General features: G+C 44.7%; 2 protein-coding genes and 1 pseudogene across 2 annotated transcripts; 2 read left to right on the top strand and 1 right to left on the bottom strand.

Moving 5' to 3' along the window:
* The first annotated feature begins 57066 nt into the window (after positions 1-57066).
* On the top strand, positions 57067-129774 carry LOC144492342 (sodium- and chloride-dependent neutral and basic amino acid transporter B(0+)-like). Its single transcript, XM_078210337.1, has 14 exons — positions 57067-57228; positions 57460-57613; positions 59865-59996; positions 69412-69579; positions 88290-88428; positions 95110-95242; positions 96066-96206; positions 105124-105352; positions 106189-106314; positions 109764-109882; positions 113826-113925; positions 119684-119793; positions 119902-120072; positions 126397-129774. Exons 1-14 carry the CDS (start codon positions 57166-57168, stop codon positions 126514-126516), a joined length of 1905 nt encoding a protein of 634 aa, XP_078066463.1. The 5' UTR covers positions 57067-57165; the 3' UTR covers positions 126517-129774.
* A 5740-nt stretch (positions 129775-135514) lies between these two features.
* On the top strand, positions 135515-216042 carry LOC144493140 (sodium- and chloride-dependent neutral and basic amino acid transporter B(0+)-like). The gene is made up of 16 exons (XM_078212041.1): positions 135515-135550; positions 150066-150139; positions 153560-153632; positions 153716-153869; positions 156595-156726; positions 158090-158257; positions 167591-167729; positions 177946-178078; positions 186216-186356; positions 190132-190360; positions 191188-191313; positions 200800-200918; positions 211290-211389; positions 212577-212686; positions 212932-213102; positions 215923-216042. The coding sequence occupies exons 1-16, from the start codon at positions 135515-135517 to the stop codon at positions 216040-216042; spliced, it is 2025 nt and encodes a 674-aa protein (XP_078068167.1).
* Positions 173105-176184, bottom strand: LOC144492427 (dynamin-like GTPase OPA1, mitochondrial pseudogene; annotated as a pseudogene).
* Positions 216043-288358: the final 72316 nt, after the last annotated feature.

Raw genomic sequence — 288358 nt, forward strand, 5'->3', positions numbered from 1 at the left:
TCTGATAAGATGGATTCATAATTGGCTCAGCGATAGGAGACAGAGGGTGATGACAGACGGCTGCTTTAGTGTCTGGAGACACTGTAATTATGGAGACTTGGTGTCTGGAGGCCGAAGGGCCTGTTTCTTGTGCTGTACTGTTCTTTGTTCTTTTTCCGTGCACATTCTCCCCATTCCTCACCATGTAGCCTGCCTCTCCTGTCTAAACCCACCCTTCCAACCTACTGCCAACCATCACTTCCAGCCTTTGCCTGACTCCCCTTGTCCAGCCTAGGCACAATATTTGTTAATGGCAATTGAGGGAAGTCATGCCAGGTCCCCAAAAAAGAGAAATTAACATCTATGAACCGGCACGGTAGCACAGTGGTTAGCACTGCTGCTTCACAGCTCCAGGGTCCTGGGTTCGATTCCCGGCTCGGGTCACTGTCTGTGTGGAGTTTGCACATTCTCCTCGTGTCTGCATGGGTTTCCTCCGGGTGCTCCGGTTTCCTCCCACAGTCCAAAGATGTGCGGGTTAGGTTGATTGGCCAGGTTAAAAAAATTGCCCCTTAGAGTCCTGGGATGCGTAGGTTAGAGGGATTAGCGGGTAAAATATGTGGGGGTAGGGCCTGGGTGGGATTGTGGTCGGTGCAGACTCGATGGGCCGAATGGCCTCCTTCTGCACTGTAGGGATTCTATGATTCTATGATTTCTTAAAATTGTGGAAGATGTAATGCTTGCCAGGTGCGCATCATTTATATATGTTCATAAACATGAACCTTCTGAATTCTCACTGGAAGAGAATTAATTTGAAGGACAAACTTAATTACAGCAAGGTGGCCTTTTAATTAGCACACATGAGGTGCTAGTGCATGAAAATCGGATTCCCGCGCCTGTTCATCGGGAAACTTGAGTCGCCTTTAACCCGCCTTGAAAATCAAGAGATCAAAATTCACACAATTTTTCCTGCATTGGAAAAGAGATTTCTTGTCTCCTGCCAATTAAATGTGTCTGCCCACCACAATTCGCGTCGCTGTTAGACATGGAAAATTCCAACCGAGCTTATATTCCAGATTTATTAATTGAATTTATCTCAGAGTCATAGAGTTATTGAGGTATACAGCATGGAAACAGACCCTTCAGCCCAACTTGTCCATGCCCCCTTTTTTAAACAATTAAGGTAGTCCCAATAGCTTGCATTTGGCCCATATCCCTCCATACCCATCGTACCCATGTAACTGTCTAAATGTTTTTTAAAAGACAAAACTGTACCCGCCTCTACTACTACCTCTGGCAGTTTGCTCCAGACACTCACCACCCTCTGTGGGAAAAAATTGCTCCTCTGGACACTTTTGTATCTCTCCCCTCTCACCTCAAATCTATGCCCTCGAGATTTAGACTCCTCTACATTTGGGAAAAGATGTTGACTATCTACCTTGTCTATGCCCCTCATTATTTTATAGACCTCCATAAGATCACTCCGAAGCCTCCTATGCTCCAAGGGGAAAAGTCCCAGTCTATCCAGCCACTCCTTATAACTCAAACTATCAAGTCCCAGTAGCATCCTACTCAATCTTTTCTGCACTCTTTCTAGTTTAATAATATCCCTTCTGATCAGAACTGTGATCAGAACTGTACACAGTAGTCCATATGTGGCCTTACTAATGTCTTGTACAACTTCAACAAGATGTCCCAACTCCTGTTATCAGTGTTCTGACCAATGAAACCAAGCATGTCGAATGCCTTCTTCGCCACTCTGTCAACCTGTGACTCCATTTTCAAGGAGCGGTGAATCTGTACCCCAGATCTCTTTGTTCTATAACTCTCCCCAATGCTCTATCATTAACTGAGTAAGTCCTGCCCTGGTTCAATCTACCAAAATGCATCACGTCGCATTTACCTAAATTAAACTCCATCTGCCATTCATCAGCCCACTGGCCCAATTGATCAAGATCCCGTTGCAATTCTAGATAACCTTCTTCACTGTCCACTATGCCACCAATCTTGGTGTCATCTGCAAACTAACTAACCATGTCTCCTAAATTCTCATCCAAATCATTAATATAAATGAGAAATAAGAGTGGACCCAGCACTGAATCCTGAGGCACACCGTTGGTCACAGGCCTCCAGTTTGAAAAACCATCCTTTACAACCACCCTCTGTCTTCTGGCTTCAAGCCAATTTTTTTCCATTTGGCTACCTCACCCTGAATCCCGTGAGATTTAACCTTATGCAACAAACTATCACATGGTACCTTGTCAAAGACCTTGCTGAAGTCCATGTAGACAACATCAACTGCACTGCCCTCATCTACCTTCTTGGTTCCCCTTCGAAAAACTCAATCAAATTTGTGAGTTTTTCACCCATGATTTTCCACTCACAAAGCCATGCTGACTGTTCCCAATCAGTCCTTGCCTCTCTAAATGCCTGTAGATCCAGTCTCTCAAAATACCTTCCAACAACCTACACACCACAAGCGTTAGGCTCACTGGCCCGCAGTTCGCAGGCTTTTCCCTGCAGCCCTTCTTAAACAAAGGCACAGCATTTGCCACCCTCCAATCTTCAGGCACTTCACCTGTAGCTGTCAATGATTCAAGTATCTGTGCTAGGGGATCCGAAATTTCCTCCGTAGCCTCCCACAAAGTCCTGGGATACACTTCATCAGGTCCTGGGGATTTATCTACCTTGATGCGCTTCAAGACTTCCAGTAGCTCCTTCTCTGTAATATGTACACTCCTCAAAACATTACTATTTATTTCTCCAAGTTCCCTAACATCCACGCCTTTCTCAACAGTAAATACTGATGAGAAATATTCATTCAGGATCTCACCCATCTTTTGTGGATCCAGACATAGATGACCTTGTTGATCCTTAAGAGGCCCTACTCTCTCCTGAGTTACTCTTTTGCCCTTTATGTATTTGTAGAAGCTCTTTGGATTCTCCTTTGCCTTATCTGCCAAAGCAAACTCGTGTCCCCTTTTTGCCCTCCTGATTTCTCTCTTAGCTCTACTTCTACACCCTCTATACTCTTCAAGGAATGCACTTGATCCCAGCTGCCTATGCAAGTCATATGCCTCCTTCTTCTTTTTGACCAGGGCCTCAATATCCCAAGTCATCCAGGGTTTCCTACTTCTACCAGCCTTTCCCTTCACTCTAAAAGGAATGTGCTTACACTGAACCCTGGTTAACACAATTTTGAAAGCCACCCACTTACCAGCTGTCCCTTTGCCTGCCAACAGACTCCCCCAATCAACTTTTGCAAGTTCCTGTCTGATACCATCAAAATTGACCTTGCCCCAAAATTTAGAATTTTAACTTTTGAGCCAGACTTATCATTCTCCATAGCTATCTTAAAACTAATGGAATTATGGTCACTGGTCCCAAAGTGATCCCTCACTAACACTTCTGTCACCTGCCCTTCCTTATTTCCCAAGAGGAGGTCAAGTTTTGCCACATCTCTAGTTGGGCCATCCACATACTGAATGAGAAATTTCTCCTGAATACACTCAACAAATTTCTCTCCATCCAAGCACCTAATACTATGGCTGTCCCAGTCATGTTTGGAAAGTTAAAGTCCCGTCCTATTACCACCCTATTGTTCTTGGAGTTATCTGTAATCTCCTGACATAATTGCTCCTCAATTTCCCGCTGACTATTTGGAAACCTATAGTACAATCCTATCAAAGTGATTTCCCCCTTCTTATTTCTCAGTTCTACCCATATAGACTCAGTGGGAGAACCCTCAGAAGTATCCCCTCTCAGTACTGCCATGATGTTTTCCCTAATCATAAACACAACTCCCTCTCCTCTCTTATCTCCTGTTCTATCTTTCCTTTAACATCTGTACCCTGGGACATTGAGCTGCCAGTCCTGTCCCTTCCTTAGCCCTGTTTCAGTATTAGCTATAATATCCCAGTCCCATGTACCCATCCATGCCCTTCAAACAAATGCATTTTAATCTAGACTTCCCTTGCTCTCTACCCTGCTCTTGCCTGACCTGTCTAGTACTAGGATTACTGACACTGTCTTTACTATTAAATGTGCTCTCTTTAACTTTCATGTTGTCCTTAACCTTCTCTTCTGTCTCCCTACTGCTTGGGTATCACCCCATGCCAAATTAGTTTAAACCCTCCCGAATTATTCTAGCGAATCTCCCCACCAGGATATTAGCCCCCTTCAGAACAGGTTTAACCCGTCCCTCTTGAACAGGTCACCCCTGCCCCAGAAGAGATCCCAATGATCCACAAATCTAAATCCCTGCCTTCTGCACCAGCTCTCAAGCCATGCATTCATCTGCCTAATCTTCCTATTCCTACTCTCACTAGCAAGTGGCATCGGCAGTAGTCCAGAAATTACTACCTTCGAGGTGCTGCCCTTTAGCCTTCTGCCTAACTCTCTATATTCACACTTCAGGACCTCATTCCTTTTCCTGCCTATGTCGTTGGTACCCTCCCTCTTAAGAATGTCCTGCAACCACTCAGAGACATCCTTGACCCTGGCACCAGGGAGACAACACACCATCCTCGAGTCTCGATCACAGCAACAGAAACGCCTCTCTGTGCCTCTGAGTCTCCTATTACTACTGCTCGCTTGCTCTTTGTCCCACTCTGCTCCACAGCAGAACCAGGTGTGGTGCCACAGGACTGGCTGCTGCTGGTATTTTCCCTTGAGAAGCTATCCCCCTCAACAGTATCCAAAACAGTATAGCTGTTTGAAAGGGGAATAGCCACCTCCTGCGCTACCTACCTGCTTCTCCTGGTAAGCGCCCACCTACCTGACTGAACCTGTGGTGTGACAACCTCCCTGTAACTAGTTTCTATCACACACTTTGCTGCCCTCTGCTGGACACTTGAACACGGAGGGTGTCTTCCTGAGGTCCACTTTCTGGAAGCAGTGACTGCACCAATGCAAATCTTCCCCGCAACAGCCAACCATCGCCGCTCATGGTGGGATTGGAACGCATGTGCTCAGAGCCTTAATCCGGGTCTCAAACCTGTGACATTACTACAGGAGCATCCTCTCTCCCTCAGCACTGGAGATAGTAAGGGCTCCTGTGAACAGGAGGAAAGTGGCAGCATCAGAGAGCAAACAGGCTTGTGCTGCCTCACTCCTGGTTACAGCAAAATGTTTAATGGTCTAAACAAGGTAGGAGAGGGAAGAGACCTGGCGCATACAAGTACAAAGCCCCTCACTCTTCCTTTCCCAACATTCTCCCACACATATTCCCCTGGTCAACAGAGGTTCACCCACTCCTCACTGACAAGCCGCATCCTCACACATCCATTTGGCCAATCACTACTGACACTCACCCTCATCCTATTGCAATGCCACACAGTGACCCTCCATCAAAGTTGTCCTTCCATCATCTCCAAACATTTCATTTCCCATGCTCATTAGTCTTTTGTTTCTTTCCTTGCAGGAGGAAAGCACATAGAAAACCGGGAAGAAGCACCAGAGGTGGCCCTCCAGTCACCTTCACCTCAACAGCTGTAGAGATAATGGTGAAGGAGAAAAGCCAGGTCTCTGAATGCCTGGTCATTAAAGAGATGGGAGTCTCCCACCTACCTGGTTCCAGAATGAAACACCACTCAGCCAGATGACATGCAACACGCACTCATATTGGATTCATGTCAGCAGTCACTTACACTATGATGAACTGCACAATGATGACCTAGAATCTTCTCAATTTATTAGTTCTAATTCTTATGTTTCATTCCCCACAGGCCCTTCACAATTCCCACAAGATCTGATGCCAGAAGAGGATGAAGACTCCTCAAAGGATGTCACTCACTCTGAGGAAGCACCATCACAGGATCCATGCTCACCCTTCACCATCTCAGATACACACAGCTCAGTGGGGCCAGAAAGGCAGGTAGTTGGATTGTCATATGATGAAGTGTACATCATGAGTGAGCAGGAGCAAGAATTAAAGACAGAGACAGCCAAGGAGAGTCCCCCTCAGTGAATGCAGGACCTTCCCAACTCTGCTCAGCTAGTGTGGATGCTGACTCTCTGGAGATATTGATGACAAGGTCTTTACTGTTGCAGCATCAGAAAGGGTGTGAGGTTCTGTCAGAGTTTCTGGTTGCCCATCACTGGAGAGAGCGATTGGAGGGGTCTGTCCCTAGCATGAGTGCAATGATGTCTCAGGCCTTCACGCTGATGTCCACATCCATGGAAAGAGTGACTGACTGCATGAAGCATCAGACACAACAAGTAACAAAGCATATGCTGCCCCTCACCGATGGTCATTCAGGCTGCCATTTCACAAAATATGAGGACAATCTCACCATCAGTGATCAATATGTCACTGAAACGCAGCAAACAGTCCTCTTGCTCTTTGATAACAGAAAAATGATGGTTGACCATGAGAGGGGAGATTGAGAAAGGACACGTGGATTTGAGGACTCTGCTCAAAGCACTTCCATCCTGATACCATGCCACATCCCCTTCTATCCACCTCAATACGTCCCCTGCATGCTGATCCTGTCCCAAAGGTAATGCCGGATCAGGCCTTGGCTGGAGCATCACAGACTCCAAAACCCAGAGCATGTTGACCAAGTACATCTGAGCAGTCAGAGCAAGAAGATGAGCAGTCTGTCTCCATTTCTGCTGAAGCCACAAGGATTGTACAACAGAGAACGAGGAAAAGGAAGATAAAGCACATTTGCTTCATTTTTATGAGCCATAAAATGTATCTTAAAGTTTCGTTGTTTGACCTTCTCATTTTTGCCCACCGCTTGCCTGGTGAAGAAATATAAGAAATGGCTGTCTGCTCCTGAGATTGGATGCAGTGGATTCTTCCTCAGAAAATGGTATCAGAAAGAGAGTAAAATACTCAGTGGCACATGATATGAAACAGTGCAGGGCTCTGATATTAACCTGTAGGAAAGACTTAGATACAGAAACTGCTTAGATTCATCGAAAATAACTGAAGAAGGAGCAAGTCAACTCAGGAGAATCAGCAGAGACCCACCAAAAGAGTCAGATATCATCAGCAAATAGTCAAATCAATGACTGGTAAAATCAACATGGACAACCATAAAAGGAAAAAGGTGCACAACAAGTATGAATGGTGCAGGAATACCTGAAAACTGAAACAGTAAAGGAATTTGGGTGATTGTCAATGTGACATCCAACATAGAATTTTAGAAACTGCAGATCATTTCACTGAAAGAACAAAGAAAAGTACATCACATGAACAGGCCCTCCGGCCCTCCAAGCCTGTGCCAATCATGATGCCCTAACTAAACTAAAAAAGGCTTTTTACCCTTACTCAGTCCATATCCCTCTATTCCCTCCCTATTCATGTACCCATCCAGATGCCTCTTAAATGTTGCTAATGTGCCTGCTTCCACCTCCTCTGGCAGCACGTTCCAGGCACCCACCACTCTCTACGTGAAAAACCTCCTCCGCACATCTCCCTTAAGCTTCCCCCTCTCACCTTGAACCTGGGCCCCCTTGTAACTGACACTTCCGGGTTAGGAAAAAGCCTCTGACTATCCACCCCGTCTATGCATTTCATAATTGTGTAGACCTCCATCAGGTCTCCCCTCAGCCTCCGTCTTTCCAGTAAAAACAATCCTAGTTTTTTCAACCTCACCTCATAGCCAACACCCTTGAGACCAGGCAACATCGTGGTGAACCTTCTTTGGACTCTCTCCAAAGCTTCCACATTCTTCTAGTAGTGTGGTGACCAGAACTGCACACAATACTCTAAATGCGGCCTAACCAAGGTTTTATATAGCTGCAACATGATTTCCCGACTCTTGTACTAAATGCCCTGCCTGATGCAGGCAAGCGTGTCATATGCCTTCTTAATCACCTTGGCCACCTGTGTTGCCTCTTTTAGGGACCTGTGGACCTACATGCCCAGATCCCTCTGTATGTTAATATTCCTCATGGTTCCACCATTTACAGTATAATTCACACCTAAATTTGATCCTCCAAAATGCATTACCTCACATTTGTCCAGATTAAACTCCATCTGCCATATCTGTGCCCAAGTCTCCAATCTACCTTTATCCTACTGTGTCCTCTGACAATCCTTGGCACTATCAGCGATTCTGCCAATCTTCGTGTCATCCACAAACTTACTAATCAAACCATCCACTTTTTCCTCCAGATCATTATACACTACAAACAACAGAGGTCCCAGTACTGATCCCATTGGAACACCACTAGCTACAGATCTCCATTCTGAAAAACATCCTTCCATCGCTACTCTCTGTCTTCTATAACCAAGTAAGAAGTTTAACAACACCAGGTTAAAGTCCAACAGGTTTATTTGGTAGCAAAAGCCACACAAGTTAAACTTCTTACTGTGTTTACCCCAGTCCAACGCCGGCATCTCCACTTCTATAACCAAGCCAGTTCTGTATCGAGCCAGCCCTCCCCAAATCCCATGTGATTTTAATTTTTGTACCAATCTGCCATGTGGGACCTTGTCAAACGCCATAGAAAAGTCCATATAAACTACATCCACAGCCCTTCCCTCATCAATTATCTTTGTCACCTCTTCAAAAACTCAATCAAGTTGGTGAGACATGACCTTCCCCATAAAAAAACCATGCTGCCTCTCACTAACTAGTCAATTTTCTTCCAAATGTGCATATATCCTGTCCCTCAGTATCTTCTCCAAAAGCTTCCCCAGACTGACGTCAGGCTCACGGCCTATAATTTCTTGGATTATCCCTGCTTCCTTTCTTAAACAAGGGAACAACACTGGCTATTTTCCAATCCTCTGGAATCTGACCCCAGGGACTTGTCTATCGTAATGCAATTAAGGACACTCAACACTTCGTCCTTTGATAAATTGACATTCACTAGAGCATTCACAAACTTATCCCTGAACCTATCCCTGACCTCAACATCCACCAAGTCCTTCTCCTCGATGAATACTGATACAAAGTACTCATTAAGGATCTCACACACTTCCTGTGGATCCATGCATAACTTCCCTCCATTGTCCTTGAGTGGACCTACTCTTCCTCTTGCTACCCTCTTGCTCTTATTATATGCATAAAAAGCCTTGGGATTCTCCTTGACCTTGTTTGCTAAAGACATTTCATGGCCCCTTTTAGCCCTTCTAATTCCACATTTAAGTCCCTCCCTACTTTCATTATACTCCTCAAAGGCTTATCAGTTTTTAGATACCTAGACCTATCGTATGCTTCCTTTTTCCTTTTGACTAAACTTCAATTTCCCTTGTCATCCATGAGTCCCGAATCCTGCCCTTTCTATCCTTCATTTTTATGGGGACATGCCTGTCCTACACTTCAATCAATTGCCTTTAAAAGGCTCCCACATGCCAGACATGGATGTGCCCTCAAACAGCTGCTCCCAATCCACATTCCCCATTTCCTGTCTCATTTGGATGTAATTGGCCCTTAACCAATTAAGCACCCTCACCCAATAGCCACTCATGTCCTTATCCAATACAACCCAATTATGGTCGCTAATTCCAAAATGCTCCCCCACTGAAACATGAATCACCTGGCCCGGCTCATTCTCCAATGCCAAGTCTAGAATGGCCCCCTCCCTGGTTGGAGTGCCAACATACTGCATCAAAAAGCCCTCCTGGACACATCCAACAAATTGCTCTCCATCCATGCCCCTGGCTGTAAGGGAGTCTCAGTCAATATGGGGGAAAATACAGTCACCCACCACAAATATCCTGCTTTTTTCACACCTTTTCAATATCTGACTACACAACTGCTCCTCTATCTCCTGCGGGCTGTTGGGAGGTCTATCCAACATTGTGATTTCACCCTTCGTATTCCTGAGCTCCACCCATATTGCCTCACTACAAGATCCCACCAATATGTTCTTCCTCAGCATAGTTGTGATGTGCTCCCTAATTAGCAATGCAACTCCCCCACCCCTTTTGTTTTCTCCTTCTGTCCCAGATAAAACAACGATATCCCAGAATGTTAAGCTGCCAGTCCTGTACCTCCTTTAACCATGTCTTCATAACTGCAGTAACATCATAATTCCATGCAGTATTCCAGGCTCTCAGTTCATCTGTCTTACCTGTTATATTTCTTGCATTGAAGCAAACGCACTCCAGACCTCCAGTCCCACCAAGCCCCATGGCTTCGCTCTGCCTGCTCTTACTCTGCGCTATGTTTATCTCAGTCTCACTTTCTTCCCCAGTCCCTACATTTACTGGCCTGCTGTGCTGGTTTCCACCCACCTGCCACATTAGTTTAAACCCTTCCAAACAGCACTAGCAAAGCTCCCACCCATCATGCCTTTGCTGTTATTAGCTTTTTTGTTTAAGCTGTCAACGCTTATCCCATTTTAAATTTTAAAACAATTATCCAATTTGTCTATGGTTCCAGTCTCAACCTCAATATTCCAATGTAGTAAAGTTCTAATAAACCTTGAGTGCACAGAATTGTGTCACTTCTGCCATTTTTCTTCTTATGACAATCCATTCCCTGCGGTTCATTGAAAATTGAACAGTATTCAAGTCCCTTCCAGAAAATAAAGCAGGTCTGTCCATATGCAGCAAAACCGGGACAACATCCAGGCTTAGGCTGATGAGCAGCAAGTAATATTGATGCCACACAAATGCTGGAAAATTACAGTTTCCAACAAGGAATAGCATTATCATCTTCTGTTGGCATTTAGTGGTATGACCATTGCTGAGACACCAATATCATCAACCACTGACCAAAACTGAACTGGAACATCCCAGCTATACCTTCTGCAGCATTCCTGAGGCTGGGTATTCTGCAATGTGGTTCAACTACTGGCTTCCTAAATTTTCCTGACCACCTGCAAGACACAAATCAGGGATGTGATGGACAAATCAGGACAAATTTGTGATGGTTGCCATCACAAAGGAGAAAGTGCTAGAGAAACTAAAAGGTCTGAAAATTGATAAATCTCCGGGCCCAGATGGGCTACATCCTAGAGTTCTAAAGGAGATAGCTGAAGAAATAGTGGAGGCGTTAGTTATGATCTTTCAAAAGTCACTGGAGTCAGGGAAAGTCCCAGAGGATTGGAAAATCGCTGTTGTAACCCCACTGTTCAAGAAGGGAACAAGAAAAAAGATGGAAAATTATAGGCCAATTAGCCTAACCTCAGTTGTTGGCAAAATTCTAGAATCCATCGTTAAGGATGAGATTTCTAAATTCTTGGAAGTGCAGGGTCGGATTAAGACAAGTCAGCATGGATTTAGTAAGGGGAGGTCGTGCCTGACAAACCTGTTAGAGTTCTTTGAAGAGATAACAAATAGGTTAGACCAAGGAGAGCCAATGGATGTTATCTATCTTGACTTCCAAAAGGCCTTTGACAAGGTGCCTCACGGGAGACTGCTGAGTAAAATAAGGGCCCATGGTATTCGAGGCAAGGTACTAACATGGATTGACGATTGGCTGTCAGACAGAAGGCAGAGAGTTGGGATAAAAGGTTCTTTCTCAGAATGGCAACCGGTGACAAGTGGTGTCCCGCAGGGTTCAGTGTTGGGGCCACAGCTGTTCTCTTTATATATTAACGATCTAGATGACGGGACTGGGAGCATTCTGGCCAAGTTTGCCGATGATACAAAGATAGGTGGGGGGGCAGGTAGTATTGAGGAGGTGGGGAGGCTGCAGAAAGATTTAGACAGTTTAGGAGAGTGGTCCAAGAAGTGGCTGATGAAATTCAACGTGGGCAAGTGCGAGGTCGTACACTTTGGAAAAAAGAATAGAGGCATGGACTATTTTCTAAACGGTGACAAAATTCATAATGCTAAAGTGCAAAGGGACTTGGGAGTCCTAGTCCAGGATTCTCTAAAGGTAAACTTGCAGGTTGAGTCCGTAATTAAGAAAGCAAATGTAATGTCATTTATCTCAAGAGGCTTGGAATACAAAAGCAGGGATGTACTTCTGAGGCTTTATAAAGCACTGGTTAGGCCCCATTTGGAGTACTGTGAGCAATTTTGGGCCCCACACCTCAGGAAGGACATACTGGCACTGGAGCGGGTCCAGCGGAGATTCACACGGATGATCCCAGGAATGGTAGGCCTGACATACGATGAACGTCTGAGGATCGTGGGATTATATTCATTGGAGTTTAGGAGGTTGAGGGGAGATCTGATAGAAACTTACAAGATAATGAACGGCTTAGATAGGATGGACGTAGGGAAGTTGTTTCCATTAACAGGGGAGACTAGGACGCGGGGGCACAGCCTTAGAATAAAAGGGAGTCACTTTAGAACAGAGATGAGGAGAAATTTCTTCAGCCAGAGAGTGGTGGGTCTGTGGAATTCATTGCCACAGAGGGCTGTGGAGGCCGAGACGTTGAGCGTCTTCAAGACAGAAATTGATAAATTCTTGATTTCTCGAGGAATTAAGGGCTATGGGGAGAGAGCGGGTAAATGGAGTTGAAATCAACCATGATTGAATGGTGGAGTGGACTCGATGGGCCGAATGGCCTTACTTCCGCTCCAATGTCTTATGGTCTTATGGTCTTATGTGTTTGGAAAATCTCCATGTGCTTGAATAGATGTGGCTCCAACAATACTCAAGTAGCTTGGCAATGTCCAGGACCCCTCTTGATCAACACCCCACCTACTGGCCTAAATATCTACTCCCCCTACTATCTGCACATTATGGTTGCAATGTGTACTATCCGCAAAATGCATCTGGGGAATTGGTAATGGAAAGTAGAGTTATACCAGATAAATTAAACAGTATTTTACATCTGCCTTCACTATAGAAATGGAAGGTAGAGAGGAACTCGGGAACCTTACAACCACCAGGGAAGTGGTATTGAGCAAATTGCTGGGTCTGTGGGCTGACAAATCCCCTGGTCTGAATGAACTTCACCCTAAGGTCTTGAAATAAGTGGTTAATGAGATAGCTGATGCATTGGTTTAAATTTTCCAAAATTCCCTAGATTCGGAGAAGGTTCCATTAGATTGGAAGGTAACAAATTGTAACTCCTGTTTTCAAAAAGGGAGGGAGACAGAAAGCAGGAAACTATAGGCCAGTTAGTCTAACATCTGCCAGAGGGAAAATGTTAGAAGCCATTATTAAAAATGTTATGACAGGACACTTAGAAAAAATCAAAGCAATCAGACAAACTCGACATAGTTTTGTGAAAGGGAACTCATGTTTAACCAATTTATTGGAGTTCTTTGAAAGAATCACATGTGTTGTGGATAAAAGGGAACTGTACTTAGATTTCCAGAAGGCATTTGATAATGTGCCACATCAAAGATTTTGTGTCAAATAAAAGCTCGTGGTGTAGGGTATGCATGACATATGTATAACATATTGGCATGGATAGAAGATTGGCCAGCTAACAGGAAGGAGAATATATAAGATTATACATAATACAGAGGTGTATGAGATTATGAGGGGTATGGATAGGGTGGATAGGATACAGCTGTTCTTCTTAGCTGAAGGGCCAATGACGAGGGGGCATAACTTTAAGGTGAGGGGTCGGAGGTTTAGAGGGAATTTGAGGAAAAGTGTTTTCACCCAGTGAGTGGTGGGAGCCCAGAATGCACTGTCTGGGAGGGTAGGAGAGGTGGGATACCTCACAACCTTTAAAATGTACATGAATGAACACTTGAAATGTCATAACATTCAAGCTATGGACCATGTGCTGGAAAGTGGGATTAGTGCGGATTTAGTGTAGTTTTGCTGGTGCAGAATCGAGGGGCCAAAGGACCTCTTCTGTGTTGTATGACTCTATGATTATGAGACAGTTGGCATAAAAATTTATTGTTCAGATTGGCAGGACGGTGTGCCACAGAGATTAGTGCTAGGGTCTCAATTTTTTACAATTTAAAAAATGACTTGGACGAAAGGACTGAAGTTTGCCACATTTCCCAGGAGCAGGCTGAGGTTAATTTTGGGTTTAAAATCGGAGGTTTTTTTCAAAACCGGAAGTCAGGCCAGGAGAGGCCAGGGGAAGTTTTTGGAGGGTTTAAAAGCGCACCAAAGTATACAGCGGGCAGCATCGTAGCGGGCAGCAGAGTGAGTGGGAAGTTGAGTGAGCTGTCAGGGCTTTGGCTCACAGGGCTTGGACGAGCAGGGGTGAGTTTTTGTTTCCTTACACTCTTATTAACTTTTCACTGTCTTAGTTGACATAAAGTGTCCAGTATGAGTGTGAAACCAGTGTGTTGTTCCCACTGTAGGATGTGGGAGTCCTGGAGGCATCTTGCCTCCCGGACATCCACATCTGTGAGGGGTGTGTCGAGCTGCGGTTCCTGAGGGACCGTGTTAGGGAGCTGGAACTGCAGCCCGAGGATCTTAGGCTGATGAGGGAGAATGAGGAGGTGATAGACAAGAGCTATCATCAGGTGGTCACACCAGGGCCACGGGAGGAGGCCAAGTGGGTGACGGCCAGGAAGGGTAAGGCTAGGGTGGTTGAGAGCACCCCGGTGGATTTGCCCCTGCACAAGTACTCCTGCTTGAGTACTGCTGGGGGGGACAGCCCGCCTGGGGGAAGCAGCAGTGGCCGTGTCTCCGCAGTGGAGTCCAGCCCTGTAACTCAGAGGGCTAAGGAAAAGAGGAGGAAGGCGGTATTAATCGGGGACTCGATGGTGAAGGGGACAGACAGGCGTTTCTGCGGAGGTAGGCGGGATTCTCGCATGGTGGTCTGCCTCCCTGGGGCCGGGATCCAGGATGTCGCTAGTCGCGTCCCGGAAATCCTGAGGTGGGAGGGAGAGGAGCCTGAGGTAGCGGTACATATTGGTACCGCTGATGTGGGTAGGAAGGGAGAAGGGGTCATGAAAAGGGAATTAGGGAGACAGCTGAAAAAGAGGAAAGCAAAGGTAGTAATCTCAGGATTACTGCCTGTGCCACGGGAAGGTGAGGGCAGGAATGGAGTGAGGTGGAGGATGAATGTGTGGCTGAGGGACTGGTGCAGGGGGCAGGGATTCAGGTTCCTGGACCATTGGGACCTCTTTAGGGGCAGGGGTGATCTGTATACAAAAAACGGGTGGAACTTGAATCAACGGGGACCAATATCCTGGCCGGTAGGTTGGCTAAGGCTACTGGGGAGAATTTAAACTAGATAGGTTGGGGGGAGGGGAGCTAGAAGAGTTGACTAGGATCAAGGAACTAATTGATGGGGGGGAGGATGCAGGGGTAAGGGGAATTACAAAATTAATGGTAGAGGAGAGGGTGCAAGTGAATGAAGGCGGTAATTTAGATAAAGGAGTAGAGGGAGAGGGTGTTCGCGACTCATCAAAGCGGGTCCAGATAAAAGCTGGAATAAGGACACTTTGCCTGAATGCACGAAGCATTCGGAACAAGGTGAATGAGTTGATGGTGCAAATCAGCACAAGTGGGTACGATCTAGTGGCCATTACAGAAACGTGGCTGAAAGGTGACCAGGACTGGGAGATGAATATCCAGGGGTATCAGGCGTTTAGGAAGAATAGACAGGAAGGAAAAGGTGGTGGGGTCGCGCTATTAATAAGAGATAATATCAGGGTAGTACTGAGGGATGACATAGGCTCTGAGGAACAAAACGTGGAATCGTTATGGGTAGAGATGAGGAATAGTAGAGGGAGAAAGACACTAGTAGGTGTGGTATATAGGCCCCCAAATAATAATGTTGAGGTAGGGAGGGCTATAAACAAGCAGATAAGGGATGCGTGTAAAAACGGAATGGCAATAATCATGGGGGACTTCAACATGCACATTGACTGGCAGACTCAAGTCGGTAAGGGTGGAATGGAGGAAGAGTTCTTAGAATGCTGTCGGGATAGTTTCCTTGAACAGCATGTTACGGAACCGACGAGGGAACGAGCTATTTTGGATCTGGTATTGTGTAACGAGGTAGGTAGAATTAAGGACCTTATTGTGAAGGACCCTCTTGGGTCTAGTGACCACAATATGGCCGAATTTCTGATTCAGATGGAAGAGGAGAAAGTTTGGTCTCAAACCAGTGTCCTCTGTTTGAACAGAGGGAAATATGATAGGATGAGGGATGAATTGGCTAAGGTAGACTGGGAGAGCAGGCTGGCAGGTAGGATAGCTGAGGAACAGTGGAGGATTTTTAAGGAGATCCTTTTCAGTTCTCAGCAAAAATATATTCCAGCAAAAAACAAGGATTGTAAGAAAAGGGAGAACCAGCCGTGGATAACGAAGGAAATAAAGGAGAGTATTAAAATAAAAACAGCTGCGTACAGAGTGGCCAAAAATAGTGGAGAAACAAGTGATTGGGAAAAATTTAAGAAACAACAAAGAGAGACTAAGAAAGCGATAAAGAAAGGAAGGATAGACTATGAAGCTAGGCTAGCAATTAATATAAAAAATGATAGTAAAAGTTTTTATAAATATATCAAAAGGAATAGAGTGGCTAGAGTGAATGTTGGACCCTTGGAGGACGAGAGGGGGGAGTTAATAGTGGGAAATGAGGATATGGCTGAGTCTTTAAATAAGTTTTTTGTGTCGGTCTTCACGGTGGAGGACACAAATAGTTTGCCAAATATTAACGATAGAGGGTTGGCAGCAGGAGAAATACTTAATACGATTAATGTTACCAGAGAGGCAGTGCTGGGTAGATTAATGGGACTGAAGGTGGACAAGTCCCCGGGTCCGGATGGAATGCATCCCAGGGTATTGAAAGAAATGTCAGAGGTAATAGTGGATGCGTTAGTGATTATTTATCAAAACTCGTTGCATTCTGGGGTAGTGCCGGTTGATTGGAAAACGGCTAATGTTACGCCGCTGTTTAAAAAAGGAAGGAGACAAAAGGCGGGTAACTATAGGCCGGTCAGCTTAACGTCTGTAGTAGGGAAAATGCTGGAATCCATTATTAAAGAGGAGATAGCAGGGCATCTGGATAGAAATGGTTCGATCAATCAGACGCAGCATGGATTCATGAGGGGAAAGTCGTGCTTGACGAACATGTTGGATTTTTATGAAGATGTGACTAGGGCAGTTGATGGAGGAGAACCGGTGGATGCGGTGTTTTTGGGTTTCCAAAAGGCGTTTGATAAGGTGCCCCATAAAAGGCTGCTGAAGAAGATTAGGGCACACGGAGTTGGGGGTAGTGTGTTAAAGTGGATTGGGGACTGGCTATCCGACAGGAAGCAAAGAGTCGGAATAAATGGGTGTTTTTCCGGTTGGAGGAAGGTAACTAGTGGCGTGCCGCAGGGATCGGTACTCGGGCCGCAACTGTTTACCATTTATATAGATGATCTGGAGGAGGGGACGGAGTGTAGGGTAACGAAGTTTGCAGACGACACAAAGATAAGTGGAAAGTGAATCGTGTGGAGGACGGAGAAGATCTGCAGAGAGATTTGGACAGGCTGAGTGAGTGGGCGAGGATATGGCAAATGGAGTATAACGTTGAGAAATGCGAGGTTATACACTTTGGAGGAAATAATAACAAATGGGATTACTATCTCAATGGAAACAAATTAAAACATGCTACCGTGCAAAGGGACCTGGGGGTCCTTGTGCATGAGATGCAAAAGCCCAGTCTGCAGGTACAACAGGTGATCAAGAAGGCAAATGGGATGTTGGCCTATATTGCGAGGGGGATAGAATATAAAAGCAGGGATGTCTTGATGCACCTGTACAGGGCATTGGTGAGGCCGCAGCTGGAATACTGTGTGCAGTATTGGTCCCCTTATATGAGGAAGGATATATTGGCATTGGAGGGAGTGCAGAGAAGGTTCACCAGGTTGATACCAGAGATGAGGGGTTTGGATTATGAGGAGAGGCTGAGGAGATTGGGTTTGTACTCGTTGGAGTTTAGAAGGATGAGGGGGGATCTTATGGAGACTTATAAGATAATGCGGGGGCTGGATAGGGTGGAGGCGGAGAGATTCTTTCCACTTAGTAAGGAAGTTAAAACTAGAGGACACAGCCTCAAAATAAAGGGGGGTCGGTTTAAGACAGAGTTGAGGAGGAACTTCTTCTCCCAGAGGGTGGTGAATCTCTGGAATTCTCTGCCCACTGAGGTGGTGGAGGCTACCTCGCTGAATATGTTTAAAGCGCGGATGGATGGATTCCTGATCGGTAAGGGAATTAAGGGTTATGGGGATCAGGCGGGTAAGTGGTACTGATCCACGTCAGATCAGCCATGATCTTATTGAATGGCGGGGCAGGCTCGAGGGGCTAGATGGCCTACTCCTGCTCCTATTTCTTATGTTCTTATGTTTTTATAGGTAGGAAAGTAAATTGTGAAGTGGACATAAGTGGGCTACAAAGGGATTTAGATAGGTTAAGTGACTGGGCTAAACTCTTGCCAAAAGAGATTAATGTGGGCAAATGTGAAATTGTCTATTTTGGCTTGGAGAATATAAAAGAAGCTTATTACCTAAATCGTGAGAGAGTGCAGAACTCTGAAGTGCAGAGGGATCTGGAAGTCCTGATGCTTGAATCACAAAAGGCTAGTATACAGGTACAGCAAATACTTAGGAAAGCTAATGGAACATATCATTTAGCGTGAAGGGAACTGTTTACAAAAGTAGGAAGGTTATGCTTCAGTTGAACAGGGCATTGGTGAGACCACATCTAGAGTATGGTACACAGTATTGGTCTCCTTATTCAAGGAAAGATGTAAATGTGCAAGAAGCAGTTCAGGTAAGGTGTACTCAACTAATACCAGGAATGGGTGGTTATCTATGGGGAAAGAGTAAAGAGGTTAGGACCGGAATTTCCCAGTCCCCACAAGTGGGGAGCTATTGCAAACCCCGCTGGAGTGAAACACTCCTGGCGGGGGGAAGACTCTAGGGGCCCGGAGACCTCAGTCCCAGGCCCGCTGATGATATTTAAATTTGAATTTTAATCATTTATATAGCTCCATGCCGGTTTTTGGTGTGGAGCTGACGGCGCTGGAAGTCCGGCGGCCAGAGACTTGCAGAGGCTGTGGTGCCAAGTGGGAAGCCCACTAAATGGCCTCTGCTCGAGTCTCCCGGCCTGCTGTGCCGCTAAAGCAGTGCAGCGTGCTGGGAGAATCGCCCCTGATGTTTCCTCTTGTCGGAGAATCTAGAACTAGGGGTCAATTTTTTAAAATAAAGCGTCGCTCATTTAAACCATAGATGAGAAGAAATATCTTCTCTCGGAGGATTGAGAGTCTTTGGAACTCTCTTTCCCAAAAGGCAGTACAAGCAGAGTCTTTGAATATTTTTAAGGCTGAGCTAAATAGATTCTTGATTAACACGGGGGTGAAAGGCTATCGGGGGTAGGTAGGAATGCGGGGTTACATTCAGATCAACGATGATCTTATTGAATGGCGGAGCAAGCTCAAAACACCGAGTGGCCTACTCTTGCTCCTAATTTGTATGTAAGAAATATAACGACTCAGGAAGACTTCACCAGCAGCACATTTCAAACCATGACTTCCACCAGATAAACAGATAAAGGCAGCAAGTACATAGGAATACCATCACCTCCAATTCATACAATATACATCATCATTCCTTCATTGTTGCTGCAACAAAATCTTGGAATTCCCAGACTTCACCACCTGGACAGTTCGACAAGAAAATCCTTCATCACTTCTCAAGGGCAACCAGAGATGGACACTAACAGTCAGTGATGCCCATATCCTCAGAAAGGTTTGGTTAAAATGATGTCTTGAGTGATGGAAAATAGTTATCTTTAATTGCCTGGCTCAGGCAGTTGCCAGTCATAAATTCAAGTGTTGCAAATGTGGGAATTAGAAAACTCATTTTACAATAGTCTCAGGCCACAAGCCATTGTTAGGTCTATTCAGTGAAGAAAAGCTGGTGCTACCAAGCACTTCTGCAAGAGTGCAGAGATGGGCTCTTTTGTTAGTAACCTACAGTTATACGTTTCAGCATCATGCTAATCAAAGATATCACATGCAGACACGTTTAGCCAGTTGCCTTTACCACAAACAGCAGCATCACCACCAGTTCCTCAAGAGATTATATTAGCACTGCAGTGTCAGCCAAACATATAAAGTGTGGACAGAAAGAGACCCTCTATTGTCGAAAGTAAAGACGATGATAATGCAAGGGTGGTGATATGAGAAATCAGAGTTGCTCAAACCCTACCAAAATAGAAGAATGGAGATAACCTGTTGTTACTGTGGAGTTGTAGTGTCACCCCAGGGCAGACAAATCCTATTGCAAGAACTGCATGACTCTCATCCAGGTCAAAGTAGAATGAAAGTCCTAGCCAGGAGTTATGTGTGGTGGCTGGGCATTTGCAAGGAAATAGAAAGGATGGTTAGTCAATGCCCTAGTTGCTGAGCTCAATGGGCTGTACTGCTGCCAGCAAATTTGCATCCATGGGAGTGGCCTGGTCGACCTTGGGTGAGGTTACATATTGATTCTGCCGGGTCGTTTATGAGTCATATGTTTCTCATAGTAGTAGACACACACTCTAAGTGGTTAGATGAAGTTCACAACAGCCACAGTCACCATTGACAAGTTAAGGAAATTTTTTGCTATTCATGGCATTCCAGAAGTGGTGGTTCCAGACAATGGCACATCATTCAGAAGAAGTCCAAAAATTCCTCAAATCCAATGGCATTCGCCATGTGAGGTCGGCACCTTAACACTGATACACAATTTCAAGTCATCAATGAAAAAACAAGTAACAAATAAATAGGCCTCTTCTTATATAGCCAGTTCTTTTTTGTCTTATAACACCACCCTGAACGTGACCAGCACAATTCAAGAAGAGGAAACAGAGTGCTTCAAGTGGAGGATGCAGTAATGGTTAGAAATTTTGCAGCAGGGCCATCGTGGGTGGCTGGTAAAATTGTGGAGGATGGGAGCAGTCTCCTATGCAATGGAGATACAAGGTTGTCAGTTCAGGAAACATGTGGACCATCTAAGGAGAAGAGCAGTAATGGACACTGGAGATCAATAGGTGACCTCTGCAGTCCATTTGAGGATGACAGGTCGGGATTTCTATTGAGAATATGGGACCTGAGCAATTGATGATTATGGTGATTGAGGAGCCAGAAGCTTCCGAAGAGCAACCAGATCCGGGATTAACAAGTCTGACATTTTTGGCTGTTCAGTCTGGTTCTTTAAATTTAGAAGAGCCGACCACTGAATTAAGGTGCTCTATCAGAGCCCAGAAGTCCTCGGACCAATTAAACCTATGATGTGTTTTTCTGTTGCTCATTTGTTTAAGGTAAATTGTGTGTCTTTCTAATCCTGTTCTTTGTTCCTCCATAGGTGAATTTCAGAGTTTTGGGGAAAGGAGTGTGGTAGTGTGGCCCTTTAAGGAGGCATTTCCCGAGGACCATGCAATTCGGCCAGACCCAATGGACTGTCATGGCGGGAGGCTGAGCCAGTCGGCAGGAGGGCACGTAACACAGGTCGAGGAACGTCTCGCAGTTGGAGCTAGGGAGCCAAGTAGTGCAGTCACATTGTAATTTAGTCTGACCTTGTTGTATATATATTCTTATTGTTAGCGATAAAGCCATTATTGATTCAAGCCACATCGAGTTGCCCTCGATCTAGTACAAAAACTAAAATGAATAACTCTAGCATCATGGAACAGATGATTAATTATGTTTGAACATCCTTTAAAGGATTATTGTGCATTATGCATGAACCGCACATGTCAGGCACGTTTGCAGCACAATATCAAAACTCCTTAGTCATCAAGCTCCTCAGTCAGGTTCTGTGGTCTGGTTTGTGACTTAGGGGTCACTATTATTCCTATCAGGTGCTCTTCATAACTCCACAAACTAGGATTGATGGAAAACAAGAAGGACAGTGTAAAAAATATAATAGCATAAATCATTGCTGTCTCTAGCTGAAGAGGTGCAAGGCATCCTAATTCAGTTAGATAGTGAACAGATAAAGTTACCCGCTGATGATTGCACAATGTTCAGCACCATTCGCGACTCCTCAGATACTGAAGCAGTCCATGTTCAAATGCAACAAGACCTGGACAATATCCAGGCTTGGGCTGGCAAGTGGCAAGTAATATTCATGCAACACAAATGCCAGGTAATGACCATCACCAATAAGAGACACTCCAACAACCGCCCTTTGACGTTCAATGGTGTTACCATCACTGAATCCCCCACTGTCATCATCCTTGCGGTTACCATTGACCAGAAACACAACTGGGCTCACCAAGTAAACATAGTGGCTATAAGAGCAGGTCAGAGGCTAGAAATACTGTGGCAAGTAACTCACCTCCTGTCCACCATCTACAAGGCACAAGTCAGGAGTGTGCTGGAATACTCCCCACTTGCTTAGATGGGTGCAGCTCCAACAACACTCAGGAAGTTTTTCACCATCCAGGACAAAGAAGCCCGCTTAATTGGCATCACATCCACAAACATCCCACTCCATCCACCACCGACGCTCAGTAGCAGCAGTGTGTACTATCTACAAGATGCACTGCAGCAATTCACCAAAGTTCCTTTGACAGCATCCTCCAAACCCACGACCACTTCCATCTAGAAGGACAAGGGCAGCAGATACATGGGAACACCAAGTTCCCCTCCAAGCCACTCACCATCCTGACTTGGAAATACAGCACCATTTCTTCGCAGTCGCTGGGTCAAAATCCTGTCAACCCACAGCACATGGACTGCAGCAATTCAAGAAGGCAGCTCAGCATCACCTTCTCAAGGGCAACTAGGGATGGGCAATAAATGCTGGCCAGCCAGTGACGCCCGTACCCCACGAATGAATAAAAAAAAATACTGAATTTTCTGAATTGGAGATGAAAGCTGAACATCTATATATTAATATGATCCCAGGAATGGTAGGCCTGACATACGATGAACGTCTGAGGATCGTGGGATTATATTCATTGGAGTTTAGGAGGTTGAGGGGAGATCTGATAGAAACTTACAAGAAAATGAACGGCTTAGATAGGATGGACGTAGGGAAGTTGTTTCCATTAACAGGGGAGACTAGGACGCGGGGGCACAGCCTTAGAATAAAAGGGAGTCACTTTAGAACAGAGATGAGGAGAAATTTCTTCAGCCAGAGAGTGGTGGGTCTGTGGAATTCATTGCCACAGAGGGCTGTGGAGGCCGAGACGTTGAGCGTCTTCAAGACAGAAATTGATAAATTCTTGATTTCTCGAGGAATTAAGGGCTATGGGGAGAGAGCGGGTAAATGGAGTTGAAATCAACCATGATTGAATGGTGGAGTGGACTCGATGGGCCGAATGGCCTTACTTCCGCTCCTATGTCTTATGGTCTTATGTACATTCACACCATAAAAATCATATAGGGATCACAATATGGACAATGAGTTGATGAAGATTAGCCTTTGTAGTATGAATAAAAGGGAAAGCTTAAAAATGGGTAGAAAGATAGGTGAAAGAGAGAGAGAGAGGGATAAAGTCGATTATTAACATCAGCACCAAGTCCTAGCTCCAGCCTTTGGAATCAGATTATTGTCTGTCTGTAAATGTATAATTGTTACTCAAGAAATATTCACTCTACAAACTATCTTACACACATTCCATCAGATCAGTACTCCATGTCCAAGTAATTTCTGATGACAGCTTCACTTCCTTTGCATAACTTAGTTTGGAAAATGCTTATTTTGTCTCCCTTTCCCATATGATAAGTAAACTTTGTGGACAAAATCCCCTTGGCTCACAAGGATGACAAATCCATCTGTCAATGCTGGAAAGAAAATTTCCAACAACTCAATTGTGAATGCAATGGCAACTGATACTTTCCGGGCCTATCAACCCAATCTCCGCCACAACCATGTAATCCATGGTTGAACCACCGTCAATGGGAAAGCTGCATCAAGCAATCAAATGGATGATTGCCCAATTATATTTTAGCCAAAGTCTTCAAAGCTGGTGGACTTATGCTCACATCCAAGACTCCATGCAATCATCATATGGATTTGGGAAGGAAAAGAACCCTCCCACACAGACCCCCGACTTCAGAAAGGGAGATAAGTTATGTTGTCAAAACTACCAAGATATTTTCCTGTTGGCCATTACAGGAAACATCCTGACACACATTGCCTGCTTATTGTGGCTGAGGAAAACCTACCAGAGACAGAGAGTGAGATTTTCTCCAATACTGACAAAGCCTAATGTCGTGTTGGAAAAGCGGTGTTGAGCCCGGCGACAGCAATGGCAGATTTCTATGCCACATAGTGTGGGATTGAAGAGAAAGTAGGCAGGCAAGGGTTCCATAACGCATTGCTAATAGGCGGCCCCTGACTCGCCCACCCCACCATCAAGTGAACACCATGCTTCAATGATCCGAGTGCCATTTTGACCGAGTGGGTTCCCGTCCAGCAGGATTCCTGATTTAGACCCAGCGTCCCATTCAGCGGGTGATCCGGATTCAGGCCAGAAGCAGATGGGGCCAGTGAATCCATCCACCCACCCACCCTCTCCTCAGTTTAAACTGCTGTGTTTCCTTTTGATGTCACTGCTGCCTGCATCATCCTGCACTAACTGGTGGACCATACCATTCTGCACACTCTGAAGTTCTCAGCATTCTTCATTACTAATGCTATTTTCAGCCTCTTTTTAAAGTTAACCGCAGTTCTGCCAGCAACTTCCTCTATAAAGCCTCAACATTTGCTCCACAGACCAATCGATCTCTCAGCATGTCAGTTAGTGTTGTCCCAAAGTCACAAGAGTCTGAAATTTGCCTAAACCTTACCATGTAGGTTCCCCTGCGGCTCTCCCTGTGGGGGCGGCACGGTAGCACAGTGGTTAGCACTGCTGCTTCACAGCTCCAGGGACCTCGGTTCGATTCCCGGCTCGGGTCACTGTCTGTGTGGAGTTTGCACATTCCCCTCGTGTCTGCGTGGGTTTCCTCCGGGTGCTCCGGTTTCCTCCCACAGTCCAAAGATGTGCGGGTTAGGTTGATTGGCCAGGTTAAAAATTGCCCCTTAGAGTTCTGAGATGCGTGGATTAGCGGGTAAATATGTGGGGGTAGGGCCTGGGTGGGATTGTGGTCGGTGCAGACTCGATGGGCCAAATGGCCTCCTTCTGCACTGTAGGGTTTCTATGATTTCTATGAATTGAATTTAAATCATTGCAAAATTACAGAGGATTTTGGATCCACAACCTCTGCAAACAAACTTACAATCGCTGTGTTTGAGGACATTAGACTATGGATCAAGTTAGGTTTGGGTTCCATACGTGCTTAATAATATTGCTTTCATTCCCTCCTCCTGTGTTTCATTTGCATTGAAGAAATATTCTAAACACTCAACATACTTACCCACTCTTCAGCAAAGGCTTCTAAGGGATCCATTCTATCAAATACAAGCATAGAACATAGAACAGTACAGCACAGGATCAGGCCCTTTGGCTCACAATGTTGTGTTGAACATGACACCAAATTAAACTAATCCCTTCCATCTGCCCTTGGTCCATATCCCTTTATTCTTTGCATATTCATATGCTTATCTAAAAGCCCCTTAAATGCCTCCACCACCACCCCAGCACCGTGAAAAACACTCTGCGTAAAAAACTTGCCCCTCATATATCTTTTGACTTTCCCCCTCTCATCTTGAGTGTATACCCCCTATTATTAGACATTTCAACTCTGGGAAAAAGATTCTGACTGTCAACCCCATCTATGCCTCTCATACTTCTATCACGTCACCCCTCAACCTCCGCCGCTCCAGAGAAAACAACCCAGTTGCCTCTCCTTATAGCTCATGCCCTGTAATCCAGGCAGCATCCTGGTAAACCTCTTCCACACCCTCTCCAAAACCTCCTTATCCTTCCTGTAATGTGGTGACCAGAATTGAACACAATACTCTAAGTTCGGCCTAACCAAAGTTTTATAAAGATGCAACATGACATCCTGACTCTTGTATTCAATGTGACCAATAAAGGCAAGCATGCCATATGCCTTCTTACTACCCTTTCTACCTGCGTGGCCCATTTCAGGCAGCTATGGACTTGAACCCCTCTGTACTTGAATGCTGTTCAGGGCCCTGCCATTAACTGTATACTTACCCTTAACATTTGATCTCCCAAAGGGCAGCACTTCACACTTGCCCAGATTAAATTCCATCTGCCATTTCTACATCTCTGCAGTTCTATTCAACTTCGCAAGCTTGACTTTGACTGGACCAGGTTCTGTGCTGATGATCATGTAATCACACTTACTGCTTTTTACCTCATTGCCAAATGTAATAACTTTGATCAACCAGTTAAGAACAAAAAATTATTAATGAACAACAGCTATTTACAGGGAACCTATCCAATTTGAACAGGTTAGCCTGTTTTATGCTAGAAAAGAAAAGACAAAGGGGTGCCTCGACAGAGGTTATGAAAGCTTCTGTTAGGTTAGACAGAGGAGATTTTTCCATTTGTGAGAAAGACCACAACTGGGGGCCATAAATATGAGAGTCATTATTATGAGGGCAGCAGAGCGGCGAAGGTGATTGGTGGTTGCAGGTCACATTTGCATAAGTGCAGTCACTGCGACCAGAAGGTGGGTTTCCAGGACACACCTTCCTACTTCGAGTGAAGGCAAAGTGTCCAGGTGAGGGCAGCAGAGTGGTGAAGGTTGCAGGTTACTGCAACCAGAAGGTGGTTTGTGGAGGAGCTACTGTGAAGGGACAGTTAAACCCCAAACATTACTTCAGTGTTTCCCTCCTCCTCCAGCCAAAAAAAAAGTGGACAGGAGGACCACAAGCAAGGGAGAGGTGAGTTGAGATTCTTTTATCCGTATAGGGGCAATATGGCAGCTAGGGCAGTGGCATGCTCCTCCTGCCAGATGTGGGCAATTAGGGAGCAACCTAGTCTCCCTGACAACTTTGTCTGCAGGAAGTGTGTCCAGTTGCAGCTCCTCACAGATCGCATTGTTTGGTTGGAGCAGCAGGTGGATGCACTGCAGAGCATACAAGAGGCAGAGAGTGTGATAGGCACTAGTTACAGGGAGGTTGTCACACCACAGGTTCAGACAGGTAGACGGGTGACAGCTAGGAGAAGCAGGCAGATAGTGCAGGAGTCTCCAGTGTCTATTCCCCTTTCAAACAGTTATATCGTTTTGGATTCTGTTGAAGGGGATAGTCTGTCAGGGGGAGATACCAGCAGCAGCCAGGCCTGTGACACCACAGCTGGTTCTGCTGTGGGACAGGGTCGGGCAAAGAGCAAGCGAGCAGTAGTAATAGGGGACTCGCTAGTTAGAGGCACAGACAGGCGTTCTGTGGCCACAATCGCGACTCCAGGATGGTGTGTTGCCTCCCTGGTGCCAGGGTCAAGGACGTCTCTGAGCGATTGCAGGACATTCTTAAGGGGGAGGGTGAGCAGCCAGAGGTCGTTGTACATATTGGTACCAACGACATAGGTAGGAAAAGGGATGAGGTCCTGAAATGTGAATATAGAGAGTTAGGCAGAAGGCTAAAGTGCAGGACCTCGAAGGTAGTAACTTCAGTGTTTCCCTCCTCCTCTAACCAAAAGAAAAGTGGACAGGAGGACCATAAGCAAGGGAGAGGTGAGTTGAGATTCTTTTATCCGTATAAGGGCAATATGGCAGCTAGGGCAGTGGATGAATAGAAGGCTTAGGCAGATGAATGCCTGGCTTGAGAGCTGGTGCAGGGGGCAGAGATTTAAATTTTTGGATCATTGGGACCTTTTCTGGGGAAGGGCTGACCTGTTCAAGAGGGATGGGTTATACCTGAACTGGAGGGGGACTGACATCCTGGCAGGGAGATTTGCTAGAGCCACTCGGGAGGGTTTAAACTAGTTTGGCAGGGGGGTGGGATCCAAAGCAGTAGGGAGACAGAAGAGAAGTTTGAGGACAGCACAGAAGTTAAAGAGAGCACATTAAGTAGTAAAGGCAGTGTCAGTAATCCTAGTACCAGACGGATCAGGCAAAAGCAAGAGAGAGAGCAAGGGAAGTCCAGATTAAACATTCAGTATGTGGATGGCCCGACTAGAGAGGGGGCAAAACCTGACCTCCTCTTGGGAAATAAGGAAGGGCAGGTGACAGAAGTGTTAGTGAGGGATCACTTTGGGACCAGTGACCATAATTCTATTAGTTTTTAGATAGCTATGGAGAATGATAGATCTGGCCCAAAAGTTAAAATTCTAAATTGGGGCAAGGCCAATTTTGATGGTATCAGGCAGGAACTTTCAAAAGTTGATTGGGGGAGTCTGTGGGAAGGCAAAGGGACGTCTGGTAAGTGGCACGCTTTCAAAAGTGTGTTAACCAGGATTCAGGTTAAACGCATTCCTCTTAGAGTGAAAGGCAAGGCTGGCAGAAGTAGGGAACCCTGGATGACTCAGCATATTGAGGCCCTGCTCAAAAAGAAGAAAGAGGCACATGACATGCATAGGCAGCTGGGATCAAGTGAATCCCTTGAAGAGTATAGGGGGTGTAGGAGTAGAGTTAAGAGAGAAATCCGGAGGGCAAAAAGGGGACACGAGATTGTTTTGGCAGATAAGGCAAAGGAGAATCCAAAGAGCTGCTACAAATACATAAAGGACAAAAGAGTAACACGGGAGAGAGTAGGGCCTCTTAAGGATCAACAAGGTAATCTATGTGCGGATCCACAAGAGATGGGTGAGATCCTAAATGAATATTTCTCATCAGTATTTACTGTTGAGAAAAACATAGATGTTAGGGAACTTGGAGAAATAAATAGCGATGCCCTGAGGAGTGTACATATTACAGAGAAGGAGGTGCTGGAAGTCTTAAAACGCATCAAGGTAGATAAATCCCCGGGACCTGATGAAGTGTATCCCAGGACATTGTGGGAGGCTAGGCAGGAAATTGCGGGTCCCCTAACCAAAATATTTGAATCATCGATAGTCACGGGTGAGGTGCCTGAAGATTGGAGAATGGCAAATGTTGTACCTTTGTTTAAAAAGGGCTGCAGGGAAAAGCCTGGGAACTACAGACCAGTGAGCCTCACATCTGTGGTAGGTAAATTGTTGGAAGATATTTTGAGAGACAGGATCTACAGGCATTTAGAGACGCAAGTACTGTTTAGGGACAGTCAGCATAGCTTTGTGAGTGGAAAATCATGTCTCACAAATTTGATTGAGTTTTTGAAGGGGTAACCAAGAAGGTAGATGAGGGCAGTGCAGTTGATGTTGTCTACATGGACTTTAGCAAGGCTTTGACAAGGTACCGCATGGCAGATTGTTGCATAAGGTTAAATCTCACGGGATCCAGGGTGAGGTATCTAAAAGGATACAGAATTGGCTTCTTGACAGAATGTGGAGATGCCGGCGTTGGACTGGGGTAAACACAGTAAAAGTTTTAACAACACCAGGTTAAAGTCCAACAGGTTTATTTGGTAGCAAAATAAACCTGTTGGACTTTAACCTGGTGTTGTTAAAACTCTTACTGTTCTTGACAGAAGCCAGAGGGTGGTTGTAGAGAGTTGTTTTTCAAACTGGAGGTCTGTGACCAGCGGTGTGCCTCAGGGATCAGTGCTGGGTCCACTGTTATTTGTCATTTACATTAATGATTTGGATGAGAATATAGGGGGCATGGTTAGGAAGTTTGCAGATGACACCAAGATTGGTGGCATAGTGGACAGTGAGGAAGGTTATCTCCAATTGCAACGGGATCTTGATCAATTGGGCCAGTGGGCTGATGAATGGCAGATGGTGTTTAATTTAGACAAATGCGAGGTGATGCATTTTGGTAGATTGAACCAGGGCAGGACTTACTCTGTTCTGTAACTCTCCCCAACACCCTACCATTAACTAAGAGATCTACGGGTACATGTTCATAGCTCTTTGAAAGTGGAGTCACAGGTGGACAGAGTGGTGAAGAAGGCATTCGGCATGCTTGGTTTCATCCGTCAGAATATTGAATACAGGAGTTGGACTGTCTTGTTGAAGTTGTACAAGTCATTGATAAGGCCACACTTGGAATACTGTGTGCAATTCTGGTCACCCTACTATAGAAAGGATATTATTAAACTAGAAAGAGTGCAGAAAAGATTTATTAGGATGCTACCGGGACTTGATGGATTGAGTTTTAAGGAGATGCTGGATAGACTGGGACCTTTTTCTCTGGAGCGTAGGAGGCTGAGGGGTGATCTTATAGAAGTCTATAAAATAATGAGGGGCACAGATCAGCTAGATAGTCAATATCTTTTCCCAAAGGTAGGAGAGTCTAAAACTAGAGGGCATAGGTTTAAGGTGAGAGGAGAGAGATGCAAAAGTGTTCAGAGAGGCAATTTTTTCACACAGAGGATAGTAGGTGTCTGGAACAAGCTGCCAGAGGTAGTAGTAGAGGCGGGTACAATTTTGTCTTTTAAAAAGCATTTAGATAGTTACATGGGTACGATGGCTATAGAGGGATATGGGCCAAATGTGGGCAATTGGGATTAGTTTCGGGGTTTAAAAAAAAATGGGCGGCATGGACAAGTTGGGCCGAAGGGCCTGTTTCCATGCTGTAAACCTCTATGACTTTATGACTCTATCCAAATCTGTCCAACAGATTAATGCTGGTGTTTACATTCAATACAAACCTCCTCCAGCCATGTCTGACTCTCCATGCAGTTGGCCACTCTTTCCATCAAGGTGGAGGTTAGCATAAATGCCTGGACATTATGACACTCATGTTGCTGGTGGCTCTTCCAACCTCTCTCTGATGGTGCAGCCTCCCTCTGGAATTGATGAAAAAAGCATTCCTTTTTTCTGATCCTGTTCCACAAATTTCCTTTTGGTGGATGACCTCCAAGACCAGCATATACATCTCCAGCTGAGCAGAGCTTGGAGTGTCCTGTGCCTTCCAAAGTGGAACATTCCATTGCTTACCTGTCTCCAGCAACTTCTCCTGCTCACATGTGATGTGTATCTCAACATGTGACAACTAAATTACTGCTACTGCAAAATCCATCAAGGCATGTGTCACTGCACTGATGGAGGGTGCACATGTGTGGAAGAGGATTTCTAACCAGCTAATAAGATTTATAGGCAGAATGCAGTCTTTTAGAGGATAAGGAATCAGCAAAGAGCTAAATGATTATTGGGCAAGCTAACACAAACAACTTACACATATGTGAATGCAGCAAATGAATCAAAACAAGTAATTATGATTTTAAAACATATATGCTGATATTTTAAATGTATTTCAATGTAATGTACGCTTTAGTCAAGCTAAGTTACCAAAAGGTATAGCGGTAGAAGTCAATAGTTTAAAACCAAAGGTCTGAGAACAGGTTAGTCAGCAAGTATTATCGGGTGGCATTCCTAAGAGGGGACATATTGTGCAACATTATAAATAGATGTATTCATTGCCCAGACACAGAATAGACATGAACCTGGACGCAGGAACACATGTCTATTCAACTTGGCAGTGAGCCAGTAGGAGTGTCCATTTCGACCTTGCGGTAGCATCTGTCGTTACTAAGCAACAGAGAGTTAGTTAGTGCCAAAAGAGGAGACTACGTCCGAAATCAGCTGGCCAAATAAGATCTCACCATGCTATTAAGTATCTTATGATTGGCTGAGGTACTTGACAGAGATTTGTATTGATGTATAATTGTTAAATGGAATTGATTTTAAGCTAATGAAAGGTGGAATTATTGATTATGAAAAGATATAATTGATCTGTATTTGATTCTGTAATCCAGTTCTTTCGGAGAGGTTCTGTCACTCTGTCCTTAGAGCTATTTAACCTTTTGTGAGATTCTGGTCGGCTGTACGATTGTATTGGATTGTCTTGTGTTTTTAACTTTTACGTTCAATAAATTTGTTATGTCTTTTGTACAGAGATGTTTGCTTTGTGAGTTTTGAATTGTCTTAGTTTAAGACACAAATTGGCTACCTCTTGAAGTTTCCCCAAACAACATGAGTCATATGATTTTGTATCTTCAGAGTGCTCACCTTCCTGTACGGATCCTCAGCCTCCTGTTGGTGCTACTGCTGCATCACCCTTCCAGTCGGTGAGAGAGAAGAAAGACATGAATTCCTGGTGAGATATGGACAGAATTCCACCTCCACATTTTGCATATGACATGTAAGTTAGTAATGACATCTATTCAGCATGAATAACTGTTATGTGCCAAGTATTAGTGTGATACCCCTTGCTGTCACTGGGAATGTGGCAGGCCTGCATTTCTCCCATTGCCTAGCTCATGGAATCTGCCACCCTTCCAGTCCCTAAAGTCTATTCCTCTGCAACGGTCAATGTGACTACGATTTCAGGTCCATCACCAGTGAACTCTCCTCTTCTCTCCTGCAAACAGAAATCAGAGTTAATAGAACAAGAAAGTGAATGTATGGAGAGGAATGAGATCGAGAATAAATGAGATTCAATGTGAATGTTAGCTTTCTGATGGGATCGGAACATAAGAACGCGATAAATAAGAGCTGAACAAGACCATTTGGCTCTTCAAAATCTACTACAGCTACAACTCCACCTTCCTGCACTATCCATATCCTTAATTCCCTTAATCTACAAATTTCCATCATCCTCTCTAATGAACATAGTCAATGACTGAGCAACTACAGCTCTCTGGAATAGAGAATTCCAAAAGATTCTTGATGCATTGAGTGAAGAAAATTCTCTTCAATTTGGTGGGAAATGGCTGACCCCTTATCCAGAGGGTGTAATGCTGTGTTCTAGATTCCCAAACTAAGGGAAAAAAAATTCTTAGCATCTACCCTATCAATCCTTCCTTTAGATCACCTCTCATTCTTCTGAACTCCAGGAACCAGGTCTAGTTTACTCAGTCTTGTCAGTCGGATGGGTGGGATGGTGAAGGGGGGAGGCGGGTGTTCAGGGTAAGTTGATTGGAGCTGCATCAGTTGGTGGGGAGGGGTTCGGTTGGTAGGCTTGGTTGCTTGGGGGGAATGTGGGTAGAGTGCTCAGTAGGGGCTGGGTTAGTCTGGGGGTGCAGTTGGTTAGTGGATGGGGCTAGACTTGGGATATTTGGGTGCTTGGGGGGGCAGTTGGTTGGTGTGGCTGGGATTAGTTGGTCAAGGGTGTTTGGTCAAGGGAGGTCGGTTGGGGAAGGTCAGTTTATCAGTGGGGAGTAGGGATCAGTTGCTCAGCAGAGGGTGGGTTAGCCATGAGGGGGCCTGTGGGTCAGTGGTTGACGTTGGTCTTGGGCAGGTCCAGTGCTCAGTAATGGACAGTTGCAGTCGGTCAGTGGCGGGGGTGGGGGGGGGGGGGTGGGGGGGGCGGGTGGGGGGGGCAGGTGGGGAAGGTCAGCTGGCTGCAAGGGAGGTCAGTTGGTCAGGTGTGTCAGGAACAGGGTTCGGTAGCTTGGGGGTGTTGTTGTTCAGTGGGTGGGGTGCAGGTCAAGGGTGGAGGTCACATGTTCAGAAGCGTTTAGTAGTCAATGGAGCGGGGTGTCGGTCAAGGGAGTTTGATCAGTCTGGGGAGGTCATTTGCTTAGCTTGAGGGGGAAATGGGGGGGGGGGGGCGGTCAGTTGGTCAGTCAGCATGGTGTTGTCCAGGGAGGATCAGTAGTTCGGGTTTCAAGTGTTCAGTCAGGTGAAGTCAGTCAATCGTGGGTGTTGAGGGGGGGTCTTGGTTGGTCAGTGAGGGTAACTATGGTAACTATTACCGTAGGACATTCGGAACAAATGTTTGCAATTTGTGTCATATTTTCAAATGGTCCCAATTGCAGGGCAATTGCCCAATGGGGACATCCAGGAGGGGGGGGGGGGGTACACCCCTCATTACAATGCCCAGAAGTTCAGAAGTTATGGGTCTATATCTTTCTGCGACCTCTTTGCATCCTCCTCACCACATATGATTTCCCACTTAACTTTGTAGCACAAGCTAACTTAGATATGTTAAACTCAGTCCCCTCATCAAAGCCATCAATATCGTAAGACTGCAAATAGTTGAAGCCCCAAGCCCTGGATGAAAACTTGCAGTACCCTACTAGTTACAACTCCCAACCTGAAAATTCCTACCTGCTTATTCCTACGCTCTGTTTTGTGTCCATTAACCAATCCTCAATCCATGATAATTTATAATCCTACCCCATGATTAATGTTTGTAAGAACCTTTTGTATGGCAATTTATCAAATGTTTTTTGAAAATCCAAAATACTAAATCCACCAGTTCCATCTTGTGCATCGTATTAGTTCCCCCATCAAAAATTCTTAACAGATTTTGTTAAACACAATTCCCCTTTCATAAATCTGTGATGATTCTGTTTTATCATATGATGATATCTGAGGTGCCATGTCAATAGAGGCATACAAGATGATCAGAGGATTAGATAGGGTGGATAGTGAGAGCCTTTTTCCTCGGATGGTGATAGCTAGCACGAGGGGACATAGCTTTAAATTGAGGGGTGATAGATATAGGACAGATGTCAGAGGTAGGTTCTTTATTCAGAGAGTAGTAAGGGCGTGGAATGCCCTGCCTGCAACAGCAGTGGACTCGTCAACATTTAAGGGCATTTAAAGGGTCATTGGATAAACATATGGATGATATTGGAATAGTGTAGGTTAGATGGGCTTTAGATTGGTTTCACTGGTCGGCGCAACATCGAGGGCCGAAGGGCCTGTACTGCGCTGTAATGTTCTATATTCTATGTTACCATGCCCCTTCTAATATATTCTAACTTTTTACTTACTACTTGCCTCCCTTTCTCCTCTTCCCTAACTGGTTCCTCGAGATACTGATTCACAAAACTACCTTTTATACTTTCCATGAACTTGTTTCCACAATTATTATATCAGGAGATACCTCAAGAGGGAGGGGTGAATGGGACTGTGCAGCTTTGTGTTCTGAGGAATGGTGCGCAGGAGAATATTGGGGTAGTCAGATACTGCATGTCGGCTCCTGTACATGTTCTATGACTTACCTTTCCTGCTTTTATTGGATCATTAATCCTCTTTGGCCGTGCATGTATCTGTGTTCTCATGACTGCACTATTGCTGCTCAGTAATTCTACAAATTCCAGTAATGACTGATGTGATTTGATGGCTGGTCTATTCCTCCCATTCACAAGAAACCTCCCATCCAACCATCACCATCACAAACATTGTCAAAAGAGTCAGAGGATTAGGGTAGGTTCGGGGGTGGGGAGGAGTGGGAAGGAGAAGAATAGCCTTTCCAATAGTTCCTGCCATCATTGATCTTCCTTCTACTTTCATAAAGAATGCAGATTGCAACCAGTTCAACCTCTGTTAGGATCCCTTTAAGTGCAGAGCAAATAGTCTTTGTGTAGGGAACTAAATGCGTTATCTCCAAAATTGCAGATAATACAAAGTTGGGTGGGAGGGTAAGCTGTGAGGAGGATGCAGAAATGCTTCAGCGTGATTTGAACAGGCTGAGTGAGTGAGCATATGCATGGCAGATTCAGTATAATGTGGATAAATGTGAGGTTATCCCCTTTGGTAGCAATAATAGGAAGGCAGATGCTTATTTGAATGGTGCAAATTGAGAGGTGGCTCAGTGAGACCTAGGTGTCCTTGTGCATAAGTCTCTGAAAGTAAGCGCACAGGTACAGCAAACAGTAAAGGCGGCAAATGGTATATTGAACTTCATAACGAGAGGATTTGAGTATAGGAATGAGGCCACACCTGGAGTATTGTGCGCTGTTTTGGTGTCCCTATCTGAGAAAGGATGTCCTTGCTATATAAGGAGTGCAGCAAATGTTTATCAGGCTGATTCCTGGGATGGCAGGTCTGTCATATGAGGAGAGACTAAGTCGGTTAGGATTGTATTCACTGGAGTGTAGAAGAGTGAGAGAGGATCTCATAGAACTTATAAAATTCTAACATGATTAGACAGGGTAGATTCAGAAAGAATGTTCCGGATGGTGAGGAAGTCCAGAACTAGGGATCATAGTTTGAGACTAAGGGGTAAACCTTTTAGGTCTGGTGTGAGGAAAAATGTATTCTTCCAGAGTGGTGAATCTGTGGAATTCACTATCACAGAAAGTAATTGAGGACAAAATATTGCATGATTTCAAGAAGAAATTAGATATAGCTCTTGGGCTAAAGGGATCAAGGAATATGGAGGAAGGTGGGATCAGGTTATGAATGTGATGATCAGCCATGATCAAAATGAATGGCGGTGCAAACTCAAAGGGGCGAATGGCCGACTCCTGCTTCTTGTTTCTGTGTAACTGGAACAGAGGGTCTCACGTCACTGGAACGGTCAGCCTCAGTGTTACTGGAACATAAGATCTCAGTGTCGCTAGAACAGTCAGTCTCACTGTTACTGGAACTCGCTCTCAGTGGTCAGCTCTTCTATGGGTTTGGGCAATGTCTTGTGATTCCCTTAATTGGCCTACAGAAATGGAGGAGATACTGTAGTGAAATCCAAAATGCAGGGCATGGAATAGAAGGGATAAACTCGCAAGAGCCCCCCTGCACTTTCTCAAAATAGTATCATAGGATCTTTTCTGTCCACATGAGAGGATGTGGAGATGCCGGCATTGGACTGGGGTAAACACAGTAAGAAGTTTAACAACACCAGGTTAAAGTCCTGGTGTTTTTGCTACCATATAAACCTGTTGGACTTTAACCTGGTGTTGTTAAACTTCTTACACATGAGAGGAGACTCAGTCCAACAATTTAACTGAGAAATACATTAGTTAGAAAACAGCAAATTAATAAATAGGTTATTACAGCAACATGCCTGGTGAATGTTTCTTACTTGTACCTTGCCTCCAAGAGTAAAGTCCAGGCCAGTCCCTCTTTCCTCAGAAGCACCATCTTTAATTACAAATCTTTCTTTGGTTCTTTAGCATTCAGCACCAGGTAATTCTTCAGAAACTTCAGAGAGAATAATTTGGTTCGATTTTGCTGTAGCAGACCACGTAGCCTTATCTGCCATAGGTTGACTTGCCCTTCAGCTCAAAATGTGACTAACTTGCTGAAAGTGAAATCTGATAATGGTACAAAGGGGGAAACTGGGCACCTGAGTGAACAGAGGTAACAATGGAGTATTCCCTTAACCATCGAAGTGAAGGATTGTGAAGTAAACAGCACAAGGACTGAGAAGGAAGTACTTCTTTGAGTGGGTGAAGTTAATGTCAAACCAGGTACAAAAGAAGAAATCGCAAAAAGTAGAGATGAATTGGATTGAGAGAAAAACAAGAGAGATAGAACAGGAGAGTGTTATAATGATGAGGTTTGTAAAATTGTTATATTTTTGCACATTGTCTTCCATTTAAGTTTTTGATGCAGTAATCAATACTTGCCCAGTGTCTAAATTCAGAGCTGGACAAATGAATGTCTGCTTAAAAGACCATGTAAAGTATATCTATTTTGGTTGTGCTAAAAGAGAAAGGTGAATTTGAGTACTGCTGAGAAAGGAGACAAAAGGTGGGATTTTCCAGCCGTGCTCACCCCAAGGCCAGAGATTCCTGCCCAAGGTCAACGGATTTTTCATGATCTGCCCCCGCCCGCCTGCCCGTAGTATTGAGGAGGTGGGGAGGCTGCAGAAAGATTTAGACAGTTTAGGAGAGTGGTCCAAGAAGTGGCTGATGAAATTCAACGTGGGCAAGTGCGAGGTCGTACACTTTGGAAAAAAGAATAGAGGCAAGGACTATTTTCTAAACGGTGACAAAATTCATAATGCTAAAGTACAAAGGGACTTGGGAGTCCTAGTCCAGGATTCTCTAAAGGTAAACTTGCAGGTTGAGTCCGTAATTAAGAAAGCAAATGTAATGTTGTCATTTATCTCAAGAGGCTTGGAATACAAAAGCAGGGATGTATTTCTGAGGCTTTATAAAGCACTGGTTAGGCCCCATTTGGAGTACTGTGAGCAATTTTGGGCCCCACACCTCAGGAAGGACATACTGGCACTGGAGCGGGTCCAGCGGAGATTCACACGGATGATCCCAGGAATGGTAGGCCTGGCATACGATGAACGTCTGAGGATCGTGGGATTATATTCATTGGAGTTTAGGAGGTTGAGGGGAGATCTGATAGAAACTTACAAGATAATGAACGGCTTAGATAGGATGGACGTAGGGAAGTTGTTTCCATTAACAGGGGAGACTAGGACGCGGGGGCACAGCCTTAGAATAAAAGGGAGTCACTTTAGAACAGAGATGAGGAGAAATTTCTTCAGCCAGAGAGTGGTGGGTCTGTGGAATTCATTGCCACAGAGGGCTGTGGAGGCCGAGACGTTGAGCGTCTTCAAGACAGAAATTGATAAATTCTTGATTTCTCGAGGAATTAAGGGCTTTGGGGAGAGAGCGGGTAAATGGAGTTGAAATCAACCATGATTGAATGGTGGAGTGGACTCGATGGGCCGAATGGCCTTACTTCCGCTCCTATGTCTTATGGTCTTATGGTCTTATTCCCATGGCAGGCAAGACGGGAAAATTTCTCCCAAACTGTTGAAGCATTTTGTCTTGCATTCATTAGGACAGTTATACTGTGAACTGTCTATTTAATTCCAATATACAATGAAATAGAGGGTCTAGAGGATAGTTAGTTATAATTTCTATCTGGATTTCAGGCCAATTTGATTCACGTTGCCATCAAGACGGGCTTTGAGGGGGAAAGTGTCCATAGGAAACCATTGCAGGATTGGATTGCAGGTTTTCCTTAAAATATCATGACCCTCACTGACAGGCTCAGTTTGCAATTATCTGAGAGATAGGGAAAGAGAAAGAGCATAGAAATAGAGGCAGAAAATCTCAATTGTTCATCCCACAAGATGCAGGTGGGAGCTCAAGTTCAGTTGAAGAGATAAAGTTTGTGTTTGTGTAAACAATGGTGGAAGGTTCACCCAGCATTGTCTGGAGGGAGGAATCTCCAATTCATGACGCACTGTCAAAGTCAATTGGGGGAAAAGCATATCTTTTCTTTTTGTGCGATGTCCCCTTTAAGACTAGGATGAATTGTGGAATTCCTGCAAGAGGATTAATTGTTTTTTTTTGATTAGGTTCCAAGAAATGCCTATGTGGCTTGGGGTTGCTAAGGGAATGAACAGCTAAGAAGAAAAGGCTAATTGAAAGCTATTTGCTGTGGCATTGAGTCAGCCTGCTTTTTGTTTGACAATCCAGAACACTGAGAATTCATGTAAAGAGGAAACGAGCAAGGTTCATTCCAAATGGACAAGTTTACAAACTAGCTCTTAGCGTTGAAGCAGATCTCTGAGAATAGAGCAGAAACGGTGTTGTGTATGTTATACATTTGGAAAAGAAGACAACTGAAGACAGGGAGGGCAAGGGATTGTGGATTGAACAAAAATCTATTGTTACTCTTGTCATGATGAGGGATCAAAACCCCAAACTACATAGACATATTGAACTTCTAAATAAGACATGGGGTGGAATTTTCTCAAAGGCAGTGGACATGAAAAGCTACAAAGAAGCTGCCAGCCCCAAAGCTAGCTTTCTGCTATATTATTAGGGACTTCAAAACAATTCCAAGGAGTGGGGCCCACGATGTCACCCTGAAAGGACAGGCTCTGAATGAGCCCACCCCACCAGCAACTTACATTATATAAGGCCTGAGTGCCAATATATTTGGTTAGATTTTGTAATGAAACGTATGTAAATACGGATTTCATTTCTCCAAGCAGCAAGTGCCATGAATATTTCAATCACAGAAAATGGTTCATCTTCGAGATCAGTCCATAAGAATTTGTGTTTTGATATGCAATGTCCCTTAAAGCATTAATGCAGGACTCAAATTCCTAAAAACATTATTTTACAAGAAAGGATAACCAAGCAGTTTTAAAGTTAGAAATTTCTTGACCTGGCTGACTGTTTGGAAAAGGTGTCACATGGTAGTTATGGCTCTGAAAGAAACATGCCTGGAAAATGTGTTCAAAAGTTGGTTTTGGTTTTGCTCTGTATGAAGAAGGACCAACTTCTTGTGACAAGGGGCCAGCAGCCTTTTTGCAGTCCAGAGCCAGACAATAATCAGAAGTAAACATAAAATAAGTTGTTCTCTGTGCTGGGGATTGAGTATCTGTGAGTGTTCCTCGAGCCCGTCTGAAAAGTAGTGCAAGAGTCATCAACTGTTTCGCAGATCAGCACTGAGAAAACAACGTATAACCTGGTCACCATTTCAATGAATCCTCCATCTTTCCTTTTCTCTTGAAACGTTGACTTTTAACCTTTGGCAGGATTCTTCTTTTTTTTCTTGGTGTGTATGAGTGTGTACATGAGTTACTTAGGGTATCTCAAAAAAGTATACCTTGCCTTTCAATTTGACAATTCTGTTTATAATAGACAAATAAGTTTATTTATTGAAAGAAGCCTGGTTAAAGTCTCTTTTCTTCTGGGTAACAGGAGTAAAGGTAAACAATTGGCCATTTTGATGAGTGAATCAAACTTTTAAACTAATGGTGCGACCTATGGAATAGTGGAGCTAATCAAACCGGGCACTCCTCCCATCCTGGTCGAAACACTACATGTTTCGGGTGCTCAGTCAAATGCCCAAATGAATGGGATTGAAGGGTGTGGATCAGCATTTTCCATTGATTTTAACAATACATTTTTGGAAGGGGGACTTTTCTGACAAAAGTCAATATTTATTTCCTGTCTGTCGTTGGTCATCTCATCTTAAAAAAAAGTTACATTTGCCAAATACGAATTGCCTTTAACAAATCTGTGCTGACTACCTTTCCTTGTCCCTTTTTTAAATGTTCCTCAATTTTATTTTGCATTATAGACACTGAGTGCTTGACCACGGTGCAATGCTGAGCTTTGGTGATCTGATTTATCCTTCATTGTTTTGTTTTGAAAGACCATAAGACATAGGAGCAGAATTAAGCCACTCGGCCCATCGAGTCTGCTCCACCATTCAATCATGGCTGATATTTTTCTCATTCCCATTCTCCTGCCTTTTCCCCAGAACCCCTGATCCCCTTATTAATCAAGAACCTATCTATCTCTATCTTAAAAACACTCAATGACCTGGCCTTCACAGCCTTCTGCGGCAAAAGGTTCCACAGATTCACCACTCTCTGGCTGAAGAAATTCCTCCTCATCTCTGTTTTAAAGGATCATCTCTTTAGCCTGAGGTTGTGCCCTCTGGTTCTAGTTTTTCCCACTAGTGGAAACATCATAGAACATAGAACATAGAACATTACAGCGCAGAACAGGCCCTTCGGCCCACGATGTTGCACCGACCAGTTAAAAAAAAAAACTGTGACCCTCCAACCTAAACCAATTTCTTTTCGTCCATGAACCTATCTACGGATCTCTTAAACGCCCCCAAACTAGGTGCATTTACAACTGATGCTGGCAGGGCATTCCAATCCCTCACCACCCTCTGGGTAAAGAACCTACCCCTGACATCGGTTCTATAACTACCCCCCCTCAATTTAAAGCCATGCCCCCTCGTGCTGGATTTCTCCATCAGAGGAAAAAGGCTATCACTATCCACCCTATCTAAACCTCTAATCATCTTATATGTTTCAATAAGATCCCCTCTTAGCCGCCGCCTTTCCAGCGAAAACAATCCCAAATCCCTCAGCCTCTCCTCATAGGATCTCCCCTCCATACCAGGCAACATCCTGGTAAACCTCCTCTGCACCCTCTCCAAAGCCTCCACATCCTTCCTGTAATGTGGGGACCAGAACTGCACACAGTACTCCAAGTGCGGCCGCACCAGAGTTGTGTACAGTTGCAACATAACGCTACGACTCCTAAATTCAATCCCCCTACCAATAAACGCCAAGACACCATATGCCTTCTTAACAACCTTATCTACTTGATTCCCAACTTTCAGGGATCTATGCACACATACACCTAGATCCCTCTCCACATCCATTGTATCCAGGCCTCACAGTACCCTGTAAGTTTCAATAAAATCCCCCTCATCCTTCTAAGCTCCAGTGAGTACAGACCTAGAGTCCTCAACCATTCCTCATACGACAAGCTCTTCATTCCAGGGATCATTCTTGTGAACCTCCTCTGGACCCTTTCCAAGGCCAGCACATCCTTCCTTAAATACAGGGCCCAAAACTGCTCACAATACTCCAAATGGGGTCTAACCAAAGCCTTATACAGCCTCAGAAGTACATCCCTGCTCTTGTATTCTAGTCCTCTCGACATGAATGCTAACTTTGCATTTGCCTTCCTAACTGCCGACTGAACCTGCACATTAACCTTAAGAGAGTCTTGAACAAGGACTCCCAAGTCCCTTTGTGCTTCTGATTTCCTAAGCATTTCCCCATTTAGAAAATAGTCTATGCCTCCATTCCTCCTTCCAAAGTGCATAACCTCACACTTTTCTACATTGTATTCCATCTGCCACTTCTTTGCCCACTCTCCTAATCTGTCCAAGTCCTTCTGCAACCCCATTGCTTCCTCAATACTACCTGTCCCTCTACATATCTTTGTATCATCTGCAAACTTAGCAACAATGCCTTCAGTTCCTTCTTCCAAATCGTTAATGTACATTGTGAAAAGTTGTGATCCCAGCACTGATCCCTGAGGCACACCACTAGTCACCGGCTGCCATCCTGAAAAAGACCCCTTTATCCCCACTCACTGTCTTCTGACAGTCAGCCAATCCTCTATCCATGCCAGGATCTTGCCCTTAACACCATGAACTCTTAACTTATTTACCAGTCTCCTATGCGGCACCTCGTCAAAGGCCTTCTGGAAATCTAAATAAATCACGTCCACTGGTTCTCCTTTATCTAACTTCCTTGTTACCTCCTCAAAGAACTCTAACAGATTTGTCAGACACAACCTCCCCTTGACAAAGCCGTGCTGACTCAGTCCTATTTTATCATGCACTTCCAAGTATTCTGCGATCTCATCTTTAAGAATGGATTCTAAAATCTTGCCAATGACCAAAGTCAGGCTCACCAGCCTATAATTTCCCATCTGCTGCCGCCCTCCCTTCTTAAGCAGCGGTGTCACATTAGCTACTTTCCAGTCTTCTGGGACGCTCCTTGCCTCCAGTGATTCCTGAAAGATCACCACCAATGCCTCCACAATTTCCTCAGCGATCTTTTTTAGAACCCTGGGATGTAGTCCATCGGATCCAGGTGATTTATCCACCTTCAGACCTTTCAGTTTCCCCAGAACCCTCTCCTTAGTGATAGCCACTAAACTCACTAGTGCCTCCGACTCTCCTGGAGCTCTGGCATTCCACTGGTGTCGTCTAACGTGAAGACTGATGCAAAGTAACTATTCAGTTGCTCTGCCATTGCTTTGTTTCCTGTTATTACTTTTCCAGCCTCATTTTCCAGTGGTCCAATATTTATTTTTGCCTCTCTCTTACCTTTAATATATTGAAAAAACTCTTCCTATCTTATTTTATAATACTAGCTAGCTTACACTCATATTTCATCTTCTTTCCCCCTTATTGTTTTAGTTGTCCTCTGCTCGCTTTTAAAGTCTTCCCAATCCACTGGCTTCCCACTAATCCTCGCCACATTGTATGCTTTTTCTTTTGCTTTTATGCTGAGCTTGATGTCCCTCATCAGCCAAGGATGCCTCGTCCTCTCCTTAGCATGTTTCCTCCTCCTTGGGGTGAATTTCTGTCGTGCCTCCCGGGTAACCCCCAAAAACTCCTGCCGTTGCTGTTCCACTGTCCCTGCGAGGCTCCCTTTCCAATCAACTCTGGCCAGCTCCTCCCTCATGTCTTTGTAGTTACCTTTATTTAATTATAATACCGTTACATCTGATTCCAGCTTCTCCCTCTCAAACTGCAGGGTAAATTTATCATATTGTGGTCACTGTTCCCTAAGGGTTCCTTCACCTTAAGGTCCCTAGTCTGCCTCATTACACATCACCAAATCCAGAATTGCCTGCTTCCTAGTAGGCTCTGTCACAAGCTGCTCCAAAAAGCCATCTTTGACATTCCACAAATTCCTTTTCTTGGGATCCACTACCTACCTGATTTCCCCATGCCCACAAAATCGTACCGGCCGATTTCAATGTGCGCAACAAGCTCATTTACCTTGTTCCGTATACTACATGCATTTAGGTACAGCACCCTCAGTCCTGCACTGACCACCTCCCTTCTCATACTTGTCACCTTTTTTGCTCTGCCTGAGGTCAGATTCCTGCCACCTTCTATACTCTCTGTTCTATTACGTGGTCTGGAAACTTTACTGGTGATGTGTAATGAGGCCCTGGAAACATTTATACGAACCTTTCCCAATATGGCAAGTAGCACACTTTCCGCTCACAATGTGCAGGCATGTGTTGCCAGTCACATTGGTTACGGTCAGAACCTTTTGGACTTGTTTGATGCCTGTAATACAGGGCAATGCACCAGATCTCTCAGCCTAAGTTTTCACATGTTCCTCCAAGTACCTGTCAAGCTTGTAGGTGGTGCTGTGATGGCAAACATTCTGCTACATAACCAATTTATATAGACAGTGGGGGGAATTTTCCCATCCCACCTGCCACAGGAATTGTAGCGGGCGGAGGGCAGACCATGCAAAGATCCATTGACCTTGGGTGGAATTTTACAGTTTTGGGCTGAGCACAGTCGGAAAATCCCGCAGCCTATCTCTCTCATGATAAAATAACATGGTGAATTTCTGCAGGTATTTCTCCTGATTACCTCGTATAACCTTAGGGGAAGAGCCTTTTATGGCATTCTGGCAGAAATTCTCCAGGTCTTCTGCCTAAGTTACAGCAGGTGGTTGGGATAAACCCCACAAAGATACACCTGAATGATGTTCGAAGTATAAACACGGTTACAGATTCTAGCACTTAATTGCATGGACATTTTCACTTAACTTGCAATGTTGACTTTCTCAGTCATCCCAGGAAGTTAAAGAATCTTAGAATGAAACAGTACAGAAGAAAATCATTTAGGTCTGAGTCTGCACCAGTTCTTTCAAACAGCAATCCAATTAGCCCCCTGTTCGTTACACATAATCCTGGATGTTATTTTTCCTTCAAGTATTTAATCAATTGTCTTTTGAAAAAAGCAATTGAATCTGTTTCCACCACACTCTCAGGCAGTTCATTGTAGTTCCCAATTACTAGCTGCATGAAAATGTTTTTCCTCATGTCACCTCTGGTTCTTTGACTAATCACTTTTAATCTTGGCCTGGGATTATCATTCAATGGAAATATGTTTCTTCTGATCTACTGTATTTAAACACTTCATGGTTTTAAACACATCTACCAAATTTCCTTTCAGCATGCTGTGCTCGAAGAAATATCAACTCCATCGTCTTCAGTCTATGCACATTACTGTAATATCTCATCCCTGGAAACACTCTAGTAAATCTCTCCTGTGCCCTATCCAAGACCTCCTGAAAATTTGAAGCCCAGATTTGGCCACAATGTTCCAACTAGGGCTGAACTGGTATTATCGCGTGTACTCTGTGCCACTATTTAAAAAATCAAAGATCTCAATTGCTTTACTAACTGCTGTTAATATGTCCTGGCAACATCAAAGGTTTGTATACAAACACCCCTAGATCTCTCTGTTAAGCATTCGCTTTACATATTAAATGGTACAATTTTAATGTCTTTCCACATTTGCCCTACCAAAATGTACTCCACTTGTCTGTCTACATCCCCTTGATGTCTATTACTATCTTAGTGCTTATTACACATTCAGGTTTCATGTCATTTGCAGATTTCAAAATTATACCCTGTATGCCCAAATTCCATTACTAATGTAATCCAAAAGTAGCAGAGGTCCTAGGACTAAAGCTTGGGAACATCACTGTATGCCACCTGCTGATGCAAAAATGCATCCAACCGTTTTAGGTCATTTCAATTTTTTTTCTTATTTCTTCATTGCCAACTCTTTGGTCAGGTGGCACACATTCATACATCAGCTGCAATTCCTCAGTACCATGGCTGTCGGGGAAACAATTCCCACTCACCTGAAGAAGGGGCTTAGGGCTTCGAAAGCTTGTGTGGCTTTTGCTACCAAATAAACCTGTTGGACTTTAACCTGGTGTTGTTAAACTTCTTACTGTGTTTACCCCAGTCCAACGCCGGCATCTCCACATCGGGGAAACAAGAGCAGATGTGTTGGCTTTGAGGAATCTAGATCAGGATGGAACCACAGAATTTTTACAGTGCAGAAGGAGGCCACTTGTGCCATCATGTTTGCACCGTCTTTCCAAACGCGCATCATGACTTATTGCCATTCCCCATAACCCTGCACGTTTTTTCTATTCAAATAATCATCGAATGCCCTCTTAAATGATTTAATTGAACTTGCTTCCACCATTGAGTGATGAACCAAGTGACCAACTGGGCGACACGGCAGCACAGTGGTGAGCACTGCTGCCTCACAGCACCAGGGACCCAGGTTTGATTCCTGTTTTGGGTCACTGTCTGTGCGGAATCTGCACATTCTCCCCGTGTCTGTGTGGGTTTCCTCCAGTTTCCTCCCACAGTCCGAAATACATGCTGGTTAGGTGCATTGGCCTTGCTAAATTCTCCCTCAGTGTACCTGAACAGGAGTGTGGTGACCACGGGATTTTCACAGTAACTTCATTGCAGTGTTAATGTAAGCCTACTTGTGAGACTAATAAATAAACTTTAAACTTCAAATAAACTTTGAACCTGAGGACAGTGCACATCAGGATGAATAGCTCTATCCTTTGAAATAGTATTTTTGAAATGGTATTTTTAAACATCTACCTCAGAGGCAAACAGTGGCTTAACTTAATGTCTCACTTGAAAGATGGCAACTGCAACAACCCCGGTACTGCCTGCCCTGATGGTGTACCCAAGTCTCTGGCGAAGCATTTGAACTCTCAACTTTTGGAGCAAAGGCAAGAATGCTACCAAAAGTAGGAACATAATGGCAGGAACTTGTGGGGATGGGTGCTGAGGGAGCATCTGAAACTATAGACTGAGTTTCAGGTGGATCAGGGGAGAAACCTAGCATTTGGGAATGAACATCATGGAGAGTTGGGATTTAATGCTTCTAGAGGAGTGATTGACAAATTGAATCCCATCATCATGCGCCACACTCTCCCACATGCGCAGATCTTATTCGCAGAATTCAGTCAGATCCCAGCAACAGCCAATCGCCGGGAATGGTTCTCGCCGGCAAGGAATAAACATGCTCGCCATGAACGGGGAGCAGTCGACTTGGCCTCGCCAGTGGAACCGGAGGCCATTGAGGTCCCTTGGGGAGGCCGAGGGCAAGGGAAGGGGTGTGCCTTGGGCAGTGCCAGACTGGCAGTGCCATCCTAGCACCTGGGCAATGCCAGTCTGACACCTGGGCAATGCCTACTGGGCAGTGCCAGGGGCTGGGGCCAGTGGGGTGGGGCTAATGGGGGCAGTGGGGGGAGGGGCCAGTGGAGACAGGGCTAATGGGGGAGGAGCCAGTGGGGAAGGAACCAATGGGGGAGGGGCAGTGGGGGCAGAGCCCACTGCCACTCCGTAGCGATTGGTGGGAGAAGGGAGGGAGAGGGGGCCTGATGCCACTCAGCGGCGATCGGTGGAGGAGGAATGGTGTCCGCAATCAGTCTGGGCAGCCCCGGGTGGCCGGGGTGGGGAGTCGGAGGGGGGTGGGTCGGAGGGGTGGGGGTGGTGGGTCGGAGGGGGGTGGTGGGTCGGAGGGGGGAGGGGGTGGGTCGGAGGGGGGAGGGGGTGGGTCGGAGGGGGGAGGGGGTGGGTCGGAGGGGGTGGGTGGTGGGTCGGAGGGGGTGGGTCGGAGGGGGGTGGGGGGAGGGTCGGGGGGGGTGGGTCGGAGGGGGGTGGGGGGAGGGTCGGTGGGGGCTGCATCTATGGCCATGTGCCCCTGCAATTGCAGGGTGGGAGCTGCTTCAGGCTGCCTGCAGTAGCAGTAGCCTGACAGCTTTCTCTCTGTCAAACCTCTGCTACTGCTAATGCACATGTGCAGCATCAAAGGCCTGCACATGCGCACTACCTCCCTCTGCAGGCTTTCAGGTGCATTAAGCTCCACCCACAGGCTTCTGCAGCAAGCAACAGACTTGCTCAAAATTTTGCAGGCAGAGTGCATATGGGAGGTGGCCTAAAGACACCCCCAAAAGACGGATCTGAAACTCTCCCAGTTTCAGGTCCCCCAGATCTTAGACAAAAATGGTAAAATACCGCCCTCTGTTTCTCTCTCCACAAATGTGATCAGACCTGCTGGGCTGAATTTTCCCATCCCGCCCACCATGGGAATCGTAGCAGGCGGGACATGGACCATGCAGACGTCCCAAGTGGTTAGGTCCTGGAGCCACCTAAAGGTCCATGTATTTTAGCTGATATAACCTTCATGTTCTTACAAAACCTCTAACTTGCAATAAACACTATCATGATAGTCTGCTGAAATCTTTGCTTTTATGGGATGTTGGTGTCACTGGGAAGGCCCTTGAACTGAGCGGCTTGCTTGACCATTTCAGAGAGTCAATTTAAGGGTCTGGAGTGCGACGCAGTCCAGACCATGTAAGGATGGCAGATTTCCTTCCCTAAAGGACATTAGTGAACCAGATGGGCTTTTACAACATTTATTAATTGAATTTCAATTCCACCCGCTGCCATGGTGGGATTTGAAACCCATGCCCCCAGAGCATTAGCCTGAGCCTTGGGATTACTAGTCCAATGATTTACCACAATTTACAAATCAAACATAATTAGTGCAGTTTAACAGGTGCTGCTCTTTTTCATGCACAGGTACAACCTCTCTGTTGATAAGATCATATTTCCAATTTGCCATGTGCAATGGCAGAGCAGAACAAACAGCAATACAGTAAACTTGTACATCTCCATAAAATAATGAGAGGCATAGACAAGGTAGATAGTCAATATCTTTTCCCAAAGGTAGGGGAGTCTAAAACTAGAGGGCATAGGTTTAAGGTGAGAGGGGAGAGATACAAAAGTGTCTAGAGGGGCAAAGTTTTTCACACAGTGTGTGGTGAGTGTCTGGAACAAGCTGCCAGAGGTAGTAGTAGAGGCGGGTACAATTTTGTCTTTTAAAAAGCATTTAGATAGTTACATGAGTACGATGGGTACAGAGGGATATGGGCCAAATAAGGGCAATTGGGATTAGTTTAGGGGTTTAAAAAAAAGGGCGGCATGGACAAGTTTGGCCGAAGGGCCTGTTTCCATGCTGTAAACCTCTATGACTCTGTCTCATTATATGTTATGCTAACAGAATAACGTTAACTATTGTTAATGAACATCAACCACAACATCTCATCTGGAGTCTGCTGTGATAATTTTCAGGTGGTTTCTAACTTTGTCCACTAGATGGCATTACTCTTATGGGATGGCAAGCATATTGGTAAAGGTGAAAGAAAATGTGTGAAGTTCATTCATTGAGGCACAAAATAAATTTCAAAGGGGAAGTCGGTTAGCTCAGTTGGCTGGACGACAGGGTTCATGATGCAGAGCGACGCCAACAGCATGGGTTCAATTCCCATACCGGTTGAGGTTATTCATGAAGGCCCATCTTGTCAATCTTGCCTCTTGCCTGAGGGGTGATGACCATCAAGTTAAATTGCCACCTTTGAGGGAGAGAGCAGCCAATGATCATCCGGTGACTTTACGTACATTGCAAAGGCAAAGAAGACAGAAGCACATTCAGTCGAATTGAGGAAGAAGATGATTTTTTCACCAAGAGGATGTATTTTAAAATGGTGGAGGTTGAAGCAACAACTTAATGACGTGAGAGCCAAAACACCAGGTAAGAAATAAAAACATACTTCAAGTGTAATCTGAAGTTTCCCAGGTACATTTTAAGGAGACATATGTATTGTAAAATCAACTTGAAATGTAGGTCTTAAGTAATCAGTTGAAAATAACAAGAACTGAAAATTAACTGCATTCCACAGCAAGAAACAGACAGAGTTCCTGACATTACTGAAAGAACTAAGGCTCACCGCGCCGCCCCCCCCCCCCCCCCCCCTCCACCAGCCCACTGACCACAGTTCCTTTAAATTCCTCAAAACTACTGCTCTCTCTATTCGCTGAATAGAAACCTTCTGCAGTACAGCAACAACACTGGCTCATACTCACTGAAGCCCACTTATCTTACCCGAGCACATCTCTTTCACATCCAACACCCATTATGTACCCCTACTCCAGTCCAACAATAACCAGATACACAAGACCCACTTGTCTCTTGAATATTATTTTTATTGACTGGATCTCAACACCCCACACCCATTGCCACACTGAGCATCATTAATCCCACTGAAGTCAATGTTCCCCATTCTTATGACCACCCACCTCTATTTGCTCCTTTCACTCTCATAGAGTCATAGAAGTTTACAGCATGGAAATAGGCCCTTCAGCCCAACTTGTCCATGCCACCCAGTTTTTACCATTAAGCTGGTCCTAATTGCCCACATTTGGCCCATATCCCTCTATACCCATCTTACCCATGTAACTGTCTAAATGCTTTTTAAAAGACAAAATTGTATCCTCCTCTACTACTACATCTGGCAGCTCATTCCAGACACTCACCACCCTTTTATGTATCTCTCCCCTCTCACCATAAATCTATGCCCTCTGGTTTTAGACTCCCCTAGACTTGGGAAAAGATATTGACTATCTAGCTGATCTATGCCCCTCATTATTTTATAGACCTCTATAAGATCACCCCTAAGCCTCCTGCATTCCAGGAGAAAAAGTCCCAGTCTATCCAGCCTCTCATCATAACTCAAACCATCAGGTCCCGGTAGCATCCTAGTAAATTTTTTCTGCACTCTTTCTAGTTTAATAATATCTTTTCTATAGTAGGGTAACCAGAACTGTACACAGTATTCCAAGTGTGGCCTCTCATCACTATCACCCACTCCGTACCCCTACCTCCTCTTTCTCCACCTTCTTCTCCCTTTATCTCCCCCTCCCTCAAATTATCCTCTGCTGCCTTCACAAGTCACATCCCCCTCTCCCTTACAGATTTAATTCAGTTACCCCATTCACTCTAACACTACCAGGCCTGAAATATTAACTTGATCTTGTTTCAACATTTGTAAGACCATAGATCAACTACATCTGTTAAAAATTCACATGGTTTGCACTGTTCAATTTCAAATTACATGAGAAATTCTGATATAAAAGCAAAATACTCTGGATGCCGGAAACATGAAATAAAAACAGAAAATGCTGGAAATACTCAGTGGGCGTGCTCATCCCAATGCCATAAAATCCAGCCTGAAGTCAACGGACCTTTGCATGGTCTATGTCCTGCCCGCTACGATTCCCGTGGCAGGCAGGACAGGAAAGTTCAGCTCAGCAAGTCTGATCACGTGTGGAGAGAGAAACAGAGTTAACATTTCAGAGCCTGAAGAAGTCACATGAACTTAAAACATTAATTCTGTTTCTCTCTCCATTGATACTGCCAGACCTGTTGCGTTTATCCAGTGTTTCCTGTTTTAATTATGAATTCTGATGTCTGGTTGTGTCAATGAAAGTGCTTTATAAAAACGGAAATATTAACTTGTAGTACCTTTACATATTAAAAAAATAACACTGGCATCTAAAATAATTGCTGATTAAAGGGCCAAAGCATTCAATGAGGACCAACAATGGGCGAGGGTTTATTACGTGCGCTTTGAAAGTAATGCAAGGTTATTCTTTGTGTTGCCTACCAAGATGATGAAAATACCAGCCCAGCACTAAAAGTACTGCTGAACCACCAACCTCAGACAATTCTCAATAACCACACCGCCATCTTTAGCATAATCACATGTTCAACCTAAACTCCACTCATTCATTGAGGCTACACAGAGGCCCAAATATCAGCTACGCCTAGCATGCATCTGTTAAAGGAGAGGTGCATTCTGGTTGCAGCAGTTCATTCAACTTGCTGGAAAACACATTAGGGGCAGAAAGAAATCAGAGTAATAGTGCAGCAGTGCAGAGAGAGAGCTCCAATGTTCTCTTATGCAGTGCAGGATTGCTTCACAAGATTGAAAGAAGGAGAGATATGCATTATCCAGAAGAGACCGGGAGGCCCTCCAGCAGATATTGTGGGAGCAGATAGCTATAGGAATCAATGGCATAGATACAGTACTGGAAGAAGCTCAATGAACTCACAGAAGTGCTGAAGGTCAGTGGGTGCATCTAAAATTCAGTATCTCAGTATCTGAACCACCAACCTCACACAATTCTCAATAACCACACCGCCATCTTTAGCATAATCACATGTTCAACCTAAACTCCACTCATTCATTGCCCCAAACATCACACCACAGCTCAAAACATACACTCACTCACTAACTGCTATTCAAACACGACTAGCATTTCCCTCAAACACATTGCACCAAACCAAATGTCACACTTCCCTTTCTCCCTTGAAGGGCAGGTTGGCCCATAATGTAGTTAACGGCAATGAATCAGCAGAAGATAGGCAAGGTTGAACATCCTCACATCTTGGAGGACACAGCGCTCAGCATTATTGGTGTGATAACAACAGAATCCCTGACCAGCTGCATGACTGGAATCATTGAGGATGATGGTATGTACTCATCCCACCTTCTCACATTCCAATTTTCCCCTCAGCCCACAATCTACAAGCTGCATCATGCTTTCCCCCCTCTCCCTGCACACAAGCCTTCCATCATACCTTTCTTCACTCAGATACACAAGGACAGCCATTCAGATGAACAGTGCTGAGAGAACAAGAGCTGGCAGAGAAACAAAACGCTGAGGAAGAAGAAGCAGCCTCACTTGCTCTAACATTAACAATGTCCAGTTCAGGTACTAGCACCATGTATACTAACTACAGTATAGAAGTGGTATCTACACACGATGAGTCACTGGGTATGAACACACTAAAATCAGCCAAATTGGGGGGGTTAAACAAAGTATAAGATCCCCGGAGCATTCAAAAATGAACTCTGCTGCAGAGAACTCATATGAGGACTTTGATGGCGTGGCATACAGAAAAATGCTGATGTGAATGCAGACAGAAATACCTGGTACATCGCCAGAGCCTGTTGTCACTGCCGAGAGTCATAGAAGAGGTCAGGTCCAAATTGTGCGGAGGGCTTTGTGCAGAGTTTTGAGCCCATCTGTTCTAGTGTGGAAATGATGGCCATTTCCAGGGGAGTATTTATTGACCAACCATCTCATGGCCAAAATCTCAGCTACCTCTTCCTTTTCTCCTCGCCTTCTCCATCATCTCATCCTTTTCCTGAGGTGACAGTCAAAGCCAAGGTGATAAGGGTCACAACTTTATGATGAACAAGTTGTGGAAGATGTAGAAAATCAGCCTGAATTGGGATATCTCCTCCAGTGAGGGAGGAGATCTGAGTATGACTGGAATAAGAAATGTTTCTCATTTCCCACAAAAGACATGCACAGCTGGGACCAGTGAAGTTCAATGTAAGCTCCAGGAACTGCACCTTATCTTTTAATTAGGCACTTTGTGGGGCAGAAGGAATGAACAGAGTTCTCACTGATAGGAGACTACACCCCAACACAATGTTCACTGATGGTGGATCAGCTGCCTGAACGTGACTGAGCAACACTGCCTCAGAAGGCTCCGACCTTTTTGGCAGGTCATTGTTAACAAATATTGAGTCCTGGAGCAAGATGTCCTTCCATTTGATCAGTTGGGCAGGCATTGTGAATGGTTGCCAAGATCAGCACAACTCTGAATTTCTTCACCTTCAACATCATCCAAAGATTTGCTAGTGAAATCTGTAGGATTTCATAATCAGCTGCCCACGAGTGCACATCCCAGGTGACCAATGGCATGTTTTGCCAGATCAACACTTATTTTGCTAATGATGAGGCCAGTCAGAACAAGAGTGTCCTCAGATTTGTGCAAAATCTGGATTCCCACAGAACCAGAGGTACATGAATCATACCAATCAAGGCCCACAGAGATCAATCAGTAGTATACATCAATTGAAAGGCACTTTATAATTAGTTAGCTGCTATATAACCCCATGAACATTCTCACATATGTTATGCATGGTATCCTGGAAACTGCCATGATATCTTCATTCTGCACCAGTCACATCTCCCACAGATCTTTGGGTATTCAAACAATGTTAGCAGATGATACCTTAGAGCCAAAAACTATCCTCTAAGGGCATGTTTGATGACCTTTGTGAGAAACCCACCAGTGATGAACAGGAAAGTTACAACAAGATCCATATCAACACGAGACAGTCATTAAGCAAGTCATTGGATTACTGGCGATGTGACGCATGCGCCTAAAAAGATCTGCAGATGTTCTTCATTATTTACCAACAAAGGAGTCCAGAATAATTATGAACTGTTGAAATAAAATTGCACAGCAGCAAGAACTGAAGCTGCAAAGCGAAGAAGCTGATAATCGTCAATATCTTGGGATTAAGTGAAGAAGCAACCAAAGGAAGAACTTCTTGTGGCCAGGATTCCTGCAGCCATTCACCATCTGCCAGAGACACCCATGGCAAAATCATATAAGTATGATTTAGCTAAGCTGAGGCTGTGAAATTTCACAATGCTGGGTGAACCCACTGGGTAGCCCCTTAGCACAATATATTCCCACTATCAGTAATCCTGCCATCTCATTGATACCAATTGTGCAGTTTCTCTTCTGTTTATTCTAGTATTCTTAAGGCCGATGGCCACTTGGCATATGAGAGACGGCCATGGAGAGGCCTAGACAATGGAGACTTGAAACAAGTGTGGAGATTACTGGAAGGCTATCCCCTATTCTCTGGCTCTCCCTGAAGTCCTGCATTCACTCCTCCTGCAAAGAGAGAAAGTGGAGTGTTATGAATACAAGAAGTGGGCTGTTTTTGTAGGATGGGGGAATTAAACTTATGGAAGATAAATGTGAGCAATGGAAGTGAGGTGGCAAAAAAAGAAAGATGATTGTCAATGGCAGCTGTTCGACTGAGGTTTTGAGGAAAGATCTTAAGTATCATCAGAAATGGTTTAATAGATACCACTGGAAACAAGGTCTCCAGGAATCTCCAAACTTTAACTAAATATTTACAATGATGTACAGGGATAGATAAGCATCCTTCCAGAGGTATCTCTCTCAGTTCTAAAGACAAGTGATCACTGTTGATGTATATGAGCTGTTAGCAATAATAGCTATTAACCCATTATACAATACCTTGAGAAAGAGGAGTGTGTTGGTCTGAGGAGTGCTATGCAGGAGAATTTTGAAAATGTCAGAGTGTGGGGTCTAGCACATGAATGTGGGGTGCCACCCTCCTTTCCTGCCCCGACAAGCTCACTGAATCTCTTTTGGCACTGTATCCATGTGTGAGGTATCCATTCTTGCTGCTGACCTGCTGAACCGCTCACTATCTGTTTAGTTTTCGAGGCTGTTCGCTTCATCCCTTTTGTTTCTCAGTGGCCCTTTACAATCCACAACACGATATCTGGGAATTCCTTTGAGAAGCAGGTGGACAATCTTCCCACACTGAGGCTCCATGATTCTGAAACACTGCCGACCTCCTTCACAGCGCGCGGGACTAAATGTTAAATTCAGTTTCTCTCTTTACATGATCCTAGTAAATGTCAAGGTGTCCAAATCCTCGAAGGGGAACTTGAAATAACTGCCCTCACGTTTGTGCTTGCAATTTATGTAGTATGAGGAGAGGTTTTGAAAACCAGAAATGACATCCCTGACTACAGGTGATCATTTTATAGTAAACTAAATGTTTATTCAGAGATAGAAAAAAAAACAATAAAATAAAATAGGATTACACTCAAATAAGACATTAGCTTCACACAGTACCAATACTTTAAAACTGTTCCAAAAAATCTTAATTTAACTATCTTTACAACTAACTTTCCCCATTTGAAAGATGTGATGCAAGATTGTGGCAACAGATTTATGGAAGAATGAGAAGAATGGAATATAGCGACATGGGCAAAAATATACATAAATCCTTAGAGATGTCAGGGCAAGTTGAGAAGGCTGTTTGATTAAAAAGCACGTGGATCCTTTGTTTTGTTACTAGAGGAATAAGCTGAATTTTACACTCTCCCCAGTGGACTTTGAGGCAGGAGGAGCATGAAATTGCATGGCCATTTAAGGGCATTTTACCACCCAGCCTCAATTCTCAGGCTGGTAGTTATTAGAAAACTAAGGTTGAGAAATAGAAAAATTCACTATCCTCGATCTTGGGCAGGAAGGTGAGGTTGCCTCCATCAGAAGCCTCCTTCTGATTTCATTGACCAGATACCTCCAGATCTCCACTCCCACCCCTTGCCTGTTCACCCAATTACCCACTCGTGTCCCCTGTAGCCTCCCAGGGCATCTCCTTCCCTTCCCTCCCCTGGACCCATGTAATTTGCCTCACCAGCTCCTTGCCCTTGGTTCCAGGATCATCGCTGTAATGCCTCTTCCGGCCACTGCAACACTCTGCCTGGATAGGTTGGATGGGCTAGCCGACAGCCGTCCAAGATGGGACTTCCTTCCACTTGCATAAAAGCTCTGTTACATAATGAGAAAGTATATTCTGGGAAAGATTTAGGAAAATTCCTGCTTCACGAGACAAATTGTAATGTCTGATTGATACATTATAAAACTACTAAAGACAGAGAATTATCTATCAATATGATACTAATCCAAATATAAAACTCTTTATTAATGATTAAAATTATACAGCTTGTTTCTGCAATCATTTCAGTCAAAGATTTTGGAGATGGGATTCAATCTGAAAATATTACCATTTGAGCAGTCAAAAACCAACTCCAAAGGCCAGTTTTTTGGACCTCTATTAAACCCAATTAAATATTTCCATTAAACACAGAATACTTTACGCAATCCACCAGCAATCTGTTGATAATATTAGTGATGAAACATCTGAAGCATTTGAGGTACCTCAAATTAACTGAAAAATCTTCCGTCCACTAATATGGCAAATATCACGTTAAGGACAGTCGACTCCAACCTCTTTACAGTTAAGAATGCAACTATACTGCTCATCCTGCGACACAACATAAACCCCAGAGGTGCACTCTATGGTAGATGTGAAGTCACTTGAAGGTGAAGCCAGGTGATTCAAAATAATTGGAACACAACTGAAGTTCAAAATTTAAAAGAGTACAAAGATCTCAGGCACTGGTGAATTTCCTTTCAGTTTCTATGTTAGAATAAACTGGCCCTTCTTTAAGTAAATACAGTTCTTCCTTTGCTGCTATCACTGTAGCAGGTGTACTTGATGCTTTTCCATTTACAAAGTTAGCTTTGCGAAACTTAGAAATGCAGAATAACTACAACGGCCTGACTGTCCTGGAACTAATACAAATACCCTATAATTAAACATCTTGAGCTGGCAGATCAACCTATTAATAGTAGACATAGCACGGGAACTTGTATGTCGTCATGAGCTGAGTAAATAGAGCTACTCCCCTATTAGTTGCATATAAGGGGCTGGGATTTGACTGAAAGAGTCACTACCTCTTGTGGAGCTGATTAGTCCTTGACACCAGTCTCTGAGCAGTACAAAGTTAGAAGATAGTTGAACATAAAAACTTCCGAGTTTTCCATTTCACCCCTAATAAACAGAAGAATCATTCATTATTGTCCAAAAATGGATAAGAAAGAGTTAGCTTTACCTGGATTCTCAAAGAATAATCATCTTCCAGAGGACACAGTGAGTAAATAGTAAACTTACATTAAATCCTGAGAGGTTTTGACAATTTGACGATTTTGTTTGTTGTGAATTGCAGTCTTTGTGGTGCTCAGGGTGTATCAAACTACAAATCAATTACTGCTAAATGGAGAACAAGAGTGTCTCTGTTGTGGGTGAAACCTGTTTTCTGTTTTGAGTTCTAGACTGCAAAAGTCTAATTTCTAAGTTGTCCATTTCCTCTCTTTCCCCAAGGTTGTCACCAATGAACATGTGGATGAAAGTGACGAGAATGTGGAGCGAGGCAACTGGTCCTCAAAGACTGACTACTTGCTCTCAATGATCGGTTATGCTGTGGGTCTGGGCAATGTCTGGAGATTCCCTTACCTGGCTTACAAAAATGGAGGAGGTACTTATTGAATTCAAAATAGAAGGAGGCAGAAATTAAAGGGAACATTCATTGAATTATAAAAGAATATTAAATTCAATGAACCAGGGAACAAGTATCAAATAAATAATACACGTTTCAATGATGCTGGTGTAAGGAACTGCACCTTTGAAATGTGCCCTATCTTGAAATTCAAGAGAAGGTTTAAGAAATATTCTCATAAAGCAAAGAGAAAATGAATGGAGAGATTAATCCATCATTCACTTCCTGAGTTGTACCAACAAACTCAGGAACAGTTAGGAGATTCAAATTTCCAAAAAAGATTGACATGTCGCAAACACTTGCAGAAAATGTGTTTATAGTCAGAAGTGTGATATTTCAAATAGATGGCATTTAAAACCCAATGAGCATTGGCTGGTTTTTAGAATTGATTACTCATTTTGAATATATTTTAAAAATATTTTTGTTTAAAATATATGTCCAGTGTGCAATATTTGAAATTCTCAATTATCCCTGGGTTCAGGTTTATAAGTTGAGGATATCTGCTCAGATCAGGTGTTCATCACAATCACATAACATTGATTGAAGGAAACTGATGACAAACCTGCAAAAATGACAACATTATTCCACAATAACTTGATTCAGTCAGTGAATTTTACAAGGTGGACAATTCCCTAATTAACTTTATTCATGTACTCAATTTCCCTGTAAATCAGAAGTATGAACTTCTGTCAGCTTGGCGGCAGTTGTCGAGCCCCTGCATTATCTCAGGGACAGCTTAATCAATTTGGAGATGGCAGACAGACGTTTCTACCGTTTCCTTTATTCACCAGATCTCTAATTGGTTTTAATTCATGTTTCCGTACTACGTGTAACAAGAAATAGTTGCTGAGAAACTCCTACAACATTAGAACCAAGCCCCACCCTTTGGAATCAGGTTACAGGATGTCTGTAAATATATAATTACCGAAAGAAAACAAGCTGTCTTACCTGCATTCCCTCGGATCAGGTTTCTGCATCCAACTTCATAATTTTGCTGAGGATGTGCAAATGATGGGAAGGTTCCCTTAAATCTTTTTGAAATCTTTTCCCCTAGGTTAACCTTCCCACACAATACACATACTTTAGGTTACACAGAAACCTCCCAGCAATATACATCACTGCATTTAATGTCTGTCTAATGTGTTCAACCTCTGACTGGATTGTGCTACGTGAAATTTGATTACCTGGCTCATTACCTCACTTGAAAAGAATGTGAAAGTTTATTTCCTGTGGTCACTGGCACACGTACTAACTGAAATGCCTCAAATAGTAATAATAATGAAGGCCTTGTCAATGTAAATGTGTTTTAAGGGTCATTTACTAAGCCAGGCAGTTTTGTGACTGTAGCGTTTCAATCTTTCTTAATAATATCCAAAGAGTAAAAAAACTCATCTATTTAAAGATTCAAACTTTCCATTGCCAATTGTAGAAATACATTTTCATTTCACAATACTGTTATTTACACTGCCATGGAGATTTGAACTTTCTTGTCTGTTTACCTGAAGTAATGGTCAATTTTGTTATAAAAATCTCTTAAATGTTTTCAAATTCTTTGTTTCTTGTTAAAAAAAAATTAAAGGAAGACGTTTCTGCCACAAACACAGATTGCATTTTCATCTCCAGGAAGATTCCTGCAATGAATTCCATGTAAACTACCTTCTTCCATAGAATCCCTACAGTGCAGAAGGAGGCCATTCGTCCCATCGAGTCTGCACCGACCACAATCCCACCCAAGCCCTATTCCCATAACCCCATACATTTACCCTGCTAATCCCCTGACACTCGGGTCAATTTAACATGGCCAATCAACCCAACCCGCACATATTTGGACTATGGGAGGAAACCGGAGCACCCAAAGAAAACCCATGCCGACACAGGGAGAATGTGCAAACGCCACAAAGACAGTGACCCGAGGCCAGAATTGAACCCTTGTTCAATTGTTCGGAATTGAACTTCTTGTTCTGAAACAGAACATTTACTTTGTGTCAACTTGGTGCCATACGGTGCTTTCAAGTGGAAGGAACTGGGATTTTGGGAGTAAATTAATAGGATCGGAGTCAGAATGTTCATTGTAGTTGTTTTATATTCAGATTTAGAATACAGTCTGCATTAATTGTTATCTGTCAATGACAATAATGAGTTCCTGTGTTAATATGAAAAGGTCCATTTAGTTCAGTCTCAAACTGTATAAATAAGCCTGATCATCCATAAACTTTGTTATATTTTCCAGGTGCATTTCTTATTCCCTACGTAGTCATGCTGGCACTCGCTGGGATGCCCCTGTTTTTCTTGGAATGTTCTCTCGGCCAGTTTGCCAGCCTCGGACCTGTTGCAGTGTGGCAAGCCGTGCCAATCTTTCAAGGTTAATTTTTTTTTAATAACACAAGTTTAAGGAATAGCCATTTAATTCGCATTAATACTTCGGTTATATTTTCCTCATTACATGGAGATTTAAGCCAGCCTTGCAGAAGTACTGTTTAAAGGCTTTTTTTGTCCACTTGTGCAAAGGCAATGAAGTGACACACACAAAGTTAAAACATTTTCTTTCCTTATTTCAAATTCGTCATATTTTAGGCCCAATACCCAATAGGCTGGAATTTTGCACTCCCCAGGAGTGGTTTAAGAGATAAGGGAATGTAACATTTGGCACCATGGCAGTGGCACTGTTCCCATTATCTACCCACCCCCATAGGTATTTAACTGGCAGAGGGGGAGAGATTAGGTGGCCCACTTATTTCAATTAATGAACACTTAAAGGACTCCTTCCACTGTTCCCTGGGTTTTTCCCACCGCAAAGGAGGCTAGTGGCATGTGTCCAGATTGCCAACTAGTGAAACCTCGTGACATCCTCATCAGCTCAGTGGGGTTGCTTCCTGTTTGGTCACCTGTATCCATCATAGACCCCTCCTTCACCAAGATATTCTTCTCCATCCTATTGCCCTTTCCCCTACTCGGTGTATCTGAATCCCAGCAGTGGCATACACTCCCATTAGTTTGGCTGGCAGCAACTGGGGATGGGACTTTCTCCCAAAATGAACACAGAATCCTTAAGTTCTGGAAAAGTCCCAGAGGATTGGAATTATAGAATCCCTACAGTGCAGAAAGAGGCCATTTGGTCCATCGAATCTGGACCAAACCAGCTTTTTATTTTACCCAGGCCCTATCCACATAACCCTGCTAATCCCCCTAATCTACACGTCTTGGGATACTAAGGGGCAATTTAGCATGGTCAATCCACCTAATCTGCTCATCTTTAGACTGTGGGAGGAAATCGGAGCACCCCGAGGAAACCCACGTAGACACGGGGAGAATGGGCAAACTCCACACAGACAGTCACCCAAGACCGGAATTGAACCCGGTCTCTGGTGCTGTGAGGCAGCAGTGCTAACCATTGTGCCATCATGCCCCACAATGAAAACTGCCAATGTAACATCCTTATTCAAAAAGGGAGGGAGACAAAAAACAGATAACCCTAGGCCAGATAGTTTAACATCTGTCATTGAGAAAATGTTAGAGTCCATCATAAAGGATGTAAAGCAGAACATTTAAAATGCATAATATAATCTAGCGAAATCAATATGGCTTCATGAAGAGGAAGTCATGCCTAACAAATGCATTAGAATTCTTTAGGGTGGTAATGAGCAGGATAGATAAAGTTGAACCAGTGGATGTAATATGCTTGGATTTCCAAAAAGTGTTCAATAAGTCATCGCACATAAGGAGACTTAATAAGATAAGAGCCCATGGTGTTGGGAGTGGTTTATTCGCACAGATAGAGGATTGACTAACTAATAGAAGGCAGAGAGTTGAGATAAAATGAACATTTTCAATGCCACTAGTGGAGAGCTACAGGGATTAGTGTTGGGGCCACACTTATTTGCAATACACATTAATGATTTGGGTGAGGGAAGCGAATGGTACTAGTTTATAGAAGACACAAAGATAGCTGGGAGACAAGTGGTGAGGATGACACAAAGGCCATGATCTCATGACCTCGTCGCGCCCAACATTCAACAAGGCAAGGTGGTAAGATTGGGTGGGAGGCAAAAAATCAGGTTCACACCTTATTTTTTGCCTCCCCTGATCTTACCGGTATGGTTTTGTCGGTGAAATCGGCTTCTCGCCCAGAAAGTGCACAAAGCCAATTTAAGTATAAATGACATGCTTTGCGATATCGTTCAGGCTCACTTACCTGTACCACTTCACTGGCCAATGTTCTCCCTGACAAGGATCACATATGGTCCCCACCAACGGGGACCAGATGTGATGGCATAGCCAGGGAGATTGGAGGCCATTGAAGCCCCTGGGTGGTCGGGGGCAGGGCCAGGCAGTGTCTATGGGGCATCTGACACTGCCCATCAAGCACCATTACTTGTAGTGCCAAGGGTGCAGAGCCAGAGTGGAGGAAGAGCCAGTGGGGAAGAGCCAAAGGGTGGAGCCATGATGGGGGGACATGTTGGGAGCTCCACAGGGACGGCAGGGAAACTCTTCTGGAGTGCGAGGAAAGGGGAGCTCTGCCGAGGGGAGTGATCAGCGGGGGAGGAAGGGGGGAACTCTGCCAGGGTGTGGGGGAGGGCAATCCGCGATCGGAGTGGAAGGGAGCAAACTCTGCAGGTGGGGGGGCGATGTCCATGGGAGGTGGGGAGGGAAGGGGAGCGGCAGCAGGAGATCCCGATGTCCATGAGGGAGGTGGGGGGGGAAGGGGGTGCGGCAGCAGAAGATCTCCCATTACACTGGGAGATCAGGGCAATGGTGCCCCTAGGGCTGAGCAATTGGCTTCATTAGCGAGCTTAGGTTCAACCCACCACCACCCCCACTGGCAAGAATCGCACCCTGACACTTTGTTGCACTAACTGCCATAAGATTGGATTTTCAAACTCACCCCAAAAATGAGGCTGAAACTTTACCATTTTCTCACTTGTTCAGCACTTCGAATTTTTTTCATAAAATTCCACCCAAAGAGTCTACGTTAAGTGAGTGGGCAAAAAATTAGCAAATTTAATATAGTGAAGGAAAATGTGGAATTATGCACTTTGGTAGGAAGAATAAAGGAGCTGAATATCATTTAAATGGAGGTTGACTGCAGAAAGCTGCAACACAGAGGGATTTGGGGGTCCTTGTGCATAAACCACAAAAAACTAGCATGCAGTGCAGCAGGTAATGGGGGAAGCAAATGGAATTTTGGCCTTCATTTCAGAGAAAATAGAGCATAAAAATAGGGAAGTCTTGTGAAAATTGTACAAAACAGTAGCTAGAACACACTTGAAATACTGTGATCAGTTTTGGTCCCTTGATCTAAGGAAAGATATATTGGCATTGGAGGCAGTCCAGAATAGGTTCACTTGATTGATCCTGGATTTGGAAGGACTTTCTTATGAGGAGAGGTTCAGTCGGTTGGAACTGTACTCATTGAAGTTTAGAAGAATGAGGGGTGACCTTACTGAGGCAAATAGGATTCTCAGGGGGCTTGACAGGATAGGTGTTGAGGAGTTGTTTTCTCTTGTGAGAAAGCCTCGAACCAGAGGGTATAATCTCAGAGTAAGGGGTTGCCAATTTAAGCCAGAGATGAGGAGGAATTTCTTCTCTCAGAGGGTAGTAAATCTGTGAAATTCTTTATCGCAGAGGGTTGTGGAAGCTGGGTCATTAGATATGTACAAGGCTGAGATAGATAGATTACTAATCAGTAAGGGAATCAAGGGTTATGGGGATCGGGCAGGAAAGTGGAATTGAGGATCATCATATCAGATCGGTCATGATCTCATTGAATAGCATAGAAGGCTCGATGGGTCAAATGGCCTCGTTTTGCTCCGACGTCTTATGGTCTTAAACGGGTTTGTTGCTCCCAGTTAATTGTTAATGATTCTCACTTTTCAATTGTTGGTTAAAGAATGCTCACTTGAACAGGAGATCAGAGGATGACCAAAGCCCAGAATGAGTTGTCCATCATGGATGGGAGAGAGATAAGCACCAAATTTGGTCATTTAGGGTTTGTTTTTCAAACTAAAGACAAATTACATTTGAAAAAGAATGTAATTCCAGAATTAGAAATGAGATGGGAAGTAATTCTACCTTTAAATATATAACTATTTCCCTTGTTGTTTATCGCTCATTTCCTGTATCATTGCAGTGTCGGATGATTAGCTTATTGTAAATATTTGCAATATCATTGTGACCTTGACAGTACTTGGCTGACAAGTGCTAAAACCTTCTCCCTTGTACCTCCCAGCTAGCTAAACATTCCCTGCCCAGTCCAGCGTGGTACAGAGTGACCCTTATCACCAAATCAAAGTTTGGTTTCCCCCACTATTTCTCTGACACCTCCTTTGAACATCTTATCTTGTCCCACCCCTCTCAGAAGGCCTTGAAAATCCTCATTCTCTACCAACTACCTATCATGTCAAGTATCTCATCACTTAATTTTACTGCTTTCCTCTGCCTGTACACCAAGCAACTTCTCATTCCTAGTGCTTTCAACCTCCATCTCAGCTCATTGTGCCCTCTGTCCTCTAAGTTCATGCCCTCCCACTGTCCTTTAGTTTCTCCCTCCATGTAAACTCACTTCCAGTGACTCAAGCTTATTATCTCATGTGGTCACTCTCCAGTCAGTGTGCCCTTCATAGATAAAGCTATCTTGTTGCACCTCCACTAACATGTACCTTCTTCCTCCCAACACTACTTCCATGTTCATAGAAATCATAGAAACCCTACAGTGCAGAAGGAGGCCATTCGGCCCATCGAGTCTGCACCGACCACAATCCCACCCAGGCCCTACCCCCACATATTTACCCACTAATCCCTCTAACCTACGCATCTCAGGACTCTAAGGGGCAATTTTTTAACCTGGCCCATCAACCTAACCCGCACATCTTTGGACTGGGTGTTCACCCATGTAAAGAATTACCTCCCAATTGACTAACAACTGCACTTTCAAATTTCTCACCATGACATTTCTGTGGTCAACAATTCGTCCAGTCATGCCCTTACCTTATTTTTTCAGGTTCTTGATCCTATTAAAACCATTACTCTCTCTTTCTTTCTCTCACACAAATCAATTTCCAGAAGAGACCCCGGCCACGATTCTCCCATCCCGACCAACTAATTTTTTGGCAGGTCAGGCCGGGAGAATCGCACGTGCGCTAATTCGCGGGATTTGTGCATGCGTTCATGACGCTCGCACATCTCCCAGCAATGGATATCCGGCACGGTCGGGACCTCACTGGAAACCAGTGTAACAGCAGGTAAGTTATTTTAATCTTATTTGAATGCAATTTAAATGTCATTATCAGGCCTGGGACTGAAGTCTCCAGGCCCAATAGTATCTCCCACCCCGCCAATACAATTTCACTTCGGCGGGGTTTAGAGTAGCTCTCCACTTTCAGGGAACTAGCGAGAGACCCAGCTGGAGCGAAGGGGGGACGATTGGGGCCCCCCAGGTGATCGGGTGGTGGGGGTGCCCCCTGGGCATGAACACCCTGGCAGTGCCAGCCTGTGCCCCCGGCACTGCCCAAGGGGCAAAGTGCCCATGTCCAAGGGGCACCTTAGCACTGCCCACCTGGCATCGAGCAGTGCCAAGGGGATGGGGCCTAGGGGACAGGGCTTAGGGGACGTGCTTGGGGCGATCGGTGGGGGTGGGAGGGGATCCCACTGCCACTCTGCAAGGGACCAGTTGGGGCAGGAAGGAGGCCAGCAATCGGGGCAGACTGGGGGAAGTCTGCCTCCCGTGGGTGGGGTCTGCCGGGGTGGCGGGTGTCTACCTCCTGGGAGGATCCTGGGAGGAGGTCTGCCTCCCATGGAGGGGGTTCTGCTGGGGTTGGGGGATCATCACTACTGGGGGGGGGCTGGAGATCGGGGTGCTCCGGGACAGGAGGTGGGGGGGGGGGGGGTTAGGATGGCCCCTGAATGCTTGTGGCGGCTGCGATCAGGCCAGGGGTGGGGGGGGGGGGGGGATGCTGGAAGGGCAGCACTGCAAGGGTCCCGGGCTGGCCAGCGATCGAGCTGGACAGCAAAGTGCTGGCTGATAGTTCAGGGCCTCTGCGCATGTGCAGAGCTCTGGAACTGTCAGACTCTGGCGTGAATAGGCCCCACCCCCAAGCTTTTAATGACATTCACAATTGTGACCTTTGCAGTGCACAGAGTGTGGGCGATTCGAGTCTGAACTCCCACTGAAAAAACAATTGCGATTTACACCAGCTTTCCTGCAAAGTCAGCACTTCAAACTTCTTTTGGGACAATCGCCGCCCCCCCCCCCCCTTCCACCATTTCTGTTCCCTTCAGTCCAAGGTATACAAACTTGAATATTTATGACTGACAATAAGTTCAGCCATTTATCATCAGTTTGCTCTGGATCAAAACAATAACTTATGGTTCCTGCTCTTCAATTCTAGCATTGCTGCCTATTTATTAATTGTCTATGAATGTAAAGAAAACTCCTGGCTTCACTTTTTCAATACAAGCTGTCTCCTCCATACTCAGTTCCAGAAACAAGTGTACAGAGTTCAGTGGCGTATTTGTCATTAAGATAAGACCATCCAATTAGTTACCTCTGCTGTTCTGTCCTTTGCCTGAGCCTACCAAGCCAGACTTCCCCTAGAGTTCAGTTATGCCCTAGCTCTGAGCCCAAATAGTTCCCTTGTATCTTGCTTATCCCCTTCAAGCCCTTTCCAAGCTCATCTTAGTCCATGAGATTCACCTCCTGTTCAATCAACCCATTCTTATTTTTATGTGATTTAGTATTGTTTCTTGCGCACTATACAAACAAAGCATACCATTCATAGAGAAGGAAACGAGAGAATGCAGAATGTAGTGTTACAGTCATAGCTAGGGTGTAAAGAAAGATCAACTTAGTGCGAAATAGTCCCATTCAAAAGTCTGATGGCAGCAGGGAAGAAGCACAGTTGGTACGTGACCTCAGATTTTTGTATCTTTATCCTGATGGAAGAAGTTGGAAGAGAGAATGTCTGGCGTGCGTGGGGTCCTTGATTATGCTGGCTGCTTTTGCAAGGCAGCAGGAAGTGCAGACAGAGTTAATGGATGGGAGGCTGGTTTGCGTGATGGACTGGGCTTCATTCATGGCCATTCTAACAAACCCACTGATATCGGGGCACATTGTTTAAAGGTCAAAGGCTAGAGGCTAGCATTCCCGTGTCTCCATCCACTCCCGGCCCACAACTAAATCTGAATGAATCCACCCCCATGAAATTCCCACTCGGGCCCGCCTCTTGGCACAGGTTGGCATGGGCATGGTGCCAACCTGTCAGTGGCAACCTGTGCCGAGGAACATTGTCAGGAGGCATTGCCAGGCCATGTCCTGTTTCCCCAGGAGATATAATCACCCTTACACCCCCAAGGAGACACCCCCACGACAGTTTCAGGTTTAGGTGAACCTGTTGCAAATGGCACCAGCGTGACATCATGCTGGTGCCCTCTGAATATCCGGTGAGGAGGAAGTCCCGGAGAACGTGCTCACTAATGAAATGCCAATGTATTAAAATTAACTTCCTGGGGTCCCACGGCATGTTTCACGCTACTCCGCCCAGAAGATTGGAACTTGGAAACTCGCTGGCACGAATTGCGCTCTCTGGATTTTGAATTGCCGCCATTCCTGCAGATAGAGAGTGCAGGCTCAAAATGTTTCTCATTGTTCTGGTGAAAGACTTAAAGACATTTTATGAAAGTTAAAGTGGCATGGCGGCGCAGTGGTTAGCACTGCTGCCTCACAGCGCCAGGGACCCGGGTTCGATTCCCGGCTTGGGTCACTGTCTGTGCGGTGTTTGCACATTCTCCATGTCTGCGTGGGTTTCCTCCGGGTGCTCCGGTCTCCTCCCACAGTCCAAAGTTGTGCTGGTTAGTTGCACTGACCATGCTAAATTGCCCCTTAGTGTCAGGGGGACGAGCTACGATAAATGCATGGTGTTATGGGGATTGGGCCTGTGTGGGATTGTGGTCGGTGAGGACTCGATGGGCTAAATGGCCTCCTTCTGGACTGTAGGGTTCTATGATGCTAAAGGTGCTTTATCAATTACACCATGCTGCATACAGTGTTCAATTCTATGCTAGTCAAAAGGTCTAAGCGTAATGAACAGGCAGATAAAAGCAAAACACTGAAGTAAAAACAGAAAATGCTGGATATACTCAGCAAATCTGGCACAATAGGCTCAGCAGAATAGGCAGATGCTGTTGTCAATTGGTGACTGATTCCTCTGAATCACATCCTGAGATCAATTATATGATAATTGTTTCTATTTATATTGGAAACTGTTTTCTGTTTTCTGTACTCTCTGAGCACAGAAAGACAATGAACTGTTTCTATTGACTTTTAGTTTTAGACATAATATTTGTTTGGAGTGCTTTGGATTTGTGACAGAGTGCAACATCTAAATGCTGAACTCAAATTTTTATTTATATTAAAAATACTAATTTATATAGCGCCTTTCATAACCCCAGGACATCCCAAAACATATTACAGTTATTGAAGCACTTGTGAAGTGTGATATCAGAAACACAGCAGCAAGTTTGCAAGCAAGCTCCCACAAACAGCAATGTGATAAATACTGGATAATTTTTTTTGTGACGTCGAGTAAAGGATAAATATTGGCCAGGATCTCCAAAATAACTCTCCTGCTCTTTAAAGTGTTGCCATGAGATCTTTTGCATCCAACTGAGAGAGGAGATAGGCCTCAGCTTAATGTCTCAGCCAAAAACTCAGCTTTTCCAATATTGCAGCACTCTCTTAGAACATAGAACATAGAACATTACAGCGCAGTACAGGCCCTTCGGTCCTCAATGTTGCGCCGACCAGTGAAAGCAATCTAAAGCCCCTCTAATCTACACTATTCCAATATCATCCATATGTTTATCCAATAACCATTTGAATGCTCTTAATGTTGACGAGTCCACTACTGCTGCAGGCAGGGCATTCCACGCCCTTACTACTCTCTGAGTAAAGAACCTACCTCTAACATCTGTCCTATATCTCTCACCCCTCAATTTATAGCTATGTCCCCTCGTGCTAGCCAACACCATCCGAGGACAAAGGCTCTCACTATCCACCCTATCTAATCCTCTGATCATCTTGTATGCCTCTATTAAGTCACCTCTTAACCTTCTTCTCCCTAACGAAAACAACCTCAAGCCCCTCAGCCTTTCCTCATACGATTTTCCCACCATACCAGGCAACATCCTGGTAAATCTCCTCTGCACCCTTTCCAACACTTCCACATCTTTCCTATAATACAGCGACCAGAACTGTACGCAATACTCCAAATGCGGCCGCACCAGAGTTTTGTACACCAGAGTTTTGTACACTTTTGTACAGTCTTGGTACTGCATAAGGGGCTCAGTCTATATTTTTGTGCTCAAGAGTTTGAACTCTTGCTGATTCAGAGCTGAGAGTGCTACGAACTGAGCCACAGTTAAAATTGAAAGTAGTTTCACCAAGTTGCTTTGTAATTAAGCAAAGCTATGAGCTAATTCTAATGCATGATTCAAATACAGAAAACAGCCAAAGTTCTGTACATCATCCAACTCTCTCCCCACAAATCATAAGTCTCTATACACAATCCCATTTCCTACTCTTTCACTGAGACACTCTCTCAGTTCATATTGGTACACTCCCTCATCCTCAATTCAATTTGTCACTCTTTTCCTTCTCGCTCAGTTCTAGACAAATAGAATAACTGTAAAGAAACAAAATTGATTTGAGCAGCTGGATACATGAAAACACAATGAATTCAAGTGAATATCTTCTAACTTAAATTGTTTTCTCAATCCATTTAAAGGTGTGGGCATCACCATGGTCCTTGTGTCAACACTTGTGACCATTTACTACAACTGCATCATTGGCTACAGCCTATACTACTTGTTCGCCTCCTTCCAATCCCCCCTGCCGTGGTCAGACTGCTTCAGTTGGTGGGGTGCAGATGAAACATGCAGCAGGACTCCCAAAGGTACTGTCTGAACTTCTATTGGGTAAAGTATACAGACCGACTGGTCAATTTTCATTCTGTCAGTCTGAATGAGAGAAGAAAATGGACAACTGTTTAAATATCTATCTTAATTTCAACTGTGTAGAAGGCATCTCAAGTTATAGAAGATAGAAATAGTGTTGTGACTGGCAGTAACTATTTAAATCTGAGTATTGGGCTACGTAAAACCTACATGTCTCGATAAATATTTCCTGAGCTATGAAAGTTTAAAATTTGAAAATCTTGCTGTCACTGGTATCTGTGAATTTCTAAGAAACAGCTAATCCTAATTAAGCTATTCATTGAATGGAAGGTATACATGTAAGTCGATTCAAATGACTATTATTTGTTTGGTTGTTATTTCATCACATAAAATAGAAATATTTTACATTTAGTATGAGGCTTGATTTTCCCACCCGCTACGCTGGGAAATTTCAGGGGGAGGCCACAAACCTGATGCATGCCCGGCGTCCGGCAGGTCATGATTCTGATTCTCCCAAGCCATCTTCTTTTTACATAATCAGCCTTACGCTGGGGAACAACACGAGGCTGATTTTAACATTAATTATCTCATTTAAATGTGTTTAGCGAGCTCCAGACGCTATTGGTGAATCGCCTCTATATTGCATAGAGTGCCATAAGTTACCGAGACTCAGCTTGCTAAAATAACAGGCGGGAAACCCTCCCATTTTCTCACCCATTGGACATTTGGGGCAGAATTTTCCCATCCCGCCTGCCACGGGAATGTAATGGGCAGGACACGGACCATGCAAAGATCAACTGACCTCAGACAGGATTTTTCGGTTTTGGGTGAGCACGGCCGGAAAATCCCACCCTGGAATTCTTTTGGGAAAATCACCCCCATGATGTCTATCGCTTTCAGAGACTGAATGAGGTCTTATGAAAGCATAGGATTTATGCAGTACTACCAGATAAGTTAAGGATAGACACATGCAAAAAGATGAGGTGCTGTAATGCGCCTGTATGAAAGACAAACATCAAAATCTTACTATTGTCCACACTGGCAGGATCTTACGATCCCACCGACGGCATACCCCCGCCGTTGGTTTCCAGGTGGCAAGGGGTACATTCAACGGGAAACTCCATTGACAATGGCAGATCTATAAGATCTGAGTTACACGCCGCCTACCACCACCGCGAAACACGCACAGAAAGGGAGAAAACTCCAGTCCTATATAATTTACACTCAAAAGGTTAGAGCAGACCTTCAAAACTGTTAGAGTGTGTTATGTTATCCTTATGCTGTGTTTGTGGATGGGCTTACTATTATTGTGAGCAGGAAGGCAGGGCTTTGGTCCTAGAGTGATAGTTGGTTTGAAAGCTCAATGATTGGTGCGCATTCAGTAAGCCGGAACCAATGTATTAACACTCATGTGGTTAACACAGACTCATCAGATCTGTGGGACACAGTTGACAACTGAGAGGGAAGCTCTTTTTATAATCTTCCTGGCAGTCCCTTAGAATCGAGGATGATTGACTCTATTCTACTTCAATGGGTTCTGAGATGGCAGATAGGTCCAAGACATGATCTGTAGACACTTCCACATGCAAGACAGGTGGTGCTTGAAGGGTTGGGTAGATGGATTGTTTTGACTGTTCCCTCCAACAGCTCAACTTCACCTCTGCACTTTCCCAACAATTTCTTGCGATGCATTTGGTGCCTTCCTGAATGAACTTTCTCACTTTAGTTGGGCACAAAACAGGGTTCCCCATGAGTTGGCAAAATATCAAGTCAATTAATTTTTGCAGTATTTTAAATTACCTAAGTACCCAGTAGGCAACCCTTCAACAAGGTTTTCTTCCCTCCATCAGGTTCTCTGTTCATAATCAACAATTGGATTCCAATATCTCTCAATATCAACCAATCATCTCCAACATCTTTCTCACCCAAGGCATCTCTATTTCACTACACTCTCCAGTCATTACCTTTCTTTTTTCCTGCCTGCCCCACAGAAATGTTGAAATAAATATAAATTAATACAACCTGATATACATATGAATTGTGTTATGTTTATATTCCCCTTAGCATTCCATATGACTTACACTATCAACATAATCTTCTATAATTACTATTTGAAAATTATTGTGGAACTTTAAAATTGTGGATTGCCCTATTCATTGCTGGAGTACAGTGGTGTTGAACAGATAGACTGACGGTGGATATCTGACTTTTAGTATGTGGAATGGGGCATTGGGTGATGTCTGACCATATCATAGAACATAGAACATAGAAAGTCACAGCACAAACAGGCCCTTCGGCCCACAAGTTGCGCCGATCACATCCCCACCTCTAGGCCTATCTATAGCCCTCAATCCCATTAAATCCCATGTACTCATCCAGAAGTCTCTTAAAAGACCCCAACGAGTTTGCCTCCACCACCACCGACGTCAGCCGATTCCACTCACCCACCACCCTCTGAGTGAAAAACTTACCCCTGACATCCCCCCTGTACCTACCCCCCAGCACCTTAAACCTGTGTCCTCTCGTAGCAACCATTTCAGCCCTTGGAAATAGCCTCTGAGAGTCCACCCTATCCAGACCCCTCAACATCTTGTAAACCTCTATCAGGTCACCTCTCATCCTTCGTCTCTCCAGGGAGAAGAGACCAAGCTCCCTCAACCTATCCTCATAAGGCATGCCCCCCAATCCAGGCAACATCCTTGTAAATCTCCTCTGCACCCTTTCAATGGCTTCAACATCTTTCCTGTAATGAGGTGACCAGAACTGCGCGCAGTACTCCAAGTGGGGTCTAACCAGGGTCCTATAAAGCTGCAGCATTATCTCCCGACTCCTAAACTCAATCCCTCGATTAATGAAGGCTAGTACGCCATACGCCTTCTTGACCGCATCCTCCACCTGCGAGGCCGATTTAAGAGTCCTATGGACCCGGACCCCAAGGTCCTTCTGATCCTCTACACTGCTAAGAATGGTACCCTTCATTTTATACTGCTGCTCCATCCCATTGGATCTGCCAAAATGGATCACTACACACTGACTATCATACTGACTGGGACTGTAAAATATGACCCCAGTTCTACAGACTGAGCAGACTGGCTCTTGTCTGCTTCTGAAAACCATTCAAATAATTGCTGCCATGTTGAGATGGTTTACTAATGTTGAAAGTGCATCATCAGTCACATTCGCTGTTATTAACACTGACATCAGGTATGCCCAATTGCCTCTGGTATACAGAATTACAATATGTGGCAAAGGCAGCCACTTATACCTTTAAGGAACTAAGAAGTTAAGCCATTGAGGGCAACTTATTTTGTTTCCTTCTGTATTCTTCATTAAAATACTCATTCCTCACACCCATTCCATCCCACCCCCCTAGCCACACAAGAGTTTAATAAATACAGAAGAACATTTGGAGGAACAGTGATCATTGCATTGTAAGGTTTAGAATGACGATAGAAAAGGAAAATAGGCAATCCAGAGACAAAATAATTTTCTGAAGGAGAGTTGACTTCAATGGGCAAGAATGGAACTGGGCCAGTTAGACTGGAACAAATGGTTGGTGGGAAAAACAGTAGCTAAAAATGGGCTACCTTCAAAATAGAAATGGTCCTGACACAGTCAAGGTATACCCCCTTAAAAGGGAAAGATAAGGCAAACAAATCCGAAACTCCCTGGATGAAAAAGGAGGTAGAAATGAAGATGAGGAGGAGAAAGTGTGCTTATGACAGGTTTCAGGTAGAAAATACAGTTGAGAACCAAGAAGAAGACAGAAGGTTCAGGGGGGAAATGAAAATCTACATGAAAGAAGCAATAAAGGATTTTGAGAGAAGACTGGCAGCCAACATAAAGCAGAATCCCAAAGATTTTTTGTAGGCATATAAATAGACAAAACGAGTGGTAAAAGGAGGAGTGGGACTGATTAGGGATCTAAAAGGGAAATTACACATGTAGGCAGGGGGAAAGCTGAGGTTTTAAATAAATATTTTGCATCCATCTTTACGAGGGAGCTAGATGCTACCCAGGACATGACAGGGAAATTCTGTCCATAGAAGGGTTCATAATTGAGAGGAGGGAGTATTGAACAGACTATCCGTACTGAAAGTTGACAAGGCCCCAGGAATCGATGAGATGCATCCAAGGATATTGAAGAAAGTGAGAATGGAAATTGCGGGGGGCACTGGCCATAATCTTCTAGTCTTCTCTAGACTCAGGGGAGGTAACAGAAGACTGGAGATTTGCAAATGTTATATCCCTGTTCAAAAAAGGTTGTAAGGATCACCCCAGCAAATAAAGACCAGTCAGTTTCTCTTAATGTGTCACCATCAGAACCCTTCTTAGCCATGATCACCATCATTTACATTCCCTTTATCTTTTCATCCATGACATCTTTGTCAATCTCTCCAGATCCTCCACCTATCACTGACACTCTAGTAGTAGTGGTAGTCACATTAAAAAATGTGGGTTGAATAGAAAGAACCAGAATGTATTTCTAAGGGGGAAAAGATGCTGAACTAACTTGCTGGAGATTTTTGAGGTAGTAACAAATTTCCAATGAGGGTCATGCTGATTAAGTACATGGACTTTCAGAAGGCATGCAACACAGTGCCACACAACAGACTTGTGAGAAAGGTTATCATTCATTGAACAACAAGGACAGTAGCAATATTGATACGAAATTGGCTGAATAATAGGAATCATAAAGTAATGGTCCTTGGATATGTTTTGGCCTGGAGGAAGGTTTGTAGTGGTTTTTCCCAGGAGTCAGTATTGGGACTCTTGCTTGTCCTGATATATACTGCTGATCTAGATCTTGCTGTGCAGGGAACAATTTAAAAGTTCGCAGACCATACAAAACTTGGAAGTACTGTGAACAGTGAAAAGGACAGACAATTTGGTGGAGTGGGCAGATAGGTGGCAGATGAAGTTCAATGCAGAGAAGTGTGAGGTGATGAATTTTGATAGGAAGAATATGGAGACAATACAAAATAAGGAATAAAATTCTTAAAGGGGTGCAGGAGCAGAGGGACTTGGGTGTATATGTGCACAGATCGTTCAATGTGGCAGGAAAGGGGAGAGCAGTTGATAAAGTATATAGTATTCTGAGTTTCATTAATAGGGCCATAGAGTACAAAAGCAAACAGTTAGACCTCATTGGAGTATTGTGCACAGTTTGGGTGCCGCATTATAGGAAGGCTGTGAACACATTGGAGAGAGTGCAGAAGAGGTTTATAAGAATAGCTCCAGGGATCAGAAACTTGAGTTATAGGGATAGATTGGAGAAGTTGCGACTGTTCTCCTTGGAGAGAAGGCGGCTAAGAGGAGATTTCATAGAGATGTTCAAAGTCATGAGGAGGCTGGTCAGAGTAGATAAGGAGAAATTGTTCCCACGTGTAAAAGGATCAAGAACGAGAGGGCACAGATTTAAAGTGATTTGCAAAAGAAGCAAATGAGATGTGAGAAAAAAACTTCACACAATGAATGGTTCAGTTCTGGAATGCACTGCCTGGAAGCGTGGTGGAGGCTGGTTCAAGAGGGCATTGAATGATTACTTGAATAGAAACAATATGCTGTGGTACAGGGAAAAGGCAGGGAAATGACACTAAGCCATGATGCTTGTTTTTTTTATTCATTCATGGGACAAGAGCATCGCTGACTGGGCAGCATTTATTACCCAAACCTAGTTGCCCGAGGGTGGTTGAGAATCAACCACATTGCTGTGGCTCTGGAGTCACATGTAGGCCAGACCAGGTACGAACGGCAGATTTCCTTCCCTAAAGGGTATTAGTGAATTAGATGAGTTTTTCCGACACTCGACAATGGTTTCATAGGCATCAGTAGATTCTTAATACAAGATTTTTAAAATTGAATTCAAATTACACCATCTGCCGTGGCAGAATTTGAACCTGGGTCCCCAGATCAGTAGCTGAGTTTTTGGATTAATAGTCTCGCAATAATATCACTAAACCATCGCCTCCCTGATGCTTGGAGGGCCAGTGCAGACATAATAGGCCAAATGGCCTTCTTAGTCATAGAAATCATAGAAATCATAGAAACCCTACAGTGCAGAAGGAGGCCATTCGGCCCATCGAGTCTGCACCGACCACAATCCCACCCAGGCCCTACCCCCACATATTTACCCGCTAATCCCATTAACCTACGCATCTCAGGACTATAAGGGGCAATTTTTAACATGGCCAATCAACCTAACCCGCACATCTTTGGACTGTGGGAGGAAACCGGAGCACCCCGGAGGAAACCCACGCAGACACGAGGAGAATGTGCAAACTCCACACAGACAGTGACCCGAGCCGGGAATCAAACCCGGGACCCTGGAGCTGTGAAGCAGCAGTGCTAACCACTGTGCTACCGTGCCGCCCCAAATCCAGAACAATTACTTGAATAGAAACAATATGCTGTGGTACAATATGCTGTGTGCCAGAACAATTCTGTAATACTATGAAGACCACCTACCATACTCCCAGGTCTGCTGCAGCCAAGCCCCAGCCTCCTCTCAGCAATTCTGATAACATCAACTTGTATTCATACAGCATCTTTAATCTAATAAAATGTGCCTAGCCACTTAAAGTTAATTAAATTTAATTCCCTGCTAAAGACTGTACATCCTCTCCCCTAATAAATATGAAATTGCTCAAAACAGAAAATCAGCTGGACCCAGGAGAATAGAGTAGGAACTCCACCAAAGGACCAATGTTAGTGAAAAATCCAAGCTGGATCCTTTGGTGGTTTTGAATCAATCGATATCTATCTCTGCAGCACCTGCCAGTGTTGTATTCCCTCTGACAGCCTTCACTTCTCCATTTCTGTCGTTCTATGTTTACATTTTGCACCATTACAGCTGATGAAGCTTTATGCATCTTCCTAAATCCCGCAACTTCGCTATTTATCTCATCACCACTAAAGTGACAAATGTATGTGGATTAATTGCAACTGATAGTTCCTGATTTTATTTTACAAGTAGTCTAGTAAGGCAATTGTTCAGGGAAAGGATGTTCTCTAATTTATGGTCCACGTCATTCACGTTTTGTAAGTTTTAAAATTGGCCTGTGGGACATTCTTCTTCTAAAGTGTTGATTCTTGTTGTTATCAAAGTGATACTCAGAATACAAGACAGGGAGATTTTCTGTACAAAGAACCCAGGATGTGCAAAGGTTTGGCAGGTGTATTGTGCTAATTATGAAGGTGAAAGTTGTTGCAGTTAAGTTTGGAGATAAAGGCCAATATTTTACCAGCATGCCTGCCTCGATTCCAGGGGTGGTCGCGGTTCAGAGAACGGAATTCTCCATTGGCCTCGGGCGGGATCAGGCGAACCTCAGACGGACGTGCTGGTAAAATTCTGCCCAAAGTGTTGATTCCTTTGTGAAATGAATTGGAAGCATTTTTATTATGGTACAGCAGGATGGATGAGGATCTGTGTTGGTGCTTATACTTTGAATTGTTTTGTCTTTATGTGCTTGGGAAGAATTTCCTTCTGTTAGAATAGGATTAGAGGGAGCATTTATATTTGGGAAAGCATTTTCTCTCATATAATTGGCAAATAATGAAACTTGGAACTAAATAAATAAACTAACTAACTAAATAAAGTAATTCAACAAAAAGAAAAAATATAACCTAGACAGTGAGAGAGAAGAAAATGCAGTTAACCAACAAGAGAGAAAAATGTGTATGAGCATAAAATTGGTTCTTGCTCAAAGTGTGAAACAAGCAACAGTGACAGCCTATTTCACACTGTACACAATTTCCTTTCAATTGAAGTCAATGGAAAATAATATACATGATAGAGGCTGCCCATTCATTGTCACTCATTTTACCCACTGTGCAAAGACCAATTTTACCCAGTGGTCTTCACAGTCACGAGTTGATACTGGTCATGGTGTGGATCAAATTCAAAACAGACTAAAGAATTATTATTGTAAAGGTAGATATGGGAAGCAGTTAACACAATTAGCCATGATGCACATGAATGTGAGAATAAGGATGTAATGAAAACATCTATAATATTTGCTACTGGGTCATATGTTCCCATAGGGTCATCTGATTTTGATTTGATTTGATTTAGTACTGTCACATGTATTCGTATACAGTCCAAAGTATTGCTTCTTGCATGCTATACAGACAAAGCATGAAGTTGCCATGGGTCTCATATGTTACCATGGGTTTGTTTTGGGGTTTGTTCTATCTCTGTATGGTAGGAGTGAGTGGAAGTGCACGAAACCTGAACTTTCAGTAGAAATGCATCATAGTCCTAAAGTTCTTGAATATTCCACTGAATTTGTTGTGATCCTTTAAAGGAATTGCTAATGTTTTAATGACTTCATCTAGTATTGTAGCCAGTTTTACGAAATATATCAAATAAAATCTCTCATTACAAGCGGATTGATCATCATACAGAGCACCATAATACACATGGTACAATGTAAATAGATTTTCGCAACCTAGCTTGTAATAATTCTTGTTCACCAATTAAGGGAAAAACAAGAACACATTTATTTACGGGTAAAAGCTATACAGAGACTTGCAGCCAGTTGCTGCAGCCAACTCCCAAGGCGGCTCTGGCACAGCAAGTCCTGCTTACCAGGTTGATTCCCCCTTGCTGCTCCCTGATTGTTTCCCAGATCATGTGACCCTTATTCTACAAACTGATCCTTAAAAGGACAATCAACACATCCCCCTCTCATACAAATGTCAATACTCAATTTACACAGTCCAGATAATTAAACATTTAGTACATGTATCCAGTCCATTATAACTCCACCAATAGAGGTGGTTTCCGATTCTTCAAGGAGCGGAGTAACTCCTCTGTCTGGAGTGCTTCAACTAGAGTGTGGTCAGTAGAACCCACTATCACAAGTGTCCCTTCAGGCACAGGCATCTCAGTTGCATCTGTTTCCATGGGGACTTCAGTTGCACCTTTAACAGGATGATCTGTTAAAGTACTTTAATGCTAACAACCTTCCCAGATAGCAATATAGCTCCTGATGGCAGTATAGGCTGCTGGCGCAACTCTCACTCTCTCAAATGGTCTTTGTGCTTCCGGACATCCTTCCTTCTACATCCACTTGATAAGACAGGGGTCCAGTTTTGAATACAACGATTTCAGGGACCCAACTCAGCCCACTTCCAAAATTCCTCACATACATGGCTTCATCCACTGAAAATGACTGTGTTGACTTCATGAAGCATGGTTTGTCATCTGATGGCTTTGGCCGGCCTCTATCCTCCCTTGCAAATTTAGGAGCATGCGGCTCAGCCTCATTCTGAGACAATGGTTCATTAACAATTCTGCTGCTGGGTTTCCCATTCTTGCATTTGGAGTGGTCAGAAGGAATCATGAGATTCAGGTCTCCAGGCTCCCTCCTGACTTTGGGCCAGAACTAAGGGTTTCGATGACTCATTCATCTGGTCCGTTGGATCCTGGCTGGTAAGGCGCAGTCTTACTGTGCTTGACACCATGGTAGGCCGTGAAGTTCTGAAACTCAGCATTCATGAAGGCAGTTGCATCATAAGACATTATGGGGTGAATTTTCCCATTCCGCCCGCTACAGGAATCACAGCAGACGAGGGGCGGATCATGGAAAGGTCCGTTGACCTCAGGTGGGATTTTCCGATTTCAGGATGAGCGCAGACGGAAAATCCTGCCCTATGACTTCAGTATTCTCTGGATGAAAAAACATTGGCTATTTCTTATCTGTGGCATGTAAGGTCGGAGTCTTCACCTCAGACACTTCCATTCACTTTGAATGTGCATCAACAAGGAGGAAAACGATTGTGCCCATAAATGGACGAACATTATAAATATGGGCTCATACCCATGGCCAGCTAGGCCACTCCCAAGGGTGCACTGGGGCTGCAGCAAGCAACCTTTGTTGCAATTGGGACTGTTCACAGTGCTTGGCTAGGTTCTCAATGTCAGCATCAATGAAAGACCACCAGACATAACTCCTGGCAAGCATCTTCATCTTAGATATATCTGGATGGGCACTGTGTAATTCAGCTAGGAGCAACTCTCTTCCTGGTACACTTGCCCCCCAAAGTATGCCACCTTGGCAACTCAATTCAAGGTGTTCAAATAAAATGTGGTTTAATCTCTTCAGAAACTGGCTTATTAGCCCAATGCATTAGGATCCTGTGCCTCACTTCGGACAGCAGTGGATCCCAACTGGTCCAGTACTTGATCTGCTTCTCCGAGACTGGCAACATGTCCAAGAAATTCAATGTCATGACCAATTTCCTGCACCTGGGAGAGGTGCAACACTCTCTTGCAAAGGTAAACGACGAAGTGCATCCATATTCGCTATATGTGTTCCAGGCCCGTGCTTGAAGGTACATGGAGAGAAATAACGCCCAACGCTGAATTCTTACTGATGCGATTGGCGGAATAGCTTTGTCTACTTTATAAAGACCCAAAAGCGGTTTGCGATCAGAAACAATGGTAAAGTGCATATCCTACAAATACGAGTGGAATTTCATGACACCAAGAACTATTGACAATTCCTCTTTGTGAGTACTCTTTTTCGGCTTCTGAGAGGGTACTCAAGATATACTCTATTGGCCTTTCAGATCCATTGTCCATCTCACACTGCACCAACTCCATGTGGAGGGGCATTGCAGGTTAACACCATTTTCTTAAACGGGTTGAAATGTACTAACAAGTTTGAAGAATGCAGCGATTGCTTTATTCTGTTAAAAGCTACTTTCTGGTGTGCATTCCAAAACCAACACTAGTGCTTCTTTAGCACATGCAAGGGAGCCAATAACGTTAACAAATTCGAGCTCAGGTATGTTTTTGGAGGCCAGCTCCATGAGGTGTAATCCTTGTACATCTACACGGTAATCTAGTTAGGCTACCTTGGTGGCATAAAAGTATATTTCTCCTTTTTGAGGTGAGCTCCAACCTTTTGCAAGTTCTTTAGCATCTCCTCTAAGTTAGTTGGGTGCTCAGCTTCTGTCGATCCAGTTATGAGAACATCATCAAGGTATACTGTAACTCGCGGTAGCCCTTGCAACTGATTTTCCATTGTTCCTTTGGAAAATAGCACCTGCTGACAACACACCAAAAGGCAGACACATATATTGAAACAAACCTTAGCATGACATAGCCTCGGGAAGCACTGTCTAATTCAAGTTGCTGATATGCATGACACACATCCAGCTTTGAATAAGATTGACCTCTGGCCAGCCTTACATACAGGTCTTCAATCTTCAGGATTGAATATTTATTCAATTTAGCAATCTGATTAACTGTTAACTTGTAGTCCTTGCAAATTGGGATGATCTTGTCTGGCTTCAACAAGGGGATTAAGAGTGCTGCCCTTTCCGCAAACTGAACTAGCTGAGTAATGTACAGTTCTTCCAATCTCTTTAACTGAGTGTCTACCTTTTCTCATAAGGCATATGGTACTGGTCTTGCCCTAAAAAATTAAAGGAATCGTCTCTGGATCCACATAGAACTTTGCCTGCAAGCCCTTTATCTTGCCTAAATTGTCACTGAGTCACTCTCATATTTCTTCATCAGTTTGAACAATCCTTCTTTCCGCACTTGGAAAATCTCAGTCCAATATAATTTGACTTCCTTAAGCCAATGGCAGAAGGCTTTGTCCTTCACTTGACACTATTATTACTGGGAACTGAGCAGAGCTTACGGTGTGTTATGTGGCCATTATTAAAGCTTTAAAGTTAATTTATTAGTGTCATGAGGCTTACATTAACACTGCAATGGAGTTACTGTGAAAATCCCCTAGTCGCCACACTCCAGCGCCTGATCAGGTTTACTGGGGGAGAATTTATCAAGGCCAATTCACCTAACCAGCACGTCTTTTGGACTGTGGGAGGAAACTGGAGCACCCGGAGGAAACCCACACAGACACGGGGAGAACATGCAGACTCCGCATAGACAGTGACCCAAGCTGGGAATCAAACCTGGGTCCCTAGCACTGTGAGGTAGCAGTGTTAACCTCTGTGCCACCATGCTGCCCATTATTTTTATGGCTTCTCCTGTGTAAGTTGTTAACTTTGCTGCAGTAATCTTTAAAATCAATGGCTCATCTCCTTCTCTCAAGTACCAAAACATATGTTGACCTATCACCATAGCAGATGCCCTGGTGTCTACTTCCATCTTAAGAGGCTTTCCATTTCCATTTACCAGGAGCATTAGGTAATGGGGCAATCTTGCCCTCTTTCACATTAAACAGAGAGTGAACATCTAAATTGTTGGTGCTAGCTTCTTCTACGTTATATCCTTGTAACATTCTACTTAATTGGTACTAGATAGACTTGACTTGATTTTGCACCAGTGCCTTAAATAGTCTTTTCTCTGACAGCTGGATAATGTACAGTTCTTCCAATCTCTTTAATTCAGTATCTACCCTTTCTCATAAGGCATATGGTACTGGTCTTGCCCTAAAAAATTAAGGGAATCATCTCTGGATCCACATAGAACTTTGCCTGCAAGCCCTTGATCTTGCCTAAATTGTCACTGAAGACACTCTCATATTTCTTTATCAGTTTGAGCAATCCTTTCCGCACTTGGAAACCGCACTTTATACCTGCAGGATTCAGGAGAGTGGTTACACCCAGAATGGTAACTTCAATCTTCTTCAATCTTTGATGATTGATTTCCTCTTCTAAATCTTCTTGTTTTATTTGCGGCTGAATTCTTTTCCTGTTTCACGACTATGTGGGTGATCTTACCAAAAATAAAATTGAAGTGCCAAACGAGGTTGAAAATAGTAGAGTTTCAAGACTTTTTTTGGCAAGAGAAAAAATCAAATCTTATGACACTTGAGAAAAAAAGAGGCAAAGTGTGATTCTCGCCAGTAGGGGGAGTGGACAGTGTCCATTCACGCCGGAACAGAAGGCGCTATTGTGCATGAACCTGATTTCCCAGTGCACTTGACAAGAGTACACAGTGCATTGGGAAACTGTCATTCCCCCACTCCCCCGGACATCGCACCCCCACCAGCCCCCCAATTACCACTTCGATAGTGCCCGCCCTCCAGCTGATCACCACCCCCACTCAACTCCCTCCGGCCGATTGCCATTCCTGTTCACCCCCCAAGCTGATCGCTGCCCCCATTCAACTCCCTGAGTCGATCACTGGCCCCATTCACCCACCACTCACCCTCCCACCACCGGTCAATCGCTGCCCTGACGATCCCCAATGCAGAGTGCGCAACCACCACATGCTGCCTCTCCTTCAGGCCCCGTCCTTCCTGAGGCCCTGCTAGGGTGCCTAGTGGGCATTGTCAGGGTAGGACTACCAACGGGCACTGCCTGTCCCTGCCCCCAACCACCTGGGGAACTTCAATCCCTCCAGTCCCACCGGCAAGTCTATCACGTCCGACCCCCATTGTTCCTTGCCAGTGAGGATCTTCGTCGGTGAGGCTGTTCAGGCAAGTGAGCCTGTGCGATTGCGTTACAGATTCACAAATATTTAAATCAGCTAATGAATATTAAAATCAGCCTCGCGCCTGGGAAGGATGCGAGGCTGATTATGCCTGAAGATTGGCGGCAGATCGAGAGAGGCGAGAAACCAGTGCGAACCCAGTTCTTTGCCTCTTGCGATCTTACCGGCTCACCACACCATGATGACTGACCAGTGAGACAAGCCGGTAAGGTCGCCCCCTACATCTTTGTTTTTTACGCCACTGCTGACTGTGGGCTCCCACCCTAACTGGTGAACAGTGCCATTTTGCACGCTTTGTATCTCTTGTGCATCCTTTTCAGCGCTCTCCATTGCCTGCACTATTTCCTTAAAATTTATATCCGCCTTTGCTAATAACTTCCATTAGCCTCATTAGTCACCCAGCAGACTAATTCATCTAGCAGCATATCAATCAAAGTGGCTCCAAAGTCACATTGCTCTGTGATTTGCTTCAATTTGGTGATATAGGTGGCAATAGTTTCCTCTGGGACTCTCCCCATTGAACTTCAGTGGCACAGTAGTTAGCACAGCTGCCTCACAGTGTAACATTGGTTAGCACTGCTGCCTCACGGCACCAGAGACCCTGGTTCAATCCAGCCTTGGGTCACAGTCTGTGTGGAGCTTGAACATTCTCCCTGGGTCCTCACGGGTTTCCTCTGGGTGGTCCAGTTCCATCCCACACCAATGATGTGCAGGTCAGGTTGATTGGCCATGGTAAATTACCCCTTGGTGTCGGGGGGCTGGCATGGTATTTACATGGCATCCCATGTAAATGTAGAGTAGGGCCTCTTAAGGATCAACAAGATCATCTATGTGTGGATCCAAAAGAGATGGGTGAGATCCTAAATTAATATTTCTCATCAGTATTTACTGTTGAGGAAAGCATGGATGTTAGGGAACTTGGGGAAATAAAAAGTGATGTCTTGAGGAGTGTACATATTACAGAGAAGGAGGTGCTGGAAGTACTAAAGTGCATCAAGGTATCCCAGGACATAGTGGGAGGCTAGGGAGGAAATTGCGGGTCACCTAGCAAAGATATTTGAATCATCGTAAGTCACAGGTGAAGTGCCTGAAGATTGGAGGGTGGCAAATGTTGTGCCTTTGTTTAAAAGGGGCTGCAGGGAAAAGCCTGGGGACTACAGGCTAGTGAGCCTCACATCTATGGTGGGTAAGTTGTTGGAAGGTATTTTGAGAGACAGGATCTACAAGCATTTAGAGACGCAAGGACTGATTAGGGACAAACAGCATGGCTTTGAGAATGGAAAATCATGTCTCACAAATTTGATTGAGTTTTGTGAGGGGGTAAACAAGAAGGTAGATAAGGGCAGTGCAGTTGATGTTGTCTACATGGACTTTAGCAAGGCCTTTGATAAGGTACCGCATGGTAGGTTGTTGCATAAGGTTAAATCTCACAGGATCCAGGGTGAGGTATCTAAATGGATACAAAATTGGCTTGATGACAGAAGACATAGGGTGGTTGTAGAGAGTTGTTTTTCAAACTGGAGACCTGTGACCAGCAGTGTGCCTCAGGGATCAGTGCTGGCTCCACTGTTATTTGTCATTTATATTAATGATTTGGATGAGAATATAGGAGACATGGTTAGTAAGTTTGCAGATGACACTAAGATTGGTGGCATAGTGGACAGTGAAGAAGGTTATCTTGGATTGCAACGGGATCGTGATCAATTGGGCCAGTGGGCTGGCGAAGGCAGATGGAGTTTAATTTAGATAAATGAGAGGTGATGCATTTTGGAAGATTGAACCAGGGCAGGACTTACTCAGTTAATGGTAGGGCGTTGGGGAGAGTTACAGAACAAAGAGATCTAGGAGTACAGATTCATAGCTCCTTGAAAGTGGAGTCGCAGGTGGACAGAGTGGTGAAGAAGGCATTCAGCATGCTTGGTTTCATTGGTCAGAACATTGAATACAGGAGTTGGGACGTCTTGTTGAAGTTGTACAAGACATTGGTAAGGCCACACTTGGAATACTGTGTGCAATTCTGGTCACCCTATTATAGAAAGGATATTATTAAACGAGAAAGAGTGCAGAAGAGATTTACTAGGATGCTACCGGGACTTGATGGTTTGAGTTATAAGGAGAGGCTGGAGCGTAGAAGGCTGAGTGGTGATCTTACAGAGGTCTATAAAATAATGAGGGGCACAGATCAGCTAGATAGTCAATATCTTTTCCCAAAGGTAGGGGAGTCTAAAACTAGAGGGCATAGGTTTAAGGTGAGGGGAGAGATACAAAAGTGTCCAAAGCAGCAATTTTTTCACACAGAGGGTGGAACAAGCTGCCAGAGGTGGTAGTAGAGGTGGGTACAATTTTGTTTTTTAAGAAGCGTTTAGACAGTTACATGGGTAAAATGGGTCTAGAGGGATATGGGCCAAACACAGGCAATTGGGACTAGCTTAGGGATTTTAAAAAAGGCGGCATGACAAGTTGGGCCAAAGGGCCTGTTTCCATGCTGTAAACCTCTATGACACAGGGGGCTGGCAGGGTGGTTCTGTGGGGTAGCAGGGATGGGGCCTGGGTGGGATTGTTGTCGGTGCCAGGTTGATGGGCTGCATGACTCCTTCTGCACTGTGAGGATTCTATGATTCTATTTGATGATTCAATGTAAATGTGACTTTACCAATTCAACGATCTCACTGAGTGACTTTGAGTCTGGTACTTGGGGTTGTGAGACTGCGAATCAAATTGTAAGCCTGGGTCCCACACGAACTCAGGAGTGCCTATCTCTTCCCCTCCTCTATTTCATTGGTCTTGAAAGTAATAGCCCAAACATGTTATGTCTTATGTCCAGTCCTCACTGGAAGCATCAAAAGAATCTATCCATTCAAATAGCCACATTTTTGCAATTATTCTTCTTTGTCTCAATTTCAACTTCACTGGAAACTGTATACTCACAGTCTGTGGTTCAGTTTTACCCTTATCATCAATGCAATAATTCTGGTTCACCAATTAAGGGAAAAGCAACAATATGTGTACAGTGGCTTCCAACCTGTGACTGCAGTCAGCTTCCAAGAAGATTCTGGAACAGCAAGCCTTGTTTATCATGCCGCTCCCAGATTGGTTTCCCCAGGGCATGTGACCCTTACTTTGCTGATTGATCCTTAAAAGGGAAAATCACCACATAACTCAAAAGGATACTATCATATCTAAAATGTACATTAAAATATCGAGTGTATTGTGGGGTTGACTGTAATATATTGGATGCTTCGTAATATCATGTGCAATGATCTAAAACAACCACAACCCCATTATTAACATCCTAGGGGGGGTTAATATTATCCAGAAACTGAACTGGACCAGTCATGTAAATACTGTGGCAACAACTGTCCGTGTTCAAATGCATCAAGATCTGGATAATGTTCAAGCTTGGGCTGATAAAGAGCAAGTAACATTCATGCCATACAAGTGCCTAGCAATGGGCCATCTCCAACAAGAGATAATGCAAACATCACCCCTTGATATTCAACAGCATTACATCGCTGAATTCCCCACTATCAACATCCTGAGGGGTTAATTTGACCAGAAACTGAACTGGAGCAGCCAAATAGATATTGTGGCTTCAAGAGCAGGTCAGAGGCTAGAAATTTTGCAGTGAATAATTCACCTCCTGACTTCCCAAAGTCTGTCCACCATCCACAATACACAAGTCAGGAGTGGAGTGGAATACTCTCCACTTGCTTGGATGAGCACAGTTCCAACAACACAAGTTCAACATCAAGCAGGGCAAGGCAGCCTAATTGAGTGGCACCCTATCCAGCACTTTCAACATTCGCTTCCTGCACAATTGGTGCACAGTGGCAGCATCTAAGGAATGCAGGCAGCAACTTAACAAGTCACTTCGATAGCACCTTCCAAACCCGTGACCTCTACACCTAAAAGGACAAGGGGACCAGATGCATGGTAACACCACCACTTGTAAGATTGCCTCCAAGCCAATCCTGACTTGCAAATGTATCACTGTTCCTGTACTGTTACTGGGACAAAATATTGAAATGCCCTGCCTAACACTGTTGGTGTACCAACACCACATGGATTCCAGTGGTTCAAGAAGGAAAGTTCACCACCAACTTACCAAGGAAAATTAGGGATGGATGATAAAAGCTGGCCGAGCCACCCACATTCTGTGAAAAGAAAACTATAGTTTGCTTGTCAGAATTAATTTTACAAAATACTTCTCAATACTTAATCCATTTTTTATTTATTATAACAAAGCTGATGGTATCACAAAATTTCACTGGAACCAAAATCCTAGTTTAAAAAAGCATTGAATCAGTCATAACAAAATGATATTACACTTAATCAGTGTAAATCGATGACTGAACAGCAAAAAGAATCACGAATGCCAGCAAAAATCCCATGTAATAAAAGACTTCTCAGTCAAACTAAACTCAGACTTGATTATTTGATGGTAAATGACAGCACCAATACAATGTACTTCAAAATCGTGTTACCTGTGGCAACATGCTCACTTCTCATAGAATCCCTACAGTACAGAAGAGGCCATTCGGCCCGTTGAGTCTGCACCAACTCTGACGGAGTATTTTACCCATGCCCTCTTCCCTAATCCAGGCCCTAATCCCTTAACACCATACAATTACCGTGGATAATCCACCTAACCTACACATCTTGGAACAGTAAGGGGCAATTTAGCAAGGCCAACCCACCTAACTTTGGACTGTGGGAAGAAAGAGGAGCACTCGGAGGAGATCCACACAGACACAGGGAGAATGTGCAAATTCCACACAGTCACTCAAGGCCGGAATTGATCTCGGGTCCCTGGCGGTGTGAGGCAGCAGTGCTAACCATTGTGCCACCATGCTACCAATGCTGAATCAGAAGGGTGTGGATTCAAGCCTCACTGTAAAGTCATGAGCACATAATCAAGGGGGACTCTTCAGCACGGTGCTGAGGGAGTGCCAGATTATTGAAACAGCTTTTTTTGATAAAACATAAAAATGAGGTCCCTCAATGAGGTTATCATTAAAGACCCCATGACACGATTTCAAAGAATAGTGAATTTTCCCTGCTACTTTTATCGATATTTTCCCTAAAACAATATCACTAATTGCACTGATTACCTACTCACTTATATTGCTGAACCTTGTTTCTGGAATCTTGCTGTGCACACATTGGAAGTCGTGAGTCCTACATTGCAACAGTGACCACAGTCCAAAATTATTTAATTGGAGAACACTCTGGGATACAGCCATTATATAAATGTAAGTCTTTCTGTGTTTCAAATTCCCCATTTTCTAGATCCACTCTGCAACCTCACTCTGGGTGATGGATATTTTGAAATCGTTAATACAACATGGCTGCATGGAAACAATGAAACTTGTCCAAATGGATCAGAAATCCACCTTCCTCACCAGGGTCCAAGTGAGCAATACTGGGAGTAAGTAAATTGCTACAGATAGCTGCACCTATAACCTGCACAGCTGTACCAGCAGCTTCCTCCTGGAAATGGTAATTGGGTGAATGTCCCATTTAATGAGTGAAAAGAAAAAATGCAATAGTCGCAGGGAAGTTGATAATTTGGGGCACAGACAAATATTTCTCTAACTGTGATTCCTAAATGGCATATTGCCTCCTAAGTTAAAGCAGGTGTATGATATTCTGTGAGGAGAACAGGTTGTAGCCTATATTGGAACCAAAGGTATAGGACACAATCTTACTAAACAAATTCTAAGTGTCGAAAAAGCAAGAAAATGGGAGTTATTTGTGCCAGTTTTTTCGGCACAACACACAACAGAATCTTTTGACCCTTAGTGCAATGAAAGACCCGCCATGCAATTTGCATCGGACTATACCCTTCAGGTGCGTGACTTGCCCAAAGTGGTTTCAGCAGTACAGTGTTAACACGGGAGATCTCCGTATGAGCACTAACGATGGACACACAGGCAATCATGCCAGGAAGATGCCACCGCAAAGAGCTGCGCCAAGATTCAAGGAGAGGGAGCTGGGCTGTCTGGTGGACACCGTGCAGGACAGGAGGACCATCTTCTACCCTGCAGATGGCCAATGACCCAGGGGTCGGGCCTGCATTGAGGTTTGGGAAGCAATGGCAGCGACAGTGAGCGCCTGTGCACTGGCACAGAGGACCGGCAATCAGTGCAGGAAGAAAATGAACAACCTCCTTCGGGCAGGAAAAGTGAGTGTCCATCCTGTCTTGGCATTGATCCTATCTGCCGCACCTGAAATATTCACATCGATCCCCCCCCCCTGACACCCGTAGCCTTCCAGCACCCGACCCTTGCATGCTGAGGCACAGTTCCAGTATAAGCTACCCAATTGCCCTACCACCAACTCTCCTGGCCCTTCTAGCCATTAGTCTTTCAATCTATCCTTCTGTCCCCGCAGGATAAGATTACCCATAATCGCCGGGAATCAGAGAAGACCAGAGCTGGGGTCCCCAAGCTACGTCTCTCATTCCCTTTGAGCTGCGCACTCTGGAGTTGTGGGGGGGGGAGGGCTGGGAACAAAATGTCAATGACAGCCAGGTTGGAGTGCAATATGGAAGTGAATATCTGCAAAAGCTTTATTCGTGTTATTTCAACTAAGTGGCTCAGTGCGCAGATACTTGTCCCTCCCTTGCATTGAACCATGTGTCGGTTGTTGCAAGAAATGACCCCAATGCACCCAACCTGTCTAGAGTCGCCACCCCCACTACTGCTCCCGCTACAAAGCCTCACAACAGCAGCGAAGACACCTTGGAGGAAGGCTCTGAGGAGCCTTCGGAGGCCAGCACCATTCATTCAGCACAGGCATTAACAACACATTCCACCAGCACCACCCAATGTGCAGCACAGCTGTGTTGTGCGCACTAGACAGTGACCCAGAAATCTCATCATTGACATGTCCCACCGAGGGGATAGTCTTATAACACGAATAAAGGTTTTGCAGATATTCACTTCCATATTGCACTCCAACCTGGCTGTCATTGACATTTTGTTCCCAGCCCTCCCCCCCCCCCCCACAACTCCAGAGTGCGCAGCTCAAAGGGAATGAGAGACGTAGCTTGGGGACCCCAGCTCTGGTCTTCTCTGATTCCCGGCGATTATGGGTCATCTTATCCGGCGGGGATAGAAGGATAGATTGAAAGACTAATGGCTAGAAGGGCCAGGAGAGTTGGTGGTAGGGCAATTGGGTAGCTTATATTGGAACTGTGCCTCAGCATGCAAGGGTCGGGTGCTGGAAGGCTACGGGTGTCGGGGGGGGGGATCGATGTGAATATTTCAGGTGCGGCAGATAGGATCAATGCCAAGACAGGATGGACACTCACTTTTCCTGCCCGAAGGAGGTTGTTCATTTTCTTCCTGCACTGATTGCCGGTCCTCTGTGCCAGTGCACAGGCGCTCACTGTCGCTGCCATTGCTTCCCAAACCTCAATGCAGGCCCGACCCCTGGGTCATTGGCCATCTGCAGGGTAGAAGATGGTCCTCCTGTCCTGCACGGTGTCCACCAGACATCCCCTCGATGGGACATGTCAATGATGAGATTTCTGGGTCACTGTCTAGTGCGCACAACACAGCTGTGCTGCACATTGGGTGGTGATGGGATCATCCGAGGCCTCGGATGTGCAAAGGTCTGCCAGAGGCAAGGTATCAGCTGGCTCCAGGACAGGTGCCAGGCCGTTGGGATCCGTCATCTCGAAACTGCTGGAGATGCGTCAGCAGTACTGAGGATTGAAGGAGGTCTGTCAGCAACACTGCCGCAACTGCAAGGCTGTTTGGAGGAGTCCCACAGCCTTCAGTTGCAAGAGATGGTGCTGGTATTGTATTGCACCCAGGCCAACATTGCAAGGTTGGCATCCACTGTGGAAATACTGGGTCAGGAAATGGTCGCCATGGGTGGCAGGGTCAAAGGCATCCTGGAAACACAACTGGCCTTGGTTGAGGGTCTAGGAGGCATCCAGGAGAGACAGCAGGTAATGGCTGCAGGCCTTGATGGCATTGTCCAGTCTCAGATGGCTAATGCTGAGGGGCTCCAGAGCTTGGCCCAGTCTCAGAGGGACATTGATAAAGGCTCGCATACCATGGGGCGGACATAGTTGGACCTCCAGATTGGCAGAGACAGGTGACGCCGAGACCTCACTTCAGCTGCCCCACCATCCCACGGAGTGTCCCAGGGGCCCATGGGCACTCCAAGGAAGGGCTGGAGCCCATTCCTGGGCCTTTCACTCTGCGGACGCCGACCATCACCAGGCCTTCCGATTCCACCTTTCCTGCCACCGGTGCAATTCACAAGCAGCGGGATAAACAGGGAGGCACGGCTACATCTGTGTCATCCAAATGTCGACCGGGGCCCTCCAGGTCCCAGCCCCCCAGGGGACCCCCCCATCAATAGCATCACAGACCACAGGGCACAGAACGTAGAGGCCACCCCCACTTTTGATGTGCATCCTGGGGGGTTCACCTATAACAGTAGGCCATGTAAAATTAAGAAGTTTTAGGGTCACCAAGAGGGCATGAGTGAAGCAATCAGGATCAGATTAATAGGCACTGTTAAGAATCACTCATATTATTGCACTGTAAAATATATATATATTTATTTCAATGTTATTGCACCCATAGCTGTGACTAATCTGTCTGTGGGATGACCACAGGGATGACCATACCCTGACTGCACACATAGAGGCACAGAGCATTGTGCTGTGCGATATGGGCCTTTGGGCCACTGAGTATGCGATTCCCATTTTCCAGCACCTATGCCAGAACCCTGACTGCCATGGTCTCAGGCCTCCGCACTGGCATCATTAGCCATGACCTCAGCGGGTAGCCCTTGTCTCCCACGAGCCATCCCGGCAGCCTGGGCTGGCTATCAAACAACCCGAGGATGTCTGAGCTCCGAAGGATGTAGCTATAATGCATACTCCCCAGATGTCATGCACACACATGCATGATGTTCATTCTGTGGTCACACACAACCTGCACATTAATGGGGGTGGAACTCCTTCCTGTTGATGAAGGCCAATGCCTGATCATGCAGAGACTTCAGGACGACGTGCGTGCCACCTACATCCCCTTACACATACGGCATCCTGGCAATAACGGCAAAGCCTGCAGCCCGGGCTTCCTTTTGGGCCTGGCCCATGTCAAAGTGGATGTAATTGACTGCCTGGTTGACCAGGGCACCCGTCACTTCTCGGATGCACTTGTGCCTGGAAGACTGCAAGATGCCGCAGATGCTTCCACTGGAGGCCTGGAAGGACCTGGAGACGTAGAAGTTGAGGGCTGCCGTGACCTTCACTGCCACCAGTGGGTGTCCTCTTGTCCCACAAGGTACTAGGTCAGCAAGAACATGACACAGGCACCGCACTGCCTCCTTACACACGGCGACTGTCAGCCCACTGAATGACATGCTGGTCCTGTACACTGTGAATCCCCATTTCCCCCATCCCCTGCCCCCCTCCCCCATGAGTCAATGCACAGCAATGTCCTGGCCCCACCTCCTCCCCTGGCTGGCCTTACAGTGGGTAGATGTCTCCTTCCTCCTCCTCCTCCTCAGCAGCTGCAAGATTGATTGTCATCTCTAGCATCTCTACTGCCCCCCAAGCCAAAATCCCTATTTATGCTTGATGGGGGAGGAAGAGAGAGATAGTTAGTAAGGTTATCCATCCCAGGTCCCTCACTGCCTCCCAGGAATCCATGTCCCCATGTATCTGGATACTGGCAACTCGGCACCATCACCAGTGCCATGCGCCACCTCAATGGGTTGCCTACCGTTGACACATCCTCACCATGGCAGGCATGGAGAGCATGCAGGTGGCTGTGTGGGGGTCCCCATTGGCAACCCTAGAAGAATAGGCATGAGTGCATCCACCTGAGTGCTTGGTGCAGTGACTTCCAGGAATGGCTTACAGCTCAGGGAGATGGTGAGAAGCACCCTCAGACTAGCACAAGATGGATTCCAAATTAAGGCAAAACTGCAAAGTCCATGCAGTATGAGGGGCCGTGTCAATAGCTGCAGAACTCCCTTGATTGGGGCCACAGTTGCCAAACCTGATTCTTGTTACTGTTAGAGGGACCTGGGATGGAATGTCTGCAGTCGGCCACAGATTCTATCCAGCAGACAGTTGGCAGGACAACCAGAGCAATATTCCTGGCGTTGGTAGTCGACCTCACGTGAAACCATTTGCGAGTCAGTCAGCGGCTGGGGGAAGGCACCCAACACGAGGTCTCAAGCCAGCAGTGACCGCCGATCTGAGCCCCCCCAAACCCCTGCACCCATGGAAACCCCCCATCCCACCATGCAATATTGCAACAGCTGAAAATCTCCCCACCTCCCTGCACGCTAGGGGTTGGTGCTCAGTGGTATTCACCTCTTCACTCCACTTCATTACTGCTGTGCCTGGCCCATATTTTATGGACCATCTGTGATTTACGCCAGCGTCAAGTCATGCCGGAGAGATGTGAAATGTCCAGAAGAGGGGAAACGGCAATGCCAAACTCACTAATGACATTGGAATCCATTCTAATGCATGCTAATAGGTTTCACACCCATTGGTTCACACCAAGAAAAAGTGGCTGGGGAGATAACAAACCACCTGATGCTGGGCTCGAGAATGATTTGTGCATTGCACGTTATTTTTTCGGCCTCGCTACGCTAATTAACCAGCGCAATGGGGCAGTCAGATTGCGCCTATAGAGAGCAAATATGTTGTTATTCTTCAAGCAAAGTTCAGGCAACATTTCAAATGCTCAGATAAATAAATGTATTTATCTCAGATTACTCCAAGTACAGTTTAGGGAGGGTTTTTACAAATTTGGTGGAGAGAGAGAAGAAACAAAAAATAGCAGAGGGAAACAGAAATTAGATCAGAGGACAGGGAACAACAGCTGTAAAATTACAAATATCGTCAAAAGTGAGGAAAATTGCATAAGTGGTGAAGGGGGAATTGAATTGTGTGTATGTCAATGTCCATAGTGTAATTCATGAAGTTGGTGAGCTACAATGGCGTATGAATGTATTTACAGGTAGATGGATCAACCAAAGCCAAGAATCAGTTCTTAATATAATGGGGCCAATTTTCCCAAAATAACTCTAAGTTTGTGCGAGATGAGTTTTGACAATTTACAGCACTCTGTGCAATACAGAGGGTGCGGAGCCTCATCCTGCTGGAGAAGCCAGGAGCAGAGTGCTCAGGGGGCCATTACGCATGTGCCAATCTCATCCTCCCCCAACAATCGCCAGCCCCAACCTCCAATGGCTGACCCCAATCTCTGATGTTCAGCTCCGACCCCTGATTGCCAGCCTCATCCCCCCCCCCCCCACCCCACCCCCCACCCCCCACCCGATGCAGAGCTCCCCCTACTCCCCCATCTGGCTCATCCCCTGTCTGGCCCCGCCTCTCAGGCCCCACCCCCTTGGCACTTCCTGGTGCCCGGTAGGCACTGCCAGGGTGGCCCAGGCCACAGGTAAGTAATGGCCAGAGGGGTCTTGCAGGGTGGTCAGGGAATGGGGTATTGGTAGCAAGGACAAAGTGTGTCTCTCAGCAGAATTCCCCTTCCTGATGCTAGGACCCTGAATTATGCACTGAGTGCTGTTGAGCAAGGATCCACCAGCCCCGCCCCCACCCCCCCACACCCCCACCCCTGGAGACGACATGGTTACTTGTCATGCTCTCCATATGATGATAGCTCCACCTGCAGCTGAGTTAATATCAGTGGTGACAGGACAAAGACTTTAAGTAGTCATTAATTGTCCACTTAATGGTCAATTGGTAGACAGAACTAACTCTTTTGCTCTCTACAGATGTTATCTGGCCTGCTGTGTGTTTCAAGTGTTTTCCCTTTTTATTTCAGATTTCCAGTATCCTCAGTATTTTGCTTTTGTATTGTCCATTCCTTGTCTAACAATTCTTATTTTCTTTGGGCTCCTTCTCTGTCCTGATGGCAGAAGAAAAAAAAGATGCCATAAAAAGAATCAAATTTATTCTCAATTCCTTGCAAATTCACTTCTAAAAGGTGTGCTGTTTCACTTTATCTTTCAGATCATTCATTACTGTCTAAAAGCCAAAATTTGTGTAACGAACAGTATCCTGGTGTGAGATGTTTTCATTTTTCATTTTTTTTAGTAACGTGGCTTTGCGGCGTTCAAGTTCAATCGATGAAACTGGGGAGATAGTCTGGTATTTAGCCCTCTGTCTGCTTCTGGCCTGGATTATAATTGGGGTAGCGTTATCAAAAGGAATCAAATCTTCAGGAAAGGTAAAATGGTTGATGATGATTAGTGTCAAACCTCGTGACAAAATAAACATTTCTGTAACAGTAAAACTCAAATATATAAATCATTTGTGAAGTGGCCTGGTTAACAGTGACTGGGGAGTGGGAGTTTTATAGATTGAGAAAACATCTGGGGGATAACTAAGATGGAGAGTCAGTTAGAGTGGTAGATCAGAATCAATTCAGATGGAGAATGAGAAATAAAGATAGGGAGAAAACGATTGTATTAAGAGAAAAAGAAGAAAGAGAAAGAAAGGAGTAAGAAAAAAATGATTTTTTTAAATTTCTGAAAACAATCTATTACCAAGGGAGGGAATCTACAGTTTAATTTTGTTTGATTTCAGAGTCAAAGAGGTTCATTGGCATTGGATTAACAATTTGTGACATTGTTTTAAAGGTGCTTAATTAAAAGATATTTTTTATGTTCTGTTTCTAATATGCAATAAATATGTAAATGCAACAAGCCCGTAAAAATAACAGGAGGCTGTTATGATGGAATTTTGCAAGACAAACAGTAGACTGGCGTAACTTGATCAGCAAATTTGGGAGTTTTCTAACAGCTCTTTATCCTGGAACTGCCTTGTTGATTTAAACACAAATAAGATTTTGTCATTAACGTATCATTATTTTTACAGCAAGATCCAGCCAAATATTGTGCCTTTCAAATTCAATCTAACTCAATGTTAAACATGCCTTGAGAAGTTATTTCTCCTCCAATTATTTATTGTTAATTCGTTTAGTGAATTCGATACAGTTAATGTCGTACCAGCAATGCAGGAAAATCTAACAATTTACTCTCCTTGATCAGGTGGTTTATTTCACTGCAACATTCCCTTATGTGGTTCTCATCATACTGCTCGTCCGAGGTGCTACTCTGGAGGGAGCCTATAAAGGAATTGAATATTATATTGGATCCCAGTCAAACATCACTAAACTGAGAGATGCTGAGGTAAACACACCAGGATAATCCATAGAACTTCAACTTCATTCTTCAGTCAAATTGCTTTATGTTTTACTTTTTTTTAATGGTATGGAGATGCCAGCCTTAGACTGGGGTAGGCACAGTAAGAAGCCATACAACACCAGGTTAAAGTCCAACAGGTTTATTTGGTAGTATGAGCTTTCGGAGCACTGCCCCTTCATCAGGGGCAACGCTCCAAAAACTTGTGCCATCAAGTAAACCTGTTGGACTTTAATCTGGTGTTGTGTGACTTACTTTTTTTAATGTTCTTAGTTTATGACAAATTTGAGGTAAAAGCTGTATTGATTTTTGTATTGTTAACCTAAGGGAAAACTAATTTCAGCCATTGCATATTGGTAGATAGAATGAGAAGGAAGATACAACTGAGACCTCGCAATAAAAGTTAATTGCTAGAATTTTGCCGGAATCGGGGCAGGTGAGGCTCACAGAATGGCACTCTCCATTGGCCTCAGATGGAATCTTACGAGCCTCAGGCAGGCAAGGCAGTGAAATTCCGGCAAATGGGTGGGATTCTCCCAAAAAATATTCTAAGTGTCAAATTCGCGTAGAAACTGGAGTAAATCCTGCTGTTTTTCAAAATGACTCTCCCACAGTCTGTGTATCACAGTGCACCAGCGTGAATATCACTAAACATCTGTGGACAGGGCCTATTCCCGCTGGAGATGCTGGCAGCATTGTGCTGAGTGGGCTACTGCACATGTGCTGATCTGTCAGTGCCGAAATCAGAAAAATATCGGCTGGGTTCCCGTTCCTAATCACTCTCCAATATGCTCCCTGCTGGAAAGCATGTGTGTAGACATCATTGACGACAGCAGCTCCTTAAAACTGGCTGCATTTTAATTACTGGGCCTGATTTTACCATCGCGTTGCATCCGTTTTCGGGAGCGAAAACTTGGTAAAGTCGGGCATGAGGCGAGTAGCGCAATCCATGCCCGCCTCCACGCCAGTTCCCCCATTACCAAGGCCAGAAAATGACTGCAATCGGGACCATGCCCGAAACGGCGGTGACGGCTATTTAAATGCATTTAAGTTGAATTAATGGGCTGCGTGCCCAACTTTACCAGCACTTCCCCCTTTACCACCGCATTCGCCAATACCGAATCGGCGCGAAACAGACATGCTCCACAAAGGTCTGATTCGGCCGCTCCATCAGTGAGGATTAGCGAGGAGGTAAGTGCGTAGTGTCCAACGACTCCCTGCTGCTCACAGGTGTCCTTTTACTGCGGCCATTTTCTTTCTCGGGTCGGTGGCAGCTCTGCGAGTGTGTGGGGGGTGGGGGCTGTTGCTCAGCAGGGTCTCCAATGTCCGATTTGCAGCATGGACCCGGGTCTCAGCACTGACCTCGGGTCTTGGGGTGCTGCTGGCTCCTAGTGCACTCAGATGACTTCCAGCTGAAGGATGTGCACAAAGCCCTTGCAAATTGCACTGCTGCAGCCTCTCAACGTTGCAGGGAGATGTGATTGTGGGGAGCATGTGGCTGATGGAATTGGGAGGGGGGCTGTGATGGTGGGGAGCATGTGGCTGATGGAATTGGGAGGGGGGCTGTGATGGTGGGGAGCATGTGGCTGATGGAATTGGGAGGGGGGCTGTGATGGTGGGGAGCATGTGGCTGATGGAATTGGGAGGGGGGCTGTGATTGTGGGGAGCATGTGGCTGGGGGAATTGGGGAGTATGGACATTGACTATTGATGTGCTAGGGGCAAGCAGCGTTCATTAACCTCGACATGTGTTCCTCTCCATCTCCAACACCCATCCCCCTCAGAGTGATGAGATGGCTTTTGCAATGCAACCAATCGATCTTGCTGTTCTTTTGGTTGCTGCTGGAGTTGAGGAGGAGGAGCTGGAGGAAGAATTGCGGGCACAAGAAGCCCGGGCCTTACCACTTGCAGGAGTAGAGGGAGACAACTACCAGAGGCAGGAGGTGGCCACGATTCACCCGGGTGGGGAGGAGGGTGGGGGGGGAGGGCAGGAGAAGGAAGGAGCAGAGCCCCTGGTGGTTCCGTGCACAAGTGGCATTTCAACAGATGTCGGACACCGTGTGCCACCGACGTCTCCGCCTCTGAAAGGAGACAGTGCAACGCCTGTGCAACCTGTTGCAGGACCTGGCACCTAGAGGCAGGGGGCACTCAATCTCGGTGGCTGTCTAATTGACGGCCGCTCTGAACTTTTATGCGAATGGCTCCTTCCAGACCCCCAGCGGAGATGTCTGTGGCATCTCCCAAACAGCTGTTCACACCTGTATCAAGCAAGCCACAGAAGCCCTGTGTGCCCGGGCTGGGGAGTACATGGAGCAGGCCCATCAGGAAGCCCAGGCTGAAGGGTTCACAGCCATTGAGGGGATGCCGAACGTACAGGGGGCCATCGACTGCTCACACGTCACCCTCAAGGCCCCCCTACAGAATCCGTGGAGATTCATCAACAGAAAGGGGTTCCACTCCCTGAATGTTCAACTAGTGTGTGATCATATTATAAACATTATGCATGTCTGCACAAGACATTCAGGCAGTGTGCACGACAGCTTCATTGTCAGGAGCTCGGACATCCCAGAGGGATTTGAGGAGGAGCCCAGGCTGCGGGGGTGGCTCGTGGGTGATATGGGTTACCCGCTCCGGACATGGCTGATGACGCCTGTGCAGAGGCCTGTGTCTGAGGCAGAGACCCGCTATAAAGAGGCCCATGGAGCCACCCACGCGATAGTGGAGAGGTGCATTGGGCTCCTCAAAATGCGATTCCGGTGCCTGGATCGATCTGGCCCTCCAATACACCCCAGTGATCTCTTCCTACATAGTGGTCGTGTGCTGTGCCTTGCACAATCTGGCTTTACAGAGAGATGACATATTGGAGGCGGAAGAGGAGGAGGACATGGAGGATGACCAGCTGGGCTTCACTGGGGAGGATGAGCAGCAGGAGGATGAGGAAGAGCATGCCGAGGAACACCAACCAGGCGCTGGAGGGCTGGCAGTTCAAATGAGGCATGTGAGGGCAGCAAGAGAGGCCCTGGCCCTGATTCAGTCACTCGGGGTTTGTGTCTGTGGGTTCCATCCTCCCCCCACCTACCCCACCAAAATTCCTTCTATATCCTGCAACATTGTTACATCAGAGTGGTGGGCCTGGGTACTCTGTGTTAGTGAGTTTTTTGGCAGGCAGGAGGGTGATGACGACTCGCTAAGCACCATTATGATGATGCCCTGGTGCAAACTAGTCTGACTCCCACCTGTGTTCCGCATGCATGCTGGCACTTGGGCCCACGTCAGTGTAGCGGGTAAGGGATCTGAAACCCCCATATAGGGCCCTGGGGCAGGTGGGGATCGCTCATGGGGTCTGGGGAACCAATGCCTTCCTTTCCTCAGTGACACAATATTGAGGGGCCTCCCCAACTGACATCAACATGAAGAGTTGTTCTGGCGATCATCAATGGAAGAAGATTCCTATTCGAGACAAATTACTCACAGGTGGATGATGAAAAAACATTTAATTGTAATAAAGATGTTGAAATCAAACATTCTAACATCAAAACTTGTGAACAGAAAACGTTAAGGTGCTTAAATATCTTTTTAACTACTGCAGCCCTTCACCCATGCCATCTCAGTGCAACTACAACTTCCTAACCTTACGTGGCCTACCACTAAACTCCCCAGCATGTACATCAGAGGTGGAGGGGGCCAGTTGCCTACCTCGCCCCGTTGCCTGTGATGCATATGGCGGGTATCCTCCGAAAACCCTGGACTTTGAGGGCCCTGGCCAGCTTTCAGGTGTCTGGGATGTTACCATGACACCCTCTTCATCGCACTGCTTCCGAGATGCCTCGGTGTCAGGAAGGGGGGAGTCAGAAGTGTAGCCAAAGCCACAGTCTCCTGCCTGGAAGGCCCCGGCATGGGCTCGAGCCCTTCCCCCTCCCTTGGGGTTCCTGTGGGCCCTTGGGTCACTCCATGGGATGGCAGTGCTTCTGCAGTGAGCTCCAGAAGCTCCAGCATCACCTGGCACTGCCAGTCCTGGAGGACCACCTGCATTCTACTCATGGTGGTTGAGCCCTCTGTGATGGCCATTTGAGTCGGGGGCCACCTCTCAATGGCCGCAGTAAGTGCCCTCTGAGACTGGGCCATGACCCTCTGCGACTGGGCCATGTTCTCAAAGGTTGCTGCCATAGCCCACGGTGTCTCAGCGCTGCCCCATTGGGTCTCCTGCAAGCTCTCATGCCTCTCAGCCATGGGCCGCAGAACCTCGAGAATCCCTCTGGGACTCTGCTGTGGCCTGCTGTAGCTCATCCATCGCTTGGAGCCTGCCACTTATGGTGAAGATCCACTGCCCCAGGCTTTCCACGGAAGGCTCCATCCTTGCAGTGTTGGCCTGGGAAGCACGCAAGACAGGCAATAACTGGTCTGCCTGAAAGCTTTGGGACTCCTCCCAATAGCCTTGCAGTCAGTCCAGTGTGGCCGTCAGCCCCTCCTGCATTCCCTGGCTCTGTTGCTGCATCCCCAGCAGCTGAGAGAGAAGTGATCTCAGAGGCCCAGCATGTAGCCTGGGACCAGCTGAGTCCTCACCTCCGGCAGGCCCCCGCATATCAGAAGCCTCGGACGTTCCCTCCTCCACCCGATGTACATTATCAGATGCGTCGTGCTCACCAGAGAGTGACCCAGAAGCCTCACCACTAACTGGACCCACCGACGTGTCAGTATCTGGGATGGTGAATTGTGAGGTGGCAGCTGACGCCAAAATCGTGCCACCCTTGAGGGTCCCTTCGCGCATCGACCGAGCTGCTTGGACCAGGTTAGGCGGGAGCTGCAGTACGGGTCTGGAGTAGAAGGCGCAAGGGCATCCAGATGTGTCCCTGCAACACAGGACACAAGGTTAAATGCAAGGGAGGGAGAGGAATCCGGGGTGCCAAACACGTGATTCACATTTCTCCATTGAACATAGAACAAAGCACCAAGAAAACTACATCACAGGAACAGGTCCTTCGGCCCTCCACGCCTGTAGCAACCATGCTGCCCATCTGATTTGTAACCCCCTACCCTTCCGGGGACCATATGCCTCTATTCCCATCCCATTCACATAGCTGTAAAGAAGACCCTTAAAGGTCACTATCGTATCGGCGTCCGCGACCTCCCCCGGCAGCAAGTTCCAGACACCCACTACCTTCTCTGTGCAAATAAACATGCCTCGTACATCTCCTTTAAACCTTGCCCCTCGCACCCGAAACTCGTGCCCCCGAGAAGTTGCCTCAAAGTGATTGAAGGATTGACAGGTGCTCACGTCTGGACGGCAGCCCAACCATGCTGTCGCTGACAGCCCGCATCTCCCCTTCCCTGGAGAGCTCCAGTGCCCGCTCCTCAAAGCAGGTGAGGACCCGGAGGTCTAGCTCACCACCCCTGTCTTCGCCCTCTCATGGGTTTATGGTCAGTCTTCTCCTGTGGAGACAGAAGGTGCCATGAAAGAAATGGTGGTGTGACTCCTGCAGAGTATCAGGTGGTAGCCCTTAGAGGGCAAGCGTGGTGGGGCTCTTGGGGGGATAGGAAGGAGCTGCTTGGGGGGGTCAAGAGCTGGAAGCATGCAGGGTGCTGGGAATGGGAGGATCTGGTCTGATTTGGGGGAAGATGCAAGATGGGGTTCAGCACTCACCTTGCTGCATGGATGAGGTCATTGACCTTTTTCGAGCACTGCTTCGTGGTTCGGGGAGGCCAGTGCCCTGGCACTGACCGAGGCGGCAACTTCCTCCCAGCCCACATTTCCATTAGAGTCCCTGGGCCTACGTCCTCCTGGAGGGAAGAGGGTGTCCTGCCTCGCCTCTGCTGCATCCGGCAGCCTCCTTCAGTAAATCGGGGGGCTGGTCATGCGCACATTTTGTGTAGGAATGCCTGCCTGCCTGTCCATTCTTGAGTTTTTAATGAAGCTGCCCCTCATTAGGACAGATCAGCTGCAGGCAGTTTGGCAGAGCATCCCAGCACGTTACACGCAGTTTGTTTGTTAGCATTGAGGGGAAGGCAAGTGAACTGATGGGGGTAGAGGGAGTGATGGATCAGTGCCTCAATATTTGGGGACAGGGGAGAGAGAGAGAGGTGTCACACAGCCACCGGAGTCCGGAGAAGATGGGGTCCTTGTGCGGGAGGGGTGGAGGTGAGGGGGATCACTCTGCCTGAGATCTGTCGAGTGGAGGGGGGGAGGGTGGATCTCTCTGCCTAAGATCAGTGGGGGGGGGGGGGGGGAGAGAGGTCCGCTGCCACTCTGCCTGAAATTGTGGGGGGTAGGGGGAGGGGTCCACAATCAATCTGGGTGGCGGGGTGGTGGGGGGGATAAGGGGTCATTAATGTCATGGGGGTGGGGCAATATCTGTGGGGGCCAGAGGGAGGCATTATCCGACCCGGGAGGGATGTGGAAGCGGAGTGTTATTCTACCTTTTTTTTGCACATGCTCAGTTGGAGGTGCCGATCGGAGCTGCAGGATTTCGGGCACGATAAGCCCCGCCCACAGGCTTCTGCAGCGCGATTCAGAATTGCTGATATTTTTTCAGGCAGAGTGCGTATGGGGGAGCCTGAGAACGGGTCTAGAAGTCGGATCTGAAACACTCCCAGTTTCAAGTCCGCCCAGCACTTAGAATCAAAATAGGGCCCACATTCATTGTAGTTTTATCTACCACAGTTTAGCAAGCTAATGTAATTGCTCCCACAACATATTAATTCTAATTGGAGGATGAGGGTGGAATTGGCTAATGTAGACTGGGCGAGCAGACTGGTAGGTAGGACAGCTGAGGAACAGTGGAGGATTTTTAAGGAGATTTTTTTAAGTACTCAGCAAAAATATATTCCGGTGATAAAGAAGGACTCTAAGAAAAAGGATAACCGGATGTGGATAACGAAGGAAATAAAGGAGAGTATTAAAATAAAATCAGATGCGTACAGAGCAGCCAAAAATAGTGGAGAATTAGTGGATTGGGAAAGCTTTAAAGAAAAACAAAGAACGACTAAGAAAGCGATTAAGAAAGGAAAGATAGATTATGAAACTAAACAAGCTCAAAATATAAAAAATGATAGTAAAAGTTTTTACAAGTATATAAAAAGGAATAGAGTGGCTAGAGTGAATGTTGGACGCTTGGAAGATGAGAGGGGGGATTTAATAGTGGAAAACGAGGAAATGGCTGAGACTTTAAATAAGTTCTTTGTGTCGGTCTTCACGGTGAAAGACACAAATAGTTTGCCGAATATTAGAGATCGAGAGTTGGTGGGAGGGGAGGTCCTTAATACAATTACTGTTACTAAGGAGGTGGTGCTTGGTAGACTAATAGGACTGAAGGTAGACAAGTCCCCGGGCCCGGATGGAATGCATCCCAGGGTACTGAAAGAAATGGCTGAGGTAATAGCAGATGCGTTAGTAGTAATTTATCAAAATTCGCTGGACTCTGGGGTAGTGCCGGCTGACTGGAAAACAGCTACTATTACGCCGCTGTTTAAAAAAGGAAGTAGACAAAAGGCGGGTAACTACAGGCCGGTTAGCTTAACGTCCGTAGTTGGGAAGATGCTAGAGTCCATTATTAAAGAGGAAATAACAGAGCACCTGAATAAGAATGGTTCGATCAAGCAGACGCAGCATGGATTCATGAAGGGAAAGTCGTGTTTGACGAATCTACTGGACTTTTATGAAGATGTCACTAGTGCGGTTGACAGAGGGGAACCGGTGGATGTGGTGTTTTTAGATTTCCAGAAGGCGTTCGATAAGGTGCCTCACAAAAGGTTGCTGCAGAAGATTGGGGTACACGGAGTTAGGGGTAAGGTGTTGGCGTGGATTGGGGATTGGCTATCTAACAGGAAGCAGAGAGTTGGGATAAATGGGTGCTTTTCTGGTTGGCAGTTGGTGACCAGTGGCGTGCCGCAGGGATCGGTGCTGGGGCCTCAATTTTTTACCATTTACATAGATGATCTGGAGGAGGGAACTGAATCTAGGGTATTCAAGTTTGCTGATGACACGAAGGTGAGTGGGAAAGCGAATTGCGTGGAGGACGCGGAAAGTCTGCAGAGAGATTTGGATAGGCTGAGCGAGTGGGCGAGGATCTGGCAGATGGAATATAACGTTAGCAAATGTGAGGTTATCCACTTTGGAAGAAATAATAGTAAATTGGAATATTATTTAAATGGAGAAAAATTACATCGTGCGACTGTGCAGAGGGACCTGGGGGTCCTTGTGCACGAATCGCAAAAACTCAGTCTGCAGGTGCAGCAGGTGATCAAGAAGGCGAATGGAATGTTGGCCTTTATCGCGAGGGGGATAGAATATAAAAGCAGGGAGGTCTTGCTGCAACTGTACAAGGCACTGGTGAGGCCGCAACTGGAGTACTGTGTGCAGTTTTGGTCCCCTTATTTGCGAAAGGATATATTGGCCTTGGAGGGAGTGCAGAGAAGGTTCACCAGGTTGATACCGGAGATGAGGGGTGTAGCTTATGAGGAGAGATTAAACAGATTGGGTCTGTACTCATGGAGTTTAGAAGGATGAGGGGTGATCTTATAGAGACATATAAGATAATGAAGGGGCTGGATAGGATAGAGGTGGAGAGATTCTTTCCACTTAGAAGGGAAACCAGAACTAGAGGGCACAGCCTCAAAATAAGGGGGGGCCGGTTCAGAACAGAGTTGAGGGGGAACTTCTTCTCTCAGAGGGTAGTGAATCTCTGGAATTCTCTGCCCATTGAAGTGGTGGAGGCTTCCTCGTTGAATATGTTTAAATCACGGGTAGATAGTTTTCTGATTGATAAGGGAATTAGGGGATATGGGGAGCAGGCGGGTAAGTGGAACTCAGATCAGCCATGATCTTGTTGAATGGCGGGGCAGGCTCGAAGGGCCAGATGGCCTACTCCTGCTCCTATTTCTTATGTTCTTATGTACCTTCTATTTCCTAGGTCTGGAAAGATGCTGCAACACAGATTTTCTTCTCACTGTCAGTCGCTTGGGGAGGTTTAACAGCCCTGTCATCCTACAACAAGTTCAACAATAACTGTTATTCAGATGCCATCATTATTTGTGTGGTTAATTGTGCTACCAGTGTGTTTGCTGGATTTGCCATCTTCTCCGTCCTTGGACACATGGCTCATGTACAAGACAAGCTTGTTCCAGAGGTTGCAAAGGCAGGTAAAATCAGCATCAATATCTTCTGTTAAAATGTTTCCAAAGGTATAACATAAAACTGGCCTTGCTCAACAATCTCAGCTATTCCACTCTGTTGACACAATCTGCATCCAGTGCCTTTGAACTGGAGATATTCTAACGTAAATGTGCTAATGTTTAAACAAACAACCACAGCACCAACTGTCAAGCTGCTTGTAATTCGTCAATAGGAATAATCAGAACTAGCAAAAATATCAACACACCATTAGCCATCTATTAGAATATCAGATTCTCTTTGAAGATTGGATGGTTCAATGGGTTAGATACTATTTTTGGTTCTCAGAACTAGCACTAATTCAGCTCACATTGATGGGACTAATGTCTTTCCTGACTGCTGAGTGAAAGAGTCCTATTTGGAAAGAATTAAGGTATTCTCCATCTTGGTCCTTGTGGGCAAAGGTCGTGAAGCACAAAACCAGCACTGAATTAGCAGAATTATCAGAAGGACTTCACAACAGCAGAGCAATGAGAAAATATCACCATGTTGCCAGCTCTTCTGAGAGTGGGAATGAGGCACATTGTTGGGGTAGAATAGAGGGATCTTTACTCTGCAGATAAATACTGAGATCCTTAAATGGATTCTGCCCCATTCTTCGTCACTAACATCACTCACGTGGGTGGAAAGAAATCACAAGATTTCAGGATGAATACACAAATACTGAACAAAACGTGGTACTTCTTGGCAATTTGGTGAGGAGGATTCTGAAGTAATTAAGAGGTTTTTAATAAATAATCTTAGTTTACAGTATCTTTCCTTAAGCGTCATTAATTGCACCATTTCATTTCAATTCACTCTCTAGGTTTCGGTTTGGCTTTCATCGCCTACCCAGAGGCTCTTGCGCAGTTGCCAGTGGCACCTTTATGGTCCATTTTATTTTTCTTCATGCTGGTCACTCTGGGACTTGGCAGTCAGTTTGCAAGTATAGGTAAGAATTATATTACTTTTAATTAATATGGACAAATAATCCATTTTTGAGACGAAGTGCGGTGAATGGCGGCTCCAGTGGCGCATTTCCTGCTGGCCAGAATTGCAGGATCCCACGCCTGATTGGAACCTGATTAATTATGCACAGGTGAGTTTCCCTCTGAATCTCCTGGCGGGCCAGCTGCTAATTCGTCGAATATTAGCTAACCGGTTTGAATTTCCCGGTGCCATATCTAAATACCAGTCCGGCACCCTTATATCACTCTCTACAACCCACCTGTCTTCACCAGACTGTGCTGAATGTCAGCAATCCAAAACTAAAATACCAGCAACCTCAAGAAATCTGTTCCTCAATTTAACCATCCTCCCCCTGAACCCATCACGCAAAGTGCCCACACCTTACTGTGGTATCCCTTTTGCCCCCTTGTTTGTGAGCTTTTCATACAGTGTGTCAGAGTCCAGCTTCCTTCCCCTTGGTCTTCCGTCTTCTTGTTCATCTTCTTTACCCACCTCTTTGCCATCTGCCTGCCTTCATGAGCCCTCACCCTCCCCCCACCTCCCTATGCATTGCCCCACTTGCCTTTGTCATGCACCCTACCCCACCCCTGGTTGAACTTCAGATCTTTGTCCAGCAGCATGGTGCTGTAAATGAAGAACATTTTGACATGGGGATAGAGGAACAGGTCTGCCCCAGCAAGAGTGGTGAAGAAGCAGTACAGCACAATGGCATAAAGGCTTTGTTGCACTCACCTTGAAGTCTCTTGCAAACGAAGGGTCACCTATACATGCCACTCTTTATCAATCGGGTTTTAAACTAATGTATTTTCACACTGGCGTGACACAAGATTGGTAGGCCTGATGGGATGCCGATAGGCAGCAGTTTAATGAGTATTCACGAGATGTAAATGAGTGAAAATTGCATTCATACCAACAACCAGCAGGAAGACTGACCTATGATTAACCTGGCATTGGGAGAGTTACACTGGTGGGTTTCTGACTTCTTGTCTCCCGCAAGATAGAAAGTCACATATCCAAGTTTGTCAATAACACATAGATAGGTGACATTACTTACATTTCCGCATAGCTTTATGTAATTTGCAGTAGATGGGAGCATAAAATAAGTGATTTGGTAAAGTGAATGGACTAAACTGTGGCAAGCAGTCTTCAACATAGGCAAGTGGGAGGTCGTTCACTTTGGACCCAAAAGGGCAGAACATGGTGCTTTTTAATTAGTGAAAAGCTAGAAACAGTGGAAGTCCAAGAAAATTCAGGGGTCCATGTACATAGATCAGTAAAATGTCAGGGACTAGTACAGAAAGAAATGTGGGGCCGAATTCTCTGTTCCCATCCTTGGCGTGTTTTGATTTGATTGATTTTGATATCCCTTTGATTTTGAACTCCCTGCCCACTTTCGTCAAGGTCCTTTCGGTAGCTTTTACTATTGGTTTTGTTGCTTTAGTTGTCCTTGGTATGATTCCCATTCTATAGGATCTTTGCTTATTTCTGCATTTTTGTATATTAGTTTGTTCTCCCTTACCTCTTTCTTCATCTATGCTTGCAATTTTTGGTAACGAAGTTTGCAAACGACACAAAGATAAGTGGAAAAGTGAATCGTGTGGAGGACGGAGAAGATCTGCAGAGAGATTTGGACAGGCTGAGTGAGTGGGCGAGGATATGGCAAATGGAGTATAACTTGATAAATGCGAGGTTATACACTTTGGAGGAAATAATAACAAATGGGATTACTATCTCAATGGAAACAAATTAAAACATGCTACCGTGCAAAGGGACCTGGGGGTCCTTGTGCATGAGACGCAAAAGCCCAGTCTGCAGGTACAACAGGTGATCAAGAAGGCAAATGGGATGTTGGCCTATATCGCGAGGGGGATAGAATATAAAAGCAGGGATGTCTTGATGCACCTGTACAGGGCATTGGTGAGGCCGCAGCTGGAATACTGTGTGCAGTATTGGTCCCCTTATATGAGGAAGGATATATTGGCATTGGAGGGAGTGCAGAGAAGGTTCACCAGGTTGAAAGCGGAGATGAGGGGTTTGGATTATGAGGAGAGGCTGAGGAGATTGGGTTTGTACTCGTTGGAGTTTAGAAGGATGAGGGGGGATCTTATGGAGACTTATAAGATAATGCGGGGGCTGGATAGGGTGGAGGCGGAGAGATTCTTTCCACTTAGTAAGGAAGTTAAAACTAGAGGACACAGCCTCAAAATAAAGGGGGGTCGGTTTAAGACAGAGTTGAGGAGGAACTTCTTCTCCCAGAGGGTGGTGAATCTCTGGAATTCTCTGCCCACTGAGGTGGTGGAGGCTACCTCGCTGAATATGTTTAAAGCGCGGATGGATGGATTCCTGATCGGTAAGGGAATTAAGGGTTCTGGGGATCAGGCGGGTAAGTGGTACTGATCCACGTCAGATCAGCCATGATCTTATTGAATGGCGGGGCAGGCTCGAGGGGCTAGATGGCCTACTCCTGCTCCTATTTCTTATGTTCTTATGTATGAAATGTCTGTATCAAATCAAATTGTTTTGAAAAGCTGCCATTGATTTTCTTTCATTCTGTGCACTAACTGATACGTCCATTTTGTTTCAGAGTCACTGGGTGGAATTTTCCGTGCTCACCGCATCATGTTTCTCAGCGGCGGAGTCAACCTGCCATTGGCTGGCAACGAGATCTTCTGGTCCTGCTGTAGTCAGAGTGGCTCGTTATGTGCACCCCATGCCACCGGGAAACCCACAGTAGGGGTTCACCATCAGCAGGACCAGAAGATCCCGCCAACGGGAACGGCCAGAAAATTCTGACCTCTGTCTCCCCCATTGAAATCAACCGTAACTAAATATAGAATCTGAGGAAATTGTTCCACATTTCTCCCGTTCAAATACAATATTGGATTCAATCATGTTATGATCACAATAAGATGAATACTTCACATTCCATTAGACTGTTAACTAAATCTTGCTCATTAATTATTGCAAAATCTAATATGGCTTGCTCCTTATTCACTTTAGGGCATATTGGGTTGAATTATGAGAGCTACCTGTGGGCGGGAAAGCTGCTCCCATTGACATTGGTGACCAGAGGAAAGGCTGCAATGCCCTATACTGATCACATTCTTGAACATATGGCCTTCTCTCCACTATGATAAAGCAGTATTAACCTCTCAGAGGAGTACACTGTAAATGGTTTCAAGGCACAGCATGCAAATGGAAGCAATCAAGTTCTCAATTTCCTCCAGTGATATATAATAGGATTGATGTGCTCACATATGTTTTGTGCTGATATTCTGCCTCTCCCGGCTGGCAACCTGATTCAATCTCTTCAATGGTTCAGAAAGTGGATTCATAGAGGACAATGTCCTCATCAACTCCTGCACTCCATTGATAGGTCTCACTGGGCTGTATTAATTGATCACTGAACTCATTTATCATTTTTTTCATCAGAAACAATTGTAACAACGTTGCTGGACCGGTTCCCTAATTATCTACGATCAAAGCGCACTTTTGTGACAGCTGGTATTTGCTTGTTATTCTTTTTCTTGGGCTTTGCATGTGTAACACAGGTATGTTGTCTTTTAATAGTATCCGTTATTTCCACATGTACTGCTGCTTATAACTCTATGTAATCTGACACTTCACAGGATTCAGTGATTAAGAAACATTTTGTGTGTTAATCCTGTTTTTTTCCAGCTTAATAGTATTGTGCAGGGAAGATGTGGGATTGACTGATGCTTCCTCTCTGCTGTTACTAAATACAAAGCCTGGAAATTCACCTTAGATATCATCCTGTGAATCAAACTTACATAGGTCCAGATTTTCAAGATCACGGCGAGCCCCCTTGTCATGGCAAAAATGGAAATGAAACAGCTCGGAACTCCTGTCCCTGATCAAGTCACTTTCTATCTTTGCATGGTCAGGACTGGAGTTAGACTGGGTTTCAATTTAGAAAGACAGCTGGCTGATTAAATCATCAGCTCCTTCACTGAAGTCGGATTTTGGTCAGTGATGCACTATCAATCACGATACGAGGACTCCAGTGAGTGAGTGAAATAACAGGCTTTTATTCGCCAAGAACAGGAGCACACCCTTGTAGCTGACCTGGCCCAGACTGAGGCGAGGAGGAGGAACCATCACCTTTATACCTCACTCTGGTGGAAAGGGAGGAGTCTCAGGTGGAAAGGGAGGAGTCTCGGGCCAGGTGCAGCATGGGTGTGCCCAGGCATACACATGTAGTTACAGTGGGTCACCGCAGTCAGCCAGGAGTATGAAACACAATGTGTGCAGATTAGATCAGGTAAGAGCCGGTCTGAACTTGATGGGTTCATTTGGATAGCCAGGGTACCTCTTAAGATTGTAAACAGTAAACATGATTGTGCATAAAAAGGGCATAAATTCATTCGAGCTGTCAAAGAACTGTCAAGCTTTAAAAGAACCATCAAAGCCATTAAAGAACTGTCAAAACTCATTGAAACTGTCAAAGTTGTGAATGGATTTAATTCTGCTGGGTTTTAAATTAACAGAAAAAAAACAGGTTGGCTGAAAATATAATCAGTGTTTGATATTTCATTTTGTCTGAGGGTTATCATTATAGGATTTGCTGCATGACTTATTTTACCACCTAACATTATCACCATATGGTGCCACTTAAGTGAACAGTGTGATTGACAGCTCAGAGTGGCTAAAGAGTAGTTTGTTTTCAAAAGAGATTAGTTAAAAAAAAATCAATTGCATTGAAATTCCTTTAAGTCAATGAGAGCTTTTTTTAATGTGCTATCACAAACACAATTTTATTTCAGCATGGCTCCTAAGGCTTGCCTGTGGTAGATAACAGGTGAGCTGGCATGGAAGGGGTGGGCCAATGTATGATAGACATTTGGCATGAGTGGACACTATGTTTGCATGGGGCTACAATGGTCCTAGGGATGTGAGAGGATGGGGGTATGGCGGGGGGGGCAATGAGGGTGGGATGAAGGGCATTGATTGGTTTAAGGAGTATTAGAGGCCTTTGGGGGGGACGTTGAGGGACTTAGGTTGGCATAGTATGTATGAGGGGCCATGGGGGTGGTGGGGGAGCATGAGGTGGCATGGTTTGAAATGGATGGGGGAATGGAGTGCGTATGGGATTGGGTGAAGGATGTTCTTTGTTTTAAACACTCTTAATTTCAAATAAGTGCCAGAGCACAAAACTGGGCCAACCATGAGGCCCACATCAACACCTGGCAACCTCCTCATTTTCTATTTAGCATTGCTCACCTTGATAAGTTTGTCTCTTAAGTTTTCAGTTCCCTAATTGAGAAACAGTCAGTACTAAGTCAGAAGGTGTTAGTTCAAACTGAAACTGAGAGCACATTGTTTAATACTTAGCACAGTAGCTGAGGACTGTTGCATTGTCATGGGTGCTATCATTTGCAGGAAATATTAAACCAAGGCCCTGTCTACCTGTTTGAATGGAAGTTGAAAATTCCTTGAAAGTCCTTCGTGACTTTTCTTGCAACACCAACACTAAACACTAAACATTCATTTTAATGTGGAATTTTGCTGCCTTGAAAGTCCTGCTAGATTTTCTCTCTTAAACCTGATAACAACACAAAGTAAATTATTAGTGTTCAATTTCAAAACGCTGGATCAACTTGGTGAGGTGAATCAGAGCCATTACATTTGTAACTTTCACAAACAATAACTGACAATTTGGATAATTTCTGCATTTCTGTTTACCAACTTTTGTCCTGGTGGCATGAAGGGCCTTGTCTGATGTAAATGAAGCTGATGCAACTAATCTCACTTGGCAATGGACATGGGTGTAGATAATTAAAGCAGACAAATCAAAAGGTTATTTTATATATCTGAAAGATGGTCAATAGAAAATTTGTTTGGAACTGTAGGAAACATGGACAGTACTGGATCATATAATCTCTACAGCGCAGAAGGAAGCTATTCAGCCCGAGTATGCACCAAACTTCTTACCCCATTAGTTTCGACATTAAGGGGCAATCTAGCATAGCCAACCCATCTAACCTGCGCATCTTTGGATTGTGGGAGGAAACCAGAACACCCAGAGGAACCCCACACAGACACGAAGAGAACATGCAAACTACACACAGTCACCCAAGGCCAGAATCAAACTCGTCCCTGGCGCTGTGGGGCAGCAGTGCTAACCACTGTGCCACCCAGATCTGACAAAATCAGTTGAATATTTTTTAAAAACGTTTTATTCCTTTCTCAAAGATACAAGCCTATGTGCAGAGTGGGCAGGGCAAGCCCTTAATCAATCTACTTGCTTGCTCCAAACAACAATTCAAATTGAATCCAATTTATGGTCCCCATTAGAGAGACATTCAAGATCCAAGCTGACAAGAACAAGCACTGTGTGGTGAACCATAGATGGTTAGCACTATGGGTACTGAACCATAGATGGTTAGCACTATGGGTACTTGTACATATGTTACTGTTGTCACTGTTGGGGTTAGGGTTGGGGTGTTCTACCTGTTGGTATTGTTCTGTGGTACACTCCGGTTGGCTCCGCCTACCTGTAGGAGTATAAAGGTCACTGCACTGTCTGGTGACCCTTTAGTCTGGGATTGTATCGTTATGCAGTATGCTCCATTCTTGTTACTAATAAAAGCCTTTATTTCCCGGGTACGATCCAGCCTCCCGAGTGATTTAATCGCGCATCACACTGCACCTGATCGTGGGCTTGATCCTATGCTTGATCTTAGCCAAAAGGCTGAAAAGTGAATGAGTAGGCCAATTAGTAGTCAGAGTGTGTGCTCATCATCCAATTTAGGATGGCAGACAGATTCCTGAGGCGGGGGGGGGGGGGGGGGGCAATAAGATGTCTAATGGTACTCGAAGATCAGTAGCCCCAAGTTCAGAGGTAGGTGTCACCAATGTAGATACAAGAGAGAGTACCCTTCAAAATGGGCAGATGTTTTATACATTTTTAAATTCAAAAAGGCCACAGCTGCAAGGCTGTTATTGTGGAGAGGTATCGCTGCAACTGGACAGCCAGCAGCTGAGGGTCAGAACCTATGATAATGGTGAGTGAATGGTGGTGTCTTCGGGCAGAATGTAGTGCTGCCATACTCACAGCATTCTGCTGCCGGGAGGCTGCCTCCATTTCTTTGTCATGTTTCATCCTCAATGGGTGGCCTATGTGACAACTAGAAAGTTCTGCAGATTTGCCTTATTAGGCCCTTTAATTGGTCTAATAGATTACTCTCTGCTTGCAGACAGTTAGCTATCACCACATCCCAATTCTGCCTGAATGAAAATGGCCCAGGACCAACACGCCAGCCAGTGGCAGGAAATTACAAGTCTGCCTGCATCCTAACCCTCCCCCTCATGCAAATAATAATTTTATCCAATGTCTCTGAAGCTGTACAATTTTAGGCTGGGTGGTATTGGGCTGAGAAAAGTGTTGCTTTTTCTTGTCCAGAGAAATCTTATTTTGAAGAGTTTTACAGCTTTCTCTTACAGGCTTCTTTCTAATATTTCACTTCTTTTCAGGCTGGGATTTACTGGATCAATTTAATTGACCATTTCACTGCTGGATGGGGAATTCTTATAGCTGCTATCATGGAACTCATTGGTCTAACTTGGATATATGGTAAGTGCAGTAGGAAAAGCACTGAAACAAAACGAAATAGTTAACAATGTATCTGGTCCTTGTCTTTTCAAAAGAAACAGGACAAATGAGTAGGGTGCAATGATATAGATTTCACCTTCAATGGCTGAAAATTAAAATTCTGCCATTAGCTGCTAAATCCTTCCCCATTTATATCCATAAGGTAGGAAGTGTCTTCGGCCAAAAAGTTCCCCTTCGCTTGTTGGCATGCAATTGGTTGTTGTTGGGGTAAAATTTGCTGCAGCCATTTTCCAGCTAATTGCTGGTTGGGATGTTGTTCAAATTTTTTCATCTGAATTGTATAACTGTTTACTACTTGACACAGTCAGTTACCAATTTCTCCCAACCTTCAAGGTCAGTAAACAACAGTCTGCTTCAGAGCGCTCCTGAGGTAGAATCTTCCCATAATTTGTCAAAGTATCAGTTTCAGCGAAAAACCCAGCATGTCGCACTCTGCTGTCACTCTGGTGGGATGAGGCCTGATAGAATTTGAAAGGAACTCCCACGCAGACACAGGGGAACATCCCCACAAACATCCGGGCAACCATCCCTCCCCCCATTCCTCCAGAAGCTTTGATGCAACCTCAACCCCGACACAAGCATCGGGGCAATACCCTCCCCTACTTACACAGGCATTGGGGCAACACCACCCACACACAAAAAGGGCCACCTCCCCTACTTCCTACCCCTCCAAAGAGGCTCCCCTGCGTGTTCATCCCTGGCATAGCTCCAGGCACAGCCAGGGGGTAATTCCCTAACTGGGGAGAACATATGGCTAGGAAGCCCTTTAAATACATTTAAATTTATTAAATGTATTTAAAGGATGGGTGGGAACCTCGTCATGTCACCAGCGAGGGGTGGGGAAAATGTAAGAATGAGATCTCATTAGAGAGATTCTTGTTCCTCCAGTTTTGCGGGATTTTCCACCAGCATTACTATTTACACCCATGATGAATGGCAGCTGAATATCTACTCCCCCCAATGTTTGTGGAATCCATTTTCTATTCTTCAGCACAGGATAGAACACTCACTTTGATTGTACATCCTGCCCCACTCTGATAACAGAGAACCAATTCCATCTCAGCGCAGATCTGAAATATGAGCCTTTTCTAGAGTGACTTCTTCAGGATTTGTGTAAATATTTTGCTTTCACAGGTAATCAGATTAGTGATGGGGAATTTACTCAACCTGTTTGAAATCCTAAATGATTCCTTCTCTGATTTAACCTGTTCGTTAGTGACGCCCAGTGAAAAGGTGAATTTCGACTAGAACTAGAGGACACCATTTAAAAATAAGGGGTCTGCCACTCAAGACTGGGATGACAAGAATTTATTTTCCCTCAGTGGGTCATTAGTCTTTGGAGCTTTCTCCCACAGAGAGCGATGATGGCATGATTAATTGAATATTTTTGAAGGCAGTAGTAGATAGATCCTTGACTAACAAGGAAGTCAAAGGATATTGGTGGTGATGCGCGTTATCAAACACGAGGCTAGATGCTCGGGAAATAAAGGCTTTTATTGACTCTAATGAAGCAGCCAATAATTTTATACACGATCCCAGACTGAGGGGTCCCAGCCAGAGCAGGGACTTTTATACCTCTCCCAGACCCTGGCTCAGTACTATCCAGTGGGAACCAACGATGGTTCACCACATTCACTCCTCCTTTGAGAACAAAGGCCGGCGGGGTACAAAAAACAGAATAAAGTGTCATCAGTCTATAAGTTCAGACGGTCAGGGGGACCGCACCGTCGTTGTGACCTCCTCAATACCGGCGGTGACACCGGAGTAGGCACTTGCGGTGGCGTTCTCCCCAAGGCGGCGTCCAGCTGTTCTTCCACGGACTCACAGGCCGGTTGACCCTGAGGTGACGGTAGTCCATGGGGTCCTGACACACCCTGCAGTGGCGACCATCCTCTGGACTCAGGCAAGCTGTACACGGGAGTAAAAGGGTTAAGCAATGGTCCCGATGCTGCCCGCGCCGTGTCCGGGGGAGAAACAAGAGTTAAGGGGTTTGTAACAGGGGGTATGGGAGCGACAGGAGTTGCTACATCCCTTGCTGGCGCCAGGTCTCGGATCGAGACCGTGTCCTCTCGCCCGTCAGGGTATGCCACATAGGCGTACTGAGGCTTGGCGTGGAGGAGATGGACCTGTTCGACCAACGGGTCGGACTTGCGGGCCCTTACATGTGGCCGCAGGAGGACGGGTCCTGAGTACGTCAACCAAGACGGTAATGAGGTCCCCGAGGAAGACTTCCGAGGGAATGAAAACATCCTCTCATGGGGAGTAGCATTGGTTGCCGTACACAGGAGGGAGCGAATAGAATGGAGCGCATCAGGGAGCACCTCTTGCCAACGGGAGACTGGAAGACTTTTTGACTTCAACGCCAGTAAGACAGCCTTCCAGACTGTAGCATTCTCACGTTCCACCTGTCCGTTACCCCTAGGGTTGTAGCCCGTGGTCCTACTAGAGGCAATCCCGTATGAGAGCAGGAATTGCCTCAAGTCATCGCTCATGAACGATGAGCCCCTGTCGCTATGGATGTAGCCGGGGTACCCGAACAGGGTAAAGAGATCACGGAATGCCTTGATAACCGTGGCAGCGGATGTATCAGAGCAGGGAACAACAAAAGGGAACCTAGAGTACTCGTCAATGATATTGAGGAAGTACACATTCCGATCTGTTGAGGGAAGGGGGCCCTTAAAATCGACACTCAGTCTCTCGAAGGGACGAGTGGCCTTGACTAAATGTGCCCGGTCAGGTCGGTAAAAGTGCGGTTTGCATTCCGCGCAAACCCGACAGCTTCTTGTTATGGACCTGACGTCCTCCACCGAATAGGGCAGGTTGCGGGCTTTTATAAAGTGGTAGAGCCGAGTGACCCCAGGATGGCATAGGTCATTATGGAGAGCCTGCAAACGGTCCTCCTGTATACTGGCGCATGTTCCACGCGAGAGGGCATCCGAGGGCTCATTGAGTTTCCCTGGACGGTACATGATGTCGTAGTTATAGGTGGAGAGTTCAATTCTCCACCGCAAGATCTTGTCATTCTTGATCTTGTCCCTCTGCGTGTTATTAAACATGAACGCCACGGACCGCTGGTCCGTGATCAGGGTGAACCGTTTTCCCGCCAAGTAATGGCGCCAGTGCCTGACGGCCTCCACAATGGCCTGGGCCTCTTTTTCCACCGCTGAATGCCGGATTTCGGGGCCTTGGAGGGTGCGGGAAAAAAATGCGATGGACCTGCCCGCCTGGTTAAGTGTGGCGGCCAGGGCGAAATCAGATGCATCGCTCTCCACCTGAAAGGGGATGGACTCGTCTACAGCATGCATCGTGGCTTTCGCGATGTTGGCTTTTAATTTATCGAAGGCCAACCGGGCCTCTGGCGTTAGGGGAAAAGTCGTGGACTTAATGAGCGGACGGGCTTTGTCCGCGTAATTGGGAACCCACTGCGCATAGTAAGAGAAGAAGCCTAAGCATCTTCTCAGTGCTTTTGCACTAGCAGGCAAGGGAAGTTCAGAAAGGGGGCGCATACGGTCTGGATCAGGGCCAATGACCCCGTTTTCCACCACGTATCCTAGGATGGCTAAACGGCGCGTACGAAACACACACTTCTCCCTGTTGTAGGTCAAGTTCAGGCGAGATGCAGTGCGTAGGAAATTCAGGAGATTCGTGTCATGGTCCTGCTGGTCATGGCCGCAGATGGTGACATTATCCAGGTACGGGAAGGTAGCCCGCAGCCCGTTCTGGTCCACCATTCGGTCCATAGCACGCTGGAAGACCGAGACCCCATTGGTGACACCAAAGGGAACCCTGAGAAAGTGATACAAGCGACCATCCGCCTCAAAAGCCGTGTATTGTCGGTCCTCTGGGCGAATGGCTTGAAATGCTCGTAAACTGTGCCTTGCACCGTCAAAGTTACCACGCAACTCCCTAGCACGGTGACAGACCGGGACCCCGATGCCATAGAGATTGTCTGTTTGGCAGGTTCAATCCAGAGTCCACACCGCTTCACAGTGTCTGGGTGGATAAAGCTCTCAGTGCTCCCGCTGTCAAACAGACAATAAATCACGTGGTCATTTACCTGGATATTCATCATCGATTTGTCAAGTCTATGAGGCTTGGCCTGGTCCAGGATGATCGACGCCACCGTTGGTTCCTGAGTGCCACTGCAGGCAGCTGAAATCGATGAGGAGGACCCCTGCTGGTTGTTTGCGGTCGGTGCCGACCAACATGGCCGCTCCCATAAGTCGCACGTGGGTGATGGCGCCAAACTCAGCGACCCCTGGTGGTCACACACCTCCGTCTCCGTCGACCGTAATGGCGTCGTCCTGGCCTCGCACGTGAACGAACCCCTCGATGATTTCGACGACGAAGAGCTGAGCTCTGAAGAATCGCAGGCCGCACTGCCGTTTCTAGATTTAGATCGGCACACTTTCGAATAGTGCCCTTTCTTACCGCAGGCGGAGCACAACACAGCTTTAGCGGGACACCGTTGCCGAGTATGCTTCACTCCCCCACAGAAGTAACACCGCGGGCCGCCCGGAGCTGCTGCCGTCGTCTGGCCCGAATGTGAGCACGCCATTACGCAGCATTTCGAACCCAAGGGACGAGGAGGGATAGGCGACTGCTCCTGCCACGTTGTCTCCACGTGGTCTTCCGGATACAATACTAAGCTTTTGGAGGCCGTCTCCAGCATCTCTGCTAGCTCGATTGCCTGGGTAAGGTCAAGGTTACCTTTCTCCAATAGTTTAAGTCGAATGTATGACGATCCGACTCCCGCCACAAACGCATCCCGGGCGAGGTCGTTCATGCTCTGCTCAGCCGACACAGCTTTGCAGTTACAGCTCCTGGCTAGCTGTAGGAGCTCGTTCGCATATCCTCCATCGTTTCGCCAGACTGCCGTCGTCGAGTGGCTAAGAGGTAACGAGCGTGTATTTCATTGGGCGGTTTGATATAACGCTTCTTCAGAAGCTCGAGGGCCTTTGTATAATCGGTGGCCGCACAGATCGCGAGGTAGACAGTGTCGCTTACCCTCGCATGGAGGACCCGGAGTCTGTCATCATCTGTGGTGACCGCTGCGGAGGCTGCCAGGTAGTCTTCGAAGCACTTCAGCCAGTGGTCGAAGGTGTTAGAGGCGCCCACCGCACCTGGATCTAATGTAAGGCGTTCCGGCTTCAGGATCTGCTCCATACTCTTTTTTTTTCAACGAGAGTTTAACAACAGTAAATAAAATTCTTGCACGTTATCAAACACGAGGCTAGATGCTCGGGAAATAAAGGCTTTTATTGACTGTAATGAAGCAGCCAATAATTATATACACGATCCCAGACTGAGGGGTCCCAGCCAGAGCAGGGACTTTTATACCTCTCCCAGGAGGCGGAGCCCGACTGGGATGTACCACAACACTACAGTACAAAGGTGTAACAACCCCACCCTAACCCCAACAGCAACAAGTAGCACAACCCAACAGTAACATATGTACATCCTTGTAGTACTGGCCAGACCCTGGCTCAGTACTATCCAGTGGGAACCAACGATGGTTCACCACAGGTGGTAGGCAAGAATATGAAGTTGAGGCCACAATCAGATCAACCATAATCTTGTAGAATAGCAGAGCAAACTCGAGGGACTGAATGGCCTATATCTGCTCATGATTTGTATGCTCATATGTTCTACAGAAAACAAGCTGTTCTGAAGAGTAGACAAATCAAATGATTGTGTCTTTCTGCTTTCTTGTTCATAGGGATAAACAGATTCATCAAGGACATTGAGATGATGATTGGGGAAAAGAATTGGCTCTTCTGGCTGTGGTGGAGAGCGTGTTGGGTTATTATCTCCCCAGTTTTACTACTGGTAAGGAGGTATTATCTCTTTAAACAGTGATTTAAATTGAAAATAATCAAGCTGCAGATATTCTCTCATTCAGTTTCTGATCTCATTTTATGCAATCTTTTCATCCAGGTAATCTTAACCTGGTCCTTAGTAACATTCCATCCTCCAAAATATGGACCTGATGAGTACCCTGGCTGGGCGACAGCACTTGGCTGGTGTATGATAATCTTCTATATTATGTGGATCCCCATTGTAGCCGTGGTGAAAATTGTCCAGGCTGAGGGTTCCAACTTGTGGCAGGTAAGAAAATACTTTTGAGGTTCCGATGTCAATGTGGCATTGTGGAAAATCAATCTGAACAAAATTGTGCCTTAGTTACAATTTCTAAAGAGCATCTTCTAAAATTCTCTTACTAACTCATATGCATACTAAAGCCACCCGGCAACCCCCCCCTGCCCCCCTCCCCCACACGATCCTTTTGCTTTTGATTAATGGAATTTAAAATTTAGCACCAATTTTGGAAAATGTTATTGTAGGCCCATAAGCAATAGTTACTGAATTGAAAATCTACCTGATTTTATCCCTGTAACTGTTATAATGGCTACGAAGGACACGAGGATCATCAATGGATCTGCCCATGGGCTTTGTGGAATATACGTGTTTCCTTATTGAGCAAGCAGAGGCTTGTCCAATGGGAAGCAGACAAGGGGAGGGCGTATAAACCTGCTGCTCAGTGTGGACCAGCATTGTAGGTCCCAAGGTGTAGACTGGATAGATGTGAACCGTAGGTGCAGCATTTCTTCCTGGTGGACAATAAAGGGTCTTTGGTGACGGGAAACTGGCATTTGGCTGAATTACTATATTGGCAACAAAGGGAATTTTTTTTCGCTGTCCGGACAACCTCCGTTAAATCAAGAATCTTTTCCGGTAAGAAAAAGTCATTTTACCTCTCTTCAGGAAATTTTAATCACATGATACCAGTGGGGAAGACTGGGCTCAATATACAGAGTGTAGGCGTTACTTTTTCCATGCTAACAACATTGAAGTAGACAAAAAACAAAAGGGAAGCCACCCTGAGGTTTTTTAGGACAAGCTCTGTGCCCTCTGTATTAGCAGAGAAGGTAGAGACAGAGTTAAAATGACTGGATGGTATGGGAATTATCAGGCCTGCACAATTTGCAAAGTGGGCAGCAATGATTGTAACAATAGTTAAACCAGCCAAGCCCATCCATACCTGCAGGATCTACAAACTGACGGTAAACCAGGCTGAGGTGGATAGGCACCGCATCCCCAAAATTGCAGATCTGTATGCAAAGTTGGCTGGGCATCTGAAATATGCCAAATTAGACATGAAGCAACTTAACAGTTAGGGGTGATCTTACCTTCTTGCCCTGCAGGCCGATGGGCGGGGCAAGCCGATAAGATTGTGAGAGCGCCGAGAAGTCAGTTTTGCGCCTGATATCTCACCTTTCGTTCTCTTACCGGCAGCAGATATCCGGCAAGATCAGCTGATCATAATATTTAAATCCATTAAAATGTGGATTTAAATATTATTAGTGAGCCTGCGATGGAATTGTCCGTGCTCACTTGCCTCTGTGGCCTCGCCAGGGAAAGTTCTCTCCAGCGAGGTTCACTAATGGTCCTGTCAATGGGGACCAGATATGATGTCCTCGCAGTAGGACCAGAGATCATTGAGGCCCCTCCAGGAGGTTGGGAAAGAGGCCCCTTGGCAATGCCCACTAGGCACTGAGCTGTACCAATGGTGTGGAGCCGGAGGAGGCAACGCCTGAGGGGTGAGGCCAGACCGGGGCGGGCCATTCCGGGGTGACCACTGCACTTTTTGCAACAGTGATTGGGGGAGGCACCACTGTGTACTCTGCAACAGCAATCAGTAGGGGTGGGGGGGGGGGGTGGACCACTGTGCACTCTGCAACAATGATCGATGGGGTGGGGGAGTGGAATCAGCCGCGATCCGTCCGGGGAGGGGGCAGTGGCAATTGGTCCGGGCAACAGAGGGGTTTGGTGATCAATCTAGGTGGGGGGGAGGCGGGATGATTGGCAGCAGGGTCCTGCAGTAGTGGGGGAGGGGGTGGTGATTCGCCAGAAGGCTGGCTATGGCTGGGGCGAGGCAGAGATTTACTGATCTGTGCTCAGAGCATAGAAATCTGCCCATGCACAATTGGACCCTCTGCAGATATCAGCCGGCTTTCAGGTGACTCAAGCCCTGTCTACTCTTTCTGCTGGCGGATTCCAAGTCTAGCAAAACATTTTGACAAAGTCAGGTGAGATTCGATTTTTAAGTCTCTCAGAAAATGGCGCGAATGTCTCCAGTTTTCATGCTCTTTTGAGACTTGGAATTTATTTGGTAAGTTTTCCCCCTTAGAACTGGATGATGCATCAGGAGACTATGTCATCATAAATACTCAAAAGGGGTAATACTAATATAACATTTGAGGTTGTCAACAAGCTATGGGGAGTTTGCTGCAGGGTTTGTCCAGAGTTGTCATGTATTTGGATGACGTTTTAACAGGACCTGCCGAAGAGGAATGTTTAGCCAATTTGGATTAAGTTTTGAAAGGATTTCGGGAGATAGGACTGTGCGTAAAAAGAGAAAAAGACACCTCCCAAGCAGATGAGTTAGCTTATCTTGGTTATTAGGTGGATGCTCAAGGGTTGTACCCAATGGAGGACAAAATGAGCATAATTAAGGAGGCACTGGCCTTCAGGAACACCTCAAAACTCAGATCCTTCATTGGTATGATCAACTATTACAAGCAATTCCTCCCAAGTCTGTCAACATTATTACACTGTTGTATGTGCTAAAGAACACCACAAAAAGAAACTTTCAACTAAGTTCGGCAGGCACTTCAGTCAACATGCTTATTTGTGCATTTCAACACCTCTAAAAAGATAGTTTTCACACACAATGCATCGCCATATGGGGTTGCACTGTGTTACCCACACAATGGATGATGGTTTAGTGATCATTATCACTAAAGAAGCAGTGCTACGTAAGCTAATGGGGCTAAAGGTAGACAAGTCTCCTGGCCTTGATGGAATGCATCCCAGGGTACTAAAAGAGATGGCAGGGGAAATAGCAAATACACTCGTGCTAATTTACCAAAATTCACTGGACTCTGGGGCGGTTCCAGTAGATTAGAAACCAGCAAATGTGACGCCACTTAAAAAAAAAGAGGTAGACAAAAAGCAGGTAACTATAGGCCGGCTAACTTAATTTCTGTAGTGGGGAAAATGCTTGAATCTATCAAGGAAGAAATAGCAAGACATCTGGATAAAAATTGTCCCATTGGGAAGACATAGCATAGGTTTCTGAAAGGCAGGTCATGTTTAACTAATTTACTGGAATTCTCTGAGGACATTATGAACATACTGGACAACCAGGAACCGGTGCATGTGGTATATCTGGATTTCCAGACGACATTCAACAAGGTGCCACACAAAAGGCTGCTGCATAAGATGAAGGTGCACAGTGTTACGGATAATGTATTAGCATGGATAGAGGATTGGTTAACTAACAGAAAGCAAAGAGCAGGGATAAATGAGTGTTTTTCTGGTTGCCGATCAGTGACTACTGGTGTGCCACAGGGATCAGTGTTGGGACCACAATTGTTTACAATTTACATAGATGATTTGGAGTTGGGGACCAAGTGTAGTGTGTCAAAGTTTGCAGATGATACCAAGATGAGTGGTAGAGCAAAGTGTGCAGAGAACGCTGAACGTCTGCAAAGGGATATAAATATTTTGAGTGGGCAAGGGTCTGGCAGATAGAGTACACTGTTGGTAAATATGAGGTCACCCATTTTGGTAGGAGTAACAGCAAAATGGATTATTATTTAAATGGTAAAAATTGCAGCATGCTGCTATGCAGATGGACCTGGATGTCCTTGTGCATGAATCACAAAAAGCAGGTAATTAAGGTGGCAAATGGAATTTTGTCCTTCATTGCTAAAGGAATGGAGTTTAAAAACAGCAAGGTTATGTTGCAGCTGTATAAAGGTGCTGGTGAGGCCACACCTGGAGTACTGTGTACAGTTTTGGTCTCCTCACTTGAGAAAGGATATACTGGCACTCAAGGGGGTGCAAAGGAGATTCACTAGGTTGATTCCGGAGTTGAGGGGGTTGGCTTATGAGGAGAGACTGAGTAGACTGGGACTATACTCATTGGAATTTAGAAGAATGAGGGGAGACCTTATAGAAACATGTAAAATTATGAAGGGGATAGATAAGATAGAAGCAGGGAGGTGTTTCCACTGGCAGGTGAAACCAGAACTACAGGACATGGCCTCAAAATAAGGGGGAGCAGATTAAGGACTGAGCTGATGAGGAACTTCACCCCAAGTGTTGTGAATCTGTGGAATTCCCTGTCCAGTGAAACAGTTGAGGCTACCTCATTGAATGGTCTGAAGGCAAAGATAGATAGATTTTTCAACAGTAAAGGAATTAAGGGTTATAGAGCGGGCAGGTTAGTGGAGTTGAGTCCACGAAAAGATCAGCCATGATCTTATTGTCTGGCAGAGCAGGCTCGAGGGGCCAAATGGCCTACTCCTGCTCCTAGTTCTTATGTTCCGAGACCCCCATTGAGTACATTTCAAGAACCGTATCAGGCACAGAAAGAGGATACTCCCAGATAGAAAACGAAGGCCTAGATGTTATCTGCAGCATGAAGAAGTTTCATCAATACATATATGGGAGACATTTCGCTGTCACGGACCGCAAACCACTTTGAGTTTTTCAAGGAAGACAGTGATTCTGCCAATTGCTTCTGCTGGAATACAACAATGAGCACTGTTTTAGTCTGCCTACGAATATACTTTCGAACATCAGCCAGGGATTTACATAACCAAAGAAGATTAGTCAAGTTGCCTTCTGTGACCAGAAAGCACACCAACCTCCACTAATACTGCAAGAGATTGTAATGGCCTTAAACTTTCTGGACTCTTTACCTGTGACAGCACAACAAATTAAGTACTGGACTAATAGAGATCCACTGTTATCGAAGATGAAATATATAATGCTGTATGGATGGCAACATAAGCTTCAGAGGAAATGAAGCCTTATTTGCTCAGGGAAGTTGAACTTTGTGAGGATGGTGTCATCCTTTGGGAAATGAGAGTGGTCGTCCCCATACCAGGAAGAGAGCTATTGCTTGAAGAATTGCATAATGCCCATCCGGGCGTGTTGAAGATGAAAATGCCAGTGAGAATCTATGTTTGGTAGTTGATATAGAAAGAGCTACATTACCAGTGCCAATTAAACAGAAGTTACCTGCTAAAGCCCCCTTGCATCCTTGGAAATGGCCAGAATGGCCAGAGTTTACGTGGATTATATTGGCCCATTTATGGGCATGATTTTCATTTTGCTAACAAACGCCCATTTGAAATGGAGGAGGTGTTTGAAATTAAATCCACAACTTCATATGGCACTGTTAAGAAACTGTTCCAATGTTTTGCCACTCAGATATCAAAAACACTTGCCTCGTACAATGGAATGGAGTTTACAAGTGCCGAATTCCAGAAGTTCATGACATTTAATGAAATAAAGCATATTCAAACTGCACCATATCACTCTTCATCTAATGGACTGATTGAACATGCAGTTCAGACTTCCAAAGCTGGTATGAAGAAACAATCACCTGCGACACTAGAAACCAAGGTAGCACGGTTCCTGGTAGTGAATAGGGTCACTCTGCACACCACTACTGTAATAGCTCCATCTGCTGATGGATCAACACTTGAGTACCAGGTATTCCAAATTTGGCGGGGAGGGTGGAGACAAGGCAGACTTGCCAGAAAAAGAACCATGATTCGTCAAAAGTGGAAAGAGAATTTTAGATAGACAACTATCCTACGAATTGAAAGTGCAAGATAAGTTTTAGAAAAAACACAGATCATTTGTGGAGATCGGAGCCAACACAAGAGCCAGAGTTATTGCCTGATCCAATTGTGCCACCATGTAATGTGGTTATATGTCCAAGGAGTGAAGTGTCTGATCAGCCAGTAGCAGACCAAAGTGCTGCTCCCAGTGAAACTGAGGAAATAATGGAAAGTGATATGTTGGTACCAAGAGAGAGTGTTAGTGAAGCAAGTCCAACAGAGAGTATCTCTACAGTTGAATCTCAACCCTTTGAGCAATGCCACTCCCACAGAAAGCAAACAAGAGACTGAGTTTCTGATAAACTATCTTAAAAATGTTCCTTTTGCTAACAATTTGAAAACTGTGTAAGTTATCGATGTACTGTGTAATAAAGGACTTGATGGGGGAGGGATATAGCAGCTAACCCTTTTTAAGAGGCATGCATCGGTAGGGTCATTTGACCCAATTGCCATTTTGGGAAGGAGCACAGGGATCTCAAGGCAGAGCATAAGCTTTTGCAGCCAGATTGATCCTACAGCTGAGTATGACAACATTGATTATAGCACTCTGTATGTAGTTGTAAATAATAATAAACCGTGTTGTTTGTTAGCTAACTAGTGGTCACCAATGTTTGCATTTACTACAGATCTGTTATCAGTCTGATTTGGATCAAGGTAGTTTTCCCTAGATCAGCATTAGTGATGGCTAGAAATAAACCAAAAATTGTTAATGTAAATTTTTTTTTCACAGAAAATTGTTGCAGCCTCCAAGCCAACTCCAGATTGGGGCCCGTACTTGAAACAACACAAAGGAGAAAGATACAACACCGATTCTGCACAAGCTGGTATCCCCGAAATGGCAAAACTTTAGGGGACATTTTTCAGTTCAATTCATCAACATCAACTTCATAACCAAAGAATTTTGAGATAATGGATGGGATTTTCTGGCCGTGCTCACCCCCAAATTGCTAAAAATTCCCACCCGAAGTCAATGGACCTTTGCATGGTCCACCCTCGCGCGTTATGATTCCCGTGGAACAGGAAAATTCCGCCCAATGTGTTGTTTTAAAATAACTGGAAATGTTTGAGCATATCTTTCAAAATACAGGTTTAATTTAAAATTGCATAATTGCTCTGCTTTGCCAGCATGGATCATTTATCAGGAATTGAGGCATGTATTCCAATGGCAGTCATGTGGAGCAACTTGGCTGAATTCCCATTGTGCACTCCCAATCACCAAGGCTCTATGCTGGGAGCATACATTCATAAAAAATATCCCTTTTAAGTTTTACTTTTAAAAATATTTTTGTCTGTATAGAACTTAAGGGGAAATTTAAAGACTATGGTCCTGATATTACCTTACAGAAGTGGGCTTGGGAGGAGTGGCGCAGGGGGTAGTAGTGGGGCCAATTTAGGAACAAAAAGCCCACAAGCATGGATTTCTCGAATGTCATACAGTTCTTAACTGCAAGACATCTTTAAATATTTTTCTGTGCATGCATAGCTTGGGTGACCGGCTGACTGCCTGTCAGATGGGAAAACCTGCAGCACAAGACGGCAGCATGCCAAGAATCAGTAGAATTAGTGTGGGCATTAGGATTGATCATGAAGCAGGTGGTCCACGGAGGGGGTGGGTTCCAACTATTGGTGTAGGTCTAATTATGGTGGAGGAAGGAAAGGTCAGAGAGATCATAGGGTGATTTTCTAGTAAGTAGTTAACTCTGAGGAATGCATCGATTCCTCATGGCGCACAAACAGTACTGTAAAGGTGATTGTTGAGTCCAGGGAAATCTATCCAAACAGTGGTTAAAAATTGAATCACTGTTGAAATTAAGGCATGTGGCCTCATTAAAATATTTAAGTAGTCAACTCGTCTGTCGACCATATTGGTCGCCAGCCCCCCTGTCCCGTCTCATAAAAACTAGAAATGAATGAGCTCAAAGTCGGTTCAGTTTCTATTTCAGATTTTAACTAAATCTGCTAAACCAAACACACCCATTTTGAGGGGTTAAAATCATTCCTTTTAATTTCATTGTTTAAGAGTTACAGATTTGTTTGTCTCAAATACACATTTTAAGCTACAGATATCTCTCAAAAGCTCTTATTTAATGCATTGATAATTCTTTGGGGATGAAAGCACAAAACCTGTACACAACCTAAAAAAATTCATGCACTTAAATTAATTCATTAAACCGCTTAGATCCATTTTTTATGGAGCTGCTAACAGACTGCCCATTTGGCAGAACAATAATTTCCTTCATCCCTGATTTTGCTTGCAATTTTATCTTAGAAACCCTACAATGCAGAAGGAGGCCATTCGGCCCATCGAGTCTGCACCGACAACAATCCCACCCAGGCCCTATCCCCGTTACCCCACATGTTTATCCCACTAATACCTCTAACCTACGCATCCCGGGACACTAGTAAGGATATTGCTTCAATATTACAATCCACTCTCCAATCCATTAGGGATGCAATAATTTCAACAAGTTAGGTGTATCCTCCTAGTTCTGGGAGTAGCAGTGACTCTGAGGGAAATAATGTCCCAATCCTGCGGAGTTACAGTAAATTAGGGAAGGAACTAAATCCTTCCAGTCTTGGAGTGACAGGTGCCTACATGCCAGTGTATAAATGCTGTTTGTGCAAACAAGTTCAGAATGTGAGAAAGGACTAAAAACACAACTGACATGTTTTGTCTGTTTTTCCTCCTCCTTCTACAAATTGACTGGGTTGTTAAATCCAGCCCTGATATTGTATAATGAGGTTGCATTTTCAAATGATCACTGATTCTCAGTATGAAAAGTATCGACCCGTGAGTCTCATTTTGGTTTTTTTTGTGATTTGGTCAATCCCAGTGGGGAACATGATCAGTTGAGGTCTCACCCTTACAACTTGTTTGCTTGCCCACTTGTTGTTCCCACAATATTTCTTTTTGTGCTAAATTCCACAAAGGCCCCTTGCAGCCCCAATATTACTCCTTTCCAAGTTAATTCCCCAAGTACTGGACAGTGTGTTAACAAATGATGTGGCAGCAAGTGTGGGAGTTACAGAGTACAGCTTTGGACAGGTCAATCAATGGACTGATACTATAGATATGTAGACAGCAGTGCAGCTTGAAACTATTCAATCAATGGACTGATAAATGCAGATCATATCACCACAATTACGTGGGTCGTCTTAACCTGCTTCACTTGACAGCAAACACATTTAGATGGACTACATGTTTCACAACCTGGTGGCTTCCACTTTCCAATTGATTAGGTTCAGTTGGCATTCTGTCAGGCAGGTTAGGTTAAATGTATTTCCATGTGAAACAGAAGGTTTATTGTTTGTATCTAAATGAAGTAAATTTTATTCATGTTTACACATAGTGTTCCAAGACAGGATCCTGGGAGAAAGCAGTTATTTTATATCTTTTTGAACTCCAAAAAATGCAATTTATATATTTAGCAATGTAACTCATCTCACATTACTGGATAGAATTATTCATTAATAGCTTGTAAATGTCAAAGGCAACTGGTTTTCAATTTTTAAATATTAAAATTAAACAGAAGTGGAGCACTCCAAAAATAATTTGAAAAAGTTTCCATGTAAATGAGGAGAAAATCCAACTTTTCTTTTCCAGTCACTTTAAAGCAGGCGGCCTAAATATAAATGGACGGCATCAAATAATTCCTAGAACCAGGAAATATCCAAGAATTCCTTGCAGAGGAAAGAGTGGTGGAATGCCATCCTAATGCAGCAAGCAAATCCTTTATAATCAAAACGCAATTTGATTTCTTCAGTCATTGTAAAACAATGCAATGGCGCTTGCTGTGTTGCAATATATCAAAACCACAGTGACAAATCAACTGAGAAAATAGTGCAAAGAATGAAGTCAGGAATTACTCAAAGTTGGAATGAAATTAGCTTAGATTTCTTTAGCATAGAGACAGTACTGACAAGATGGGCCACATAGCCTCCAACAGTGCCATGAACTTCAATGGATGAGACAGTTGGTAACATTCCCAAGATATACACTACTAGAATGAAACTCAAGCACAAACACTGGCACAGACCTGGTGGCCTTAATGGCCTGTACTTGCATTGTATTTCATGCAAATTTAAAAAATAAATAACTTCAAGTCGGCTTTTTAGTGTTTTTCTTCGATGCATTAAAGGGTAAGATTTGTGATATGGGGATGAGCACTGATTTGCCAGTGCGATCTAGCTCCCGGGCCATTTTCTGGGAGGCAGGATTGATGTATATTAAGGCTTATTATCAGAGACTAAGTGACATTCCCTGGCGCTCTGGGACTAGACCATCTGTCTATAAAACTTAGGGTCTAGGCTAACTTCACAAAACACTTGAGTCTTTGACCTGGGTCGTAACAGTAGTGGCAGAAGCCTGGAGGCAGTGGCAGCAACAGTTTGACCCAGAGAAGAGCCACTCACTCAGTGCAGGAAGGGTCCATACTCCCTTCAAGGAAAAGGTCCTGGAAATTGCAGGGGAGGGCCAGGAGCAGACAGTAGCCAACTGCAAGGGCGAGATGGCCCAAGCAAATGATTCCAAAGCACATTCATCCAGACTTCAAGTGAGTTTAATGTGCTCCACACCCTTGAGAATCCCAAAAACTAACCCATGTCCTCTTCTTCCAGGATCACATCCGATGAAGCTGGACCATCTGATGTTGCACCCCCTTATCCAAACCCTCAGAGTACCCCAGGCCATGATTCCGAGGATAATGCTGAATCCTCAGCACTGTTGTCATCTGCACCATCCACCTGTGCAGAAACATTCACCTCAGTCATATTAGCAGTCAGACTTCTGGGCACTTTTGAGCACCACACAACTGCTGCTACACATTGATGGAGGTTGGAACTTCCAGGTGAGCTGACAGAGGAATGCTGGCTCCCAGGAGCCAACTGCCCTGACGGCAAGTGTCAGTCCTCTGGGAAAGCTCATCCCAGCACTGTTACAGATGCAGAAGCAAAGCCATGCATATGATGAGGGTGTGTCTAGAACTTTCCTGCAACTACAAGGTCATCTGGAAGAGTCCACCAGGCTTCTGCCACAGGAGATGGTGTTGGCAATGTGTGAAACCCAGGTCAACACTGCAAGGGTTGTGGCCACAGTGCAGAGCCTGGGGCAAGAGGTCTGAGTAATGTCCAAGGCTTGGCTCACTCTCTGCTGTCCATTGTTGAGGGTCAAGACAGCGTGTCCAACATTCTTATGGTCATGTCAAAAGCCCAGATGAATATTGCAGTGGTGCTCCAGAGTTTAGCCCATTCACACCAGACCCATGGCTGAGGGTATCGCCTCACATTGCTCAAACTATGGATGGCCTCCAGGACTAGCATCGCCAGATGACATGAGGCAGCTGAATCTCACCAGCTGCCACTCTGTCCCATAGAGTGACCCGGGGGCCATCAGGCATCTGGAAGGAGGAGGAAGCGCTGAATCACAGCCTGGGGCTTTCCACCAGGGAGCTCCTGGCAGTCTCTATTTCCTTCTGAATCTCACCTTGCTGACACCGGTGCATCTACTGGGATTCGGCAAGAACACGATGTCACAGCATCACCATTGGCAACTGAATGTCAGCCAGGCTCCTCTAGATCCAGGCCCTCCGTGAGCCACCTGCCAAGGGCACTGGCTACAGAGCATGGAATGCAGCAGGTGGTGGGATAGGGTGGACATCTATTCTGTTTCCAGCATAGCACTCTTGGGCCCTGCAGACTTACCCTCCAGAAGACCATGTGAGCCAGAGTAAGACATGCCAGTTCACATCTCTGCCACTCTCTCTGCAGGAACCCCTCAGCCAAACTCACCCAGTAACCCCCACTCCCATGACCCCACCAGCCCCCCACCCCAATCCCGGCCCACTGCCCCCCAATCCCCAGCAGACTAAATGTGAGCCAGAAAGAATAGCGCCCATTACACATTCAGGAATGGAAAGGGAAGTCAGTGGGACATCTCAAAGTAGATCAGGGGTCAGATCTCTTGTCATCAAGAGGAGCACCACAGCTTTCCTCAGTGAGTCATCATCCTACTGACCTGCAATCAGACCTGCTGACACTACCAACCAGGGCCAATCACCCTTCTGTAATGTTACTTGACCTTTGAAGGGGGGGTGGTGATGCGAGATGTTTGGAAGTCAAGAGGTGGACTAGGCAAAAGTAGAGGACAAGGGTTGGGGTGGGAAAGGGCAGAAGGCAAGGGAGAGTGAAAAGAGTGGAAGTCAAGAGGTGGGGGTGGCATGGTGGGTATTCCAGAGGAAGGGGCAGGGTGGATGTTGCGAGTGTAAAATCTGTGACAGGTCTGAGGATATGCGGGTGGTGGGGATTGAGCTGCTGGACATGGCTACCTTCAGGTGGCAAATCTGGAAGCAATGAGAGCTTTCCTGGTCCTGCTGCCCTGTCCAGCATCCTCCTGGTCTTCGATTTCACCCTCAGGGGCTGCCCATTCCTTTTCTTCCTCCACCACGTCACCTGCTGCTGTGCCAACAACCACAATCTATGCATCTCTGGGTTATAATGCAGAGCCCTGCCAGACCGGTCCAGGCATCTGAACCACACCTTTAGAAGGCACTGCTCAATAATATTCATGGTGGCAGAGTGGGCCTCATTGTAACGGTCTTCCACCTCAGTCTGTGGCCTCCACACAGGCGTCATTAGCCACGACCTCAGTGGGTAACCCTTGTCCTCCACTAGCCAACCCCTTTGCTGGGGGTTGTTCCTCAAAGATGTCGGTTACCTCTGAGCTTGCCAGGATGTAGATGTTGTGCACACACTCAGGATAACATGCACACATGAGCATGATATTCAGCTGGTGGTCGCACACCAGCTGTATGGTTAGTGAGTGGAACCTCTTCCTGTTCCTGTAGGGCATTCTGTCGATAGTGTTCATTGAGCAACGTGTGCCATTAATCACCCCCTGGACCTGGGGCATTCTGGTGATGGCACAAAATCCTACAGCCTGAGCATCGTGATGGGCACTCAGAGCATCCATGATCTGGTGGATGTCACTGTGCATGCATGATTGAGATTCCACACAAGTCCCCACTTGATCCCTGCAAACATCCAGTGGCAAAGCTGTTGAGGGTGACAGTGACCTTTAGCGCCACTGAAAGCGGGTGACCGCCTCCTCCTCTTGATGCTAGTGATTGAGCACCTGGCACAGGTGCCACACTGTCTCCCTTTGCAGGTGCAGTCTTTTGTTTTACATATAGTCTGGCAGCTCCTCAAAATGCCAGATCTACTGTCTCGCTATCCTCCTGCCCGATCCTCAGCCTGATGGGCAGCTGGCACCTGAGCATCTGCAGCAGCCCCCAATCTTTGGGTTCCAGTGCCTATGGTGCAGGATCTTGCCTGGGTTGGCCCTGGCACTCTAGAAACATCCTGTTTACCTCAGTGCCAACAATCAGAACTGGTTTAATCTTCACGCTAATGACCACTTCTCCTCCCCTCCCCCCCCCCCCCAACCACTCCCCGTGAAGCCTTCAAGGAGTGTTTAACAGACTGTAGAAAACACTGCCAACCCATCCATCTTAGTGGTAGGATGCAGACTTTACTTGACGTATTTACGAGCCCACTTTCTCCTCAATGCTGGCATCGACTTTTGGGCCACCTTTTTCATCCACACCCACCCTCGGTGCCCTTGCTCCAATATGTTTCTCAAGGACTGGGGAATGACGACCCATATGCGCCACAACAAACAACCATTCTGCACCGACAATTCCCATTGCCGACTTTGACATGGCCTCAGTTCCGAATTCTTCTGTCGGCTTGTCCTTCCCTTGCAGACAACATCTACTTGACTCAGTATGGGAAACTTTCATGTGGCGTGTTTCACCTTAGCAGCTGTAATCAGTACCTTACCTTCTTGTGAAAAGTACATAATCTGAATAATCTCATCCGGGACCTCTTTATGATAAGGCAATGGCAGCCTGGATAACGCATCTGCACATGCATGTTGATCCAACTGGCAGTAGTGGATTTCATATGAATGGCCCAATAATATCTATGCCTACCTTTGGAAATGAGCTGCGGCCATTGATGGAATCCCTCAGTGCGGTCCCAAAATCTTAGTCAGCGGTCTGTAGTCCATCAGTAAGATGGACTTTCTGCCATACATATACTGGCGAAACTTGGTAACCTCAAAGATTATGCCTAGTGCTTCCTTCCCTACTTGTGCAGTTTTCTTCTGCTTTGGAGAGTGACCTAGATGTGAATGCAGTGGGCTATTTTCTCCATTTGTCATCACATGGGATCGCACCACTCCAATGCCATATGGCAGTGTCACAGGCCAGCTGAAGGGGTAATTTGGAGATAAAACATACTAGGACCATGGAGTCCTTCAATGCCTTCTTCGCTGCCAGGGCCGATGTTATCCCAAAAGGCAGTTGTGTTAATGGCATAACCCTTTTTGGGTGATGATTAATGGTGGTTGTGAGTCTTCGGCCATCCCTACCTGCAGATAAACTTGGGAGAAATCCATTTTGATAAATTTCACTGAGCCATCGGTTTTCATGACAGGAACAATGGGCGTGGCCCACTCACTCATGGCCACTGGTTCCAATACCCCCAAACCTACTAATCTCTTGCATTTGGCCTCCACCTTGGGTCTAGTAGCATAAGGCACTGGACATGCCTTGATGCTCTTTGGACATGCATCTGGCTTCAGCCATAGGTACTCTTTCACTTCTTTCATCTCACCAAGGGTTCCATTAAACACATTGTTCTCTCTCCAAAGGTGTCATTCAGGCTTGAAAGAGACTCCGTTAATCTGTTCACCACCTCAATTCAATTTCAATTGTTTCAGCCAGGATCATCCAAGCAACATGGGGCAATCACCCTCAACAACATACAATGGTAGCTGCGCGCACCGGTCCCTCAGATGTACCCTGATGGAGACATAGCCTTGAAGGGGAACCAACTGTTCTGTGTGTGTCAGAATGATGTTTGCAGGCTTCAAGGGAGGATTATTCAACTTTCTCATATACTGACTCTGGGATCAACGACACTGCCACCAACCCCCACCACCCCGCCTCCTCACTAGTTTCCCTTCCTCTTTGGACATTGCCCAGAAAGTCTGCTTCACCTCATACTGAGGGAGTGTTTAGTTTAAACTGTGTCTTCAGTCTGCAACCCCACAGGGGCAGCACAGTGGCACAGTGGTTAGCACTGCTGCCTCAGCACCAGGGACCTGGGTTCGATTCCCAGCTTGGGTCACTGTCTGTGTGGAGTTTGTACATTCTCCCCATGTCTGTGTGGGTTTCCTCCGGGTGCTCTGGTTTCCTCCCACAGTCCAAAGGTGTGTGGATTAGGTGAATTGGCCATGCTAACTTGCCCCTTAATGTCAGAGGGATTAGCTAAGGTAAGTGTAGGGTTATGGCGATAGGACCTGGGTGGGATTGTGATCACTGCAGGCTCGATGGGCCGAAAGGCCTCCTTCTGCATTGTAGGATTCTATGATTCCTTGTCCTAATCTACACTGGTCATTTGACATTTTCTCCTTGGTTTCGACCCTGATCGCTTTCGCTTTGCACTCTCCTAGGGCACTGGTGCTCTGCAGTTTTGGGCAATGTGACCCTTCTTCCAACAGTTCCAGCACTGAGCTCCCCTCACACAGCAACTGGATGCCATGTGACCTATTTGGCCACAATGGTGGCATTCCTCAGGCAGTAACTAACTCTTGGTGTCTCTGCCACCTTGTGCACCCTCGTACTAGTGCATAAATGAGCTGCCTCTGTCAGTCCATTCCATGGAGACTGCAATTTCAAATGCCTTAAACTCCAGCTGCAACTCTGACAGTAGTCTTCACTGAATTGCTTCCTGCTGGTGGCCAAATACAAGCCGGTGCTGTAGCGCAAGAAAACCCCAAAGTCACAATGCTCTACGAGGCTTTTGAGGTCATCACAAATTTGGTAATGGTCTCACCCTCCATCTAATCCCGTTTGTAAAACTAGAAATGCTCCACAGTCAGCAGTGGTTTCACCATGAAGTGCCCCTCCAATACTTCACACAATTCCTGGAACAGCTTCTTAGCCGGTTTTCCGGCCGCAGTATCTCCTCAGGACGCAGAATGTTTTACTTCCAACCATGCTAAGAAAGATCAGCAGAATGAGGTCACCCAGCACCTGAGTCCATCCAACCCACCACGACACCCTCTTACCCCCATGGGCCTACTCACCCTCCAAGGGTTTCCTTTTACTCTGCACTGTGTACCTTGGCAGACGGTCCACGATAAACTTCCCGATCCTTCACCTTACGAGCCGTTGGTTACTCCAACCTTCGTCACTAGTGTCAAATTCTTTACTACTGAGGTATTCTCAAGAACTCTTCAGCTGCTTCATCAATGACCTTCCCTCTGCCAAAAGGTCAGAATTGGGGATGTTTGCCAATGACTGCACAATGTTCAGCACTATTCGCGCACGACTCCTCAGATACTGAAGCAGTCCATGTTCAAATGTAACAAGATCTGGACAATATCCAGGCTTGGGCTGACAAGTCACAAGTAACGTGAGTGTCACATATGCCAGATAATGACCATCACCAACGAGACACTCAAACAACCACCCCTTGACATTCAATGGTGTATCCTCTACTGTCAACATCCTTGGGGTTACCATTGACCAGAAACTCAACTGAACTTGCCACATAAAGAGAGTGGCTACAAGAGCAGGTCAAAGGCTAGGAATACTGTGGTAAGTAACTCACCTCCTGACTCCACAGAGCCTGTCCACCATCTACAAGGCACAAGTCAAGGGTGATGGAATACTCTCCACTTGCCTGGATGGGAGCAGTTCCAACAACACTCACCATCCAGGTCAAAGCAGTTCACTTGATTTGCACCACATCCATTCCCTCCACCACCAACGCTCAGTAGCAGCAGTGTGTACTATCTACAAGATGCACTGCAGCAATTCACCAAAGATCCTTAGACCGCACCTTCCAAACCCACAACCACTTCCATCCAGAAGGACAAGGGCAGCATTTACATGGGAACATCACTACCTGTAAGTTTCCCTCCAAGCCATTCACCATCCTGACTTGGAAATATATCACCGTTCCTTCACAGTCGCTAGGTCCGAATCCTGGAATTTCCTCCCTGATGGCATTGTGGGTCAACCCACAGTACGTGGACTGCAGTTCTTCAAGAAGGCAGCTCACCACCATCTTAATGGCAACTAGGGATAGGCAATAAATGCTGGCTAGTCAGTGATGCCCATGTCCCATGAATGAATTAAAAAACCTAACAGCTGAAGATGTATTTATTTTTGCAGCAATTTGGAACTACAAGATTAAGGTTTTGAATTGTCAAATACGTTCAGATGAAGTTACCCATTCTGCCCAAGCAAGATGGATTTTTGTGACAGCTAACTGCAAATGGAACAGATTTGCAGTAGCTTCAAGGCGTTGGAGAATTTTCTTGTAGACTTTCAACATTACAGCAATAGTCAACCTGATTCCAAATCTGGTAAAAGGGGGAAGGCATCTAGTAAGGAGTTATAAAAGACAGGATAAATGAGGGAGTGCGAGGTTCGCATTCATCACTATTAAACAACTTTAAGGAAAAGCTTACTGCTCACCACAAATAGGCAGATCATCATCGTTAGGAATGAATGAGCTAACCCAGTGGGATTTGAACTTAAGGAACGTATGTGATGTGCAGATGAGAAATGAGGAAGGGCCATTAGAAGGGTGCCAATGTGACTGTTTGTCGATGGGTTGCGACAGAGTGGAATGGAGAGCCAAGAACAGGATGGGCAATAGTTGAACAGAGTAGAACCAAATTAAAGGTGGAATCTATTTGATGGATAATGAGAACAACAATGGTAATTTAAAAAATACATTTAAAGGGATTTTAAGAAGGCAAAAAAAACAGTTTAGGTGGTTTTGATAGATATAAGAATAAAGTTTTTTGAAGAAGAAGAGATGAGATAGGCATTAAAGGACATTTGAAAGCCAACACTTTGAATTTGGGACAATTCTGACATAGGAAAAATGTGCAGTTAGTAGGTTACCTTTAAAAATGATGTAATTTATGACAAAGAACAAGCGAGCAAAATGTTACTGCCTGGAATCAAATAGAAATGTTTGATTTATTTTTTAAGGATGTTATGAAGGAAACTGAATAGGATTAAGTAATTGAGGGGAGAATATAGAGACCGGAAATCAAACAGCAAATGGAAATTGGTATATTGGGTGCAATTCAATGAAATATTTCAAGCTGGCACTGATGTATATTCTAGCAAATGAAATGTATAGATGGGGCTAGTAAGTTAGCTTTCTCTGCGTGATGTTCGTGTCCATGTCAATGTTGTTTTTAAGAAAACAAAATTTGAAATTTTGGCTACCACCCAAAGCATCGGGACCATACGTGGAGAGATCAGCAAACACTAAGATCTTTTGAGAAGATCACATGAGTCAAGAATCTGTTGACATAATATTGAGATACTGCATTAGCGTGCAAATGAATTACGTGCAAAGTAACTAATGCATTGAGGAGCAGGTCACAGACATGTACATTAATTGGCAAACATGGCATGAAATGATTAAGGGAGGCCAGTAGAGTGAAGCAACACCATTAAATGATCAAGGCACTGACTCCATAAAGAAGCCGATTTCAAAACAATTGCGACAGAATTAAATACACCAGTACCTGTCAAAAAATGAGCAAAATTATAGTGAAAAGGTAAAAAAATCTGGATGGGAACAATTGAAGGTCTCGTGGCAAGTGAACCTGGTGAGGAATATCGTAAGATAAATACTGATAAATGGAGAACTGGAGAACATTAAGTCCATGCATAGAATAGAACCCCTACAGTGCAGAAGGAGGCCATTCAGCCCATTGAGCCTGCACCCATAACAATCCCACCGAGGCTCTATCCTGTAACCCCACATATTTATCCCACTAATCCCTCTAACTTACGCATCTCAGAATTCGAAGGGGCAATTTAGCAGGGCCAATGCATCTAACCCACACACCTTTGGACTGTGGGAGGAAGCCCCCATGCAGACACAGAATATGCAAACTCCACAGTCACCCAAGCCAGGAATCGAACCTGAGTCTCTGGTGCTGTGAGGCAGTCATACTAACCACTGTGCCATGCTGCATGATGTTATTTTGAATGATATTGAGTGAAGTGGGGAGTGTAGGAGAGAAAGCAGCATCAGTCGAATTATTCACCAGATCACATTCAAGTTAATATTAGTAGAATTTAACAAGTATGTGAAGAGGAAGCCAATGTCTAAAAAAGAGAGGTGGATGTTCTTGACGCATTGATCACTGCATTCCAGGGCTAGAGAAGATCATAGAATCCTATAGTGCAGCAGGAGGCCATTCGGTCCATGGAGTCTGCACTGACCACAATCCCACCCAGGCCCCATCCCCATAATCCCATGCATTCACCCTAGCTAGTCCCCCCGGCACTGAGGGAGGATTTGCCATGGCCAATTTACCTAACCCGCACATCTTTGGAGTGTGGGAGGAAAACGGGGCACCCGGAGGAAACGCAGACATGGGGAGAATGTACAAACTCTGCACAGTGACCTGAGGCTGGAATTGAACCTGGGTCCCTGGCACTGAGGCAGCAGTGCTAACCACTGTGCAGCCATCCCTAACTAACCTCCATTTCAGAGGGCATTTGAGAGTCAACCACATTGATGGGGTCTGGACTCACATCTAGGCCAGACCAGGTGAGGAAAACAGATTTCCTTCCCTAAAGGACTTCAGTGAACCAGATGGGTTTTTACAACAATCGACCACAGTTTCATGGTCATCATTAGCCTTTTCATTCCAGATTCTTTGTTGGTTGATTTCCAGTCTCTATCTTCTACCTTCAATTACTTTTGAATTCAAATCTCAGCATCTTCTATGGTGGAATACAAACCCGGGTTCCCAGAACTTTGCCTTAGGTCTATGGATTGCTCGTCCAGTGATAATTCCACTGTGCCACTGCCTCCCCAAAGGCAACAACTTTCAGACTATAAAACAATGGGAGATTGCTCCATCATTTGTTCTGACAACTAAATGGTTTAAAGGTAACATGGGGAGGCAATGCTATTTGCAACTTGAACATAAGGGTTTATTTGTCTATCGAACCTCCCAAGCTTGAGAACTCATTAAACATGAGGGGCCTTGGACACAGGGAGGATAATTGATATCTACTAGTCAGACACAATTTGTTATATTAAAAGGACAAATAGCGACTGGCTCAGATGGTGTACCCAGACGAGCACTCAGATCCTGCACTGACCAGCTCGCCAGGGTATTCGCAGACATCTTTAACCTCTCCTTACACCAATCTGAGGTCACTATCAGCTTCAAGACGAGAACCATCATCCCTGTACCAAAGGAAAGCCAGTAAGAAGTCTCACAACACCAGGTTAAAGTCCAACAGGTTTATTTGGTATTGTTGGACTTCTTATTGTACCCACCTTAGTCCAATGCTGGCATCTCCACATCAAAGAAAAGCCAGGCAGTGTGCCTTAATGACTATTGCCCAGTGGCTCTGATAGCCATCAATATGAAGTGCTTTGAAAGCTCAGTCTGGCACAGATCAACCCTGGCCTCCCAGATTGTCTGGGTCCACTATCGCCACAGCAGATGCCATCTCCCTGGCCCTACACTCAACCTAGAAAACCTGGATGACAAAGACACTTATTTCACACTCCTATTTATTGACTACAGCTCAGCCTTCAACAGCATTATTCCTACAAAGCTCATTGCCAAACTACGTAGCCTAGGGCTCGGCTCCTCCCTGTGACTGGATCCTAGACTTCCTAACCCACACACCGCAAGCAGTGATAGGCAATGACACCTTCTCCATTATCCTCAACACCAGTGCCCCACAATGGTGTGTCCTCAGCCCCCTACTATACTCCTTATACAACTATGACTGTGGCCAAATTCTGCTCCAATTCTATTTAAGTTTCCTGATGACACCACCATAGTGGGACAGATCTCAATGAGACTGAGTACAGGAAAGAGATAGAGAATCTGGTGAAACAGTGCAACGACAATAATCTCAGTAAAACGAAGGAGATAGTCATCAACTTCAGGAAGTGTAGTGAAGGACATGCCCCTGTCTACATCAACGGGGATGAAGTGGAAATGGTTAAGAGCTTCATGGTGTCCAGATCACCAATCTGTCCTGATCCCCCTATGCTGATGCTACAGTTAAGAAAGCCCAAGCACCTTTACTTTCTCAGGAGGCTAAGGAAATTTGGCATGTCCACTACGACTCTCACCAATTCTTACAGATGCACCATGGAAAGTATCACAGCTTGATATGGCTCCTGTTCTGTCCAAGACTGCAAGAAACGATAAAGGGTTGTGAATACAGCCCAATCCATCACACAAACCAGCTTCCATCCATTGACTCCATCTACACTTCCCGCTGCCTCAGAAAAGCAGCCAGCATAATTAAGGACCCCATGCACCCCTGACACTCCTAGAACATAAGAACATAAGAGCTAGGAGCTGGAGTAGGCCATCTGGCCCCTCAAGCCTGCTCCACCATTCAATAAGATCATGGCTAATCTTTTTGTGGACTCAGCTCCACTTACCCGCCCACTCACCATAACCCTTAATTCCTTTACTGTTCAAAAATTTATCTATCCTTGCCTTAAAAACATTCAATGAGGTAGCCTCAACTGCTTCACTGGGCAGGGAATTCCACAGATTCACAACCCTTTGTGTGAAGAGGTTCTTCCTCAACTCAGTCCTAAATCTTCTTCCCCTTATTTTGAGGCTATGCCCCCTAGTTCTAGTTTCACCCGCCAGTGGAAACAACTTCCCTGCTTCTATCTTATCTATCCCCTTCATAATCTTATAAGATCTCCCCTCATTCTTCTGAATTCCAATGAGTATATTCCATCAGGAAAAAGATAGAAAAGTCTGTGACCGCGCACCAACCGACTCAAGAACAGCTTCTTCCCTGCTGCCATCAGACTTTTGAACGGACCAACCTTATATGAAGTTGATCTTTCTCTAAACCCTAGCTATGACTAACACTACATTCTGCACCCTCTCCTTTCCTACTCCCCTATGTACTCTATGAATAGTATGATTTCTCTGTGTGGCGCACAAGAATCAATACTTTTCATGAGATACCAATACATGTGACAATAATAAATCAAATTGTAGCCAGTGGTAAATCAGTCTAGGTATCATGTATGAGCCTTTACACTGATTGGATATTATAATCAAGTAGATGTGTACATGTTGTGATTGGTTAGTTGTATTCATACCTTATGCATGATGTAAACCTAATTGATAATTGTGACTGGATATAGATAACTTCTATGCAAATGTTCATCTCTGATTTGTATATACTAATTACTTGTAATCGAATCTGGAAGTATATCTGTCTGTATGATGTATCCAATGCTCTCTATGCCACCAGCTGACGTGGCACAGCAGAGATCCCTTGCTACTTCTTAGAAATAAAGGCCAATTTTAAAACACCGAAATTCTTCATCGAGTCGAGTGAAATTCTTCACTTGAAGGAAACAAAGCAGCTAGGCAGCTAATTTTGCCCCACAGAAATCAGAGAGCCAGGGAGATCATGCCCAAGCAGATCTCACCACAGCCATGAAGATGGCCACTGCCAGTGTCAGCCCTCAGCTCAATACTGGCTCCATGTTAGCCCCACCAGATAGTGAAGGTATGAAGGCTGAAGATGTGGGCGATGTGTAGATGGTCGAGCTGTAAGCTGTGGATGTGGCCCTTCTCTAGGTGTACAATAGAGGGCCTTTCCTGACAGGAAACTGGCATTTGGCTGAATTAATACACTAACCTTCGCCTGGTCTACTCAATGCCTTAGACCTGTTGGTGTTTCTTCTCTGGCTTATCTCCTTCCTTCCACAAGATCAATCTGCTGTCAAAGCATTTTCAGAAGTTCTAGGTATGTTCAATATTGCATACATTGTCTAAATAAATTGTGTAAATACATCATTGAGCAAGATGACTCTATTGAGTTATTTGATAAGTACTGGCATTGAATTTTTGTAATTTAGTGCTCCCTCTTCGAGACTGTAGATATAGGAATTCAAATATGAAGGTTGTTGTCTCATATGTGACCTACATGATCTTCCAATAATTTTAATAAATGAAATATGATTTGGGTGCAGATCTTTGTACCTTAATGTATTCCAGTATCACTAAGTTCTGCCCTGGAACTCCTGAGTCATAATCGAGCCAGAGGATGATACCAAACATCAAATAATCTATAGCAAGTAATTAAAACTGAGTAAGCCTGACAAATAACTCCAGGATCATTATTATGCATAGAAAGTCTCTGGCAACAATCTGATATGAAGCAAGTTTGTTCACTACCTCGGTGTAAAATTTACCCCAAGATAAAAATCCAACCTCAATCATGCCATCACTAAGACCGTCTATTTCCACCTAGAATCATACAGTGCAGAAGAGGCCCTTCAGCCCATCAAGTCTGCACTAACACAAGAAAAACCTGACCACCCACCTAATCCCATTTACCAGCACATGGCCCATGATCTTGAATATTATGTGCCAAATGCTTGAGGTACTTTTTAAAAGATGTGAGGCAACCTGCCTCCACCACCCTCCCAGACAGCACATTCCAGGCCATCATCACCCTCTGGATAAAAAAGTTTTTCCTCACATCCCCCCTAAACCTCCTCCCCTCATCTTGAACCTACGTTCCCTCATGACTGACTTTTCAACTACAGGGAACAGCTGCTCCTTATCCACTCTGTCCATGCTGCCATAATCTTGTACATCTCAATCAGGCCACCCCCTTAATCTTCTCTGCTCCAATGAAAATAAAGCAACCTCTTCATAACTTAAATGTTCCATTCTTGGCAGCATTCTTGTGAATCTCCTCTGCACCCTCTCCAGTGCAATCATATCATTGCTATAATGTGGCAACCAGAACTGCACATGTTACTCTTGCTGTGGCCGCACCAAAGTTCTATACAGCTCCAACATGACTTTCCTGCTTTTGGAATCTATGCCTGAATTGATAAAGGCAAGTGCCTTTTCCATCACCCTACAATGCCCTTCCATCTTCAGAGATCTATGGGCAAACATGCCAAGGTCCTTCCCCCCACCTCCCTCCCCCCAGAGAGTGATCTGACCCACCTCCCGCCCCCCCCCTCGAGAGTGATCTGACCCACCCAGAGAGTGATCTGCCCCACCTCCCTCCCAGAGCGGTCTGACCCACCTCCCCCCCCCCCCCCCCGCACCCTGAGAGTGATCAAACCCACCTCCCTCCCCCCCAGAGAGTGATCTGACCCACCTCCCTCTCCTCCCAGAGAGTGGTCTGACCCACCTCCCCCCCGCCCAAGAGTGATCTGACCTACCTCCCTCCTCTCCAGAGAGTGATCTGACCCACCCCACCCCCCCCCCCCCAGAGTGATCTGACCCACCCAGAGAGTGATCTGCCCCACCTCCTTCCCCCACCCAGAGAGTGATCTGCCCCACCTCCTTCCCCCCCCCCCAGAGTGATCTGACCCACCTCCCCCCCCCCTCGAGAGTGATCTGACCCACCCAGAGAGTGATCTGCCCCACCTCCTCCCCCCCCCGCCCCCCAGAGTGATCGGATCCACCTCCCTCCACCCCCGCCCCGCCCGAGAACGATCTGACCCGCTCCCGCCTCTCTCCGCCCCGCCCCCGCGCCCGAGAACGACCTGACCCGCTCGTCCGACACCCCCGCCCGCTCCCTCCATCGCCGATCCCAGTCAGAGCCGCTGAAACTTACGTTTTGAGAAGCTGGAGCGCCAGAATGGATATTTTGCGGACCTTGATGCGGAGTTGCCGGCGTTGGACTGGGGTAGGCACAGTGAGAAGTCTCAACACCAGGTTAATGTCCAACAGTCACCTCATGAAGGAACAGTGTTCCCAAAGCTCCTGATTCCAAATACACCTGTTGGACTTTAACCTGGTGTTGAGACTTTTGCGGATCAGGTTTGTTTCGCGCCGAATCTGGACAGGTGAACGCGGTGGTAAGTTTGGGTGTCCAGCCCATTCGGTCAATTTAAATGCAAACAAGGGCATTTAAATGGCCGCTGTGCCCGTTTCAGGTGCAGGCCTGACTGCGGCCATCTTAGCTGCTTGGTAAAGGAACGGGCACAGAGGCAACCGTGGATCGCACTACTTACCTCACGCCCGACTTCACCAAGTTTCTGCGCCTGAAAACAGGTGCATCTTGATGGTAGAATAGGGCCCACAGCCTCAATATTAACCATCTGGCCACCCTTTGTGTCATCCACAAACTTAATAATCCTACCCCCCCTCCCACTTAGTCAAAGAACAAAGAACAGTACAGCACAGAAACAGGCCCTTCGGCCCTCCAAGCCTGCGCTGATCACGTTGTCCTATCTAGACCAACTGATTGTATCCCTCTATTCACCATCTGTTCATACGTCTATCCAGATAAGTCTTAAATGTCACTAATGTATCTACCTCAACCACCTCACTTGGTAATGCATTCCAATCCACACCACCATCCTCTTTTTAAAAAAAAATTTCCCCGCACATCTCCACTGAACCTTACCTTAAACCTGTGCCTCCTTGTAATTGTCATTTCTGCCCTGGAAAAAAGCTTCCAAATGTTCACCCTACCTATACCTCTCAATTTTATAAACTTCTATCAGGTCACCCCTCAACCTCTGTCTTTCCAGGGAGAACAGTCCCAGTTTATTCAATCTCTCCTCATAGCTAATACCCTCTATCCTGGTAAATCTTTTCTGTACCCTCTCCAATGCCTCCACGTCCTTCTGGTAGTGTGGCAACCAGAATTGGACGCAGTATTCGAAATGTGGCCTCACCAATGTTTTATATAACTAACATAATTTGCCAACTTTTACACTTGATGCCCCGTCCAATGAAGGCAAGCATGCCATATGCTTTCTTCACCACCTATTCCACAGTCACCTATGTTGTTTATATAAATAACGAATAATAGGGGATCCAGCACAGATCAAAGGTCATGGGCAGAAAGCAGGATTAGGCTATTGAGTTGGACGATCAGCCATGATTGTGATGAACGGTGGAGCAGGATCAAAGGGTCAAATGGCCTCCTCTTGCTCCTATCTTCTATGTAGCTATGTTTCTATCCTTGTGGTATGCCACTGGACACTGACTTCCAGTGACTAAAGTAGTCTTCTGTCATCACCCTCTGTCTCCTGCAACTGAGTTAATTTTGAATCCACTTTATCAAGTTACCCTGTATCCCATGTGCATTTGCCTTCTTTACAAGCCTCCCTTGTGGGACCTTGTCAAAGGTTTTGCTGAAAGCCACATAAACTACATCAACTGCACTACCCTCATGTACACACCTGGTCACCTCCTCAAAAATTCAAATTTGTGAGGCATGACCTCCCTCTAACGAAGCCAAGCTGACTATCCCTTATCAAGCCTTGCCTCTCCAAGTGAAGATAGATGTTCTCCTTCAGAATTTTCTCCAATAGTTTCCCTACCACTGATCTGTAGTTCCTTGGTTCATCTCTACAACCCTTCTTAAATAGCGGAACCACATTAGCTGTTCTCCAGTCCTCTGGCACCTCCCCCATGATGTGGAGATGCCAGCGTTGGACTGAGGTAAACACAGTAAGAAGTCTCACAACACCAGGTTAAAGTCCAACAGGTTTATTTGGTAGCAAAAGCCACTAGCTTTCGGAGCGCTGCTCCTTCATCAGGTAAGTGGGAGTTCTGTTCACAAACAGGGCATATAAAGACACAAACTCAATTTACAAAATAATGGTTGGAATGCGAGTCTTTACAGGTAATCAAGTCTTAAAGGTACAGACAATGTGAGTGGAGAGAGGGTTAAGCACAAGTTAAAGAGATGTGTATTGTCTCCAGCAGATCAATAAGAGTCCAATCAAGTGCTGCCACACCGATCTCTGGGTGTGTCCCCAACGGCCATGCCTGTAGGTGCTGGAGGCACATAGGTCACATACTTCCCTCCCAAATAAGGGGTTAAGGTAAACAAGTATGTTTGACCAGAAAGTGTCCATTGTCTTTGGGATGGCCTATTTCCTGTGTATTCAGTCGTCTGAGTTGCAGCCTGTTTATCTCTGTCTTTTGGGCTGCAGTCTGTCGTTTTAGTTCTTGCCCAGTTGTCCCAGAGTGCTTTATAAATTGCCATTTTAGGTGGCCCGTTTGGCCACAACACCCTACCAATATCCTTTGACTCCATCCACAGATTAGACCATAAGACATAGGAGCAGAATTAGGCCACTCGGCCCATCGAGTCTGTTTTGCCATTCAATCATGGGTGATATTTTTCTCATCCCCATTATCCTGCCTTTTCCCCATAACCCCTGGTCCCCTTACCAATCAAGAACCTATCTCTCTCTGTGTTAAAGACACTCAATGACCTGGCCTCCATAGCCTTCTGCGGCAAAGAGTTCCACAGATTCACCACTCTCTGGCTGAAGAAATTCCTCCTCATCTGTTTTAAGGGATCGTCCCTTTAGCCTAATGTTGTGCCCTCTGGTTCTAGTTTTTCCTACTAGTGGAAACATCCTCTCCACATCCACTCTATCCAGGCCTCACAGTATCCTGTAAGTTTCAATAAGATCCCCCCCCTCATCCTTCTAAACTCCAATGAGTACCAACCCAGAGTCCTCAACTGTTCCTCATACGACAAGTTCTTCATTCCAGGGATCATTCTTGTGAAACTCCTCTCGACCCTTTCCAAGGCCAGAACATCCTTCCTTAGATATAGGGCCCAAAATTGTTCACAATACTCCAAATAGGGCCTAACCAGAGCCTTATACAGCCTCAGAAGTACATTCCTGTTCTTGTATTCTAGTCCTCTTGACATGAATGCTAACATTGCATTTGCCTTCCTAACTGCCGACTGAACCTGCACGTTAACCAAGAGAATCTTGAACAATGACTCCCAAGTCCCTTTGTGTTGGATTTCCTAAGCATTTTCCCATTTAGAAAATAGTCTATGCCTCCATTCCTCCTTCCAAAATGCATAACCTCACATCTACATTGTATTCCATCTGCCACTTCTTTGCCCACTCTCCTAACCTGTCCAAGTCCTTCTGCAGCCCCTCTGCTTCCTCAATACTACCTGTCCCTCTACGTACTTTGTACCATCTACAAACTTAACAACAGTGCCTTCAGTTCCTTCTTCCAAATCGTTAATGTTTAGTGTGAAAAGTTGTGGTCCCAGCACTGATCCAAGGCACACCACTAGTCACCGGCTGCCATCCTGAAAAAGACCCCTTTATTCTCTGCTTTCTGCCAGTCAGCCAATCCTCTATCCATGCCAGGATCTTACCCTTAACACCATGGGCTCGTAACTTATTTAACAATCTCCTATGCGACACCTTGTCAAAGGCCTTCTGGAAATCTAAATAAATCACGTCCACTGATTCTCCTTTATCTAACTTCCTTGTTACCTCCTCAAAGAACTCTAAAAGATTTGTCAGACACAACCTCCCCTTGACAAAGCCATGCTGACTCAGTCCTACTTTATCATGCACTTCTAAGTATTCTGCGATCTCATCTTTAATAATGGACTCTAAAATCTTGCCAATGACCGAAGTCAGGCTCACCAGCCTATAATTTCTCGTCTGCTGCCTCCCTCCTTTCTTAAACAGCAGTGTTACATTAGCTACTTTCCAGTCCTCTGGTACCCTCCCTGCCTCCAGTGATTCCTGAAAGATCACCACCAATGCTTCCACAATTTCCTCAGCTATCTCTTTTAGAACGCTGGGGTGCAGTCCATCCAGTCCAGGTGATTTATCCACCTTCAGACCTTTCAGTTTCCCCAGAACCTTCTCTTAGTAATGGCCACTATACTCACCTGTGCCCCCTGACTCTCCTGGCGCTCTGGCATCCCACAGGTGTCTTCCACTGTGAAGACTGATGCAAAGTAACTATTCAGTTCCTCTGCCATTGCTTTGTTTCCTATTACTTCTCCAGCAGTCCAATGTCTATTTTTGCCCCTCTTACCTTTTTATATATTGGAAAAACTGTTCCTATCTTCTTTTATATTACTAGCTAGCTTACACTCATTTCATTTTCTCCACCCCCCCCGCCTTATTATTTTTTTAGTTGTCCTCTGCTCACTTTTAAAGGCTTCCCAATCCTCTGGCTTCTCACTAACCCTCGCCACTTTCTATGCTTTTCCTTTTGCTTTTATGCTGTCCTTGACTTCCCTCATCAGCCATGGATGCCTTGTCCTTCCCTTAGCATGTTTTCTCCTCCTTGGGATGAATTTCTGTTGTGCCTCCCGAATAATCCCCAAAAACTCCTGCCATTGCTGTTCCACTGTCTTCCTTGCTCAGCTCCCTTTCCAATCAACATGGCCAGCTCCTTCTTCATGCCTTTGTAGTTACCTTTATTTAATTGTATTACTGTGACATCTGATTCCAGCTTCTCCCTCAAACTGCAGGGTAAATTCTATCATATTGTGGTCACTGCTCCCTAAGGGTTCCTTCACCTTAAGTTCCCTAATCAAGTCTGCCTCATTACACATCACCAAATCCAGAATTGCCTGTTCCCTAGTAGGCTCTGTCGCAAGCTGCTCTAAATAAAACCCATCTCAGACATTCCACAAATTATTTTTCTTCGGATCCACTACCTACCTGATTTTCCCAGTCCACCTGCATATGGAAGTCCCCCATGATTATTGTAATATTGCCTTTTTTTATTTGCCTTTTCTATCTCCTGATTTATTTTCTGCCGCACATCCTGACTACTGCTAGGGGCCCTGTACATAGCACTCATCAGGAATTGCCCTCAGTCCCTACAGGCACAACTCTTTCCCTGGCTATCCTCATTCCATTGGCATACTTGTAAAATAACTTGGGATTTTCCCTACTTTAACCAGCCAGAGCTTTATTATACCCCCTCAACTTTCCTAATTGCTTTCTTGAGCTCCAACCTGCACTCTATACTTCACTAATACCTCCACTGATTTGCTCCCCTTGTACTTGCTAAAAGCCTTTTTCTTTCTCATCGTATCCTGAATATCTCTGGTCCATGGTTCTCGGAGCTTGTTACTCCTTCCTATCACTCTCGAGGGAACATGCTGGACTTGTACCCTCCCCATTTCCTTTGAATTTCCCTCCCTTCCACTGCTTTTTTGAGATTTCCCAATTACTAGCTGTTTCCAATCTACCTTGGCCAGATCCTGCCTTATTTTACTAAACACTGCTCTCCCCCAATCCAAAACTTTTTTTGCAACATTACACAACTTTTCTCCTATCTCAGCTCATTTAGCATTGAAACCCTCATTCATAGCTTTGTTATCTCTGGGTTTGAAGATTCAGATGCACTCCTGGATGATCTTCCACATTCTACCTTCTTACACTTGAAGTCATCCAACACTCTGCTGCCCATGTCTGAACTCATGCTTTGCTCACTGACCTACACCTGGTCAAGCAATGTCTAGAATTTGATATTCTCATCCTTGCTGTCAAAAGAAAAGCCAGGCAGTGTGCTTTGATGACTACTGCCCAGTGGCTCTGACAGCCATCATTATGAAGTGCTTTGAAAGGTCATGGCATGCATCAACTCTGATCTTCCAGGTTGCCTGGATCCATGACAGTTCACCTATTACTGCAATGGATCCTCAGCAGACACCACCTCCCTGGTCCTACCCTAGAACACCTGGATAAAAAGGACACTTATGTCAGATTTATTGACTACAGCTCAGCCTTCGACAACATTATCCACAAAACTCATCTCCAAACTCCGTGGCCTGGGGCTCAGCTCCTCCCTCTGCAACTGAATCCTAGACTTCCTAACCCACAGACCGCAATCAGTGAGGATGGGCAACACCACCTCCACAGTTATCCTCAACACCGGTGCCCCACAAGGCTGTGTCCTCAGCCCCTCACTATACTCCTTATACACCTATGACTGTATGGCCAAATTCCGCTCCAACTCCATTTGCTGATGACACCACTGTAGTGTGTCGGATCTGAAGAGCCGGAGTAGAGGAAAGAGATAGAGAATCTGATGAATTCTCGACTTCAGGAAGCATAATGGAGGACATGCCCCTGTCTACACCAACGGTGATGAAGTGGAAATGGTCGAGGGCTTCAAGTTTATTGGTGTCCAGATCACCAACAACCTGTCCTGGTCCCCCCACGCCAATGCTATAGTTAAGCAAGCCAACAACCCCTCTACTTTCTCAGGAGGCTAAGGGAATTCATCATGTCCCCTAGGATTCTCACCAATTTTTACAGTTGCACCATAGAATGCATCCTTTCTGAATGTATCACAGCTTGATATGGCTCCTGCTCTGACCAAGACCACAAGAAACTACAAAGGGTTGTGAACGTAGCCCAATCCATCATGCAAACCAGCCAACCTTCCACTGACCCCTTCGACACTTTCCACTGCCTCAGAAAAGCAGCCAGCATAATTAAGGACCCCATGCACCCTGGACATTCTCTCTTCCACATTCTTTCGTCGGGAAAAAGATACAAAAGTCTGAGATCACGTACCAACCGACTCAAGAACAGCTTTTTCCCTGCTGCCATCAGACATTTGAATGATCTACTATATATTAAGTTGATCTTTCTCTACACCGCAGCTATGATTGTAACACTGTATTCTGCATCCTATCCTTCTCCCCTATTTGATCTATGAACGGTATGTCTGCATAGTGCACATGAAACAATACTTTTCACTGTATCCCAATTCATGCTTTGTGTAATCTCCTCTAGCCCAAAGATATCTGCATTCCTCTAAGTCTGGCGTCTTGAGCAACACCAATTTTAACACCAGTGACTGTGCATTCAATTGCCTGGACGCAAAACTCTGAAATACCATCCCTATATCTACATCATTTTCATCCTTTAAGGCACTCCTCAAAGCCTGCCTTTTAGTTGTCACCTCTGTGAAAGTTCAGGCCATGATGTGGAGATGCCGGTGTTGGCCTGGGGTAAACACAGTAAGAGTTTTAACAACACCAGGTTAAAGTCCAACAGGTTCATTTGGTAGCAAATGCCATTAGCTTTCAGAGCGCTGCTCCTTCCTCAGATGGAGTAGATATCTGCTCTCAAACAGGGCATACAGAGACACAAAATCAAGTTGCAGAATACTGATTAGAATGTGAATCTCGACAGCCAACCTGGTCTTAAAGAAACAGACAATGTGAGTGGAGGGAGCATTAAGCACAGGTTAAAGAGATGTGTTTTGTCTCCAGACAGGACAGCCAGTGAGATTCTGCAAGTCCAGGAGGCAAGCTGTGGGGGTTACTGATAGTGTGACATAAACCCAAGATCCCGGTTTAGGCCGTCCTCACTCATGTGTGCGGAACTTGGCTATCAGTTTCTGCTCAGCGACTCTGCGCTGTCGTGTGTCGTGAAGGCCGCCTTGGAGAAGTTCAGGCCAACCATGAATGTTTAATTTCTTACCCTGGAAATTCTGTTTTTATGGCCTTTTAGCATTTTGTTTATATTGAGGAATAATTCATGGAATTAGTGTCGTGCTTCATGCCACTCAAGGTTACAATGATCTTATTTTACTAGACATTTCACATGCATCCTTAATCTCTGTGGCCTTGTTGAAGAGAGGGGCAGGATCTCATCCTTATCATACATAAAATGGTGTTATATAATGAGAAAATATATTCTGGAAAAGATTCAGGGAAATTCCTGATCCACTGGACATACTGGTTTTGCGAGTTTCAGTTCAGACACCAATGTCTGACGGGTACGTTATAAAACTACTAAAAACACAGATCAGTACGATATTAATCCAAAATATAAAACATTCTTTCTTCATTACTAAAATGACACAGCCTGTTTCTTCAATCATTTCACTCCTGATAAAGATTTTGGAGATGGGATTCAGTCTGAAAATGTTATAATTTGAGCAGTCAAGAACCAACTTCAAAGACCAGAATTTTGGAACTCTGTTAAACCCAATTAAATCTTTCCATTAAACACAAAATACTTTACACAATCCATTAGAAATTACTGTTGATGTTAGTGATGAAACATCTGGTGTACCATTCTCTATTTTGCCTTGTTAACCCATAACTGGGTTAACTTAAGGAACCTCAAATTAACTGAACAATGTCCACTAATATAACTGACAATATGATAAGGAGATCTTTAGAGTTAAGAATGCAACTATACTGCTCATCCTGTGACACAACATAAACTTCCCCAGTACACCTTGTGGAGATGTGAGATTACTTGAAGATAAAGCCGGGAGATTCAAAATAAATGGAACACAACAGGAGTTTAAAGTTTAAAAGAGTACAAAGATCTCAGGCACTAGTGGATTTCCTTTCAGTTTCTATGTTAGAATAAACTGTCACTTAGAACATAAGAACATAAGAAATAGGAGCAGGAGTAGGCCATCTAGCCCCTCGAGCCTGCCCCGCCATTCAATAACTTCTTTAAGCAAATACAGTTCTTCCTTTGCTGTGCTGTGATTCATGGAATAATTCATGGAATTATATACTTGATGCTGTTCCTGTAAGAAATTAGCTTTGCGAAACTTATAGAAGCAGAATTGTGCCTGACTATTCTGGAACAAATACAAATACCTATAATTAAATAATTTTAGCTGGCAGATCAACCTATTAATAGTAGAAATAACACAGAACTTGGATGTCATCATGTGCTGAGTAAATAGAGCTTTTCCCCTTTTAAATTGTATATAAGAAGCTGGGATTTGACTGATAGAGTCATTACCTGTTGTGGAGCTGATTAGTTCTTGACACCAGTCTGAGCAGTACAAAGTTAGAAGATCTTTGCACAAAAACTTCGAGTTTTCCATCTCACCCCCAATAAACAGAAGAATTATTTATTGTCCAAAAATGGACGAGAGATAGCTTTACCTGGATTTTCAAAGAATAATCACCTCCCAGGGGACACAGTGAGTAAGTAGTAAACTTACATTAAACTCTGAGAGGTTTTGAAAATTTGACGACTTTGTTTGTTGTGAATTGCAGAATCTGTGGTGCTCAGGGTGTATCAAACTACAAGCCAATTACACTGTTAAATGAAGAACAAAGTGTCTCTGTTGTGGGTGAAACCAGTTTTCTGTTCTGAGTTCTAGACTGAGAAAGTTTAATTTCTAAGTTGTCCATTTCCTCTCTTTCCCCAAGGTTGTCACCAATGAACATGTGGATGAAAATGACGAGAATGTGGATCGAGGCAACTGGTCCTCGAAGGCTGACTACTTGCTCTCACTGATCGGTTATGCTGTGGGTCTGGGCAATGTCTGGAGATTCCCTTACCTGGCTTACAAAAATGGAGGAGGTACTTATTGAATTCAAAATAGAAGGCAGAAATTAAAGGGAATATTCATTGAATTATAAAAAAAGCAGTAAATTCAATGAACCACTTGCAGTACTAAATATAGGTTTGAATAATGTTGGTATAAGAAATTGCACCTCTGAACTGTGCCCTACCTTGAAATTCTAGTGAAGGTTTAAGAAGCATCCTCATGAAACAAAGGAGGAATGAATGAAGAGATTAATCCACCAGTCTCTTCTTGAGGTGTACTGGCAAACTCAGGAAAAGTAAGGAGATTCAAATTTCCAAAAAAGCTTGACATGTCACAAAAACTCTCAGTGTTTATAGTCAAAAGTGTGATATTTCTAACAGATGGTATTTAAAACCCAATGAGCATTGGCTGGTTTTTAGAATTGATTATTCAGTTTGAATTTCTTTAAAATATATGTCCAGTGTGCAATATTTGAAATTCTCAATTATCCCTGGGTTCAGGTTTATAAGTTGAGGATATCTGCTCAGATCAGATGTTCATCACAATCACAAAACTGATTGAAGGAAATTGATGACAAACCTGCAAAAATGACATTATTCCGCAATAACTTGATTCAGTTAGATAGTGAATTTTACAAGGTGAGCAATTCCCTGATTAACTTAAATCATGTACTGAATTTCCTTGTAAATCAGAAGTATGAACTTCTGTCAGCTTGGCAGCAGTTGTTGAACCCCTGCATTATCTCAGGGACAGCTTAATCAATTTGGAGATGGCAGACAGAAGTTTCTACCGTTTCCTTTATTCTCTCTCCACTTTATGTGCAACAAGAAATAGCTGCTGAGAAGCTCCTCCAACATGAGATCCAAGTCTCACCCTTTGAAATCAGATTACAGGAAGTCTGTAAATATATAATTACCTGAAGAAAACAAGCTGTCTTACATATATTCCTTCAGATCAGGTTTCCATTTCCAACTTATGGGCAAACGATGCCCATAAGATGGGAAAGTTCCTTTAAATTATTCAGAGAATCTGTCCCGTAAACTTCCCTTCCTACACGATGCACATACTTTAGGTCACTCAGAAACTTCCCAGCAATATACATCACTGCATTTAATGTCTGTCTAATGTTCATCTTCTGATTGGATTGTCCTGCATGAAGGTATGGAGGGGTATAAATTCTTGTTTCCTGTTTATAGTAGAAAACAGATAGATGTACAATGCAGCTTATACTCACATCCATTTTCCACTCAAAGTAACAGAGTAAAGAAGACTTAATGCATTATATACTCTACAATTTTAATAGAACTACCACATAAATCTTAAGTGAAATTCTAGATTTGTGAAGTGGAGGAATAACAAAATGTTTAAACTGTTTTTGTAAGAAATTTGATGATTTATCTTGGGTACCTCACTTGCAAAGAACGTGAAAGTTTTTAAAATTCATTCATGGCTCATGGGCATCGCTGACTGGACTATTGCCCATCACTAGTTGCCCTTGAGAAGATGGTAGTAAGCTGTGTTCTTAAAACACTGCAGTCTACATACTGTGGGTTGACCCGCAATGCCGTTAGGGATGGAGTTCCAGGATTTTGATCTAGTGACAGCAAAGGAGCGGTGATATATTTCCAAGTCAGGATAGTGAGTGGCTTGGAGGAGAACTTGCAGGTGGAGGTGTTCCCATGTATCTGCTGCCCTTGTCCTTCTAGATGGAAGTGGTCATGGGTTTGGAAGATGCTGTCTAAGGATCTTTGGTGAATTACTGCTGTGTATCTTGTAGGTAGTATACACTGCTGTGACTGAGATTCAGTGGCGGTGGGGGGGGGAGTGGATGTTGTGCCAATCAAGCAGGCTGCTTTGACCTGGATGGTGTCAAGCTTCTTGAGTAGTGTTGGAGCTGCACCTGTCCAGGCAAGTGGGGAGGATTCCATCACACGCCTGACTTGTGCCTTGTAGATGGTGGACAGGCTTTGGGGAGTCAGGTGGTGAGTTACTCAGCACGATATTCCTAGCCTCTGACCTGCTCTTGTAGCCACTGTTTGTGTCAAGTCCAGTTGAGTTTCTGGTCAATGGTACGCATATTAACTGAAGTGCATCTAATAATAAAGGGCCTGTCAAGGTAAATGCATCTTAAATGACATTTACAAATCCAGGCAGGTTAGTTACTGCAGCATTTCAGTCTTTCTTAACATCCAAAAGATAAGAAAAAAATCTCATCTATTAAATTTTAAATTTTCCATTGACAAATTGTAGGAATACTTTATTTCACTACATTGTTATTTACACTGCCTGGAGATTTGAACTCGCTTGACTGCTTACCTGAACTAATAGTGAATTTTGTTATAATAATCTTTTAACTGCTTTCAAACTCGTGATTTTTAGTGAAAAATTAAGGGAAGCAGTTTCTGCCAGGGGCACAGATTGCATTTTCATTTCCAGGAATGATTCTGCAATGTGTTCCATGTAAACTATCATCTTGTTCTGAAATAGAATATTTACTTTGTGTCAACCTGATGATGTTTGAGATTCTCAAGTGAAAGGAACAGGGGTGTTGGGAGTAAATCAGTAGGATAAGAGCCTGAATGTTCATTGCAATTGTTTTATAATAAGAAAACGGTGGACAGTAACTGTTTCCTGCAAAGACAATTAATCCCTGTGTTAAAACAAAAAGGTCCATTTAGTTGTTAATGTTCAGCCATAAATTGTATGAAGCAGCCTGACCATCCATACAATCTTTTTAAACTTTGCTATATTTTTCAGGTGCATTTCTTATTCCCTACATAATCATGTTGGCATTTGCTGGACTACCCCTGTTTTTCTTGGAATGTTCTTTTGGCCAGTTTGCCAGCCTTGGACCTGTTGGTGTGTGGAAATCTGTGCCAATTTTTCAAGGTTAATGATTTTTTTTTAAAGCAACACAAGTCAAATTATAGCAATTTAAATATAACTATTTCCCTTGTTGTTTATAGCAGGTTTCTTGTCTCATTGCTTGTAGTGTCAGATGATCAGCTGTCCATGAGCTTATTGTAAATGTTTGCAATAATTTTGTAACCTTGATAGAAACTTGGCTGATAAGTGCTAAAGCTTTCTCCCTTCAGCCTCCCTGCTAAACGTGCCCCATCCAGTCCACTGTGGTAGCAGAGTGACCCTCGTCACCAAATCAAACCTTGGTTTCTCCTTTGTTGATTTAGAATTTGAGTGAAGTTTTCCTTTTGGTTTTTTTTCCAAAAGTTGTAACTTGCAGCTCTTTACCTGGAACTAGCAACCATCCTCTACTACCATTGTTTGAGTTTCTCAGTTGCTGTAAAGTAAACACAAGTTCTGCTTCTTCGTAAAACACCTTTATTTCTTTGATCCAACTTCACATACAATTTTCCATCAACACCAAAGTGCCACCTGTGACCCCTTTATATATCAGTGACTTCTATTGAGTTAATTGACATCAAATTAGGACTTAATTGGAAGTTCTGTTAACCCATTCCTAACACCTTTGAGCATCTAATTTTGTCACAGCCCTCTCATGCCTTTAAAATCCTTATTCTCTACCACACACCTATTATGTCAAGTATCCTACAGATTCATTTTTACAGCTTCCTTCTGCATGTCTCACCGAGCAACTTCTCATCCTTCGTGCTTTCAGTCTCCATCTCAGTTCATTGTATGCTCTCTCCTTGAAGTTCATGCCCTCCCACTGTCCTTTAATTTCTTCCTCCATGTAAACTCAGCTGCATGTATTCACCACCAATGACTCAAGCTTGTTATCTCATGTGGTCATTCTACTGTCATCATAGATAAGGCTATCTTGTCGCACTTCCTTATATCGCTCTTCATTAACATCTGCCTCCCTCCTCCCAACCCTACTTCCTTCTCTGTAAAGAATTACCTCCCAATTTACTAACAACTGCATTTTCAAATTTCCAACTAAATACCCATTGGTTCTCATTCACCATGATATTATTTAAGTACAGAAAACAACCCAAGTTCTGTGCACCATGCAACTCCTTCCCACAAATCACAAGTCTTTATACACCATCCAATTTCCTACTCTTTCACTGAGACACTCTCTCAGTTCATATTGGTACACTCCCTCATCCTCAATTCAATTTGTCACTCTTTTCCTTCTCGCTCAGTTCTAGACAAATAGAATAACTATAAAGAAACAAAATTGGTTTGTCTGAGCAGCTGAATACATGAAAACACAATTGATTCAAGTGAATATCTTCTAATTTAAATTGCTTTCTCAATCCATTTAAAGGTGTGGGCATCACCATGGTCCTTGTGTCAACACTTGTGGGCATTTACTACAACTGCATCATCGCCTACAGCCTATACTACTTGTTCGCCTCCTTCCAATCCCCCCTGCCGTGGGCAGACTGCTTCAGTTGGTGGGGTGCAGATGAAACATGCAGCAGGTCTCCCAAAGGTACTGTCTGAGCTTCTATTGGGTAAAGTATACAGACCGACTGGTCAATTTTCATTCTGTCAGTCTGAATGAGAGAGAAAAATGGACAATAGTTTAAAAGCTATTTTCATTTTAACTGAAGGCATCTCAATTTATAGAAGATTGAAATAATGTTTTGACTGGCAAATCTGAACATTGAGCTATGTAAAACCTGCATGTTTCGTTAAATATTTCCTGAGCTATGTAAGTAGACAGATCAATTTGAACATCTCGCTGTCACTGATACCTGTGAATTTCTAAAAAACGGCTTAAACATATTAAGCTACTCATTACGTGGAAAATATACATAGAACCCTATTAGAGTGACTATTATTTGTTAGGTTGTTATTTCACGAGATGAAGGATGCGATTGCACTGAGAGGGTGCAGAGGAGATTCACCCATGATGTTGCCTGGGATGGAGCATTTGAGCAATGAGGAGAGGTTGGAGAGGCTCAGGTTGTTTTCTTTAGAGCAGAGAAGGCTGAGAGGGATGTGATTGAGATGTATAAGATTATGAGTGGTTTGGACAGGATGGATAGGAAGCAGCTGTTCCCTTAACTGAAGGGTCGATAATGAGGGGACATCTTTAAGGTGTGGGGCAGGCGGTTTAGAGGAAATTTGAGGAAAACATTTCAGTGGGTGTCTCCAATGCACTGCCTGGGAGGGTGGTAGAGGCAGGAAATCTCACAACCATTAAAAAGTAAATGGATTAGCATTTGAAATGTTATACATTCAAGGCTATGAGCCTTGTGCTGGAAAGTGGGATTAGTGCAGATTTAGTGTATTTTTGTCGGTGAAGATTCAATGGGCTGAATGGCCTCTTCTGTATTGAATGACGACTCGATAAAATAGTAATGTTTCTAATTTAATATAACAGTTATCACTTTCAGAGACTGAACGAGATCTTATGGAAGCATAGGTTTTGTGCAGTAGCTCAAACTATTAACAGATAGAGTTTTCTATTCATTTTATTCATGTACTACTGAATATTTACCTAAATCTAAAGTTAAGGATAGACTCATGCAAAAATATGAGAAGTTGGGATGTGCCAGTATGAAAAATATAATTTACGTTCAGAAGTTTAGAGCAGACCCAAGATTGTTAAGAGTATGTGATAATATCCTTGTGCTGGATTTGGGGTATGAGCAGGGAGGCAGAAATTTCGTCCAGAGTGATAGTTGGTTTGGAAGCTCGGTGATTGGTTCCTGCTTACTATATTCACACCAGTGTATTAACAATCATGTGGTTAGTACAGACTCATCAGATCTGTGGGACATAGTGGACAACTGAGAGGGAACCTCTTTTTATATTCTTTTTGGCAGTCCCTTAGAATCGAGGATGATTGGCTCCTTTCTACTTCATTGGGTTCAGAGGTGGCTGATGAGCCCAATACACAATCTGTCGACATTGCCACATGCAAGGCTGATGGTGCTTGAAGTTTAAAGTTTAAAAGTTTATTTATTAGTGTCACAAATAGGCTTACATTAACTTTGCAATGAAGTTACTGTGAAAATCCCCTAGTCACCATACTCCGGCGCCTGTTCGGGTACACGGAGGGAAAATTTAGCATGGCCAGTCCACCTAACCAGCACATCTTTCAGACTGGAAGGAAACCGGAGCACCTGGAGGAAACGCACACAGACGTGGGAAGAACATGCAGACTCCGCACAGGTAGTGACCCAAGCCAGGAATTGAACCCAGTCCCTGGCCTTGTGAGGCAGCAGTGCTAATCACTGTGCCATAATGACGTCCCAGGTTGGGTAAATGGATTGTTTTAATCTCTGCGTGTTCCCAACATTCTTGCGATGCGTTTGCTGCCTTCCTCAATGCACTTTCTCCAGTTTGATTGGTCACAAAACATAGTTTCCCGTGATATAAAAACAGAAAATGCTGGAAAATCTCAACAGGTCTGACAGCATCTGTGGAGAGAGAATAGAGCCAACGTTTTGAGTCTGAATGACCCTTCATCAGAGCTGATCCAGTATATTCTGTTTTTATTTCAGATTCCAGCACTCGCAGTATTTTGCTTTTATGGTTTCCCATGAGTTGCTAAATATCAAGTCAATAAACTATTGCGGTGTTTTAAATTACCTAAGTACCTCGTAGGCAAAGATTTTCAAAAGATTTTCTTCCCTCATCAGTTTCTCTCTTTGCAATCAGCAATTGGATTCCAATATCTCTCAACTTCAACCAGACAGTCATCTCCAACATCTTTCTCACCCAAGACATTTCTTTCTCACTCCTCTCTCCAATCGTTGGGTGCAATTTTCCCAGCATGCTGCTTGAGTAGTGAGGCAGGCCGGAAATACTGGGAGGAGGGCTGAAACGGGAATCACGAAAGGTGTCCAGCTGATCGTAGTTTTCCTGGGCCACTTTTTATGGCATAATCAGCCTCACGCTGGAAAGCAGGGCAAGCTGATTAAAATATGAAAATAGTGATTTGAATGTCATTAGCGAGCCCAGGACAGTATCGTCTGGGCTCGCTAATGTTTAAAACCCTGCCGGGAGAGGTTCCCACCAGCAACAGGGACCAGGTGATGGTCTCACTGATGGGAGCAGAGACCGTTGGGGACCTCCTGGGTGGTTGGGGGCAGGGGGGAGGTCCTTGGGCAGTGTTAACACCTTGGAACAGCCCACCAGGCACAGGGCAGTGCCAAGGAGGCAGGGCCTTCTGGGGCGGGGCCAGAATAAGTGGGGACCAATTGGTGGTTGTGGGAGTTGGGGGTCCACTGCACACTCTGCACAGCAATTGGTGGGGAAGGGATGGCGACTGGGGCTGGTGATCGGGTGGGGGGGTTGTGTCAGGGCCGGCAATCTGGCAGTGGGGAGGCCGGTGATGGAGGGGCCAGCACACATGCGCCAATCTCACATGCGCAGTGGCCCACGCAGCATGCTGATGCCAGCCTCTCGGGCAGGATTAGGAACCACCCACCCCACCCCTCCACTACCGTCGTGAATCCCCCAGTGCACTCTGTGAAGCATGGAGTGCCGAAAATTCAAACAACTTTGTCGCCCAAAAGATGAACTGCAAAATCTCCCGTTTTCCTGCCCGTTAGTCACTTAGTTTTTGTTTGGAAAATCGCTCCCATTATCTTTCTTCATTCCTGCCCCACAGAAATGTTGAAATAAGTAGAAATTAATTCAACCTGATATACATACGAATGGTGTTATGTTTATATTCCCCTTAGCACTCCATTTGACTTACACCACGAGCATCATCTTCTATAATTACTATCTGAAAATTATTGTGGAACTTTAAAATTGTGGATTGCCCTATTCATTGCTGGAGTACAGTGGTGTTGAACAGATAGACTGAGGGTGGTATCTGACTTTTAATATGCAGAATGGGGCTGTGGGTAATGTCTGACCATATCATATTGACTGGGACTGTGAAGTGTGACCCCAGTCTGCAGGCTGAGCAGACTGGCTGTTGTCTGCTTCTGAAGACCATTCAAATAATTGCTGTCATGTTGAAATGGTTTACTAATGTTGAAAGTGTGTTTTCAGTCGTATTCTCTATCATTAACACTGGGCACCAGGAATGCCCAATTGCGCCTGGTACACAGAATTACAATGTGTGGCAGAGCAGTCACATACTTTTAAGGAACTAAGAAGTTAAGCCATTTAGTGCAGGGCAACTTATTTTGTTTCTTTCTATACTCTTCACTAAAATACTAATTTCTCACACCCACTCCAACCCACCCCTTAACCACACAAGTGTTTAATAAATGGCACAAAGAAGAACATTTGGGGGAACATTTAGGAGACAGTGATCATTGTATTGGAAGCTTTAGGATGATGATAGAGAAGGAAAATAGGCAATCCAAAGCAAAAATAATAAATGGGGGGAGAGCTGGCTTCAATGGGGCAATAACAGAGCTGGGCTTTGGAACAAAAGGTTGATGAAAAACCTGTAGCTGAACAAGGGGATCTTCAAAACAGAAATGATCTGAACACAGTCAAGGTTTATTCTCTTAAAAGGGGAGGTTAGGGGAAACAAATCCAGAGCTCGCAGGATGAAAAGAGGAGGTAGAAGTTAAGATAAATAAGAAAAATGTGGAAGGAAGATGAAAGAGCAAATGAGAGAAACAAAGAGGGATTTTTGAGAAAAATCTGGCAGTCAACATAAAGGAGAATCCCGAAGTCTTCTGCAGGCATATAAATAATGAAAGGGTGATAAAAGGAGGAGTAAGGCCGAATTGGGAACCTAGAAGGGAATTTACTCATGTAGGTAGGGGGAAGGCTGAGGAATTAAATACATACCTTACATCCGACTTTACCAGGGAGGTAAGTGCTACCTATGACATGACAAGGAAATTCTGTCCATAGAAGGGTCATAATTGATAAGAGGATGTGTTGAATAGACTATCCGGACTAAAAGTTGACAATGCACCAGGACTGGATGAGATGCATCTAAGGATATTAAAGAAAGTGAGAATGGAAATTGCAGGGCTGCTGGCCATAATCTTCCAGTTTTCTCTGGACTAAGGGAACGCCGACATCTCCACATCTAAGGGAAGGTGACAGAGGACTGTAGAATTGCAAAAAAGATGGTAAGGATAGCCCCAGCAATTAAAGGCCAGTCAGTTTCTCTTGAAGTGCCACCCTTCTTAGCCATGATCACCACCATTTACATTGCCTTTGTCTTTTTGTCCACAACATCTTTGTCAATCTCTCCCTAGCCTCCACCTATCACTGACCTATGGTCGTCATGATGTGGAGATGCCGGCGTTGGACTGGGGTAAACACAGTAAGAAGTCTCTCAACACCAGGTTAAAGTCCAACAGGTTTATTTGGTAGCAAAAGCCACTAGCTTTCGGAGCGCTGCCCCTTCGTCGGGTGAGTGGGAGTTCTATTCACCAACAGGGCATATAAAGACACAAACTCAATTTACAAAATAATGGTTGGAATGCGAGTCTTTACAGGTAATCAAGTCTTAAAGGTACAGACAATGTGAGTGGAGAGAGCGTTAAGCTCAGGTTTCTTCCTTTGGACTCATGGTGAACAATCAGTGAAACAACTATATGATGACATCAACAAGTTCCATCCCACTATCAGACCCACCATGGACTACTCTTCGGAATCGGTTGCATTCTTGGACACACGCATCTCCATTAAGGATAGTCACCTCAGCACTTCACTGTACCACAAGCCCACGGATAACCTCACGATGCCCCACTTCTCCAGCTTCCACCCTAAACACGTTAAAGAAGCCATCCCCTACGGACAAGCCCTCTGTATACACAGGATCTGCTCAGATGAGGAGGATCGCAACAGATACCTCCAGACGCTGAAAGATGCCCTCATAAGAACAGGATATGGCGCTCGACTCATCGATCGACAGTTCCAACGCGCCACAGCGAAAAACCGCACCGACCTCCTCAAAAGACAAACACCGGACACGGTGGACAGAGTACCCTTCGTCATCCAGTACTTCCCCGGAGCGGAGAAGCTATGACATCTTCTCCGGAGCCTTCAACATGTCATTGATGAAGACGAACATCTCGCCAAGGCCATCCCCACACCCCCACTTCTTGCCTTCAAACAACTGCACAACCTCAAACAGACCATTGTCCGCAGCAAACTACCCAGCCTTCAGGAGAACAGTGACCACGACACCACACAACCCTGCCACAGCAACCTCTGCAAGATGTGCCGGATCATCGACACGGATGCCATCATCTCACGTGAGAACACCATCCACCAGGTACACGGTACATACACTTGCAACTCGGCCAACGTTGTCTACCTGATACGCTGCAGGAAAGGATGTCCCGAGGCATTGTACATTGGGGAGACCATGCAGACGCTATGACAACGGATGAATGAACACCGCTCAACAATCACCAGGCAAAAGTGTTCTCTTCCTGTTGGGGAACACTTCAGCGGTCACGGGCATTCAGCCTCTGATCTTCGGGTAAACGTTCTCCAAGGCGGCCTTCACGACACACGACAACACAGAGTCACTGAGCAGAGACTGATAGTCAAGTTCCGCACACATGAGGACGGCCTCAACCGGGATCTTGGGTTCATGTCACATTATCTGTAATCCCCACGACTTGCCTGGGCTTGCAAAATCTCACTAACTGTCCTGTCTGGAGACAATACACATCTCTTTAACCTGCGCTTAACGCTCTCTCCACTCACATTGTCTGTACCTTTAAGACTTGGTTACCTGTAAAGACTCGCATTCCAACCATTATTTTGTAAATTGAGTTTGTGTCTTTATATACCCTGTTTGTGAACAGAACTCCCACTCACCTGACGAAGGGGCAGCGCTCTGAAAGCTAGTGGCTTTTGCTACCAAATAAACCTGTTGGACTTTAACCTGGTGTTGTGAGACTTCTTACTGACCTTCTATCCAGCCCTTACTGCTCCCCCACCCGCAACCCCCACAACAATATAAATCTCATCCTAATTCCTCTTTTCTTTAGCTCTGACGAAGAGTCATCCAGACTCGAAACATTAGCTTTGTCCTCTCTCCACAGATGCTGTCAGATCTGCTGAGATTTTCCAGCATTTTCTGTATTTGTTTCAGATTCCAGCATCCACAGTAATTTGTTTTAATTTTAGTTTAACATCAGTGGTGGGCAAGCTTCTAGAAACAATTATTCAGGACGGAAGTGGAAGTCACATTAAAAAAATGTGGGTTGCATATTTCTAAGGGGGAGATGATGCTTAACTAACTTGCTGGAGATTTTTGAGGAATTATCAATGAGGGTAATGCTGAGCTGATGATGTACATGAATTTCGCAGAGATGTTCAAAATCATGAGATGGCTGGACAGAGTCGATAGCGAGAAACTGTTCCCATTCATAAAAGGATCAAGAATGAGAGGGCACAGATTTAAAGTGATTTACAAAAGAAGCAAATGTGATGCAAGAAAAAAAGTTTTAAACATACAAGTGGTTCGGACCTGGAACACACATACCGGGATTTTACGACCTCGCTCGGGTGAGGCTAATAAAATCCCACCTGAGGCCAATGGAGAATTCCATTCTGCAAGCCTTGCCTGCCCTGATTCCGGGGCGGGCGTGCCGATAAAATTCTGGCCACTGTCTGGAAGTGTGGAGCCAGGTTCAATCCAAGCATTCAAGGGGGCATTAGATGATTACTTGAATAGAAATAATGTGCTGTGGTGCAGAGAAAGGCAATGGAATGGCACTAAGCCATGATGCTCGTTTGGAGAGCCAGTGCAGACACGATTGGCCAAATGGCCTCCTTCTGCACCATAACAATTCTGTGAAGACCATCTAACATATTGATAGGCCTCCTGCAGCCGAGCCCCAGCATCCTTTGGTCAATTCCAATACCATCAACTTGTATTCATATGACATCTTTAATAAAATGTCCTTAGTCACTTAAATTTAATAAAGTTTGATTCCCTGCTAAAGAGGGACCGAGCTCCCTCAACCTATCCTCATAAGGCATGCCAACCAATCCAGGCAACATCCTTGTAAATCTTATCTGCACCCTTTCAATCATTTCCACATCCCTCCTGTAATGAGGCGACCAGAACTGAGCACAGTACTCCAAGTGGGATCTGACGAGGGTCTTATAAAGCTGCATCATTATCTCCCGACTCCTAAACTCAATCCCTCGATTGATGAAGGCCAGCACACCATATGCCTTCTTAACCACCTCCTCTACCTGCGAGGCTGATTTAAGAGTCCTATGGACTTGGACCCCAAGGTCCTTCTGATCCTCTACACTGCTAAGAGTCTTACCCTTGATATTATACTCCTTCATCCCATTTGACCTGCCAAAATGGACTACTACACATTTATCCGGGTTGAAGTCCATCAGACTTAAGAATTAATATTGTAAAAGTAGCTATGGGAAGCAGTTAACATTAGCCATGATGCACATAAATGCAAGAAAAAGGATGTAATAGAAACATCTGTAAGGTTTGCTACAGGGTCATGTATCCCCCAAGGGTCATCATGGGATCATGTATTTCCATGGAGTCACCCCCCATGGGGGTCATACATTACCATGGGTTTGTTTTGGGATCATGCTCTATCTCTGTATAGCAGCATGGACGAAAGTGCACAAAACCTCAACTTTTGATAGAATTGCATTGAAGCCCTAACATTCTTTAATATTCCATTGGCTTTGTCGTGAATCATTCAAGGAATTGTTAATGCTTTAATGCCTTTATTGAGTATTGTAGTTTGTGTTATGCAATATATCAAATAATATCTCCCTTTACAAGCAGATTGATACAGAACACATAATACACATGACATACTATAAATAGATTTTCGCAACCTAACTCAATAAGGGTACTATCATATCCAAGGTGTACATTAAAATATAAAGTACACTATGGGGTTGACTGTAATATGTTGGGTGCTTCATAATATCATGTGCAATGATCTAAAACAAAAATCCCCCCACTTACAACATCCTTGGGAGTTACTATCGACCAGAAACTGGACTGGACCTGCCTTATAAATACTGTGGCTACATATGCAGCAAGACTTAGAACAAACAAAGAACAAAGAACAATACAGCACAGGAACAGGCCCTTCGGCCCTCCAAGCCCGCGCCGCTCCCCGGTCCAGGATTGAATCCTGAATCCAGGATCCCCGCCCAATTTTCCAGCCTATCTACATCCTAATATCCTATCCACCGAGCTGTCCCTCACAGCTACGATGCTTTGTTCATCACAACCTATTAACTCACCCCCACCCCCCCATTCCAGACCATGTGATCTCCAGGGAGAGGCGAAAACCCAGAGTGAAAACCCCAGGGCCAATATGGGGAAAAACAAATCTGGGAAATTCCTCTCCGACCCCCTGTGGCGATCGAAACGAGTCCAGGAGATCACACTGGCCCTGATCAGAAAATGACTTAGACAATATTCAGACTTGAGCTGATCAGTAGCAAGTAACATTCATGTCACACAAGTGCCAGGCAATGACCATCTGCAACAAGTAATAATTCAACCATGTCTCCTTGACATTACATAATTGAATTCCAACTACCAACATCTTGGGGTTAATTTGACCAGAAACTGAACTGGAGCTGCTATATAAATATTGTGGCTGCAAGAGCAGGTCAGACACTAGAAAGTCTGCAGCAAATAATTCACCTCCTGAATCCCCAAAGTCTGTCCATTAGCAACAAGACACAAGTCAGGAGTGGAATGGAATACTCTCCACTTGCTTGGATGAGCACATATTGGAAGTTGTGATTCCTACATTACAGCAGTGACCACACTCAAAATTATTTAATTGGAGAACATTCTGGGATACAGCCGTTATATAAATATAAGTCTTTCTGTGTTTCAAATTTCCCCATTTTCTAGATCCACTCTGCAACCTCACTCTGGGTGATGGACATTTTGAAATCGTTAATACAACATGGCTGCATGGAAACAATGAAACTTGTCCAAATGGATCAGAAATCTACCTTCCTCACCAGGGTCCAAGTGAGCAATACTGGGAGTAAGTAAATTGCTACAGATAGCTGCACTTATAACATGCAGAACTGTACTAGCAGCTTTATCTTGGTAATTGTAATTGGGTGAATGTCTCACTTAATGAGTCACAGAGAAATTGATAGTCACAGGGAAGTTGATAGTTTGGGTATAGACAAATGGCATATTGCCTCCATGGTGCCAGATTAAAGCAGGTGTATGATATTCTGTGAGGAGAATGGAAACAGCCAGAGGTCATAGTCCATATTGGGACCAAAGGTATAGGGCACGATTTTACAAACAAATTTCAATAAAGTCTGAAAGCAAGTGTTAACTGCGCTGTTTTTTTTTCAGTGCACCGTGCACAGCAATCTCACAACACTGAGTGCAATGAAAGAACTTTGATGCAATTCTTGCCAGCACAAACCCTGCTGGCGTGCAACTCACCCAAAGTGGCCACAGTTGTATGGCGTTAACAAGGGAAAGCTGCATATAAGCACTAACGATGGACCAGTCTGTCATGCCAAGAAGACGGCACTGCAAAGAGCTACCCCAAGAGGTGCCTCCCTCATGGAGGGAGAGCTGTGCCACTGCTGAACGCTGTAGAGGAGAGGAGGGACATTTTTTTCCCCAGAACATTCAAAAACCCAAGGGTCAGGTTGGCAATGAGGCTTGCGAAGCAGTGACCGTGGCAGTGAATGCCCACGCACTGGCACGGAGGACTGATCGCAAGTGCTAGAAGAAAATGAATGACCTCGTTCAGGCAGCAAGGGTGAGTGTCCATCCCATCCTGCCATTAGTCCCATCCATCGCGCTTGCAATGTCCGTGTCAATCCCAAACCCCTCCCCCCCCACCCCCCCGCACCACCCCCGACACCTCGTCGCCTTCCAGCACCTGACCCCTAGCACCTTCCTGCAACCCTTCTGGCACCGCCCCCCCACCCTTCCCCCATCACAACTGCTGCTTGCCGAGGCACAGCCCCAACAAACCCCGCCCAATCAACCATACCCTCGACATCCTGTGCCCTCCCAGCCATCAGGCTTTCAATCCTCCCTTTCGTCCCCACAGGATAAGATGGCCCATAATCACCAGAAGCGGCAGAATACCGGAGGTAGGACCTCCGAGCTGCGTATCCTCACTGCCTTTGAGGAAAGAGCAGTGAGCTGTCGGGGGAGAAGGAGGATAGTTCCATGGCCGATGGCCAGGTCGGGGATAGGCATGGAAGTGAGGATCCAGAAAACCTTCATTCATATGACATAACTCAAGTAAGTTGTGATCTGTGCAGACACCTGTCCCTGTCATGCACTCACCCATGTGTCCTTTGTCGCAGGAAACAACTCTGGTGCTCCCGGCCCACCAGGAGTCACTGCCTCCCACCACTGCTCCCGCTGAGATGCCCGATGACAGCAGCGAGGACACCTCAGGAAGGCCCTGAGGAATCTTCTGAGGCCAGCACCATACATTGGACACAAGCACCAACCACACAATCCACCAGTGCAGATACAATCACCACGATAGACATGTTAGCGGTGAGGCTTCTGGGGAAATCTCTGGTGCGCACAACACAGCCTTTGATGTACATCAGGTGGAGGCAGGAATGTATGAGTGTTCAGGCACGCAAAGGTCTGCCAGAGCCATGGACATTGGTGGCCAATAGCTAGGTGCCAGGCCACTGGGATTAGTTCTGCTGAAGATGCAGCAGCAGAACCGGGGATTGCAGGAGGGGATGCCAGCAACACTCAGCAACAGCCAAGCTGTTTTGAGGAGTCCAACAGCCTTCAGGTGCAGGAGGTGGTACAGCACTACGTGGTACCCAGGCCACCACTGCAAGTATGGCATCTGCAGTGGAAAGCCTTGGGCAGGATATGGTCACCATGGGTGGCAGGTCCAAGGCATAACCGAATCACAGTGGCCATGACTGAGGGGCTCAGGAGCATGCTTGAGACGCAGCGGGCAATGTTGGCGGGTTTTGAGAGTATGGCCCAGTCACAGCAAGCGATTGCTGAGGGGCACCAGAACTTGACCCAGTCAGTGGGCACTTGCTAAGGGCCTCAACAGCTTGGCCCAGACTCAGAGGGCTATCGCCGAGAGTTCGCACACCGTGGGGCTTCCAGGACTGGCAGGCCAGGTGGCGCCGAGGCTTCTAGAGTTCAGTCCAGGTGCCCCTCCATCCCATGGAGTGATCCAGGGGCACCCAGAGGGAGGAGGAAGGGCTGGAGCCCATGCCAAGAGACTCTGGCCATCACCAGGCCTTCCAAATACCCCCTTCCTCACAACAGACTATCTCATAGGCAGCGAGATGAACAGGGTGGGACAGCTATATCCAGGACACCAGAAAGTCCGCTGGGACCCTCCAGGGAAAGCCCACCAAGAGCATCACAGGCCACAGGATGCGGAACACACTAACTGCCTCCTAGTTCTGATGTGCATCCTGGGAGTCACCTAGATGAAACAGTAGGCCACGTAAAATAAAGAAGTTGTAAGGTCACCAAGAGGGTATGGGTGAAGGCATGCATTGCAGTTAGGGACAGGGTCATATGTACTGTTAAAATTTGCTAATAAATGCTATTGCACCCCATAGCTGTGATTAATCTGTCTGTGACCCACCTCCCACAGGGATGACTGTACCCCAACCATACCCACAGGGGTTAAAGCGTTGTTCTGCATGAGAAAGGCCCTCCGGCCCACCAGTTCCCAGTACCTGTGCCAGATCCTTGACTGCAGTGGTACTCCAAGCACTCATCCAGAGCAGCCCCAGTAGACAGGGCCCCATAGGTGCACAGAACCACACAGCCCTTGGACCGCATCCTCTGACCTCCCCCCGCTAGGTGAAGAGCGTGCCACTTATGGCATTCTGGCGATGGTGGCCAGTCCTGCAGTCCGGGCATCTTGCTGGGCCCGACTCATGTCAAAATTGATGTACTGACTTGCCCGGGCACATGGGGCTTCCATCACCTCTTGGACACAGTTGTGGACCGAGGACTGGGAAATCTTCTCCTCGGGCTATCGGGCACCTGCCTCCTGGCCCCGACCAGTGGCTTCCTGTCGTCCTACGGCAGCCTCTGGCCTGGGTTAGCCTTGCAGTGTGCAGATCTCTCCCCCCTCCTCCAAGTACCACAAGAATGACTGCCAGGCCTATTGGCTTCAAGACGATATCCATTCTTTTTTCGGGGGGGGGGGGGGGGGGGGGGGGGAGACATGAGAGAGGGAGAGAGACAGTCTGTGAGGTTATCCATCTAGGACCCCTCATTCCCTCCTAGCAACCCATGTTCCCATGAGTCTGGATGCTGGCAACCTGGCACTATCCCTGGTGCCATGCACCACATCAATGTGTTGCCGGGGAGGCACATAGAGTATAAAGGTGGTTATGGAGGTGCCCCAACAAACCCCGCCCAATCGACCTTGCCCTCGACATCCTGTGCCCTCTCAGCCATCAGGCTTTCAATCCTCCCTTTCGTCCCCACAGGATAAGATGGCCTATAATCACCGGGAGTGGCAGAATACCGGAGGTAGGGCCCCCGAACTGCGTATCCTCACTGCCTTTGAGGAAAGAGCAGTGAGCTGTCGGGGGAGAAAGAGGATAGTTCCATGGCTCTCGATGTGAGTGGTTCAGGGGCACAACATATATATGAGAACCCCCAGAGCATAAACATGGGTGTGGCCACCTGGATGTCTGCTGCTCATGGCATGGCTTACAGTTCAGGTAGACGACGGCGAGGCATGCTTGTGACTAGCACAAAATAGGTTCTCATTGAAGGCAGCAGTGCATAGACCATACAGTGTGAGGAGCCGCATTAACACCTGCAGAGCTCCCTTGATTGGGGCAACAGCTGCCAGGTCTGGCTCTTGTAACTGTTAGTGGGGCCTGGATGGAATGTCAGCAGAAATCAGAGAGCCTGTCCAGCAAACAGATGGCAGGGTAACCAGCGACATTAGTAGGGTTGGCACTCGACTGCATGTGCAACCCCTCGGGGGTTGGTCAGCGGGCAGGGGGAATGCACACAACATGATCCCCAAGCCGGCAGCAAACTCCGATCTGAGGACCATCAGACTGGCACGAGCGCCACCCAATCCCTGCACCCATGCAAGCCCCCAACCCACCCTGTACCATGGCAGCAGCTGAGACACCCTCCCCCACCCCGGAGCTCAGTGGTACTCACTTCCTCGTTCACCTTCGTCACTGTTGTGCCTGAACCACATAAAGAGCAGCTGTGATTCATGCTGAACTCGCAAATGATATTTAAATCCATGCAAATGCATGCTAATGCACCTCGCACCCATTTTGGGCAAGAAGCAATTCATGCCCAGAAAAGGTGGCTGGGGAGATCAGTAATGGCATCACACTGGGCACATTTCTGATTTCTTACTTTGTGCACTATCTTATCACCTCACCACCCTGATCGACAGGGCTGGACGAGGTGGTAAGATCGTGGCCATAGGGAGCAACTGTGTTGTTTTTCTTCAGGCATAGTTCAGGCAACATTTGAATTGCTAAGAAAAGGATTGATAAATGGTACCTTAATTGTAGTTATCTCAGGATTACTCCAAATACTCTTTAGGGCAGGTTTTTACAGACATCCCCCCATCCTCCCACCGCCCCCCCCCCCAGAGGATGATCCGTCACACCCCCTCTCGGGAGAGGAGAAACAGAAAATAGCAAAGGGAAGTAAAAATGAACCAAGAGCAACAGCTGTAAAATTAGAAATGAAACTAAAAGTGACGAAAATTGCAAAAGTAGTGAAGGAAGAATTAAATTTTGTCAGTCAAAAGGGGAAGGAAGAGTGGCAATACTGATGAAGGATGATGTTTGAATTCAAAATGGAGAGTATTAACCAGATGGTACCAGGACCTAATTTATTGTGTTTATGTTGTGGAGCAGAGAATGAGTTGTTACATTGTTTGAGGGTTTTCTTTTATAGAATGCAAAGTATTCAGAAGGAGATGCATGAGGAAACTTGTCCAAAGTCACATAACAAAAATAGAGTAGTAATAGTCGACTTTGGGCCTGATTTTTACCATTTTGAGTCCAAGTGTCGAATCTGGGCGTCAAAAACATCTGAGCCTGGAATCCTCTTTCCAGCGCGCCCATACGCGTTTTGCCGGCTCCAGTCCGATCCGCGCAGTGGGCGGGGCTTAGCGCTGCCAGACCGATCGGAGCCCTGAACTGCGCATGCGCAGTTCGAAAAAAATCTGAAGCAGCGCGCCTGGGCGGGGAGAAAAAAGCAGAGAGCGGCTCTCTGACCCAGATCATCTTGGGGGGTGGGAGGAGGAGAGGGGGCGTGATGGATCATCCTCTGTTGGGGGGGGGGAAAGAAGGGGGAGAGGGGGTGTGACGGATCATCCTCTGGGGGGGGCGGTGGGAGGATGGGGGGATGTCTGGCAGTGTGTGACGAGAGACTGTGTTATTTTTCTTGACGAAAAGCTTCAATGAATACTTCTAACTTCTCTTGAATCTCACGAACCCTTTTGAGATCCTCTGCTAGTTGAACTCGCCTTCCTGTCAACAGTTGAATTTTTTTAACATTGTCATCAGCAAAACCCTCCAACACTTCTTTCACATTCTTTTCGAGGCGTCTCACTTCAGTATTTGTTAGCTGTTGTCGGAGTGTGTTTGCCGTGATAGCTAGCATTCGCTGAATGCGCCAGAACAGGATAACGTTATTACATTCAAGCTCAGAATCTACAAAATGCCTTTGGTAATAGTGGAAACCTCTTCGCAAAGATTACAATGGTTCAGCGATTTCTTTAGGAAGTGTTTTCGGTAAACTTGGTGCCAAGTATCTTTAATCAGAATGGTGTCCGTATCTACATCTTTGGCCTCCAGGTTTTTACGAACTATTGTAACTTCATCGTTAGCAAGATAAGCTGTATGTTCCTCAGTGATCTTTAGCAGCCATTCCGGTTCGGTTTTGGTTTCATTTCGAACATGCTGTTCTGGAGACCGTGGTTTCCAGTAGAACCACCTTTCTTGCCAATCTGGCTCCACCATATCATGAATTACAGATTCAGTATCTCGAAGATGGGTTTGCAAGGTTTCTTCCAGGAAATGGATAGCTGCATCCCACTGCTGTTTGTCAGATATGGAACGATCTTCTAAAGCATTGTGCTGGATGACTCGCAGACTGTCTTCAGCCTGCTCATCCCATCTGTGACGTTTTATACTTTCATCTTTAACAGCATGTTTTAGTTTGTCAAAGATATCATCATGGTCCTTCCCTTTGTGCTCTGACATAGATCAAGCAAATTCATCCTCCAAGGTTCCCCAAGCAACCTCTACTGCTTTGTAAGGCAACTGTTTGTCAGTCCACTGCTTGAGCTTGATGTCCACTGTGGTATTGAATGTGCCTGAATTCACAGACTGGGCAGCAGGAAGGTAAATATTCTCTATCACGTGTAGAGACTCTTTCCCACAGTTTCCTTTGTAGAATCTCTTACCAGTGTTTTGGAGTAACCTGACCTAAGCTGATCACTTCATCCAGAATTCCATTCTTCGCCTTCTGGTATAGTTCATTCCTGTCGAGTTCCCTCAGCCGAGGATAGTTGTTCTTCCATTCAGTTTCAAGGTTGAAGTGAGTAGCTTTAAATGCATCAGCCTGTTGTTCCACAGATTCGCGCACCATCTTCCAGAAACAGTCTGAAACTGCTAGGCTCAAGTTCTTAGTTGTCACTTGATGTGCTTTCAGCATCCCTGTCTTCAACAATTTTGAATTCTGAAAGAACTCTCCTTCATAATCTTTTATGGAATCAATACCTTCATTGGTGTTGCCTCTACCGGTAACAACTGCAAAGTAACCCAAAGCCTTCATTGGAAACAACTTGCCTTCCACAATCTGTTGAATCCGACTTGGACTGGATAAGTTTTTCTCAGCTAGATCTACTTTGGTCAACACAAAGATGGTCCTTCTGCCTTGAGTCCATCTGGCTCACCAAGTCAGTTACAATACTGCGTTCAACATCTACTGAACCATCTGCCAGGGGGCCTGCCTCCCAGGGGGGTCTGATCCTGGGGGGGAGGGGGAGGGGTCTGCCGGGGTGGTTAGCGGGGGGGGGGGGTCTGCCGGGGTGGTTAGCGGGGGTTCCGCGAAGGATGTTCGAGGGGATGGGCTTCAGAGGTTCCCCTGTAGAATAGAAATCCGCTTCGGACTTTTATTCTGCAGGTCGCTAAAAGCGCGGATCCGGAACGAGCCAGAAGACGGTAAAGTGGGATTTGGCGGTAGAGTTGGGCGCGCGGTTCATTAAGTCGATTTAAATGCTAATGCATTTAAATCGTCGGGCCGCCCAATTCGAGCGCGGGCTGGACCCGCGCCCGAATCAGGTGTCAGTAAAGCCATGATCTGCTCGGAATCGGGTGCAGATCGCGGTATAGGCCCGACGCCCAACTTTACCGCGATTTTCCGGGCGCGAAGTTTTGGTAAAATCGGGCCCTTTGTTTTCCGGGTCCACATTAGCTTAAGAATGTGTTAATGGTAGGAAAAAAGAAGATATCAACACGTGCACAGGTCAATCAATCCGTCTCCAGTCCAACAAGGAACGGAGCAGTGTTCGATTTCACTTTGGAAAAAGAAGCCGGCAAACTTGTGTTTTAGAGTAGGAGATCATCGAGCAAACAGTGAGCAGAGCACAATATGGTTTAACATTCAATTGTGTAAGAGCAAATTTCAGTGATGTAAGAAGAGATCGAGCAGTGTTAACTTTGGAAAAGGTAATTCCAGGGTAAAGCAGAAGCAGAAAATTGAAATTTAAGTTTTTTTAAGTTTATTTATCAGTGTCACAAGTAGGCTTACATTAACAGTGCAATGAAGTTACTGTGAAAATCCCCTAGTCACCACACTCCGGTGCTTGCTCAGGTACACTGAGGGAGAATTTAACATGGCCAATGCACCTAACCAGCATGTCTTTTGGACTGTGGGAGGAAACCAGAGCACCTGGAGAAAACTCACGCAGACACGGGGAGAACATGCAAACTCCACACAGGCAGTGACCCAAGCCCGGAATCAAACCCAGGTCCCTGGAAGATCACTCAGGAGAGACAGTTCAGTTGCAAAACATGGCAAATTTCTTAGAAGAACAAAGAGAGCATCTAATGCATCCTGGATGACAAAGAAAATAAAAGTCAGGATAAAACAAACAAGGGAGATTCATGACAAATATTCGAACAAAAATTCAATTAATAACCAGGAAGAATATGGTAAGTATAGCAGGAAATTGATCTGCAGAAAGCTCAAAAACCCAAAATATGAGCAGAATATTGTGGAGGTGACTGGCGTCTCACCTGCCAGCTGGAGAGACCTGTGTTGCCACGTTTGGGCAAGGCCCCTTGAACCATAAGAGAATCAGGCAGTTGAAAGGCCACCAGTATCAGAATCCCAGGGGTTGATGTCCCACGAACTGAGAGATGCTGGGCAACCAGAGGCTGATATCTCTGGCATTGCTACCAAGGAGGCAGTGGCTGCTGCCAGAGCAACACCCACCAGAGGTCCATGATTACAGAGTGACCCTGGCCACGGGTAAGTGATGGCCAAAGAGGTTTTGTAGGGTGGAGGTCATGGGATGAAGGGGGAGTGGGAGGTGGGGCTTGGTCGCAAGGACAGGGTGAGTCTCCCAGCAAGACTCCCCTTCCTGATGCTGGGACCCTCAATCAGACACTGAGTGCCTGTGAAGGAGGGCTCACAACCCCCACACCCCGTCCCCGCCCCTCAAGACTACATGTAACTCGCACAAGGTTATTTGTCATGCTCTGCACATGGCGACAGCTCCACCCGCAGCCGGATTAATACAAGCAGTGGCAGGCTGAGGCCTTTAAATTGTCATTAATTGTCCACTTAAGGGTCAACTGATGGACAGGTAATTCGCCCATTACCTCTGTTACTCTCTACACAGATGCTATCTGCCCTGCTGAATGTTTCATGTTTTCTCTTTTTATTTCAGATTTCCAATGTCAACAGCATTTTGCTTTTGTATTGTCCATTCCTTGTCTAGCAATTCTTTGATTTGATTTGATTTATTATTGTCACATGTATTAGCATACAGTGACAAGTATTGTTTCTTGCGTGCTATACAGACAAAGCATACCATTCATAGAGAAGGAAACAAGAGAGTGCAGAATGTAGTGTTACAGTCATAGATAGAGTGTAAAGAAAGATCAACTTGATGCAGGATAGGTCCATTCAAAAGTCTGACGGCAACAGAGAAGAAACTGTTCTTGAGTCAGTTGGTCCGTGACCTCAGACTTTTGTATCTTTTTCCTGATGGAAGAAGGTGGAAGAGAGAATGTCCAGGGTGCGTGGGGTCCTTAATTATGCTGGCTGCTTTGCCGAGGCAGCGGGAAGTGTAGACAGAGTCAATGGATGGGAGGCTGGTTTGCGTGATGGATTGGGCTACATTCGCGACCTTTTGTAGTTTCTTGCGGTCTTGGGCAGAGCAGGAGCCATATCAAGCTGTGATATAACCAGAAAAAATGCTTTCTAGGGTGCATCTGTAAAGGTTGGTGAGAGTCGTAGCTGACATGCCAAATTTCCTTAGTCTTCCTAGAAAGTAGAGGCATTGGTGGGCTTCCGTAATTATAATGTCGGCATGGGGGGACCAGGACAGGTTTTTGGTGATCTGGACACCTAAAAACTTGAAGCGCTCGACCCTCTCTACTTCGTCTCCGTTGACATAGACAGGGGCATGTTCTCCTCTATGCTTCCTGAAGTTGATGACCATCTCCTTCGTTTTGTTGGCATTGAGGGAGAGATTATTGTCGCCGCACCAGTTCACCAGATTCTCTATCTTATTTCTGTACTCTGTCTCGTCATTGTTTGAGATCTGTCGAATTGGAGGGGAATTTGGCTGCAGTCAGAGGTGTATAAGGAGTATAGTAGGGGGCTGAAAACACAGCCCTGTGGGGCACCGGTGTTGAGGATAATCATGGAGGAGCTGTTGTTGCCTATCCTTACTGATTGTGGTCTGTGAGTTAGGAAGTTCAGGATCCAGTCGCAGAGGGAGGAGCCGAGGCCCAGGCCACGGAGTTTGGAGATGGATTTTGTGATAATAATAGTGTTGAAGAATGAGCTGGAGTCAATAACTTCTTACATTCCTTGGGCTCCTTCTCTGTCCTGATGGCAGAAGGAAATAAAGGCTGGTTGCCATAAACACAAAGAAAAAATTATCAAATTTAATCTCAATAATTGTCTAAAACCTGAACTTTATGTAATGAACAGTATCCTGGCATGAGATGTTTTCATTTTTCTTTTTTTTTTAGTAAGGTGACTTTGCGGCGTTCAAGTTCAATCGATGAAACTGGGGAGGTCGTCTGGTACTTAGCCCTGTGTTTGTTTCTGACCTGGACAATAGTTGGGGTCGCAATATCGAAAGGAATCAAATCTTCAGGAAAGGTAACATGATTGGCGATGATTAGTGTCAAACTTCGTGACAAAATAAACATTTCTGTAACAGTAAAACTCAAATTTATAAATCATTTGTGAAGTGAACTGGTTTATCTCACAGGTGATGTAGTGACTGTTTGGGGAGTGAGAGATCCATAATTCATGAGCACTGGAGGCCTGAATGAATTGTGAGGATTTTTCTCCTGAAAGACAGCAGCTGATCAGATATTTTTCCACACCCTAAATCTCTAATCTAATTTTGTGCTGAAACTTGCGAGAAATGTGAGCTGATAACTGCATTCCAAGGGCAATGGGATATCTTTGTGAATTTTGGGGACAACTGTGCATCTCTGGAACCAATAAGATTTATAAATTAAGAAAACATCTGGGGGATAACTAAAATGGAGAGTGAATTAGAGTGGTAAATCAGAATTAAATCAGATCGAATGAGAAATAAAGATAGGGAGAGAAAGCTTGTATTAAGAGGAAAAGAAGAAAAAAAAATCAAAAGTAAGAAAACAAAAAATTAAAGCTTAATTTGTTTAATTTCTGAGAACAATTTTATTATCAATTTTAAACTCCGCAGTTTAAATTTTTCAATATCAGTGTCCGAGTGATTATTTGGCATTGGATTAACAAATTATCACATTGTTTTAAAGGTGTTTATTAATAAGATAAAATAAACAGGAGGGTAAGAGCAAGACAAACAGTAGATTGGCGTAAATAGATCAGTAAATTTGGAAGATTTCTAACCGTTCACATCTCAGCTAGTTTTGTAACGCATGTGCCAGCAAGAGTAAAAATAACAGGATATACCAGATGAATACATGGCTGGAGAAATGGTGGAGGAGGGAGGGATTCTGACCTGGGACATTGGGACTGGTTCCGGGAAGGTGGGACCAGTACAAGCAGGACAGGTTACATCTGCGCAGAACCAGGATCAAGGTCCTCAGGGTGCGGGGGGAGGGGGGGCGGGGAGGAGTATGTGAAATCTCTGCTGCAGAATGGAGTGCTGCAGTGATATTAAAGGCTGCCAGGTGACATGGGGGCATGGAGATTAAAGTAACCTGGCCACTTCAAAATTTGCACAGCTGACAGATAGGAATGCAGATGTTAATCACAGGGCTGCCTGAAATCACCAGCCAGGGGTGATCGTGAGGTCTGCCAGGGCTAGAAGGAGCAGTGCTCCGAAAGGTAATGGTATTTGCTACCAAATAAACCTGTTGGACTTTAACCTGGTGTTGTGAGACTTCTTACAGGGCTGGAAGGGGCAGTCCAGCCACAAAATTCCCATCCGAGGGGAGAGTAATGAGGCCAACCCTTTGCCCCCGGCCCGAGCCCACTCAACCCACAGGACCCTTCAGAGACACTTGGCAGTGGCAGAGGGGCAAGTGGCCACTGGACCTAACTCAGCCAGTGTCCCAGTGCCAGAACGCCGGGGACAGTGCACTCCACCGCAGGCATTGCTTTGTCATGTGGCCTAAAGGGTGGCCTGAACAGGTTTCTGAGGGGAAAGGGGGCCTGAGTGTAGAGTCTGGGGGATGGGGGTCTGGTCAACCTCATGCATGCATGGTGTGGGGCGGGGGGGGTGGTGGTGGTGGTTACCCATTATTTATGAGTCGGGGGCTGGATGCCCCTCTTTGGTGAGGGGTTGGTGGTGCTCCCCTGGTCAGTGGTGGACAGGCGGGGCACCATTTCTTTTTTTTGGAGGGGATCCTTTAGAAATGACGCACCAATCTTGGAACAGCAAATCTGGCTGGCGGGTTCCCTGAGTTCAGCTCATTAGCACCTGACAGAGCTGCTAACACCTGCTAACACTCCAGGTTTCCCACTGGCATAGGCACTTAGTTCCAAATCGGGAAAATTGTCACCATAGTAGATGAATTAATAGCACAATAAAAAAGACTGCTTATTATATAGTTGCAATTACAGAGACATGGCTGCAGAGTTACCAAGGATCGGAACCAATCATCCAAGGATCTTAATTAATAGAAAGGACAGACGAAAAGGGAAAGGAAGTGGGGTAGTATTTTTAGTAAAGGAGGAAATCAATAATGAGGGATATTGACTTGGAAAGTCATGATGTGGAATCTGTATGGGTAGAGATGTCCATGCGCTAAGAGCTATAAGTATACATTTTCAAACTCGCCAAAAAAATAGGTGTGAATCTCTTCCATTTTTTTCGCTTGTTCGGCACTTAGAGGGGGTGAGCTTACCAGTAAGATCAGGGGAGAAATGAAAAACGGTTTTTCGCCTCTTGCAATGTTACCGGCACGGATTTGCCAACGGAATCGCACCCAAAAAGGACTATCGTCCGGACTCACTTGCCCTTACCTGCTCACTGATTGAGGTCCTCACCAGTGAAGATCATGTATGGTCCCCACCAACGGGGTCCCGACATGATGTCCTCACCGATGGGAACGGAGGCCATTGAAGCCTCCCAGGTGGTCAGGGGCAGGGCCAGGCAGTGCCTGCTTGGCACCCTAGCACTGCCAACAAGGGGGGGGGCGACACCTGAGAGAAGGCAGGACCATGCGATTAGGCAAGAATTAGGGGGCATAAGTTGGGAACAGAAACTGTCAGAGAAAGGAACTAATGAAAAGTGGAACTTTTTCAAGGAACAAATACTGGATGTCCTTGATAGGTATGTTCCTGTCAGGCAGGGAGGAAATGGCCGAGTGAGGGAACCATGGTTCACAAAAGAGGTGGAATGTCTTGTGAAAAGGAAGAGGGAAGCTTATGTAGGGATGAGGAAACAAGGTTCAGATGGCTCGATTGAGGGTTACAAGTTAGCAAGGAATGAGCTGAAAAAGGGGCTTAGGAGAGCTAGGAGGGGACTGAGAAGTCCTTGGCGGGTCGGATCAAGGAAAACCCCAAGGCTTTTTACTCTTATGTGAGGAATAAAAGAATGACCAGGGTGAGGTTAGGGCCGGTCAAGGACAGTAGTGGGAACTTGTGTATGGAGTCAGTAGAGATAGGCGAGGTGATGAATGAATACTTTTCTTCAGTGTTCACCAAGGAGAGGGGCCATGTTTTTGAGGAAGAGAAGGTGTTACAGGCTAATAGGCTGGAGGAAATAGATGTTCGGAGGGAGAATGTCTTGGCAGTTTTGAATAAACTGAAGGTCGATAAGTCCCCTGGGCCTGATGAAATGTATCCTAGGATTCTGTGGGAGGCAAGGGATGAGATTGCAGAGCCTTTGGCGTTGATCTTTGGGTCCTCGCTGTCCACGGGGATGGTGCCAGAGGACTGGAGAATGGCGAATGTTGTTCCTCTGTTTAAGAAAGGGAATAGAAATGACCCTGGTAATTATAGACCGGTTAGTCTTACTTCGGTGGTTGGTAAATTGATGGAAAGGGTCCTTAGGGATGGGATTTACAACCATTTAGAAAGATGCGGATTAATCTGAGATAGTCAGCACGGATTCGTGAAGGGCAAGTCGTGCCTCACAAATTTGATAGAATTTTTTGAGGAGGTAACTAAGTGTGTTGATGAAGGTAGGGCAGTTGATGTCATATACATGGATTTTAGTAAGGCGTTTGATAAGGTCCCCCATGGTGGGCTTATGATGAAAGTGAGGAGGTGTGGGATAGAGGGAAAGTTGGCCGATTGGATAGGTAACTGGCTGTCTGACCGAAGACAGAGGGTGGTGGTCGATGGAAAATTTTTGGATTGGAGGCAGGTTGCTAGCGGTGTGCCGCAGGGATCAGTGCTTGGTCCTCTGCTCTTTGTGATTTTTATTAATGACTTAGAGGAGGGGGCTGAAGGGTGGATCAGTAAATTTGCTGATGACACCAAGATTGGTGGAGTAGTGGATGAGGTGGAGGGCTGTTGTAGGCTGCAAAGAGACATAGATAGGATGCAAAGCTGGGCTGAAAAATGGCAAATGGAGTTTAACCCTGATAAATGTGAGGTGATTCATTTTGGTAGGACAAATTTAAATGTGGATTACAGGGTCAAAGGTAGGGTTCTGAAGACTGTGGAGGAACAGAGAGATCTTGGGGTCCATATCCACAGATCTCTAAAGGTTGCCAGTCAAGTGGATAGAGCTGTGAAGAAGGCCTATAGTGTGTTAGCTTTTATTAACAGGGGGTTGGAGTTTAAGAGCCGTGGGGTTATGCTGCAACTGTACAGGACCTTGGTGAGACCACATTTGGAATATTGTGTGCAGTTCTGGTCACCTCACTATAAGAAGGATGTGGAAGCGCTGGAAAGAGTGCAGAGGAGATTTACCAAGATGCTGCCTGGTTTGGAGGGTAGGTCATATGAGGAAAGGTTGAGGGAGCTAGGGCTGTTCTCTCTGGAGCGGAGGAGGCTGAGGGGAGACTTAATAGAGGTGTATAAAATGATGAAGGGGATAGATAGAGTGAACGTTCAAAGACTATTTCCTCGGGTGGATGGAGCTATTACAAGGGGGCATAACTATAGGGTTCGTGGTGGGAGATACAGGACGGATATCAGAGGTAGGTTCTTTACGCAGAGAGTGGTTGGGGTGTGGAATGGACTGCCTGCAGTGATAGTGGAGTCAGACACTTTAGAAACATTTAAGCGGTTATTGGATAGGCACATGGAGCACACCAGGATGATAGGGAGTGGGATAGCTTGATCTTGGTTTCAGATAAAGCTCGGCACAACATCGTGGGCCGAAGGGCCTGTTCTGTGCTGTACTGTTCTATGTTCTATGATGGGGGGAGACAATGGGGGCAATTCCGTGGGGGAGAGGGAAGGGGGAACTCTGCAGGAGAGGTTTGATCAGCTGGGGCAGCAATCAGGTGGGGAGGGACAATCGGCCAGGCCAGCAATCGGAATCGGGTTGCAATTGGCCGGGGCAGCAATTGAGGGTTATGGGTGATCAGGGAGGACAGTGATTGGTGGGGGTAAATGTACAGAGAGGCGATCGGCGGGGAGGAGTCAATGTGTGGAGGGGGGGCAGGGGTGGGGCAGCCTGCTACACTGTGTATGCTGTGTGTACACAGTGCATTAGGAGATTGGGGCGCCTGCATAATGACACCCCTGGAGCTCTGCAGCCGGCTTCATTTTTTTCAACTCACTGAAAAAACAAGTCTGAAACTTTCCCGTTTCTATGCTTGTTCAGCACTGAGAATTTCTTTTGTAAGATTACACCCTTAGAATTTGTTTCATAAGATCGCACCCTTCGAATCTTTTTGGAAAGATCCAGCCCCAAAAATCTGATCCGCGCTAGGCAAGAATGGGATTTCTATCTTCCATGCCCTGTTTTGTCGTGGAATAGCTTCGAGTCCTTTTTTGGTGCAAACCTATTGGCATAGAAATGACTATATTTAAATGTAGTTACGCAGTTTGGCATGACTGCTACCATCCTCCCAGATGCATCCCGCCTCGCCGGCGAGACATCACACTAGCGAGATTCACTAATACCCTGCCTTGGCGGAGACCAGGCATCATGGCCACATTAGGGGATCAGAGGCCATTGAAGCCCCCGAGTCGTCGGGGTATGGTCAGATAGTGCCCATCGGGCTATTCCAACGTGGCTGTGCCCACCTGGCACTTTGGCAATGCCCAACTGACACCCTGTCAGTGCCCGGTTGAGCACCATAAGTGCCAGGAGCAGTGCCAAGGAAATTTGCCTAAGGCGGGGTGGAGCCTGAGTGGGGTGGGGCTGTGATGGGGAGTATGCACAATGTTGGAGGGCTTATGCAGGGGGGAACTCTGAAAGGGGGTGATCATCAAGGGGGAGCTCTGCAAGGGGGAAGTGCTGCAAGGATGGAGCTCTGCAAGGGGATGGTCTTACAGAGGGGGGCAAGCAGGGGTGAGCCACAGAGTCGGTCATGAGGGTGCCATGTCAGGGGTCCGCCAGGGGACTCAACAACAGGGTCCTGATGCCCCGATGCTGGCAACCCATGAGTGTGGGTGTAGCAACGTTGCTGATGATGGGAGGGGCTCCGTTATCCAAGAGAGCTGGGAGGAGGTCCCCTGGTGCACTAGTAGATCAGGATGCCCTGTGCAATGGCACCTGACCACTCTGAAGCCGGCTTCACCGGCGTACCTATGCTCCGCCTCCCTAATGGTGTAAAACTCCCAGCTATCAAAAAAATTGACAAAGTGCTAGAAGATTGAGAATCACCGATCAGTTAGCCTGACATCCAGTTAGCCTGAAGAAGGTAGAGACTATTATAGAACATGTGATAACAGAACATTTGGAAAGCATTAACAGAATTGGATTAAGCCAGCATGGAATTATGAAAGACAAATCATGATTAATGATTCAACTTAAGTTTTTTGAGGATGCAACTAGTAGAATAGATAAGGGAAAACCAGTGAATGTGGTTCATTTGGACATTCAGAAGGCTTTTGATAAGGTCCCTCATAAGAGATTAATGGGCAAAATTAAAGTATATAGGATGGGGGTAATGTATTGGCATGGATCAAGAATTGGTTGACAGACAGGAAATAGAGCTAAATGGGTCTTTTTTCGAGTGGCAGGCAGTGATTATTGGGATGGTGCAGGGATCAATGCTTGGCCCCAAATGTAACATTTCCAAGTTTGCTGATGATACAAAACTGGGTGGAATTGTGAGTTGTCTGGAAGGAGGCTTCAAGGTGATTTAAACAAAATGATTGAGTGAGCAAATACATGGTAGATGCAGTACAAGGTGGCTAAAAGTGAAGTTATACACCTTGTTATAAAAAACAGAAAGGAAAAGTAGGGTGGAATTTTCTCAAAAAATTGTAAGTGTAAAACAGGCGAGAAAATAGGAGGTTTTCTCCCTGTTTCTTTCAGTGAGTTAAGTAATGGGAATTTACAGTTCACTATGTGCAATACAGAAGTCATAATACGAATCTCGCCAGTAGGGGGGTAGTGGAGTCTCAACTGGCCTGTGAGGCCGGCTGCTGAGCTCTAGGGGCGCCATTGTGCAGGCGCCCCGATCTCCCTTCCCGGGTGCGAGGCTGATTTCGCCAGCAGAACATGGCCGGCAAGATCGTGAGAGCCGAGAAACCAGACACGAACCCGGTTTTTCACCTCTCACCCTATCTTACTGGCTCGCCACGCTGGTCGATCGGTGTAGCAAGCCGGTACGATCCCGCCTGTAGTATTTAAATGGTGATATCATGGAAAGTATAGATAGATGAAGGGATTTGTGCACCAGTCATGAATGTGGAGTAGCAGTTGCAGCAAGAAATTCGGAAGGCAAATGGTAAGTTTACTTCATGGCAAGAGAATTTGAGTTCAGAAGTAGGGATGACTTACTGCGGTTATACAGGGCCTTGGAGTATTGTGTGCAGTTTTGGTCTCCCTACCTAGAGGGAGTACATCCGAGGTTGACTAGACTGATACCAGCGTTGGTTGGACTGTCCTATGAGGAGAGGTTGGTTTGACTGGGCTTGTATGCACTAGAGTTTAGAAGGGTAAGATGAGATCTGATTGAAACATATAAAATTCTAACAGGACTGGACAGATTAGATAGATGCTGTGAGAATGTTTTCTCTGGCTGGGAAGTCTATATCTGGGGATGCAGTTTCAGGATACAGGATAGACCATTTAGGATTGAGATAAGGACAAATGTCTTCACTCAAAGGCTCGTAACCTTGTGGAACTCTCTACCACAGAAGTCTGTGGAGGCCAAGTCACTGAATACATTCAAGAATAATTTTTTTTTAGATTTTAATGGCAGCAAGGGGTATGGGGAGAAAGAGAGAATATGGTATTGAGGTAGATGATCAGCCATGATCATATTGAATGGTGAGCCATTCAATTGAATATTGAAGGGCCAAATAACTTGCTCCTGTTCCTAGTTACTATGTTTATCCTGAATTTTGCTGGTTGAATAGAACATAAATAAAAGTGGGCCAGATTCTCCTACCTCTCCCACAGCTGGGAGGGAAATTTGGCTAAGTGCCAAATTCTCTATTCCTGTTGGCAGTAGCAGTGGGGCATGAACGGCCAGAGAATTCCAGCCAGTATCTTATTAATATAACATTATTTTTACAGCAAGATTCTGCCAAATTTTGTGCCATTTAAATTTAAGTACCTAATTCAATGTTAAATATAGCTTTAAAACAGTTATTTCTTCTTCCATTATTTATGGTTTGTCATTAGTGAATTCAATACAGGTTAATGTTGTACCAGCAATGCAGGAAAATCTAACCATTTACTCTCCATGGTCAGGTGGTTTATTTCACTGCAACATTCCCTTATGTGGTTCTCAGCATACTGCTAGTCCGAGGTGCTACTCTGGAGGGAGCCTATAAAGGAATTGAATATTATATTGGAACCCAGTCAAACATCACTAAACTGAGAGATGCTGAGGTAAACACACCAGGATAACCCATAGAACTTCAACTGCATTCTTCAGTCAAATTACTTCATGTTTCACTTTTATTTATGTTCCTGGTTTATGACAAGTCTGAGGTAAAAGCTGTGTTGATTTTGTATTGTTAACCTAAGGGAAAACTAATTTCAGCCATTGCATGTTAGTAGATAAAATAAGAAGGAAGTTACAACTGAGACCTAGTGATAAAAGTTAATGATTTTAATTCATGCTTTTTGTAAATAGGATGGAATATGGTGGCAGAAATGAACTGTAATTAGATGAAACAATAATGGGATGAAATGGGAGATGATAGACTTCTAAGGGATAGGGCAGAACATAACACCATACGGTACCTACCATATCATTTTAGTAGCTTCTAAACAATTCACCAATAAAATTGTTGGGTAAATATGTAACTATTTCAATTAATCTATGTGGGAGCTCACAAAGTAACAATTATGTCAGCAATAAATATTTTGACATGCAATTGTGAAGGATGTGATAACAGGACACTTCGAAAATATCAACAGACTTAGACAAAATCAACATGGATTTATGAAAGGGAAAACAGTGGCTAGATTCTCCGGATCAGAAAATCACGCCGGTGGGATTCTCTGATCCCGCCAGCAGCACACCACGTCCGTGAGTTTCCTGGCAGCGTGAGGTGGCTTCAATGGGAAATCCAATTGACAGCAGTAGGACCAGAGAATCCCGTCGCCTGTGAACGGTGGGCTGCCTCCCACTGCCGAAAAATACGTGGCTGGGAGGAGAGAGAAACCCACCCCATGTTTGACAAATCTACTGGAGTTTTTTCCAGGATGTAACTAGTAGAATAGATAAGGGTGAACCAGTGCATTTGTAGTACATTTGTAGTACAGTAGTGCATTTGGATATTTAAAAAGCTTTTAATAAATTCCAACATGAGAGGTTAACGTGCAAGATTAAAGCACATGGGAGTTGGGAAAATATATTGCCACGGATTGAAAATTGGTTAGCAGACAGGAAACAGGAGGAATAAATGGGATTTTTTTGAAGTGGCAGTTAGTGACTCATAGGGCCCACAGGGATTAATGCTTAGGCCTCACTAGTCAAAATGTACAGCAATGATTTGGATGAAGAAACCAAATGTAATATTTTGAAGTTTGCTATCAATACAAAACTTGGTGGGAATATGAGTGGTGAGGCGGATGTTAAAAGGCTACAAAGTGATTTAGACGAGTTGAGTGAGTGAGCAAATACTTGGCAGATGCAGTTTAATGTGGATAAATGTGAAGTTATCCACTTTGAAGGAGATTCAGAATGGCAGAGTTTTATTTAACTAGTGATAGATTGGGAAATGTGTTGATGTACAAAGGGTCCTAGTACACCAGTCACTAAAAACAAGCATGCAGGTACAGCAAGCAGTTTGGAAGCAAATGGTATGTTGGCCTCCATTGCAAAAGGACTTGAGTACAGGAGCAAGAATGTCTTATTACAGCTGTACAGAGCCTTGCTAAGACCAGACCTAGAGTATTATGTGGAGTTTTCATCTCATCTAAGAAAGGATATACTTGCCATCAAGGGAGTACAGCAAAGGATCACCAGGCAATTCTTGTGATGGCAAGACTGTTGTACAGGGAGGAATTGGGTAGACTGGGTACATCAACACATTTCCCAATCTATCACTAGTTAAATAAAACTCTGCCATTCTGAATCTCCTTCAAAGTGGATAACTTCACATTTATCCACATTAAACTGCATCTGCCAAGTATTTGCTCACTCACTCAACTCGTCTAAATCACTTTGTAGCCTTTTAACATCCGCCTCACCACTCATATTCTCCCCAAGTTTTGTATCGATAGCAAACTTCGAAATATTACATTTGGTTTCTTCATCCAAATCATTGCTGTACATTTTGACTAGTGAGGCCTAAGCATTAATCCCTGTGGGCCCTATGAGTCACTAACTGCCACTTCAAAAAAATCCCCATTTATTCCTACTGTTTCCTGTCTGCTAACCAATTTTCAATCTGAAATTTAGAAGAATGAGAGGGGCCCTTATTGAAACATTTAAAATTCTAATAGGGCTGGACAAACTGCATACAGGGATATTGTATCCTCTGGTTTTTTTGGGGGGTGTCTAGAATCAAGGATCACAGTCTCAGGATAGGGATTTTTTTGAAGTGGCAGAAGTGGCAGTTACACGGGGTAACAAAGTTTGCAGACGACACAAAGATAAGTGGAAAAGTGAATCGTGTGGAGGGCGTAGAAGGTCTGCAGAGAGATTTGGACAGGCTGAGTGAGTGGGCGAGGATCTGGCAGATGGAGTATAACGTTAACAAATGTGAGGTTATTCACTTTGGAAGAAATAATAGCAAATTGGATTATTATCTAAATGGAAAGAAATTACAACATGCTGCTGTGCAGAGGGACCTGGGGGTCCTTGTGCATGAGACGCAAAAACCCAGTCTGCAGGTGCAACAGGTGATCAAGAAGGCAAATGGGATGTTGGCCTATATTGCAAGGGGGATAGAATATAAAAGCAGAGATGTCTTGCTGCATCTGTACAGGGCATTGGTGAGGCCGCAGCTGGAATACTGTGTGCAGTATTGGTCCCCTTATTTGCGGAAGGATATATTGGCCTTGGAGGGAGTGCAGAGAAGGTTCACCAGGTTGATACCAGAGATGAGGGGTGTTGATTAGGAGGAGAGACTGAGCAGATTGGGTTTGTACTCGTTGGAATTTAGAAGGCTGAGGGGGGATCTTATAGAGACCTATAAGATAATGAAGGGGCTGGATAGGGTAGAGATGGAGAGATTCTTTCCACTTAGAAAGGGAACTAGAACTAGAGGGCACAGCCTCAAAATAAAGGGGGGTCAGTTTAGGACAGAGTTGAGGAGGAACTTCTTCTCTCAGAGGGTGGTGAATCTCTGGAATTCTCTGCCCACTGAAGTGGTGGAGGCTACCTCGTTGAATATGTTTAAATCACGGATAGATGGATTCCTGATCGGTAAGGGAATTAGGGGTTATAGGGATCAGGCGGGTAAGTGGAACTGATCCACTTCAGATCAGCCATGATCTTATTGAATGGCGGGGCAGGCTCGAGGGGCTAGATGGCCTACTCCTGCTCCTATTTCTTATGTTCTTATGATTGAGGGTAAGTCATACAGGATTGAAATAAGAAGAATTTTTTTCATTCAGAGGATGGTTAACCTGTGGAATTTTCTACCAAAGAATGCTGCGGAGGCTAAGTCACTGGATATATTTAAGAAGGAAACAGGTAGATTTCTGGATTCTAAAGGTATCAAGGGGTATGGGGAGAGCAGAGGACTATAGTTCTGAGACAGCTTCAAACATGATCATATTGAATGATGGAGCAGGCTCGAAGGGCCAAAAGGCCTACTCCTGCTATTTTCTATGCTTCTATATTTCTAATTTATTAATATTGAGAGTTGATTGTTAATTTTAACAAAACTCCAATGGACTTCTGATGCACTTTAGATTTGTGCTGCTTTCACCAAAGGTGACCCTTAATTAAATTAAACCATAAGTTGCTTGAAAACATAGCAGGCATTTGAGCTCCGAAGGGAATTAGACAGGGAGACAGTATGAATGTCTGACTATTTAAGGAAGACTGTATTGGCTAAAGGGATTTTCATTCAGTCAGCTCACCATCAAGCTCTGGTGCTGATTCCCATGTATTTCTCATGGTCATTGCAGTTTTATCTACCGCAGTTTAGCAAACTCAAGTAAATAGTTCGACAACAGATTAATTCTACCTTCTATTTCCCAGGTCTGGAAAGATGCTGCAACACAGATTTTCTTTTCAGTGTCAGTCGCTTGGGGAGGTTTAACAGCCCTGTCATCCTACAACAAGTTCCACAATAACTGTTATACAGATGCCATCATTGTCTGTATTATTAATTGTAGTACAAGTGTGTTTGCTGGATTTGCCATCTTCTCCGTCCTTGGACACATGGCTCATGTACAAAATAAGCCTGTTCCAGAGGTTGCAAAGTCAGGTAACAGCAGCATCAATATCTTCTGTTAAAATGTTTCCAAAAGTATAACATGAAACTGGCCTTCCTCAACAATCTCAGCCATTCCACTCTGTTGACACAATCTGCATCCATTTTGAACTGGAGATATTTTAACATAAATGTTCTAAAGTTCAAACAAATAACCACAGCACTAACTGTCAAGCTGCTTGTAATTCATTAGCTGGAGTAACTAGAACTAGCAAAAATATCAACCAGGTCACACACCATTAACCATTGATTAGAATATCAGATTCTCTTTGGAAATTGGATGATTCAATGGGTTAGATCTATTCTTGGATCTCAGAACTAGCACTAATTCAGCTCACATTGATGGGACTAATGTGTTTCCTGACTGCTGAGCGTAAGAGGCCTACTTGAAAAGAATTAAGGTATTCTCCATCTTGGTCCTTGTGGGCAAAGGTCGTGAAGCAAAAAACCAACACTGAATTAGTAGCATTACTCAGCGGGACTTCAGGACAGCTGAGCAATGAGAAAATGTCACACTACTGTAAGCTCTTCTGAGAGTGGGAATGAGGCACATTGTTGAGGTAGGATAGAGGGATTTTTACTCTACAGATAAATTGATCCCTTAAATGGATTCTGCCCTGTTCTCCATCACTGACATCACTCATCCTGATGGAAAGAAATCTAAGATCGCAGGCTGAACACACAAATACTGAACAAAATGTAGTAGTTCTTGGCAATCTAGATTCTAAAGTAATTAATAGGTTTTAAATAAATAATCTTAGTTTAAGTATCTTTCCTTAAGCATCATTAATTGCACCATTTCATTTCAATTCACTCTCTAGGTTTCGGTTTGGCTTTCATTGCCTACCCAGAGGCTCTTGCACATTTGCCAGTGGCACCTTTATGGTCCATTTTATTTTTCATCATGCTGGTCACTCTGGGGCTCGATAGTCAGTTTGCAATTATAGGTAAGAATAATCTTACTTTGAATTAATATTGGCAAATTCTCTGCTTTTGAGACTGAGGGACCGGTTTTACCAAACGGGCGTGAAATCGCGGTAAAGTCGGGCGTCGGGCCTTTAACGCAATCTGCACCCGAATCCGAGCAGATCGCGGCTTTACCGACACCTGATTCGGGTGCGGGTCTGGTCCACGCCCGAATCGGGCGGCCCGACAATTTAAATGCACTAGCATGCATTTAAATCGACTTAATGAACCACGCGCCTAACTCTACCGCCAAATCTCACTTTACCGTCTTCTGGTCCATTCCGGATCTGCGCTGTAAGCGACCTGCCGAACAAAAATTCCGAAGCAGATTTCCATTCTGCAGGGGAACCTCCGAAGCCCTCTCTGCCCTTGTGAAGTCACCATCCTCCTCGACCCCCCCGCTAACCACCCCGGCAGGCCCCCCCTCAGCAGACCCCTCCCCCACCCCCACCCCCTCCCCGGGATCAGACCCCTCTAGGAGGCAGGCCCCCCTCGGCAGAGCACATCCCCAACCTACCTTGATCGCTGGTCTCCCTCCACCATCCTTCCGACCTCCAGTCCTTCGAGAGCCTGCAGCACCTTCCTGGCCTTCCGCTGGCATCCGCCGGAGGAGGGGCCGGGCTCAGATGGATCTCTGGTTGGGGGAGGGGGGTGGATGGACTTGGGAGAATCTTGCAAACTGAAAATAATATAGCATCTTCTTTGTGCTGCCTAATTATCTATGGGAAAGGTAATTAAACTACAGTGTCCTAGTGAGCAACTAGTGACCAGTATAAGACATTTGTGATCTGTAACTGGATTGTTGATGTCCCTGTAGCCATGAGCCAGGGGCTCAAATGTTCAGAGTCATGTGGTGAACTTGGAAGAATTGTCCCCGTGGTGGAACTTGGTTGGAAATAAGATTCAAGGAGATTACTAAATCTGGGAAGTCAACCATAGTGAAAAGAAGTTTGTATTGGCAACTCTTCTCTCACATTCCATGGCAAATGTGCCCCTACTTATGAATGTGATTTGCATGGGCAACGTTGGGTGCAGCTAATCTGCCTCTGGAGCAGCCTTGGATCCTTTCTATATATAAAAAATATATATTTTGAAATATTTTCCCAAATTTTTGACTGTCAGGTTTTTAGTTCGTGCGATTATAATTTTGACATTATCTTCCAAAGGGAATTCCTCTAATTCTGTGCAATGTTCAGATGAAAACAAGATGACAGAAAGGATCCACAGCTGCTCCAGAGGCAGATTAGCTGCGCCCAACGTTGCCCATGCAAATCACATTCATAAGTAGGGGCACATCTGCCATGGAATGTGAGAGAAAAGTTGCCAATACAAACTTCTTTTCACTATGTTTGATTTCCCAGATTTAGTAATCTCCTTGAATCTTATTTCCAACCAAGTTCACCACATGATTCTGAACATTTGAGCCCCTGGCTCATGGCTACAGGAACATCAACAATCCAGTTACAGATCACAAATGTCTTATACAGGTCACTAATTGCTCACTAGGACACTGTAGTTTAATTACCTTTCCCACAGATAATTAGGCAGCACAAAAGATGCTACATTATTTTCAGTTTGCAAGATTCTCCCAAGTCCATCCTCCCCCGCTCTCTCTGCTGTTTTTTTCTTTTGCACCCGGGCGCGCTGCTTCGGATTTTTTTTCGAACTGCGCATGCGCAGTTCCAAGTTCAGATCGTTCCGGCAGCACTAAGCCCCGCCCACTGCACGGATCGGACCGGAGCCAGCAAAAAGCGTATGGGCGAGCTGGAAAGAGGATTCCGGGCACGGATCTGCATTACGCCTGGATCCGGCTCTGAGACTCCAAATGGTAAAATTCCCCCCTGAGTGTGGTGGTCCCGTCAGCGCATTTCCCGCTGGCCAAAATAGCAGATTCTATACTTGGAACCTCATTAATTATGCACAGAGTTCCCCTCTGAATCTCCTGGCAGGTCAGCTGCTGATTTGTCTGTCCACCATCAGCTGACAGGTTCAAAGGTTCTGATGCCATATCTAAATACGATCACTCTCATATCACTGTCTACAACCCACCTGTCTTCAACAGACTATGCTGTCTGTCAGCAATCCAGAGGAAAAAGCCTCAAGAAATCTGCTCCTCAATTTAACTACCTCCTACCCTCCTCCTGAACCCATCACTCACGGGGCAACCATGCCCCACTCTATAGTTAAGAAAGCCCACTAACACTTCTACTTTCTCAGGAGGCTAAGGAAATTCAGCATGTCCACTACAACTCTCACCAACTTTTACAGATGCACCATAGAAAGTATCTTTTGTGGATGTATCATAGCTTGGTATGGCTCCTGCTCTGACCTAGACCGCAAGAAACTACAAAGGGTCATGAACCGAAACCCAGACCATCATGCAAGCCAGCCTTTCATCCACTGACTCTGTCTATACTTCCTGCTGCCTCAGAAAAGCAGCCAGCATAATCAAGAACCCCACGCACCCCAGACATATTCTCTTCCACCTTCTTCCTTCAGGAAAAAGATACAGAAGTCTGAGATCATGTCCCAACCGATTCAAGAACAGCTTCTTCCCTGCTGCCAACAGATTTTAAATGGACCTCCCTTATATTTAGTTGATCTTTTCCTACACGCTAGCTATGACTATAACACTACATTCTGCACCCTTTCCTTCTGTATGAATAGTATGCTTTGTCTGTATAGCGAAACAATACTTTTCACTGTACACCAATACATGTGACAATAATAAATCAAATCAAATCAAACAAGGGACCAGCAGTACAGTTCAGTTATGAAGACCAACTCGGCATGGAAATGGAGGGTAAGAACCGGTCTGCCTCAGCACAGTGATGAACATTGCATCAGGAGCAGCATAGCATTTTGGCAGAAAGGCTTTCTTGCACTCAGCTCAAAGTGTCTTGTGAACTGAGGACCACCTTGTGCACACCACTCCTTATCAATCGAGTTTTAGACCACCATAATTTCATTCTTGGTGTGATGTAGGATTGGAAGGCCTGACGGGATGCCCAAGGTGGCTGCTTTAATAAGCATTCATAAGATGCAAATGATTGGAAATGGCATTCACACCATCAAGCAGCGGGAAGACCAACATGTCATTATCCCTGCATTGGGAGAATTGCAACATGATTTTACACTAGCGGATTTCCAACTTTATGCCTCCCACTAGATTTTCTGCTCCTGCCCGTCACCAAACCGGCCATAGGCATGATGGAGAATTCTGCCCCACGTTTCTGACATTTTACTGATCTATGTACATGGACCCCTGAATTTTCCTGGACCTTCACTCTTTCTAGCTTTCCACCAATTAGAAAGCACAGTGTTCTACCCTTTTGGGTCCAAAGTGAATTACCTTGCACTTGCCTACATTGATGGCTGTTTGCCACAGGTTAGTCTATTCACCTTACCAAACCACTTAATTTTATGCTTCCATCTACCTCCCATAATACCTATGCTTTTCTGCCACTCAATCAATTTCCTAACCAGGTCAATAATTTGTATTAAATTCTATAAGGTTCAACTCCAGCTAACAGTCTCTTATGAGGAACTTCATCAAATGCCTTCTTGAAGTCCATATAAATAAAAATATCTATAGATATTGGCTCATCACTATAGTCACCACTTCAAAAACTTCAGTGCCACTGATCCATGCTAGTTATTACTGATCAACAAAAAGTATTCAAACTGTTGAATTGCCACCATATGCTTCATTATCCTAATTTCCCAACAACAGATGTTAGGCTAACGGTCTGTAACACCCCAATTTCCTTCTTTCACCTTTTTTAATTAACAGAGTGAACAGACAGGGTAGAATTCTCCAATGTTCCCGCCTGTGATGGCCCAAAAATCAACTTTTTGCCGGCTGCTGGTGCATGCCTTGGCAGGTCAGGGCACCTGCTGGAGGCCAGCATGGAACTGATTTGCATCTCCCTAATAAGATGCAAATGGAGACCCAACCACCCATGCCCAACTCTCCGTAATGCCAGCAGAAAAAAACACACCGGTGTAAAACACATCTGGAACAATGTGGCGTGCAGATGTCACTACTCATCTGAACAATGCCTGGGTCTACGTCTGGAGTTCAAGATGGAGACCACCAGCAACCTTGGACTCTGGAACACCACAGCAGTGGGTGGATGAAACATCTATAGGTGGATCTTCCACATTCAGTGACCAGACTGAGGTCCATCTTCTGGCCTCAGAGTTTTCCCAGAGATCCATCTTCATTTTCAAGAGGTCCACCTTCATTTTTCAATAGTGATATGACTACATGCCATCAGTCCTGACCCACAATGGAATATGGCCCGAAACTCCCAGTGCATAATTAATGAGGCCAGGGTCGAAGATATGGCATGTTTTCCCACCAGCCTCTGCAGCGGGAAACACTCCAGGTTCCCATCTCTCCATGGACTTAGTTCCCAGGTGGGAGAATTTTGCTCATAATCTTCCAACTGAGAAGAGAAGTTCCTGAAATGAGAAAACTTTGAAAGATTATGTTTAGAGTGTCTGCAGTGTTCCTTTACCCTTGAGTAGAAATCATCTTGTGCTGGCGATACTCTTTAGTGCCATTATTTTCTTTATTATTGGTGTTTTGTTCGCCTTAATTGTGTTGAGTCTCTGACCCTGATTCAATGCAGGTTTCCTTGGAATGTCTCCATCCACTGTAAATATGGATGCAAAGTACTATTCAACATGTCTGCCAGTTCCTTTTTTGCATTGACAATATCATAGAATCATAGAAATCATAGAAACCCTACAGTACAGAAAGAGGCCATTCGGCCCATCGAGTCTGCACCGACCACAATCCCACCCAGGCCCTACTCCCATATCCCTACATATTTACCCAACTAACCCCTCTAACCTACACATCTCAGGACACCAAGGGGCAATTTTTAGCATGGCCAATTAACCTAACCCGCACATCTTTGGACTGTGGGAGGAAACCGGAGCACCCGGAGGAAACCCACGCAGACACGAGGAGAATGTGCAAACTCCAGGAGGGAGGGGTTCAGGTACTTAAGCAATTGGGGCTCGTACTGGGGAAGGTGTGACCTCTATGAGAAGGATGGTCTACACCTTAATCAGAAGGGGACCAATATCCTGGGGGGTAAATTTGCTAAGGCCATGCAGGGAGGTTTAAACTGATTCGGGGGGGGGGAGGGATCCTGAGTAGTGGGGCTGAAAGTGAGGGATGCATGGATGGGGACTGCAATGCACGGCATTGCAGAGGTGGGGTGGAGCAGGGTTTGAAATGTGTATACTTCAATGCCAGGAGTATTCGCAATAAAGTGGGTGAACTTGCAGCGTGGATCAGTACCTGGGACTTCGATGTTGTGGCTATTTCAGAGACATGGATAGAGCTGGGGCAGGAATGGATGCTGCAGGTCCCGGGGTTCAAATGTTTTAGTCGAAGTAGGGAAGGAGGTAGAAGAGGGGGAGGGGTAGCATTATTGGTCAGAGATTGTATCACAGTGTCAGAGAGGAGGTTTGATGAGGACTTATCTGTTGAGGTAGTATGGGCGGAGATTAGAAATAGGAGAGGAGAGGTCACCCTGTTGGGAGTCTTTTATAGACCTCCTAAAAGTTCTAGAGAGGTTGAGGAAAGGATTGCGGAGTCAATCTTGCTTAGGAGTGAAAGTAATAGGGCAATTGTTATGGGGGATTTTAACTTGACTAATATTGACTGGAATTGTTATAGCTCTAGCTCGTTAGAGGGGTCAGTTTTTGTTCAAAGCGTGCAGGAAGGTTTTTTGACTCAGTATGTAGACAGGCCAACTAGAGGTGAGGCTATATTGGATCTGGTGCTGGGAAATGAGCCAGACCAGGTGCTAGACTTGGAAGTTGGTGTGCATTTTGGTGATAGTGACCACAATTCGGTTACGTTCACCTTAGTGATGGAAAGGGATAGGCATGAACCTCGGGCCAGTGGTTTTAGCTGGGGGAAGGGTAATTATGAGGCTATTAGGAGAGAATTAGGAAACATAGGTTGGACTAGGAGATTACAGGGACTGGGAACGTCCGACATGTGGAGTTTTTTCAAGGAGCAGCTACTGCGAGTCTGTGATAGGTATGTCCCTGTCAGGCAAGGAGGAATTGGTAGGGCTAGGGAACCGTGGTGCACCAAAAAAGTTTCTTTGTTGGTTAAAAAGAAAAAGGAGGCTTATGTTCGGATGAGACGTGAGCACTCGGGTAGTGCACTAGAAAGCTTTAGATTGGCTAAGAGGGAGTTGAAGAGCGAGCTTAGAAGGGCTAAAAGGGGACATGAGAAGACTTTGGCGGATAGGGTTAAAGAGAATCCTAAGGCGTTCTATAGGTATGTCAAGAACAGAAGGTTGGTTAGGGCAAGTTTAGGGCCAGTTATAGATGGCAGAGGGAAGTTATGTGTGGAACCGGAGGAGATTGGTGAAGCATTGAACCAATATTTCTCTTCGGTGTTCACGCAAGGGGACATGAATATAGCTGAGGAGGACACTGGGTTGCAAGGGAGTAGAATAGACAGTATTACAGTTGATAAGGAGGATGTGCAGGATATTCTGGAGGGTCTGAAAATAGATAAATCCCCTGGTCCGGATGGGATTTATCCAAGGATTCTCTGGGAGGCAAGAGAAGTGATTGCAGAGCCTCTGGCTCTGATCTTCAGGTCGTCGTTGGCCTCTGGTATAGTACCAGAAGATTGGAGGTTAGCGAATGTTGTCCCATTGTTTAAGAAGGGGAACAGAGACTTCCCCGGGAATTATAGACCGGTGAGTCTCACTTCTGTTGTCGGCAAGATGTTGGAAAAAATTATAAGGGATAGGATTTATAGTTATTTGGAGAGTAATGAATTGATAGGTGATAGTCAGCATGGTTTTGTGGCAGGTAGGTCGTGCCTTACTAACCTTATTGAGTTTTTTGAGAAAGTGACCAAGGAGGTGGATGGGGGCAAGGCAGTGGACGTGGTATATATGGATTTTAGTAAGGCGTTTGATAAGGTTCACCATGGTAGGCTTCTGCAGAAAATGCAGATGTATGGGATTGGGGGTGATCTAGGAAATTGGATCAGGAATTGGCTAGCGGATAGGAAACAGAGGGTGGTGGTTGATAGTAAATATTCATCATGGAGTGCGGTTACAAGTGGTGTACCTCAGGGATCTGTTTTGGGGCCACTGCTGTTTGTAATATTTATTAATGATCTGGATGAGGGTATAGTTGGGTGGATTAGCAAATTTGCTGATGACACCAAAGTCGGTGGTGTGGTAGACAGTGAGGAAGGGTGTCGTAGTTTGCAGGAAGACTTAGACAGGTTGCAAAGTTGGGCCGAGAGGTGGCGGATGGAGTTTAATGCGGAGAAGTGTGAGGTAATTCACTTTGGTAGGAATAACAGATGTGTTGAGTATAGGGCTAACGGGAGGACTTTGAATAGTGTGGAGGAGCAGAGGGATCTAGGTGTATGTGTGCATAGATCCCTGAAAGTTGGGAATCAAGTAGATAAGGTTGTTAAGAAGGCATATGGTGTCTTGGCGTTTATTGGTAGGGGGATTGAATTTAGGAGTCGTAGCGTTATGTTGCAACTGTACACAACTCTGGTGCGGCCGCACTTGGAGTACTGTGTGCAGTTCTGGTCCCCACATTACAGGAAGGATGTGGAGGCTTTGGAGAGGGTGCAGAGGAGGTTTACCAGGATGTTGCCTGGTATGGAGGGGAGATCCTATGAGGAGAGGCTGAGGGATTTGGGATTGTTTTCGCTGGAAAGGCGGCGGCTAAGAGGGGATCTTATTGAAACATATAAGATGATTAGAGGTTTAGATAGGGTGGATAGTGATAGCCTTTTTCCTCTGATGGAGAAATCCAGCACGAGGGGGCATGGCTTTAAATTGAGGGGGGGTAGTTATAGAACCGATGTCAGGGGTAGGTTCTTTACCCAGAGGGTGGTGAGGGATTGGAATGCCCTGCCAGCATCAGTAGTAAATGCGCCTAGTTTGGGGGCGTTTAAGAGATCCGTAGATAGGTTCATGGACGAAAAGAAATTGGTTTAGGTTGGAGGGTCACAGTTTTTTTTTAACTGGTTGGTGCAACATCGTGGGCCGAAGGGCCTGTTCTGCGCTGTAATGTTCTATGTTCTATGTTCTATGTTCCACACAGACAGTGACCCAAGCTGGGAATCGAACCCAGGTCCCTGGAGCTGTGAAGCAGCAGTGCTAACCACTGTGCTACCGTGCCGCCCCATATCACTTGTTACCAGTTTTCAAGCATTACCCATTGCTCCTGACAGCACTCATTTCCTAATGTAATTGTATACACAATCTTGTGTTGATTTTGACATCCCTTCCCAGCTTTCTTCATACACCCTTTTTGTAGCTTTAACTATCGGTTTTGGTGCCTTTGTATATTCCCCATTCTCCAGGATCATGGCTATTTCTGCATTTTTGAATACTTTTATTTTCTTCTCCCTTGCTTCTTGCATCATCTATGTTTGCTATTTTTGGTACTGTATCATGTGAAATTCTGTTTTCTGACTGAAAATCGCTGGTTTTCTTTTCCTCTACATAGTAACAACTTTGTCCAGTTTATCATTTAGCTCAGGAGTTGGTTAGCTCAGTTGGCTGGATGATGAGTGACACGAACAGCACGGGTTCAGTTCCCATACCGGCTAAGGTTATTCATCAAGGTCCACCTTCTCAACCTTGCTCAGTGCCTGAGATGTGGTGATCTTCAGGTTAAATCATCACCAGTCAGCTCTCCTCATCAAAGCGGAAAGCAGTCTATGGTCATTTGGGACTATGGCAACTTTACCTTTTACTAGTTTGTTGTAGTTGTCATCTCATCCCATTGAAATCAACCTTAACTAAATATAGAATCTTAGGAAACTGTTCCATATTTCTCCCATTCAAGCACAGTATTGGATGCAATCATGTTAGGATCACAAGATTAATTTGTCATCTGCCATTAAATTGTTAACCATATCTTACTCATTAATTATTACCAAATCTAATATGGCTTGCCCCTTATTTGTTTTAGGACATATTGGGCAGAATTATGAAGGCTATCTGTGGGCGGGAAAGCTGCTCGCATTGACATTGGTGACCAGAGGAAAGGCTGCAATGCCCTATACTGATCACATTCTTGAATATTTGGCCTTCTCTCCGCTATGATAAAGCAGTATTAACCTCTCAAAGTAGTACACTGTAAATGGTTTCAAGTCACAGCATGGGAATGGAAGCAATCAAGTTCTCAATTTCCTCCAGTGATATCTACACAATATTATTGATGCGCTCCTGGTGCAAAGACAATTTAAGCACACATATGTTTTGTGCTGATATTCTGCCTCTCAGGGCTGGCAATCTGATTCAATCTCTTCAATAGTTCAGAAAGTGGACTCATAATTAAGGACAATGTCCTCATCAACTCCTGAACTCCATTGGTAGGTTTCATTAGGCTGTATGAATTATTAATTGATCGCTGAACTCATCTAACATTTTTTTCATCAGAAACAATTGTAACAACGTTGCTGGATCAGTTCCCTCATTATCGACGATCAAAACGCATTTTTGTGACATCTGGTGTTTGCTTGACACTTTTCTTCTTCGGCCTTGTATGTGTAACACGGGTATGTTGCCTTTTAATAGTATACATTGTTTCCACGTGTAGTGCTGCTTATAACTCTCTGCAATCTAATATTTCACAGGATTTGGTGATTAAGAAGGATCTTGTGTGTTGGTCCTGTTTTTTCCAACTATTTAGTATTGTGCAGGAATGATGTAGGGTTGACTGACGCTCCCTCTCTGCTGTTACTAAATCCAAAGCCTGGAAACTCACCTTTGATATCATCCTGTGAATCAAACGAGCATAGACCCAGATTTTCACCTTGATGGAGCGCCCCCTAGTCATGACGAAAATGGCAGACGAGCCCAGAAGTTCTGTCTTAGTCGCGGCACTTCCTATCTATGCACTGCCAGGACTGGAATCAGGCTGGGGTTCATGTACGTTCAGTTTAGGGCGGTAGCTACCTCCACGGAGGAGGGATTTTGGTAGGCCAGGAGTATGAAACTGAACGTGAGCTGATTAGACCAGGTAAGAGCTGGTCTGAATTTTTTTATTCATTCATGGGACATAGGCATCACCAGCTGGCCAGCATTTATTGCTCATCCCCGTTGCCTGAGGGCAGTTGAGAGTCAACCAAATTGCTGTGGCTCTGGAGTCATACGAAGGCTAGACCAGATAAGGATGGCAGATTTCCATCCCTTGTTGTAGGTAAAAAATACCTCTGAGACGAGTCTGAGTCAAAATACAGTAAGGCTTTATTCTCACAATCTTGTGGGAGAACCTTACCCCTGAAAGTGGAAAGCCAAAGTTCTCCCTGAACACAAGAAAGTGGGGATATTTATACAGCATAGCTTATAATACTAGTCACGAAGCAAACTCCAGACCAGTCACGAATCAAAAGTACATTTTACAGCCTCTGGTCACGAAGCAAACTCCAAACCAGTCACGAATCAAAAGTACATTTTACAGCCTCTGGTCACGAAGCATGGTGCATCTGGCAGCCTCCGACCATAAACCAGAGTGTATCTGGCATTCTCAGGTCACAAAGCAGTCTTCGGTTTCCTGCTCTTCCGCGGCTTTCCTTTGAAGTTACCAGCGCAATTGCAGCTGTTCCAGCGGGGAATCTTCCTGTCAAACAGCCGTATCGCACTCCACATCTTGTAGCTGCTCTCTTTATATTTGACTGTCTATTGTTATAAGAATAAAAGTTAAAGAATGAATAACTTGTACTGATGTCAGAAGCAGTATAAACCTGGGGAGATTAGCCACAATGAAGGGTTATGTTTGTGATACATTCTAGGTACAAAATACATTAACCCTTTAGGTACAAAATACATTGAGTACAAAAAACATTAACCCTTTCCCTTCTTCAATCCCCCCCTTTTGGTCGGGGCCAGGTCCAAGCATGGCCCCATGACCAATTCAGAGCCAAATGTTACCAATATATATGGGCCTACCTCCTTCATCAGGAAGTCTGCCCCTTCGGCCTGTACACTTGCAACTCGGCATAATTTGGGCTGTTACTGTATTACAATAAGTGTTCAATAATGTCATACAAATACAACAAGCAATAACAATGACAATTAATACAATCAACCCATGCATCAGGTATTATCCCCACGACCCGAACCATTGCCCCAGCCATCCCGGAGGGTTATAATTATGATATTGGCTCCCTTCATCCCGTATTGTCTTCAATACTTGTTTGATATGATCTTCCAAACGAGTTATAATTTCCGAATCATCTGGGATATGCGGGCAGCATTCGGATTCAATTATAGCGCATGTTCCTCCCTGGAAAGCCAACACATAATCAAGTGTCAATCGGTTCTCTAAAGCAACAGTCCGGATAGCTACAACCTCGGCTGATACTTCAGAGAAGACTGTGCTCATCTCCTCGAACCCGTATCTAGTTTCATTTGCAATTCTCTCTAAGGTCGAGGCCATATGTATAAGTTCCTGAGCTGCTTTTGCTGTCCCATGAAGTGGGAAGGCTATCATAAAGAACCGTTCTGTCTCACTAATGGTGAATATAGGGTACCACGTTTGCTAAATAACACGATCCTGCCCAATCCCAGGGAAGCCATGGGTAGACATTGTTTCCACAGACAAAATAGGTACCATTATATGCAGTCATGCTGCTCATTTAAGTAGAGGAGAGGTTGACCAGGACACCAGCAGTGGGGCAATGGATTGTAATCTGTTGCACCAAAGCCCAGGCACCACTGGTGACATTAACCTGCTGGGTACAGTAACTATGGCCAACAAGCATGGTTCCATTTCTTACCAAGCAGATAGATCCCCTTTTGTTGGTTTTTCACAACATGCCTGATGGGGTTTTAAATGTCACTTTCCTTGTCCCGTCTTGGGTTCCATTCTGATTCAAAATCCCCTCTACCATTCCCGGAGTTGACAAAGGGATAGGGAATGAAGGACTTTACCCCCTTTCCTCCGTGCATGGGAATATGTAAGCAGACCCAGCACTTGCTCAAATTTGATTGTAATGCATACAAGTGAGACATATACATGAAAGTGTTCACGTGATGGGGTCTGATTTTAGAGGATGGGTACAATGATCGCTTGGATCGGCCAAATCTCGTGTTGATGTACTCATCCTCCCGAGCCCTCTGCTGTTGCCGGGTACAGGTCCATCCCGGTCCCTCAGCTAAACACCGAAAATTCCAGTTACATCAAGTTACATTGCATGGGAGACCCTAATCACCTTGCCCCTCCAACAGAGTTGGCAACATGGCATGGTTAAGGAATCCCGAGCAACGGTGCCTACGGGTTACCTCCCAGGGACTATTCCATGTGTCAGAAGGTTACAATAGACAGAGCCATTGTTACAGAGATGCTTGCGATGCTCTGTCCCCAAATCTACACAATTCCACCTATACTTTCCCTCTGTGACTAGCAGGGCAAGGGTCGTGAGAAGCAGCAAGAAAATCATCCTATCACTTAACTAATAACCCGCATGATCGTTATACAATGGACCAAAGACTATACCGCCTGCGCGCAACTTCCCGCGAACCCATTCAGCTTGCTTGGAGGTCAACCGTCTCACATATCTGTGAATTAAGCACACTACACAATTTTAACTTCATAGGGGCCCTTCATTTCGGGGCGAACCCAGGTTTGTCAGGTAGTGCTTTTACTAGGACGCAACTTCCCGCCCGTCAGGGAGTATTTCAAGCTCTCTCTCCGTGCCTCTTTGTTCCTAATTGTCTTTTACCAAGTTGTGCATCCCCTTTAGTTGAGTGCTTAGTTCCAAAACATATCTCCTGATTTTAACCTTTTCATGAAATGACATCATCGCCCGTCCTGTCATTAATTCATAAGGTGTTAATCCGGTTGTCCGGTTTGTGGTAATGCTTAGCCTCATCAGTATAGTGGGCAATACCTCTGTCCACATTTTCCCGATGTCTGTATGGCTTTAGCTAGTACATAATACAGTTAACGACACATTCCCCCTTCCATAGAAAGCTTAGTGTGAATTCAATAACACTTTACATTGGCTTTTTGGCTGCAGTTGGACATCCATTCATTTGTATATAATCTCATCAAAAGACATCGCCTTCCTCATTAAATCACATGCCATACAGCTCTGATCTTTATATGATGTACTCTTACATTATATCTAATTTGATCATTTATATGGCGAGGAAAACAGGAAGCTCCTACAGAATTATGTTTTATCAATACACAACATATAATATATAACTATATTATACAAAATTGGTGAAGGCTTTTCAGGATTTGATTTTATTCTCTGGTCTATATGGCAGTGCTATACTGTATAATAAAAATAATCAAGCGGCAGTTGTATCATACCACTTTACACATCAAAACCGTAATATCCAAACCCTTTTAATTCAAGCCGTTTCCATTTTTAAACTGAGCTCCAGATCAAAACCCCCGCACTCAAGGAAAACAACAGGCGCCACATCAAAACCAAAGTAGGTACAATATATACTAGTTAGTTAATCAGAAACGTTTAGGTTTGATTTTAACTGGCTAGATTTTAAGCTTGGCAGTGCTTTATATTTAGCAAACTTTGAACGATAGATAGCACATAAAATTCCAACGGCAGTACATAATTTTAACCAGTTTACAGAATATTAAACTATTAGACGGTTGTAAGGACAACTTGCATTGGCAACTGAGATTTTAATTGATTAATTTCCTGCTGGAACTTGGAATAAGCAGAATTACGATTCATTTCACGAACTTAAAATATTTTAAACTGACTCATAGACAGTACATTTACCTCATTCTTTTGTTCTTGCTTTTCTACTTTTCCATAAAATTACTTATTTTCTTCTCCCAATTTCTCAACTTACTCTCTCATAATCTTCACTTTGAGACAAAGGAGAGAGCACATGGTTCCCTCAAAGGTTTAAATCCTTTCTTAACAAAATTCAAACACAGGTTTATTCAAAATTCAAATTGGCTATTCCAAACTTCAATTTATGTACTTCAATTTTGAAATTTCAATCTACCTTCCAATTTTTATTTAAACGCTGTATCAAACCCACTATTGTAAAATCACAACTAGGGGAAGAACATCAAAAGATCAAAGGAAACAACTTTGTTAAACAGACACACATGGAAGCTTCCAACATTCATTTCACAGCATTTCCTCTTCCATTCAAACTTAACATCTTAAATTGGGATGAAAGTAAAAGATTCAAAAAAATACAGAAAGTTGATTAAGACAGTCGCTTTTATTCTTCTTTCTTCCAAACTGAAATTAAACTCAAAACAGAAGTAAATTCAAGAAATCTTATCACTTTAATCTTTAACAGTTTTAACACTTCCCCAGCTCCCCTGAGGCTAAACCAAGGTACAAAGCATTGCATTTATTACCCGTAATAAACACGCCACAGAATAAACAGACTACAACAACTCCTGCTCTCAATCTAAGACAACAACAACCACCTACATTCGACTAGCAACCAGATCACACAAACACACTGAAATACAAAAACTAAGATTTCTCCTACCCACCTCCAGGTATGCCACTAGCCCACTCTACCAACTCATGGTAATCCTGGGACATAATCACTCCCATTTTTAGGATGTTTTGGTGAACACTAGAGAGTTCATCCTTAAAAGCCTGGATGAACGCTCGATCTCCACGACCTGGGTTTCCTTGTCCTGAGCACTCCTGATATACCTGGAACAGCCGTTCCCCATATTCAGAAGCTCCTTCCCCTTTTAACTGTTTTGTTGTGGTTATTCTGCTCCAGTTAGTAGGAGCATTCCCTACCACTCTCTGACTTTCAACCTTAAACTGGGCAAAGGGTGTCGGGCATCTATTTCTGATGTTAGGGCAACTACATGTGTCCACCGTCCCCCACTATAATCCTGTGCTGGAGGAGCGGCGGGTCCACCTGCTACCTGCCTCCACTTACCCGCTGGACAGGCTGCCCTTACCAGCTGGTGTACGTCTCTCAGGTGTAATAAGTGTCCTACCCAGATTGTGTCTAATTCTTCCCAGAATATAGTGTTTGTGCTTCTAGGTTGCAATTTACCCAGGGAAGCCATTATCTGCTGCCTCTCACCTGGGATGAAGGGTTCATAATTTACTTTTGGCTGCGCATCTGTTCCCCCTTGGGTTACTGGCGCTAAGTTATGTTCTAGCGCTCCCCACTCCTCTGGAAGAGCGGTCAGCCCCTGTTGTGTGGACTCATAAGGAGGTAGAGGAACGGTTTCCCCTCTCCATTGCTTCTCTTCTAATACTTGGTTTTGTTTCTCCAGTTCCCTTACTCTGGATTCTAACTCCCTAATCCTTTCTTTATCCTCACTCCACTTCTTAGTAGAGGCGACTATTTGCTCAATTAGTCCAGTCAACTGATGTATTAACAATACTCCTATTTTCTTTGTCTTGTTTCTCATTTCTAGTTCTCTATTGCATACTCCCAACAATTTGGTTTTTGCTTTGTCGTCAGTCCATTTCTTACCCGAGACTGAGACTTGTTCAATTAATCCGGCCAATTGGTGAACTAAGAGAACTCCAATTTTCTTAGTTCTGTCTTTCTTTTCTTTTTCCAACCATTTTCGTTGTTGGTCTAGTAGGTGGGATGAATTCCTCCCCCCTTTTATCATCTGTTTAATGAGCCTGTCCTTCTTAGTCATATATTCGTCTTTCAGGGATTCCGGGGGTCCCCACTGTCTTTGTGATCCCGCCATAATACAGGTAAGTTTTATACTCTCCACCTGGAGTCTTCTATTCTCCTTTCTCACTCTCCCACTCCTAGGCTGCTCTTATCGGAGTCCGGTGTTACCTGTCAGGGGTGATCAAATCCCTCCGTACCACCGCTTACACTATTACACCATTAAGCCGGCTTCTACTCCGGTGATCACTCAGTCTCTCTCTCACGTCTGAACATCACACCTCAGGCAACTTTTCTCCAGTCTTTATACCCATTTCAAAATCCTGGCCTCAGTGTGGGGGATTTCCCCTCTTAACATTCGGTCTAAGGCTGAGTACAAAAGACAAATGCTTCCTTGTCCGTATACGTTCAGTTCAGACGTCTTTCACTCTCACACTCTCTCATCACATATGAATCTGTCCCTCTGTAGTTTGACTCGCCCTATTAGGTTCAGAATTCTATTCCAGTGCCCAGGTTGTGGCCATTTAACCCGAGCCCGCAAACAGATTCCCGGGTTTCGGCACCAATTGTTGTAGGTAAAAAAATACCTCTGAGACTAGGCTGAGTCAAAATACAGTAAGGCTTTATTCTCACAAGCTTGTGGGAGAACCTGACCCCTGAAAGCGGAAAGCCAAAGTTCTCCCTGAACACAAGAAAGTGGGGATATTTATACAGCATAGCTTATAATACTAGTCACGAAGCAAACTCCAGACTAGTCACAAATCAAAAGTACATTTTACAGCCTCTGGTCACGAAGCATGGTGCATCTGGCAGCCTCTGACCATAAACCAGAGTGTATCTGGCATTCTCAGGTCACAAAGCAGTCTTCGGTTTCCTGCTCTTCCGCGGCTTTCCTTTGAAGTTACCGGCGCAATTGCAGCTGTCCCAGCAGGGAGTCTTCCTGTCAAACGGCCGTATCGCACTCCACATCTTGTAGCTGCTCTCTTTGTTCAAATCACACATAAGCTTGTAGAAAAGGTAAGACTTTACAAACAACATTTATATTTGACTGTCTATCGTTATAAGAATAAAAGTTAAAGAATGAATAACTTGTATTGATGTCAGAAGCAGTATAAACCTGGGGAGATTAGCCACAATGAAGCGTTATGTTTGTGATACATTCTAGGTACAAAATCCATTAACCCTTTAGGTACAAAATACATTGAGTACAAAAAACATTAACCCTTTCCCTTCTTCACCCTAAAGCTCATTAATGAACCAGGTGGATATTTCTGACAACCAACAATTGTTTCATGGTCATCAGCAGACTCTTAATTCCAGATATTTTTTATTAAATTCAAATTCCATCATCTGCCATGGCGAGATTTGAACCTCGGTCCCCAGAACAGTAGTTGAGTTTCTGGATTAATAGTCTAGCAACAATACCACTAGGCCAAGCCTCCCCTGAATTGACTTGATGGATTCATTTGGATAGCAGGATTGGATAGCAGGATTTAGCAGGACAGCATGGATATGATCTCGGATCCCTTTCGGAAAATGTTTGCACCCTTTTCGATTGTTGAAAGTAAACATGATTGTGCATAATTCACTGGAGCTGTCAAAAAACTGTCAAACTTTAAAAGAACTGTGAAAGCTATCAAAAAACTGTTAAGGCTATCAAAAAACAGGCAAAACTCATTGGAACTGTCAAAGTTGTCAATGGATTTAACTCTGTTGGGTTTCAAATTAAAGAAAAAACAGGTTGGCTGAAAACATAATCAGTGTTTGATATTTCATTATGTCTGTCAGCATAAATCTGAGGGTTATCATCATAGGATTTGCTGCATGACTTATTTTACCACCTATCATTATCATCATGGGATGCCACTTAAGTGAGCAATGTGATTGACAGCTCAGAGTGGCTAAAGAATAGTTTGTTTTCAAAAGCGATTAGTTAAAGGAATTTCAATATATTGATCTTTTTTAAATCAATGAGCACATTTTTGTAATAGTAATGTTATCACAGACACAATTTTATTTTTTGTCAGCCTGGCTCCTGAGCCTTGTCTGTGATAGATAACAGATGAGCTGGCATGGAAGGGGTAAGCCAATGTGTGATAGGCATTTGGCATGATGGGCACTAAATTCACATGGAGCTATATTCGGCCTAGGGATGGGAGAGCATAGAGGGTATAAGGAGGCCATGAAGGGTGAAATGAAGGGCATGGGTTGGTGTAGGGGGTATGGGAGATCTTTGGAGGTGTGTTGAGAGACCGAGGTTGGCAGAGTGAATATGAGGGGCCATGGGGGTGGTGGAGCATACGATGGTATGGGGTTTGAAATGGATGGAGGAATGGGGTGTATATGGGATGGGGTGAGGGCTGTTTTTTGTTTTAATCTTTTTTTATTCAGCTAAGTGCCAGAGCAGAAAATTAGGCCTCCCAGTCAACCCACATCTACACCTGGCAGCCTTCTCACTCGTTCTTCAGAATGTGTGAGAAACATTTTCTGTTTAGCATTGCCTACCTAGATAAGTTTGTCTCCTAAGTTTTCAATTCCCTCATTTAAAAACAGTCAGAGCTAAGTCAGAGGGTAATAGTTCAAACTGAAACTGAGAGCACATAGTTTAATGCTGAGTGCAGTAGCTGAGGACTGTTGCATTGTCATGGCTGTTGTTCTTGCAGGAGATAAACCAAGACCTTGTCTACCTTCTTGGATGGAAGTTGAAAATTCCTTGAAAGCCTTTCTTGAATTTTCCTGCAACACCACCACTAAACATTCATTTTATTGCTCAGTGTGGAATTTTGCTGCCTTGAAAGTCCTGCTAGATTTTCTCTCTTAAACATGGTAACAGCACAAAGTAAATTATTAGCACCAATTTCAAAACGCTGGATAGATTTGTTGATGTGGATCAGAGCCAATATATTGGTGACTACCAAAAATCATAACTGCCAATATTGATAATTTCTGTTATTTTTAATAACAACTTTTGTCCTGGTGGAATGAAGGACCTTGTCTAGAAGCTGATGCAAATAATCTCACTTGGTGATGGACATGGGTTTAGATAATTAAAACAAACAAATCAAAAGGTTATTTTTGCATTATAAATGTGAAGAGATGCACAGCACATCACTTATTTGGAACTGCAGAAATGGACAGTACTGGGTTTGACAGAATTGGCTGAATTTTGTTCTGGGGTCCAGACTCTGCATTCCTTAGCCACCTGACATCCAACCCAATTTTTAATGAGCAGACCAATTAATTGCCAGTGTGTGCTCATCATTCAATTTAGGATGGTGGGCAGGGTTCCTGAGGTTGGGGAGGGGGGAGGGCAGGTCAATAAGAGATCCAATGGCACAGGAAGATCAGCAGCCACGGGTTCAGAGGTGGTTCCAATTATGTAGATAGGAATGAGAGAATGCCCCTCAAAATGGGTGTGCCCTTTGAAGATGTTTTATACATTTTTAAATTCAAAAAGGCCACAACTGACTGGCTGTCATTGTGGAGAGATATCACTGCAACTGGACATCCAGCAGCTGAGGCTGCTAATCTATGGTAATGTTGAGTGAATGGTGGTGTTTTCTAGCAGAATGTAGTGCTGCCAAAGTCACAGCATTCTGCTGCCAGGAGGCTGCCTCCATTTCTTGGCCTTGTTTCATCCTCAATGGGTGGCCTACGTGACAACTAGAAAGTTCTGCAGATTTGCCTTTAGACCCTTTAATTGGCCCAATAGATTACTCTCTGCTTGCACAGTTAGCTATCACCACCTCCCAATTTACGGGCGGCACAGTGGTTAGCACTGCTGCCTTACAGCGCCAGGGATTCTGGCCTTGGGTGACTGTGTGGAGTTTGCACATTCTCCCCGTGTCTGTGTGGGTTTCCTCCGGGTGCTCTGGTTTCCTCCCACAGTCCAAATATGTGCGGGTTAGGTTGATTGGCCATAATAAATTGCCCCTTAATGTCAGGGGGATTGAGAGGGTAAATATGTAGGATTACTGGGATAGGAAAGGCCCTGGGTGGGATTGCTGTCGGTGCAAGCTCGATGGGCCAAATGGTCTCCTTCTGCACTGTATTCTATGATTCTATGATCTTGCCTGAATGAAAATGGCCCAGGACCAACACGCCAGCTAGTGGCAGGAAATGACAAGTCTGCCTGCCTCCTGCCCCTCCCCCTCATGCAAATAATAATTTTATCCAATGTCTCTAAAGCTGTATAATTTTAGGCTGGGTGGTTATGGGCTGAGAAAAGTGTTGCTTTTTCTTGTCCAGAGAAATCTTATTTTGAAGAGTTTTACAGCTTTCTCTTACAGGCTTCTTTCTAATATTTCACTTCTTTTCAGGCTGGGATTTACTGGATCAATTTAATTGACCATTTCACTGCTGGATGGGGACTTCTTGTCACTGCTGTCATGGAACTCATTGGTCTAAGTTGGATGTATGGTACGTGCGGTAGGAAAAGCACTGAAGCAAAATTAATTAGTTAAAAATTTCATTGGGTCTTCGTCTGTTCAAAAGAAACAGGACAAATTAATAGGGTACAATGATATAGACTTCATCTTCAAAGTTGACTGAAAATTAAGGTGCTGTCATTAGTTGTCAAATCCTTCCCCATTTAGATCCAAAATTATGAGGTAGAGAATGTCTTCTGCATTCTTCAACCAAAAGTACCCCTTTGTTTGTTGGCATGCAATTGGCTGTTGTTAGGGTAAAATTTGCTGTAGCCATTTTCTGACTAATTGATGGTTGGGATGTTGTTTTAAATCTGAGTTGTATAACTTTACCACTTGACATGGTCAGTTACCAATTTCTTCCAATCTTCAAGGTAAGTGAAACAACAGCTCGGGTACTACTTCAGAGCACTCCTGATATTTGTGGAATCCATTTTCTATTCTTCTGCACAGGATAGAACACTCACTTTGATTGTACACCCTCCCCCATTCTGATAACGGATCCATGTCCATCTCAGCATAGATCTGAAATATCAGCCTTTCCTAGAGTGACTTCTTCAGGATTTGTGTAAATATTTTGCTTTCAAAGATAATCAGATTAGTGACAGGGGCCGTAACTTTACTGCCCCACCTGCCACGAGAGTTGGAGCGGGCAAGGGGCAGAACATAGAAAGGTCTGTCGACCTCGGGCTCGATTTTACGGTTTTGGGACCAGCGAGGCCATACTCAACCTGTTTGAAATCCTGAATGATTCCTTCTCTGCTTTAACTTGTTCATTAGTGAAACGTGAATCTCAATAGAACTAGGGGACACCATTTAAAAATAGGGCTTTGCCACTCAAGACTGAAATGAGGAGAATTTATTTTTCCTCAGTGGGTCATTAGTCTTTGGAACTTTCTTCCTCAGAGCGGTGATGGCAGGGTTAGTTGAATATTTTTTAAGGCAGAGGTAGATCGATTCTTCACTGACAAGGGAGTCAAAGGATTTTGGTGTTAGGCAAGAGTGTGGAGTTGAGGCCACAATCAGATCAACCATAATCTTGTAGAGTGGCTGAGCAGGCATCAAGGGGCTGAATGGCTTATATCAATTCCTGATTCATATGCTCATACATTCTACAGACCTGCTGCCTAAAGATAGGATAAACCAAGTGATTGTGTCTTTCTGCTTTCTTGTTCATAGGGACAAACAGATTCATCAAGGACATAGAGATGATGATTGGGGAAAAGAATTGGCTCTTCTGGTTGTGGTGGAGAGCGTGTTGGCTTATTATCTCCCCAGTTTTGCTGCTGGTAAGGAGATATTACTGTTGGAACCCTCTGACCACACTCACGGCCGGGTTACTTTGCTGCCACTGCAGTGAATGGAGTTTTGGCAGAGCACCAAGTTCTCTGTTTTCGCTGGCAGTGGGGGCAGGACAGACGAGACTGGAGAATACTGTCTTACATCTTCTAAACTGATTTAAACTGAAAATAATCAAGCTGCAGATCGTCTCTCATCTGTTTCTGATCTAATTTTATATAATTATTTCATTTAGGTAATCTTAATCTGGTCCTTAGCAACGTTTGGATCTCCAACATATGGACCTGATGAGTACCCTGTCTGGGCAACAGCACTTGGCTGGTTTATGATCATCTTCTGTATTATATGGATCCCCATTATAGCCATCATGAAAATTGTCCAGGCTAAGGGTTCCAACTTGTGGCAGGTAAGAAAACACTTTTGAGGTGCTGACGTCCATGTGGCATTGTGGTTTGTGGAAAATAAGCCTGAAAAAATTGTGCCTTAGTTACAATTTCTAAAGAACATCTTCTAACATTCTCTCACTTATTCACTCACATGCACTCTACTTTTTAGTAAGATTTGCCAGAACACCAAATGGAATAGATCCATGAGATTTTTACTTTCATGTGTGAGGGGACACAGGTGTTCAGTTTGATGCCCCATCAAAAGAACAGCAGTTTTGACAATGCCATAATTGTTTAATATTGTACTGAATTGCAAGCTTGGTGTATACTAAAGTCTATAGACTGAGGCTTCAACTGATAACACTGCCATTGAGTCATGGCTGTTAGTTACATGGGTACAGCATATTGCCACTAAGACATTCAGCGCATTAAACATAGTTCATATTCAATAATTTCTGAAAGCATTTAAATGCATGGACCAGCCCCAATCCAAAACATTTTAAATGTGATTAATAGACTTGAAGCTGTGACCACAAGCAGTTGCAGGCAACTTCAAAAGCAGCTAAATGCTTTTCAGTTCCTCTTTAGTATAAACATTGCAGTTAGGAACAATTGGGGAGTAGGGATGGGGTGGGCGAGGGTACTTGAGATGCATTCAACCTTGAAGGAAAGGATGGACAAACAAAGCTGACTTCATGCTGTCTAAAAACCATTAAGCTGTCAATCAAAAGAGAGTTAAAAGGAGTGGACTGCAATTGAATAGAAACAAGGTGGGGGGGGCATCTTACCAAAAAATTTGAAGTCCCAAATGAGCATGAAAACAGGAGAGTTTCATATCTGCTTTTTTTGGCAAGGTCATAAGAAAGAATCTTATGCCATTCTGTTCAAAAAATAATGCTAAATCTGTTTCCCACCATTAAAGGGAGGAGACGGGGTCTAAACTCGCCAGAAAGCTGGCAGCTGACAGTAGTGGGCACAATCACACATGCGCAGATCTCCCTGTTCTGTGCAATAGCACAAAGAGATCTGTCAGTCACCTTCCCCCCCGTATATCATCCGTCCCCGTACCCCCCCCCCCCCCCCCCCCCGCAATCAATGGCCTCCACGCTGATCAGCCTCCCTGCACCCCGGCGATGGCTGGTCTCCGTGGTCAATTGTTCCCCGCTCACCCACCGGCTGATTGATCGCACCTCCCCTGCCCCCACCGGTCCGCCCCAGTCAATCGCCACCCCTCTGGTCGATCCCAGTTGCAGAATGTGCAGTTCCACCTACATCCCCTTATGCCCTGCCCCCATACAGGCCTTGCTCCCTTGGCACTGCCCAGTGCCCAATGAGCAATGCCAGTGTGCCACACTGGCAGTGTCAGGGTGCCCAGTGGGCAATACCAGGTTGCCAGGCTTGCATTGCTAGGATGACACTACCAAGGGACACTGCCCCCCTGTCCCCAACCTCCCTACGGGTCTCAATGGCATCCGGTCCTGTTGGCGAGGCCATCATGACAAATCTCCATTGACAGGAACCATATGTCATCCTCGTCAGCGAGTACCTTCACTAGCAAGGCTGCTCAGGCAATAATATTTAAATCACAATTTAAATATTATAATCAGCGTCATGCCCTTTTTGGGCGTGAGGCTGATCTTGCTGAATATCCGAGCCCATTAAGATTGCGATAGATGAGAAACCAGGTGCAAACCCAATTTTTCACCTGTCTCTCGTTCTTACTGGCTCGCCCCACCCATCAACTGGTGGGACGAGAAGGTAAGATCACCCCCAAGGCTTTTCAAAGGGTTTAAAGAGATTTCTGAGGCTTTTAGCATCTTACGAAGAATATGTTAAAAGAATGTGTCTCAATGAGCAGCTGTGGAGAAGGGAATTCCCACCCCAATGAAAGTAACTGACTTCTGTCAGTCAGAGGACTTGAAAGGGGCCTTCTCACATCTAAAGTTTCTGAAAGAAAGGAGAATCCCTTCTGCTGAATGGAGTGTTGCTGGGACTTGGAAGCCAGGTGCCCAGGGGACATGGAGATTAAAGTGACAACACACTTCAAAGTTTTCACAGTCCACAGATCGGAATGAAGACTTTGATCAGAGGGATGCCTAAAATTACCATGCCAAGAGTGATCTTCAGGTTTTCCAGGGCTGGAAAGAGTAGTCCAGCCACAAAATATCCATCCTGGGAGAGAATGCTGAGGTTAAACCCGGCACCGAGCCCCAATCCCACCCTCTGCAGCTTGACAGGTATTGGAGGGGTACATTAGCAATAGATTTACCTCTTTGACTCCCTCTCCTCCCCCGCCCCCCCCCCCCCCCCCTTCCGCTCCACCACCCCCAGGGTCCAATGCACCAGGTATCACTGCGAGTGTGTCAGTGCCAGAGTGCTAGGGGGCAGTGCAATATTGGCACATCAGAGGAGGGTCTGAGGGAGTGGCTGAAGCTCTAAGGGGGGAGGAACTGAGGGGGATTCAGGTAATCTCATGCCTGCGTGGTGTGGAGAAGGAGGGTGACTCATTCCTTAAGTGGCAGGGGAGGATGCCCCTCTTTGTGGTGCCTCCTTGGTCAGTGGGGAGGTCATCATGTTGGCTGTGGAGGGGAGGGGGCCTCACTTTGAGCATGGAGATCAGAGCATATATTTAAATGGTTCAAGTGGGTGAATCCTAACTCACAGCTGCTGCCAGCGACAAACTCTCTCATTTTTTCACTAGCGGGAGCACTTAGAGTACAAATGGGTAAATCATGCCCGGTATCAGTCTGATTTGAATCAAGGTTGTTTTTCTAGATCAGCATTAATGATGGCTAGAAATAAACCAGAAATTGTTAGTAACGTAAATTTTCTTTTCACAGAAAATTGTTGCAGCCTCCAAGCCAACTGCAGATTGGGGCCCATACCTGAAACAACACAGAGGAGGAAGATATAACACCGATTCTACACAAGCTTTTATCCCCGAAATGGAAAAACTTTAGGGGACATTTTTCAGTTCAACTTCAAAGTCAAAGAATTTTAAGAAATAGTATGTTGTTTTAAAATAACTGGAAATGTTTGAGCATATCTTTCAAAACACAGGTTTAATTTAAAATTGCATAATTGCTCTGCTTTGCCAGCATGGATCATTTATCAGGAATTGAGGCATGTATTCCAATGGCAGTCATGTGGAGCAACTTGGCTGAATTCCCATTGTGCACTCCCAATCAGCAAGGCTCTATGCTGGGAGCATACATTCATAAAAAATATCCCTTTTAAGTTTTACTCTTGTGAATATTTTGTCTGCATAGAACTTAAGGGGGAATGGGGAAATTTAAAGACTATGGTCCTGATATTACCTTACAGACGTGATCGGTGTGGGTTTGGGATGTATGGTGCAGGGGGTAGTAGTGGGGCCAATTTAGGAACAAAAAGTGCACAAACATGGATTTCCTGAATGTCATACAGTTCTTAACTGCAAGACATCTTTAAATATTTTTCTGTGCATGCATAGCTTGGGTGACAGGCTGACTGCCTGTCAGATGGGAAAGCCTGCAGCACAAGACGGCAGCATGCCAAGAATCAGTAAAATGAGTGTGGGTATTAGGCTTGATCATGTGGCAGGTGGTCCAGGGACAGGGTGGGTTCCAGTTGTTGGTGGCAAGTCCAAGGATGGCACAGTGACACAATGCTTAGCACTGCTGCCTCACAGCGCCAAGGACCCGGGTTCAATTCACAGCTTGGATCACTGGACATGTGGAGTTTGCACATTCTCCCGTTGTCTGCATGGGTTTCCTCCGGGTGTCCGATTTCCTCCCATAGTTCAAAAGACGTGCTGGTTAGGTGCATCGGCCATGCTGAATTCTCCTTCAGTGTACTCGAACAAGCACCGGAGTGTGGCAACTAGGGGATATTCATAGTAACTTCATTGCAGTGTTAATGTAAGTCTACTTATGACTTTAAAAAATAAACTTTAATTATGGTGGAGGAAGGAAAGGTCAGGGAGATGACAGGGTGAAGACTAGATATGATGACCACATAGGGGGCTCAAAGGCCAGCGTAATCCTCCGGGTGGTCAGGGACATTGCTGGGCAGTGCCCTAGCACTGCCAGCCTGGTACTGGCATGTTGGCATTGCAAAGGGATGAGCCAGAAGGGGCATGGCCAGAAAGAGACAGGGCCTATAGGCAACACGATAACGGTGGTTTGCTTCACCTGGAAGGTGCAATGGTGGGATGCCAATGCCACAGTACCAGATTGGAAGGGGTGGAGGGCAGTCATTGCCCCGAAGACCCGATACCGGTGAATGGGGGGTGTGCCGATGCCAGCAATAGGAGGCAAGGGAGCCCTTCTCTGCAGAGCTGGACTTGCCAGCATCTTTAAGCCCCGCCACTCACAATGACAGCACAAACCATATACCTCTGTTTTAATATGGCTAGTGTGGAAAGATCCGGACAGAAAACCTGCCTGTTTCTCTGGGAAGAAATACGTCCCTTTTCAGTCAGAACCTGACACTGCCATTTTTTCGGAAAATTCTGGCCCTGAACTGAGCCCAGATTCTCAGTCTGAAAACCATTGACCCACAGGTCTCATTTTATTATTTTTCTATGTTTTGGTCAACTCCATTGGGGTGCATTACTGTGTTTCACGCTGATAGCTTATTTGATTGTCCATTTGTTTTCCCTAAAAGATTCCTTTATGTCATAAATCACATGAAGGTGCCTTGCAGACCCAATATTAGTTCCTTCCAAATTAATTCCCTCAGTATTGAATGGTCTGTTAATAAATGTCAGGGCAGCAAGTGTGGGAGTTACTGTGGTACAGCTTGGAACTGTTCAGTCAATACAGATCAGATCACCATGATAATGTGAGTGATCCTAACCTGCTCCACTTGGCAGGAGACTAACATGATTGGATGGACCACATGTTTCACAACCTGGTGGCTTCTACTTTCCAATTGATTAAGTTCAGTTGACATTCTGTCAAGTAGGTTAGGTAAAAGGTATTCCCTTATGAAAGTGGTCCCTCTGCTTCTTCCAAGATGGGATCATGGTAGAAAGCAGTTATTTTTATTTATTTTTGAACTCCAAAAAACACAATTTGTACTTGTGTATTTGACAATGTAACTCATCTCACATTACTGGATAGAATTGGTCATTAATAGCTTGTAAATGTCAGCGGCAACTGGTTCTCAATTTTTACATTAAAATTAAACAGAAGTGAAACATGCCCCAAAAATAATTTTTAAAAGTTTCCATGTAATGAGAAAATTCAACTTTTCTTTCAGTCACTTTAAAGCAGATGGCCTAAATATAAATCGGATGGCATCAAATAATTCCTAGAAGAGGAAATATCTAAGAATTCCTTGCAAAGCGTGGTGGAATACCATTCTAATGCAGCAAGCAAATCCTTTATAATCAAAACGCAATTTGATTTCTTCAGTCATTGTAAAACAATGCAATGGTGCTTGCTGTGTTGCAATATATCAAAACCACAGTGACAATTCAACTGCGAGAATGAAGTCAGGAAACATTCAAAATTGCAGTGAGGTTTGTTTAGCTTTCTTTAGCATTGTACCAGTACTGACAAGATGAACCACACGGCCACCAATTGAGCTATAAACTTCAATTGTGATAATGAGTGTTCGTAAGCCATGGTTGAGGATGGAGGCTGGACTTGAGTGGAAGCGATGGAGGCGAGAGTTCGAGGACTGAGCTGAACAGCTCAATGTATATATGAACACTTTGTACATTCCTGGTCTGGTGTGTTATTTTACAGAGTGGTTACTTCTTCAATACCTTAGTTGTTTAAATATTTATATATCTTACTTTCCCCAAGTTTAAAAAAACATTGTTTATAGTGATTTCCAAGATATATTACAAGAATGCAGCACAAATAATGTATAAATACTGGTACAATAGACCTGTTGGGCTGAACGACCTGTTTTTGTACTGTATTTTATGGGGGGGGCAATAAAATTCTGGCCTTCATGCCAGACAGCTTCCTGCAGTGACTCTTCCACTCACTGCAGCGCTGTGCCTGGAGAGCTGCTGGCCAATCTGACTGTCTAGCATCAGGCAGGAGTTAACAGGAATGTGTTGTCCATTGACTCTTCCTTGCCATCCTGAAAGTTCAGGCCATGGTTTCATGATTCAGGAGTATCTCAACAAGAAAAGCAAGCCATAAAATTTGCCTAGCAATTGAGAATGAAGATTTACACGGGGTGAATAGATCAGAATTAACTGCAGAACTGCAGGCGTTTTTGCAGAGGCAGACGGGAGTCTTGGATGGTGGTCTGCCTCCCTGGGGCCGGGATCCAGGATGTCGCTGATCGAGTCCCAGAGATCCAGAGGTGGCGGTACATATTGGTACCGCTGATGTGGGAAGGAAGGGGGAAGGGGTCATGAAAAGAGAGTATAGGGAATTAGGGAGACAGCTGAGAAGGAGGAAAGCAAAGGTAGTAATCTCGGGATTGCTGCCTGTGCCACGGAAGAATCATAATAGAATCATAAACCCCTACAGTGCAGAAGGAGGCCATTTGGCCCATTGAGTCTGCACTGACAACAATCCCACCCAAGCCCTATCCCATCACCCTACATATTTACCCTGCTAATCCCTTTAAACTACGCATGCCATTAAATGTCAAGGGCAGATGGCCGGATCCTCTCCCGTTGGAGATGGCCACCGCCCACGAACGCCACCAGCCCAAGCCGGAATGCCGTCCAAATCCCACCGAATGTGGGCACAGACTGCCCCAGCATCCGAGGTGCTGCAAATGGCGCCGAACACCGTCCAATCATCAGCCAGCATCCCAGCCTCAGCCCCCAAGATGAAGATGCCGAAGATGACCGGGCCCAGGACACTACCCTGAGAAACTCGCAGGACTCTTAAGGGACAATTTAGCATGGCCAACCAACCTAACCCGCACATCTTTGGAGCGTGGGAGGAAACCGGAGCAGACACGGGGAGAATGTGCAAACTCCGCATAGACTGACCCAAGCCGGGAATCAAACGCAGGTCCCTGGAGCTGTGAGGGAGTAGTGCTAATCACTGTGCCACCGTGCCGCCCTCACTTTGGATTCCAAACCAAAATAAACATCATCACAGCAGCTACTTATCAAAGTTTCAATATTCTAAATTCTAGGAAATAAAGACCTAGATCACTCAATTCTCCCCTTATGATCAAACCTTGCATCCCAGGAATCAATCCAGTGGACCTTCATTGAACTCTGCTTCCAAAGTAAGTATATCCTGCCTTAGATAACAAGACCAAAACCATATACAGTTTTCCAGTTGTGGTCTCGCCAAGTCCCTATATATGGATATGATTCTTCACTGCAACATTCCAATCCCTTTACAGTAAAGGCCAACATACCATTGGCCTACCTAATTATTTTTTGGACCTGCATGTTAACTTTCAGTGATTTGTGTACATGGTAACTCAGGTCCCTCTGAATACCAACATTTCCCAGTATCACATTATTTAAGAAATCTTGCTTTGCTATTTTTCTTACCAAAGTGGATAATTTCATGCTTCCCCACATTGTATTCCACCTGTCTTGGTTTTGCCCACTCACTCAACCTATCCACATCCTCTGAATCCTCTCAGGTTACTTCTCCATCTAACTTTGTATCGTCGGCAAGTGTAGATACATTACACGTCTTCTAATCCTATCCAACCATCTCTAAAGTGCAAACATAGAATGAAGTATGTACAAGATCAAGGTGGTCTCGTCAGAGTGTGATGGAATATTTTGCACTTACCTGATGAGGGTTGTTTCAACAACACTCAGGAAGCTCAACATCCTCCAGGACTAAGCAACTCACTTAATTAGCACTCCCTTCACCAGCTTCAACATTCACTCTCTTCACCAACTCAGTGGCAGCATGTGGACCATATCAAAGATGCACTGCAGCAACTAAGCAACCTTCTTTAACAGGACCTTTCAAACCGCAACCTCTACCACTAAGAAGGGCAAAGCAGCATGCAAACAACACAGCCTGCAAATTCCCCTTCAAGCCACACCAACATGATTTGAAACTGTGTCACATTTCCATTTCTATGCTTTTAGTTGATACATTTGCAAATATAATTTATAGCATAGAAACAGGCCATTTGGACCAGTCAGTCCATACCACCATTGAATCTCTGCTCAAACTCCTCCCTATCTTCCTTATTTAACAACCAGCTTAACCTATTGCAACGACCAGAATGATTGGAGGCAAACTGAATGGAACTTCATGCTTTTTCAGACATCAGTTCTAAATTGAAATGATAGAATTTTGATCAAACCTCAGGTGATGGTCTAATGACTTTTGTTCGTGTACCATTGAGACAGATGTTACTTAGTTGCCAAAGAATAAACCTTTCCCAAAATTTAAATAAACGGGATTTTAAAAGATATTGGGAGGGTGAGGGCAGGAATGGAGTGAGGTGGAGGATGAATGTGTGGCTGAGGGACTGGTGCAGGGGGCAGGGATTCAGGTTCCTGGACCATTGGGACCTCTTTAGGGGCAGGTGTGACCTGTACACAAAAAACGGGTGGCACTTGAATCCCAGGGGGACCAATATCCTGGCGGGAAGGTTGGCTAAGGCTACTGGGGAGAGTTTAAACTCGATAGGTTGGGGGGAGGGGATCGAGACGAGGAGACTGGGAGTGACGAAGTTAGCTCACAAACAGAGAAGGGTTATAGACAGTGCAAGAGGGAGGATGGACGGGGGATAGAGAAGGGGAGAGCTCAGACCAAAGGATTGAGATGTGTTTACTTTAATGCCAGGAGTATAGTGAATAAAGGGGATGAGCTCAGAGCGTGGACCGATGCCTGGAAGTGTGATGTGGTGGCCATTACGGAGACTTGGATGTCTCAGGGACAGGACTGGATACTCCAGGTGCCGGGATTCAGATGTTTCAGGAAGGACAGGGAGGGAGGCAAGAGAGGGGGTGGAGTGGCACTGCTGATCAGGGATAGTGTCACAGCTGTAGAGAAGGTGTATGCTGTGGAGGGATTGTCTACAGAGTCTCTGTGGGTGGAAGTTCGGAATGGGAAGGGGTCGATCACTTTGCTGGGAGTTTTCTATAGGTCGCCTAATAGTAACAGGGAGGTGGAGGAGAAGATAGGGAAACAGATCCTGGAGAGATGCAGTAGTAAGTTTAACAACACCAGGTTAAAGTCCAACAGGTTTATTTGGTAGCAAAAGCCACACAAGCTTTCGAGGCTCTAAGCCCCTTCTTCAGGTGAGTGGGAATTCTGTTCACAAACAGAATTTATAAAGACACAGACTCAATTTACATGAATAATGGTTGGAATGCGAATACTTACAACTAATCCAGTCTTTAAGAAACAAAACAATGGGAGTGGAGAGAGCATCAAGACAGGCTAAAAAGATGTGTATTGTCTCCAGGCAAGACAGCCAGTGAAACTCTGCAGGTCCACGCAACTGTGGGAGTTACAAATATTGTGACATGAACCCAATATCCCGGTTGAGGCCGTCCTTGTGTGTGCGGAACTTGGCTATCAGTTTCTGCTCAGCGACTCTGCGCTGTCGTGTGTCGCGAAGGCCGCCTTGGAGAACGCTTACCCGAATATCAGAGGCCGAATGCCCGTGACCGCTGAAGTGCTCCCCAACAGGAAAAGAACAGTCTTGCCTGGTGATTGTCGAGCGGTGTTCATTCATCCGTTGTCGCAGCATCTGCATAGTTTCCCCAATGTACCATGCCTCGGGACATCCTTTCTTGCAGCGTATCAGGTAGACAACGTTGGCCGAGTTGCAAGAGTATGTACCGTGTACCTGGTGGATGGTGTTCTCACGTGAGATGATGGCATCTGTGTCGATGATCCGGCACGTCTTGCAGAGGTTGCTGTGGCAGGGTTGTGTGGTGTCTTGGTCACTGTTCTCCTGAAGGCTGGGTAGTTTGCTGCGGACAATGGTCTGTTTGAGGTTGTGCGGTTGTTTGAAGGCAAGAAGTGGGGGTGTGGGGATGGCCTTGGCGAGATGTTCGTCTTCATCAATGACATGTTGAAGGCTCCGGAGGAGATGCCGTAGCTTCTCCGCTCCGGGGAAATACTGGACGACGAAGGGTACTCTGTCCACTGTGTCCCGTGTTTGTCTTCTGAGGAGGTCGGTGCGGTTTTTCGCTGTGGCGCGTTGGAACTGTTGATCAATGAGTCTAGCGCCATATCCTGTTCTTATGAGGGAATCTTTCAGCGTCTGGAGGTGTCTGTTGCGATCCTCCTCATCCGAGCAGATCCTGTGTATACGGAGGGCTTGTCCGTAGGGAATGGCTTCTTTAACGTGTTTAGGGTGGAAGCTGGAGTAGTGGAGCATCGTGAGGTTATCCGTGGGCTTGCGGTACAGTGAGGTGCTGAGGTGACCATCCTTAATGGAGATGCGCGTGTCCAAGAATGCAACCGATTCCGGAGAGTAGTCCATGGTGAGCCTGATGGTGGGATGGAACTTGTTGATGTCATCATAGAGTTGTTTCAGTGATTATTCACCATGAGTCCAAAGGAAGAAAATGTCATCGATGTATCTAGTGTATAGCATCGGTTGAAGGTCCCGTGCGGTGAAGAAGTCTTGTTCGAACCTGTGCATGAAGATGTTGGCATATTGAGGTGCAAATTTGGTCCCCATGGCAGTAATAGCAGAGTTGTTGTGATGGGAGACTTTAATTTCCCAAACATAGATTGGAATATCCCTAGGGTAAGGGGATTGGATGGGGAGGAGTTTGTTAGGTGTGTTCAGGAGGGTTTCCAGACACAGCATGTGAACAAGGTTACAAGAGGAGAGGCTGTACTTGATCTGATACTGACCAATGAACCTGGACAGGTGTCAGATCTCAGTGGGAGAGCATCTTGGGGATAGCGATCATAACTCCATCTCCTTTATGCTTGTATTGGAAAAAGAGAGGATCGGGCAAGCTAGGAAAGCATTTATATGGAGTAAGGGGAAATATGAAGACCTAAGGCAGCAAATTAGAGGAGTGAATTGGAAGGAGGTATTCTTGGGGAAATGTACTGAAGAGAGGTGGCAGTTTTTCAAGGAATGTCTGTCTAGAGTTCTACAGGACAACGTTCCGAGGAGACAGGGAGGAGTTGGTCGGTTAAAGGAACCGTGGTGCACGAAAGCTGTGAGGGACCTAGTAAAGAAGAAAAGGAAAGCGTACAAAAGGTTCAGAGAGCTTGGCAAAGATAGGGATCTAGATGATCGGCTTGGAGGAAGGGACTAAAGAAGGAAATTAGGAGAGCCAGAAGGGGTCACGAGAAGGCCTTGGCAGGTAGGATTAAGGAAAACCCTAAGGCGTTCTATAAATATGTGAAGAGTTAAAGGATGAGACGTGAAGGAATAGGGCTCATAAAAGGTGAAGGCGGGAAAATCTGTACGGAACCAGTAGAAATGGCAGAGGTGCTTAATGAATATTTTGCCTCGGTTTTCACAGAGGAGAAGGACATGGGTGGATGTACTGCGGGCTTGCGGTGGACTGAAAAGATTGAGTATGTGGAATTTAACAAAGAGGTTGTGCTGGAATCATTGAATGGCATCAAGATAGATAAGTCACCGGGTCCGGATGGGATGTACCCCAGGTTACTGTGGGAGGCGAGGGAAGAGATTGCAGAGCCTCTGGCGATGATCTTTGCGTCGTCGATGGAGACGGAGGAGGTGCCGGAGGATTGGAGGATTGCGGATGTGGTTCCTATTTTCAAGAAGGGGAATAGGGATAGCCCAGGAAATTACCGACCGGTGAGTCTAACCTCAGTGGTTGGTAAGCTGATGGAGAAGATCCTGAGGGACAGGATTTATGAGCATTTAGAGAGGTTTAGTATGCTCAAGAATACTCATGATGTGGAGATGCCGGCGTTGGACTGGGGTAAACACAGTAAGAAGTTTAACAACACCAGGTTAAAGTCCAACAGGCTTATTTGGTAGCAAAAGCCACACAAGCTTTCGGAGCTGCAAGCCCCTTCTTCAGGTGAGTGGGAATTCTGTTCACAAACAGAGCATATAAAGACACAAACTCAATTTACATGAATAATGGTTGGAATGCGAATACTTACAACTAATCAAGTCTTTAAGAAACAAAACAACGTGAGTGGAGAGAGCATCAAGACAGGCTAAAAAGATGTGTATTGTCTCCAGACAAGACAGCCAGTGAAACTCTGTGGGGGTTACAAATAGTGTGACATGAACCCAATATCCCGGTTGAGGCCGTCCTCGTGTGTGCGGAACTTGGCTATCAGTTTCTGCTCAGCGACTCTGCGCCGTCGTGTGTCGCGAAGGCCGCCTTGGAGAACGCTTACCCGAATATCAGAGGCCGAATGCCCGTGACCGCTGAAGTGCTCCCCAACAGGAAGAGAACAGTCTTGCCTGGTGATTGTCGAGCGGTGTTCATTCATCCGTTGTCGCAGCGTCTGCATAGTTTCCCCAATGTACCATGCCTCAGGACATCCTTTCTTGCAGCGTATCAGGTAGACAACGTTGGCCGAGTTGCAAGAGTATGTACCGTGTACCTGGTAGATGGTGTTCTCACGTGAGATGATGGCATCTGTGTCGATGATCCAGCACGTCTTGCAGAGGTTGCTGTGGCAGGGTTGTGTGGTGTCGTGGTCACTGTTCTCCTGAAGGCTGGGTAGTTTGCTGCGGACAATGGTCTGTTTGAGGTTGTGCGGTTGTTTGAAGGCAAGAAGTGGGAGTGTGGGGATGGCCTTGGCAAGATGTTCGTCTTCATCAATGACATGTTGAAGGCTCCGGAGGAGATGCCGTAGCTTCTCCGCTCCGGGGAAGTACTGGACAATGAAGGGTACTCTGTCCACTGTGTCCCGTGTTTGTCTTCTGAGGAGGTCGGTGCGGTTTTTCGCTGTGACGCGTTGGAACTATTGATCAATGAGTCGAGCGCCATATCCTGTTCTTATGAGGACATCTTTTAGCGTCTGGAGGTGTCTGTTGCGATCCTCCTCATCCGAGCAGATCCTGTGTATATGGAGGGCTTGTCCGTAGGGGATGGCTTCTTTAACGTGTTTAGGGTGGAAGCTGGAGAAGTGGAGCATCGTGAGGTTATCCGTGGGCTTGCGGTACAGTGAGGTGCTGAGGTGACCGTCCTTAATGGAGATGCGTGTGTCCAAGAATGCAACCGATTCCGGAGAGTAGTCTATGGTGAGTCTGATGGTGGGATGGAACTTGTTGATGTCATCATAGAGTTGTTTCAGTGATTATTCACCATGAGTCCAAAGGAAGAAAATGTCATCGATGTATCTAGTGTATAGCATCGGTTGAAGGTCCCGTGCGGTGAAGAAGTCTTGTTCGAACCTGTGCATGAAGATGTTGGCATATTGAGGTGCGAATTTGGTCCCCATGGCTGTTCCGTGTGTCTGGATGAAGAACTGGTTGTTGAAGATGAAGATATTGTGGTCCAGGATGAAGCGGATGAGATGTAAAATTGCATCTGGAAACTGGCAGTTGTTGGCGCTGAGCACTGAGGCCGTTGCAGCAATGCCATCGTCATGGGGGATGCTGGTGTAGAGTGCCGAGACATCCATTGTGACGAGGAGCGCCCCTGGTTCAACTGCTCCATGTGTGCCGGGTTTCTGTAGGAAGTCCGTCGTGTCGCGACAAAAGCTGGGGGTTCTTTGTACAATGGGTTTCAGGATGCCCTTGACATAGCCGGAGAGGTTCTCGCACAGGGTCCCATTGCCCGATATGATGGGACGGCCGGGTGTGTTTGCCTTGTGTATCTTCGGGAGGCAGTAGAGATCTCCAACGCGGGGACTACGTGGGATGAGAGCACGGAGGGTGTTCTGAAGGTCCGGATCAAAGGTCTTGATCAGAGTGTTGAGTTGGCGGGTGTGTTCTTTGGTCGGATCTGCAGGTAACTGTCTGTAGTGTTCCTCGTTGTTTAGTTGTCGGTACAATTCTTTGCAGTAATCCGTTCTGTTCAGTATGACGATGGCCCCTCCTTTGTCTGCTGGTTTGATGACAATGTTGTGGTTGGTCTTGAGAGCGTGGATGGCGTTACGTTGTGCTTGGGTGATGTTCGGGGCTGTCTTGTGAGTGCGGCTGATGAGTTTGGTGTTGACGCACCTCCTGACGGCTTGGGCATACATGTCAAGTCGAGGGCAGCGGCCTTCTGGAGGAGTCCAATTCGACTCTTTCCTCTTCGGATGCACTGCGGATCTCTCTGTCGGCTGTTCCGGTTCATTGGCTGTCCCATTGTGTTCGTTGTTGGCCTCTTGGGGTTTGTGGAAGAACTCCCTCAGCCTCATTCGCCTGATGAATTCCTCTGTGTCTGCTGCGAGACTGATGGGGTCTATTTTGGTGGTGGGGCAAAAATTAAGCCCTCGGCTGAGAACTTCGATTTCATCTGGTTGAAGTGTGTAGTCAGACAAGTTGACAATGGACTTCCCTGCAGTGGTACTGTTTTCTACTGTGGTACCGGGGGAGGCTTGGTTGCTGCTGGTGGTGATGCCGAGTTTCTCAAGTTTCCTGTTCTTGGTGTGCATGGAGATGGTGTAGTTCCTTTGTCTCGTCTGCTTGGCAGAGTTTCGCAGCTGGTCTGCATCCTGAGCGCAAGTTGAGAATATGGACTCTATCTTGGTTTCCAGGCTGCGGCGTTTGCTGTAGAGTTGGTGCATGAGGTGGTTGAGGAGGGTGAGAGAGGTGCAACGGCAAAGTCTCTCAGCGTAGTCTGTGTTATAGGTTGACCTGAGTGGGTTCGTGATCCGTAGTCCTTTCGGTATTTTGTCTGCTTTCTTGCATCTTTGTAGAAACTTGATGTCTGTGTCGATATGCGCGATTTTCTTGGAGATCCTCTCCACTTGGAGCCGGCAGTTTGCGGTGTCGATGGTAGTCATGATGTGGAGATGCCGGTGTTGGACTGGGGTAAACATAGTAAGAAGTTTAACAACACCAGGTTAAAGTCCAACAGGCTTATTTGGTAGCAAAAGCCACACAAGCTTTCGGAGCTGCAAGCCCCTTCTTCAGGTGAGTGGGAATTCTGTTCACAAACAGAGCATATAAAGACACAAACTCAATTTACATGAATAATGGTTGGAATGCGAATACTTACAACTAATCAAGTCTTTAAGAAACAAAACAACGTGAGTGGAGAGAGCATCAAGACAGGCTAAAAAGATGTGTATTGTCTCCAGACAAGACAGCCAGTGAAACTCTGTGGGGGTTACAAATAGTGTGACATGAACCCAATATCCCGGTTGAGGCCGTCCTCGTGTGTGCGGAACTTGGCTATCAGTTTCTGCTCAGCGACTCTGCGCCGTCGTGTGTCGCGAAGGCCGCCTTGGAGAACGCTTACCCGAATATCAGAGGCCGAATGCCCGTGACCGCTGAAGTGCTCCCCAACAGGAAGAGAACAGTCTTGCCTGGTGATTGTCGAGCGGTGTTCATTCATCCGTTGTCGCAGCGTCTGCATAGTTTCCCCAATGTACCATGCCTCGGGACAAGAATACTCAGCATGGCTTTGTCAAAGGCAGATCGTGCCTTACGAGCCTGGTGGAGTTCTTCGAAAATGTGACTAAACACATTGACGAAGGGAAAGCGGTAGATGTGGTTTATATGGATTTTAGCAAGGCATTCGATATGGTCCCTCATGCAAGGCTTCTAGAAAAAGTGAGAGGGCATGGGATCCAAGGGGCTGCTGCCCTGTGGATCCAGAACTGGCTTGCCCAAAGAAGGCAGAGAGTGGGTATAGATGGGTCTTTTTCCAAATGGAGATTAGTCACCAGTGGTGTGCCCCAGGGATCTGTTCTGGGACCCTTACGGTTTGTCATTTTCATAAATGACCTGGATGAGGAAGTGGAGGGATGGGTTGGTAAGTTTGCCGACGACACGAAGGTTGGTGGGATTGTGGATAGTCTGGAGGGATGTCAGAAGTTACAGAGGGACATAGATAGGATGCAAGACTGGGCGGAGAAGTGGCAGATGGACTTCAACCCAGATAAATGCGTAGTGGTCCATTTTGGCAGGTCAAATGGGATGAAGGAGTACAATATTAAGGGAAAGACTCTTAGTACTGTAGACGATCAGAAGGACCTTGGGGTCCGGATCCATAGGACTCTAAAATCGGCCCTGCAGATGGAGGAGGTGGTTAAGAAGGCGTATGGTGTGCTAGCCTTTATCAATCGAGGGATTGAGTTTAGGCGTCCGGGGATAATGATGCAGCTATATAAGACCCTCGTCAGACCCCACTTGGAGTACTGTGCTCAGTTCTGGTCGCCTCATTACAGGAAGGATGTGGAAAAGATTGAAAGGGTGCAGAGGCGATTTACAAAGATGTTGCCTGGATTGAGTGGCATGCCTTATGAGGATAGGCTGAGGGAGCTCGGTCTTTTCTCCTTGGAGAGACGTAGGATGAGAGGAGACCTAATAGAGGTATATAAGATGTTGAGAGGCATAGATCGGGTGGACTCTCAGAGGCTTTTTCCCAGGATGGAAATGGCTGCTACGAGAGGACACAGGTTTAAGGTGCTGGGGGGTAGGTACAGGGGAAATGTTAGGGGAAAATTTTTCACACAGAGGCTGGTGGGTGAGTGGAATTGGCTGCCGTCAGTGGTGGTGGAGGCAAACTCAATAGGGTCTTTTAAGAGGCTCCTGGATGAGTACATGGGACTTAATAGGATGGAGGGTTATAGGTAGGCCTAAAAGGTAGGGATATGTTCAGCATAACTTGTGGGGCCGAAGGGCCTGTTTTGGGCCGTAGTTTTTCTATGTTTCTATGTTAAAAGCTAAGGGATCCTCAAAAGGTATGGAATACATATGGACCATTGTGCCTTCTTGTCAGAGCTGCAGCAGATGCTTATGTGGTGATGTCACTACTGTCCAGAAATGCGGCTCATTCATAAGATTCTATTCATCAACTAGAGTTCTTGTGGGTGATTCCCCGGGGCCACTGGTCTCAGGCGGGATTCCCAGTGGCCCACTGAATTGGGCAAGAGGTCCAAATCAGGATTCTCACCAGGCATCAAGCCCATTGCAAGTCTCCTGGTCTACTCCTGGCGAGAACCTGATGAAAGCTAATCTGTATTAATTTGAATATAATTACCGGGATTGAAGCCTAAATCTCTGACCTCCTAGGATGCTCTCACCCCTGCCCCACCCTCACAGCAGGAAGTCACCCGGGTGCCAAATAGAACTGGTCCACAAAAGCAGGGACCAGACGCCGTGAACTTTGAAGGGGAACAAGGAGGTAAGTATCCATTTTAACTTTCTTTCAGAGTGTAGCGGGGGGTCCTTCAAGGGACCTGGGGCAGTGGGGGGCTCGTGCTGGAGAAAGGGGTTGACCTCGAGGTCACTCCGGGGGTTGCGTGGCTGGACTTCTCTGTATTGCTGTAAAAAAGTTGTTAATCATTCTTAAGAAGGTCATTTCAGGCACTTCGTGGTTATATTGTAGATTCATGTCTGTTTTATGTAAGAGCTTTGAAGGCTTTTGTTCACAATGAAATTCATGCTCTCGACCATCTAGAAGTCTTCTAAGTCATAGCAGCACTTCATTCATAAGTTAGGATTGCACTTGGTTGATATCATGAGCACTGGGGCTGTCTGATCTTTTTGAACAGTTTAGAAACCCTACAGTGCAGAAGGAGGCCATTCGGCCCATCGAGTCTGCACCGACCACAATCCCACCCAGGCCCTACCCCCACATACTTTACCCGCTAATCCCTCTAACCTACGCATCCCAGGACACTAAGGGACAATTTTTAACCTGGGCCAATCAACCTAACCCGCACATCTTTGGACTGTGGGAGGAAACCGGAGCACCCGGAGGAAACCCACGCAGACACGAGGAGAATGTGCAAACTCCACACAGACAGTGACCCGAGCCGGGAATCGAACCCGGGATCCTGGAGCTGTGAAGCAGCAGTGCTAACCACTGTGCTACCGTGCCGCCCACATTGATTGATAGGAGCTTGCTATTTCACTAAGATCCATTAGGGTATTTTTTTTTAGCTTTGAAATAACTTTAATGGTAGCAACTTTGTACAGATTAATCTTTCTTCGCAGCTGCCTTTCTCATTGCTGCCAGCACATTGCTGAGTTCTCCTCTCCTATTCTCCGCATGGATATGAGTGCCAACTCTCTTTTTGATAAATTTCAGTGCACACTTGTTTTTAGAAACCTTTAACAATCACTTCTTCCATTGAATTCAATGAAGCTATTTGATTGACAGTCCTAGGGGAGATCAAACAAGGGATTAGCCAGATTAGTTTACACAAGGAAGAAATGGTCCATTAGCTGCTGAAAGCTTTTTTAGCTGACAGCTCGAGGGCAGATCAAAGATTTTATTGCTGATACAATCAGTTCACACTCCATTAAGCCTGAAGTGCTTTCTCTCTTCAACACAGCTGTTCTATCTCTCTCCATTTTTTAAGATGAGTGATCGCATACACCAGGTTATAGTCCAACAGGTTTATTTGAAATCACGAGCTTTCAGAGCGCTGTTGCTTTGTTAGGTGAAGTGGAGAGAGGCGCGCAGGCGCAGAACATATTGGCGGAGTGACAATAGCCCGACACACAGGTAATCACGAGTGTCAATGGATGAGTACTGAGTGTAGCGCAGTGTAAGCCAGCTGAATAACAAGTTTTACAGGTAATCGTGAGTGCTAATAGATAATCATAGAAATCATAGAAACCCTACAGTACAGAAAGAGGCCATTCGGCCCATCGAGTCTGCACCGACCACAGTCCCACCCAGGCCCTACTCCCATATCCCTATATATTTACCCAACTAATCCCTCTAACCTACGCATCTCAGGACACTAAGGGCAATTTTTAGCATGGCCAATCAACCTAACCCGCACATCTTTGGACTGTGGGAGGAAACCGGAGCACCCGGAGGAAACCCACCCAGACATGAGGAGAATGTGCAAACTCCACACAGACAGTGACCCCAAGCCGGGAATCGAACCCAGGTCCCTGGAGCTGTGAAGCAGCAGTGCTAACCACTGTGCTACCGTGCCACCCAAGTTCAGCAATTACGTATGATCAGTATGTGTAAAGTGTCGACAGGCTGTATAACAAGTGAAGGGATGACCTAAGGACCGATAATTTAAGACAAAGAGATAATTACGAATAATCAAAGAGTAAGATGGTGCTAAGCACTATGCAAACTAATTCAGGCAGAGAGATCATCACACGTAATCAGGGTGTGCATGTCAAAACAGAACAGGAAGATTCTTCCGCCACAGAACAGTATGGTGGGGTTACATGTAGTGCTTTTTGTGATTTTTATAAGTGACTTAGAGGAGGGGGCTGAAGGGTGGGTCAGTAAATTTGCTGATGACACCAAGATTGGTGGAGTAGTGGATGAGGTGGAGGGCTGTTGTAGGCTGCAAAGAGACATTGATAGGATGCAGAGCTGGGCCAAAAAATGGCAGATGGAGTTTAACCCTGATAAGTGCGAGGTGATTCATTTTGGGAGGACAAATTTGAATGCGGATTACAGGGTCAAAGATAGGGTTCTGAGGAAAGTGGAGGAACAGAGAGATCTTGGGATTCATATCCACAGATCTCTGAAGGTTGCCACTCAAGTGAATAGAGCCGTGAAGAAGGCCTATAGTGTGTTAGCTTTTATTAACAGGGGGTTTGAGTTTAAGAGCCATGGGGTTATGCTGAAACTGTACAGGACCTTGGTGAGACCACATTTGGAATATTGTGTGCAGTTCTGGTCACCTCACTATAAGGAGGATGTGGAAGCACTGGAAAGAGTGCAAAGGAGATTTATCAGGATGCTGCCTGGTTTGGAGGGTATGTCTTATGAGGAAAGGTCGAGGGAGCTAGGGCTTTTCTCTTTAGAGCAGAGGAGGTTGAGAGGCGACTTAATAGAGGTTTATAAGATGATGAGGGGGATAGATAGAGTGGACGTTCAGAGACTATTTCCTCGGGTGGATGTAGCTGTTACTAGGGGGCATAACTATAAGGCTCGTGGTGGAAGATATAGGAGGGATGTACGAGGTAGGTTCTTTACTCAGAGAGTGGTTGGGATGTGGAATGGACTGCCTGCTGTGATAGTGGAGTCGGACACTTTAGGAACTTTCAAGCAGTTATTGGATAGGCACATGGAGCACACTAGAATGATAGGGAGTGGGATAGCCTGATCTTGGTTTCGGAAAAGGTTCAGCACAACATCGTGGGCCGAAGGGCCTGTACTGTGCTGTACCGTTCTATGTCCTATGTTCTATAGCGTTATCATGGGCCACAGATCTGCAGGAGGCGCTGGTCTTTTAATAAGCTGTCAGACAATATATACCACCGCCGAAGGCTATGACTACACAGGGAGACATTGCAGCACCTGGGCCATGTCTTCACAGACCTGGAACTAAGAGAAGGAGAAGGACACCGGCTCCCAGTCGCCTTAAAGTTGGCTGCTCTGAATTTCTTCGTCATAGGGTCATTGCAGGACTCGAGCAGGGTCCTGTGCAGCATCTCAGAAACATCAGCTCACAGGTGCCCCCATGAGGTGACGGATGCTCTGACATCACTGAACTCCTTTGCCTCTCTCTATACCAGGCCGCACCCCTCCACCCACTCCTAAATGAGTAATGACCCAATTCCCAGAACCATTGCTGCTCCCATGCCAGCTGGAAAACAACCACAAGCAGGCCTCGTCATTGGTCTGTCACTTCCAATTCCAGGCTACCCTGAAACCTGAGCTGTTTGTTTAGGAGGGGCAGGCAGGAGAGAGAGATAATGGGGAAGGCGGGGGTCGAGAAAGAGCAACAGAGGAGAGAGGGGAAGAGAACTCCTGAAATCTGGCTGGGATGTGGTGTTTGGAGGTGGAAGAAAATTGCTCTGGGAGTGTGCTGGGAGTGTGCTGCTGCAATCCATGGGTGGGGGGGTCAGGGTTGTGCTGCACTACTTATTGGTTATGAAGAAAAACATAAAACAAGCTTATTAAAACATATGTTAAAACCAAATGCTTTTTTTGTAGTTAGCTTCAAACATCCTAAACCTGAACTATCAAAATTCAGAAATATGGAAAATAAACTCTATGATCGTTTTGGTGTCTGAATGTTCAACATAAGTGATGTTGCTAATCACAAACATTTGAGCACTGTGGTTTGGGGCAACTGATGACAATTATGTCAGTCAGGAGGTGGTGGTGTAATAGCATTGTCACTGGATGAGTAATCCAGAGATCCAGGATAATGCCCTGGGTCTGAGCTCTGAAGAACAGTGATATGAACTCAAAACATTAACTCAGTTTCTCTCTCCACAGATCTGCCTGATCTGCGGAGTCTTTACAGCATTTTCTGTTCTTATTGCTCTGAGGACCACGGTTCGAATCCCACCATGGCAGGTCTTTGAAATTGAAGTCAAACAATGAACAAAAATCTGGAAATAAAAAACTAATAATGATCATAAAACAATTGTCGATTGTGAAATTTAATTTGGTTCACTAATTCCATTCAGGGAATGAAATCTGCTACCATGACTTTGTTTGGCCTCCATGTGACTCCGGATCCACAGCAATGTGTCTGACTCTTAAATAACCTCTGAAATGGTCTAGCATGCTACTTAGTTATATAAAAATCACGAGAAAGCAAATTGAACAAGATGGACCACGCTGCATTGACTTAGACACCAGGAACAACAAAGGCAAAGGCAGCCCTCAATCACTGAAAAATCTTCCTTACTAATAACTGAGGGTTTGTGCCAAAATTGGAGGGGCAATGGTCTAGTGGTACTATCATTAGATTATTTATCAAGAAACTCAACGAATGTTCTGGGGACCCGGGTTCAAATCCCACCATGGCAGCTGGTGTAATTTGAATTTAATTTTAAAAATCTGGAATTAAGAATCTACTGATGACCATGAAACCATTGTCAATTGTCGTAAAAACCCATCTGGTTCACTAATGTCCTTTAGGGAAGGAAATCTGCCATCCTTACCTGGTCTGGCTTACACGTGACTCCACAGCCACAGCAATGTGGTTGACTCTCAACCGCCCTCGGGCAACTAGAGATGGGCAATAAATGCCCATGTCCCACAGATGGATTTAAAAAAATGGAAGAGCTGTCCCACAGACAAAACAAGCTGACATAGTCATACTCCAGAATCATGTCTTACAATGTCCCAGCATCACTGCCCCTGGATTTGTCCCACTAGGCTGGTGATACAGTGCATGCAATAGAGAAGAACTCCAGAACTCAAGAATTCTCATCGCTTCAGATAAAACATGAGCAAGGAAGCTTCCTGCTGGTTACCACGTACTGCACCCACCTGCTCAGTTGGAGAATATCGGTGTTGTGCCTCAAGAGTTTTATAGTATAAAGTTGTGCCTTGGCAGATAAAAGGTTGGGAACCATTGATCTAATTGATAATGAATCACTGCTATGATTAACCAACAGGTCCATTCTGCAGTTCTTTAGAAGAGACACATGGACTCAAAATGTTAACTTTGTTTCTCTTTCCACAGACAAAGCCAGATCTGCTGAGCTCATCCAGCATTTTTGTTTTAAAAGCACCATATTGTGTAGCTTCAACCTCCTGGATGACAGAAGGTTAACTATATGCTCCTTGGAGCCCATGAGTGTAGGCATGTTGTTTTCTTGAAATGTAGACAATAATTAAACCATCTGAATGCAGATTTTTACACATCTTTGACTTGAGAATATCACATTTCAGCTCACCTGATGAAGCTAAGTTGAGCACAAGGGGCCTGATTGTGTAAATTCATCCTGTTACATTTTTAAAAGGTGCCTCAGAAATTGGAAATCTCAATTGAAACACTCAAACATTTATTAGGTTACTTGTATTATGTATAAGGATACAGGACTGACCGAAGAATTACTTTCTGTTGTTTCCTTGATTTTGATTGATTATTTAATCATTGTTTCAATAACAAGGAAAAATGTTGAAAATCGAAGGCAAACAATGAGCTCATTGATTAATGCAGGACAAGTTAAACATCCAGTTACTGGCTACAATAGTGCCATTATACAGACAAATACTTTGGCATGCATAAGTAATCTTGCTGTCAGTTACAATCCGGTTTGTTGTTGGTCAATTAAATACATAGCTGGAGAAATGGTGTAGTAAGGAAGGGATCAGATTTCTGAAGCACTCGGACTAGTTCTGGGACAGGTGGGACGTAGACAAGATGGACAGGTTACACCTTAACAGGACCGGCACTGATACACTCGCAGGGTACTAGTGTTGTTGGGGTGGGTTTAAACTAGCTTGTCAAGGGGATGGGAACCTGAAGTGTGTCCCAAATCAGAAGGAAGCAATGTTGATTACCTGAAATAATAATGGGGCTAGAAGGCAGGAGAAAAAAAGCAAAGTATTAATTATGCGTCAAATGCGGAATGGTGCCAAAAAGACAAAGTTAAGGATACTCGACCTGTAACAAGTTAGATTATCTAAAGGCACATATAGAGGCAAATGATATAATTGCCATTATGGAAACATGGCTGCATAGTGACCAAGACTGGGAACTGAATATTCAAGGATATTCAACATTTAGGAAGGGCAGACAAGGAATGAAGGTGGACTTGCGCTGATAATGAAGGATCATTTCAGTGCAGTTGTAAGGGAGGATCTCAGATCAGAAGAACAATGTATGGAGGCCAAGTTACTGAATGTATTCAAGAAATAGATAATGTTTTAGATTTAATGGCATCAAGGGGTGTGGGGAGAAAGCAGGAATACAGCATTGAGATAGAGAATCAACTATGATCATATTGAATGGTGCAGAAGGTTCAAAGGGCCAAACAGCCTACTCCTGTTCCTAGTTTCTATGTTTGGATGGAGTGAAGAAACAGCAAAGTGCAGTGGACATTAGTTGGGGGTTGTTTATAGGTCACCAAATAGTAATGGCAATGTGGGACATTGTAATGTCCTATGTTATGGGTAGTGGGTTTTACACAAAAAGAAAAAGATGTGGTTTGCACATGTAGTTTCAAAATAAAAACAAGAGGTTTATTGCAGGAGCCTGTACTGAGTAGAAACTGAAACTAAACAGGAGCCTGTGAAACACCACAATGACATCACCATCAAATGATGTGATTGACTCTTACAGTAATCATGCAACCACTTCAATATATAAAACATCACTCTCCTTTTCATTTCTGTGGTCATGGCAACAAATTACTACGATGTTATACATAGGATCAATAATACTCTTGATATAGTACTATGCACCATTAGTTATGCACGGTCAATTAGAAGGTCGATAAGGAAGAATCTATTCCTCTTTGGTTGTATACGACGTTCTGAAACATGGCTGTGCCTTGGCCCTAGAATTATGATTTGGAACTTCAATAGATGAGACATTTCTTCTCGTGGAACTAATTCAGCACCATTCTCACATGGTATAATAGCAAATACACAGTTATCAGTCAACTCAGATTCAACTAGGTATTTTGTAGTGGTATTCGCAACACTAAAGCCTAACAAAGTTGGTACTTCTACAAATGATTTGGAGCAATGATTTTGAGAGAACAATTGGTCAGCATGGCGTTACCAAAGTAGTTCACCTTCGGTTTGAACCATGTAAGAAATTGGACCTGTTTTGCTAAAACTATGGCTGACACCCATTTTCACTCATGGTATAATTGCATGTTAACACTCGATCTCCTTGTTGAAATGAGAAGTATTTTGCCCTCACTTTTCGGTCAGCAACTTATGATTGTTGTTGACGTTCCACTATCTCGGAAGTTTCTGGAGGTAATAATAAATCAAATGTAGTTCTCAACTTTCTCTTTAAGAGTAGTAATGCAGGTAAACTTTGGATAGTCACATGAGTAGTGTTTCTATAAGATGACAAAACACAGTGTGATAACGAACCTTGCTCTTTTGAACCTTATAAAGAATGTTTCCAGGATTGTACGACTCAGCTAATCCATTGGTTGAAGGATAAAGTGCAGATTTTATATGCTGAATGCCATTTAGTTTGAGGTAATCCTCAAACTCCTGTGAAGATAGCTAACAATCTGTTCTGATGCCAAATCTTCCAAAAATTCTGTCCAGTTTTTCAATGGTTGCTTAGTTTTAGTAGATCTCATGATAACAAATACTGACCACTTTGAACATTGAGCATGCATCAATTATGACTAAGAACATGTAACCCTCAAACAGACCAGCAAAATCTACATGTAATCATTGCCATCGCATTTTAGGTAACTCCCAAGTAAAGGAGACAACGGTGGTGTATTTCTTATTCATGCACAGGATTGACACTGTCCCACTTTTTCTTCAATCTGAGCACCCAGACCTGGCCACCAAATATAATTATGTGGTAATTCCCTCATCCAGATTAAACCAGCATGTCCTTTATGTGGTTGTTCAAGAGCTTTTCCATGTAGATTAGAAGGAATGACCACTCAGATTCCCCACAACAGACCCCCATCTTGGATGGTCAGCTAAAGCTTGTTTGACATATGTGGTTTCAAATCAGAATGCATATGATGCATTCCAGCTATTGTTCCTTTCAATACCATATCTATCACCTTCCCCATCACAGGATAATTTCTGGCATGCCTGAGTTTGAGAAGCTGTCACAGACAAATGATCTACAAGCAAAAAATAAAGAATATTATCAAAGCTAGTTGGTGGCATCTGTTCAGTAGGTAAAAGGTAAGCATGATAATACATCAGCATTAGCATGGCACTCTGACTGATGAGACTTTATATCGTAGGAGTGTGCAAATATGACCATAGTGACCATTTTGCAATCGGCTAGCAACTCATGAAGGTATGCATTTATACAGCCCAAAAATAGTTAAGGATCAATGATCAGTCAATAATGTGAAATGATGACCATATAAATAATGAAACCTTTGTACACAAAAAATTATGTTCTTTTTCTGGCTGACCATAGCTTCAGCATTAGTCAGAGTATGGAAAGCAAAAGAGTATTGGTCATTCTTCTGCCAAAGGCATAAGATGCGAAATGACTGCCCCTACTCCATAAGGTGATGCAAGCAATAATGGGAGCTTCGGATTAGTAAAATGAACCAATACTTTTGCAAAGCATCTTTGAGATCCTTGTGTGCTTTCTCACATTCTGTTGTACAGTCCCATGTCTGCTTCACACATAGTAAATTATGCAATGGCTTCGACAATGTAGCTAAGTTAGGAACAAATTTGCCATAATAATTTACTAATCCTAAAAAGGACCTGAATTGCATCACATTCATCGGACATGGTGCCTCTAAAGCAGCATCCATCTTTTTAGATGCTTGAAGTAGCTCTCTACTATCAATCACATGATCCAAATACTGGACTGACAACTGGAAAAAGTCACACTTTTCTTTCTTGATACACAGACCATGTGTTGAAGACATTCCAATGTTGCATCTAAATTGATTTGATTTATTATTGTCATATGTATTAGTATACAGTGAAAAGTATTATTTCTTGCACACTACACAAAGCATAACGTTCATAGAGAAGGTAACGAGAGAGTGCAGAATGTAGTGTTACAGTCATAGCTAGGGTGTAGAGAAAGATTAACTTAATGCGAGATAAGTCCATTCAAAAGTCTGATGGCAGCAGGGAAGAAACTGTTCTCGAGTCGGTTGGTACGTGATCACAGACTTTTGTATCTTTTTCCCGATGGAAGAAGGTGAAAGAGAGTACGTCCGGGGTGCGTGGGGTCCTTAATTATGCTGACTGCTTTGCTGAGGCAGCGGGAAGTGTAGACAGAGTCAATGGATGGGAGCCTGGTTTGGAAATTGTTCAAGTGCTCTTCTTCACTCAACCCTATAATTAGAATATCATCCAGGTAATATTGTACATCAGAGACCATTTAAAATCTGATCCAGCGATCTTTGGAATAGGGTTGGTATGGATGTTACTCCAAAAGGCAATTTTTTATTTAAAAAAATACTTTTATCAGTAACAATAGTAATGAGATTCAGCGACTACATTCATCTGTGAATGCTTGTCAAAGATCAATCTCACCAAATCTCTCTGCACCTGAAAACCCAGCAAACAAATCTTCAATTAAAGTAAACAGATATTGATCAGCACGTAGCATTGAATTCATGGTTGTTTTAAAATCACAAAAAAGATTTAACAGGTTTCATGAAAGGTAAGATGGCATTCGTCTAGTCAGTATTGTAACTGGCTCGAACACACCAGTGTTAAGTTATACTAATTCTTTTTCAACCTTGGGACAAATTGCATATGTCACTCTTGTGTTGAGTCTTTTTGGTTGATAATTAGGCTTTAACTTGAAATCCCTTCATTGACCCAAGTGTCTCTTCAAATATACTCTTGTATTTACCCAGAAGTAGCTGTAGGTCTGTTTTGACATCAACCAATCTGCTGACAACATTCCAGTTAAGCTTTATCTTTTCTAACCATGAACTCCCAAATAGAACTGGAAAATTACAACGGACCACATGGAGATGCAACTTCGCGGTTTGTCCACTCAATTCTATGTTGACCATGATGTAATCTTTTAACAGTACAATCTCTTTTGGTGTATGTCTTTAAAATCATATCAGCTGGTTTTAAAGGAAGCTGCTTCAACTTTTGTTGGTGTGTAGTCTCAGGAATTAAAGAAACAGCAGGACGAGAATCAACCTCCATCCTAATAGATTGTCCACTTAACTTCAGAATCAACCAGAATCTGTGATCCATCCTGCATGGATAAGACATTCAGCTGAGGATCTTCATCATATTTCTGGACACTTCTTCAGAATCATAATTCTTTTCTTCCATGTTGTAAATTTGTTTTGTAGAATGCAACTTGTTCTTCTTCTTGAAGGTGCCTAAATTCTTCTGAATATTCTTCTTAAGCTAATCTAGTCCAACAAGCTTTTGCAATGTGACCCATTTTGCCACAATTCTTGCATTGACTAGCCTTGCATTCACTTGACACATCTGTGACATGCTTATTGCTGCTTTAACTTCTATTGAACAGTTTCCAATTTGTGGATCTTCATTTCTGCACCAAATTGTGAAGCCTCTTTAGCAGCCAGTTCTATCAAGATTGCAGTTTCTACTGCTGTTTTTAAAGTCAAAGCATGTTTTGCAAGCAATCTTCTTTGGATCGCCTCATTTTGGAGACCACAATCTAGATCATCTCAAACAGTATCTTCTAATAACTCACAAAACTTACAATGTTGTGCCAGTCTTTTTAAGATTGCCACAAACTGAGCAATGCTTTCACCTTCCATTTTATTTCTTCAGTGGAACCTGAACTGTTTGGCATTTCAATCTTTAATCCTGTTGTTGCTTTTCCCCAGCCTTCTAATATTCAAAGTGTGAGGACCCACAATGGTTTTTCTTCTACTTAGGTTATTTTCTCAATGTTCTCAATGAAACAAAATCCCAACTCGTTGCCAATTTTCTTTTTTGTAATGTCTTAATTATGTTAGGGCTTTTGGGTTTTAAACAAAAAGAAAAGATACAGTTTGCACACTTAGACTCAAAGTAACACACAACAGTTTTATTGTAAGATGTACAGGATATAAACTGAAACTAAAAGAAGGAGCCTCTGAAACACCCCATGACATCACCATCAAATCATGTAACCTGTCCTTCAAACAATCATGCAACTACTTAAATATATAACGGAGATGATGTTTCCTCTTGTCGGAGAATCAAGAATTAGGGGTGACTGTTTAAAACTAAAGGGTCACTCATTTCAAGACGGAGATTAAGATTTTTTTTCTCTCAGAAGGTCATGAGTCTCTGGAATTCTCCTCCTCAAAGAACAGTGGAAGCAGAGTCTTTGAATATTTTTGAGGCAGAGCTAGATAGATGCTTGATTAGCAAGGTGAAAGATTATCAGGAGTAGGCAGGAAGGTGGGGTTGAGGTTGATTGGCAGTGCAGGTTCAAGGAGCTGTGTGGCCTACTCCTGCTCCTAATTCGTATGTTCATATGTTGTCTTATTTTGATCATACAGGAATCAATTCTTGGTTAAACATTCGTCTCATTGTTGGTAATAGTCTCAGACATTCCATTGCTTCCATGTGTCATTTAATGCTCACATTTCCAGAAATTCAGAGTGCAAATGATTTTCAATTTTGAGCTTGAAGAGAAAAGTCTTAACTAATGAGTCTTCACCCAATAAATTTTGAGTAGATAGGTGATTTTCCAGCCCCATTCACTGTGGATGCAAATCCCACACTGGCTGCTAACTCTTGCAAGAGGGCCATAATAGGACTTGTAATGGGGAGATCTCTGAATTAGATCTTTTTCCCCTCCACTGGCGATGTAATCAGGTTCATACCAATAAGCATCTGGACTCCCCATATCATAGAGTCCCTACAGTGCAGAAAGAGGCCATTTGGCCCATCAAGTCTGCACCGACCACAATCCCACCCAGGCCCTACCCCCTTATCCCTACATATTTACCCGCTAATCCTCTAACCTACACACCTCAGGACATTAAGGGGCAATTTTTAGCATGGCCAATCAACCTAACCCGCACATCTTTGGACTGTGGGAGGAAAACGGAGCACCCGGAGGAAACCCACGCAGACATGAGGAGAATGTGCAAACTCCACACAGACAGTGACCCAAGCCGGGAATCGAACCCAGGTCCCTTGAGCTGTGAAGCAGCAGTGCTAACCACTGTGCTACCGTGCCGCACTCATGGAATATGTTTTCTTCCCCCACCAGCGTGATGTTACACCAGCAAGAATCACTACTGGTTTTCAAAAATGGAAACCAGTCATGATGACCATGCCAGGGGCTCAGAGGTGAGTATAGCCTCAGGTGGTGAGAGAAATGGATGGGCTCTGTCCCCTTGCAGTGATAACCTGGTTGACGCTGACAGGTTGGCACTTCCAGGGACAGAGCCTCTGGGGAACTCTATTGAACACCATGTATTCCCCACATCCTCAACATCACAATCAGCAATCTCCTCAATGTTCATTTGCAGTATCAGGTTGTGCAATGCACTGCAGACCACCATAATGTGTGAGATCCTTGCGGGGAACACTGACGGGCTCACCAAATCGATCAAGGCACCTGAATTGCACCTTCAAATGGATAAGGGCCAAAGATCAATCATCTATCCAATTGATGCATGGCAGATGCTATAACTTTCCTTTCTTCATCTGTATGTGTGTTCATAAGAACGAGGAGCAGGAGCCCCTCGAGGCTACTCCACCATTCAATAAGATCATGGCTGATCTTTTCGTGGACTCAGCTCCACTTACCCAGCCGCTCACCATAGTCCTTAATTCCTTTACTGCTCAAAAAACTATCTACCTTTGCCTTAAAAACATTCAAGGAGGTAGCCTCAACTGCTTCACTGGGCAGGGAATTCCACAGATTCACAACCTATTGGGTGAAGAAGTTCCTCCTCAGTCCTAAATCTGCTCCCCCTTATTTTGAGAATATGTTCCCTAGTCCTGGTTTCACCCGCCAGTGGAAACAACTTCCCTACTTCTATCTTTACTATTCCCTTCATAATTTTATATGTTTCAATAAGATCCCCCTCATTCCTCTAAATTCCATTGAGTATAGCCCCAGTCTACTCAGTCTCTCCTCATAAGCCAACCCTCTCAACTCCGGAATCAGCCTCGTGAATCTCCTCTGCACCCCCTCCAGTGCCAGTATATCCCTTCTCAAGTAGAGACCAAAACTGCACACACTACTTCAGGAGTGGCCTCACCAGCACCTTATACAGCTGCAACATAACTTCCCTGTTTTCAAACCCCATCCCTCTTGCAATGAAGGACAAAATTCCACTTGCCTTCTTAAATACCTGCTGCACATGCAAAACAACTTTTTGTGATTCATGCACAAGGACACCCAGGTTCCTCTGCACAGCACCACGCTGCAATTTTTACCATTCCTCATAAACCCCATCCCTCAGGGATCAGTGTTGGGACCACAATTGCTTTAAATTTGCATAGGTGATTTGGAGTTGGGGGACCAAGTGTAATCTGTCAAAGTTCACAGATGACACCAAGATGAGTGGTAGAGCAAAGTGTGCAGAGGACACTGAAAGTCTGCAAAGGGATATAGATAGTCTAAGTGAGTAGGCAAGGGTCTGGCAGATGGAGTACACTATTGTGAGGTCATCCATTTTGGTCGGAATAACAGCAAAATGGACTATTATTTAAATGGTAAAAAATTGCAGCGTGGTGCTGTGCAGAGGGACCTGGGCGTCCTTGTGCGTGAATCACAAAAAGTTGTTTTGCATGTGCAACAGGTATTTAAGGCGGCAAGTGGAATTTCCTTTGTTTAAGCACAAGATATTGCTATTGGATTTCATTTTCTCACCCTCCATCTGTATTTTAAATTCAACCATACAATGATCGCTCCTTCCGAGAAGATCCCTAACTGCGAGATTAATTATTCCTGACTCAAAGAAAAAAAGAAAAGTACTGCACAGGAACAGGCCCTTTGGCTCTCCAAGCCTGCGCCATTCATGATGTCTGCCTAAACTAAAACTGTATGTACTTACGGAGCCTGTATCCTTCCATTCCCATCCTATTCATGTATTCGTCTAGTTACCCCTTAAATGCCACTATCGTACCTACTTCCACCACCTCCCCGGACAGCACGTTCCAGGCATTCACCATCCTCTATGGGGCAGCATGGTAGCACAGCGGTTAGCACTTCTGCCTCACAGCGCCAGGAACCCGGATTAGTTGCTGGAACAGGGAAGTGCAATGGAAGATCAAGACTGGGTGATTGCAGTGAGGGGCTGGGGTTAGGAAGAGTCACTTTAGAAAGTTCCAGATTCACCAAACATGTGGGTGGGCAGGGGAGTGCCCACGTCAGATGCTTTTGAAAGTGTCCAAGGTTAGGCGTACCTTTTAATACCATGTCAATTGAAGGAATTGCCTGGCCTCTATCAAAACCTTCCATTTTTTAAAATTTGAATTCAAAATAAAAATAGACAATGCTGGAAATATTCAGTGCCTGCACAGCAGCTGTAGAGAGAAAAACTGAGTTAATGTTTCAGGTTGATAACCTTCCAGCGAAATCAATTAAAGCCTTCTTTGCTCAAATGGAAAGATTTGAAATATCAACTCAACTATAGTTCCCTGGCTAATCTCTGCTATTTGTTCTGAATGCCACCTCCTGTGGAGATAATGGAAGTGGATTATCTCAACAGGAATTATATATTGCAAGTCATGCCCCAGACCTATTTTATGGGTTTCTCCTCCCAGGAATACACAAGGGTCTCAGATACAAAGCCAGCTGCAAAACCTGCCAGTGGATGAGTGCTGGCTGTGTCAGAATGTGTGACACAGAAGCAAGAAAAGATGGAAGTCACCCCTGCTCCGTCAGATAAAAAAAATAAAAGTCTATTTTCTCAATGGTTGAAGCAAGCCACGTCAGCAAAGCCACAGCTGAAAAGGAAGAAGGGCAGCTTCTCAACTAACTATAGAACACTTAAATCTCAAAACCTGGGAAAAGGAATCTGCAAGGGAAGGGAACCTTTTAAAATTTATCTTATTGCAACCAACCGAGAGGTTTGAGTATAGAAAGGGGGTCAGTTAATCCCTCCTCACCCGGTGCATAACAATTTAGGGATATTCCACCAAGAAATTAACCTCACCTGGGAACCATTCGTAACATAATAGCAGAAACTCCAGCTCAGTGTATTTCAAGGTAGCAATCCAGAGATCAAAGGGTTATGCTCCTGGGATCCAGGTTCCAATCCCACCACAGCAGGAGGTAAATTTGAATTCTGTAAAATAATCAGGAATTATATTGATGACCATCAAATCATTGTTGTTAAAGACCCATCTGGTTCACAAATGCCATTTAGAGAATGGCATCTACTGTCCTTACCAGATTCCAGATACTACAGCAATGTGGTTGACTCTGACATGGTCTAGCAAGCCACTCAGTTACATTAAACAAATGCAAAGCTCACAAAAAAGAATGAAACCGGAAACAACACCCAGCAATGACCTAACACTGGAAACGATAATGGCAACCTTGCAAAGTCCTCCTCACTAACATCTGGGAGCTAGTGCTAAAACTGGGAAAGCTGTTCACAGAGTAGTCAAGCAATAGCCTAACATAGTCATATTCATGGAATCAGACCTTACAAGATATCGTCTCGGACACCAGCATCCCAACCCTAGGTACATTTTTGTCTCGCCAACAGAACAGACTCAGCAGAGGTGGAAGTACAGTGGTGTATAGTCAGGAGGGATTGCTCTTGGAGTCCTCAACATCAACTCTGGCCCTCATGAAGTCCCATGGCATCAGGTCAAACCTCAGGCATTAGGAGACCGCCTGCTTATTATCACATACCACCCTACCTCAGTTGATGTATCACTACTCCTCCATGATAACCACCATTTGGAGGAAGAACTGAGTGCAACAAGATCGCAGAATGTACTCTGGATGAGAAATTCAATGTCCATCACGAAGAATGACACCACGGACCAAGCTGGCGACTTCTATAGGACATTGTTGCTAGACTGGGTCTGCAGCAGGGTTGTGAGGGAACCAACAAGATGGAAAAACATACTTGACCACATTCACACCATCCTACCAGCATCTGTCCATGACAGTATCAGTGCACGTGACCACCACACAGTCCTTGTGAAGACAAATTCCCATCTCACATTGAGGATACTCCTCCCATCATGCTGTATAACACTATTACTGTGCTAAGTGCAATAGCTTCAGATCTAGCAACTCGGGGCTGGGCAACCATGAGGCACTGTAGACAACACATAATTGTACTCAATCACAATCTGTAACTCCATGGCGTAGATACTGCAAAGGCTGTGGGCCCTGGAAACATTCCAGCAATAGCACGGAAAACATTTGCTCCAGAACTTTCCATGCCCATAGCCAAGATGTTCTGCCACAACACTGGCATGTACCTAGCAATGTAGAGAATTGCCCAGGTAGGCCTGCACACAAAATGCAGGGCAAATCCAACCTAGCCAATTAGCCCCTTGTTCTCACATTTCACCCCACCAGCCTCCGCGTGCAAAGCATAATCCTTGACCATTTTCGCCAACTCCAGCCTGATGCCACTACCAAACACATCTTCCCTTCACTCCCTCTGTCAACATTCTGCAGAGACCATTCCCTCCGGGATAACCTAGTCCACTATACCCAACACCTCTCCCATTGCTCATGGCACCTTCTCATGCAATCGCAGAAGGTGTAACACCTGCCCCTTTACCTCTTCTATGCTCACCATCCAAGGTCCAAAACATTCATTCCAGGTTAAGCAGCGTTTCACTTGCACCTCTTTCAATTTGGTCTATTTAATTCACTGCTCCCAATGTGGTCTCTTCCATATTGGAGAGACCAAGCGTAGAGTGGGTGATCGCTTTGCTGAGCACCTTCAGTCTGTGCGGAATCAGGACCCTGGCCTTCCCATTGCTTGCCATTTTAACACACGATCCTGATGCCATGCCCACATGTCTGTCCTTGGCCTATTGCAATGTCCCAGCGAAGCTCAATGCAATTTGGAGGAACAGCATCTCATCTTCCGGCCAAGCACTTTACAATCTTCCAGTCTTAACATTGAATTCAACAACTTCAGATGATTAGCTCTACCCTTTAGTTTTGATTTTTAAATTTTTTTACTGTTCCCTACTTTTTATTTCTTTATTGTCTTTCTTCATTTTTCTTCCCCTCCCACTCTTTCCCCCTACTTTATTCCCCCTTCCCTTACTTTTTCCTTCCCCTTCTAAATTTTACCTCTCCCACCCATTTCCGCCTCCCCCTCCCTCATCTTCATCTGTCACAGTTTACCCTCGGATTTCAGCTTCTTTGCCATTTGGGCATTCACACCCTTTATTCTCTCTGTGGACAGCCAGTAGCAGTCTTGTCCCCTGGTTTCTGTGGCTATGGCTCATCTTTCATTCCTTCACCCTGTAGTATAAATATCTCCCACTTTCTATGCCTTTTAGCTTTGACAAAGGGTCATCTGGACTCGAAACGTCAGCTCTTTTCTCTCCTTACAGATGCTGCCAGACCTACTGAGATTTTCCAGCATTTTCTCTTTTGGTTTCAGATTCCAGCATCCGCAGTAATTTGCTTTTTTCTAGCCAATTATCACCCCATCAGCCTATTCTCAATCATAGCATAGGGGAGGCGATAGCATAGTGGTACTGTCACTGGTCTAGTAATCCTGAAACTCTGGATTATTATTCCTGAGACTCCGGACAGAGTTCAGACCCTATCATGACAAATGATGAAATTTCATTCAGTAAGTATCTTGAATTAAAAGCCTGAAGATACTCATGAAACTGTCATCCATTTTCATAAATATTCATCTGGTTCACTAATGTCCTTTAAGGAAGGAAATCTGCCATCCTTGTACCACATGCAACTCCAGACCTACAGAAATGTCTTCCACTCAGTTCAGTTCAAGGACAACTAGGGATGAACAATAAATGCAAGCCCAGTCAGCAATGCCTACATCCCATGAATTAATAAAAAAATCCCCCATTCCACAATTACCAATAAGCGAAGCATGTTCAACCCTGGTTCAAATGAGAGTGCAAGAGGGCATGCAAGGAGCAACACAGGTGTATATAAAACTGAGGTATCAACCTATGAAGCAAGAACATAGAACTACTTGTGAGCCAAGCAGCATAAGCAGCAAGTGATGCCAAAACCATTGGGTCAGATCTAAGCTCTGCTGTCTCCACAAATGGTGGTGGACAATTAAACAACTAATGGGAGCAAGGGGCTCCACAAATATCCACATAGAAGCTAGATGCAGGCACTTCGAGCCTGTTCAGCCAATCATTTTGAGCATGGCTGATCATCAAATTCAATATCCTGATCCCCCTTCCCCCAAAATCCCTTGATCCTTTTAGTCCCAAGAGCTATATCTTATTTGTTCTTGGAAACAGACAATGTTTTGGCCTCAACTATATTCTGTGGTAGTGAATTCCACACATTCACCACCTTCTGGGTGAAGAAATTTCTCCTCAATTCAGTTCTAAAAGGTTTACCGCTTATCCTCAAACTATGATCCCTGGTCCTGGACTTCCCCACCATTGAGAACATTCTTTCTGAATCTACCCTGTCTAACCCAGTTAGAATTTTATACGTTTCTATGATATCCCGTCTTACGCATTGGTGAGGCCGCAGCTGGAATACTGTGTGCAGTATTGGTCCCCTTATTTGCGAAAGGATATATTGGCCTTGGAGGGAGTGCAGAGAAGGTTCACCAGGTTGATACCAGAGATGAGGGGTGTTGATTATGAGAAGAGACTGAGCAGATTGGGTTTGTACTTGTTGGAATTTAGAAGGCTGAGGGGGGATCTTATAGAGACCTATAAGATAATGAAGGGGCTGGATAGGGTAGAGGTGGAGAGATTCTTTCCACTTAGAAAGGAAACTAGAACTAGAGGGCACAGCCTCAAAATAAAGGGGGGTCAGTTTAGGACAGAGTTGAGGAGGAACTTCTTCTCTCAGAGGGTGGTGAATCTCTGGAATTCTCTGCCCACTGAAGTGGTGGAGGCTACCTCGTTGAATATGTTTAAATCACAGATAGATGGATTCCTGATCGGTAAGGGAATTAGAGGTTATAGGGATCAGGCGGGTAAGTGGAACGGATCCACTTCAGATCAGCCATGGTCTTACTGAATGGCGGGGCAGGCTCGAGGGGCTAGATGGCCTACTCCTGCTCCTATTTCTTATGTTCTTATGTTCTAACTCCAGTGAATATAATCCTAACTGACTTAGTCTCTCCTCACACGACAGACCTACCATCCCAGGAATCAGCCTGGTAAACCTTCGCTGTATTCCCTACATAGCAAGGACATCCTTCCTCAAATAAGGACACCAAAACAGCACACAAACTCTGGGTGCGGCCTCACCAACGCCTCATATGTACAATTGCAGCTAAACGTCCCTATCCTTATACTCAAATCCTCTCGCTATGAAGGCCAACATACCATTTGCCTTCTTTACTGCCTGCTGTATCAGTGCACTTACTTTCAGCGACTGATGCATGGAGACACCAAGGTCTCACTGAGTATCCACCTCTCTCAATTTACATCCACTCAAGTCATAATCTGTCTTCCTATTATTGCTACCAAAGTGGATAACCTCACATTTATCCACATTATACTGCATATGCCATGCACATACCCACACTTTCAGTCTGTCGAAATCATGCTGAAGCACCTCTGCATCCTCCTCACAGCTCACCCTCCCACCCAACTTTGTATCATCTGCAAATATGGAGATAATACATTTAGTTCCCTCTTCCAAATCATTAATATATAATGTGAAAAGTTGGGGTCCCAGCACAGATCCTTGCGGAACCCCACTAGTCACTGACTGCCAATCAGAAAAAGACCCATTTATGCCAACTCTTTGCTTCCTATCTGCTAACCAGCTTTCTACCCATCTCAAGACATTACCTGCAATCCTATGTGCTTTAACTTTACATAGTAGTTTGTCATGCGAGACTTTATTGAAAGCCTTCTGAAAGTCTAAATAAATGACATCCACTGCTTCTCCTCAGTCAACTCTACTAGTTACATCCTCAAAGAATTCCAATAGATTCGTCGTGCATGATTTCGCTTTTGGAAATCCATGCTGACTTTGTCTGATTATAACCACTGCTGTTCAAATGAGGAGTTATGAAATCCTTGATAGTGGACTCTAGCAACTTTCTCAGTACCAGCATTAGGCTCACTGGTCTATAGTTCCATTTTCTCTCTATCTCCCTTTTTCAATAGCGAGTTTACGTTAGCTACCCTCCAATCTGTAGGAACCAAACCAGAGTCCAAGAAATTTGGAAAATAACCACCAATGGATTTACTATTTACAGAGCCACTTCCTTAAGTACTCTGGGATGAAGATTATCAGGACCTGGAGATTTATCCACCTTCAATCCCATCAATTTCCCCAAAACAATTTCCCTATTAATGCTGATTTCCTTCAGCTCCTCACTAAAACTTGTTTCTCTCAGAACTTCAGGTACATTGCTTCAGTCTTCACAAAGATAGACAAGTATAAATTTAATTCCTTGGCCATTTCTGTATTCCCTGTTATGAATTCTTCCATTTCTGACTGTAAGAGGCCTACATTTGTTTTTGTCAATCTTTTTCTCTTTACACACCTATAGAAACTTTTAGTTAGTGTTTATGTTCCCCGCTAGCTTACTTTCATATTCTATTTTTCTCTTCTTAAATCAATCCTTTTGTCCTCCTTTGCTGAATTTTAAACTGTTCCAAATCCTCAGGCCTATTGCTTTGTCTTGTCAATTTGTAAGCTTCTTCCTTGAATCTGATACTAAATCTAATTTCCCTTATAAGCCATGGTTTGGTTACAATTCCTTTACCACTTGTGCCAAACAGGAACAACCAACTTCTGGAGTTCACCTATTTGTTCTTTAAATGCCTGCCATTGCCTGTCCACTGTCTTTCCTTTCAGTAACGTTTCCCAGTTCATCATGGCCAATTCATGCCTCATACTTTTATTGAGATTCAGGACCCTGATCTCAGAATCGCTACATCACAATCCATCTTGACAAAGAATTCGACCACATTATGGTCACTCGTCCCCAAGGGTTTTCTCACAACTAGATTGTCAACTAATCCTTTCTCATTGCACAACACCCAGTCCGAAATGACCCGTTCCCTTGTTGGTTCTTCAACGTATTGCTCCAGAAAACCGTTCCATGTGCACTCCAGAAATTCCTCCTCTATTGTACTGTGACCACCTTGACTCTCCCAATCTACATGCATATTAAAGTCATCCACAATCACAGATGTTCCTTTAGCACATGCCTTTGATTTCCTGTCTAATGCTTTTCCCAACATTACCACTACAGTTTGATGGTTTGTATATCACCCTCAATGTTTTTTGCCCCTTATTGTTTCTTAACTTGACCCATACAGATTCCACATCATCAATGCTAATATTTTTCCTCAATATTGGTTCAATGTCAGCTTTGTTCAACAGTGCAACTCCACCACCTTTTCCTTTCGGTCCTTCCTAAACACTGAATAGCCCTCAACGTTTAGTTCCCATCCTTGCTCACCTTGGAGCCACATCTCCGTAATGCCAATTATATCATATACCTTTACGTCTATCTGTGCAACTAATTCATCCATTTTTTTCAAATGCTCTGAGCGTTCAGGTATAAAGCCTTAAGGTGAGTACTTTTAACATTTGTTTTCCCTTTCCTCCTATTTTTCTTTACTCGGTCCTTATCTGACACTGGCCCTTGATTTCTCAGCCTATCACTTTCCTAATTCTTCTTACTGTCTTTTCCTCTTGTTCTTAATTCCCCTGTTCTGACTCCTTGCAAAGGTTCCCATCCCTCTGAATGATGTACCAAATGAATGATCCATCTCGGCCTTGGAGGTTCTAAGCATCACAGATGCCATTCTTTTTAGTCAATTCAATTCACTCCACATAGTAACACGATGAAGGCACTGGATACTGCTAAGGCTGTGGGCCCTGACAACATTCCGGCAATCGTACTGAAAACTTGTGCTCCAAAATTTTCCACGTCCATAGCCAAGATGTTCCACTACTGTCACAACAATGACATGTATCTAGCAATGTAGAGAATTGCCTAGGTAAGCCCTGCACACAAAAAGCAGGACAAATCCAAACTCGCCAATTATCACCCCATCAGCCTATTCTCAATCACCGGTAAAGTGATGGAGAGGGTCATCAACAGTGCTATCAAATGACACGTGCTTAGCAATAACTGGCTCACTGATGGTCAGTTTGGATTCTGCAGAGGCCACAGATGTCCTGACCTCATTACAGCCTTGATTCAAACATGGACAAAAGTGCTGAACGCCAGGGGTGAGAGCAACTCCCCTTGACATCAAGGCTCTATTTGAGGAAATGTGGCATCAAGAGTCCTCGCAAAACTTAAATGTGTGAGAATCAGGGGAAAACACTCTGCTAGCACAAAGGAAAATGATTGTGGTTGTTGGAGGTCAATCAATGCAGCTCCAGGAGATCACTGCACAAGACCCTAAGACTAGTGTCTGAGGCTCAACCATCATCAATTGCTTCACCAGTGACCTTCCTTCCATTCATAAGGTCAGAAATGGGGATATTGGCTGATGGTTGCACAATGTTCAGCACCATTTGCAACTCCAAGTGCCAGGCAATGACAATCTCCAACATGAGAGAATCTAGCTTTCAATGGCTTTATCATCATTGAATCCCCCACAATCAGCATCCTGGTTGGTTACAATTGACCAGAAAATTAACTGGACTAGCTAAATAAATACTGTGGCTACAAGAGCAGATCAGAAGCTAGCAATCCACTTCTCCCAGGAGATTTGGGAGTCACAGTAAACTGAGTAGATGGGAGGAAAAAGTGACATGGGGTTAAATTAGGAGGACAGGTTGTACAAATGTGACATGTATTCCCTTATTATAAGAGGTGATCTAATTAATATGTTAAATGATACAAAAAATTGATATCTTCTCTTCATCTACCCTGTTTCTCTGTATCTACCTTACTTCCTGGTGATAAAATTCTGTAGAAAGCATATTATGAACAACAACTTATTTATATAGCATCTTTCATGAAACATCTCAAAATGTTACTCCAAAGCATTATAAAACAAAATATGACACTGAGCCACGTAAAAAGATGTTAGGTCAAATGACCTCCCAAAACCTACTTCTTTTAGGTACAGTGGCATCTTAAAGGAGGAAAGCATATGGAGGGAATTCCAGAGTTTCGATTCTAGGCAACTGAAGACATGGTCCTTTTGGAAATGCACAAAAGGTAACATGGATTTCTCGGTCGGTTGGAGAACATTACAGGGTGGATGAGGCCATGAAAGGTTTTGGAAGCAAGGAAGAAAATTTTAAAATCAGTGTGTCACTTGACAAGGAGCCAATGTAGATCACTGGAGTGCAAGTGTGATAGGATATCGTAGGTGTAATAGGACAATCACTTTCTAAGGCTGCGGACATATACGGTCTACTAGAGATTAGGGAGATCAAATGGAGACAGGGTGACTGATTTACAGAACACCTTCACTCAGTCCACAAGCATGATGCTGAACATCTTAGAATCATAGAATCTCTACAGTGCAGAAGGAGGCCATTTGGCCCATCGAGCCTGCAACCAACAACAATCCCACCCAGGCTCTATCCCCATAACCCTACATATTTACACTGCTAGTCTCCCTGGCACTAAAGTGGCATGGCCAAACAACCTAACCTGCACATCTTTGGAATGTGGGAGGAAACCAGAGCACCCAGTGGCAACCCACACAGGCATGGGGAGAACATGCAAACTACAGGACAGAATTGAAACCGGGTCCCTGGCGTTGTGAGAGAGCAGTACTAATCACTGTGCCACCATGTTAAACCTTGTTGTTTGTTATTTTAAATCTCCATCTTGGTGCCACTCTGATCTTTGTCATCGCCCTGCTACAGTAAAGTTCAGTGCAAGCTCGAAGAGCAGCACCTTTTCTTTCATCTCTGCGCACTACAATCTATAGGATGCAATATTGAACTTAATAAGTTTAGATCATAACCTTTGCCCATCAGGTGCTGTGCATTTTTTAATAATTTTGCTGGCTTTTTTAATCCCTTCACATTGCATCCAAATGGCTGCTATGTAGCCATTCACGCTTCATTAAGACTAGTTCCATTACTATATCCATTACCATTCTTTGGTATCCTGAGATTTTTTTGTTAATCTTTCCTGCCCTCCATCCTATCACAGACCTTGCCTATTCTTCTTTCTTCTCCCTACTTAAACACTCTTACATCAAAATACGGGCGGCACGGTAGCACAGTGGTTAGCGCTGCTGCTTCACAGCTCCAGGGACCTGGGTTCGATTCCCGGCTTGGGTCAGTGTGTGTGTGGAGTTTGCACATTCTCCTTGTGTCTGCGTGGGTTTCCTCCCACAGTCCAAAGATGGACGGGTTAGGTTGATTGGCCAGGTTAAAAATTGCCCCTTAGAGTCCCGAGATGCGTCGGTTAGAGGGATTAGCGGGTAAATATGTAGGGGTAGGGCCTGGGTGGGATTGTGGTCGGTGCAGACTCAATGGGCCAAATGGCCTCCTTCTGCACTGTAGGGTTTTTATGAGATTCTATGAGAGAACAGAAGGAAGAAACACAAGGTCACTGATCTGAAACATCAATTCTGATTTGCGCCACAGACGCTGCCCGACCAGCCGAGTATTTTCAGTACTTTGTTTTTATTTTAGATTTCCAGCATCTTCAGTATTTTGCGTTTGTACCCACTTAATGTCACTATCTTCCATTTTTCATACCTAAAATCTCAGTTTCTTCCATAGCGAAACCATTAGCAAAGGCAAGAAATAGAATACAAGAATGTCAGACTCTTAAGGAAATGTAAAGAGAGGAGATGCCTATAAAAAAGGGAAACACACGTGATGTTCTATGTAGCTATAACAAAGGTAAACTTTCCCTCCTTGTCTTTCTCAGTCTGGCTGCAGTCTTTCACAGTAAGAAGTTTAACAACACCAGGTTAAAGTCCAACAGGTTTATTTGGTAGCAAAAGCCACAAAAGTGTGGCTTTTGCTACCAAATAAACCTGTTGGACTTTAACCTGGTGTTGTTAAACTTCTTACTGTGTTTACCCCAGTCCAACGCCAGCATCTCCACATGCAGTCTTTCATACAGGTTTTCCCAAGTTCATTTATGGTATATGGGTATCACTGGCTAGATAGCATTTATTGCCCATTCCTAGGTGCCTCGTTGAACCACTGCAGTCCCAGAGGTGTAGGTATACCCACAGTACTCTTAGGGAGGGCATTGACCACACCATTCTCCTCTGACGCTCCCCATCGCCATTCAGCTGGATAAACATTCTCGCCTGGTTCCATTCTTATCTAACTAATTTCAGCCAGAGTCTGATTCTGGGTGAAATCTTCTCTTTGTGCTCCAGCACCATTGTCTTTGCGGCTCTCTATTTCCATCTGTAGCACTGTCTTGTCTTAGGCCCCATCACAGCTCATCTGCTTATGAAAATCTCTGAAGTCATCATTATCTCTAGACTTGACCATTCCAATGCACTCCTGGCTTGTCTCCCACAATACATGGGGGTAGTGAGTGAATTTGCCCATGAAATGGCCTGGAAAATTCAATCATAGGGATGACCAGAGGAAAGTCACCCCCTTCCGTGGAAGTGACAGAATGAAGAGCTGCTCTTCCAGGCTGTTCCTCTCCTATGTTTGTCGCTGATATGCTTACCTAGGGAGCAAACGTGGACGAGAAATAGCTTGTGCTTGGAGGAATAGAGCTTTGGGAAGATTAGTGGAGACCATGAGCGACTCTGCTGGGTTGGGGAGAAGCACGACAGGGTAAAGTGGAGCTTAGGTGTTAGAAGTGATGCAGGAGGAGATTGGTGAGGCAGTAAAAAGAGGGCAGAGGGTTTGTGAGCGAAGCTGATGAGGCTGGTAGGAAGAAAGTCTGGCCAGGCTGGGCTGAGGAGGAAGGGAGGCTGCCAAGGGGACGAGGCTGCAAAAGAAAAAGGGGAGAGAACAGTTCTAAATCAGTCAACAAAAGGAATACTCAGCTAACCTGGGGACCGGAAAGTCACAAAGATGGTGAATACCTTGAAAACAAATGTGGAGCCTCTAGCTTAAGGCTGTTTAACTCCAAGAGCTACTATAGGGTCAAAAATGTAACAAATGCTATTGTAATTGACATTGTTAGATAATTGAAAATAGTTTTATTTCATAAGATTTGTATTTGTTATACAATGTCAATGTGGCTAGCATAGTGAATTATTGAGGGGTGGTGACTGTGTTAGAGACAAACTAAGTTCCCAAACAGTAATAAATGACTTTTATTTTAATAGTGTTTTTTATTATTTTATTTAAGTCATTCTAAAGTGCATTACAATCAATCAGTGGAATACTTTGGAGATGTAGTCACTGCTGTAATAAATGCTGTGTCATTAATTTTCTCCAGCCCCACAACCCCTCAGGAGATCTGCATTCCTTTCATTCTGGCCTCTTGTGACTTTAATTGCTCTAGCATTGGTAGCTGTACTTGCGGTTCCATAGGCCCAAAGCCTGAAATACCCTCCCTAAACCTGTGACTGTAGTGTTTTCTTTTACGACACTCCTGTTAAGTGCCTTGCAACATTGTGCAATTCCTCTAATGTTGTCTTTGTCGTTATAGATCATGTTTTAACCTCTAATGTTTTCCTACAAAATCTAGGAATTGAAAACTAGTCTCACATGAGAACACAAGAAGCAGAAGCAGTAGGCCACCAGGCCCTTGAAGCCTGCCCTGCCATTCAATACCATGGCTGATCCATGCCAGCCTCAACTCCTTTGCAGAGCTATTTCCCCATTGCCCTCTATTCCTTGATCTATCAAATATTTCTCCACTTCCTCTTTAAATATTTCTAATGATCCAGCTTCCACTTCCCTTTGGGGAAGAGAATTCCAGAGATTCACCACTTTCTGCAAGATGAAATTTCTACACACCTCAGATTTAAATGACCGCCCCTTTATCTTGTAGCTATGTCCCCTTGTTTGAGACTCTCCCACTAGTGAAAATGTCTCACCACCATCTTGTACGTTGTCACCACTCATTCTTCTAAACTCCAAGGAATGCAGACCCAGACTATTTAGTCTCTCTTGATAAGACAACCCTCTCATCGAAGGAGTTGTTTCAGTAATGACACCATGAAACTAACATTGATTGTTGTGGTTTGCTAACATTCTTTAGGGAAGGAAAACAACGAACTTACCTGATCTGGCCCTACATGTGACTTCAGATCCACAGCAACATGGTTGACTTAGCTGCCCTCTGAAAACCAGAGTTTTTGCCAAATCAGAAATGTCAAAGGATGAAAACTCAGTAAACCCAGGCATGCGTCAAGACAATGGCACCCTGTGAACCCCACAAAATCCTCCTTAAGTTTTTAAACTTGAGAACTTTATTTAAACTTAAGTTTATTCATTAGTGTCACAAGTAGGCTTACATTAACATTGTAATGAAGTTACTGTAAAAATCCCCCAAGAACAAAGAACAGTACAGCACAGGAAACAGGCCCTTTGGCCCTCCAAGCCTGTGCCGCTCCTTGGTCCAACTAGACCAATCGTTTGTATCCCTCCATTCCCAGGCTGCTCATGTGACTATCCAGGTAAGTCTTAAACGATGTCAGCGTGTCTGCCTCCACCACCCTACTTGGCAGCGCATTCCAGGCCCCCACCACCCTCTGTGTAAAAAAACATCCCTCTAATATCTGAGTTATACTTCGCCCCTCTCACCTCGAGCCTGTGACCCCTCGTGATTGTCACTTCTGATCTGGGAAAAAGCTTCCCACAATTCACCCCATCTATCCCCTTCATAATCTTGTACACCTCTATTAGATCTCCCCTCATTCTCCATCTTTCCAGGGAGAACAACCCCAGTTTACCCAATCTCTCCTCATAGCTAAGACCCTCCATACCAGGCAACATCCTGGTATACCTTCTCTGCACTCTCTCTAACGCCTCCACGTTCTTCTGGTAGTGCGGCGACCAGAACTGGACGCAGTACTCCAAATATGGCCTAACCAGCGTTCTATACAGCTGCAACATCAGACTTCAGCTTTTATACTCTATACCCCGTCCTATAAAGGCAAGTATACCATATGCCTTCTTCACCACCTTCTCCACCTGTGTTGCCACCTTCAAGGATTTGTGGGACTTGCACACCTAGGTCCCTCTGTGTTTCTATACTCTTGGTGGCTCTGCCATTTATTGTAGAACTCCTCCCTACATTATTTCTTCCAAAATGCATCACTTCGCATTTATCTGGATTATCTGTCGCCACACTTGATGCCTGTTCGAATCCACGGAGGGAAAATTTAGCATGACCAATCCACCTAACCAGCATGTCTTTCAGACTGTGGGAGGAAACTGGAGCACCAGAAGAAACCCACGCAGACACGGGGAGAATATGAAGATGCCGCACAGACAGTGACCCAAGCCGGGAACCTAACCAGGGTTCCTGGTGCTGTGAGGCAGCAGTGCTAACAACTGTGCCGCCCCATGATACTGATTAACATCAAATAGTTTTGTTTGGAGAGCTGTCTCATTCAGACTGGTCAGGCAACAGCCTGGCATAAACATACATTAAATCATACCTTATAGCAAATGCCCCAGACACCACCATCCCCTGGTTATGTATTATCCTACCAGTAGGACAGATCCAAAGGCAGTAGCTCAATGATGGGTGGAAGTGGCTGTGAGGTCCTCAACATTGACTCCAGAGTCTGAGGTCTCATGGCATGAGGTCAATGATGGCATTGTCCTCACCTGTTCCAGATGCATTGGTCCATGACAGCCCTGGTAGCAGTGATCATCATGCCTTCACATTGGGAATATCCTCCATTATATTGTGTGGTACTAAACTGTCAAATTTAGATCAATTCTGAATCTAACAACTCAAACTGGATATGCATAGGCACTATGTATCATCAGTAACAGCAGAATTGTATTCACAATCTTTAACCTCAGTCTGGCACATCCCTCACTCTATCAATACCATCAAGCAAGATATCTACCGTGGTTCAAATTGGTGTAGAGGGCATGGCAGGAGCAGTATCAGGTACACCTAAAATTGAGAAGCTGTGTACCTAAAATTGTGAAGCTACAATACTGGATTACTTTCTTGCCAAGCAATGGAAAACAGCATGGATTATTGCTAAGTGAACCCACAACTAATGGATTGGACCAAAAAACACAGCAATTATGCACATCCAGTCATAAATAGTGATGGACAGCAACTATCCAAAGGAGAATGCTCCACATATATCTCATCCTCAATGATGGGGATGCCCAGTGCATTAGAGCAAAGAATGTTCAAGAGCTGTGATCTGATCAGCTGTAGTGGGGTCACTGAGCTTTGCCGATTGCATGCTACTTCCGTCGATTGCCATCCATCTAGTCATGTGTTGTAGCTTCACCAGGCTCCCGTCATGCCCTCCTGAATTTCTCGCTGAAGTAGTGTGATCCTCGGACTTGATGGTAATGACAGAATGAGGGATATGCAGAGCCTCAAGTTTATAAACTTTGGCTGAACATCATTCTGCTGCTGCTGATGGTCTATCGCACTTCATGCAAGCCCAGTGTGAGCTGCTAGTTCTGTCCTGTGTCTATCCCATTTAGCACGGTGGCAGTGCTAGACAACACTTTCCATTGTTTTGGTTCGAGTCCTCATTAGCTGTTAGTGCAGATACCTTCTTTAAAATGTAATGCAACTAGTCTCTTAATTCTAAAAACAGTTAAATCACTCCATAACAAAGAACTTTGCTGAAAACAAATTGTGTTCTTGCTTTGTCGCTACTTTATTCCCCTTCAGTACAGGTTAGCACAACTACAATTACGTGGCATTTTGTAGCATCAAATGGATAGAATGTTTAACATGAAACAGGTGTTTTATTCCCATATTTGGAGATCAAAATCTTCTCTAATTCAGTCAGTTTAATCTCCAGTGTGATTAGTTTCTTTAACATTTCATCCTGAATGGCAATCTTCTTTTTCATAGATTCTACGTTGTCCCCACTATAAGATGAATGTACAGAAACCAAATATTCACTTTGTGACTCAGATTTCTTGGGAATTGTTCCAGATCCTCGCACCTGATAGGTTTCCTATGATAAAATACAATCAGAACATTAATGAAAACATCAACACACTGCTCTCTCACGATAATAGCTGCAGTAACTCACTGGTACAAGTATACGGTGTTCAGCGTGCACATTAACCCAACTGATGCAATTGATCTTCAGCTCTACCATAATGGAATGATTTTTCAAAAACACAGTAACAAGTGGAATTCCACTATGTCCCAACAACAACGAGACAGACTGCTGCAGTACAGAATACTGGAGAATGCCAAGCAGTAATATTTTGGCAAAGGTTCTTTCTTACTCATGCTTATATTTAAAGGATAAGCTACATGTCAGAACTTGGAGATAAAGGCTAAAAAGAAAAAGGATCCACCTCTCCCCCAAGACAACAGCCATCCCCACCTTCACTGAGTGGGATAACTTGCTTGGTTTTCAAAAAGCATTTCCATTAAATTAATCACAATGAAGTTTCAGGTATTTATTTTGGCACAGGCCCCATTGACAACAATCCACCTGGCACAGACACGGAACATGCTTCTGGTTGAATCACCACCAATCCATCATCTCCCCATCCCACTGAGAACATTTTATGCAAGAGCCCAGACTGAACAATTAACACTGGTTGCATTCATCAAAGGCAAGGCGGCATCACAATTTACTTCTAAATAATTGATTCCTGGGCTGTGGGCATTGCCAGAATTTATTGCTCATCCCTATTTGCCATTGCTGAATGCCATTTAAGAGTCAGCTAAATTGTTGTGTGGTCTGGAGTCACATGTAGGCCAGACCAAGGACAGAGGGCAGATTTCCTCCCCTAAAAGGACATTAGTGAACCAGATGGGTTTTTACAACCACCAACTAACAATGGTTTCATGGTCATTGTTAGACTTTGATTCCAGATTTTTATTGAATTCAAATTTCAGCATCTGCCATGGTAGGATTTGAACTAGATCCCCAGAGAATTACCCTGGGTCTCTGGATAACTAGTTCAATGACAACACTACACCATTGTCACTCCTCATAGGCTAGGGCCTGCATGTGGCTCTCAATCTTTTCCGTTGAGAATAATATGAGAAACACCTGAAGAAAATTAAGAGCTGTATTTTCATTGTGAGGATTAATGCTAATCATCAAGCTGCACTTTATAGTTTCAAGTAATTATTTTAATAGAAAGAGTCAGAGTGCTCCAAATAAAACTTTGTAAATGATTTAGCTATAGCATGGTTTTAGGGCATATGACCATTTTGTTTCGGAGCTTTTTAAAATTATAGTCAATTGTTGAAAAATTATTAATTCTGGAGTCTTAAAGTTTGTTTTTAAGATGCTTGCTAACAAAATTAGAATTAAAAGTTAGCACAAATCATTTAATTTGAATTATTTTTCTGTTAATACAGAAATTCAATATATATTTTAGATACGGTTAAGTATTCGATCATCGATTTGCAATTTGCCAAGTATTTGATTTAGGAATGCCAAATTTTCATTTTGCAATTCAAGTTTTTATTTTGGTGATTTTTTTTTCCTCAAAAAGCCCTACATTAGAAGGTCAAATGATCATACCACTTATAACCTTACAGGCGTACAGATGGATGCACAAGCCAGAGAAGAGAAGCCCTTGTCCTCCTAATAATGGTCACTTACAACATTGCCACACTCTTCATAAATTCATAAGATAATGGGATTAGAGGCGATACGGTCCCCGGAAGGGTAGGAGGTTTTAGTTAAGGCGGGCAGAATGGTCGGTGCAGGCTTGGAGGGCCGAAGGGCCTGTTCCTGTGCTGTAATTTTCTTTGTTCCAAATATAAGCAGAATTAGGCCATTCAGCCCAAGAATGTCTGCTCTGCCGTTCTATCATGGCTGATATGCTCCTCATCTCCATTTTCTTGCCTTCTCCCCATTACCAATTAAAAATCTGTCTAACTCCTCAAATTTACTCATTGTCCCAGCATCCACTGCACTTTGGGATAGTGAAATCCGCAGATTCACAACCCTTTGTGAGAAGTAGTTTCTCCTCAACCCTTTTAAATTTGCTACCCCTTATCCTAAGACTATGATCTCTCATCCTAGAATGCCCCACCAGTAGAAGCATCTGCTCCACGTCTACTTTATCCATACTTTTTAATCAACTTGTATACCTCAATTTGATCTCCCCTCATTCTTCTAAATTCCAGAGAGTATAGGCCTAAACTGTTCAATCCCTCCTCACATGAACAAACCCCTCATCTCTGGAATCAATCTAGTGAACCTCCTCTGAACTGGCTTCAATGCCACCACATCTTTCCTCAAATAAGGGGACCAAAACTATGCACAATACTCCAGGCACGGTCTCACCAATGCCTTGAAAAGTTGCATCAATATTCCTTACCTTTATTTTCCACACCTTTAGCTATAAATGCCAACATTTGCTTTATTATCTACTGTACCTGCATGCGAGTTTTCTGTGACTCATGAACGAAGACACCCAGATTCTTCTACACCAGAGCACCCCAAAGTCTCTCCCCGTTTAGATAATAAGTCGCCTTCCCATTTTTCCGACCAAAATGCATGACCTCACACTTCTCCATGTTAAACTCCATCTGCCATATTTTGGCCCATTCTCCTAACCTATCTATATCCATTTGTAAGGTTATTTCTTCATTGCTACTTACTGTCTCACCTATTTTTGTGTCATCTGCCAATTTAGCTATAGAGCCTTCTATCCCTGTATCCAAGTCGTTAATATAGACTAACGGCCCAAGGACTGAGCCCTGTGACACCCCACTAGTTACTTCTTGCCATCCAGAAAAAAAAACACATCCCAACTCGGTCTTCTGTCCATCAGCCAGTCACCTATCCAAGTTAATAAATTACCCCTAATCCCATGTGAAAAACCTTTTGTGCGGCACTTGATCAAACGCCTTTCAGGAGTCAAGGTATACTACATCTACAGGAGTCCCATTATCCACTTTGTCTGATACATCCTCGAAGAACTCTAGCAAATTAGTCAAAACATGATTTGCCTTTCATAAAACCATGCTGACTCTGATGGATAGTGTTTTGACTTTCCAAATGTCTTGATATTGCTTCCTTGATAATTGATAACACTTTCCCAACAACAGATGTTAAACTAACTGGTCTGTAATTTCCCACACTTTGCCTCCCTCCTTTTTTGAATAAGGGCATTATATTAGCATTTTTCCAATCCATTGGAACCTTTCGCATGTCCAGGGAATTTTGGAATATCATAACCAATGGATCCACTATCTCCGCCGCCACTTCCTTTAATACCCGAGGATGTAGGCCATCAGGCCCGGGAGACTTATCTGCCCTCAATCCCAATAGTTTGCCGAGTACCTTTTCCCTATTGATTTTGATTGTTCTGAGTTCTACCCTTTCTATTACCTCTGACTTGCCCGTTCCTATAGGAATGGTGCTAGTGTCCTCCACTGTGAAAACTGAGGCAAGGTATTGATTTAGCACCTCTGCCATTTCAGCGTTCCCCACTATTCCAAGGGACTAACATTCACCCTAGCGACTCTCTTCCCTTTTATATAACTATAGAAGCTTTTGCTATCCTTCTTGATACTTTGCACTAGTTTTCTTTCGTAATTTATCTTAGCTCTTTTGATTACTTTTTTAGTATCCCTTTGTTTATGTTTAAAAGTTTCCCAATCTTCCAGCCTGCCACTGGCCTTTGCAATATGGTATACCTTATGTTTTGTCTTTATATTGTCCTTGACCTCCTTGTTTAGCCATGGATGTTTTTTACCCCCCCTTTACCATCTTTCTTCCTCGCTGGGATACATTTTAATTGTGAGGATTTGAGTATCTCCTGAAACAACTGCTGTCCTACCTTTTAGCCTTCTTGCCCACTCTACTCGGGCCAAATCTGTCCTCATGCCTACGTAATTTCCTTTGTTTAATTCCAGAACGCTAGTGTGGGACTCCACTTTCTCACCCCCAAGCTGAATTTTGAATTCTATCATACTATGGTCACTACTCTCTAGAAGAGCCTTAACTATGAGGTTGTCAATTAATCCCTCATTACACAATACCACTCTGTCCTTATGCTTGTTCTTCCCATGGTCCATGATGTGGCGTTGGACTGGGGTAGGCACAGTAAGTAATCTCACAACACCAGGTTAAAGTCCAACAGGTTTATTTGGTAGCATGAGTTTTCGAAATGCTGCTCCATCAGGTGAATGCAGGATTTGTTTCACAAACCGGGCATATATAGACACAAACTCAATTGCAAGATAATGGTTGGAATGAGAGTCTTTACAGGTCATCAAGTCTTTACAAGTGCAGACAATGTGAGTGGAGAGAGGGTTAAGCACAGGTTAAAGAGATGTGTATTGTCTCCAGCCGGGACAGTTAGTGAGATTTTGCAAGCCCAAGCAAGTCGTGGGGGTTACAGATAGTGTGACATGAACCCAAGATCCCAGTTGAGGCCGTCCTCATGTGTGTGGAACTTGGCAATCAGTTTCTGCACGGCAATTCCACATTGTCGTGCATCTTGAAGGCCGCCGTGGAGAATGCTTATCCGAAGATCAGAGGCTGAATGCCCTTGACTGCTGAAGTGTTCCCCTACAGGAAGGGAACACTCCCATATGGTGATTGTCGAACGATGTCCATTCATCCATTGTTGTAGCGTCTGCATGGTCTCGCTAATGTATCATGCCTCGGGACATCCAGCCTTTCCTGCAGCTCATCAGGTAGGCAACGTTGGCCGAGTCACAAGAGTATGTACCGTGTACCTGGTAGATGGTGTTCTCACGTGAGATGGCATCCGTGTCGATGATCCGACACGTCTTGCAGAGGTTACCTTGGCAGGGATGTGTGGTGTCGTGGTCACTGTTCTCCTGAAAGCTGGGTAGTTTGCTGCGTACAATAGTCTGTTTGAGGTTGTGTGGTCGTTTGAAGGCAAGTAGTGGGGGTGTGGAGACGCCCTTGGTGAGATGTTCGTCTTCATCGATGACATGTTGAAGGCTCTGGAGAAGATGTCGTAACTTCTCCGCTTTGGGGAAGTACTGGACGATGAAGGGTACTCTGTCCACCGTGTCCGTGCTTGTCTGAGGAGATCAGTGCAGTTTTTCGCTGTGCGCATCGGAACTGTCAATCGCTGAGTTGAGCGCCATATCCTGTTCTTACGAGGGCATCTTTCAGTGTCTGTAGGTGTGTGTGTGATCTTCCTCATCTGAGCAGATCCTGTGTATACGGAGGGCTTGTCCGTAGGGGATGGCTTCTTTAATGTGTTTAGAGTGGAAGCTGGAGAAGTGGAGCATTGTGAGGTTATCACCATACCAGAATCGGTTGCATTCTTGGACACACACATCTCCATCAAGGACGGTCACCCCAGCACCTCACTGTACCGCAAGCCCACGGATAACCTCAATGCTTCACTTTTCCAGCTTCCACCCTAAACATGTTAAAGAAGCCATCTCCCAAGGACAAGCCGTCCGTATACACAGGATCTGCTCAGATGAAGAGGATCACAACAAATACCTACAGACACTGAAAGATGCCCTCACAAGAACAGGATATGGCGCTCAACTCATCGATCGACAGTTCCGACACGCACAGTGAAAAACTGCACCGATCTCCCCAGAACATGGCGGACAGTGTACCCTTCGTCGTCCAGTACTTCCCCAGAGCGGAGAAGCTACGACCTCGTCTCCAGAGCCTTCAACATGTCAACGAAGAAGATGAACATCTCGCCAAGGCCATCCCCACTCCCCCACTTCTTGCCTTCAAACAACCGCACAACCTCAAACAGGCCACTGTATGCAGCAAACTACCCAGCCTTCAGGAGAACAGTGATCATGGCACCACACAACCCTAACACAGCAACCTCTGCAAGACGAGTTGGATCATCGACACGGATGCCATCATCTCACATGAGAACACCATCCACCAGGTACATGGTACATATTCTTGCAACTCAGCCAATACTGTCTACCTGACACGCTGCAGGAAAGGATGTCCCGAGGCATGGTACATTGGCGAGACCATGCAGATGCTACAACAACGGATGAAAGGACACCGTTCGGCAATCACCAGGCAAGAGTGTTCGCTTCCTGTCGGGGAACACTTCAGCAGTCACGGGCATTCAGCCTCTGATCTTCGGGTAAGCATTCGTGTGTTGTGAAGGCAACCTTCACAACACACGACAATGCAGAGTTGCCGAGCAGAAACTGATAGCCAAGTTCCGCACACGAGGACAGCCTCAAGTCACACTATCGGTCATCCCCACGACTTGCAAAATCTCACTAACTGTCCGGACTTGAGACAATTCACATCTCTAACCTGTGCTCAACTCTCTCTCCACTCGCATTGTCTGCAACTGTGAAGACTTGATTACCTGTTCAGACTCAAATTTCAACCATTATCTTGTAATTGAGTTTGTGTCTATATATGCTGTTTGTGAAACAAATCCTGCACTCACTTGATGAAGGAGCAATGCTCCGAAAGCTCGTGCTACCAAATAAACCTGTTGGACTTTAACCTGGGTGTTGTGAGACTACTTACTGTCCCCATGGTCTAGAAATCGCACTCTGATCTAGTGATTACAAAGTTTTATGTTCCAGTGAGACATTTACCGGTTTAGAACAAAAAAGGAAGAATTTTCTGCTGTGTACATTGCAGGTAGCAATGAGGGGAGGAGGCAGTTAGCTAGCTGGTTACAGTGTGGATCAGTTTAATGCCAACAGCACAGGATCCAATCCCCTTTATGGCCGAAGCAGACTTGGGGCCTGCCTCCTCACCCTACCTCCAGTAAAAGACAAAACACTTTGCCATGGTTCTGTATGGCAAAGGATAGTTGGCAATAAAGCCTTCTCCTCAAACCAAGGTTATCATCTATAGCTGTAGCTATATATCTCAAAGTAGTTTCATGTTTATCTCAAGCACTTGGATCAAATGGATATACCTGATACTGTCCCCTTTCAAGGAGAAGTCTCAGTTGCTGCTGGTACTTCTCTTGTTGTAATGCACACACACAGATGTTTATGAATGCTCCACCTAATGATTCTTTCTGGTTATGTGATCAAGGTAACTACAGAAACGCTTTGTAATCAGCAGAACTACATGTCACAATATTTGGAATATACAACTATATGCAGAACAGACCCAGCAGTTCAAAACTGAAATTATGAAACTTCAGCAGCAGAACTGTATTCCGACCCCATGTCCCTTAATTTACCAACAAGGCAGATTCAATGAGTGGAGGAGAGCATGTCATGAGTAACACAAGTACCTAAAAATAGATGTCAATCTGGTGAAGTTACAACACAATACAAGCACTGAAGGGAAAGGGTTAATGTTTTTTGTACTCAATTTTGTACCTAAAGGGTTAAACTTTGTACTTAGAATGTATCACAAGCATAACCCTTCATTATGGCTAATCCCCTTGTATTAATGTCAGAAGCAGTATAAACAAGTTAGCTTTTATTCTTATAACAATAGATGGAATGTATCACAAGCATAACCCTTCATTATGGCTAATCCCCTTGTTTATACTGCTTCTGACATTAATACAAGTTAACTTTTATTCTTATAACAATAGATAGTCAAATGTAAATGTGAATGTGTTTGTAGACATGCAAGTCTTACCTCTTCTACAGGCTTGTGTGGTAAATGTAAACAGAAGAATGCATTACAAGATGCGGAGCATGATAACGGCCGTTTAAAGGAGGACTCCCGCTGGGCCAGCTACAATTGTGCCGGTAACTTCAAAGGGCCGTGGAAGAGCAGGAAACCTCAGACTGTATCGTGACTACAGCTGCCAGAGAACTGCTGCCTCGTGATCAAGGACTGTTGTATAGACTTTGATTCATGGCCAGACCAGTGTTTGTGTTGTGACTGGTGCTGGGAGCCATAATGTATATTTTTCCCCACTTTTGTGTGTTCAGAGAGGACTTTGGCTTCCGCTTTCAAGGGGTCAAGTTCTCCCGCAAGCATGTGAGAATAAAGCCTACTCTATTTTGACTCATACCAGCCTCAGAGGTATTTTTTTACCGACTACAAGGACCAAGTGATAGACAGATCTAAATGGGCCCACAATATGGATCAGATCTAAGCTCTGCAGTCCCATCACATCCAATCATGAATGGTGATGAACAATTAAACAACTAAGAAGGGGCTCCACAAATATCCCCATCCTAAAAGATAGAGGGGTCCAGCAGATCATTGCAAAAGACCAGGTTGAAGCATTTGCAACTACCTTCAGACAGAACTGCTGAGCAGATTATACAGCTCAGCTTCCTCGCCATCATGTGCCAGCCAATTTGATATGCCAGTTGCCTGAAGGCACTGGACACTTCAAATGCTATGGACCTGACAACTTCCCAGCAGTAGGACTGAAGATGTCTGCTCCAAAACTAGCTGCATCCAAGTTATTTCAGTACTGCTACAACACTGGCATCTACCTGACACTGCAAATGAAAAAGAGGACATATCCAATCAATATAAAAGCAAAGTACTGCAGATGTTGGAATCAGAAACAAAAACAGAAAATGCTGGAAAATCTCAGCAAGTCTAAGAGCATCTGTGGAGAAAGAACAGAGCTGTTTTTGTTTTAAATCCTATCAATTATCACTCCATTAGTCAACTCTCAAAAGGTGATGGAGGGTGTCATCAACAGTGCTCTCAAGTAGTATTTACTTGGCAACAAACTGTATGCCAATGTTCAGTTTGGCTTCAGATCTCATTACATCCTTGGTCCAAATGTGGACAAAAGGTAAGAATGTGACTGCCCTTGACTGAAGGAACTTTTGCAAGTCAATGGATATCGGGGCGGGGGGATTCCCCTGGTTGGAACCATACTCAGCTCAGAGACGGCTGTTGTTGGAGGCCAATCATTTCAGCCACAGGACTTTGCTACAGGGGTTCCTCAGGCTAGGGTCCTAGCCCAAGCCCGTTTCATCAATTTCGTTCTTCAGAATACTCTGATAATTGTAGGGTGTTTGGTACCAATCACAAATGCTGCGGCTGTTGGAGCTCCATTCATCTAGATCATGCTGATTGTTTCTTCCAGCTGAACCCACAGCACACAATGTAGCGTATGGCCTGCATCCTCAGGAGATTTCCCTCCCATCCGTCCACCTTACCGCTGCATCTGTCAAAGGACATGGGAGGTCCAAGGAATAGATGAAAACAGTCCTGTGGATCCTTTGGGAATCAGTGCTTCTAATCCTTCCAAGCTGAGCATATGGTGAAAAGGGGCAAGGAGTCACCCGAAGGAAAAACAAGGCTCAACTGATGACTGGAGCAGCTACTATATATAGGTCTGGAGATGCAGAAAGGGAGCAGAGCCGCGGGGGTCGGGGGGGGGGGGGGGGGTGGTGGTGGGTGAAGAGAGTTGGGGAGAAACACAGCCATCTGTTTTTTTGAATGCAAGGACTAAGCGATGTTTATTTGCAATGCATTGCAAGAGATTTTCAGTGTCTGGTTTGCCTTCTTATGCACTGCGCCCCCTTGTTGCCACTGCTTCAGTGCTGGAATAACATTCAACAACCTAGAAAAACAAATGCCATTGAATACCATGGAGCACAATAAGGAGGTTTTCATGATGCTGACAATAAAATCCATACAATCCAGTTATGATGAAAAAGCCCCAGGCAGTATGTCTAAAAGAAAAATATACCATATTTTTACACAGTAATAGGACTCACAAATAGAATCAACACACAAAACATGACAGATTACAATGCCCAACAGTCTACAAAAGCATCCTTTTTAAAAATCTCAACCACCACTACATTTTGCTGCCACATTAATTGAGCATTTGATAGGATTCTCAGAAGATTGCCAAACCACTCGACTGAACGGTATCAGTGATGTGTTTTTAAACTTGGTGAGATACTGAAAAGGACTGCACATACCTGCTCTCCACACCTTCTGATTAAGCAACAATTTTACAATGAACCTTTCTGAACTCGGGCCAAAAATGCAAGCTAGCATATATTAATTGGCAACCTCCACCAAATACGCACTAGCAAATGTATTCCATTGCGTGCTTAAGAGTTGGCTCAAAATTCATAATGTTACTGGAAGCAAGGAGAATGGATTGTTGCCGTCAGTAGAAAAAGATACACTTTTTGCATGAATAATATCACGGATGATCAGCATTTTTTTTCTATGCTTGGTAAGTCACATTTGCTTTGCATCCCAGTTACGCCAAGGACACTGGGAGAATCACTCATGAATGTCAATCCAAAAAAATGGTAGGTTCCCCATCCTGAGAGACTTTGATTGTTTTAAACATTATAATTTTCTTTCCGTGATTATGTTATCAGCTGACTTATCACCAGGTGATAAGCTCACTACACACTATAAACCTTTTGTAGTAAAGTTTGACAATAGAAGAAAATGATGCTTTGACCATTTGTTTAATCACATACATTGTTGTGTCCCACAGCACAGTGGTCCACCTTCCATGGTGTCAGATATACTCAGATCCATAGGATTCTTACAGTGCAGAAAGAGGACTTGGAAGTACCCTTTAGCATGGTGGGGCGGCACATTGGTTAGCACTGCTGTGGCATCTAGGGGATATTCACAGTAACTTCATTACAGTATTAATGTAAGCCTGTGACACTAATAAATAAACTTTAAGAATGCTGCCTCCTAACATTTTTCAGTTTCGAAAAACTAGAAGCATATAAGGAACTTGGCACACAGTAGGTTCACACATTACCCTTTAACTTATCTGCCCAGCTAACAGAATAAAATCAGCCACAGGATAGCTCTTGACTTTGATGGTATAAAATGGGTGACAGAAGTGCATTTTACATCTCTCCCATTTTTATATTCATTTAGATTCTCAATCCACTTTCGAATATTAAAACTACTCATCAAATTCAACACTAATTCACAAAGGTCACTAAGATATGGGTAGTGCAAATTAATGTCACATGCCAGTGCGGGAGACTATTCGGAGGTTAGAGAACACAACGTTAGAAACAATGGGTGGGATTTTACAGCCTCGCTCATCCCAAAACCCGTAAAATCCCACCCAAGTTCAATGGACCTTTCCATGGTCCATCCCTCATCCGCTCCAATTCCCGTGGAGGGTGGAGCGGTAAAATTCCAGCCAATCTCTTATTTTCACCTGCAACCAAAATTCATTGTGCGCAGCACTGAAACTCAGGCAATAGACGTCTAGGGCCAAGACCCAGAATTTTCCCAATGAAAATATTTCCAGATGTATGGTTAAAGGTGAGTTTTAGACAGAGTCAGGCGAAACTATATTGTTTGCTGTCAATGTCAGTTCACTGGGATAGCTTCAGATGTCACTTTGGAAAGATTTGAGAAACAGACTAGTGCTGGGAGAAGAAATTTATCTGCAAGTGAAATGTGAAGAAACACCACAATTAAAGGGGAATGTTACACTATCATACTCTGGAGACTTGGGTTCAAATCCCACCATGGCAGATTGTGGGAATTGAATTCAACTGAAATCTGGATTTAAAAGTCCCTATTGCCCTTTAGGGAAGGAAATCTGCCTCTTTTACTTGGTCTGGCCTACATGTGACTCCAAGTCTACAGTAATGTGGTTGACTCTTAACTGTCCTCTGAAACGGCTGAGGGAGACACTCAGTTCAAGGGCAATTAGGGATGGGCAACAAATGCTGGCCTTGCCAACAATGCCCATGTCCCCAAGAAAGAATAAAACAAAATCTAGAGGTAAAACTCAAAAGAAAAACATTCAAGCATTTAGTGATCTTTCACGCCCTCAGGATGTTACAACTAGGTTTGTAACCAATAAAGTATTTTGAATTGCAGTTGCCAATATGTAGAAAATGCAGCAGCCAATTCCTATCATTCACGATCTCCACTATCACAAATTTGTTTACCCTCATTGTGATCACGGTTCGTGGCTCCAAAAGTTCACTCATTCACAATCTACAATGTCGAACTCTCACCTTTCTCATGTCACCCCCACATAAAAGTGCAAACTGCTCATGTGCCAACTCTGCACATGCACAAGTTCATGGTTTGTAACTTCTCACTGAGAATTCATGGGAATGGAACCCATAGCTGGAGTTGACTGTACCACGAAAAAAAGAGTAATTGGTAATTAACAGCACAACCCGGAAGTTCCCTTAAAAGTCTCACAATACCATCCTGGCTTGGAACTGTTATCACCATTCCTTCACTGTCACTGGAATGTCCTCCCTGAAAGGACTGTTGATGTTCCCAAACCACATAGGCTGCAGTGGTTTGAGAAGGCAACTTGCCATCACCTTTCCAAGGGGCAAGAAATGCTAAACTTGCCTGTGATGATCACATCCCAAAATCAATTTCAAAATATGTTGGTTAAAGACATTTTGACAAGGACACAGAACTCCCCTGATCTTAGAACCATAGAAAATTACAGCTCAGTAACAGGCCTTTTGGCCCTTCTTGTCTGTGCCGAACCATTTTATGCCTCGCCCCACTGACCTGCACTTGGACCATATCCCTCCACACCCCTCTCATCCATGAACCCGTCCAAGTTTTTCTTAAATGTTAAAAGTGACCCCGCATTTACCACTTTATCCGGCAGCTCATTCCACACTCCCACCACTCTCTGCATGAAGAAGCCCCCCCTAATATTCCCTTTAAACTTTTCTCCTTTCACCCTTAACCCATGCCCTCTGGGGTTTTTTTCCAAGTATTGGCATGGGATCATTTGTATCCAGCCAAGAGAACAGACAGTGCCTCAGTTTAATGGCTCATCCAGAAGATGGCAACTCTTGACAGTGCAGCATTTGTTCACCACTGCACCAGTGTCAGCCTGCATGTGAGTTCAAGTCTCTCGAGAACCTGAATCCATAAACCTGCAAGAGTACTGTCACTACGTCACAAGTACGACATCATGTCCATGATCTTGCTTTTCTGTTCTATTTTCTCGTTATTTTAAATACAAAATCAGTCATAACTACTGCAGAATCAGATTTTTGCCTTTAATTAGTTCATATTATACCACTCAACAAGTACCCAGTAAAGACATACAACATGATTGTTTAATAAGTTCCTGCGTCACTATACGAACTCTGGTACTATGCTTCACAGACCCAGCAGGACTAAAGCAAACAATGTTTTAGTCAAAACACTTGCACCAAGTCTACCTTTTTCTCTCTACATTCCAAGCATACTCCCACCAAATTAAACACACATTCAGACAACATGAAGCCAACATTTATGACCATAATCCTTCCCAATGATTCCACTGCAGCAGTTATATGGTCCTATAAACAATGACCAAACATGTTTAAGATCTTGGATAAGTGGCCTTCCCATTCCTTCAGCCCCTCAGTTTTGTCAGAAGCATGCTGTACTTACCTCTAGTATAATATTCCCCTTTAATTGTATCTTGAAATGTAATTGCTAATGTGTAGGAAATGCAGCAGCCAATTTGCATACTGCAAGGTATGGTCAACTCCCATCATTCACAACCCCCTCTAGCACAAATTTGTTTACCCACTTTAATGTAATCGTACATGCATTCACGGTTTTATCTCTAGTATGATACCTTTAATTGCGGTGTCTCTTCAAATTTCACTTGTAGGTAACTTTCTTCTCCCAGTACTAGTGGGTTCCCCAAATCTGTCCAAATCCTCATCTGAAGCTATCCCAATGAACTGACATAGACAGCAAACATAGTTTCACTTCATTCTAAAACTCATCTCTAACTATACATCTGAAAATATTTCTGAAAATCCTGGGTCTTGGCTCTTAAGACTTGTATTATCTGTTCAGCAGAACTGAAACTAGTTTAACTAATCACCTAGCACAAAGGAAAATGGTTGTGGTTCTTGCAGTGCAATCATCAGCCCCAGGACATTACCACAGGAGGTCTTTGGGATCATGTCCTACACCCAACCATCTTCAGATGCTTCATCAATTATCTTCCCTCCATTATAAGGTCAGAAGTGGGCATGCTTGCTAATGATTGCGCAATTTCCATTACCATTCACAACTCCTCAGATACTGAAGCAGTCAATGTCCATTTGCAACAAGACCTAGATAACTTTAGGACATGGACTGAGAAGTGGCAAGTAACATTCATGCCAACTAGTGCCAGGCAATAACCATCTCCCCATTACCGTATTCCTCCACCACCAATATCCTGAGGACTACCACTGACCAAAAGCTTAACTGGACCAGCCATATAAATATTGTGGCCACTAGAGGAGCTCAAAAAGCTTGGAATTTTGCAATGAGTTCCTCAGTTCCTAACTCACCAAACCCTTTCCACCATCTACAAGGTGCAGTTAGGAGCGTGACAGAACATAATCCACATGCTTTGAGTGCATCTGCAACAACATTCAAGAAGTTGGACATCATCCAGGATTAATCAACTCATTCATTCAGCACCCCATCCACCTTAAGAATTTACTCCCTCCACCACCAATGCACAGTGGCAGCAGCGTGCAACATAAGATGCACCTGCTCCAACTCATCAAGGCTCCCTCAACAGCCTCTAAGCCCATAGCTTCTACCAGCTAGAAAAATAAGGGCTGCAAACACACTGGGGAACACTACTACCTTTCAACTTCTCTCCAAGTCACATAACATTCTGACTTGGAGCTATTTTGCTCTTCCTTCCAATAGCACTGTGGGTGTACCTATAGATGGAGTGCAATGGTTCAAGAAGAGGCTCACCACCTTCTCAAGGACAATTAGAAATGGGAAATCAATGCTCACATTCCATGGAAACAATTTTAAAATGTGCTTATCTCAAAACAAACAACCAAACATTTAAATGAATGGGTATGAACCCATATTCCCACATATGATATCCTGATGTATGATTCCAGTCAATGAGGTCTCAATCTGAGACTCTGCATTTGTCAGATTTAGAGAATTAGACTATCATATAGTACAAAAGGAGGATAGTTGCAGGTTTGTAGACCAATTGTCCCAACACCATGACATTGTTGCAAGAATTCCTCCATCTTCAGTGTCTTCATTAATGGTCTCCCCTCCAAGTGATTGTTTACTGATGAGTGCAGTGTTTATTGCTATTCATAGAATCATAGAATCCCTACAGTGCAGAAGGAGGCCATTCGGCCCATCGAGTCTGCACTGACCACAATCCCACCCAGGCCCTACCCCCACATATTTTACCCGCTAATCCCCCTAACGTACGTATCTCAGGACTCTAAGGGGCAATTTTTAACCTGGCCAATCAACCTAACCCGCACATCTTTGGCCTGTGGGAGGAAACCGGAGCACCCGGAGGAAACCCACGCAGACACGAGGAGAATGTGCAAACTCCACACAGACAGTGACCCGAGCCGGGAATCGAACCCAGGACCCTGGAGCTGTGAAGCAGCAGTGCTAACCACTGTGCTACCGTGCCGCCTATATTCATTATTAGTATTATTTCAGATGCACAAATTCATTATTCATTAGTCCTCAGACAAAGCAGGAATTGTATGCAAATAGTGGAAACTAACTGGGGATTCATTATCTTTCATAATTAGGAATAAACTGTGTTGGTTAGGTTTGGAGCTATATAGATGCATGCATTGTCCATCCTGCAAAACAAAACACGAACAGATTAGGCTCCAGATCTCTCCCTTACTGCTTGGCATCATGGAATAAAACATATGCAGCAAAGCCTGGACAAAATTCATGCTTGGATTGATAACTGGAAAGTAACATTTGTGCCACACAATAACCATCTCCAACAACAAAGTCTAGCCACTTCTTCTCGCACTCAATAGCCTCACCAGAAGAAAATTCAGATTAGAGCACGGAGAATCATTAGTTTTTGCAGACTAAAGTAAATACAAACTAGTAGGAAAACAAAGATGTAGGTGAAGCTTTCAATTTCAGTGTGGATGTAAATTGAAGGGTTGATGACTGTAATATATCCTGCCTCATTTTTCTTTGCATTAATGACAATACAAAAAAAGGAGACTGGGCAGGTAGTATAATAGATAGCTAATCCAATACCATCTGTACGAAGGTCCCTGCCAAAGTTGAAAGTTCCACCCTACATGCAGTCTAAGGGTGTCTATGGTATGCATCTACCCACTCCACAAAGATTAAATAAACATGCCATGCAATTCACTGTGTCCTGCTTAGATCTATATTTAGGCTTCATTCCAATCTTATTTGCTTCCTGCTTTGTCATCAATATGTCATTTAACTTAATGAGTGCTTCCTTTGTTTCATTTGTTAAACTCAAGATTCCCTTCAGTTGATTAGGGCAGAATCTGTTCCATGACTTAACAACTAAAATGGTGCAATCGTCATACATCAAGTTATATTTAGATTGTTATAACTTGTACAGGCCCCAATTCACTCCCAATTCCAACCTAGTCGGCCATCAGCTTGATACAGTTTGTGGCTTTCTGTCTTGTGAGTGGTAAAACCTCAACATCATCCCAAGACAAGGTAGCCCGAGTAGCACCCCACCTACCAGCTTAAGCATGCATTTCCCCACCAGCCACACAAAACGTCACAGACTGCACCATACAAGTTGCACTGCAAAAACTTGCCAAGGTTTCTTTAGCAACACCTCCCAAACCAGCAACCTCTGCCACCTTAGAGGAACAAGGGCAACATACTGGTGATGATGTGTTCCCATGGGTATGTTCCACTTCCCCACAGCCCTGCAAATTTCTCAAGTATCATCCAATTTTCTTTTGAAAGTTATGGCCGAATCTGCTCTGACGGTGCATTCCAAATTATGAATGAGAAAATAAAAAGCCAAAATTTTCTTTGGTTCTTCTGCTAATGTATTTCTGGTTACGAACCATACTAATGGAAAGTTGGTAATGTCACCACACCAGTAATCCAGACATGGGCTCAAATCCAACCACAGGAGCTGGTAGTATTTAAATTCAATCAATAATCTAAAATTAAAAACATGAAACCCTTATTAACTATCATAAAAATTCATCTGATTCACTAATGCCCTTTAGAGAAGGAAATCTGCTGCCCTTACCTAGTCTGGGCTACATTACTCCAGATTCTCAGCGATGGGGTTGACTCTTAAATGCCCTAGCAAGCCATGACAGGCCATCTGTCCTTGACCGTGATATCAGAAACAATAACAGCACACACAGCCATTTCAAATTTGCAAAGTCCCCCTCAGTGACATCTGGGGGCTGGTGCAAAAATTTGAACCATCCCACAATCTAGTCGAACAATAGTCCTAACAACAGAATTATACCTTACAATGTCCCCAACACCATCTTCGGCACTAGAACAGAGGTATATAGTCAGAAGGGAGCAATATGAATCAGTACTTTTCCACGTTGAAGATGGAAAATGCACTGAGGGCGGCTAGGGCACAGAAATGTACCCTTGGTAATGGATACACAAGTCTCCCACCCAGAGTGGCTCAGTGCCACCAATACTAATGGACTCGCCGAATTCTGAAGGACATAGCTGCTAGACTGGGTCAAAGGCAGGTGATGACACATTTGTCCATAATAGTATTGGTAGGAGTGACCACCACATAGCCCTTGAAGATAAAATCCCACCTTCATATTAAGAATATTGTTCATCATGTTGCAAGGCACTATCACCATGCTAAACGGAATAGATTTTGAAAAATTCAATCCAAGACTAGACATCCATGCAAACCCTAGCCAAGCTTTTCCAGTGCACTGGTATCTGCCCAGCAATGTAGAAAATTGCCTGTGCATGTCTGTGCACAAAAAAGGTCAAATCCAACCTAGCTAATTACTGCCCCATCAGTTTACTCCCAATCAAAAAGTGATGGATGTTGTCATTGACAGTGCTATCAAGCAGTACTTACATAGCAATAACCATCTCACTGATGCAAAGTTTGATTCCGCCATAGCCAACCATTCAGTTCTGACCTCAATACAACCGTAGGCCAAGTATGGACAAAAGAACTGAACTGTAGAGGTGGGGGTGAATGTGGAGGTGCATGTAACTACCTACCCTTGACATCAAGGCAACATTTGACCAAGTGTAGCATCAAGTATCCCTAGCAAAATTGGTTGGAGTCATGTCCAGCACAAAGGAAGATGGTTGTGCTTGATCTCAGCATCAGGAGATTGTCAGGGTAGTGTTCTATACCCAATCATCTTCAGCTGCTTCATCAATAATCTTTCTTCCATCGTAAGATCAGAAGTGGCCTTAAATTGCTAATGATTGCACAATGTTCAACACCATCCACAACTCGTCAGATACTGCAGCAGTCCATGTCCATTTGCAGCGAAATCTGGACAACTTGGGCTGGGCTGATAAGGGGCAGTCCCATTATGCAGGTGCTAAGCAATGACCGGCTCCAACAAGAGAAATCTAATCACTTGTCCTTGACATTCAATGGCATTACTATCAATGAATCCTTCAAATCAACATCCCGGGGGTTACATTCAACTGAACTGGACCAGCCATATAAACACTATGGTTACAAGACCTCATCAGACACAGAATTCTGCGATGATTAACTCATCTACAGACTTCCTAAAGCTTATCCAGCATCTACAAGGTACAAATCAAGAGCAAGATAGAATACCATCCACTTGCCTGGATGAGTGCAGATCCAACAACACTCAAGAAGCTCAACACCATTCAGGGCAAAGCAGTACATTTGATTGACACCCTATCCACCACCTTCAACATTCACTTCCTTCACCACAGTGGTAGCAGTCTGTACCATCCACAAGGTGCACTGCAGTGACCTACAACCATGAAACTGTGTGGATCTGTCCTTTAAGTTCATAAAGCATTGACCACTCTTACCCAAAAGATGACAAAATGAAGATAAAATTACTAAGCAAACTGGAATGAATGGCACTTCAAGTCATGTTAACCTCACCCTCAAAGTAAGAGCCAACAACAGAAAAATCCTTCCCCCCACCCCAAACTTTACCTCTTCTCATCCATTAAGCATGCAACATAATTGCCCAATGTCTTGATCCTCCACTGTTGCATCTCCTAAAAGAAAATCAACATTACCCTTTCCTTTTACCATTGTCCACACCTTTCCCATCTCCTCAGTTTCACTTCTTTCCTTAAGAAACTAATGCCATAATTCTGTGGCCAACCACAACCCCAACTCTTACCTTTCATCCCCTTAAATCATGCAACATATCTTGCAATTAGGATCCTCCATATCTTACTATTCCTAATTTGAGTTCTTCTTTTCCGACTTCCCTTCCTGAATTGCAAAGACCACAATAGTCAATGTCACAGATAACATCCTGTGCTACTGTTTCTACCACTTGCAGGTTTCTCCCTTTCGGCACACAAGGTTACCTGCAACATACACCAGAGCTCCATCCTTTGATCTACTGTAACCCACATCACCTCTAGGTGCCATTATCCAAAAGCATGGGGTAATGGACCAAACGGATGCCAGTGACACAGAGCACTACCTCCCAAACGGATACAAATTTTGCAGATTACCACTACCATTTGTCTGAAAACGTGTTTCCGGATTGAATAGTCTGACTTCAATTTCAAGATTATGTGCCTTGTTCTGCATTCCCCACCACAGGTTCTCTGTATCTGTGCTATTGATTCAATCATGCACCATAAAGTACAAGAAACAATTCATTAATGCAACTCATTGTATTAACTGGAAAAGGCAAAGGCATTTTTAATGCCTCAATGCTTTAACGCAGAAAGAGGAGCTGCCAAAGAAAGACAACAAAGCAGCTCTACAGAAGGGCAAGATTGAATTTCAAGGCAAATAGTTCTGGAAAGAAAACTGATTAAGTTACATTTTTCTAAAAAAAAACTACTGGTAACTTGTTTGTAAGTCTACAGAATTTAAATGGCCTGTAACTTCACTTTACCTTAGCTGTTCACTCCAATTCAGGGTCACAGGGAGTTGGAGCCTATCTCGACAGATACTGGGCACTAGGCAGAATTCACTCAGGACAGGATGCCAGTCCAAAGGGAACACACTCACATACAGGCAAACTGAGGGGCAATTTACTATAGCCTATCTACCTAACCTGCACGTCTTTGGACTGTGGGAGGAAACCGAGCACCCAGGGGAAGAACATGCAAACTCCACCGACTTCCGAGGCCGGAATTGAAGCCCGGTCCCTGGGATGGAGGTAGCAGCGCTGACCAATGTGCCACCCATGTTCTACGACATGCATCTGAAAAGAGGCTTTAGTAGAAGGTGAGGGTCGTGTTTCTCACATTTGGACAAGTTTTCTTGTGTTTTGAAAAAAATTAATTCATAAGTTAATCAGTTTTTTTTTAAAAAGAAAGGACTTTAGTTATGCAGAGAGCTGTGGGACTGTCCTATTTGCAGCCGAGTTATTCAATGGGAGATTTTATTGATGCTATCCAGATTGAAAGCAGCTTTAATTAGTTAGTAAGGGGAAACTGCTTGCACTGGAGAAAGGGTTGGCAGAATTTGAAGGTTCAGGTATCGATTAGCAAGGAGCTAATGTCGGTCAATGAGCACAGGGGTGATAAATGAATAGAACTTGGTGCAAATATGGACAGACAGCAGAGTTTGGATGAGTTCAATTTTACAGAGGGTAAAATGTGGGTGACTCACCAGGAATGCAATGGAATAAACAAGTCTCAAGGTAACAATTGCATGAATGAGAGTTTCAGCAACAGCTGAGCTAAGACAGGGATGGGGGTCATGCAATATTATGGAAATTCAAATAAATAGTCTCAGTGATGGCTTGAATATGTGGTCAGCAGTTCACCTTACAGTCAAATACAATACAAAGGTTGCAGTTACTGGTTCAGCCTCAAGGCAGTTGCCAGAAGAGAAGGATGGAATCAGAATCTAGGGAAATGAGTTTGTCGCACGATCGGAGGTCAAAGGCATCTGTTTTCCTACATAAGTACAGGATATTGGGCAAGTAGTCAGATAACTTAGAGGCAGTAGAGGAGTCAAGAAGATGTGGTGGTGAGGTAGAACTGGGTATCAGCATACCAAAGACTGAGGCTTTGTGACATAGTGGTTAGCACTGCTGCCTCACTGCGCCAGGACCTGGGTTCAATTCCAGCCTTGGCTGACTGTCTATGTGGAGTTTGAGCATTCTCCCAGAGTCTGTGTTGGTCTCCTCCCGTGCTCCAGTTGCCTCCCACAGTCTAACAATGTGCAGGTTAGATGGATTGACCATAGTAAATTGCCCCTTAGTGTCCGAAGATGCATAGGATCCTAGTTTCCCTTTTGCATCCAAACATTCTACTAAATGGACATGTTGGCACAATGGTTCGCACTGCTGCCTCAATGCCAGGCACCCGGATTAAATTCCGGCCTTGGATGTCTGTGTGGCACGTTCTCCCCGTGTCTGTGGGTTTCCTCAAGCTGCTCTGATTTCCTCCCACAGTCCAAAAATGTGCAGGTTAGGTGGATTGGCCACGCTAAACTACCCTTTAGTGTCATAGTGATTATCAGGGTAAATACGTGGGGTTGCATGGATATATCCCTGGGTGGGATTGTTATTAGTGATGAAATGGCCTGCTTCTGCACAAAAGGGATTCTATAATAAATCAATCCATCTCCATGGCTGAATTAAGTACTGTCTCCATTCAATACATTCGGGGATAATCCCTTAATTTGAAAGTCAACCCACAGAAAGCCACTGGCCCAGATGGGGTACCCGGACAAGGACTCAGATCCTGCGCGGACCGGCTGGCAGGGGTATTTGCAGACATCTTTAATCTCTCTTTACACCAATCAGAGATCCCCAACTTCTTCAAGAAGACAACTATCAACCCTATAGCAAAACAAAAGCCAGGCAGCGTGCCTTAATGACTATCATCTCGTGTCTCTGATATCCATCTTTATAAAGTGCTTCGAAAGGTTAATCATTGCACGAATCAATTCTGGCCTCCCAGATTGCCTGGATCCACTACAGTTCACCTGTCGCCACAACAGGTCCACAGCAGACGCCATCTCCCTGGCCCTACACTCAACCCTGGAACCCCTGGATGACAAAGATACCTTATGTCAGACTCCTATTTATTGACTACAGCTCAGCCTTCAACACCATTATTCCTACAAAATTCATCTCCTAACTCCATGGCCTGGGGCAGACAACAACACCCCGCCCCCTCCATGATCATCCTCAACACCAGTGTCCCACAAGGCTGTGTCCTCAACCCCTTACAATACTCCTTATACACCTATGAGTGTGTGGCCAAATTTCCCTCCAACTCAATTTGCTGATGACACCACTGTAGTGGTGATCTCAAACAATGATGAGACAGAATACACGAAAGAAACAGAGAATCTGGTGAACTGGTGCAATGACAATCTCTCCCTCAATGTCAACAAAACAAAGGAGATAGTCATCGATTTCAGGAAGTGTAGTGGAGGACATGCCCACCTGTATACAGGTGACAATACATCAAAAAATCTGTTCCATGATTTAACAAAAAAAGGCGCGGTAGCTGTCATCAAGTTTAAATTTAGATTGTTGTTTTAACTTTTACATGCACCAGTTCACTTTCAATGTCAGACGAATGTCAGCTTGACTCAGTTGGTCCATCTGGCCACCTTCAAGTTTTTAGGTGGCCAGATCACCAACAAGCTGTCCTGGTCCCTCCACGCCAACGTTATAGTTAAGAAAACCCACCAACACCTCTACTTTCCCAGGAGACTAAGGAAATTTGGCATGTCCATTACAACTCTCACCAGCTTTCACAGATGCACCATAGAAAGCATTCTTTCTGGTTGTATCACAGCTTAGTATGGCTCCTGTGCTCTCCAAGACCATAAGAAACTACAAAGGGTCGTAACAAAAGCCCAGCTCATCATGCAAACCAGCCTCCCATCCATTGACACTGTCTTCACTTCCCGCTGCCTCGGAAAAGCAGCCAGCATAATCAAGGACCCCACGCACCCCGGACGAACTCCCTTCCAACTTCTTCCGTCAGGAAAAAAGATACGAAAGTCTGAGGTCACATACCAACCAACTCAAGAACAGCTTCTTCTCTGCTGCCATCAGACCTTTGAATGGACCTACCTCGCATTGAGTTGATCTTTCTCAACACCCTAGCTATGACTGTATCACTACAATCTGCACCCTCTCCTTTCCTCCTGTGTACGGTATGCTCTGTATAGCATGCAAGAAATAATATTTTTCACTGTATACTAATACAGGTGACAATACATCAAAAAATCTGTTCCATGATTTAACAAAAAAAGGCATGGTAGCTGTCGTCAAGTTTAAATTTAGATTGTTGTTTTAACTTTTACATGCACCAGTTCACTTTCAATGTCAGACTAATGCGTCAGCTTGACTCAGTTGGTAGCATTCTTGCCAGTCTGTCAAAATTGAAGTTTAAGTCCAGGATATGAGCACATAATCCAGGTTGCTGCAGAACAATACTTGATCCACCATGTGCCCAAATGGAGGGGGTGAGGGTGTGTGGTTAAACTCTCTGAATTATTACCCAAGCCACCAGCAAATTAGAATAGGGTAATGAGATTAGAGAGTGAAATAAAAACAGGAATTGTTGGAAAAACTGAGGTCTTGCAGCATCTGTGGAGAGAAAGTTGTTTTGAGTCCATATGTCTTTCAGGGTTGGAAAGATAGAAATGTGATGGATTTTATGCAGTTGAAGTGAGGGGGTGGAGCAAAACAAAAGATCAAGAATATATTGAAGCTCAGGAGATATTAAATGACAAAGATGTCATCAACACAAGATAGGGAATCATAATGACAGGTGCCAACAATAGTATACAGGTCCAACAGCAGAATAAGGGTTGTCATTTTCTGAAAGCAAAATACAAGAACAAATTATAGACTGGCCTGTAGTTGTTTTTTGTGGGGAGGGGTGGGAAGGAGGTTTGGAGGACACAGTTCACGGTTCAAGTTGTTGAGCTAAAATGTTAAGTTCAGAAGGCTGTAAAGTGTCTGTTTGGAAGAGGTGTTGTTCCTCCAGTTTGCAGTGGATTTCACTGAAACATTGTAGCAGGCTGAGGTCAGAAATATGAGCATTACAACACGATTGCATAGAACATTTTTGTAGCAACTTTATAAAGCAGCACACGAGGCACAGTGGTTAGCACTGCTGCCTCACAGAGCCGCAGGCCCGGGTTCAATTTGGCCTTGGGTGACTGTGTGTTTGCATGTTCTCCTTGTGTCTGCATGGGATTCCTCCAGGTGCTCCAATTTCCTCACACAGTCCAAAGGTGTGCAGGTTAGGTGGATTGGCCATGCTAAGTTGACCTTAGTGTCTCAAGATGTGTAGATTAGGGGATCTGGTGGGGTTACAGGGATAGGACCTTGGTGGAATGCTCTGTTGGAGATTTGGTGTAGACGCGATGGGCCCAATTGCCTCTTTCGGCACTGTAGGGATTCTATGATTGGGGAATTGAAATGGCAAACAACATAAATGTCAGGATCACGTCTGCAGACTGAGTAAGTTAAATATGTGGTTCAAAGGTCAGTATGGGAGAAATTTATGTGACACTGGCACCAATACTGGGGAAAGTGGGAGGTGTATCGTGGGATGGTTTTCACTTGAACTTTGCTGGGACCCGTGTCCTGGCGAGTCATATAACTAGGGCAGTGGAGAGGGCTTTAAACAAAATAGTGGGGAGTAAGGGAAGAAGTGATAAATTAGAGTACAAGGAAATGAATGAGGTAGCAATAAGGGAGTTCATAATTTGGGTGTGGCAAGAAGGATGAGGGTACAAACTTAACAGCACACAGCAGATAAGACTAGAGGTTGCAAAAATTACAAGACAGAAATAAAATGCCTATTTGCAACAAGGTAAATGAATTGATGGCACAAATGGAAGTAAATGTCTATGACCTAATTGCCATTGCAGAACATGGCTGCAGGGTGACCAAAGCTTAGAACAGAACCCTCGTAGACTATTCAACATTTAGGAAGGATAGACAAAAAGGAGGTGGGGTCGCACTGTCAATAAAAGACTAGATCAATACATTAGTGAGAGTGGAACTTAGATCAGAAGATCAAAATGTCAAATCAGTTTAGTTGGAGCCAAGAAACAGCAAGGGGCAGCATATATTGGGAGAAGTTGTTTATAGCACCACCACCCTACCTAGTCCCCGCAAACAGTAGTGGTGATGTAGGGCACAGTATAAAAATCAGGAAATTGCATGTAGCAAGGGTAATAAGGTAATCATGGGGAGGGGGGCTTGAATCTCCATCTGTAAAGTGTAAAGCTAATTAGCATTAATACCGTGGTGGATGAATTCCTGGAATGCATTACATGATAGTGTTCTAGAACAGTTTATTGAGAAATGAACTAGAGAACTAGATATTTTAGATCAAGTGTTATGCAATGAGAAAGGCTAATTAATAATCCTATTGCAAAGGGCCTCTGGAGAAGAGTGACCATAATATTTTGGAATTTTACATTAAGTTTAAAATTGAGATAGTTCAATCCGAAACCATCTTAAAGCTAAAGGGGGCAGCACGGTGGCACAGTGGCCAGCACTGCTGCCTCACAGCGCCAGGGACCCAGTTCAATTCCTGCCTTGGGTGACTGGAATTTGCCTATTCTCCATGTGTGTGTGCGTTTCCTCCGGGTGCTCCGGTTTCCTCCCACAGTCCAAAGATGTGCGGGTTAGGATGCGGGTCATGCTAAATTGACACTAGTGTCAGGGAATTAGCAGGGTAAATATGTGGGGATGTGGGAGTAGGGCCTGGTGGGATTGTGGTCAGTGCAGACTCGAGGGGCCAAATGGCCTCCCTCTGCAATGTAGGGATTCTATGATCTATAAACAAAAAAGGGAATTATTAGGAAACTTCATTGAACGATATGACAGTAGATAGGCAACAGCCAGCATTCATGTTTTACAACAAATTTACATTCCTTTGAGGTACAAAAACCCAGCAGTAAAAGTGATCCAGTCATTGCTAACAAGAAGAGCCTTATAAAGTTGCCACAAAAATTAATACTTGGTGGGTATTGGGGACATTTTAGAATTCAAAGGAGAACCAAGAAACTGTTAAAGAGAAAATAGAATATGAAAGTAAACTAACAAGAAGCAGAAAAACAAAACTGCAAAAACTTCCATAGATGTAAAAAGAAAAAGATCAGCAAAGGCAATAGTGGGCCCGTTATAGAGTGTCAAGAGAATTTATAATGGGGAAATAAGGAAATGGCAGAGAAACTAGTGTTCATTAATGTCCTTTAGGGAAGGAAATCTGCCATTTGTCTGGTGTACAGCAATATAGTTGTTGCTTAAATGCCTTCTGAAATGTTCTAGTGAGCCACTCAGTTGTATTCAACCAACAAAGTCAATACAAAGAAATTAAACCTGACTGGCCATCAGGCATCAGCCTAGGCACCGGAAACAACAAATCCTGCCCTGTCAAACCTGTAAAGCCTTTCTGATTAATATCTTGGGAATTGTGCCAAAGTTGGGAGAGCTGTCTCACAGACTAATCAAACAACAGCCTGACATAGTTATACTCATCACCATCCCTGGGTATGTCTTGTCCCATCGGAGGACAGATCCAGCAAAGGTGGCAACACAGCAGTACACAGTTGATCTCAGAATCCTCAAAATGGATTCTAGACCCCATGAAGTCCATGGCATCAGATCAAACATGAGCAAGAAAACCTCCCAATTACCAAGTTACACCCGCCCCAACTGATGAATCAGTACTCCTCCATATTGAGCAATTAGAGGAAACATTGAGGATGACAATGGAACAGAATGCATTTTGGGTGGGATGGGGGCTTCAATGTCCATCCCCAAGAACCATTCTTGGTGATAGTATCAGTAGGAGTGACCACCACACCTATTTTGACATTGTGGATAGCCTCCATCAATGTTGTGTGGCACTACCTCCATGCTAAGTTTCAAACAGATCTACCAACTCAAAACTGGGCAAACATGAGGCACTGTGGGCCATCAGCTGCAGCATTGTACTCAACCACAATCTGTAACCTCATGGCCTGGCATATCCCCCACTCTACCATTACCATCAAGCAAGGGAATCAACCTTGATTCAATAGAGAGTGCAGGGGGGTATACCAGGAGCAGCACCAGGTATACCTAAAAATGAGATATCAACCTGGTGAAGCTACAACACAAGACTTGTGGGCCAAAAAATGTAAGCAGCAAATAACAGACAGAGCATGCAATTTCACTATCAATAGGTCTGTGGGCCTACCACATCCAGTCATAAATGTAGGCGACAAAGAACAAAAGAGAACAAAGAACAGTACAGCACAGGAAACAGGCCCTTCGGCCCTCCAAGCCTGTGCCGCTCCTTGGTCCAACTAGACCAATCGCTTGTATCCCTCCATTCCCAGGCTGCTCATGTGACTATCCAGGTAAGTCTTAAATGATGTCAGTGTGTCTGCCTCCACCACCCTACTTGGCAGCACATTCCAGGCCCCCACCACCCTCTGTGTAAAAAACATCCCTCTAATATCCGAGTTATACTTCGCCCCTCTCACCTTGAGCCCGTGACCCCTCATGAACGTCACTTCTGATCTGGGAAAAAGCTTCCCACCGTTCACCCTATCTATCCCCTTCATAATCTTGTACACCTATTAGATCTCCCCTCATTCTCCATCTTTCCAGGGAGAACAACCCCAGTTTACCCAATCTCTCCTCATAGCTAAGACCCTCCATACCAGGCAACATCCTGGTAAACCTTCTCTGCACTCTCTCTAACGCCTCCACGTCCTTCTGGTAGTGCGGCGACCAGAACTGGACGCAGTGCTCCAAATGTGGCCTAACCAGCGTTCTATACAGCTGCATCATCAGACTCCAGCTTTTATACTCTATACCCCGTCCTATAAAGGCAAGCATACCATATGCCTTCTTCACCACCTTCTCCACCCGTGTTGCCACCTTCAAGGATTTGTGGACTTGCACACCTAGGTCCCTCTGTGTTTCTATACTCCTGCTGACTCTGCCATTTATTGTATAACTCCTCCCTACATTATTTCTTCCAAAATG

This window comes from Mustelus asterias, chromosome 4, assembly GCF_964213995.1.
Source record: "Mustelus asterias chromosome 4, sMusAst1.hap1.1, whole genome shotgun sequence".
NCBI lineage: Eukaryota > Metazoa > Chordata > Chondrichthyes > Carcharhiniformes > Triakidae > Mustelus > Mustelus asterias.

Excerpts from the sequence above, each read along its gene's own strand:
- LOC144492342 (XM_078210337.1), top strand. The coding sequence starts at position 57,166 with ATGGATAAGAAAGAGTTAGCTTTACCTGGATTCTCAAAGAATAATCAT. Across the intron at positions 95,243-96,065 it reads GAATCAAATCTTCAGGAAAG|GTGGTTTATTTCACTGCAAC; the intron begins GTAAAATGGTTG and ends CTCCTTGATCAG. Across the intron at positions 113,926-119,683 it reads TGGTCTAACTTGGATATATG|GGATAAACAGATTCATCAAG; the intron begins GTAAGTGCAGTA and ends TCTTGTTCATAG.
- LOC144493140 (XM_078212041.1), top strand. The coding sequence starts at position 135,515 with ATGCTCTACGAGGCTTTTGAGGTCATCACAAATTTG. Across the intron at positions 153,870-156,594 it reads GGCTTACAAAAATGGAGGAG|GTGCATTTCTTATTCCCTAC; the intron begins GTACTTATTGAA and ends TATATTTTTCAG. Across the intron at positions 212,687-212,931 it reads TCTCCCCAGTTTTGCTGCTG|GTAATCTTAATCTGGTCCTT; the intron begins GTAAGGAGATAT and ends TATTTCATTTAG.